Source organism: Delphinus delphis, chromosome 5 (assembly GCF_949987515.2).
Source record: "Delphinus delphis chromosome 5, mDelDel1.2, whole genome shotgun sequence".
Taxonomy (NCBI): Eukaryota; Metazoa; Chordata; class Mammalia; order Artiodactyla; family Delphinidae; genus Delphinus; species Delphinus delphis.
Genome location: NC_082687.1, coordinates 101,552,476 through 101,804,122, shown reverse-complemented (window position 1 = coordinate 101,804,122; position 251,647 = coordinate 101,552,476). Strand labels below are relative to the sequence as shown.

Sequence of the window (251,647 nt, the reverse complement as noted above, 5' to 3'; positions counted from 1 at the left end):
TGCCGAGGCAGGGGACGCGGGTTCGTGCCCCGGTCCGGGAGGATCCCACATGCCGCGGAGCGGCTGGGCCCGTGAGCCATGGCCGCTGAGCCTGCGCGTCCGGAGCCTGTGCTCCGCAACGGGAGAGGCCGCAGCAGTGGGAGGCCCGCGTACCGCAAAAAAAAAAAAAAAAAAAAATCATAAAAAAATTAGTTAACTTACTGTAAGTACTAATGTGAACATCTTTTCATCTGAGTGTATATATATATATATATATATATATATTTTTTTTTTTTTTTTTTTTTTTTGACAACACAGAGGGACATAAGAAACACCAAAATTTTTAAATAACTGAAATACTTTATATTCATCTTTGGAAAAAGTAGGAAATGTGCAGATAGACTAAAAGCAAAGTAAAACATTATCTATCATACTTTCCATCTAGGGCAGTGGTTCTCAACCGTGGGTGATCTTGTCTTCCAGGGGACTTTCGACAATGTCTGGAGATATTTTTGTTACCGCTAGGGGGCGTTACTGGCATCTAATGGGTAGAGGCCAGGGAAGCTGTTAAGCAACCTCCAATATACAGGACGGGACTGTTTCCACCACAAAGAATTATTCTGATCCAAATGTTAACAGTGCCTAGGTTGAGAAATTACCATCTAGAGGTTACTGCTGTTAATTTTTGGTACCTATAAGTACACACACAGACACACACACAGTCACACAGGCCCAAACGGGATTGCTTTTATATATATTGTATTTGCATGTAACTTGCTTTTGAAATCTTAATACACCAGCAAGCTTTGTAACTATTTTGGGTCCCCCGGCATCGATTCTCACACTTCTGAATGCATTAGAATCATTGAGGGAGCCTGTTAGGATTCCTGCCTTCCCAGCTAGAAGGTCAGCTTCCGTTGGTCTACAGTGGGGTCCTGGATGCTTAAATAAGCATCTCCCTTCCAGAAGCATCTCAGGAGTCCACGCACCTCAAGTTAAGACTCCTGAAGGACATTCCTCGACATTGTGTTCTCTTCTGCAATGTGACTTTGCACGGCTTCAAAGTACATTCCCTGGAGGGAGGTACCATTCCTCATGTAGTGAAACCTTGATGTTGGACATTTAGAGACATTTAAGTGGTTTGCTTCTTTGTTTGTTTGCTATTATAAATGACACCATGGCAAGCATCTTCTGCTGAGTTTTTGTGCACATTGGTAAACGACACTGTGTGAAATTACTACACGTGAATGCCAATTTCTCCCAAAGATCCCATTTTGGTCATTATTAATTTCCCCCTGTTCTAAGCACATCAGTACAGCCCTAGGGCCTCAGCCTGTGGGTTTTAGGCCCTGCCAAAGAGATATAGGGAATCACAGTAATGCTGGGAACAACTGGTCCAGGTGTGGTGGTTTTGGGGTGGGCATGGGGCACCATCAGAGCTCAGAAAAGTCAGCATAGCCTTGCTGGGCTCAGGGCTTTTGAGGAGGGATCTTAAAGATGTCCCTGAACAAGAAGAGCCCACAGCCTCAGGGGTGGCTATTCCAGCCAGGCAGCTTCTACCCACAAGTAGTTAAGCATCCCGACTCACCAGTTGAGGCACCAAGGAAAATTTATTACCTTAATGCAATTCACAGAAAAGGAACCAGAGTGTGCAGTTAACAAGTGTCCAGATCTCAGGGCTAGAATAAGAGCAATGCAAATTAAAATAACAATGAGATACTATTTCCCATTCATCAGATTGGCAGGGGTTGGTTGGCAAGATGTGAAAGAAAGGGAATTCACATACACGGGTGGTAGGAGAGTATATTGATAAAGCCACGTGGAAGAACAATTGGCAATATTGACTAGGGCTACAGGTGCATATTCCTTAAGACCTAGCAATACCACTTGGTGTGTGTGTGCCCCAGAGGTACCCTCACTCACACGTGTTCGTCACACATAGGAGATGTGTTCAGAAATGTCTACAGCAATAGTGCTTGTCATTGGGAAAAACTGAAAACAGCCTAAATGTCCATCAGTTAGGAGTATGAATAGGTAAATTATGGACTAGTCCTACAATGGAATATTTTTTCACAGGAGTGAAAAAAATGAATGGGCCAGAAAAACATGTATCAACCTGGGTAATCCCTCAAGGCAATGCTGAATTAAGAATGAAGTAGCATGAAGGTATAATTAGTATGATACCCTTAATATAATGTTTCAAAACAGACAAAACAATTCCTGGTATTTAGGGGATACATCCGTACACAGTAAAATTATAAACACACATGAAGATAGGATGCATCCCAAGTTCAGTGTGGTGGTTACCTGTGGGCTGGGAGGGAGGTCTGGAGTGGAGACAAACGGCTGAGTGCATGCAGTGCCTGAAATGTTTGATGTCTTAGACAAAGTGATCGGTATAAAAGTATTCATTATAGTTTCTTCTGTGCTTTTTGATATGCACAAGATATTTCATAATAAAAACATTTGAAAGAAAGAGAAAAGAAAGTCAACCTAAGGAAGATGAACTCAGAGTCATCAGAGAAGGTGAACTTGCAATATTCATCCACCATTGCTGGGACGAGGGTGTCAAGGCTACTGCTGTGTGGTCTCCTGGGCAGGTAGATCCCAGAGGTGGAGTAACTCAATGCCATTAGCTGTAAACATCACCCGACTCGCTCCCCAGGGATGATCCCCTGCTCGTCAGGAAACCCGACATGGATTTGTTTTCCCATGTGGTTCTCTACTGTGGGAACCGATGCCCTTGGCGCTCAAGTTACCAGGATAATCTCTTTCTCATCTGTTCCCACCTGTGGCAACCTGATCAGGGAAGAGCCTATGCATTTGGTAGCTTGAGCTCATTCATCCCTGACCCTGGTCAAGGCAGGATTTGAACTCATGAGTTTTGGGTACCATGGCTCTTGGTGAGGCTGAATGGAAGGGCAAAAACTTTGGAGCTGGACACCCAGGGTCACAACTAGCCCCATGGAACCTGGGTGTGCCTTAGAAAAGATTTCCCTTCCACAAGACCTTTTATGAACTGCTGGACTAAACTGCACCAGCATCTGCCTAGTCGTCCTTGCCTGGAAGTCAAATTAGCCTCCTTTGTCTCCCCACAGGGAACATGAAGCCCAGTTGGAGTAATTACTACTCTTGCCTGCTCACTGCATAACCCTTCAAATTCACCAAGCTCCTCATGTCTGTCTCTGTCTATGAAGTCTCAGCTCCCAGCTGACCTCACTGGATAAGCATTACTACTCTATTAGAATGGGGGGTAGGACTTCCCTGGCAATCCAGTGATTAAGAATCTGTGCTTCCACTGCAGGGGACATGGGGTTCGATCCCCGGTCGTGGAACTAAGATCCCGCATGCTATGCGGTGCGACCAAAAAAAATGCAGGGAACCTTTGACCATTCCTACATCACGAGGAAGTTGCAGCATTTGGACCACTGAGCCTTTTAAAAACCCATTGCCTTTCCTCTCTATTAGACATATCGTCTTAAAAAGAAAGCCAATTCGGTAAAAATATCATTCAAACAGTTGCTTGAGGATGTGTGTACAGGCCAATGCATCCACGGACAGAACATCTCCCTTTTCTCCCAGCTGTAAATTGCTACACTTAGCTTCACAGGGTGAAGAGTGAGCGGAAGCTGCTGCAAACAGCTGGTTCTTCCCTGGGATTACGAGCGTTGCTGTGGAAGAGGTGACCAGCAGGGGGCGCTGGTGCCTTTCCTTCTGAGCCCACTTCACTTGCACTTTCAGGCCAAAGTGAGGGGAGATGTTGTGGTAGAAGCCTAAGGGTAAAAATGCCCCGATTGTACTCTATCCATAGCTCTGGGTTCCTGCGATGTATCAGAGATGGCTGTCACCATCCCAGCAGAGGGCTGGGAAAATTCTGAGTTCTCACAGGGAAGCTGAGAACTAGTTAGTTTCAACAAGGATGCTCCTTCCACGTACCCTCACCACCTCCCACTTCCTGGGGGAGGTTTGGAGGAACAGGGTGTATGCAGGGTGTTATGAGGCTGGGGTGCAACTTGGTCAGGGCAGCTGGCGGGAGGGCACTCTGTGGGGTCTGATGGGGAATGACCGAGACATTAGCTTGTCCTAAAAGCAGAGCCGAGGGGACCGTGGTGAGGAGACAGGAGAATGATGAGTGTAGTGTTTTAATGCTCAAAAGGGATGGTAGTTCTGGTGTGGTGTTTCAGCTGCATTAATAACATAGGAAACACCACAGTGATGACGGTATGTTAATTGTCTAAAAAAAGTAAATCAAATCAAGTCACCTGCTAAAAACCCTTCAACGGCTTCCCGTTGCTTTTAGAAGAATGTACAAACTCCTAACCGTGGTCTGTTGGGATCTTCAGGAGCTGGCCTCTGCAGCTCCATCTTCTTCTCAAGCCAGGCCCTCCCTCTGCTTCCCCCTCCCCCAGCCACTCCCGCCTGCCTGCACTGCTCCAGCCACAGCCGTCTCCCAGGGCACGTCCTTGAATATTCCAAGCTCTTCTGCTCCTCAGGACTTTTGCAGTGCTTCCCACCCCTCCTTGATCATCTGTCTAAACAGACCCTCTGTTGTGCTTCACCTCGGTGCCCTTTACGGTTACTTGCATAGTTAGTTACTTGTTTTTTTGTGCTTTTCTCTTGGGAGGGTGGGGCTTTGCCTCTTTCTCTCCCAGGGCCTCACCACGTGGGTTGCATGACCACATGTGCTGCTCTCTCGACCCAGACTATCGCAGGGCGTGGGGAGACCCCGGGAAGGCTTGTGATTGGCCTGTTTCAGACCTGGCAGAACTTCTCTGCCCGATTCTGGTCCGCATCTGCGGACCCTCGTTCGCCTTTAAGGCACAAGAGGGCGCTTTAAGCCTGGTGCTTAATAAAGAGTCCAGACAAGACCGTGCATTAGGATGTGCTCACCTCTTCCAGCTCTGCAACAGGAGCTAAGCAGGGGCGCCCAGTTCTACGGAGGCCTGTAGGTGGGGTCTGTTCTCCTCCGTAGGGAGGAACCAGCGGCCAATCGCTTCTTCCCGCCGGGACAGGAAGTGATCCGACCGCCTCCCCGACAGACTGACAGCCGCAAGGGCTGCCTACATGTCTTGGCAGATGTTTCTAGAACACCCGTCTTGGGTGATTGGTCTAAGCCAAGCATAGTGACAACCTCCTCCCCTTCGCTGGGCATCGGTATGGAGGTGGGCATGTGAATAGCTCTAGACCAGTTGGGGGTAACCTATGCCTGTGAGCTAAGAATGGTTTTTACATTTTTGAAAGTTTTTTTTTTTTTTTTGTGGTACGCGGGCCTCTCACTGTTGTGGCCTCTCCCGTTGCGGAGCACAGGCTCCAGATGCACAGGCTCAGCGGCCATGGCTCACGGGCCCAGCCGCTCCGCGGCACGTGGGATCTTCCCGGACCGGGGCCCCATGTCCCCTGCATTGGCAGGCGGACTCTCAACCACTGCGCCACCAGGGAAGCCCTGGCAGCAAGTTATTATTCTGGCTACACGGACAATTTCAGGTCTCTGCCTCCAGGGATGCTGCCGAGTGTGGACCAGATGTCTCTCTTTGCACACAAGCGCTGCTCCGAGAATTCTCAGATTGCTGGTCCTCAACATGGCCCAGAGAGCCCGTAGGAGGAAAGACAATGCCCCCTAAAGATGTCCACACGTCCTAATCCCTGGAACCTGTGAATAGGTCACCTTAGAAGGCAAAAGGGACTTTGCAGATGTGATTAAGTCAAGGATATTAAGGTGGGAGATTCTCGTGGAATATCAGGGCAGGCCCTCAATGTAATCACAAATGTCCTTATAAAAGGAAGATTTGACTATGGAAGAGGAGGAGGCAGTGTGATCACAGAGGCAGAGATTGAACTGATGTGGCCACAAGCCAAGGAGTGCCAGCAGCCACCAGAAGCTGGAAGAGGCAGGGATGGGATTCTCCTTCAGGCCTCTGTTGATGGCTCTGCCAACGCCTTCGTTTCAGTCCTGTAAGACTCACTTTGATCTTTTGATGTCCAGAACGGTAAGATAATAAATTTATGTTTTAAGCCACAAAGTTTGTGGCAGTTTGTTATAGCATGCATAGGAAATGCTTTTTCCCTTTGCACCGGAAAAAGCTGGATGGTCCAGGGCACTACCGAGCCGTCTGTGTCTTGTTTCGCTGTCTGCAGATGGAGTGGGTGAGCAGCATGAATCGGGTCTTGGCTTCAATGACACACCTCCTCTGGGTTGGCTCTATTTCTCTGGCCTCCCTTCTCAGAGCTGTTTGCAGGCTCATGGCCCTCTTCTTGGCCATTTGGTGTTGGAATTTCTGCGGGGCTATACTGGGTCCTCTTGGCTTCTCACTGCTCTTCTTGGTGGTCTAGTTCATGGCCAAGGGCTTGCCTACTGTACAGATACTGTTGGCTCTGAAATTTGCATTTTCAGCCTGACCTCTCAACTGCAGGCTGGTTATTTCCAGCAGCATACTTGGATGTCTCAAAGGCATTTTATACTGAATGTGTCCAACACCAAACTCAAGATATCCCACTCCTCTGGCTACTTCTCCCTTCATATTTTCCATCCCCATGGATTGTTCCAGCCTCTGTCTGTTATTCAAGTCAGACATACAAGGGCTGTCTTTACACTGCCGTTATGCCTCATTTCCAATCAGTGGCCACACCTGTCACTTCTACCCCCAAATACCTTGGTTTGCATCCACTTCTCCCCACTTCCAACCCCACCACCTACTCCAAGCCACCATCATCTCCATCTTGGTCTTCTGAAGTAGCTTCCTCACTCGTTTCTCCAGTGCATCCCTTGCCTCTACCAGTCTGTCCTTCATGCTATGGCTGGAGTGGTGTTTGAGAAAGGCCAAGATGCTCCTGTCCCTCCCCTGCCCAACATCCTCCGGTGGCCTCCCCTCACTGCTGAGACAGAGAAATTTACTTTGGCCCCGGGTCCCGCATGGTCTTTCTTGACCACCTCTCCAGCCTGATCTCATATCACTTTCCTTGTGCTTCACTTTTCCTCTGTGCTCCATCACACTGACTAGCTTCTTTAGTGTTTTGAATGTGTTATGTTCCCTCCTGCCCCAGGACCTTTGCACTTGCTCCTTCCTCTTCCTTTCAGTTAGTTAATTCCTACTCATCTTTCAGATCTCCATCCAAACAATGGTTTCTCAGGGAAGTCTTCACTCATCCCTAGACCAGGTCTGGTGTCCCTATGAACTTTTGCAACACCATTTAGCTTTCCTTCACTGTGTCTATCGTACCTGTTAATCATACAATTATGTGTCCGATTGTTTGAATAGTGGTCCTTTTTTTTTTAAACCACTTAACTGTAAGCCTCAAGAGGGAGAGACAGTGTCTGTTTTTTTTCCTGAGGACTGTATCCTCAGTCCCAGGAGAGGAGGAGCGCCATAATCATTGTCAAATGAAAAAAAAAAATGAATGAATGCTTAAAGATCTTTTAAGACAAAAATGGGGAACTGGAAGATAGTTTCAATACTATGGAAAACTCAGAAAACATGTATTTGTTTGATATTTGGCTAGGAAGGTTAAAAAGTTATTTATTTATTTGCTGTGGAAAAACTCAGATAAACTTTGTGAGGTCACCTTTTCTTGGTACCACTTCCTAACTGAACTGTGAAGGGGCTTCCACACTCCAGATGGAGGGCTGTGATGGGGGAATTACAGACTGTGAGCTCCAGGGATGGGGACTGAGTCTTCATCTCTTTAATTCATCTCTGATGTTCAGTACAATGTCGACCGAGCAGGTATTTAGCAAATATCAATGATGACACACACTGCTAATTGCTTTCTGAGAACAATTCCTTTGCTTGCTAAGAAAACCCTGACTTTGGTTGGGGACTCAAAGTGCCCGGTCTCAGGTGATGACTCACGGTCTGTTGAAGCCTAGCACGGGCAGTTTTTTCCCTTTTCCCTGATACTGGAAACATTTTGCAGTCTGCCTTGTAGCTAGGGGTGGCCACATGGTTCCCTTCTGGCTAAGGAGACATAAGGTCCTTCTAAGAAGATTTTCTTCACTGGTGACAGGTGAGAGACACATCAAGAAAAGTCCTGCTGACATAGTCTCCCCCCATTTTTCTCCTGGAGTTTGAACTTGGTCATGATGCCTAAAGCTGTAACAGCCATCCTGTGACCATGAGGCTCCAAGGGCACAAAGCCACAGCGTTGAGAAGGTGGAGCATTTGGATAAAAAGATGAAAAGGGGGGCTTCCCTGGTGGCGCAGTGGTTGGGAGTCCGCCTGCCGTTGCAGGGGGCGCGGGTTCGTGCCCCGGTCCGGGAGGGTCCCGCGTGCCGCGGGGCGGCTGGGCCCGTGAGCCGTGGCCGCTGGGCCCGCGTGTCCGGAGCCTGTGCTCCGCGGCGGGAGAGGCCGCGGCAGTGAGAGGCCCGCGTACCGAAAAAAAAAAAAAAAGATGAAAAGATTCTGGGTCCTCAGTTGTATCACTGAGCTTTTGCACCAGCCCTTGCCGGCTCCCTCTGAATTTCCTGTTATGTATGTCTTGAGTGCATAAACCACGAATAGTCAGGCTTTCCGTTATGCACAGCTGATAGCACCCTTAATCAATATATTTATTTAAAATTTCTTTTTAAAACAATTAATTAATTAAAAATTTAATTGAAGTATAGTTGATTTACAGTGTTTCAGATATACAGCAAAATGATTCAGTTATACATACATACATACATATATTTTTTCAGATTCTTTTCCATTATAGGTTATTATAAAATATCGAATACAGTTCCTTGTGCTATACGGTAGGTCCTTGTTGTTTATCTATTTTATATATAGTAGTGTGTATCTGTTAAACCCCAATCCCCAATTTATCCCTCTCCCACCCCCTTTCCCCTTTGGTAATAAGTTTGTTTTCTATGTGGGTCTATTTCTGTTTTGTAAATAAGTTCATTTGTATCATTTTTTTTTTAGATTCCACATATAAGTGATATCATATGATATTTGTCTTTCTCTGTCTGATTTACTTCACTTAGTATGATAATCTCTAGGTCCCTCCATGTTGCTACAAATGGCATAATTTCATTCTTTTCTATGGCTGAGTAATATTCCATTGTGTATATATACCACATCTTCTCTATCCATTCATCTGTTGATGGATGTTTAGGTTGCTTCCGTAAATTTTTTTTTATCTTGAAATCATTTCAAGCTTACAGAAGAGTAGTAAGACAAAGAACTTTCATTTACCCTTTACCCAGATGCACCAGTTGTTCTTGACCACGTCTCTACTGCATATATGGCCTGATCTGATGTGATCTGTTATAGATCCTCTCCTGGAGCATGTGAAGTTTAGTTTAGGCATCTGGGTCCTTTTCCCTTAAACATTTCAGCAGGTATTCTCTAAGAACAAGGGAGGTCCAATGATCAAATTCAGGAAATTTAAGGTTGCTGCCATACAACTGTCTTAATTGTCAATAATTGTTGATTGTCAATGGTCTACTTGTCAATGACTGTCTAATGTAGTGTCCACATGAACATTTTGCCAACTGTCGCAATAACATCTTTTAAAGGGTCTCCCCTGATCCCTGGCATGCTTCCACGGTCTTCTTTAATCTGGAACCGTCCCTTGGCCCTTCTTTGTCTGTTGTGACATTGATACTTCTGAAGAGTTCAGGTCAGTTGTTCAAGGCCGCAGTGTGGGTTTGTCTGATGTTTCCTCGGGGAGCAGGGATGCTACATAAAGATGCTGTGTCCTTGGTGCCTCACATCGAGGGCCACTTGGTGTCTGTTTGTCCCACTCCTGGGGGTGTTAACTTTGTTCACCTCATTGAGGTTTCTCAACAGTGAAGTTACCATTTTTTCTCTTTGTAATTAATAAATAATATGAGTGGAGGTGCTTTGAGACAATGCAAATATCCTGTTCCTCTCCAAACTTTTACTTAGTGATGATTCTTGTCTAAATCAATTATTACTAGTATGGTTATAAGATGTGATTTTATTTTCTTCATTTTTAAATTTTTTATTGAAGTATAGTTGATTTACAATATTGTGTTAATTTCTGCTGTACAGTAAAGTGACTCAGTTATACACATATATACATTCTTTTTCATATTCTTTTCCATTATGGTTTATCCCAGGAGATTGAATTTGGTTTCCTGTGCTATAGAGGAGGATCTTGTTTATCCATTCTACATGTAATAGTTTGCATCTACTAACCTCAAACTCCCAGTGCATCGCTCCCTCCCCTCCACTCCCCCTTGGCAACCACAAGTCTGTTCTCTATGTCTGTGAGCCTAATTCTCTTTCGTAGATAAGTTCATTTGTGCCATATTTTAGATTCCACATATAAGTGATATCATATGATATTTGTCTTTCTCTGTCTGACTTACTTCACTTAGTATGATAATCTGTTGCATCCATGTTGCTGCAAATGACATTATTTTATTCTTTTTTATGGCTGAGTAGTATTCCATTATATATATGTACCATATCATCTTTATCCGTTCAAAAGATGTGATTTTCTAATTCTCTTATTCCTTTGATGTTTATTTATTTTATTTTATTTTATTTTTTCTTAGCCAATGGCTTGTTTTTAAAAAATTTTTCTTTTCTTTCTTTATTTTTTAACATCTTTATTGGAGTATAATTGCTTCACAATGGTATATTAGTTTCTGCTTTATAACAAAGTGAATCAGCTATACATATACCTACATCCCCATATCTCCTCCCTCTTGTGTCTCCCTCCCACCCTCCCTATCCCTCCCCTCTAGGTGGTCACAAAGCACCGAGCTGATCACCCTGTGCTATGTGGCTGCTTCCCACTAGCTATTTTACATTTAGTAGTGTATATATGTCCATGCCACTCTCTCACTTCGTCCCAGCTTACCCATCCCCCTCCCTGTGTCCTCAAGTCCATTCTCTATGTCTGTGTCTATTTTCCTGTCCTGCCCCTAGGTTCTTCAGAACCACTTTTTTTTTTTTAGATTCCATATATATGTGTTAGCATACAGTATTTGTTTTTCTCTTTCTGACTTCACTCTGTATGACAGACTCTATGTCCATCCACCTCACTACAAATAACTCAGTTTCGTTTTTTTTATGGCTGAGTAATATTCCATTGTATATATGTGCCACATCTTCTTTATCCATTCATCTGTCGATAGACACTTAGGTTACTTCCATGTCCTGGCTATTGTAAATAGAGCTGCAATGAACGTTGTGGTACATGACTCTTTTTGAATTATGGTTTTCTTGGAGTATGTACCCAGTAGTGGGATTGCTGGGTCATGTGGTAGTTCTATTTTTAGTTTTTAAAGGAACCTACATACTGTTCTCCACTTTTCATGTTTATTAATTGTCATTCTACTGTAAGGAAGCCTCCTTCCCCTTCCCTCCCTCCCTCCCTCCCTTCCTTCTTTCCTTCCTTCCTTCCTTCGTTCCTTCCTTCTTCCCTCTCTCCCCCTCTTCTTCCTTCCCTCCTTTTTATTCTTATCACTATGGATTCATGGATTTTCATTTTATTCAATAGGTTATAATCCATTATTATTATCAATTCTGATGCTCACATCGTCCCAGGTTTAGCAAGTGGGAGCCCCTTCAACTTGGTTGCTGTGCCCTTTTCACATGTCTCCATCATTCTTTGAGCACTCTCTTGTTTTCTGGCACCACAAGATGTCCCAGGCTTGTGTGGTACCTTCTCTGCCCAGCTCTGGCATCAGCCATTTCTCTGAGACACTCTGAGTCCTTTTGGTGAAGGCTGGTATTTATAAACCAAGATCTGGGTACCCTGTGGGTACTGAGCAACATTTAGTCTGAAGCCATGAGAAATGGAGCAACACTTACTCATCTGTGTATTAGTCATGCTAACTAGCGTGACCTGGAGAAAGAAGCATATGTGTCACTCATGGAGAGTCTGATGCAGATTAGTGGATCCTGGGAGATTCCATCTTTGCAGCCCTGACGTCCCTGCACGAGGTCATTGCTGAAGAGAAGGCCGAGGAGTCATGCCCGTTCTTAAGATACTTCCAGGAAGGAAGTCTGCATCACTTTTGCTCGCGCTGCCATTTGCCAGAAGTCCAAGGGAGTCTGGGCAGCACAGGGAACACACAGTTAGTTGGTGCGCCCTTACCCCTTCCAACCACAGTATGTTCATTCATGCAACAAATGTCAACTCGGTTCCTCGTAGCCAAGCTGACTCCAAGAGGCTGAGATGACTTCACCTCAGGTGGTTTACAGCAGGGGGAGAAAGGTAAGTAAACAGTAAGTGAACAGACCATCACGTGACAGTGGGCTTGCGCACTGTAGCAGGGGTAGGTGCTGTGCGCTGCGCCGACACTGAATGGTTACCTCCCTGGAGACTTGAGGAAGACCCATCTGGGTGGTCCATTGGCACTGGGTTTGAAACGTGAATGGGAGTTCGCTCCCACTCAGAAAAGGGTGGGGACATCTCAGGCAGAGGAGAGAGCCAGGGCAAGGGCAGAAGACCTGAAAGAACTAGGCATGCCGGGAGAAGAGGGAACAATTTGAGGTGGGTAGAAGGTGGGGTCTACTGGGAAAGGCTTGGGAGGCAAGGGATGAGGCTGATAACCAGGTGGGAAGGGCTGTGCTAAGAAGTTTGGAATTAACAGATTAACTTTTGCTAGTTGGGTGAATAATTAATAGTGTGGGTCACAGGGCATCGTGGGATGTGTTTAAGCTGATGAAAGACACCTCATCTGTGTTTTAGGAGGATCATCTCGACGGTAGAGCACCGGATGGAGGGGAGAGAAGACATCAAGACACACGGACCTGTTGGGAGGCTCTGGCAACCATGTAGGCATGAAGCAATGAGGACCTGAACTGGGGGTAGCAGAGGGGACAGATAGAAGGGGTTGGCTGTTGGAGCCATTTGAGAACAATGAAACCATAGTGGTTTCCTTTATTGCAGACCGTGTGGTTGATATTATTTGCTCACAATTGTTCCTGGCCTCCTCACATTGCCGTGGCTTCCCTGTGGACAGGGCGTCGTTCTTGCTCGTCCACTGACCTGCTTTGGTCCTGGGTGCATGAGTCGAGTTAACATATGCACCATCCAACCAGAAGCTCCAAGTATGTGCATGGCTGGGGCAACCCTCTTGGCTCCCACCCTGCATCCCGAGAAGGCAAGCCCCAGGGGTATCAGTGGCCTGGGAATGAGGGAGTGGAGGAGCAAACTGAACCTGACCCACAGTTCGGGGCAAAGCTTCCCCAGCTGACCACAGACCATTAGCGACAAATAAAAGTTCGTTATTTTAAGCCACTGAGATCCTGGGGCTGTTTGTTACACAGCATTATGGTAACAAAACCTGACTAATATAAGGAATTACCATTTCCTAAGTACAGCATGTTGTTTATTGGTAATATCTCTGCATAGTAGGTATTAGTGTTACCATTTTAAAGATGAGGAAACTGAGGCTCAGAGAAGTTAAGTAACTTGCTCAAGGTCCCACAGCTAGTAAGTCAGAGAAGAGGGATTTGAACATGGGACTGTCTGACTTGCAAACCCCTCTTCCATCCTCTATCTACGTGAATATACTAACTTCTGGGATAGCTATTTTTTCCTGCCAGAAATGGCTGCTTTCAGCTTCCTGTGTTTCTGAGTTGGGAGAGGGGTGGGGGCCTGAGGACCAGCCTTTGGGTTTGAAGAGGCCTCCAGGTCACCATCAGTGGATGTGTGCTTGAGGCGGCTTCTCCAGCCTCAGGGATGGAGGCTGATGTTTCATCTCTACCTTTCTGCCTGGGCTCCGCTGAGCCGAGCTGAGTACATTGACAGCCTGGGTGTATCCTATAGCCAAGGAACTAAGCCTGTCTCGGTGTAAAACAGAGTTGACTCTTTTGATATCATCAACGGTGGCGGTGGGCGGCAGCGGCAGCAGCAGCAGCAAAATCCTGGCTGTTGGCCCACTGATTTAGCCATTTGTCTCAGCAAGCGAATCCAATTTAAAATATATCTTCAGAAAAAGAAGGATCAATGAGTTTAAATAGAGGACTATTTGCTAACCAGATTAGGAAAACCCCCTTTGTGCTAAAATGTTCTAAGTAAATCCTCTTAGTACAATTTTGCAGGAGCCAAAAGTGTGAGAGGATCACTCACTTGCTGTCATCCTCTGAGGGCAGGGCTCTAGCTGTGATAAAATAAGAGAAGGAATTTATTAGCTCCTTAGTTGGCTAGAGTCTGTGGAGACGTGGCTGGGTTCGGAGGCTGACCCAAGAGACTCCTTGGTTTTCGGTTGTTAACCAGCTCTTTTGAAGAATGTGGGAAAGAGCTTGGGTGAGAGAGGGCAGCCACTGCTTACACAAAACCATCATCCCTACCAGGCAGACTGCTCCCTGTGAAGATGGAAGACTCAAGGGCTGTAGCACCCTGGCAGCATATTAATTTACTTTGCTTGCCCAAGGTCTTATGGATAGAGAGAAAACTCTCAGTTTCCAAAAATGATGAGAAACCTGATATTTTGGATAACAGAGGAAAGAGTGTTGGAGTTCTGAAATCTGTCCTTTCACACACGAAGCTTCATGCCTCTGAGCCTTTGCACATGCTGTTTCCTCTGCAAGGGATGCCCTTCCAATCCCAGAATGCTGGTGGATTCTGTTCAACCCTCCAGCTTGAGAGTCCTCTCTTCTGTGCTGCCCTTCCCCGTGCTGCCCACCCAAACGGGCAGTTCATTCCCCTGTTCTCAGGTCACCACTGAACTTGTTTATTCCCTGCTCTGGGCAGGGCTTTTTCAGTCGTAGGTGACAACTGAAACTCAACTCAGATACGTGTTAGCAAAAGGCTTTTGTAACTGCAAAGAGCAGGGTAGAGGCTCAAATGTGTCATTCTTTCTCACGAACTCTCTCTCTTTCCTCTTCCTTTTCCCCTTCCCCTCCTTCTTCCTCCTCCACCACCTCCTCCTTCTTCGGGAATGTAAGCCGCAGGAGGACAGGAATGTATATTTGATTCTTCTTCTTCTTTTTTTTTTCTTCGGTACGCGGGCCTCTCACTGTTGTGGCCTCTCCCGTTGCGGAGCACAGGCTCCGGACGCGCAGGCTCAGCGGCCATGGCTCACGGGCCCAGCCGCTCCGCGGCATGTGGGATCTTCCCGGACCGGGGCACGAACCCGTGTTCCCAGCATCGGCAGGCGGCCTCTCAACCACTGCGCCACCAGGGAAGCCCTTGATTCTTCTTGCATCCCCCAGCTTAGGGCAGAGCCTGGGACGTAGTTACGTTTGAGCTTGGCTCAAACATCAATTTTGTGTTAATTAGAAAAAGATGCCCCTTTCTCAATATAATTTACTGCCTTTTGCTGGAAGTTTTAAATAATCACTATACAAACCTACCCTGGCTATGACGTGTATACCCCAAACAGCCTCCCCTCCATCTCCCACATAGTAGGTCCTTAATAAATGCTTGCTGGATGAATGAATGGATGAAATTCAGGGAGTCAGAACTATCTGAAAAACCAATGCAAAACTGTGTGGTGAGCTTGTGTGTTCCTTTGCTGATTAAATTGTCCATTAGTGTCAGAGTGTTGGGCACAGAAACCCCCTTTTATTATTCCTCCATCAACGAAGATTTGTCAAGCACCCACTCATTGTGTTGGTTTGGGGAATTCAGACACAAATAAGATGCAGTTTGTTGATTTAAGAAGTTCAGAGGCTAGAGGGTCAGATAGCCATGTAAATGAATGGTGACAATATAGTGTCACGATTGCTGCCTTATGAGCCAACCCAGGGCTCCACTGGAGCTCAGGATACTGACTCAGTCCAGAAGAGCCAGGAAGGCTTCCTGGAGGGGTGCAGTTTAAGTCAGATCTAAAAGGAGGGAAAGGTACTAACACTGGTAAGTTCTGCATACAACATATAAAGCCATGATCTGTGTGTTTCAGTCTCCAAGCAGTGTTATGTTCAAGAAGATAATTTCTTAACTCAAACTTTTCTTGCATTTCTTAAGTTCTGGGAAGGCAGCAGGTAATACTTGTCTAAAATTCCCTGTCCCTTCCTACCCACTTTCCTACAGACCCCAGTTCCCTCACCTCATTCACATCAAACTTCCCTGGGAAACCCCACCTTGAGCTTTCAATCCCTTTCCCACTTTTCTCCTTCTGCTCTTTATTATGAAGACAAACATAATCTCTTCCTCTGGGACCATTCCTTCTTCCTCCAGCCTCTCAGGTCCAATAATGCATCCACTTTCTGACTCTCTTTCACAAAACTCAGGGCAGAAATATCCTTGGAGAGCAGCCCAGGGTAAGGAACTGCCCCGGTACAGCCAGAGGAAAAAGGGCGGCTCAGAGTCACTCATACAGGAATGATTTTGGTATTATCACATTTATCTTTTAAACTACTATGATCAACCCATTCTGAAGATGAGAAAACTGAGGCTCAGAGAGATCAAATAACTTGCCCAAGATCCCACAGCTAGTAAATACCTGCTCCTGCCTGCCATGCTTTCCTTCTCTTATCTTCTCTTTTGCCTTCTTAACTGTGATTTCAACCCAAAGAGAGATTTCCCCAGGGAAGGCTTCTCTAGACATTTTGTCTTGGTCAAACCAACCTATTGTACACTTTCATAAGGCTGTGTACTTTTCCTTCATAGCACTTGTCACAGTTGTAATCGTACATTTCTTTGGGTGATTCTTGGATTAAAGCCTCTCTCCAACACTAGACTATAACCTTGTGGAGAGAAAGGGCAATATATATGTATTTATATACCCTTGTATTCCCAGCAAACAAAACAGCATCTGGGACATAATAGGTGCTCAATAAATATTTGCTGAATAAGTGAATAAGAAGCTGAAATTCAAACCCCTGTCTCTAAAACCCAAGTTCTTTGCTAACATCATGTGTTGGTGTTCCCCAGGAGGACAAAATGGGAGGGAGGTCATTTCAGGGTGAAGAATTACCATATGACTCATTAGGGAAATTACAATTTGTGTGTGTGTGTGTGTGTGTGTGTGTGTGTGTGTGTGTGTTGATAGTGGTTTGAATCCAGGCTGCATATAGAGGAGCAGCAGTAGAAGCTGGGGCACTAAGCAAGGGCACAATGATTAAAAGACTTAAAAGACCTCGCTTGCCTCAGGATCAAGGATCACAGGGAGCTACTGAGAGTTTTTCATCTGGGGAGAGGCATGATCAGAGTTAGATTTGAGAAAGTTCACTCTGCCTGCCACTGAGTGGAGGGGTGGACAGAACCTGGAGGCTAGGGTAGCGTCACTATAAAACAGCTTGGAGAAGGAAAAGTCCTGGACAGGGACATCAGTGGAGAGAGGGGTGGTCCAGCTCCTAGGAGATGGGGAGAGACAGGTGTAAGTGTGACTCCCCTGTTTTAGGCATAGACACCTGGACAGGTGGTCTTGTCATCTCTGGCAGCATAAAGCACCGAAGGGGGAGATGGTTTGCGGTGGGAGAGGCTGCGTAGGGCTGAGCAGGCTGGGTCTGAGAAGTTGCTTCACTTGCAGCTGTTGGACAAGGGTACAGGGGGCGCTCAGGGCGAATGGGGCAGGTGGGTCAGAGTGCAGAGAGAGACTAGGGAGGAGTTGAGAGTCCAGCCCCCATTTCTAGACCCCAACACAGGGTGGGTGTATAGGTCAGCGGATCTCAGATAAGCCTGAGCAGCGTGCTGCCGCCTCCTCCATTTCTCGCCAGCTGCCTCCACTGAGCTTAACACCGCAGAGAGACCCGGGGACTCACAAGCGCAGCTGTCAGCTGGGAGGGAGGTAAGATCCAGGAACACTGCCCTCCCTCTCCAGTGTCTCCCCACTGTTCTTTTTTAAGAATTTGGGCTTTGGGCCACCTATTCAAGCCTCAGATTCCTCATCTGTTAAGCATGAGATAGGAATCCATCCCTGTAAAGACTGAATGCACCCTGCAGGGAGAAGGCACCTGGCTGGGGCTCTTCTTCACCTGCTGGGTTCATCCAAAATTATTCCCCAAAGGAAAAGCCGTGTAAGGATTGGGGGTGGGGAATAGGCTTTCCCAAGAGGTCACGTTAAGTCCCAATCTTAGGATGGATGTTCCGGGGGAGGCTGGGAGAAGATGTTCCCAGGAGACACCACTTCCTGGCTTCACTGAACCCTTACACCACCCGATGGAGAAGGAAGGAATCGTTTACCCCATTTTGTGGACGAGGAAACCAAGTCCCAAGGAAGTTAAGGAGGACTCTTAAGGTCACACAGCCAGTCCGGAGTGGGACTTAGGTCTATGAGAAATCCAAGGCCATCCTCTTGACCCTACAAACGCCCTTTCCCAGTCTAGAAGCCAGTGATTCTCCCCATTCCTACTCCACCGCCCTGTTCCCCAAAAGTGCCCAGGGCACCTGGGCTGGGCCAGACACCTCTTCGGCTTCCCGGGGCGCGGGTCTGGGTCTTCAGAGGGCCGGGGTCTGGTACTAGAGCGCCTCTCAAACCTGCGGGTTTGCCCCCAAACTCTGGCGGACGCAGCTTGAAGAGTGAGGGCGCCAAGGCATAGGTGGGGCGGGTACGCAGGAGATTGGGGAGTGCGGTGGCGGGGGGCGGGTGCGGGAGCGCGGGCCCCGGGAGCAGCGAGGAACGGAGGAGGCCGCGCAATAGCGCTAGCCCGGCGCCGGCCGCTCCCGGCCCCCGCCCCCTCGGTGGTGGCTCGCTCTTCGCTTATCCGGCTCCGAAGCAGACCCAGCCGCCGTCGCCGGCTGGCTCACTGCCGGCTCCCGGGAACAGCCCCTCCGGCACCGGCCGCTTCCCGGCACTGGAGCGGCGCAACGCGGCCACAGACCCGGTGGCGGTCGAGGAGGCAAGAGGGGTGCCAGCGCGCCCCGGGGCCCCGGCGCAGCTCACGGTGAGCGCCCCCCGAGACTCGGGGATCCCTTAGCCGCGGGTCCCGGGGTACCACCCCCCGGGTACCCGATGGGGCCGCCCGGTGAACGCAGGGCAGAAGTTGGGACCGCGCGCAGCCAGCCTGTGCCGCCGAACTCGATATGCTGCCGCCTGGGCGAAACGGCACCGCCTACCGGGCGCGGTCCCGGCAGCAGCAGCTGGCGCAGGGGGGCGCCGTGGGGGCCTCGGAGGGGGCGACGCTGCTGGGGCCAGCGCAAGTGGTCACGGCCTGCCTCCTGACCCTGCTCATCGTCTGGACCCTGCTGGGCAATGTGCTGGTGTGCGCGTCCATCGTGCGCAGTCGCCACCTGCGCGCCAGGATGACCTACGTCTTCATTGTGTCTCTGGCTGTGTCTGACCTCTTCGTGGCGCTGCTGGTCATGCCCTGGAAGGCGGTCGCTGAGGTGGCCGGTTACTGGCCTTTTGGGGCCTTCTGCGACATCTGGGTGGCCTTCGACATCACGTGCTCCACCGCCTCCATCCTGAACCTGTGCATCATCAGCGTGGACCGCTACTGGGCCATCTCCAGGCCCTTCTGCTACAAGTGCAAGATGACGCAGCGTGTGGCCTTGGTCATGGTCGGCCTGGCGTGGACCTTGTCCATCCTCATCTCCTTCATCCCAGTCCAGCTCCACTGGCACAAGATGGGCTCCTGGGGTGGGGTGGAGCCACCATCTAACCTGGTCAACCGGACGCCCTGGGAGGAAGCCGGGGAGCCAGACTTGAGGGCGGAAAACTGTGACTCCAGCCTGAACCGAACTTACGCAGTCTCCTCCTCACTCATCAGCTTCTACATCCCGGTGGCCATCATGATCGTGACCTACACGGGCATCTACCGCATCGCCCAGGTGCAAATCCGCAGGATTACCTCCCTGGAGAGGGCCGCGGAGCACGCGCAGAGCTGCCGGAGCCGTGAGGCCTGTGCGCCCGACACCGGCCTGCGGGCATCTATCAAGAAGGAGACCAAGGTCCTCAAGACCCTATCGGTGATCATGGGGGTCTTCGTGTGCTGCTGGCTGCCCTTCTTCATCCTTAACTGCATGGTCCCTTTCTGCAGCGGACACCCTGAGGGCTTCCCCTGCGTCAGCGAGACCACCTTCGAAGTCTTCATCTGGTTTGGCTGGGCCAACTCCTCCCTCAACCCCATCATCTACGCCTTCAACGCTGACTTCCGGAAGGTGTTTGCCCAGCTGCTGGGGTGCAGCCACCTCTGCTCCCGCACTCAGGTGGAGACAGTGAACATCAGCAATGAGCTCATCTCCTGCAACCAGGACACCGCCTTCCACAAGGAGATCGCAGCTGCCTACGTCCATATGATCCCCAACGCGGTGACCCCGGGTGACGCGGAGGTGGACAAAGGAGGAAGAGGAGAGCCCTTTCAGTCGCACGTCCCAGATCTCTCAGACGTCCCCAGATGGTGACCCTGCTGCCCAGCCTGTCTGGGAGCTGGACTGTGAGGGGGAGATTTCATTAGGCAAAATAACGCCTTTCACCCCAAATGGATTCCATTTAACGGCCTAAGAACTGCTCTTTGTGGATCTACATAACCGCGTAGACATTAGCCAGCATGCAGAATACACACTGGACACACACATACATCTCCACTGCTGCTCAGTTTATCATGCCTTCTGTGTCGGTGTAGTAGTCCATGTGCTTAGAAACCTCACCAGACTGATTTGTTGAGGAAAGATTCGGCAGAAGCAGTTGGAAAAAACTCAGTCAAATATACCCTAGCCTAGCAGAGATGGAACAACGGTTCTGTTAGACAAGATAAGATGGTGATTGATTCTAAAAAAAAAAAAGTGGTATTTTTCTTTAAAAAATATACTCTCCCCTCCCCTTTTAAATGAATAGATTGTTCAGTGACTTATTTGTGTTTGGGCTGATTTTTAAGCAATAAGGTTCAATGTGTGTGTAGCGCTGATGGAATTGTGTGTGGCTTTCCTGTATCTTGCTTCCTGTGGCCTGTGTTTCTGCAGTTTCTCCCTGCTGTGTGTCTTTGCTACAGCTGAGGAATTCTTCCTGATTTGTTCTGGTGTCGAATAGACACGAATTATGTATTCTATGGGGTGATTATCGTTGCTTTGCCAGATTGGTTTTCAGGATGGCTCCTAGAGAAGCCATGAGAGCATCCTTAAAAGCAGGAAAGATTTTGGCTGGGTCTGGAAGCACCCATTTATTTTCTTTACAGTCAGTTTGGCCTTAAAGGTACACACAGGGGCAAGAGAACTTGAAGAGTTTCTGATATCTCAGAATTTTAAAAAATTAGATACACACATCTTGAGTCTGTGCTGAAAGCTGGCTTCATGCCACAACATCAAATATGGACTTCTCAAGCCTGGAATTCCATTTTTTTTTCTCATTTGGAATCTTCTTTTTCTAATTACATAACATAAAACAATTCTCCTGGTTCCTAGACAGATGCTATCAGTTCATTGAAAAGATCATATAGAATAATCACCTGGTCCTTCTCAACCTCATATCTATAATGTTTTAAAGTTACATGGCTTTTGATCTACTGTGTTTTCTGAAGGGCTTTGAAATGTGTGAGTTGATATGCTTTCAAAAAACAAAACCAGTTTTTAAATAGGCATTTTCATTTGTAGACAATAGGAAGTGAGGGAATGCATTTTAACTAAAATGTAGGAGCCAGAGATGATATTTGAATGAACTTGAAATTGGAAAATCGACGAAAAAGCCCAATGAATTCCAGTCTTTTTGTTTTTCTTCTGTGCAGTCTGCGCAGCAAAGGGGAGCATTTAGTTCCAGAGCCACTCCAGACCAGAGCATATTATTACCATTAGATCTAAATGTGAGCGTTGTTAATGGAAGCAAATGAAATGTGAACATGTAATTTCGTACAGGTCCCTACTTTGAAGCAGGCTTCTCAAGGATGGTTCAATCAGTTTTGGTCTCTTTAGGGAGAATTTTATTGTCAGTCTCCTGAACAACCAGGTCTTACTCACTGCAAAATGTGCAGTGACTGGTACATAATGCTTAATAAACTGCTGCTGAATGCATAACTGACTTTCTGCTATGGTGAGATTGAAAGCGAATCCTATTTGATACATTAGTTTTCATATATGATTTAGTCAGATTGATATGGGAATCTGAAGTCTAGTGTTCCATTTTTACCTCTTGTGAGCTGATTGCTAAGTGGACCATTAGGGAAACATCAAGGGCAGTGAAAAGTGCCCTACTCTGAGATTCAGGAGATAGCTGTGTGACCTCGAATGAGTCAACTCACCTCTCTGGGTCTCAGTTTCTGTCTGCCTGTGTAAATTGAAAGACTTATACGAGAGCGCAGTTTTCCAAATCGTGTTTCATGATGCAAATATTAGTGGATAGGGTCTAGGGTGAAATAAATTCAGCAAACCGAGGTACAATATCTGTTTTCTACAGGGCTTCTTAGAACTTTTCCTGTGCATCGTGACTCCCCAAGCAGGAGAGAATTCTGCATTGTTCTCCAATGTCTTTGACCTTGTGAATACCTGTTTGGTACAATTCCTTATTACTCTCTCTTTGGAGATCACAGTTTCAGGGAACATAGTTTCAGAAACTCTAATTGATCTGAAAAATCTCTAAAATGCAACTCTTCTATTCTAAAAGACAGGTTGTCACAAGAAAAGTTTTTTGGTGGCAAACGTTCTCGGCCCCAGTTCAAACAATTTCTGTGTCAGGAAACATGGGTTATGTGAGGATTTGGGGAATGCCTTCTGCACAATAGCACTCATCATTCATTACAATTATTTATACCTACTACGTGCTAGGCACTCTTCTAGGAATACAGTTGCCAATTAATTACTCTGAGGTCTGGGAACTTATGTTTCAGTGGGAGAGAGACAGCAAACCAACACTATGATACTGTATTGTACTGCAGTGTATTATGCTGTCCAGACTCTGAAATGTCGTGTCAGGCAGTGATACTGACGTGACGCAAAATAAAACAGAGTGAGTGGAGTGATGTGGCTGCCATTTGATTTAGGGAAGTCAAGCAAGAGGCATGAAGAAGAGAGACACAGATGGAGAAGGAAGGCTCAGGGCGACACCAGTGTCCAGGGGGAGCAGTGCTCTGGGCAGAGGGAGTGGCCAGTGCAGAGGCCTGGACACGGGACTGTGTGGGGCATGCTGGGAGAGAGAAGGGTGGCCGGTGTGGGTGCAGGGTTGTGGAGGGTTAATGCTAACAGCAAAGGCAGGCACTGTAGAGACTCATTCTGTGCCCGGGCTGCGCATGTATGGATTCATTTAATCCTTGCAACCCTGCAAGGCAGGCACTTTTGTTACCCCCATTTTACAGATGGGGGAGTGAAGGCATTGGGAAGCTAAGTAACTAGCCCTGGGTCACATAGCTCGTGAGTGGCCAAGCTGGACTTGAACCGGAGAGTCTGCCCATTGCGTCTTCCTTATCTGCCCTGAGGTGGTGAGAGGGGCCGCTGAGGCATGGCACTCAGCAAACGCACTGATGCCTGTATCAGAATACTCCTCGTTCCTCTGTTCATTAGCTGGTTAACTGATGCATTCCTATATGCTTGGGTAAGCTGATGTTCATTGTGTCCCTGCCCTGGTGCTCCTTTGTGTTTGGAGGGGAGGCAGCAGTGAAAAAAGGAGCCCATATTTTGGCCAGGTACTTTCCTAATCCCTATTTGATCCTTACGTTAACCGCACGTACTACTATTTTTCCATTTTACGGATGAGAACACTGAGGCACAGAGAGGTTAAGTTGGTTTTCCAAGGTTAGATGACTAGTAAGTGGTGGAACCAGGGTTTTTACCTAGGCCTGTGGTTCTCAATGGAGACAATTTTCTCTCCCAGGGGACATTTGGGCGTGTCTGGAGACATTTTTTGGTTGCCACAATTGAGTGTGAGGTGCTCCCGCTGAGGCAGGAGATAGATGGGCCCCAGGCTGAGCAGCTGGAGTCGGTCCCCTGTGGACAGATACTCCAAGATGGAGATAATAGCTGGAGCAAGAGGTGCTGAGCCCTGTCCAGATAAGAGATAAAGAGACCACGGATTTCTCATTCTCGAGGTCAAGGAGACCCTCAAGGCTACACATGCACAGAAAGGCTCCTCAGGGGCCAAAGAGGGGGGGTGTCATCGCATAGTAGGTGATGTCAACTTAACCATAGGCCTCTTCGCTAGAATCCATCTTGGCTAAGAGATGCGCGTGCACGTGGGGAGGACCCTGCGTTATACCAAATACGGACTCAGAGCCAGGCAAAGCAAGATGACCGGGCAGAGGAAACCTGGAAGAAATGCCCCATAGAAGTGATTCAAACTACCACAAGGGCAAGACACTGAGCCTGACTGTGTGTCTACTCACATGTATCCTTTTTCCTCCTAATAAACACTTTACTTGTTTCACTGCTTTCTGTCTCTTTGTGGAAATTCATTTCTACAGAGCCGACAGGCCGGGGCCTTGTCACTGGCCACTGGTCTAGTGGCCAGCACTCAGCGTTCTCGCTGCTGCAGCCTGACTTCAATTTCTGGCCGGGAACTGAAATCATGTTTCAAGCCACTGCAGGCTGAGGCCACCTGAGATCACTGCCATCTAACGGCTGAGGCCAGGGATGCCGCTAAACTTCCTACTGTGCGCAGGACAGCCTCCCACCACAAAGAATTATTTGGCCCTGAGAGGCCCTAACTCCACATCCCAGCTGCCTGTCGCAAAGCCACACTACCTAGGCTTTGAAGCGCCACAGCCTTGAGTTCAGCTTTTAGCTTCCCCTTTCTTAATTGTCTGAATTTGAGCACCTCTCCTAGCTTCAGTTCCTTTGCCTGAGAAATGGGTAACTTAACCCCAACGTTCTGGGTGAGGATTAAATGAGTTCGTGTAACACTGAGATTATTTTCGTGTCGTTCTTTTTCCTTTCCTTTTCTCCTTTATTTTTTTTTTGGTACGCGGGCCTCTCACTGTTGTGGCCTCTCCCGTTGCGGAGCACAGGCTCTGGGCGCGCAGGCTCAGCGGCCATGGCTCACGGGCCCAGCCGCTCCGTGGCATGTGGGATCTTCCCGGACCGGGGCACGAATCCGTGTCCCCTGCATCGGCAGGCGGACTCTCAACCACTGCGCCACCAGGGAAGCCCCCTTTTCTCCTTTCTAAAAGAACTCTTCAGTTTGATAAATTTTAAGAAGACTTTGAGGTTCCTAGCTTAGGTAGAACTACATCGTCCTGAAAGCCAACAGCGACGAGAGCTGAGACTCCTCTGGTCTTGTTCCCACAAGGCTTGGTCTCCTTCTCAGCCTAGACCAGTGTTGGGCACGAAGTAGGTGTTCAATAAATGTCGATGTCTCTCCCGACCTCGGTCTCCTACACACACACACACACACACACACACACACACACACACACACACTCACACACACACACACACACATGCCAGGCTCAGGTGATGCCACTGAGTAACTAGGTGTTTACACAGCGAGTCCAGGGGTGGTGTTTTCTGTCGGGGGTGGTGGCAGTCCTCACACTTAGGACTGATCAAGGGCCTGCAGGGCTGAAAGCCCCACAAGAAGTGTTTTCATCATGCAACACACTTGAATGCTCTTTGTAACTAGCAAAGTGCCTTCAGAGGTTTACCTTGACAATACCCCCATGAGGTCCTTCCAGCCTGCCCATTAAAAAGATGAGGCAGTTGAACTGGGGAGGGGTCCAGAGACTCACCCACGATCACCTAGCCAGAGGGACCCACGCGGAATTTGAAGGTGGCCTTAATTCCTGCGCTCTCTCCACCCACTGCACGGAAGGAGCATGTGACAACAGGCGAGCAGTGAGCACTTCCTTAAACTTTGCACCTCACTCTCCTTACCCTATTCCTGTCTCTGGGTAATGGCAGGAATGCTCTGTCCCCCACTTTGGGGAAGTTTCATGGCCTGGTTGGTGAGACAGGACATGGCAACCTATGGAATAGCAGGGGCACCTTGGGCATTGCCCTCTCTAGGGGGTCTCCCACATGGTCTGTCTAGCATGACGAACAATGTCAACACTTGGCAGTTTGAAGCAATGATAATTTATTTCTGGTCATTTTGGTTGGGTGGTTCTTCTGCTATTTTTGCTTGGACTCACTCATACAGCCACATTCAGCTGGAGGGTCACCGGATCTGGGCTTAGCTGGAACAGTGGATACAGCTGGGCCTCTCCCTTTATATGGCCTTTCATCCTCAAGGAGGCTGGATTGAGCTTCCACACACGATGATATTAGCACTCTAAGAGGGAGAGAGCTGGAGCAAAAGTACTCATCAAGCTTCTGCTCATATCACATTTTCTGATGTCTCAGTGGCCAAAGAAAGTTGCGTGGCCAAGTCCAGACTCAAAGCAGTAGGGGATTACACAAGGGGATTACATAATCATGCACACCAGGAAACATGATTCATCGGAGCTGTTAATGCTACAATCTACCACAGATAAGTATGTGTCAGGCAGTCCGAGCAGAAGGGATGAATATACATGTATGGTACACACAGGGAGGGATGCATGTCAGAGTCATGGTCCCAGCCATGTCTCCTGGAGACAAGGGGCTGGGGCCACATTTCTGAGATCCTGTAGTGCAGTGACAGGAGAACTAAACTTGGCTGGGCTTGGAGCTGGAAGAACAGGGTTTGGATGAAATGAAATGAATCCATTAAAATTTACTACACAAGTGACCACCAGCATCATAAGCAATCATGTGAAAGTATTTTGCAGACTTGTAAAGAAGAGAAATTAGTATTCTTAGGCAGAAAACCCAGGTCAGCACCACAGACAGCTCCAAGACTACAGTGAAGCTGCAGTAACTACACAACATGAATATAAATTCATGCTCCCTTAACCCAGAGGCACCCGTGCCCTAGAGAAACACCTTGCTGAGTGTCTAAATGATTAGATTTGCTTCATATATTCTCATTTGCCTTGGGCTATTTCCTGTCATGACCCGTATGAATTGAGTTTAGGTTTAGTCATGAGGAAGAGAAACTCCAAATAAGACTAGCTTAAACAAGAAAGAAGTTTTGACTCTCACCAGCAAAGGTTATTGCTGGACAGTTCAGGGCTGTTACAGCAGCTCTGCTCCATGAAGTCCAGACCTGGGATTCTTACTGCTCACTGCCCTTTATCCTTCGGGTGTGACCTTCAACATCATGGTCTAGGTGGGTGGCCGGTGCTCCTGTCACTACATTTACACTCTTTCATTTGCTCCTCCCTCCAATAAACACAACTTTTCTGGGGCCTACTATGTAACAGAAATAGAAGGGTTACATGTGCTACATTAAAAATCAGGAATCTTGAAATTCTGAGAAGAGGAAGAGAGAAGTTCTTCAAAACATCTGCGAGGGGCTTCCCTGGTGGCGCAGTGGTTGAGAGTCCGCCTGCCGATGCAGGGGACACGGGTTCGTGCCCCGGTCCGGGAAGATCCCACATGCCGCGGAGCGGCTGGGTCCGTGAGCCATGGCCGCTGAGCCTGCGCGTCCGGAGCCTGGGCTCCGCAACGGGAGAGGCCGCAACAATGAGAGGCCTGCATACCGCAAAAAACAAAAACAAAAACAAAAACAGAAAACATCTGCGAGGAGAAGTAGCCAAGACATGTAATCTAACTAATGGCCAGTCTGGGTTAGGGATGGTGTTTGAACCATGTAAAATAAGTCCAGTAATATTTACTTCAAGAAGAAAGATGAATATAAATCCTTTATCATATTTTCTCCTTAGATCCCAATGAATTGTCTTGTGCTCTGCTTACCCATATCTCACTGTGGAGACAACTGCTCTGGGCTAACTGTATTAGTTTCCTCTTGCTGCTGTAACAAATCACTGCAAACTTAGTGCCCTAGCACAACACATATTTATCCTCTTATAGTTCTGGAGGTCAGAAATGATAAAATCAGTATGTTGGCAAGGCTGAACTCCTTTTGGAGTCTGTAGGGGTGAATCATTTTTCTTTCCTTTTCTAGCGTCTAGAGGTACCTGCATTCCTTGGCTCAGGAGTCCTTCCTCCATCTCCAAGGCCACCAGTGTAGCATCTTCAAATCTCTCTCCCCTCCCCTCTCTTTCTATGTCTTTCTCTATCTCTCTTTCTCCACTCTCTGCTTCCACCATCACATCTCCTTCTCTGACTCTGACCCTCCTGCCTCCCTCTTATATGGACCATTGTGATCACGTTGGATTTGCCTAATTCCCCCATCTCAAGCTCTGTAACTTATTCACATCAGCAAAGTCTTTTTTTTTTTTTTTTTTTTTTTTTTTTTTTTTTTTTGCGGTACGCGATCCTCTCACTGTTGTGGCCTCTCCCGTTTCAGAGCACAGGCTCCGGACGCACAGGCTCAGCAGCCATGGTTCACGGGCGCAGCCGCTCCGCGGCATGTGGGATCTTCCCGGACCGGGGCACGAACCCGTGTCCCCTGCATCAGCAGGCGGACTCTCAACCACTGCGCCACCAGGGAAGCCCAGCAAAGTCTCTTTTGCCATGCAAGATAACATATTCACAGGTTCTGGGGATTAGGCCCTGGGTATCTTTGGGGGCTATTTTTCTGTCTACTACACTACCCATTCATTCATTTATTCGTTCAACCAATATTTATTGTGCACCTGTTATGTGACAGATGCTATGCTATCTGGATACAGTGTAGCGTCAAACAGACATGGCCCCCTCTCTCTTGGAGCAGTTCTTCATTTTTCTAGATAAGCGCCAGTTGATAATGCCCAGAGCAGGTGAACATATGCAATGACATAAGAGGAATGTTTCATGTGTTTAAAACAGACACAGACACATTCACTCACTTACATAACCCCTTCAAGTACACGCACCCTTGTGACTATAAATGTTTAGGATGGAACGCCCACCCTGTGACCTGTTTCTAAATGAGTGAACCTTCGTTATAAGGAAAACATCCCTAATGCTCTGTGCAAACACCTCTACCTCAGTCTCACTGGAAAATAAAAACTGGGGAGATATTTTTCCACTGAGTCCTGTGCTTCTTGATAATTTCAGCTTCCTAATCTCTCAAGGGCCCATAGGTGACTAGCCAGTGCTGGGAGAGCAGAGTCAATTCCTGCTGAGGGGACCCAAGCCTGGCCAATCACTGACTTTGTCTCACCTTCCTTGCTTGCTGGTGATTGGCTGGTGGATTGACCAATGAATACCTGGCTAGGGATTTTTTTGCAGGGCAGCCTTCCAGGGCTGAATTACTTATAAAGTTTCCCAAACTGCCTGTCCATTTGGAGTTGAGAATTATAGATCCACTTGCCACCTCATTGTCAGAGGCCCAGAACCTTGAGTTCCCTTTCCTGTCTTCACGCCAAAGATGGAAGCTGTATCTTGAATGACTCTAGCTGTACTGAGAAGTTATCCTCTGTAAGACTTTCATCTCCATCTGGCCTTGTGTATGGGCCAGCCACTATCTTAAACAGGAACTTCTCTGCCCTTTTTACTCACTCTTCCCCCAAGTGAGGAGAACTGGTTTTCTTGGGGAAATGGAGAATCTGACATTCACTGGTTCAACTTTTCTTTTTTTTTAATTAATTAATTAATTTTTGGCTGCATTGGGTCTTCATTGCTGACGTGGGCTTTCTCTAGTTGCAGCAAGCAGGGGCTACTCTTTGTTACCATGCATGGGCTTCTCATTGTGGTGGCTTTTCTTGTTGCGGAGCACAGGCTCTAGGTGCGTGGACTTCAGTAGTTGTGGCAGGCAGGCTCAGTAGTTGTGGCTCACGGGCTCTAGAGCGCAGGCTTCAGTAGTTGTGGTGCAAGGGCTTAGTTGTTCTGCAGCATGTGGGATCTTCCAGGGCCAGGACTTGAACATGTGTCAGGCAGGCAGGCAGATTCTTAACCACTGAGCCAACAGGGAAGTCTGGTTCAACTTTTCTGATTGGATTAAATATATGGGTTTAAAGCTGTGAGGATTGCCAAAGGAAAATTGCACCAGATGGAGTTAAGCAGGCGAGGAAAACATTATTCAAGACTATCACAATAGTGGTTAAGACTATTGAATAGGGGAGAGAGATTGAGCTCAACTTAAATAAAATGGGGGCAGCTAGGGATTTATAGCCAATGGGCAGGGTGAGGGAGTCAGTGGATGGAAATTACTAAGATGGACTTGGTTAGATAACAAGAGCAGGGAAAAGAGGAGCTTGATTGGATATGAAAGATGGGGGAAGAGGACCCTGATTAGATATCAAAGGTTGGGGTATTCTCATTAAACTGGCTTAGCAGGATTCTTGCCAAAACTGGGATCTGCAGGCCAAGGACAAGGTCTAGTCAAGAAGAGTGCTCAGAGGAGACTGACTAAAGTTTGGTCAAGGAGGGGATCTTTATCAGTGTCACTGTTTTCTCTGTATCAGGAATTGACTTGCCACACGACCTACACACTCTCTGTCCCTCCATGCAGGAATGCCCTGGTCCCATGAGTAGGTGGGAGAGAGAATGTGTCAGTGTGTGTGGGGTGGGGGTTGGTGAGAAGCTTGGGCTGGGTGCACACGTTCAGCTCACGAGCTCAATATTAGGAAACATGCTTTAGATGTTTTCTTTGATCACCATTCTAGAGCGGCTGCTCCTGTTTATAGTTCCCACCAGTGATGTAGGGGAGTTCCAAATGCCCCACATACTTGCCATTACTTGGCATTGCTCATTCTTTCACTCTTTTCCCCCTCGTTGTTCAGATTGAGTAATTTCTATTGATCTGTTTTCAAGTTCACTGATCTTTTCCCCTGTCATCTCCATTCTGCTACTAATGCTCTAAAGTTAATTTTACATTCCAGTTATTGCGTTTTTCAGTTCTATATTTTCAATTTTTAGAAATAGTTTTAATTTCTTTTATGAGAACTATCTTTCCATTGATTTCAAGAGTGTTTTCCCTTATTTCACAGAGCAGGACTATAATAGTTACTTTAAAGGAGCCATAAAATTGGGGTCATTTTACCTAGAGGGATGGGATAGGGAGGGTAGGAGGGAGACACAAGAGGGAGGGGATATGGGGATATATGTATGCATATAGCTGATTCACTTTGTTATACAGCAGAAATTAACACACCATTGTAAAGCAATTATACTCCAATAAAGATGTAAAACAAAAATCGGGGTCATTTGGGGTTGGCATCTGTTGATTGTTATTTCCCTTGAGTGTTGCTGAGGTTTTCGTAGCTCTTCATATGTCAAGTGATTTTAAATTATATCTTGGGCATTTTGAATATTATACTATGAAGCTCTGTGTCCTATTAAATCTTTCTGGACAATTTTTTAAAAGCAGGCAATCAACCTAGTTACGTTCAGACCGCAAGTCCTGACCCACATTCTGTGGACAGTATTTCCATTTTCAGTTTAATTTTCAAAGCTTTTGCAGTGCTATCTGGGTCTGCCCTGTGTGTGTACCACCCAGGGGCTGGTCTGGGCCCGTGTGGTGGTCTAACTTGTAGTTCACTTCTCAAAGTTTTTTCTACATTGCTTCTGGTCAGTTCTCTGATGTGGTGCTCAGGGGTGAGCCCAGGACTTCATACCTAGATTCAGAGCATCCCTTTCTTCAGCTGGCTCCTCACTGTGATTTCCCCAATAATCTCCAGTTTCCAGTTGTCACTTCTGGTATTTTGGCTAGAAATGCAAGGATATAGCCTCCCCATTGTGTTAAGCTTCACAAATAGGTTTGCACCTGGGGCAAAACATTGATAGAAAAAAAAATAAAGAAAACATAACCGGCATTCCCCCACAATCTTCAGACCACAGAGGCCCATTTTGCCTGTTCCTGTTATCAGAGAGAAGATTACTTTTCTTAGATTTTTGGTGTCTATGTGGCTACCAGTGCTGCCACAATCCTAGGAGTTCAGCTTCACGGCTGATGTCTCAGGGCCAAAAAAAAAGGGAGAGATTTTTACACTTTTAAAGGTGACTCTTTCACACCTACTGTATTCTTTTCCCCACGTGGCCAGTTACCACTTCTGTCCCTCTGGCCAGATAGGGAGGATTTCTCTTAGAGCTTTTTCTGCCAGTGCTTATTGGGCAGTTCTGGGAATTGTCTGTTCAGGAGTAGAAGCCAAGAGATATGGGAGGAAAAAATGCAAAATTCTCGCTGCCATATTGGTTGTTCTTCAAGTTTTGATTTCCCTTGTCAATTTGCCTGCTATAATTTATTTTGAGAGTTCTTGTATACTTGTATTACATATTATATCCAGGGCTTTTAGCTATAATCAGTGAAAGGGGTGGAATGTGCTTATTTCACCTTAACCAGAGCCAGAAGCTGGGTGAGTTACTTTTCTTTCAGTGAACTTGAAAAGAAAAAATGTCAACCTCCATGGCTTGGAGACGAAAGAATAGATAAAATAGTAAGACCAGGACCTAATCTCTAAGACCTCAGCAAGAATTAGAACAGGAGGTCTGTTAGTTTGAGGAGATTCCTTTAGGGTCCATGAATGGATACAGGGTGCTGTAAATGGTTAGTACCTTTCAGCAAAGCACCAGAGCCTGTGTCCCCGGGCTCATGGAAATGCTCATCTCTCTGACTCACCATTCCCCATTATCTTTCAGTATCTGAAAAACAACTCTGCACATGAAGAGTTCACTGCAGTGGATAGTAGAAGACAAGCAAAAGGCCTGAAAATTGAGATGATGCATTTGATTTAATATAAAATGGAAAAAACAGAAGATAGATGAGAGTTGTAAATTGTGCTTTATGTATTCTGTGATTATAACAGGATAAATAATAGACCAGAAAAGGACAGAGACATATAAAAATTAAAATGACAGTATTGGGGAGCATGAAACATGAGATTTTGGGTGTCTTATTGTTTTCTTTTTCAAAAAATTTCTTAATGTTGTTCTACTAACTTTTCAACTGTAAAATGTAAAAATGATTCCTGGTCTGTTGCCTGGTAGTCTTCTTTCTCATTCCACTTCTATCATTATTTTGGGAAGCCTTTCTGATTCTCATCTCTCACTCCAAATCCAGATAAGGTGGTCCTGTTGCATGTTCCCATATCACTGTGTCCCTCCTCCCCCAAGTGCTGATGACACTTTCCTGTTAACACTTCTATGATTTTCCATCTCCTGTGGAGACATGAGCCAATGCAGGCAAAGGCAGTGTGTTTTCTTGCTCACTGACGTATCCTCAGTGCCTGGTATATGGCAGGTACGTAATAAACACGGAGTGACTAAATACTCAAGTCTAAAAATGAAAGAGAACACCCAAAAGCTAATATTTCTTTTTAAACCAAATTTGGCTTTTTTTGGGTTTCAGCCACTTTTTGTACCCACATATCATTTTCTCTCTATATTGACAAACACTGTCCAGAATTTCCGGCCGAACCAAAGCTGGATGGTATGGTGCATTGAGTTAGCAATCAACCAAAGGAGAGGCCCAGTGATGAAAGAATATTCTGTAGGAAAGGAACATCAGAACTCAAGTTTTGGCTAAGGCCTATTTTGTCAAGGATGATCAGAAATACGGAAGGGATTATGGCTGAACGGATTCCAATGGTGTTGATAGGTCCAGGGCTTTTTTCCCCTCTGGCCAAACTCTTTCTACTGTGACATACTAAATTCAAGTACTTTGCATTTGTTTCACTCTGGAGGCAAGTATAGGGAAGCACCCAAACCATAAGGCATACACTATAATGTTAGGCTGCAAGTGTTTCCACCCAAACAGTGCTAGCTAGCATAGAAGGGTTGGAAGAGCCCTTAAGTATACTGCCAACATCTACTCCTAACAACTTCCTCCCAAATTGACACTTAGATTTCCTCAACTGTCATGGCAAGTAATCAACCAAAGTTTGCTTGTGACTTTAAGTAATGGTGAACTCATTACCTGTGACAGTTAATTTTGTGTGTCAAAAATTATTGGTCTTGGGGTGCCCAGATATTTGTTTAAACATCGTTTCTGTGAGGGTGTTTCTGGATGAGATTAGCATGTGAATCTGTAGACTGTGATGAAGATTGCCCTCCTCAATGTGGGTGGGCATCATCCAGTCTGTTGAAGGCTTGAATAGAACAAAAGGGCAAAAGAGGGGAGGATTCATTCAACCTGATTGATTGAACTGGGGCATAGGTCTTCTTCTGCCCTCAGACTGGAACTTATGTCATCGATATTCCTGGCTCTCAGTTCTTTGGACTCTGACTGGAATTACACCACTAGCTTTCCTTGGTCTCTAGCTTGCAGATAGCAGATTGTGGGACTTCTTAGCCTCTATAATCACGCGAGCCAATTCCTCTTAATGAATCTCTATATTTATGCTATTGGTTCTCTTCTTCCAGAGAACCCTGATGAATATAGGTTTTGGTACCAGGAGTAGTTCTCAATAAACAGAATTTTAAGGATGAGTTGTTTGAGTTGGTTCTGGGGTTTCTGGAATTGGCCCTTGGATCTGGTTAGATTTAAAGATGCTAATGACTCTATCTCCAGCAGTAAAGAGAGCACTGGTTGTCCATGCATGGTCTGGCAATGGAGATATGTCAAATATTTCCATTGGATTCTCCTCATCAACCACTTACAACAAGCAAAGAGTGGGGTGACTGTATATGATTCTTTTGAACATGTTTTGAAAATGATTATAATGAGGTAGGCTGGCATGAAAGAAAAGGATGAGTTTAGGGATTTGAATTCCCAGCTCAAGCACTATATAAATGACCTAAAAGCTTCTGTGTGTGCCCTGAAGGAGACCCTTATCTCCTGTAGCTGCAGGACTGAGATTGCTGAAAACCAAACACAAAATCTCATCCTGTGGCCAGCTGGATTATAATGCATGTTGAGCTCCCAGCCTCACAGGGTGTCTACTGTTAAAGTGAGGGCATTGACTCTGATCCTGTAAGTTGGGATGAGGACAGGTGGGAAGATCTTGATGAAGCTAGGGACATCAAGCCCCTAAATTCTGATGAGTCTTCTGTGCCAGTGGAAGAGGTCACCCTATCCCCAGCAGAAGTGACCTTCCCACCTCCAGTAGAAGCAGCCTCCCCATCCCCAATGGGTAGTGTCTTCTGCACCCACAGTGGTATTGGCCTTTGCATTTCTGTCCAAGGGGGTTAACCTTGCATTGCCTGGGAAACTGTAACGGCCTCTCACCACCCCTCTTTCTTCTAGACTCAAGTCCCAGCAGGCCCCTAAAGGTGAGGTACAAGTGTGGCCCATGGAGGTGTGCCACACTCCTAAAGAACAGCTTGAGTTTTCTAATTCAACAGACATAAATATGGGGACCATGTGTCGGAATGGATGTCAAAGGTGTGGGATAATGGTAGGAGGACCATAAAGTTGGATCAGGCTGAACTTACTGATATGGACCCAGCAGAGATCTGCAATTAATGTTGTAGCTAAGGGAGTTAGAAAGAGCTCCAACGGTTAGTTTGGTTGGTTGGCTGAAATACGGATACGAAAAAGGTGGCCCACAGTGGGCAAATTAGAAATGCTGGACCTTCCTTTGTTCAGTGTAGGGATTCAAGGTTTTAGGGAGATTGGCAAGTTAGAGTGGATTTGTCATTTAAGACCTCTTCACCCATACTGGGAGGGTCCAGAAAACATACAGTTGACCAATACTTTGAAAAATATAGTATTCTTGAAGAGCTCAATGATTATTCTCTATAGACAAGACCTTACAATGGGAACTGCAGTCAATGAATTGGAAACCTAAATGCAATGGGAGTAATTGGATCCCAGGGTGACCATGGCCAAGTGCTGGCACTTAGCTGCCAAAGTCAAGGTGGGCTGGGTTACCATAATTGGCAGTAGAATCAAAGCTGCAGTCAGAATAGTCTGACTAGCATAGACCTTATGGCATTGGCTAGTTGACCATGGTGTTCCTGGAAGTGAAATAGATAGAAAGCCTAGTAAATTCTTACTTGATCTGTGTTAGCAGAAAAGTTCTAGACCAAGTGAACAAAAGTCTAAAAACAGAGACACAGCCTCTCATTCTATTCTCAGAATTCCTTGAATGAAGGGGAGGCTGCTTCCCCTTGAAGAAAGATCCTGGTACAATACCAAAAACTTATCCTGCTCATCTTTCTCCCAGCCTATCCTTCAGTGACCTACAAGTTTACCAAGGTAATTGTAAATTAGGAAAGAGAATAATAAGCCTTTGGGGACTACTGGATGGGCTCTGCCCTGATATTAAGTCGAGGAGACCCAAAACATCACTGTGGTCCACCAGTCAGGGTAGGAGCTTATGGAGGCCAGGTGATCAATGGAGTTTTAGCTCAGGTCCATCTCACAACTGGGTCCAGTGGGTCTCCCTGTGATTATCTTCCTAGTTCTCAGCACAAAATTGGGATAGATATACATCAGCAGATCCCCACATTGATTCCATGACCTGTGGAATGAAGACTATTATGGTGCAAAGAGGAAGCCATTAGAACTGCCTCTACCTAGGAAAACAGTGAACCAAAAGCGATACCAAATTCCTGGAGGGACTGCAGAGATTACTGTCCCCAAGAAGGACTTGAAAAATGCAGGGGTGGTGAATCCCACCACACCCCTATTCAACTTCCTTATTCTGTCTGTGCAGAAGACAGATGGAGCTTGGAGAATAACAGTGGATTATTATAAGCTTAATCAGGCGGTGACTCCAATTGCAGCTGCTGTACTAGATGTGGGTTCATTGCTTGAGCGATGAACACATCGGCTGGTACCTGGTATGCAGCTATTGATCTGGAAAATGCTTTTTTGTTGACACCTGTTAGTTAGGACCATCGGAAGCAGTTTGCTTTCAGCTGGCAAGGCCATCAATACAACTTCATTATCCTTCCTCAGGGGTTTATCATTTCTCCAGCCCTTTGTCACAACTTAGTTCACAGGGACCTTGGTTGTCTTTTCCTTCCACAAGATATCACACTGGTCCATTACATGGATGACATTGTGCTTATTGGACCCAGTGAGCAAGAAGTAGCCAGGACTCTAGACTTATTGGTAAGACATTTGCATGTCAGGGGGTGGGAAATAAATCTGAGAAAAATTCAGGTGCCTTCTGCCTCAGTAAAACTTCTAGGAGTCCAGTGGTGTGGGGCATGTCAAATGTCGCTTCTAAAGTGAAGGATAAGTTGTTACATCTGGTTCCTCCTACAACCAAAAAAGAGGCACAATGCCTAGTGTGCCTCTTGGGATTTTGGAGACAACATATTCTACATTTGGGTGTATTACTCTGGCCCACCTACTGAAAAGCTGCTAGTTTTGAATGGGGCCCAAGATAAGGCTCTGCACCAGCTCCAGGCTGCTGTGCTCTGCTACTTGGGCCACCAGATCCAATGATACGTGAAGTCTCAATGGCAGAGAAGGATGCTATTTGGAGTCTCTGGCAGCCCCTATAAGTGAATCCCAGCATAGGACCTTAGGAATTTGGTGTAGAACCTTGCCATCCTCTGTGGATAACTTCTCTCCTTTTGTGAAACAGCTCTTGGTCTGCTACTGGCCTTAGTAGAAACTGAACACTAGACCATGGGCTACCAAGTTACAACTTGACCTGAGTTGCCAATCATGAACTGGGTGTTATCTGACCCACTAAGCCATAAGTTCTATTATCCAGTGGAAATGGTGTATATGCGATCAGGCCTGAGCAGGCCCTGAAGACACAAGTTACATGAAGAAGTAGCCCAGATGCCCACGGTCCCCACTCTGACTGCGCTGCCTCCTCTCTCCCAGTCTGCACCAGTGGCCCCATGAGGAGTTCCCTACAGTCAGTTGACAGAGGAAGAGAAGAGTCTTCTCTTCCTGGTTTACAGATGGTTCTGCGTATATGCAGGCAACACCCCAAAGTGGACAGCTGCAGCACGACAACCCCTCTCTGGGACATCGCTGAAGGACAGTGGTGAAGTGAAACCCTACTGCTGGGCAGAACTTGGGCAGTGCGCTTGGTTGGTCACTTTACTTGGAAAGAGAAATGGCCAGTCATGTTCTTATGTAGCAATTCATGGGCTGTCGTCAATGGTCTAGCTGCGTGGCCAGGGATTTGGAAGGAACGTGATTGGAAGATCAGTGACAAGCAAATTTGGGGAAGAGGTATGTGGCTAGACCTCTCTGAATGGGCAAAAAGTGTGAAGATATTTGTATCCCATGTGAATGATCTTCAAAGGGTGATCTCATCAGAGGAAACCTTTAATAATCAAATGGATAGAATGGCCCATTTGGTGGATTCCGGTCAGTCTCTCTCCCCAGCCACCCTCGTCATCTCCCAGTGGGCTCATCAACAAAGAGGCCATGGTGGCAGGAGCCGAGGTACACACGGGCTCAGCCACATGGACGTCCACTAACCAAGGCTGGCCTGGCTACGGCCAAGGCTGAGTGCCCCACCAGGCAGCAGCAAAGACTGACAGAGTCCCCAATACGGCACCATTCCCCTAGGTGATCAGCCAGCTACCCGGGGTGGGTTGATTACATTGTACCACTTTCATCGTGGAAGGGGCAGTGTTTTGTCATTACTGGAATAGAAAATTACTCTGGACACAGATTTGTTTACTCTGCACACGGTGTTTCTTATACACCCATGGAATTATGGAATCTTTTTCCACCATGATGATATCCATATAGAATTACTTCTGATCAAGGAACTCACTTCACAGCAAAAGAAGTACAGCAATGGGCTCATGCTCATGGAATTCACTGGTCTTGCCATGTTCTTACCATCCTGAAGCAGCTGACTCCATAGGATGCTGGAATGGACTTTTGAAGACTTGTTAACAGTGCCAGCTAGGTGGCAATACCTTGCAGAGCTGGGGCAAAGTTCCCTATAAGGCTGTGTAAGCTCTGAATCAGTGTCCAGTATGGTGCTGTTTCTCCCATAGCACAGATTCACGGGTCCAGGAATTAAGGGGTGGAAATGGGAGTGGTATCACTCACTATCACCCCTAGTGACCCCCTAGCAAATTGTTTGTTTCCTGTTCCTGCAGCCTTATGCTCTGCTGGCTTAGGAGTCTGAGTTCCAGGAGGAGGAATCCTTCCACCAGGATGTACGATAATGATTCCACTGAGACTGTCACCCAGTCACTTTGGGCTCCTCGTGCCTCTGAATCAACAAGCAAACAGTAAAAGGGACATACTGAGCAGTCTAGTGTGATTGATCCAGACCACCAAGGGGAAATTGGATGACTGTTCCACAGTGGAGGTAAGGGAGAGCGTCTGGAAACAGGAGATCCCTTAGGGCATCATTAGTATTACCAAGCCCTGTGATTAAGGGTCATGAAAAACTATAACAACCCAATTGTCACTGGATTAATAATGGCCCAGATCCTTCAGGAAAGAAGGTTTGGGTCACCCTACCAGATAAAGAACCAGGACCAGCTGAGGTGTTTGCTGAAGGCCAAGGGAATACAAAAAGTGGAAGGAGGTAGTGATAATACCAACTATGACCATATGACCAGTTACAGAATGAAGATTGTAATTATCATGAGTATTTCCTCACTTTATGAACAGGTTTATATTTCTCTCTATAGATCTAACAATATCTTCATTTTCTTTCTTTTATGTCCTCACCATGTAACATAAGATGTATTGACTTTATATCATAGTCCTTAAGTATTGTTAATTTTACCTCATAGCATTTCAGTTATGAAGAATCAAGGAGAAGAGCAAACATCACTCAAGGACTTTACCTCCTCTTCTGGAGAAGGGGTTAGTGAACTTTTGGTTGAACACAGGATAGTTCTATCATGTTAGGCAGATTTATGACCTTGTTATGGTCTTTGTTTGGAGTCTGAGTATGATTTAAAGAGATGCATATAGGTGCCAAGTGAACAAGCGGTGGACTTGTGATGTTTAATTTTGTGTGTCAACTTGACAGGATCATGGGGTGCCCAGATATTTGGTTAAACATTATTTCTGGGTGTGTCTGCAAGGGTAATTTGGCTGGAATTAGTATTTGAATTGGTAGACTGAGTAAAGCAGATTGCCTTTCCCAATGTGGGTGGGAATCCAATCTACTGAGGGCCTGAATAGAGCTAAAAGGTGGAGAAAGGGAGGATTTGCTCCCAGCCTGATGGCTGAGCTAGGACACTGATCTCCAGCCCTTGGGCTGGAACTTACACCATCAGCACTTCTCTTCTCAGGCCTTCAGACCTGGAGTAGAACTCACACCACTGGTTACCCTGGTTCTCAGGCCTTTGGCTTTCTTCGGTCTCTAGCTTGCATGTGGCAGACTGTGGGACTTCTCAACCTCTGTAATTGTGTGAACCAATTCCTCATAATAAATTACATATATATATATTTTCCTGTTCTTCCAAATAACCCTGACTAATACATCGTCTTTCAGGTAAATCTCTTCTAAGATTGGCAAACATAAAGCACGTGTGATACTCTCACTCTATACCTGTGGCAGACATCACTAATCAATCACAGTGTTCCTTTCCTCCAAGCTTAGGTTTAACTTCAGAATCATTCTTAACATTGTTTTTTTCAACTGAACAGTGTTGAATTTGCAGTCCCTGCCTCAGCTTCTGGGAAGTTACTTCTTATGTCTGCATCTCTAGGTCTTCTACATATTGATCCCCTTTATGCCCTCTGTGAGCACATCTGATACTCAGAGGTGAAGATATTTCTGGAGCCCCACGGGACAGCCTTGGAGAGACGGGACCTGGAGGGTGGTGGGTTGGTATCAGCCTCTCCTGAGTCTGAGATCCACAAGGTACAGCTAAAGATTGGAAACAGGCATTTATTAGGAGGTATGAAAACCTTCATCCAGGATCAAAGCCAAGGGTCCTTGGATGCTGCAGGATCCAGGCTGAGGGTGGCTCAAGGCTATTTCTGGCAGAGCTGGGACTGGAAACTCAGTCTGGATTTCTAGTCCATCGAGTCCTCTGTCAGACTAGATTGCTATTCTTTGAGAAACCATTCAAATGCTATTTCCCCAATTTCATTTTGAAACCATCGGGCAAGTCATGAAGAAGGCAGGCCATGGATGTCTACAGAAGAATGCTGGGTCCACTGAAACATAGGGTGATTCTTTCCAGCTGCCAGAAGAGTCTGGGGAATTCAGCTGTGAATCAACCCCAAATGGCTGCGATGTTAGGTTAGCCAAGGTTTATTTTTAAATACTTAGTAAGGTTGAACTTGCGGGGGACTCTTCTGTTTCCAAAAATGGTGAGATCATCCATTCAGACAATCCTCTTTTGGACACAATTCTCCAGTGTGGAGGAGGAGTCCGGTTCAGGCCTTCCATTTGTTTTATCATCAAGTTCAGCTGTCAATTTTCTTCTCTGGTGGGTAGGCCTTGTTCCTTTTGGCAAATGCCTGGCTGATTTCTGCATGGGTTTTGTTTTTGGTCTCAGGCAGGACAAAATACAAATAGAGGGCACCTGCGAGGCAGATTGCGGCAAAGACCAGGAAACAGTAGGTGTCCAGACTTTTCTGTGGGAAGGCAGAGACAGAAAACATCAGAAAGACAATTGCTAAATTGGCTGTGAAACCATCTCTGGGCTGATTTTTTTTTTTTTTTTTTTTTTTTCGGTATGCGGGCCTGTCACCGCCGCGGCCTCTCCCACCGCGGAGCACAGGCTCCAGACGCGCAGGCCCAGCGGCCATGGCTCAAAGGCCCAGCCGCTCCGCGGTACGTGGGATCCCCCAGGACTGGGGCACGAACCCGCATCCCCTGCACCAGCTGGCGGACTCTCAACCACTGTGCCACCAGGGAAGCCCTGATTTTTTAAAAATAGTTTCTCATTCACGTATCAATGTTCCTGGATAAAACACTGCAGGTGTGAGGCTGGCTCTATGGGCAAGTGTGCCTTATAAATGTCTACATGAGACGTTCTCACATGAGACACAAATGAATCAGCTTCAAACCCTGGTAAAGATGAGGAAATGGCAGTCTTTATTTATTTATTTTGAAAACAAGGCATATAAAAATTACTCATCATGAAAGCAAAATGTGATACTTGCTGAATCTTATCCTAAGTTCATATTTACCATTAACCACGTTCTTCCTCCCTCCAATATACACATGAGAAAAGTGCAATGTCAAAAGGGAAGTGAAATTCCCCAGTTCATAAAAAAATTCCAGAGCATAGCCTAGGCCAAGATAACACCATTTTTTCTAATATGCAAAAGATTTAGCTCACTGCTGCTCTTAGACGTATGGCTTCTTACAAATAAGAGAGACTAGAAAAAAAGAGAAATGTTGAATGCAATCACTTTATGTATCCTGATTATAGCACTGGAATGACCCTGCCTACTGCACTAGACCTTGAGCTTCTCCGTGACTCAGTCACCTCTGTAGCTCCTGTTCCTATCCAGTGCCTGGCTCATAGTAGTTGATCAATAAATGTTTGTTAAATAAAAGGCTTTCTAGGTTCCAGCTGTCAGGGCTGTGCCTTTTTCATTTAACAAACGTCTACTGATTCAAAGATAAGGTGACACTGTCTTTGAATGATACTTCACAGCAAGCGATATCTTGATTTTAGTCAATTACATGTTATTCTTTGATTTGACAAACATTTAATTTTGGAATATGACATAGTGTTGAAGAACTTGATCTCTGGATCACGTCCTAGATGCACCATGTACTGAATCTGAGGCTCTTTGTGCCTCAGTTTCCACCGTTGTAAAATGAGGATAATAATGGTAGTTATAGGTTGTTGTGAGAATTAAATGAGGCATTGCCCTGTGGAGGTCATAGAGCGGTCCTGGATGGAGTAAAGAGTCCACACCTGGGAGCACTTGGCTGGGAGTGCATGTGCCTTCCCACTTGCCCACAGAGATTCCATGAGTGGAACAGAGAAGGGAGGGGGTGGGCTCTATAGTCAGTTGGGTAGAATTCAAATCCTGGCTCCATCATTTACATGATGCGTCAACACTTAAGATGTGTCATTTAGGATAGAACTTCAATGCACTGATTGAAGTTTCCTCATTTCTAACATGGTGATCTATACCACATATTCTTTTAAAGATGAAATGAGATATATTCAATATGGCTTTCAACATCCTCACTTGTATGCTGAATGTGCACCTTGACTTACCAAGTCCCAACGGAGCCTTTAAACCTGTTCCTGCTCTGGTCTTCCTGGCCTCGGTTGATGGCCCCTCCATCCTGTCATTTGCTTAAGCCAACCAACCACTTACCTTTATCTCTCACACCCACATCTGATACATCAGGAAATCATGTCAGCTCTACCTTGACATATATTCTGAATCCGAGCACTTGTTACCACTTCTCCTGTTACCATTTTGGCGCAAGCTATCATCATCTCTGCGTTGGATTGTTAGTACAGCTTCCCAACAGATTTCCCTGCTTCTCCTGTGTCCCAGCTTAAGATTATTCTCAAGAGAGAAGCCACAGTGATTCTGTTGAGCAAAGGACAGAGCGTGTCACTCCTCTGCTCCAAATGCACCATGACATCCCAAGGCAGGTGAGCAAAGCCCAAGTCCCTACCATGGCCTCTAAGCCCAGCACCCACATGGCCCCCTTACTTCTCTGCCCTCCCTCTCCCACTCTCTTTCTCTGCTCCCACTACACTGTCTTTCTGACACTCCTCCAACATCCTCAGGATCTTTGCACATGCTCTTCCCTTTTCCTGGAATAATCTTCTTCTACCTGTCTGCACATCCTGCTTTCCCACTCCCCTTCATCTCGGCTTTCTTTCTCAGAGAAGTTCTCTCTGACCTCTGTTTCTAAGGGCTCCCCCAGCTCTCCACTTACTCTGCTTCATTGTTCTTTAAACCATCCACCGCTACCCAGCAGGATCGTCACTTGTTTATTAACCCTCTCCCCGACCAGGTGGTAAGCTGCCCGAGGACAGGATTTGTTATTTTTCTTGTATTTCCAGAACCTGGGAGACTCCTTGACACATAGTAGGTGCTTCACAAATGTTCACTGAATATGTAAATGTGCTGAGGCTCAGAGAGCTTCCCTGCTTACCCCGGGCCACACGTGGAGCTGCCTGGGACCCCTCTGTCACCTGCAGAGCTGACACCGGTGGAGCAGCCACCTGCTTCACTTCCTTTCCCAAGAGACCCAATGTGCGGCAACAGGATTTTTCACCACTTCACAGAATTGAGCCAAGAACCCTGCGGTACTGCAGGCATCCTGGGAAAGGACACTGCCCACCTCAGGACTCTCAGGGGCCAAGTTATTGGAATATATATCGTGCCAGCAGTCATGTGGCAACCTGGCAATCAACTGCAAGCTGTGATTGCACTTAATGTGGGAAGAGAAATGCACTTATTAAGCACCTCCTGGGTACCAGCAATATTATAGACATTATCTCATCCGATTCCCATAGCCCACACTGTGATGATACAGCCACTTTCCTTTTTACAAGAGATGAAATTGAGGATTAGAGAGCTTCTGAAACATGTCCAAAGCCACGTAGGGATCGATGACAGTCAGGACTTACACCGAAGTGGGCCCGGCTGGGAGCGTACACTCTCTCCATTATTTACCAGGACTCCCTATCTGGGGTGTGTGTGCGTGGGCAGATAAATGTTACTGGGATCCTTCAGTTTTCCCCAATAGCAGTTGCAAAGCAGATTTTCCTAACCTCTTACAGGTGAGAAAGTGAAGATCAGAAAGGGCAAGTGATTTGCCTGTAGTTACCCAGCTGGTAAGGGCCGTGTCTGGAATTTGAACCCAGGTTGGCCTGATATGGAGGCCATTGTATCACTTCCATACCTGCCTCTCTTGGGCAAATTCATTCACTGCAGTTCATCTGGCAAAGTGCCTGGCACAGAGGATATACATGTCACTTTTTCCCTGTCTCCTCTCTTACTTCAAAACAGCTCAGAAATTCACTTTCTACCTAACTGCTCCTGAGGTTACTCAACCCCTCCGAAGTATGGTTGGTATGGGAGGGTAAGTCCAGTGTCCCCCGAGCGAGATTTTAGGCAGCACGTCTGTTGCAGAAAGGACTTTACCTAAGAAGCAATAGACCTCGACTCCAGATTTGACTCTGTCAAACACTCAACTCATCATGGCACCCTGGGAAGCACTCACGACTGGTGTGGGCCTTGTTTTCCCCATTAGTAAAATGGACAAAATCATATTAGAGGTTTTCTGTAAAACACTCACATTCATAAAGCTTAGTTCATAAATTAAAAAAAATAAATCTGGCAACTTTAAAATTAAGAGCAACTGTTCATCAAAAGGTACCATACATAGATGGTTCTTTGGGACACTAGTCCACCACCTTCTTGATCTGCTGGCTTTCCGAATAAAGTCACAATTTCTTGCCCTAACAAAACAAACAAACAAAATAGGGTACCATACAAAGAGTACAAGAGCCACAAATGGAAGTATTGTGATACATAGCAAACAAAGAATTTGTACCCCAAACTTAAAACAACAACTCTTATGAATCAATAAGAAAAAGATGACCTAACAGAGAAAATGGCAGAATGTATGAATGAGCATTTCACAAAAGAGGAACTACAAATGGCAAATAAGCTTGTGAAAAGGTGCTCATTCTCCTTTAGTAATTTGGGATAATAGGAATTAGAGCCATAATTTTATACCATTTCACACTATCGGATTGGCAAAAACGTGAAAAACCTGACAATGACAGTACCAAGTGTTGATGAGCAACACGCGTTTTCATACCTGTGGATAGAGTTGAAGCTGTAAATAGCCACGACTACTTTGGAGCATCCCTGGGCCTGACCAAGTCAAGGTGAGTTGTGCGTGTCCTATGACCCAGCAATGACACTCAGAGTGGATCTGTTCTGGAGTGGTGCTGTTTGAATTTAAATTAAAGTTCAGTTCTTCGGTTGCACTAGCCACGTGCAAGTGTTCAACAGTCGCACGGCTGGTGGCTCCCGCTTTGCATAGCAGACGGCCAACGTTCCCGTCAGCACGGAAGCTCCTGTGCATTGTACCCGGATGTTCGTAGTAGCACTACGAAGTGGTTTTTTTTTTAAATTTATTTTATTGAAGTATAGTATAAATTTACAATGTTGTATAACAGCACTATTTCTAGAGCGAGGAAATGGGAGACGACACCAATGTTCATGGAAAAGGGAAGGGATAAATAAATTGGGTACGTTCGTACAAAAGATTCTACGGAGTAGTAAAAAACAACGGCCTGTAGCCGGGCATATGACACAGATGGTGCTCAACAGTATATGTTGAGTAAAAGAACAAGGCACAGAAAATACCTTCAGGATGATTTTCTTTGTATAAATATAAAAACCAGGAAAAGCAAAACACTAGATTGTTAAGGGACACATTCATACAGGGGTCAAATCCTAAAGAAAACCTAGAGAATAATTAGCACAAAATCCCTGCTAAGGGATTAGGGAGAGGCACCTAGGGCATTGCAATAGCTTAAGTTGGCTAACTACATTGATTTTCCCTACTACTTCTAAATATAATGCATTCTATAATTACAATAATAACAGTTTTTCTCTTTGTATATATGAAAGAAAAATATTGCCTGTCATATCAGTAAACAAAAGATGTTGCGGCCATCAAGCCATCACACGACAGCCACTCTGAAGGTGAGCCCTGAGGGAACTCAGGATAGAAACAGAATGCCCACCATCAAATCATCAGACATTGTAGCCGCCCCCCAACTTTGCACGCTGAAGAAACTCAGGATGAGAAAACACAGGATGCTGGCCCCTGATAGCTGAGGTGCATATCAAAGGAATGATTTCAGTAAGCCCAGACTCTTGCATCATCTCATACATAGAAAAGCGCTAAATTTCCTAACTTGAGATAATCTGGTTGTTTTAAATTAACAGCAATCTTCTGATGTTCCGACTACCTGGTCTTGGTTGCAAAAACCCCTATATATCCTGGGTCCCCCCATTGCCTCTTCAGAGCAGTCTGTCAGAGCTGTGTGAGATGCTGTGTCCCGGGCTTAAGTCCTCAGTTTTGTCCACCGAATAAAACATAACTCTCAACTTTCAGGTTGTGCCTTTTTTTCAGTCGATATGTATATGATGCAGTTCATACTCTTTTGCATATAATGTGTTTCATAACATAATTAAAATATACATATATAAATACACATTTAATAGTGTAAATGAAAGAGCCTAAACCCAAGCAGTGATTCACTCATGGTGAACAGGTATCAAAAGGAAACTTACCAAAAGAAAGCTCTAAAGCCGGAGTCAGATGTAAGCACTTTAGTTAAAGAAAAAAAAAAAAATCCTCCGGGATGCAGGGCTCACCTGCCCAGGTGGTTCAGCTGCGGACCAGTCTGGAAGCAGAGGCAGGACCCTGAGGTCCTGAGGATACCCTGGGAGCCTCAGAGGAAACAGAAGTAGTAGAAACAGTAGAACTTCATCAGTTGTAGGTGTCTGGCCCTCTCACCTGGGTAAACTTCCTTCTCCAACATATGAAAATGTTATAAGCTGTAGTTACATCTTTTCTCTGAATACACCCATTGCGTTATCACAAATGATCATGAAAGTGTTCCATATTCTTTACTATGGAGAAACAAATTTTCTTTTGAGAATGCACTATACCACCAAATTATGCTAAAAATATTAGGCAATTGTGGCAAAGTGCAACTTTTAGGAAAAGATCCTTGAGAATAAAGAGAAATCTCAGCTTTCTTCTACTCCAGTTTATCAGAACGATGTGAAAACACAGCCGCTCTTTAGAGCTGCCAGCTTCCCTGAACAAGGAAAGTAGATGCGAAGTACAGTGCTGGGAACAAAGTCATGAGCTCTGACAAATTAGTCCTGGATTCCTTTGCATATCAGCCTTGTTGGGTGTGGACAGGGAGAGAGGCATGGGCACTGCCCAGAAATCTAGTCACCAAAAGCCATGAGCTCTAGAGGTAACAAAATGATAACCTGGTGTAATTCTGGGTTCAGTTTAGAAGTAGCCATCAAACAGATAATCAAAAGCAAAACGCATTCTGAGTTAGAATGAATAATTCCTGCAATAGCAGCTCCATCCCCCAGAACTGACCAGAAGGACTCTTTCTGACTTAGACGCCTTCTCTTCATCTTTCACACTGGGTCCAAGCATGTCCACAAACCTCTACAGGGCATGTCCCACTCTTTGCGAGTTGGCGGCATCCCAATTGCTGTCTCCCTGGGGACAGAGGCACATGTCACCCCTCTCTGGGTCCCAAGAACTCATCATAGTGTCTTGTGTGGACTCTTTTCCTAAGTAAGTTAATCACAGGGTGTTTAGAACAGTGCCGAGCATCCAGTATGATGTGAATGTTGGCTTTCCTCCCTCTCTGTGGGGCTCTGCACAATGTAGAGGGGGATGTTTGAGGCTGGACCACACAGGCTAGAACTCTGAAAGTCATTCGTCACACCTCCTGTCCTCTCAGCAGATCCTCCCAAAAGTCCTGGTGTGTTTCCTTCCTTCAGCAGCCTCCAATCTAGCCTCCCCTTGGCATCTCCAGGCTGGAAGTCTAGCCCAGGGGTTGGCAAACATTTCCTATAAAGGGCCATCCAGTCTGTCAGGACGTCTCAACTCTGCTTTTGTGGGAAGGCAACCAGAGACAATGAAACACACATGAATGTGCTTGGCTGCATTCCAATAAAACTTTATTTACAAAAACCCCCTGTGCTTCCTTCACATTGGTTCTTCGTCACTCCTGCCTCCCATCATGATTCTTGCTGACTCTGGGCCTCTGTGCTTGCTGTTCCCTCTCCCCCCAACTTTTCATCTCCTTGCCTGGTGTCCAAGCCCAGCTTGGGGTGTAAATTCCATGATGGCAGAATCCATGTCCCCTGCTCTCTGTTGTACCCTCAGCCTAAGACAGTGCCTGGCTCACTGTAAGCATTTTCTTAATATAAATATGTCCAATGAGGGGATAAATGAATGGAATGGGAGGACTCTTATGGAGATGCATGAAGGTGCAAAACGTGGTCCAAGTTAGATTTTCACGATGAGACAAAAACAGAATTCTTCTGCTGAGTTTCCACTCCCGCCTGTGGAGCTGGAACATTGGTTCGTTGGTGATTCAAACGAGCTCTCGGATGAGTCAGGGCCCAGACCACCATTTAAGAACTGATGGGAAGCCAGGTGCCTTACACTTGTAACTCCAATTCTGCAAAGAGCTTTGAAAGGCCAGGCTGTTCTACTTTACGAGCAGAGTGGACCTGAAACATTAGGATGCTTCTGGAGGAAGTTAGAATGGGGCAGGGATCTTAGTGATGACTTACATCTCTGGCATGTGTTGTGGCTTCCACGTCATTGTCACGTGTACCATTAAGGTCTTGTTGGTGCTGCCCAGGAGCCTTTGAGTAGACACAGCCCTGGCATTTCAGCTCACTGGAAGCCACATTAACTACCCTGCCGACGCTTCCCACTCGCAGCCTCCCGGTCCCGGGCAAGCCTGCTTCTCTTCCACTGCTCTCAGAACTGGCACTGCCATCCTCCCGCCTGCCCGAGACGGATGTCCGAAATCACCTTTGACTATTTCCTCCCTCTCTGCCTGTTTTTGTTACTAAGTCCTGATGACGTTACCCTGAAACATCTTTTTCCTTTCTTAAAAAACATACAACTTTCTATCAAGAAAGAATTTACATACGGTAACTTACCCAGATCTTAATTGTACATATAGGTCAATGCATTTGGAGAAAAGTATACCCCTGTGTAACCAACACCTTTATTAAGATGTGGAACATTCCCACCTCCCCAGAAAGTTCCTTGTGCCATTTTCTAGTCCATTCCCCCCGCCCCACTCCCCCACAGAGTTAACCACTGTTCTGGTTTCTATCACCTTAGCAACCATTTTTCCTGCCCCTGACCTCAATCTAGTTCCCAGCAGACAGCTAAAGAAGTCTTTTAAAAGTACAAAATGAATCATGTCTTAAAATCATGCAGTGGCTTCCCAGAGTCCTTCGGATAAACCCCAAATCCCTATCATACCTTCAGCGCCTCGAGGGATTTGGCAGGCATCCTTGGATGCCTGCTCTGTACCTGCTCAGGGCTTCGGCCAGCATCTTCCGTCTCTCTGCCAGGCATCGCCTCCCTCCCCCACTCCGCACACACACTTCCTCAATCTCAGCTTGAAAGGTCCCTGCACTGGTCAGCCCACTTAAGCCCCCCACCTTACTTCCTCCCGTGAAACTACACCCGCCCCATGAGAGTCGTGTCGGTTCTTCCCGAAATGTTAGGCGGTTTGCGCCCTCCTGTTCAGTGCCCGCCTGCAGGGCTCAGCACGATGCTGACGCCCACAGGCACTGAGCGCATGAAAGATGCTCTCTCCTCAGAGGATCCCCTGGCCCATCCAGAGAGGCCGGGGGCGGTTTTGCTTGCTGTTAGAGCCCACCATCTCAGATTGGCATCAGCTTTCCCCCTCACTTTGCACAGGCATTTGGGATATTTTTCAAGTTGAAAAGAATCGTTTTCTTGCTTCCAGATTTTGTTGAACTCGAAAGGAATTTTAGAACTCCAGTGGAATCAAGCAGGCATACATTTGCATGCCATTTTCTCCCAACCAGAAAATATTGATGCTAACGGCAGAAGCCCAGTTATCTGGAGGCTTTTACAACCAACGACCCAAGGGACACAGTGATGCTGTCCACAGCAAAGGCGAAGGCAGAGGAGAAGAACTCTGCTTCTCAGAGGAGAAGGCAGCCTGTGGCTGAGGGCAGAGAAACAGAGAGTGATAGTAATCTCCCCAGGGGTCAAGGCAGCCCAGCCCAGCCCATCAAGAACATTTTGCAGGAAGGGGGCAGGATGGGTGGGGGAGAAGGAGGAAGGAGGGGGAGAAGGCAAGGTTTGAGAGGCCACTTGTCCTGATGGCTCAGCCAGTAAGGGGTGGTGCAAGTTTCCAGCGTTTACCATGATTGCTTTTTCTGTCCTGTCTCCTCTTTCCAGGTGACCCTAAGATCGCACGGCAGGAAACAGCCTTCCCAGTACTAATAGTGATCATGACAGCAACCGATCCTGAGTGTCTGTGGGTAGACCCTGTACTGAAGTCTTGACTGTGTCTCTCATTCTTTGGGGAGCCCTGCTGCAAAAGTGGGGTAATTCTCTTGTTTTATAGAAATGAAAATTATGGCTAAGAGGGCAACCAAAGGTGGGCAAAGTTTGACCAGCCTTCCCTTCACCTAATTGCTGAGCTGCAAAGCCAGGGTTCAAGGTCAGGCTGTCTGACCCCAAAGTCTGTGCAGTTTCTTCTTGTGTCTCATTTTTACCTGGAGAGTGGCCAAGATGTCAGAGTAGAAAGACTCTGAGCTCACCTCCTCCGAGAAGCACACCAAAGTCACAATTATCTGCAGGGCAACCGTCCATGAAAAAGACTCCTGAGCCCAACTTTCCTCCTCAAGAAGTGGGCTCCCTAGCTCCCTAGTCCCTCATCAGGGAAGGACACAAACTTTCTGGCTCTTCCCCTTTGGGACACAAGGCAGAGTGCATTTCCCCTTAAGTACGGTGTGGTCGTGTGACTTTCAATCACGGAAAGTTGCACAGAACACACGTCACTGCCATGCTAAGGTCTTAACTGGCAGGTGTGAGACCTGCCACATTCCCTCCACCTGGCATGGGGGCAGTTATTTCAGAGAGAAGGGTCCTGCCAGCCAACATCCCTGAGTCGGGAAGCTGTGGGGCAGAATCTCTAGTCTCCCCTGCAGTGAACATTACCACTATCCCAGGTGGTTTAACACCACTGAGGCTTGAGGGCTGTTTCTTCCTGCAGCAAACCCCAGCCCATCCTGACTGATACATGGGGCTGATAAGACTTTCCATGCAGTGGCGTGACTGCACATGTGACCTGGTACATAGTAAATGCCCACTTGTGGTCACTGTCCTCTCCTCTACCCTTTCCTTGCCATGTAAGCCAGCTGCGTATGTTGAGCTAGCATGCACTGAGCACGAATCTGGGCCAGACTCACTGGACTAAGAAAATATCTCAAGGTAAATGCAGTACCGCGTTTCTACTTGGGAGGCGCTGTGGATGGGCTACGATTTGCCAAATGAACAACGTGAAATAAAAGTCACAGAAATCCCATTTCAGCTGGAGACCTCTCTGAGCGGTTTGTGTGGGGTGTGTGTGTGTGTGTGTGTGTGTGTGTGTGTGTGACTGTGTGCTTAAAGATAAATTAACTACTCAACCCCAGGTCAAATGGGCTTTTAAAAGAGTCATCTGCTTATAACCAAAGGTTTTTTCTCCCGTGTCGTACCGATGAGGGTGAGAGAAGGGGTTCCAACCTGGCTCTGTCATTTCTCTGAGCATCTCTCTGAGGCTCCTGGTCTGTAAAGGGAGAAATACAACCTCCCAACACTGACAGGGCTGAATAGCGCCTGGCACTCAGCAAGCGCTCAGTAAACACTAGCATTAGCGGCATGTCAGTGCTGTTAACTCCCAAACTGCAGCGGGAAAGTGAGATGCCCTTTTTTGGTCTGAGGGTCCAGAGGTCTTTCATGCCCCCCAAAATCGCTCAGAAGATGTGGCCTACTTCCAGGACACATAAAGCTTAGTTGTGGGTTGTGTGAAGGCTCTTGAATATCTCACTTAACTTGTAAGGGTGGTGGGGAGATGTGCGTTGGCAAGGAAGCGATTTAAAGTGAATTTTCCCCACAATAATGAATATTGTACTGACCCCCTGGCTCTGCTGGCTTTGAACCAAAGCGGAAAAAGCCATTTAAGGTGTGAAGTCAATTGAAAAGACAACTTGTGTTCTGGGCCCAGCCGAGCGAAGGCGCCCCGAGGATGGAGTAAATGAACGAGGAACCGTCTCTAATTCTCTGGTCCATGGCCTCCCTGTGGCACTTACGTTTCAGAGATGCAACGGCTGTAGCTGAGTCAGGATGCTTTAAAGGTTGCAAAGTGCGTCAGCCCCTAACTCTGAGTCTGAGACAGAGTGGCACATGGAGAATGTTGACGAGGAAGAGGGGGCAGGGCAGGGCCAACGGGTTGGACAGTGACTCAGGACCTGGGGCTGACCCCGTCTACTCCCTGAGCCTCAGCTTCTCTGCAGGATGGAGAGGATGAGAAACCGCAGCTCAGGGCTGCATGAGGGTGACGTGAATTCATAATTCACGTGCAGGGGGGCTGGTGCAGAGTAACTGCGCTACAGTCGGGGATGCAGGAGTACCCATCACGTGGGCTGCAGCTGGGCCACTGACCTTCACTCAGCCCAGCCTGCAGCAGAGGCTCTGGAATGTGCTGGGCTTGGCACTAGTTAATGAAAAGAGGAGGGTTGAATTAGGCCCTGAAAATGGATGGTGGGTTCCTTCTCAGAGGTTTCTGATGGATTCTCACCTTCACCAGTGGTGTCACCTGCTCTCTGGGCAGCAGGGAACCCTGGTGGGAATTAGGGCAGAGAAGCTTGACCCTCCCTCCTGGAATGTAGCTGGGCCCCTTGCTCTGTGCGGAACACTTGTAAAGTCCTCGTCTTTGTGTTCCTGGCCCTGGAGAACTCTCAGATGTTATTTCTTGCCTCTCCTGTCTTTTTTGTTCCTTCTGTTCCAGCCACACTGGCCCCTTTGCTGTTCCTTACACAGTCCAAGCATGGCCCTGCTTCAGGGCCTTTGTACTTGCTGTTTCTCTGCTTGGACATCTCCACTCCCAGGCTGCTCTCTCACTTCACTCAGGTCTCTGCTCTGAGGTCACCTCCTTTGAGAGGCCATCCCTGATTGCCCCACCTAAAATAGCATGTCCACCTCTGTTGTTGCTTCCCGTTTCAGCTCCAAGACCATGGAACACAGGCTTTAGTTCCCCTCTATCCTCATTGCCTGAAACAGTGCCGGGCACAAGGTAGGGACTCAGTAAATATGTGTGGAATGGATGAGTGAGTGAATGAATAGATTCTTTATGCAAAAAGAACTTGTATCTGTTTCCTGAGTTATCATTCTCCTGTCAAGGGTGGTAACCCTTGGGACAATGACCCCATTAGCTGTGGTGATGCTGGCGACAATGAGGATGCTACGTGCATGGCAGGGTGGCAGCGTGCCCTGGAGATAGGACACGGACCTTGTCTCACACCAGGACGAGTGCACTGTAAAAATGCAGGTTTGAGATTCTCCCCGAGGTTTCCCTGCAGACCCTCAGCGACGGGAAGCCCGCTTCTTTTGAGACGGCCCTTTTAGGAGCAGCTCCCGGACCACGCAGAAGGGAGAGAAAGGATTAAGGATTTAGGCCAAACTACATTTTTGCCATCCTTGGGCCAATAGAGTTTCCACTTGAGAGAGGCTCAGCGTCTGCGTTATGAGTCATCCATCACTCGGAGGGGATCTCACGAGCAAGAGCCCCCTTGTTGGTCATACCTGAATGAACGGGAAGAGGAGCCCGACGGCAAAGTTGGAGAGCCAATTGACGGTTCCCGCCACGGTGTAGGCAGCTGGCCGCTGCGACTGCTGGAAGAACTCGCCGGTCAGGATGAAGGGGATGCCGCCTGCAACCAGAGCCAGGGCGCGGATTAATCTCCCTGGGAAGGTCAGGCCGCCAGCACCCATCTCCATGTGGCAGGCGACCGCCACCCGGTAAGAGCCGGCTCTACCTGGGAGAGTGATGCCTTTGGGAGTGGGTGCTGGAGTTACAGCCTGTAACCCCTAAAGGTAACATAAACCATTCCTCTGAGCTGGCCCACCCAAATGAGAGATGATTCATCCTCTTGGCTTTCCAAATGGCCTCTGAATCAAGCTGTGCTCCTCCACAGACTGAGTACGATGTGTATCAACGTGACGTACCAGGCGACTGACACTGAATATATTGTGCTAGGAATGCTTATAATTTATCTTCGGAACAACTGAGTCAGCCAGGTATTGGCTACCATATTCCCTGGATGAGAAAACTGAAGCGCAGAGAGGTTACTTGACTTAGCCAAGGTCACTCAGCTCCTGAGTAGCAGAGCCGAGATTCAGGTTTGGGACTCGACCTCCAAATCTCAAGGTTTTTCTGCTAATCGTTGCTTGAGAGGAGTCCTTACCTCCTCTCGATTGGATGCCTGGTGGGCCCCAGTCCCTGAGTCGCCCCAGCAGTGGAGCAATAGCAGAAACATCATTGTCATGGGGCGGGACAATGCTTTATTTTGAGAGACTGTCCTGCGTGATTGCAGAATGTTTCTCACCTCTTGCCTCCAGAAGCCGGGAGTGCCCCTCGTCACCATGGCAACCCAAACTACTCGGTCACATTTCCCAGTGCCCTCTGGGCACCACACCTGGCTGAGATTCTCTGAGTCTGCACCCTCAGACTGTGACCCTGAGTGGGCCCTGTGACCACGTGCAGGACCTGGGGTTCAGGATGACACCCCCATTCCCCGCCGTCCTCAACAGGAGTCTCCACTCGAATCAGACCTACACCTTGGAGGTCCACAGAAAAGACAGGATGGGTAGTAGAAGAGGAAACCCTGAGGGCCTTTGCCCATCTCAGTTTGGGAACCACCAGGCTCATTCCATCAAGATTCGGTGATTATTGGCTGTGCTGGGGCTGGTCCCACAGTCTTGGAGGAGAGCGGCAATGCCCCTGCCCTGCTGAGACTCCCTCATCTGGTGAGAGAGACAAGGTGACTTGTTTCTTACAAAGGAAGTGAAGGAGCAATAGATAATCGCAGCATGTGATAAGCACTGGAGGAAATGCTCAGGGCAGTGGAGGGGGTGGGGATCTAGGTTAACAGTTGTGGGGAGGGCCCTCCGGGCAGGTGACGGTGGAGATGTGGCTTGAAGGAAGAGATGCAGCTTGTGAAGATTTGGGGAAGATCATGCCCGTGGAGGGATGGGAGGGCTGAGACCCTTAGGGGTGAAAAGGACTGGGTCAAGGTCCAGAACAGAGGCCAGTCTGTCTGGACACCTGAGGGAGGGTAGAGAGGCATGGAATGAGGTGGCAAAGGTGAGCAGGGCCAATTAAGCAGCCTCTGGAGATCAAGGAGAGGGGTTGCCATTGAAGAAAACCAATGAGGGGGTTGAAGTAGGGGTTGATGTGATCAGTTTGCATTTTGTAGAGATCACTGCTGCTTGACCGGAGGATGCAGGGCTGCGTGCAGGAGGAGGTGATGGTTGTCTAGAGGGTTCAGATGGTGGCGGTGGGGATGGAAGGAAGGGGCCGAATTTGGGAATTCTCCATCCCATGGACGCAAAGCTTTTAGAGAGAGCGCTGCATACAACTGCAACACTCATCGTCAAGTTCAACCCAAGGTCACAGAGAGGACCACCTCAAGTCTGTGTCTCTCCAGAGTTTTCACAACAATCACCCAGCATGCTGCCAGCAAGCCTTGGACTCCACACCTCAAAAATGACTCAGAATGGACCACCCCCGACCCCTCGCTAGACTGTGAGGCCTCCAGGGCAGGCAGCATCTCCATTTGCCTGACAGAGAGTAGACAGGCGATTGGTATTTACTTACTTGAATTAAATGCTCAACATTTAATTTTGAAAAGCTTTGATATGCAGTTTATTACAAAAGGGGGAGTCTCTTTACCTTAAAGGTATCTATCAAAATGTGCAGGAACAATGACTGCACGTTGAAATGTGCTAAAACCAACCTTAGGTCTGTAGAGCGTGTGATGTTGCGTTGCTGGAAAGCGCATGTGTCACACACCCAGTTGGTCCTGCAGATAACACTGCCGTGAGCCTTGCTACATATCCCAGGGGGCAGTTCACAGCTATTCTGAAGCCTGAAGAGGATTGAGGGCTGGTGTTTCACCTTCCCTGACTTTCCTAGGTGTGTTTTGGAAGCATCTGTGGATAACTCAGTTAACATTGGTGCACCAGCTTCCAATGGAGCAGAACATTGACGAACCTGCCTCCCTGTACTTTCTTTGTGGCTTCAGGGCTGAGGCCATGACTTGTTTATTGGTTATGGCCCTCCTCCCAGCACAGCTTCTAGGACACACATACCAGGTGCTCTGTAAAGGTTTTCAGGATCAGTGGAGGAATGATTAAGATATCCTGGGGTTCACAGGACATCTACATCAGGTCTCTGTTTCCTTCATCAGGCCTTCAGACCACCCCCAGAGAACAATTATAAGCAACCATGAGGATCCTACACAGCTCACTGTGCTGATGGGTTTTCATTTCCATTATTTCCTTTGAACTTCACAACCAAAGAAGGTGGTGAGGCATAGTGGGCTTGGGCTCTGTCGTCAGAACGGGGTGAAGTCCTGGCTCCACCAGATCCCTCTAGAATTCAGATCTCTCACATGTGAAGTATGATAGCAGGGACTTACTGCTGAGGGTACTTGTGAGGATTAAATGAACAATTGTGTGCAAGTACAACTGTGTGCAAGTCTTCCCCATGAGAGGTACTCAATAAGTGTTACCTACTTAATAATTGTTAGCTACTATGATAATAGTTTAAAACTCCTCTGAATTATTTCCCCCCTTTTTATGAGTTAGCTGAAGCTCAGAGAAGGGGAGTGACAAGCCCAAAGTCTCTTAACAAGGAGTGATGGTGACAATGATGATGGTGATGGTAATGATGATGATGATGGTGGTGGTGATGATGGCGGTGATGGTGATGATGGGGTGGTGATGATGATGATGATGCTAGTGATAATGATGGTGATGATGGTAATGATGATGATGATGATGGCAATGATGATGATGGTGATGGTCTTGATGATGATGCTAGTGAGGATGGTGATAATGATAATGATGCTGATAGAAATGAAGATGATGGTGGTAATGATGATAATAGAGATAATGGTGCTGCTGCAGTTGCTGAATGATGGTGGTGGTAACTATGTGACAGGCATTGGGAAAAGCATTTGACATACATTATTTCATTTAATTATCACTGCTATGTGGTAGGTACTACTATCATTTTTTTCCCATTTAACATATAAAGTAACCTAGGCCTAAGAAAGTTAATTAATTTCCTCAAATTACATCACTAGTGGGACTCAAACTCAAGGCTGGGTGACTTCCAAATTTGAGTCTTAATTACTCCATTGTGAAGGAAGCAAGTGTAAGACACTAACAATCTTTAAAATATGTGAAAGGAACTTAGCAGTCTTCATGGTTTTATTTGAATGCTCTCCCAAGTCCTGGAATTCACTTGATTCTCTTTTGCCTAAAGGCATGGGTGGCCTGATTTCCTGAGTCTCTCATGGTCTGATTCTTTGAATCCAAGGTAAAATGAGAAGGAATGGGGTTTGATAATGGAAACAGAACAGGTTTCTTGCAGGTCCTCTATCTTTGTTTTGCTTTTCAAAATGAAAATAATTTTATCATTTTTTTCTGATTATCATGAGTAATATTTGCTCCTTTTAAACAATTAAGGAAAGCATGCAATACAGAAAGGCACAAAAAGAAAACAAAAGTCATCCCTAAACCTTCCACCCAGGATTGACCCCCATTTGTATTTCGGTACTTGGCAAATTGAATGTTGCTATAAAAAAGCCTAGAGTGAGTCTGATATTTCTGCTTGAAGCCCCGAAGACATCTTTCCTTATCCTTGAAGTTTATTAACTTAACTATGGTGGGTCTTGTGTTGATCTTCCCATAACCATCTTTCTTAGAACATGGTGTGTCCCTTTGACTACAGATTCACTCTTTATTCATTTCTTAGGTTATACTTTTGAAAACTTCTGTTCTACATGTTGGATTCTTTATTCTGAGACAATTGTTATCCTCATGTTGGATCAACTTTGTCTCTCTTCTGCACCTACAGTCTCTCAAATGACTTTATTCTCTTGTTTTCTGCATACATTCCTCACGCCCTGGGCAATCTCTTCCCTCTTTCTCTTCTCCCTTCTTCCTTCTTCCATGTGCCATGTGGGTGCTTGCCCTGTGCTCCTGTTCTCCTTTCCTCCTTTTGTCTTCTGGGTTGTCTTGTCTTTCAAGCCACAGTTTGAGGTGTGAGTACGATCTTCCACTAACTTCTATAAAAGGTGGGAATGGGGTTGTAGGCGGAAGGCGGTGAGGGCTGCCGGAAGCCCCTTCTGGGAGGTCTGGGCTCTGCTTTTTCTTTCCTCTGAGATTTTGTGACGTGACCTGCAGAACCCATTCCACAGGGTCAGGGGGATTTTCTACTTCTGTGGGCTTCGACTGGTCTTCTCAAATTAGGACAAAGCCTTGGAAATTGAGAAGCCCAGGGCCTTTGAGGTTTGCTGTGGGGGAAGGCATCTTTTTATCTTTCCCCAGGATTGCTGACTCACTTCCTTACTCTATTTCCCTCACAGATTAGGGTGTTAGTGTGAGAGTTCTTAACCGTTTTTGAATCCCCTTCTCTGGTTAGTGATGTTTCTGAGGAGTGGAGACCGAATTCTAGCCCCACACTAGAATTATCCTTAATTGGTGCAAATTTTCAAAGTCTATGGTATAATTTTTTTGTTTGGTTGATGGCCAGTTTTTTTCGGTGTAAAGATTTGTTTGGTTGTTATTACTGTTTTTTTTCAAAAAAAAATTATTTTTTTTCTGCTCATTTTGTTAGATATTTGGGGGAGGGAGATCCTATAACCAGGCTATACTTGACCGTATTTACCTGAAATCTCTTTATGATTAGGTTTTTAAAACCAAGGTATTGGTGTTCCTTTTGGTAGGTGTGTAGATGCTGCTTATCTTAAAATTATATGCTTCAAAATTAAAGGGCAGTTGAAGACAATACTTTTGTGTAAAGGATTGTGACAAGGGGACACGACCAAACTATGAGCTATGAATTATTATTACAGATTAGGAAACTACGACTCTAGAAGATGAAGGGCCTTACCTAAGTTACTAGTCCCACTTGTAAGTGTTAGAGTTGGATCTTTTGACTGCAAACCCTGCTTTCTTTTGACTGCAACTTTCAGCTAAAAAGGATAGAAAGATGACAATGAATTTGTACTGTTGTTTCCCCGTATGCCTGGATACAGGATGGAAACAAGACATATTACAGCACTCAATACCTATTGCCTAATCATACAATACAACTTAAACACTGAAGATAAGCCCCAAGGATGACATCTCTTGGTCAACATATCTTGTTATCTTATTTGGCAATTATTTGTTATTTTATTTGGCTATCTTATTCTGGATTCCCCCAGAAGCAAACCCTGACAGTAGTTTATGTGTGAGTTGATCCTAGGAAATACTGGTAAAAGTGTGGGTAACTGAAGGAAGTGAATAAAAGATATGTCATCAACAAGTTACCACTCTGGGCAACCAGAGCTTACTCCGATTGGAGACCCTTGGGAAACTGTGGAAAACACATCTCAGAGCTGTCCCATCTGAGAGCCAAGGGAGCTAGGTATGGATCCACCAAACCTGTCAGTCATCGACTGAGGGCTGCTCTTCGGGCAGCGCTTTTGGCGGCCATAAGATTGGGCTAAGTGACGTCTGTAGGCCCTCAGGGTAAAGGTGCATGTGGTGGTAGCTGCAGGTCCTACTGGGATGCCCTGAAAGGGTTCGGGTTAGGGTTAGAGGGGATTTGAGGAGGGACACCAATCACCTTTGCTACTGACATCTATTCTCCAGGCGTTAGACTTCACGATGGCCACTGCAATATGTATGTCTGAGTAGTTAAGTGTTTATATCTTAGACATCTTAGTATTTGCTTCAGGAATGGGAGTAGAACACCACGATTAAGAGCATGGGTGGGATGTAACACTATGTTTAACAGCATGGGGTAGGGTATCACACTATGGTTAAGAGCATGCGTGGGGGGGTCACACTATGGTTAAGCTCATGGATGGTGGTACCACACTATGGTTAAGAGCGTGGGGTAGGGTATCACACTGTGGTTATAGCATGGGGTGGGATGTAACACTATGGTTAGAGCAAGGTTGGGGATATCACAATAAGGTTAAGAGCATGGGGTGGGGTATCACACTATGGTTAGAGCATGGGGTGGGATGTAACACTATGGTTAGAGCATGGGGTGGGGTATCACACTAAGGTTAAGAGCATGGGGTGGGGTATCACACTATGGTTAGAGCATGGGGTGGGATGTAACACTATGGTTAGAGCATGGGGTGGGGTATCACACTATGGTTAGAGCATGGGGTGGGATGTAACACTATGGTTAGAGCATGGAGCAGGGTGTGGCACAAAGCTCCTGTCTCTGGCTCACTGTTGTAACAACCAAGCTGTACTGAATAACTGCGCCCCCTGGTGTCCACAACGAGCAGCCATCTAACATCAGGTCTATTCTCACAACCGTTCTTTCTCCTCTGGAGACAAACCTGATTGAAATTCCCACATTTCTACCTACTGGCTATGTAACCATGGGAAAGGACATCTATGGCTCTCAGTTTTTGCATCTATGAAATGAAGATAACACTGCTTCCTACCTCTTAGCATTGTTTTGAGGATCAAATGCAGCCTGCTTAGCAATGCGTGTATGTCACGTTCCAGCAAACACAGCCCTTGTTATTTATGCCCGCGGCAAGCTTCCCTGCACATTTTCTTTAGCTCCCTTTCTCTTCCTCTGCTGTTTTCTAGCTCTTGCCATGTACCTGAGAAAAATCTCAATTTGTATAGAAAAGAAATAAAGGGCAACTGTCCAAACTTTCCTATAATTCATATTTATTAAAATTCTTCAATGGAACCACTATCATCAATTTCAAAAGCCCTTTAAAATGCCTAGAAATCCCTTTAAAAATCTCTATATGTGTGTCCATAAGTCACATAAGCCTTTACATACATTTTCCCTTTAAGTACCAGCTTTGAAAAAGTGGCTTACTAATTTTTTTAAAATCAAATATAATCAGTTTGAAAATTCTTTATGGTTAGTTTGCTGTGTTTCTTTCCCTAGACTTAATCTTGTTTGTCCCTTCACTCACCCATTTTCACCCAACATTTATGTACCAAGTCCTGTGCTGAGCATTTTCAGAATCTACTAGCCCACATTCTAATCCTCACTGGACAGGCGAGGAAATCAAGGCACCGAGTAACAGAGTGGCTTGCCCAAGGTGGAACAAGCTATAAATGATGGGCCTTGTCCCCAAACCAAGAGCTTCTGGTCGGGGGAAAAGACTCTCTCCCCTGCCCTTTCCCCAGGAGACATAAAGGCAGGATTTCCAAACAGGTTTGTTTTATGATGGCAGGCGGGAGCTTCTCAGCAATCAGTGAGCACAGCCTGCAGCCTTGGGGGGAGCTGGCACCAGAACCCAGCCGGTGCAGGAAGCTGAGCAGTGCCCAAAGGGGCTACCCGCTCTGGAAGCGCCTTACCTCAGAGGATGCCTGTTCAGCCCAACAGGAGAGGCAAGGCTATCCCCTTGTCTCTGGGGAGCTCGGATGCCCACCTCCTTGGAGCCCTTCCAGAGGTTCATCCCATCCTGACTCTCAGTGGGCACCTCTGGCTCCACAGACCACATGTGGGAGGCTGTGGTCCTTCTCTAAGCCTCAGTTTCCCCACCTATAACCTGAGCACTGGATGAGCTATTTGAAAACTTAGTAAAGCCTGTCTACTCAGCACATGTAAATTATGACCATGCTGAGGCGCCCAGGCTAGTGGCTAAGAGCGCTGGCTTTGGAGTCAGATAAACTCTCCACTTACAGTCTGTGTGACCACAGCAAGTCATATGGCTCTCAATTTTCTCATCTATAAAATGAGGATAGAGCTGCAGTTCCTACCTCTTAGCATGGTTTGGGGATTAAATGAGACAGTGCTTAGCAATGTGTCCAACATGTAGCAAAGGCTCAATCATAACAACTGCTACCATCTTCTCATCATTCATTCACTTAATACATGTTCTTTGTGTATCAACTATGAGCCAGATGCTGGGACATCCATGGTGAGCAAGAAGCAGTCTCAACTTCCGCTTTCAAGGAGCCTCCAGCATCTGGGGATCCACTAAGTCAAGAAGGCCATGGGCTTCCCTGGTGGCGCAGTGGTTGAGAGTCCACCTGCCGATGCAGGGGACGCGGGTTCGTGCCCCGGTCTGGGAGGATCCCACATGCCGCGGAGCGGCTGGGCCCGTGAGCCATGGCCGCTGAGCCTGCGCGTCCGGAGCCTGTGCTCCGCAATGGGAGAGGCCACAGCAGTGAGAGGCCCGCGTACTGCAAAAAAAAAAAAAAAAAAAAAAAAGAAGGCCAAACCCATCACAAGATTAACGTTCTCCTGGACCACACCTCTTCAGAGCAATTTTAACAATAAAAATAATTCATGCATTGAGTACTTCCTATGTGTCAGACTCTGGAAAAGCTTCCCCTTTGTGGAGTTTTAAATTATTTCAGAAAGGGGGTGATAAACTCCATAGGGATACAGCATCAGACATTGCCAGTCATAGATAAGGAGGAATTACAAGTCAGCAGGAGTCCTTGGCCTGAACTGAAAGAGCAAAGACAGTTTGCTCCTTTTGTATCCAGAGATGCTGCAAAATCAGACACCACGTGTCCAGCCCCATCCCCATCTTCCAGGTGTGGAGACTGAGGCCAGATTGATGAAGTGAGATTCTCCATGTCTCAGGGTTTCCAAGCTAGCCTGTCTGCTCTAGTCACCGTCCTTGGGAATCCGTAGCTCCTGCCTATGCTGACTATTCCCACTGCTGGGAATGTCCCCAGCTTTGGACATACTTCAGGGCACAAGGGATGTGGGCAATTTACTTATCATGGGCTTGGGCTTCCAGAAGGTGATAATATATTTGTGATGGCATCTTTCTCCCCTTCCTCCCAGCCTAATCACAGCCCAAGCAGCTAAGCGGCAGAGGTCCTGACCCCAGCCGGTGGTCTCACCCGCATGGAGCATGTCTCCTAAGGAAAGGGAAGGGAGGTTCCTCCAGGAGGGGAATTGAGACTTGGCGTGAATTTAATTAGACAGAAGGAGGAGGTGCCGTCACCACCACCTATTCCTTCCACGGATGGTGTCACTATCTTTTAATTTCTTTATTCTCTGTTGTTTGTTGCGTTCTTTGAGGGCAGGTATCTTGTTTCTTTTGCTCACCGTTGCCTTCCCCATAGCAGCTGTGTTCCTTAATAGTCATTTACGCTCAATAGATGTTTGTGGAGTGGACGAATGAACAGGACATGATGACAGACAGTTAAGCCTTTTAAGTGTGAGGTGGAAATTCACTCTGTGGCTGGTGGATGGAGGGCTAGCCGGGCCCGGGGGCCAGCATGGGGCAGAGCACGGGGGTGGGTCTAGAGGGTGCTGTTTGGTGGGAACCCAGCTTGGACGGGGGAGATAGGACAGCAGAGGCATCGTCTGGAGGGTCCGCTGGGTGGATCCTGGAGTCTAGGTGGCTACGCTAGCGGGGGTTGGAGTTTGCAGGTGGGAGATGCGGTGGCCAGCTGAAAGGCTTTAGCAGGAGAGAGCCACGATGAGATTTGTGATGGGAAAGCAGTCCTGGATGCAGAGTGGAGCCTGTGTCTGTGGAGGGAGAGTGTGGAGGCGGACAGGGGTGCTGGTTAGGACACGATCATTGGGAACTTGAGAAAAAGTTGGAAAAATGTTTGCGTAAAAGTATTTTGTGCCCTTCAGCATCATTAACAACCATCTTCTGTGATTCTAACCTGAATTTGCATACGATCCATCATGAGACTTAGACTCTTTTCGGAACTGCGCTCCACTGAAACACAAAGTGAGTCCCCTCTTGACCACCAGTTAGTATGTTTTGATGAAGACTGTAGTCTAGTGGTATTTCTTTAATCTGGACTTTTAGGTCAAATTCTTCGGTCTGAAGGTCTCTGTACTGGAGTTTCTGGGGGAGGGGATGTTTTCGAAGCAGCGCAGGAGCAAATGGGCCACATAAGGCCAAACGGACTCTGCTAATTCTAATGAAAAATGAGGAGCTGCCCCACTCTAATGAGTGCAGGTAGGAAAACACATTCAAGTCTATCAGGACGTGTTCTGTTTGGTAGGTTCAGCACCTCAGAGGATGTGACAAAGCTTGATCAGGAGTTTACATTTCAATAAAGCCAGAGGTCAGAGGTCTCAGGAGTCAGTTCTCATGGGCACAATTTAACATCCTTCCTTATTTGGATGAGCACTAGAGGGGCTGTCGAAACAGACAAGCGAGGGCGACGGGAGAAGGAAGGGTCTTTAGTACGGATGCTGAGTTATAAGGCAGCCTGGAACAGAGTCAAGGGCCCTGGGGACACAGCCTGGCACCTGCAAGTCCAGGCAGTCATACCCTCAGCCTGGGTCTCAGCAGAGTGGACCTGTATATTCGTTCAGTGAACACAAATGACTGAGTTCTTGCTCTGAGCTGAGGCTGTGCCGGGCACTGGGAATACAGCTCTGATGGAGTCGTGGTCCCTGGGCTAGATGGCATCTCAGACCCTGTGGGTTCATGGTGCTGTCTGGCTCAAGATCCCAGAATGCTGAAGCAGATGTGGTTGGTGACCCCCCCTTTGTTCCAGGTGCCCCCTCCCACCTCAGTGCAGCTGGCCCCTCACCCACCTCCCGGCCACATCCCAGGCACAAGACTTTGTCTGGCTTTCCATCACCAGAGGGCTGGGGAGCTGACACCAGTTTTTCCCCAGACTGCCTGCAGGGAGATGCTATAAATACTTCGCAGGGAATGACTCTGAGATGTGTATTTCCTACAGCTTTTCAGACTTTCCCAGCAGGATTCTGCTCTGGTTGCCCGTGGCAGTAATTTACTGCACAATGCACCTCCCTTCTGTTGCCTTCCTTTCCCCACCTCAGGTGCCCATTTCCAGGTGTTTCCTGGGATCATCTCCTAAATAAACGGGTTCCTTGAGTCCTTGTCTTAGTCTCTTTCTGGGGAAACCCATCCTGGTTTTTCAAAATCATGTGTTGTCCAAGACTGAAGCCGACACCAATTTGCCCTTTTCTAAACAAAAATTCATTTATAGTCTAGACTCCTGGGGCCTCTGGGGTGACCAGCTTGTCCCAGCTTTACATACAGAACATCCTGTATCTCAGAAACCCTGGAGTGGTTGGTCACCCCAGTGGTACCTCAACCTATTTCCTGATCGCTTAGCAGCGTTTATTGTGTTTATGAGATTCGGGGAAAGAGAAAATTCAAGTTGTAAATATTTTTGGACGGGCCGAATTGATCTACATAAGGAAGAACTGAGAAGAACGAGAAGAGACAATGGAAAGGGTTTCAAATGTGAGCCTAGAGCGGGCAGGAGCTGGGCTTCGTGGCAACTCAATACATGAGCGATGCTGAGACCAAGAAAGGTGGAGAATGAAGTTTTCAACAAATCCTGCCGCCTGCTGAGAATGGTGCCCTAGTGCCTGGCTGTGGTAGAACTTAAATTGTTGCTTGTTTTTGGCTCTCAGACTGATGTTTCTGTAAATGTGAGTCTGGCATATGGCGGGAGGGCCTTTTTGGTTCATCAGGAGTTTTCCTTTGCTTCTTCTTTGTTCATCCTCCCAGGAGTCCTTGAGGGTGGCCGTGTCATACCCAACTGACTGATGGGTGAAGAGACTGTATGACGTGTTTTCAGAGACACAGGGGCTGCTCTTGATAATGACGTCAGGATATCCGGGGCAAGCTGAGACTGGCCCAGGCAAACTACTGATGAGGGAATCGGGCCCAAGGTAAAAACTCTCAGCTGAGGTCCCACAGCTGGTAAGGCAGTGGCAGAAGTGAGATTCTAACCCAGGTCTACTGGACCTTCCATGGAATCCACTCAGTCAAGGTGAACAGCTTAAATAATAATACCTACCCTGTGTTGCCCACCCACGGTGTGGCGGCCTGTGCAGGGTCATAGTAATTAATTCTAATTGCCTAAGACTCTTACTAGGTCAGCAGTATTATCCCCAACTTACAGATGAGGAAACTGAGGCACGAAAAGGGGAGGTGACTTGCCCAAGGTCATTTACCTAATATGTGGCAGAGGTAGGATTTGACACGTGGTCTTCCTGACACACCAGCTATGAGGCTGAGTCGGGGAGCACAGAGAAGGGAGCCCACGTTCAGATGATTAAAACAGGAGACCCGAGGATGCTGCGATAGATCCCGTGAGGCCAAGTTGAAGTGCTCCGTGTGCGTGTGACCTAGGAAGGCCTTGGGGTTTTTCCTGATTTTCCTTGGGAGTTTCCCTCAGTGGAGAGGTGAGCTTATTCTTTTTTTCTAGGTGTCTTCCTCAAATCCTCGCAGCCCACAGCTCCTACGGCTGCAGCAGATGTTAAGGCTGAGAAAAAAGCTACCCCTGGAAGTCGGGGAGCGCTGCCTTTGCAGGTAGCCGCCCCAGCTGCGTTTTCATCCTGGGTTGGCTGTGACATGCCAGCCTCGGCACAGCTGAACCATTTCCACATCAAAAGCCTAAACCCAATAGGGGTCTGCTCAGCCCTGGCTCCTGGGGGAGCAGAAACCTTCCTGCTGGGCGGGACCACAGCTAATCGTTTGGCCTGAATCCACAGCCTGGGTTCTCCTGCCAGTGAAGCTGCTGCCTTGTTGGAAAGGGCAAAGCCAGTAAGACAGCAGCCAAGGAGGACAACCTGCAGTGCCTGAACGCACCTGGCCTGCATCTGGCGGTTCCTTGTGGGGATCCCCTTCCCCTTCCTTTTCCCAACTGTCTGCCTGAAAACTCTTTCTCACCTTTTAAAATTCACCGCTGGCACCTTCCTCTGTGTGCCCAGAGACCCCTGAACACTGGGGGACACCACCTGTCGCCCCCACGGACCCATGAGGGATGAAGGGACAGGCCTGGCCTAGACAGGGGTGGGGAGGGGGTGTTGGGGGAAGGTGGGGACAATGGATGAATCAGTGCCCTTCTCAGCCAGGGCTGGACTCCAGGTCAGACTCCAGCTCCTTTCTATGGAGTCCCATCAACACTGTTCCTTGTATACCTCAAGTGATGGGGAGCTCACTCCTTGTGAAAGTAAGAGTTCAGCTGTTCGATAGAGCCCAGATCTGAGTCTTGATCACCTCTCAGGCCCCAGCTTTGGCATTACATCTTCCTCAGGAGGTCCTCCCTGAGGCTGGCATGTGCAAAGACCATGTCTCTGTGTCACTCCCTGGTGCATCTCGGTACCTGGATCAGCACCTTGGGAGCTTCCCTCTCGAGCACGGAATTACACGCAGGGTCTGTGCACCGGCTGTTCCCTCTACCTGGACGGCTTGTTTCCAGATACCCGTACGGCGGCCTCCCTCCCGTCTCTCAGGTCTTTGCTCTGTTATCACCTCCCCAGAGAGGACTTCTGTGCCCCGTCTCCATCTCAGTACCCCCTCCACCATTCTCCTTCCTCTCATCACTATCTTATATTTTTATATGATATTTATGTTTTTTAAATTTAATTTATTTATATTTTTATGTTTTCACTATAACCCTCCTCCAACAGAACGTCAACTCCTTGAGGGCAGATATATTGTCTGTTTTGCTCCATGCTCTGCCCTAATTTCTAGAACAGTGTTAGGCTCAGGGTATGAGAGCTCAGTAAACATTGGTAAATGGATGAATGAATGAATGAATGAATGAAACTGGCTGTTTCTCTACTAGGTGAGTCTTACTCATCTTTGCATCCCCTGGGCCTAGGGTGGAGCCAGACACACAGTAGGTAATTAATAATGATTTGCTGAATGAAGGATTGAAATATAGCCACATCTCTTGCATTCTGAGGCTGGATCAAATTCCTCCTCTGCTTCCAACTTCCAATAGCTTCCCACTGCATTAAAAATAAAATCCTAACTCCTTACCAAAGAGTTATGAGCTGCTCCGTCACCTGGTCCTTGCTATTCCTCCAACTTCACCTCTAACTTCACCTCTTTCCCTTCCTAACAACACTCTAGCCTTCCCTGAACCTTTCAAGCAAGTTTCTGCCACAGGACCTTTGCACGTCCTTTCCCTAGATCCTCACAGGGCTGATTCCTTCTTAGCATCCAAGTCTTGCCTTCAATGCTCACAGAGGTCCTTCCTGTCTGCCCTCACTAAAGCAGCCCTTCTCTTACTCTATTTATTCCTTCTTAGTTCATGTCACTCATTATAAAGTATTCATTAGTTTACTGGTCAGTGTTCTATAAATATGTATTTGTTGGGGGGGGCAGCTTGGGGTCTGAACACTCTCCCTCCCCTCCCTCCTCTCCAAGACGGAAGGTCCAAGAGCAAGGACCACGTCCCTGTGTCATTCACTGGTGTGTCTTGGGTGCTGGGTCACCATAAGGAGTGCTTGATAAATACTTTTAAATTAACAAATGCACTTTCCTACCAACCTTACTCATTCCACTCCCCCTATTGTTCGTGACAGCCGAGCCCACGGAATTTGCGCTTCACAGGTTATGTTTTCAGTTTTTTAGGTTATACTTATTTACAACCTAATTTATAATTATTTATAATTAATTTATAATTATGTATAATTATTTTAGGCTAGAATTATTTGATTGTCTATCTTAATTAGATGATGAACTCCACAGAGATGGAAAATGTCTCCATTTCTGCATCCTCAGTATGGAACACAGTACCTGGCACATCGTATGTGTTCAAAATATTTTGTTGAATGAATTAATTGGGAACATAACTGAGAACAGATAAAAGAACAAAAAATGTACTGTAAGCCACCAACATAGGTTTCAGAAAATCCATGCGCTAAAGCGCATGCATGAGTTTCCTTATAAAGAAAGCCCCTGCAGGCCCCTTTTTTTTTTTTCTTTTTTTTGCGGTACGCGGGCCTCTCACTGTTGTGACCTCTCCCGCTGCGGAGCACAGGCTCTGGACGCACAGGCTCAGCGGCCATGGCTCACGGGCCCAGCCGATGCGCGGCATGTGGGATCTTCCCGGACCAGGGCATGAACCCGTGTCCCCTGCATCGGCAGGCGGACTCTCAACCACTACGCCACCAGGGAAGCTCTGCAGGCCCTTTTAAGAACTAATTCTCATGAGCTTGATTTTCTATTTTCACCCATATTTTACTTAAAGAAAGCAGCTGGATGCACACAGGGACACACCTCAGGGGTGAGGCAGTACACGGACATGCATCAGCTCTTCCCCTGACTGGGTCTGAGAAGTGGGACTACATGTGGGTGAGATTTACCGTTAGAGATACCACTGCCTTAGAAAAATAACCCCCTGACCTGTGCGGTTTGATGTCCTCTCAGAAGCACTTCTCTTCCCGAAGGCTTGTTTGATTTAGTGAAGACTCTCAGGTCTCCAAAGCTTGGCCTCCAGAATTGCAGAGCGCCGCAGGGGACCGGCTTCTGCTCACAAGAGGCCACCCATCAGGGGCAGTTTTCTTAAGCACAGGAAGCTGTGGCTTCGGAAACCTTGTAACAGCACCCATTTCTTGAGGGCTTTCTGTGAGTTGGAATTTTATTAGGCACTTAGCAGAGATTTCTTTTACACTCAGACCATAGCTTTCTTGTATGCATTATCCTCATATTACATATACATATCCTCATATTACAGACAGGACCGAATCAGAGAGCTGAGCTAACCTGACCAAGGTCACACAGCTGGTAAGTGGGGTCCCGGCCTTCAGGCCCAAGGCTGGAAGAGGATGAAGCCCATAGTTTTCCGACTACATGAAGCTGCCCGTGGGAAACATAATGTAGAGGAAATGCCATTTCATATTCCTGTTGTTTTCTTCCCCTCATGCAAACTTGGAGCATAAAGGATGCTGTGATAGGGGGAATGATATCCCCCCAAAGAAGCCCACATCCTAATCCCCAGAACCTGTGAAAATGGTACCTTAAATGGCCAAGGGACTTTGCAGATGGAATTAAGAACCTTGAGATGGGGAAATTATCCTGCCTGGTCAAGGTGAGCTCAATGTCCTTAAAATAAGAGTCCTTAAAAGAGGGAGGCAAGAGGGTCAAAGTCAGAAAAAGAGATGTTATGAGAAGAAGTAGAGGTTTGAAGGTGGAGAAAGAGACTGTGAGGAAAGGGATGCAGGCGGCCTTGAGAGGCTGGAAAAGGCAAGAAATAAATTCTCCCCCAGAGCTTCCAGAAGGAAAGGTGCTCTGCAGACTCATTTTAGACTTTGGGGCTCAGACTTGTAAGTTAATAAACTAGTGTTGTTTTCATTCACTGAGATTGTGATAATTTATTACAACAGCAATAGGAAACTAATGCAGACTCTAAAAGATACTCTATTCATGCAGACACTGGTGCCTTAGAAAGATCCTGACTTAAAGCCAAGAGACGGTTTGAAGACCCGCTGCTCCTGCCTCTTCTGAGTATGTGGGCATCAGCGTTTGAGTCGTCCCTTGCTGTTTCAGGGTTCCTTCCCCTAATACTGAGTCAAACACCTCCAGGTGTAATATCTTAACATAAGAAAACAATTGCCAGGAGATTTTAAGCTTTTTCCTATTTCAGTGCAAACACTTTGAGATGCAACCATGGCATGTGGAACCCTAAGGATCTTCTTGATTGAAATCAGTTTAGTGAGGAGGCAACTAGTGCTTATTGAGCATTGACTGTGTGCCAGGCCCGGTTCAGACATGGTAGGTGGTACGTCGCATTGAAATCTCCTAGCTCACCGTCTCGTGTGCATTTCAGAGGCAGGGAGCATAGTGTGGTGAAGAGTGTGGATTAGGAAGCTGAACTGCCCTGATTTGAAACCTGGCTTGCCTGTTACTGGCTGTGTAGCCCTGGGTGAGCCCCTTCTCTCTCTCTGTGCCTCAGTTTCTTCATCTGTAAGATGGATAATAATCCCATAGGCTTTTGGTGAGAATCGGAGGTGGGTAAATGAGGAAGGGAACGGGTGGGGTGCGAGCGGGAGGTTGAGACTGAGAGAGAGAAAGAGAGAGGGAGAGAGAGAGAAGAAGAGAGACTTGCCCCAAATCACACAGCAAGTAAGAGATGGAGCTAAGTGGATTTGAATCTTGAGCCAGCGCTTATTCCAAAACACCCAGTTATGGCGGTGGTTCTCAACCAGGGGTGATTCTGCCCAGGGTACATTTTTGCGCCACTTTCAATTATCACAATGGAAAAGAGATGCTACTGGCCGTTGTAAATAGACGTCAGGGACCCTGCTCAACATCGTACAGTGCACAGGATCACCCCCAGAACACAGGATCATCTGGCCCCAAATACCAGTAGTGCTGAGATTGAGAAACCTGCCTAGAATTTTCTCCAGCAAGTCGCATAATGGCCTTAAGTTACCATGTGTTTATCACCTGGGGCGGGGTGGGGGGGGGCTTGTGAAGGAACCAAATTTCTATCAAACCATTTATCATCTTTCTAGAACTCAATTTATAATTTGTGTTGTTACAGAATGTATTGAAATCTGCCTTCATAAAGGGAGGGAGGCAAGGAAGGAAATTACAGCTCACCAAGCACCTTCTGTGTGCCCGGCACCATGCGCATTACTAAGCTATCCTTGCAGAGCAAGGTGAAGGTTACTTGTTTTATTTTGCAAATGAGCAAACGCAGCTTAGGGAAGCTAAGTGACTTTCCAAGGATGTCACAGTAGTCAAAGGGGTGATCTGACCTCAAGCCCGTGCGTGCCTCTCCCTTTGTGCCATGTGCCTAGGGTGAGTTTCCTACGCTTTTCTGGACAGAAGAGAGAAGAATATGTGGGAGCTGTTTCCATGCTTGATGGTTTTTGAAGATCTGCCACCCCTGGATTGATGAGACAGCCCAAGGTCCCTGCAGTAGTGCTGGTTTGCAGAGATCTGATTCCAGGGCCCATGATTTGCCATCTTAGCAAACAGAGCATTTCAAAGCTTATGGCTCCCGGATGAAAGGATGCAATGCAGACAAATGAGGCATGGCCATTGCCTCACCTGGGGCCCCTCTGCCTCCAGCTAGGGATTCAGGAGGGGGTGAGGGGGAATTGTGGTACAAAGGAACACAGCTAGACCTTGTTCTGACACTAACTGTGGTATATGGGGCCAATTACTGCCTCTCTGAGCCCCAGTTTTTTTATCTGGAAGATGGGGACATTGACCCAATAGGGTGATGAGTATGAAAGTGGCTGGTAACCTCTAAAACCTTAATTATTATTATTGGTGCTGTGTTACTACAACAACCACTACTGTTGCTACTCTTATTAGTGAAAGACTCACCTCAGAGTGGCTCTCTGAGGATGCCTGGGACACCTCCTTCAATCTGTTATCCACACGGCAGCCGAAGTGAGCATTGGAAGTAGAAATCGAATCGTCAGCCCTCTGAGTAGACCCTACGATAGTTCCCCACTGACTGCGCTGGGAATCCAACAGCTAAACTAACCCCCACTGTGGGCCAGGCTCCTTCCTACTCCTGACTTCATGTCTCTCACCTCTACCCTGTTTGTTCACGCCAGGCACACACGCCTCCTTGCTCTTTCTAGAACTGCACTGTCTGACATGGTAGCCCCTAGCCTCATGCAGTTATAGAGCCCTTGAAACGTAGCCAGTCTGAACTGAGATGTGCTGTAAGTGTACAATACACACTGACAACTTCCAAGACTTACTGTGAAAAGAAAGAAATTGAAAATACCCCATCAACGCGTTTTATATAGTGATTACATGCTGGAATGATAATGCTTTGAGTATATGGAGCCGAACACGATATATTACTAAGAGTAACTTTACTTGTTTCCTTTTTACTCTTTCAGCGTGGCTACTAGAAAATTTCAAATTACATAGGTGGCTTGAATTGTATGTCTTTGGGCGGCACTGTTCTAGAACATGCCAGGCAGGCTCTTGCCTCAGTTATTGCCTCTGCCTGGGGGAGTTTCCCTTTAGGTGTCTGCAAGGCTCAATTACTAACTTTGAGGAGATCTCTGTTCATACTTGACCTGCTCAGAGAGGCCTTTCCTGATGACCTTAGTTAAACTGCACCCCCTTACTGTCTGTCACCCTTTATTCCCTTATATTGCTCCCCCCTCCCCATGGGACTTAGGAAAAACAGCAGACAGTGTGTGAATGTGTTGGGCTGCCTTTCCATTTTAGCTGTTATTTTCGATACTTCAGAGAAGTGATCACTATCATGTAATTGTATTTCTTTTGGAAACATACAAATTAAAACAAGGTTAATGCCAATCCTCTTGACCCCCACGAGAGTTTGGTCATTAAAACTGTGAAAGAGGGGCTTCCCTGGTGGCACAGTGGTTGAGAGTCCGCCTGCCAATGCAGGGGACACGGGTTCGTGCCCCGGTCCAGGAAGATCCCACATGCCGCAGAGCGGCTGGGCCCGTGAGCCATAGCCGCTAAGCCTGTGCGTCTGGGGCCTGTGCTCCGCAACGGGAGAGGCCATAACAGTGAGAGGCCCACGTACCGCAAAAAAAAAACAAAAACAAAACAAACAAACAAAAAAAACTGTGAAAGAGGAAATAAAGGTGGATGTGGTATTTCTTTCATGACCTGTTTCCACTGCCCGTCCCAGCCTGCAGTCTCTGCACCCACCTGGGTTTCTGATGTGAGCAGAGGCAAAGGAAGGAGAAGCCCTCTTTCTTTCTCAATTAACTCTTGAATTCTTATTAAAGGAGATAATGTGGGCAATGTAGTTAGCACTGTGCCTGGCCTATAATAGGTGCTCAGTAAATGGTATTGGTGATGATGACGATGATGTTGTTGATGATGGTGGTGGTAATGGTGATGATGATGGCAGTGGTGGTCATGGTGGTGATGGTGATGGTGGTGGTGGTGGTCATGGTGATGATGATGGTGTTGGGAAAGGTGGTCCCTTGCATGGAACCTTTCAACCTCCACTAGGCTACACAAGAGTGAGCCTTGGGCTTGGAACGCTTCCTTACCAAGAGACAAAGAGTCCACACAGCGTGTGCATGATTGTAAAAACCTCCCAACTAGTTTCCCAGCTCCTACCTTGACCTCATACAGGCTGTTTTAACACAGCAGTCAAATGACCCTTTTAAAATGGAGCTCAGACACTGTTTCTCTTCGACCCCCAATCCCCAGAGGGTTGTCATCTCCCCCAAAGAAAAAGCCCGAGGCCCTTAGAATGGCCTATGGAGCTGTCCACGATCTGCTGTTTCCTCGCCCTCCATCCTCAACCCTCAATCCCAGCTCCTGCCGTTCTTCATTCACTTATTCCCCTGGCCTCATTGGCCTACTTGCTGTTCCTCAAACAGATCAAACATACTCCTACCCCAGGGCCTTTGCACTGGCTATTCCATCTGCTCAGTGTGCTCTTCCTCCAGCTCTCTGGATGTCTCGTTTCCTCATGGCTTCACATTTTTGCTCAGCTATCACCTTACCACCAGGGCCTTCCCTGACAACACTGTATCAAGCTGCAGTACCTTCCCATAGATGTTTCCTGGCCACCTCTCCTGCTCGAATTTTCTCCATAGTGCTTATTCCAGTCCAATATACTTTATAAGTGAATTTTCACGTTGTTTTATATTGTTTACCAATACAGCATAAAACGTCTCACTATAATAAACATTCCATGGTGACAGGTGTTTTGTCTCTTCACTATTGTATCCCCAGCACCTACAGAAGTGTCTGGAACATGGCTGCCATCAGTAATTATCCACTCAATAAATGGATGGATTTAATCCTTACAGCGGCCCAGTGAGGTGGATACTACTGTTATCTCTAGTTTTCAGATGAGGCCCAGAGAGGTTCAGCAACTTGCCCCAAGCCACACCATTAGTAAGAGGAAGAATTAGTACCTGAACCATGGATGTTTCTTGTTCTAGGACCTTCATTTTAAATTACTGTTATGGGCTGAATTGTGTCCCCTCCAAAATTCATGTATCGAAATCCTAACCTCCAATACCTCAGAATGTGACTGCATTTGGAAATGGGGCCTTTAAGATTAAATGAGGTCATGTGGGTGAGTCCTAACCCAATCTTATAAGAAGAGATTAAGGCACAGACACACACAGAAGAAAGGCCACGTGAGGTCACAGTGAGAAGAGGGCCCTCCACAAGCCAATGAGAGAGGCCGCAGAAGAAACCAACTCTGTTGACACCTTGATCTTGGACTTCCTACTTCTAGAATTGTGAGACAACACATTTCTGTTGTTTATGCTGCCTGGTTTGTAGGACTTTGTCATGGCGGCCCAAGCAAAACTAATACACTCATTATAGAAGTTGAGTATACCAGGCAGAGTCTGATCTGGTCCTGCCTACCTCTTAGCCCCTCTGCCAATACTCACTGCTCCCCCATGATGCCACCAGCCACCTGGACTACTTGCTATTTTCCAAATATATCCCACTTTCTTATGCATTTTAGTCTTAGGAAATGCTATTACTACCTGGAATGTCCCTAACCAGCACCCCCTGCCCTCACAAAGATGTCTATGTCCTAATCTCCAGGACCTGTGAATGTTACCTATAGGACAGAAGAGATGTTGCAGGTGTGATTAAGTTAGGATCTTGAGATGGGGAGATTATTCTGAATTACCCTACCCAATCCAGATGGACCCAGTGGAATCACAGGGTCCTTATAAAAGGGACGCAGCAGTTCAGAGAGTTCAGAGAGGAGAGAAGGTGCTACCCTGTTGGCTTTGAAGATTGAGGAAGGGGCCACAAGCCAAGGCACGTGGGCGGCCTCTAAGTGGGAAAAGACCAGAAAACATATGCCCCCAGAGCAGAAAGAACCAGCCCAGCAGATACGTTGACTCTGTCCCAGTGAAAGTGGTTTCAGATTTCTGGACCCCAGAACCATGGAGAATAAATGTATGTTATTCTAAGACACCAGGTTAGTGGTGGTTGTGAATGGCAGCCACAGGACACTGACACAGCCCCTGCCCCACCCCACCTTGCCCCCAAGAACTACTTCCTATTAACTCAAGATCCAGACACTGCATGTGTTCCTTTTTATGCCTCCCTGACCCTCTTTAACGGAGGCGACCACTCCTTCCCTTGTAACCACATTGTCTCTGCTTAACATTTACGTTACGTGGGTAACAGGAGGTTAACACAGAAGCTTCATTTGGACTCAGAACCAAGACACAACAGAGGTGGAAATTCCATAGGCAGCTGCCAGGTCACTGCCTGTGCGAGGAAGGCCAACAAGCGTTGGTTCACAGCTGTTGAGCCCCTTCACCCACTGTGAGGTTAGAAATGGGTGAGACAGGAGAGAAGGAGGGTGGAGCTGCGTGGCGGTGGGAGGGGGCGCTGCTGCAGAGCAGTGAACCGAGGAGCGGGGAGAGGCCTTCCATGTACATACCCCATCTCCTAATCCCCGGAGTGTGTGAATGCTACTTTATCTGGCAAAAAGGATGATTAAGTTAAGGGTCTTGAGACGAGGCACTTATCCTGGATTATCGCCGTGGGTTCTAAATGCAATCACACGTATCTTTTATAAGAGAAAGGTGGAAGGATTTGGGGGCAGACACAGAGAAGGAGGCAACAAGAAGATGGGGCAGAGATTGGAGTGATGTGGCTAAAAGTCAAGGAATGCTGGCGGCCACCAGGAGCTAGGAGAGAGGCGTGGACAGATTCTCCCCTGAGCCTCTAGAGGAGCTCAGCTCTCCTGACACCTTGGTTCTGGACATCTGGCCTCCAGACTGTGACTTTCTGTTGTTAAAGCCATCAGTTTGTGGCACTTTGGTACAGCAGCCATGGGACACTAATAACCCGGACAGAGAATCATGCTCTCACCATCTTAGCGGCTGCAAGGAACAACTAAGTGACAGGTTCCCTTGCCCGGTCCCAGGATTGCTCCATCCCAGCCAGGAGGAAGATGGTTGCTGGGGGAACCACAGGGAAGCCTAGAAGCCTGGCGGGTGTCACTGACTCCAGGGCTGCAGAACCAGAGTTTTCAAAACTTTCCACACTTTGGTTGCAAATCCAGGCTTCTGCCCTAAAGCTTGGAGGGCTCAAATTCACTCTCAGAACAGCGTTTGCTTGTGATTGCTTCTGAGTAACCATCCTTCCCAGGAAGGACTTGGCAGACAGTCACACAGAGCACTGTCATAATTCCAAATTAACACTGCAGGAGATAAGCTCACTAATTAACTCTGCCTTAGGCTGTGGGAAAGAGATAAAGAAGAAAACTAAGTGTTTGGAAAAACAGGAGAGAGTATGGCAGGAAAGGTGACGCCAGAGTCAGGTAGACGTGGGTTCAAATCCTGCACCGCCTATGCCCACATGATGTGGACAGTGTGGGCTCCAGGAGCCCAGGTATGTCTGTCAGGAATAGGGTGTTTCCTTGGCAGGATGCTCTGAGGATCAGGGTGAATGTGGTACCTAGCTCTGAACAGGTGCCCCCCTTAAGGAAGATGATATTAATTTTAAAAGTTCCCCTTGGTCTTCTTGAATAAGCAGAATGCCCACTGTAAGCTTGGCGAGCAGCTTACCAGCCATCTGTTTGGTATTAATGATGATGGGAATGATGATGGTTAGATGATGGAAATCTGTCATTTCCAAAGCCCATTGGCCCAACATCAACAGCTCTCTGGGGATAAGGAGATATTTTCCTGCCAACCTCTTGGCTAGTTTCCTAGGGCTGCTCTAACAAATAACCGCAAACTTGGTGACTAAAACCAGCAGGTATTTAGTTCTTCTCTTCTGGAGGCTAGAAGTCTGAAATTGAGGTGTTGGCAGGGTTGATTTTCTCTGGAGGCTGCGAGGGAGGAAGCGTCCATGCCTTTCTCTTAACTTCTGGTGTGGCTGACACGCCTTGGTGCTCCTTGGCCTGTGGCCACATCACTCCAATCTCTGCTTCCATCTTCACATCACCCTCTGTGTGTCTCTCTGTGTTCTCTCCTTGTCTTATAAGGCCACTCGTCATTGGATTTAAGGCCCACCCTGAGTCCAGGATGATTTTATCTTGAGATCCTTAACTAAATACATCTGCAAAGACCTTATTTCTAAACAAGGACACATTCTGAGGTTCCGAATGGACATGAATCTTCGGGGGGGTCAGTATTCGCTGAACTACGGTAGAAAAGAGCAGAAACATTGCCACCCGCTGATGGCAGGAGCATCTGCACGCATGACCTATAAGAGTCATAACCTCCTGGAGACTCAGCCTCCTCATGGGCAAAATGGGAATAAGATGCTCTGCCCCATAGGGCTGGTGTGAGAGCTGGGTGAGATCACTTGAGTGAAATACTCAGCACAGAAGCTTAAATGCTCGCTAAATACTTGATTGTTCACACTGTCATCATGGTCATATGACTTTTCCCATTGCCCAGGGGGTCTGGTGCAGAAGTGAGGGGCAAGTGGTCAGTATGGCCAGCCACCTGGGTGTAGGTCTTTGGGTAGCCCTGGAGTTGGTCACTAAGCCTGAAAACTTCCACAAGCAGGGAAGTGGTTTGGGCTGGACTGGCTACTCAGGAATCTTCCAGAAAATGTGTTAAAATGCCAATCCTGTTGCCTACCCAGAGGCCTGGATAGCGGATAGAGAGGAACATTTGACCTTAGCAGGGGGTTCTGAAACACAGCCACCCAGCTGGAGAGCCCCTAATCTGGCTCAGCCCCACATTTCATTGATGGGAAAACTGAGACCCGAACAAGGACTTGCCGAAATCGATGCAGACTTTTTTTTTTTTTTTTTTTCGGTACGCGGGCCTCTCACTGTTGCGGCCTCTCCCGTTGCGGAGCACAGGCTCCGGACGCGCAGGCTCAGCAGCCATGGCTCACGGGCCCAGCCGGATCTTCCCAGACCGGGACACGAACCCGCGTCCGCTGCATCGGCAGGCGGACTCTCAACCACTGTGCCACCAGGGAAGCCCCTCGATGCAGATTTTGACAAAGCTGTAGTGAGATCCCAAGAGCATCCACTGAACATCTTTCTTGAGTCCCACAACCTCCCTGGGGGCTCCCTGGGGCTCTGGGGCAGTGGAGTACGGTATCTCTTTGTCCTGGCCAGAAATTAGGCTTGGAGAAGTGACTGATGAAGGGCACATGGTCGGCTCAAGGTCAAGTCACCAAAAGACAATGATGTAAAATCCATTCGTGAATAAGAATACGTGAACAAGAGAAACCTCATCTACCGATGTGCGGGTATCCCTTGCTCTCTGTACCTTTGCTACCCAAACTCTTGTTTTCCAAACACAGGAATCAAATAAATTAAGATAAATGTGTTGACACATCTCTTGCTATCCAAATCCTGTTACTTGTTGTGTGTATGAGTCTTTGGAATAAAATGGATTTGAAGAGGGAGGAAGATATATATTCTTACTGTGGATACAAATATATTTTATGCTGCTCAACTGTGCCTTCTCTTGCCCAGTAGCCTTCAGCTACAACAACAGGGAACTAAATTTTAAAAAAGGGGGCTTCCCTGGTGGCGCAGTGGTTGAGAGTCCGCCTGCTGATGCTGGGGACACGGGTTCGTGCCCCGGTCCGGGAAGATCCCACCTGCCGCGGAGCAGCTGGGCCCGTGAGCCATGGCCGCTGAGCCTGTGCGTCCGGAGCCTGTGCTCCGCAACGGGAGAGGCCACAACAGTGAGAGGCCCGCGTACCGCAAAAAAAATTAAAAAGGGAAAATTTTTCTAAATTCACTTATGCAGCCTAATGAAGAACAACACAGAAATCGATGAAAGGTGTTAAAATTGTTGCGTCCATACAAAATTCCCTACATTCTTGAGAGATAGTTTAAAAAATATGATAAAGTCATTAAAAAAAGATAAATTCAGCAAATTGATTTTCTCTATGATATGGCTTTCAGCAATTTAACCATTCAGTGAGTTGACTTGTGATGAATTAACTTTCAGTAAATTGCTTCCTACATGGCCAGTAATAGGTGGAGGGGTGGACGCTCGTGTCATATGCTGAGACCGTAAAAATAATTAGGGTCTTTGACATTTCCCTGTAGCCTGCCATCACCACTGCAATTTGTCTTTTCAAATTATCCCAGTGGAGTGTGTCATACATTTCCAGCGGGGACCCTGATCTCTGACTGTTGCTTAAGTAAGCTCCCCAAAGGCAGGGACTGTGTGTGTGTGTGTGTGTGTGTGTGTGTGTGTGTGTGTGTGGTTCACCACTGTATCTCCAGGATTTGAAGGATGGCTTTTCCACAGTTTGCACTCAATAATTACTCATAAAATGGGTAAATGAATGAATGACTTATATTTCTTCCTAAAATGAGAGTCCATAATTGTCATCCCTTTCCTATTCTATGGTTACAACTTCTGGGGAGATTGCAGAACGGCCCCAGTACTTTGTAGACTGTCCCAGGAGAGGTAAAGGCTTTTTCTCCACCCCTTGGTTCTGGGCTGGCTTTGTGACTTATTTTGGCCAAGAGAATGCAGCAGAAGTGAGGTCAAGCCTGGACCTTGGGAGGTTTTGCACGTTTCTTCTCTTGCAATTTTGCTACCATCATGTAAAATGCTGGACTAGCCTCTTGGATGGTGACAGACATCAAGTGACCCCTCTTGATTACAAACAGTGGTTGAGGCCACCTCAGACTAACTGGAATCCAGCCAATCTGCCAGCCAAAGGCAGACATGCATGGATATCAGCAAAGCCTGGGCCAGTGTAGCAAACTATCATGGCAACCCATAGACTTGGGAGCAACAATAGATGGTTATTGTTTAATGCACTAGGTTTTGGGGTTATTTGTTACACAGTGATAGCTCACTGATACAAATTCTTTAATGACCCCTAAATTCATTTCTACTAAGCCTCTCCCATCTTCCATATTTTACTTCCAATTAGTCCCCACACTATAGACTTTTTAAACACCAGTCTGATGATGTCACAGTTTAGCCTGAAGGTCTTCAGTGGTTGCCTACTGCAGGGAGGACAAAATATAGTATTTCAGCCTGCGAGGGCCGTGACAGTCTGACATTGCTTTCCTTGTGTCTGGACCTTCCCTGCAGCCCCCCCACTCCGCTCGACTCTCTCCTCCTGGACACTCTGTGTCCTTTGAGTCCATCAGCATACCCTGCTCTCTGAACTTCTGTCCTCTGCCCAGAAGTTCTTCCTTTTCTTTTCAGCCAGCCAACAGCAGGGCCACTGCTAGCCCAAACAACACTGTTGTAAACCAGAAAATGTGGCCCTTCCTCCTCAAAAAAAAAAAAAAAGTTTCACAAATTAGTATGTTTCTGTATGACCTGAACAATCACACACTGTGGCCCAGCTCACCTTAGTCGGGGAAGCTCTCCAGACACCTGGCAGGCAACAACTCTGTCTGGTGCCCGTGCATGTCACATTGTCTGCTCACCCCACCCAGGAGGCCAGGACCCACCCATGCTCCCCCCCCACCCCCTTCCCTGAAGTCGGGAATCCAGGCCAGATTTGGAATCGGGCAAGGGATAGGAGTCAGGCCTCTGAGAGTGAGTAAGAAAGGAGCCTCGGGGGACATCTGCAGAGAGGGGTACACACACGTGTGTATATGTATGTATATGTGTGAACCAGTGTGTGGGCATGCTTTCCCGAGTATGTGTATGACTGTGTTTGCCTGTGGGCTGATGTCAGAGACAGCACATGTTCTCGTCTAACATGGGGATGATGCATCTTTAGACAGGGCACTGTGGGGAGTGCACACTCTGAAAACCCATGCTTGATAACTCTGCTCTCTTCAGCTCAACATTCAGGAAGCAGTTTAACTTTCCTCCCGCCAGGTAACCTGACCCCCCCACTTGTCCAGGTAACTATCTCCACATGCTTACACAGTGTCCGGGCCCTACGTTATCTTGGTAGTCTACTGTAGAGCTTAAGAACTCAGGCTCTGCAGTCACACTAACCTGAACTGGAATCCTGGCTCCCCTGCTCATTAGTTGTGTGACTTTTGGTAAAGCACTTAACCTCTCTGAGCCTCAACTGTCAATCCAGTCCCGTTCCCCAATGATAGTCAGATAGTCAGCTGGACACCCAGCTGGTGTTAGAGAATTGGAGGATGGGTGTGGGGAACATGACACATTTGCTGCCAGAAGTGGTGTTGGGGTCTCCATGCGTGAGTGCTGAATGAATGCATGAGAAATACAATCGTACATTGAGTGCTGACCCGTTGCCAGGCTCTGTGTTTGGTGCCTGGAATACAGAAGTGATGGAAACAAGTTCTCTGCTTTTGAAACATTCCCAGATATTACAGGAAACGGAGCAGCCTCAGCCATTGTAATCTGGGGTGGAGAGGGTGAAACCAGCAGCAATTCTGGGGGCTGAACGAGCACAGAGGAGGGGCTGCCTAGTTCTAAGAAAGGTTCAAGGGACAGTGTGAGCTGACTTTTTAAAGATGAGAAGCCATTCCTCAAATGGATGGTGCCGACTACAAACTGGCACCTGCCATCTACCTCTACAAGGATCAAATCATGAGCCGCTGCAGCCGCTGACCTTCAACACCCCCTGAGAGGAGTTCAGGGTGGCGATCAGGAATGAGGCCCTCTGTGCTCTGGGAAGGACTGGCAGAACAGGCCTTCAGATGGTTAGGTAGTTTCAGGAGAAGATTTTATGAGCCCAATTCTTGCATCTCCTCGTATCTAGAAAAGCACTAAAAGTGTTCATGGTGACGTCTGCCCCTCGAGACTAGCAGCAACATTCTGCAAACATGTGTGCTTGATTGTACGTACTCCCCCTTCACCAAAATCACATGTATACTGACCTTCCCCCCACCTCTTCAGAGTGGTCTCTCAGAGCTATCTTAAATGCTGTCTCCCGGGCTATAGTCCTCATTTTGCCCCAAATAAAACTTAACTCACAACTCTCACGTGCATTTTTTTTTTTTTTAGTTGACAATGTGTAAGGGTGGAGTTCTAGGTGGGGGGACAGGTTTGTAAAATCATGTAAGCGTGGGTGACAGTGGGGCAGCTGCACGCAGCTCTGTGTAGCTGTAAAGCAGGGACAGTGGGATGGGGCAGGGGGAGAGGGGTGGGCAGGGCAGAGATCCTGATGGCCCCTGCAAAGGTTAGTACACGCGGGCAGTCTTTCCAGATTACATCAGTGTGATAGATAGAGGTGTCCCCTTTTCAAGCCAGGCATGTGCTCCCTGGGCACTTGGCATCTCTCCCATCAGGACTGTTCCAGCCTTCTGGAAGGCTCAGATCATAATGTGCTCCTTTGTCAAAGCGGTGATCAAACTCCATCTTGTTGTGTAGACCAGGGTGTGTCTGTCCTCTGCACCCGCTCATAAACTGCCCTTAAAGGGCGGAACTTGGTGCCAGGTACAGAGTCAGTGGGTAATAAGAGTTTTCAAACTGTAATTTACATGCTTTGGGGATGATCTCCTTTTTCTCGAAGATAAAGCTCTTCTATCCTGTGCCTCATTTATTAGGCTTCTCTGCCACTGCCTTGGGGTCACACGAACAAATAAAATATGTAGCAGGAAACTGCCTTTCTTGTTTTCTTTCTTTCTCTTCACCTAATTTCAACTCCCTGTCAAGTCTCCTTCTTTTGATCTGCTAACCACAGAAGCTGCCTCAGGCAAACTTACAGCTTCTCTCCTGGGAAGAAGATTCTTTTCATTCAATCGTGGAGGGGCAGCCTCCCTGGGGAGGCCCTTGGCCGTTTAGCTCTTATCGCTCCGAACCTTGCTTTCCCAGGGTGGCTCCTCCTGGGATCTGTTCCTTCATGTACACTTAGAAGGATGCAGGATGATCTCACAACCCAAATGGCAGTTCCCCTTGGACAGGTAATTCCCCCAGGGGCTTAAGCTGTGTGCTGTCAGTGTGAATCCACATGAAGTTTCTAAGCCCTGGTCAGTCTCGGGGTACAGTAGCTGGAGTGGGTGAGGCCCAGCAGCTCGGTGAACATGGGGGGTTTGGGGAGCAGAGGGTAGGGACCAGCAGCTGATCCGAGATTAGGGGGGCAGAGGGACCTTCCTCAGGGAGCCTCCCTGACACTGATGGAGAGCTCAGAATCTAAAATGCTGGAAACTCAGCATGCAATACGGTCGCACTCACAGAAAAGCAGTGTTTGCAAACACTGCAAGGGGAGCCAACATCATCGCAAGAAGGGAGAGGGTTTGGGAAAAAGCACAGAAGCCAAAGCTTTGTGATTTGGGTCAGGTAACCACTTCAGGCAGGTTTGTGGATGAGTTCAATTTAGTATCTTTGTGTAAGAGGACAGAGAAAAAGGCCAACCCGTCCACTGAGAGACCATGTCAGCACTCACTATTCTTCCTGGGAGAAGAGCTGTTATCAGAAAAACCCGAAAAGTGCTCAAATCCCACCCTGAAATGTGGAGCTTTCTCTCAGCAGCCTGCACTCAGCACAGGGCCCCCGTCCATGGGGTCCCTGCCGGCTGGCGCTGCCCAGGCCCACTGCCCTCGTCTGGCCCTCATTTCCTGCCGCCTGCGTTTCCCACCTGGCCCCTGGCTTGCGGCTTCGCTTCTGCTTTGTTTCCATCCATCCGCCTCCCAGATCCACTCTTCTCACTGCAAATCTTAAAAATCCCCCCAACGGACCTCTCTGGAGCTCAGGATAAAATGGCAAATCTTAACACACTGCCCCGGCTTCCGTGGACCTGCTTCCAACACATCTCTGACTTGTCCTGTGCTGTACACCCCGCTCCAATGCTCCCCCCACCCCCCAATGCTGGGACAGCGGTTCTTGCCTGGCTCTACCCCGGAGGTCCGACTGAGCCAGTGTCAGGTGAGGCCTGAGTCAGAGTTCACTGTAGTTCTCAAGCCACCCAGGTAATTGTAATGCTTTCAGATGAGGTTGGAAAAGGCGTCTCTAGCCCAGGGATTTCCAAGTTTGGCCTAGGTCCCACCTCCAGATTAGGGTTTGGCTGGCCGTGGATGCAGCCTGGCCATCAGGACTTTTAGAAGCTTGCCAGGTGATTTAGCAATGTTTGAGGACCACTGCTCTGGCCCTGCTGGATTATTTGTTGTTCCTTTGCCATTAACTTCCTTTTACATTCTGGCATTTTCGCTGGCTGTTCCTGCTGTATGGAAATTCGTCTTTCCCTCCCTCATAAGCTACCTCATTCTCCCTTCTTCCAAATGTCAGAATTGAGGGACGCTAGAGGGAGCAGCAAACTTTTTCTGAAAAAGGTCAGATAGGAAATATATTAGGCTTTTTAGGCCACTGCATGTGGTCTCTGTCACACATTCTTTTTGTTTTCCTTTTAAAATGTAAAAGCCATTCTTTGCTTATGGGTCATACAAAACAGGCCATGGGCCAGATTTGGCTCACAGGCCATAGCTCCCTGACCCCGGACCACAGCATTGTTTGTTTTGTAAGGTAGTGAGTTCCCCATCAATGGGAGCAATCAACTCATGGTTGGAGGACTTCCTGGCAGGGAAACCATAGATGGGACTTGAACTTCCAATGAATAACTGGACTGAAAAACCTTTCTGTTCTTTCATGAACTTGGGATGCCTTAGTTCTAATTCATCCCAGCTCCTGGACACAGCCCCTCATCTGCCAAAAGACCTCTGAGGTCCCCTGCCAGCTCTGAAATCATCCCAATCCTCTGTTCTGCCTCAGTTCATTGTGAAGCTCTGTGTGTGTCAGCACGGCCTTTGTTTCAACACAAAGAGCTGTGATTTCCATATCTGAGTTTAAGAGACAAAGAAGAAAGACTGCTCCTGACCTCTGTGTACAGATGATATTTGAAGCAAGAACAGCTGGAAACCATGAAAATCAAAATGCTCTGATTTCATCTTCAGCCACAGACATCTGACAACTAGATATGAATGGCAAAATTATACCTTTCTGTGTAGACAAAAACAGGACTGATTCACAATGATCTAGAGTAGACCCATCTGAAGAAGATAAAAACAGAAGCTTCCCCTTTTATCCCAAATTCTTTGTGTCAGTCTTGCAAGTCAATCTCAAAATGGGCCTAACTCCACGCACCTTTTAGCAAACAGCCAATGAGTACTGACCACACGCATAGATCAGAGTTCAGACTGCAGGTCCTAGAACAAGATGGTATAGATGCCAATCTAGCACTTGTCTCTTAGCTGTGTGACTTGGGGAAAATGACTTAATCAATACGATCTTTGTTTTTTTTCATCTATACAATGAGAATAAAATTAGTTTGGGAAGGAAAGGTTTTGCAGCTTACCTGTAATTCATCTTCTATCAACTGGGATAGGAAGAGAGGAAAGAAAGAAAAAGAAATGACCTGGTCCATTCTGTTTGTAAACTTGCTAAGCCAACCTCATAATGGTATTTTCTAGCAGAAAGATAAGAGAGTCCTTATGTACCAAATGCCTTTAGGGGGCTACACCTGGCCTATTTAGAATGGAATGTATAGCTATGGGTATAGTCCACTGGAAAATGTCAGTGTCAGCTGTGTAATTATCAAAGTATAAAATGAAGATGCTTCATGAATAAAATACTTCCTGTATGTAAGTGTTGCCCTGCATGTTTTATTTAGACACCTCACAAGTTTAATCTGGGCCAGAGTGCACTCTAACATGCAAGGAAGAATCTGGGGAGCTGTGTTGATGACTTCAGACTTCACCTAGGTCTTAACGATGACCTGAGAATTATTAGTAAAGTTTGATTCTGAGTAAAATCTCTGATTGTGATTTTCTTTTGACAGTCTGACTCTGTGTTATCTTATATTCACAGAGTATGTTTATGAGAAAGCATTAGAACAGGGCCTGGAGCATAGTAAGTGCTCAATAAATGTTATTATTATCAGACAACTGGTGTGAGGACTAGATCAGGGGACAGAGGGAATGTGCTGGGAAAGCTCAGAGCAGTGCATGGATGTGAATTCTTATTCTTTGCAATGGGGTAGAGAGAGTACAGGTTTTTAAAGACCTGGTTCAGATCTCGACTCCAGCACTCACCAGCTGGTTCATGTTAGGGGACATTGTAACCTCTCTGGGTTTCAGTTTCCTCATTTGTAAATGGGAGCAATTAATCCTAATATCAAGACTACTGTGCAGAGTAGGGATGATGTGTATTCAGACATCCAGCGCACGAAGATTGCCAATCCCTGTATTAAACAGATGAGGATACAGTATGGAGATGAGCCAGTAAACGATGCTGTGAAGGAAGTAAACCAGGATGATGTGATTGAGAGTATGCGTGTGTATGCGTGTGACTATGGCATGTATGTGTGCATGTGTACATGCATGCATGTGTATACTTGTGTGTGTTGTGTGTATGTTTGTGTATACTTGTATGTGTATGCGTGTGTATACACGTGTGGGCATGTGTGTGTGTACGTGTGTGTGTGTGTATACGTATGTGTGTTTGTGTTTGTGCATGTATACTAGGTGGTCAGGACAGGCCTCACTGGGCGGATGACATCCCCGGTAACATGGCCACACGAGCCTATGAGCTCCGTGAGAGCAGAGACTGTCCCCTGACTGGTTTCCTCCCCAGTGTCCCCAGGCCTTACATGGAGCCGCTGGCTACCCACCTCCAGGGGTACCAATGTGACTACTGCCCGTGGAGCTGGTAGTGCAGAGGCCCCATGGGACTGAGCACATCCCTCCTTGAATCTCCTTTAACTGCAACGTGGGCTCCCTGTTTGTCCTCCTGTCGTTAGCTGCTCCCCCGGAAGGTGCCTTCTTCCTCTGGCCATCTCATCATCACAGCACACTGTGTGTATGTGTGTGTGTGCACGTGTATGCGTGTGCACACAGGTGTGCGTGCCTGACGCCCTCCCCCAGTCATTCCACAGCCCTCTCCACCATCTCATTACGGCCTTCTGTTGTCATGGCTGGGGACAAATGTGACAGGGTTCGGAACGTGACGGCCCATGAAAATCAGCAGTGCAAAGGGAGAGAGAAATTTGGGTCCATTTGTTCTGATAGAAACTTGTTTTCATCAACACAAAAACCAAAACAAATCAGAACCACAGCAGTGCTTCCCGGAGAGATCTGTAGTCATCAGACCTTCCCCACACCATCTTCCCAGCCCCAGCGCGGCCTCTGACTGGGCCCCTGTGGGACACAGACCCCCAGCTGGGGGTGGCAGGGCCCTCAGTCTCACCTCCCCTGGCCATTTGAAAGATGAGGAAACTGAGGCCCTAGGAGAGCAGAGGACTTGCTCACTAGGGAAATGGCAGAGCTGGGGCTGAAGGTGGGTCCTGGGTAAACTGAGGCTCAGAGTACTCCAGACTCCACACTCAGGCAGGTACAGTGTAAGGTGGTGGTTAGGGCCTGGGGGCAATTCCATCGCCGCTTGCTCTGTGCAAGAAGCTTCCCATCTCTGGCTTCTCTAGAGCGGTCACGAGCCTTAAATGAGTTAACACACATCAAGTGCGTGGCCAAGTATAGTACATAATCAGTGATGAATAAATCTGAGACATTACCATTATTATTATAACTATCATTATACCTTCCATACTAAACTGTAGCTTCTCTGTGGGCACGGGCTGTAACTTGAGTATCTTCGATTCATCCCAAACTAGTGAATCTGGCTCCCAGCTCTCGCAGCTGTTAATGGCTGCGGTGTTGTTGTATGTTACCATCTATGCATCTTTGAGTGAGCCTGTTACCTACCATCGGTTGGATGGAAACCAAGGCGGTCACTGCATTTAAATCGATGGGGACCCTCCCCTCCCCCTCCACTCCCAGCGGCCCTTGCCCCTCCCCAGACCCCGAGCTCTCTATCCGTACAATAAGAACACCCCACCCTGATGGTGCCATGAGTGCCTGGGCTGGCATGTGAGGAAGGAGGGGTGCCTTACCTGGCCCGCTGCAGAAGGCGGCGATAATGGCCAGAACGCACACGACGCTCAGGTAAGGGATCCAGGCTGCGTGGTCCTGCAAGAGAGCAGCCGTTGGGCAGGTGAGGAGGCAGCTGTGCTGGAGGACCTGGTACCCAGCCCAGCTTCTCCTTAGTCCACCTGCATGACCTGAGGCAGCTCACTTTACACCTCTGAACCCCAGTTTCAGCGTCCATAAAATGGGGATGATGATAACCCTTAAGCCATCCCATCCGCCTATGTTACAGATGTCAGAGTGAGATGAGATGATGCCTGTGAAGCAGTCAGCATCGTCCCAGCATACTCCAGTCAGTAACTCTTCTTGCCTGTTCACTGGATGCCAGCCCCTGGATGCCAGCTGTTGTACTGTACTACTGTACTTTTCAAGGTACTGTACCATAAGATTCAAAATGGTTTCTTTATTTTTTGTGTTTGTTTTTCATGTATTATTTGTGTGAAAAGTATTATAAATATGTTACAGTACAGTACTGTATAGCCGATTGTGTTAGTTGGGTACGTAGGCTAACTTTGTTGGACTTACGAACAAACTGTACTTACAAACGTGCTCTCGGAACGGAACTTGTTCATATGTAGGGGAATTACTGTAATATTGCCTTTTTCTAAAGATGTGGGGGACATTGAGACCTTTGGCAGATGACCAACACGTGCAACTCTCCATTTAGGGGTTTGTTTTTGAAAAATGCAAAGTTTTATTGACCACTGTGACCTTGCATCATGCTTCCCATAGGGCCTAGATGGACTCGAGGCACCGAGTAAGTGCTCAATTAATACAGGCTGCCTTGAGCATTGCGGGGGGCAGAGGAAACCCCAAGATCCTGGGGTCTGATCCCAGCTCTGCCATTCACCAGCTGTGAAACCTTGGGCAGCTTATTCATTTAGATATATGCCTCGGTTTCCTCATCACCATGAAAGGAAAAAAAATACCACTTTCATAAGAATTAGCTATGGCTCTATCCATCCCCACAAATATACATTCACTGAGCACTTATTATGCTCAAGGCACTGTTCCAAGTGCTTTAAGTGCATTTCCCATTTAATCCTCACGATACCCCTGGATATAGGGATAACTGTCCCATTTTAGACATGGGGCCCCGAGGAGCAGAGAGGTTAAGTGACTTGCCAAAAGTTTCATGGAGAGTAAGTGGGAAAGCCAGGGTTCCCACCCGGCGGTCTGGCTCCAGAGCCCCTCTTGGTCCCCACAGGTGTCGATATGAGGCGTGAAGGTGCCTCACACGGCAGCGCCAGCCACCCTGAGCTGGAATGTGAGAGTTGCAAGAGGCATCTTAGGACTCATCTAGTGCTATCTCTTCTATTCCACAGATGGGTAGACTGAGGCTCAGGAGGGGACATATCTTGCCCGAGGTCACACAGCTCACTAGTGGCAGCGACAGGACCAGAAGTTGTATCTCTTTTCCCCCCAGTTCAAGGACCCATTACTAAACCCCCTCCCCAGGGGTGCCCAGCAGCTTCAGAGCCGAGATGCCCTTGGGAACTCTGCATTACAAGAGTCGTCTGTAGACTGTATGGACCTCCCAAGCTGAAGGGCCCAGAGCACGAAGCCAGAAGCCATGCCCATGCTGTGCTCCCTTGGGGAGCGACAGACACGTCCTCTCACCTGCAGCGTCAGCGTGACGGTGAGGATCCCAAAGAAGAGGGTCATCAGCCCAAAGCCACCAATGAGGAGGGGTCTCCGTCCCATGCGCTCGATGACCAAGCCCTAGGTCAGGGTCAGAGAGAGACGGTTATTACTCCCCTTCTAGCAGCGAGCGAAGGGGACCATGATGCTTGGAACTGCAATGGGGTCGTTGTTAAAGGATGGCTCTGACCTGGAGGCGCTTGGCCAGTTTCTACCCTGCCACAGCCAGAGGAATGATCTTCACGAGAGCAGAAGAAAGGGAGGGAGAAGAAAGTCACAGCTGCACATCCTGGGGGCCAGAGAGTGGGGTGCAGGGAATGCCCTTGGCCAGACTCAGAAACAGAACCACCCGATAAAAGGTATTATCAGAGTCGGGAGTGGATGGGAGGGGTACTTCAGGGAAATGGGCTCCCAGCGCAAAACTGCTTGTCTGCTTGGGGACACGGGGCCCTGGCTCTGGATCCCCCCTTACTGGCTCCCCTTCTGACGCCCCTCCCATGAGGATGAGCCCTCAGAACCAGGAGAATCCCCACATCCACATGCAGACTTCCCACCAGGCAACAGGTTAACGTAAGCGCTTCTCAAATGATGATGTAAGCGCAGGATATGAAAGGCTGCTTAGCCTGAATTTTAATTTCTCAGCTCTGGTGGGCGCTGCCCACCTGGATGGAGCCCAGGGCACCCACTCACGCCTTCCAGAGAGTTTGGGGGCCAAATGAGAAATCCAGTTTTGCTTTTGTTTGATGTGGCCCCTTCCCTCTGCTAAGTTCCTAGAACCGTTGTTAGATAAATTCGGGACTTAATCTTTTAGTAGGTGGGGGGCGATGCAGAATCGTTATTATCAATGGAAGAGTTCCCCATGTAGAGGAGGATTAACTGAACTCAGGTTTGAGGCCAGCTTTAGTGCACATTCATTCTGACGATTCACGGGGCAAAGCAGCCTCTTCGAGCATCCTCACTCTCTCCCTGCTTCTGCCCTCACCACCCCTGCCCACATCGATTTTCTTTACAGTGGCCAAAGAGATTCTTTTATTTTTTTAACATCTTTATTGGAGTATAATTGCTTTACAATGGTGTGTTAGTTTCTGCTTTATAACAAAGTGAATCAGTTATACGTATACATATGTTCCCAAACGCAACATGGCATCTGCTTTCAACACCCGCTCCCCTCCAGCCCCACCAGCGCCCCCTGCTGTCTCTCTAATTGCAGACACATCCCTGCTCCCGTGCAAAGCCTGCTCTAGACATCCTCCATCGGCCTCTCCAGATCCACTGAGTCCTGGAGGACGACCCATAATACCAGATCAACAGGTGTCCTCGCCCCCTGCCCCTAGGGGGTATCAGCAAACGTGGCGCCCGTAAGAAATCAGAAGGAGGGAAGGAAGGGAATGGGACCAGGTGATGGTCCCCCGGATCCCTTCTTACAGGCACATTGTGGCTGGCTGTGTCCCTCTACTGAAGGTCCCTGCTCCTGATGGATGGAGCCCCCCACCCTACAGACCTGCCCACCCCGAGTTAATCCGCCCTCCAACCTCTCCTCTTTACCAGGCCGGCTCTGCCCTGCTGGAGTCTGGCTGAGACAGGCCTTCCTTCTGGCAGCTCGCTCCACCTGGAATGTTCTTCCCCAAGTATCTGGGTGACAGACAACTCGCTTGTCCCTCGAGCCCGACCACAGTATTTAACAGGGCAACCATCCCACCTCTCAATCCGGATTCTCTGCTCTGCTGTTCGTCACTGCATCTTCCACCTTCTAACTACCATGCAGGTGACCACCAATGCCTTTGTTACTGTTGGTCCTCCCCACCGGGCGCTCGCCTTCTCCTGGGCAAGGACCTGTGTGTCTCTTTTGGTCACTGATGCCTCCCACACACCAGGACCCAGGCCTGGCACAGAGTAAGGGCTCAACCGGCATTTGCTGAATATTGAAGGAACGGACAGTCTGGCCAGTTTCATCTTCCAGGTTTGTAGGCGGTAGCAGGGCATGATCAGATTTACCTATAACACGTGTTTGGTTCTCTTCAGGAATATTAATCACCAACAATGATTGTACTAGTTTTCTCGGGCTGCCGTCATAAAGTACCACAAACTGGGTGGCTTGAACAATGGAAATGTCTTTTCCCACAGGCCCGGAGGCGGGAAGTCCGAGACCAAGGCGCTGGCAGGGCCAGGTTCCCTCTGAAGATGTGGCGGAGGGTCTGTTCCAGGCCCCTCTCCCACCTTCTGGCAGCTCCTTGGGTTTTGTGATATAACTTCAGTCTTCACATGGTATGTCCTGTGTCTGTGTCAGATTTCCCCTTTTTATAAGGACACCAGTCATATTGGATGAGGGGTCCACCCTACTCCAGTATGATCTCAACTAATTACATCTGCAATGACCCTCTTTCCAAATCAGGTCACATATGAAGGTACTGGGGGTTAGAATTTCAACATGTGAATTTTCAGGGGACACAATTCAGCCCATGAAAATAATGAACACTTATTAAGTGTCTGCTCCATGCCAAGCACTGGGAATTACCATATAATTCTCATGATAATACCTGTTGGAGTATGGATTTGTTCTTACCCACACTTTCCCTAAGAGAAAACTGGGGCCCAGAGAGGCTAAGTAACGGGCCCACAGTCACCCAGCTGATAAGCGCAGGGCCAGGGGACCACACCATTCTGCGTCATCGCCTCCACCCACTCTCTCCTCTAGCATGTGCTGGACCTGGGGCTCGAGATGCAGCAGAGAATACTAAAGGTTTTGACGGTGAAATTGTGGCATGTGTTGGGAAGCAGAGCAGACGGTGGAAACCAGTAGATTTTTTTTTTTTTAACTTCAGCTTGATGGCATAGTCCATTCCTGACAACTGCAAAAACTTCCTGTCATGAGTAAGGGGTCAAGAGTGGCTTATGTTAATTCTATTTCCCCTGATTGAAAAAAGCCCAGGGAATTCCCTGGCAGTCCAGTGGTTAGGACACTGCGCTTCCACTGAAGGGGGCGTGGGTTCGATCCCTGGTTGGGGGACTAATATCCCACATGCCGCGTGGTGTGGCCAAAATATTAAAAAAAGAAGAGAGAAAAAAGAAAAAAAAAAGCCCAGTGTCCCAGCTACTCAGCGGAATGAGCCTCGTGCTCCACAAGCCGCCGCCCCGCGTGGCAGCCGACCCTCAGGCTCGTGTGGCCTGAACGACACTCTGTGGACCTTCACTCATCAGAGAGTTGAGGCTGCGGTGAGAACATCGATTTGGAAAACCAGCTGCTTCTGCAAGATGGCAATCATTTACAGCTGCCCAAGCTGACAAGCAATGCCAGGAGGTGAAATTAATTGCAGATCAAATGACCAAAAATCTTTCTCAATGTTATTAAGGCCCAAAGCCATTTTAATAGACCGTCAAAAATCTCAGTAAGAAGAAAGAAAAAAAAACTTGGCAAGTCCTTTTGATAGGCAATTACCTCACAGGGTTGGATGAAATAGTATACGTATATTTGGAAACAAGGTAATAACAGCTTTGGAATGGGCAAGGGATGTACTGAATATTGACTCTGTCAGGACCGTCCAGTGGGCCTTCATACACTTTTGAGTTTTGTTTCCATGAGAAATTCTGTAAGGTGGTGCATGAGTTTCCTCTGGCTGCTGTAACAAATTACCACAAACTTCGTGGCTTAAAGAAACACATATTTATTCTCTCCCAGTTCTGGAGGCCACAATCTAAAATAGGTCTTAGGGAGCAAAACTCAGTTGTTGGCAGGGCTGCCTCCCTTCTGGAGGCTCTAGGGGAGGATCTGTTCCGTGCCTTTCCCAGCTTCTCAAGGCCGCCTGCACTCCTTGGCTTGGGGCCCCTCCCTCCACCTTCAAAGTCAACAATTACACCACCTCCGCTTTTGTCATCACATCTCCTTGTCTGACTACAGCTCTCCTGCCTCTTTTCAGACCCTTGTGATTACACTGGATCCACCGGATAATCCAGGGTAACCTCCCCATCCCCCCAACCATTGATTTCATCACATCTGTAAAGCCTCTTTTGCCGCATAAAATAACATATTCGTGTTTCCAGGAATTAGGACGTGGACACTTGGGGAGACAGTATTTTGCCTCCCACAGGTGGGTATGGTTATGTACCCATTTTAAAGATGAGCAAATACATTCAGAGATGTTGGTGATTTTCCCCAAACCACTCAGCTGGGAAAAGGCTGATTAGGATTTGAATTCAGAGCCGCCAGGCCCTAGAGCCCAGACGCTTTCTCCCCGAGCACATTGTTCCATCCCAGACTCCCAGCTTCATGTTGACTTTAATCTCATGAATTTCCAGCAGCTGTTTTTCCAAACTGATGTTCTTGCTGCAGCATCAACTCAACTAAGGGGTTAGAGTAAATGCTACCATTTTTTTTTTTACCACTTTTTTCCAATGGACGATTCTGCATCTTCATCTCCTTTAGAAGATAAACTAGGAGGGAGTGCAGATTGGGGCCTTGCACACAGGGCCACGGAACAAACTTTCCTTTACCTGGCTAACTTCCGCTGGCCCTTCAACTCTCAGCCTCCTGGGTCCCTCCTCCAGGAAGCCCTCCTGGACCCCCTCACAGGAGAGCTCATCCCAGTATTGCATGTGGCATGTGTCTGTTTCTGGGTCTTTCTCCTTAGATCATGATAACATCACTGGTGACCTCCAAGCACAAGCATGATATAGGTGCCCTGCAGCTGCTTGTGGCATGGATGAACGCATGGAGGAATGAATCCACCACCAACACTATGAAGCCGCCATCCCTGCTCTGGGTCCACTGAAGGTGCCCATGCCTCTAGAATGCACAAGATCCAAATGACCACGGCCCATCACGATCCAGACTTGAAGGCAGCAGCGGGCAGACTCTTCAGAGGCTGTGACCTCCAGTTCTGATCTTAGAAAGGTCCTCTCTTTCTCTCCCAGTCATTTACCTCCTTCCTGGGATTAGTCCTTGAAAGAAGTACTTCATCAAAGACTATCAACTTTACTGAGGATGATCTACCAGCCAGAGAGTGGGGACCAGAAGCAGGGGTTTCTGGAGTCAGAGAGACCGAGGGTGGAAGCATCCCCACTCCCTCTGTTTGCTCCTCTTTCAAATGGGGGCAATCACCTGACTTCCAGGACTGATGTGCACGTTCCTGAGATCTCAGGTAGAGCACAAAGGGTCTTGGGGAGAAGAGGGGCCCTGATGTTAGCGCTCCCCACGCCCTCAGGTTCTGACCTACTGCTGTGTGATCCTGGGTAAGTCATTGCTTCTGGTCTTGGTTTCCTCAACTACGGAAAGATCGAGAGAGACTCTGCAAAGTCCTGCTCTCTGTGAGAACGTCCATCACAGCCTTATTTAAGATGACAAATAATGGGAACCTACCTAAATAGAACAAGAACAGTTAACACTCACTGAGTCATATGTCAGTGCCAGGCATTGCTTGCATCACTGTGTCTACTTGTTTAATCTTCACTCCTTCCCTGTGAGGCAGGGATGGTGTCCTTATTATAGAAATGCAGAAATCGAGTCACAGAGCTGTTGAATAACTTATCGGAGTTATACAGCTTAAAAGGGACACAGCTGGGAACCGATTCCAGGCAGCGTGGCTCTGCCATCCAGGCTCTGAGCAGAGACACTCAACAACCCTACCCCGCAAACAATGGTTAAGGAAATTGCTGTATAGCCAATTTCTGAAGAACGATACAGCTTTCACAAATAGTGCTAATTCAGAGGGGGTGACGATCTACATATGTTTCTGTACATATGTGATACTTCAATAAAAATTTACTCAAACAAATAATAAGATGGAAAATCATTTGGACATAAGTTTATGTGAACAAAAGCGGAGTTAAAATTAGTCTATACATAGGATTACACTAAGTAAGATTTATACAGCCATCGATGTATAGAAAACACAAGGGGCGGGACTTCTCTGGTGGCGCAATGGTTAAGAATCCACCTGCCAATGCAGGGGACACAGGTTCGATCCCTGGTCTGGGAAGATCCTGCATGCTGCAGAGCAACTAAGCCCGTGTACCACAACTACCGAGCCTGAGCTCTAGAGCCCGTGAGGCACAACTACTGAAGCACGCACGCCTAGATCCCGTGCTCTGCAACAAGAGAAGCCACTGCAATAAGAAGCCCACGCATCACAATGAAGAGTAGCCCCTGCTCACCGCAGGTAGAGAAAGCCTGCATGCAGCAACGAAGACCCAACGCAGCCAAAAATAAATACATAAATTTATGTAAAAAAAAAAGAAAACACAAGGAGAGATTTTGCCAAACTTATGTGGATAGTATGATTGTAGGTGATTTCTTCTTTGTTTCTATTTTCTGTATTTTACAAATTTACCCTAATGAGCTCATGCTGATTTCTCATAACAAAATACTTTACCAAAAAAAAAAAACAAACAAACAAAAAAGGGAAAATCCAAAAAACAAACACTGTAATTTCCCCATGACTTTCGTTCCAGACTGACTGTGATTTCCTGATGATCAATGTAAAAATTAATAATAACAGTTGGGTAGAGTCTATAACTCAAGACAAGAATTTTGAGAAACTTCCAGATTGTGAAACATCAAGATATTGTCCCTCTAACAAAAGACTGTGAGTGGAAGAGGGAGGCAGAACATCAGGTCTCTACGCTCTTATGACATCCGTTTTTAAAAGCATCTTGTTAGAATGCCCCATTAAGAGTAGGGAACAAAATAAAGTGTTCTTTCAGAAATGAGTCAGAAATACAATTGGAAGCCTCTGCCTGTTTGCACTGATGTCAATCTTGTCAGTGCAAATCAGTGAGCAAGAGTGGAAATAAAAGGTCAAGGTAGGGAATAGCTCATAAAGGGTGAAACCAAAGACCAGAGAGGTTGAGTGCATTGTCCAACATCACACAGCCAAGAATTTCCAGAGCCAGGATTCAACTCCAGTTAGGTCTGTTTGCAAAACCTCTGCAATTTCTGCTAGATTCTGAAATTCCCTAATGTTTTATCCACCCCCCCACGCCCCCCGTATGTTTATTTTACATATCAAAGGTTGAGAAAAAGTGACAAGCTCTACGTCTCTCTTCTTTTGGACACTGTTGCTTATTAATAAGTTACCCTCTTGATGGACTGATGGACTGGAGTGTACTTTCTCCTTTTCTTTGCCTTGCAAACTCCTACATGTTTGGGGTGGTGATGACAGCTAATGGTTTTAAAGTGATGGCAACAGAACTTAGGCTCATATGGACTCTGATCTGGACTCCCAGGGAGATATGGCCCTCTCTACAGGGGGCTCACCACAATGTGTCATTTGGGACTAAGTGAGAGTTCAAAGAAAAGAACTACTTATTGAAAAGAAGACAGTAGGGAAACAAGATGTAGATAAGAATATTCTCTAGATGGGTGAAACGTCAGTGATAAACTGCATTATAAACTCCCCAAATTCAGACACTTCGGAGTGACAAAGGGCATGTTTCTTTAAATTCATGCGCTTGTTACCTGGGGGTCCCTGCAGCTCTGTTTAACCCCCCATGATGTTCTCAGGAATAACCCTCAGTTTACTCACAGAGAAGATGGCAGCCAAAGTCTCGATGCCACCTGTGCTCAAGGTGATGTATGGGATCTTTTCCGGAGGGATTCCAGCTTTTCCAAAGATACTGTTAGTGTAGAACCAAATCTATAAAGCAGGAGAGAAAAAGAAGGCAGGAGGGTCAGTGAGAGGCATCTATTTTCTAAATTAAATTCAGGTACAAGGTGGTCTCTGAGATTTGCTGCTCAATCCAGAGGCATAAGGTGGAGCTATGCGGCTTGGCCGACCACTTATTTTCTCCTTTCTCCCACATTTTCCCTTTCTCCAATACTAACAGAATGTCTACATTACTGGGAGCAACATGTGCTCAGCTAAGTGTGGCAATGAGATATGAACAGAACTATTGGTAAGGCTTCCAGGAATTCTCCTTAAAAGGAGATATTCATGAAAGAGGTGTGATCTCTTCTTTGCCCTTCCTCCTTTCTGCTCTCAGGATGGTGAGTGTGATGGCTAGAGCTTCAGCAGCCCTCTTGGGACACTAGGTGACCTCAGGACAGCACTGCTTTTAGCCCCCATGGTAACTTTGTGAGAATTAGATACGGTCCCTGATCCACAAGACATTTTACTGTCATCCACTGGAAACTGTCATAATAAATCTATAATGGGTACAACATGAATGAAGCTCCTGAGAGTTCTGCAACTCACAAGCTGCATAGCTATACATAGAACACTTATGGTAAGAAAGCCCCAGTTGAGATGCTGGAGCAGGAAGTTAGAAGGAGATTGTGTGAAATTTCTTGTATTCCTATACACTAATGATGAAAAATATGACAGAGAAATTAAGGAAACACTCCTATTTACCATTGCAACAAAAAGAGAAAAATTCCTAGGAATAAACCTACCTAGGTAGACAAAAGACCTGTATGCAGAAAGCTATAAGACAGTGATGAAAGAAATTAAAGATGATACAAACAGATGGAGAGATATACCATGTTCTTGGATTAGAAGAATCAACATTGTGAAAATGACTACACTACCCAAAGCAATCTACAGATTCAATGCAATCCCTATCAAACTACCAATGGCATTTTTCACAGAACTAGAACAAAAAATTTCACAATTTGTATGGAAACACAAAAGACCCCGAATAGCCAAAGCAGTCTTGAGAACGAAAAACAGAGCTGGAGGAATCAGGCTCCCTGAATTCAGACTATACTACAAAGCTACAGTAATCAAGACAGTATGGTACTGGCACAAAAACAGAAATATAGATCAATGGAACAGGATAGAAAGCCCAGAGATAAACCCACGCACATATGGTCACCTTCTCTTTGACAAAGGAGACAAGAATATACAGTGGAGAAAAGACAGCCTCTTCAATAAGTGGTGCTGGGAAAACTGGACAGCTACATGTAAAAGAATGAAATTAGAACACTCCATAACACCATACACAAAAATAAACTCAAAATAGATTAAAGACCTAAATGTAAGGCCAGACACTATAAAACTCTTAGAGGAAAACATAGGCAGAACACTCCATGACATAAATCACAGCAAGATCCTTTTTGACCCACTTCCTAGAGAAATGGAAATAAAAACAAAAATAAACAAATGGGACCTAATAAAACTTAAAAGCTTTTGCACAGCAAAGAAAACCATAAACAAGACAAAAAGACAACCCTCAGAATGGGAGAAAATATTTGCAAATGAAGCAACTGACAAAGGATTAATCTCCAAAATATACAAGCAGCTCATGCAGCTCAGTATCAAAAAACAGACAACCCAATCCAAAAATGGGCAGAAGACCTAAATAGACATTTCTCCAAAGAAGATACACAGATTGCCAGCAAACACATGAAAGGACACTCAACATCACTAATCATCCGAGAAATGCAAATCAAAACTACAATGAGGGCTTCCTTGGTGGCGCAGTGGTTGAGAGTCCGCCTGCCGATGCAGGGGACACGGGTTCGTGCCCCGGTCTGGGAAGATCCCGCATGCCGCGGAGCGGCTGGGCCCGTGAGCCATGGCCGCTGAGCCTGCGCGTCGGGAGCCTGTGCTCCGCAATGGGAGAGGCCACAGCAGTGAGAGGCCTGCGTACCGCAAAAAAAAAAAAAAAAAAAAAAAAAAAACTACAATGAGGGGCTTCCGTGGTGGCGCAGTGGTTGAGAGTCCGCCTGCTGATGCAGGGGACACGGGTTTGTGCCCCGGTCCGGGAAGATCCCACATGCCGCGGAGCGGTTAGGCCTGTGAGCCATGGCCGCTGAGCCTGCTCATCTGTTGCCTGTGCTCCGCAACGGGAGAGGCCACAACAGTGAGAGGCCCACGTACCGCAAAAAAAAAAAAAAAAAAAAAACTACAATGAGGTATCACCTCACACCAGTCAGGATGGCCATCATCAAAAAATCTACAAAGAATAAATGCTGGAGAGGGTGTGGAGAAAAGGGAATCCTCTTGCACTGTTGGTGGGAATGTAAATTGATGCAGCCACTATGGAGAACAGTATGGAGGTTCCTTAAAAAACTGAAAATAGAACTGCCATATGACCCAGCAGTCCCACTACTGGGCATATAGCCTGAGAAAACCATAATTCAAAAAGAGTCATGTACCACAGTGTTCATAGCAGCTCTATTTACAATAGCCAGGTCATGGAAGCAACCTAAGTGTCCGACAGATGAATGGATAAAGAAGATGTGGCACATATATACAACGGAATATTACTCAGCCATAAAAAGAAACGAAATTGAGTTATTTGTAGTGAGGTGGATGGACCTAGAGTCTGTCATAGAGAGTGAAGTAAGTCAGGAAGAGAAAAACAAATACTGTATGCTAACACATATATATGGAATCTAAAAAAGAATGTTTCTGAAGAACCTAGGGGCAGGACAGGAATAAAGACACAGACATAGAGAATGCACTTGAGGACACAGGGTGGGGGAAGGGTAAGCTGGGATGAAGTGAGAGAGTGGCATGGACATATATACATTATCATATGTAAAAAGGAGGAGACTGTGTCCATACTCACTAGCGTAATTCAAACCTGGACATTTTGGAGTGTGTTAATAATGATTCCAGGATAACAGGCATAAATAAAGACTGCCCTCTGCAAACCACTGTGTGTGGTCCTGGGTGTGCTGTACCAGCCCTCCTAATTTCCTTCATGTGAGAGAGAAGACCTATATTGTTTAGATCACTGTTGAGGCTTCTGCCACATGAGGCCAAACCTAACCCTAACAGACGCTCACAGGGCATCCGACAATGACTGATTTGGAGTTTGGAGACCTGGCTGCATCTTGAACTACCTGTGTGACCTCAGGCAATTCCCTCTGCCTTGCTGAGATTCCTTCTCCTCCTTGTCAAAAGAGGATAACCACGCCCTTCCTGGGAGATGTCAGGAACTGGGTAAGTCACTATTCATTGATCTAAAGTTTTGGATCGATAGGCTGAACATAAATCATTTGTGTCCTCCCAATCCTAGCCATTTCCTTGAAAAGCAAGAGTTTGCTGAATGATAGAAAACCATGCAGTCTTGATACATGAAATCTGACAAGAAAACGTGCTGCCTTGAAGGGCTTTGGGAACATTTATAAACTGATCATTGTTAAGCAGAAACATTAGGGCTTGTTGCTTATAACTTGTCAGGCTCGACTGTAGCTGGGTGTGTTCTCTGCATCTGGTTCTTTGTTTCTGGAGAAAGGTCTTGTTTCTACAGATTTGTCTTTTTACCAGCATTGGTTGGAAAAAAACCTTTCACACATTGGGGGAGAAGTTATAATTTAGGACCTACTCATATCTACAGATGGTTTTGCCAGCTGAAGAATGTCACTGGCCACCTGGCTCTACAAGGATTAGGTCATTAGCCACTGCAGTCGTTGACCTTCAACACTCCCTGAAAGCAGTTCAGGGTGGAGGTCAGGAATGAGACACTCTGTGCTCTGGGAAAACTGGCAGAACAGGCCTTCAGATAGATGTTTTTGAGAGAAAATTTTATGAACCCAATTTCTTGCATTTTCTCATACTTAGAAAAGCACTAAAATCATTGACGAGACATATGCTCCTTGTGGCTAGCAGCAACCTTCTACTGAGATGTGTGCTTGACTGTACGTACCCCCTTCACCAAAATCATATATATACTGATCTCCCCCGCTGCCTCTTTGGAGCAGTTCTTCAGAGCTATCTGAGAGGCTGTTTCTTGGGCTATAGCCCTCAGTAAGCCCCCAGTAAAGCTGAACTCACAGCTCTCACTTCGCATTTCTTTAAATTCAAAAGTTTATTTTTTAGTAAATCAGTAATTCTTCATAAAGTTATAGACACATCCAGAGACTCCAGTAAAAACTACTGCATGAATTTTTCTGAGCTTGTGGGCATTGATGCATTTGGTGGCAAAAATTGGTTTTAATACTCACGTAAAACAGGGACTTCCCTGGTGGCGCAGTGGTTAAGAATCCGCCAGCCAATGCAGGGGACACGGGTTTGAGCCCCGGTCCGGGAAGATCCCACACGCTGCAGAGCAACTAAGACCATGCGCCACAACTACTGAGCCTGCGCTCTGGCTCCTGCGAGCCACAACTACTGAGCCTGTGAGTCACAATTACTGAAGCCTGCGCACCTAGAGCCCGTGCTCTGCAACAAGAGAAGCCACCGCAATGAGAGGCCTGCGCACCACAATGAATAGTAGTCCCCGCTCGCCGCAACTAGAGAAAGCCCGTGTGCAGCAATGGCTTGCAGCAACAAAGATGTAACGCAGCCAAAAATAAATAAGATAAAATTAAATATTATTTAAAAAAATATTCACGTAAAACAAAGACTCTCCTGCTTGTGTCTGCCTCTCATTTGAATGAGCTGATAAATTAGAATTTTAGACTCTATCTTTGCTGTCATGTCCATAGAGTACGGAAGTAGCTCCTGATAATTCATTAATTCCTAAAGCTCTTAGGGCTCTGACAGAAGCTAAAATAATTCCAAAATGCCTTAGTCTCCACTGGATCTGTTTATATGATCTCTTCTCCTTTTGAAGGTAACTGATCCCCCAGCACACCTTCAGGGTTGGATCAGAAGAGTTTAGCTGCCTTTCTTACTCTTTGCCCAAATTCATGGATTTTCAACAGTCAGCGATCTCTCTGGGCCCTTTCCACCCCCAGCTGCCCTGCTGCAAAGGTGGATCTGACATTTGTATCATTCTCAGCCTCAGCTCTGAACCCCACACCCTGACCTGCTCACATTCCAGAAGCTTCCAGCCTCTGATCCCATGTGATATGCGTTCTCCGTGGAAGCTATGTTCCGGCCTCCTGCGTGGTGCTCCTTCCTGGCTTCTCACACCCCTTCCAACCCCCTTTCTTCCCTGCTTCCAGCTCTCCCTTGTAGCAACACTGCCAGGAGCATCCCTGACAGGTTTAAACGTTAGTGAAGAGAGTCACGGTGAAGACAGCCCACATTATGGGCTCACAGGGACAGTTGTAAGTGGCCCTCCAGTCATCTTATACTTAAATGCATTTCTGCAATGACAGGCAGAAATCGGCCCTTTGGACCCTCTCCCCATCCAGGGCCTGCAGGGAGGACGTGCTGGGCTGGTCCTGTTGCCATGGGGAAGGCCTGTACATCACACAAGCCGTTGGCCTCATTTTGCTGGCTTCACGAAGCCATCTCCCTCTCTCTGCCTCACCTTACAGAGCCGGAAGGTAACTCTCTGCATCTGCTTCCACTGAGTTTTATTTGATCTGGCAGTCTGAGGGCGTTGAACAACACGGAGGCACGAGGAAGTTTGGAGCGTGTCCCCCAGAGGACCCTCCTGTGGACTGTGATTTGCATTGACCTCATCCCGACACAGTCATGCTTTTTCTGGTTGCCTGGTGGTCTTCAGCCACTGATGCAGATGGTGGGGTGGAAGGGACAGCAATTCTGAGAGGCCCACAAGCCGGGGTTTCGATCCCAGCGCTGCTTCTGGTGACCTGTGGGTCTGGAGGCAAATGATTTCACGTCTCGAAATCTCCGTTCTCTGAAAGAAGGTAATCATACTCTGTCTTTCAAGGTTGTTGTGAAAGTTTTTTAAATGATGAAGTAAAGCATCTTTTCTCTAATTGGTGCATAACAAATAATGGGTATCATTTTGGAAGATCTCCATCTCTCTATGGAGATGTGACTGCCCCTTGGTAAAGGAGAACATGGGACAGTTGTGTGAGAGGCCCGTGTACCACAAAAAAAAAAAAAAAAAAAGATAGGAATCCAGAAGAAAGAAGGGCAACCTAAGGTAGATAAGAGTACCATCATCATCATCCTTGACCTTCCAGAAGATTCCAGAAGGTTCAGGAAAACTATGGCTTCCTTGCACCAGGTTTGGCAGTCGGTCCAATTTTCATCAACCCAAGGACTTGGTAGAAACAGTGCCCTCCTTGCCCTTGTTCTTCTCACCCCATACTCTTTGCCTTCCTAAACACTCAGCTGCCTCCCATATGCCACGGGCTGCTGGAGACACAGGCACCGTGGGAAGGGTCTCCATCCTCGAGGATGGTTGGGGGGAGGGGAGCAGTGTCAGAGAGACTAAATATTTGCACAAAAGCCTGTTTTTTGTGCAAACGACAAATTGCTCAGGAGGAAGGCAGCTGCATAAAATAAGTAATTTTAAGTGACAAGTCTAAGTTTAGAGAAAAGAACTTGAAAGCTATTGTGAGAAGGAGGGGAGAAAACCCAATATGACACTGAAAAGGAATTTAGAAATAACTAAATGTTAAATTCAACTTTCACTTGATTTTCTAGTATGTGAAAACCATTCATTGACTCTTCAGCCAAAAAGTACTGAACAATACGTAATGCTTGTTTAGGGCAGTGGTTCTCAACTGGCGGCAATTTTGTCCCCAGCAGATGTCAGGCAACGTCGGGAGAAATTTTTTATTGTTGTATCTGCTGTCATCTAGTGGGTAGAGGCCGGGTAAGCTGCAAAACATCCTACAGTGGACAGGGCAGTCCTCGTGGCAATGAATTCTCCAGCCCCAAATGTGCACAGTGCTGAGGCCGAGAAAGGCTGGTTTAGTGCAAGGTCTTAGAGATGGGCTGGCCAAACTGGCAGGGCCCCTGGTGCCAGGACATGTGAGTTTGACAGCACAGGCGTCACCCACTGTGACCTTGAGCAAGTCCTTGACCCTCTGTAAGCCTCAGTTTCTTCACCTAGAAAATGGGGACGGTGCCACCTACCCCGAAGGCCCTTTGGAGCCAGAATAAAGTGATGAATGGAGATGTCTAGCAGTATTTACAACTGTCTTAACGTATGGACCATGTCCTCCCACCCCCAAATAAGTTCTGGTAAAACTAAGGGGACCAAAAAAAAAAAAAAAAAACCTAAGGGGACAGAGCAAGTCTTAAAGGACATTTAAAGTTTTTCATCTGTGTTAGACAGCTCTCTTCCTTGGTGTCATGAATTATTTGGATTAAAAGGTAGCAGGTGCAGGGAGAGAGACTGGACTGAAGCACAGGACAGTTGGGCTCTGAGGCTGGGATTTGCTGCTAACGAGTGTTTATCCTTTTGTATGTAAGATGGAAGTAAGACTTGTCCCCTTGGCTTCCTAGGGATGACCTGGGGACACAGCCCAGTGACACATATGGGGATGCTCTGAGGGGGCCTTGGGGATCCTTCCTGCACGGGGTTTAAGCACCCAGACCTTGTAGCGAAATGGCTGGGGCTCAAATCCCCTTTCCACCATTCCTAGCTGTGTGACCTAGGGAAAGTATCTCAATGTTTCTGTGCCTAACAGTCATGCCTAGCTCACAGGGCTGCCATGGAGACAGCTCTTGGCTCATATTAAGTGCTAAGTAAGTGTGTGCTTGATTGTTATTACAGCTGAGCAGACAGAGGCTGGGCAAGGGAAAGCAACTGGTCTGGTTTAAAACTGCAGGTTTTGTGGTCACAGTGAGACAGAAAGCCAGGCCTCTGGATCTTGGCCCAGAGCTCTTTAATCTAGGCCATGTCAGGTTCCATGCCAAGCCGGAAGTATTACTCCTGATTTAAAGATTAAAAATAATCCTCGGGGCTTCCCTAGTGGCGCAGTGGTTGAGTGTCCGCCTGCCGATGCAGGGGACACGGGTTCGTGCCCCGTCTGGGAAGATCCCACATGCCGCGGAGCGGCTGGGCCCGTGAGCCATGGCCGCTGAGCTTGCGCGTCCGGAGCCTGTGCTCCGCAGCCGGAGAGGCCACAGCAGTGAGAGGCCCGTGTACCGCAAAAAAAAAAAAAAAAAAATCCTCAACAAACTAAGAATAGAAGGAAATTACCTCAATGTAATAAAGGGCATATAGTTGTTTTATATTATTTTAGACACACCAGAATTCTCATGTTTACTGTTTGCATGGTGTATCTTTTCTCCATTTTTTACTTTCAAATTGTATCTTTATGTTTAAATGTTTTTCTCTTGTAAATAGGATACACTTGAGTTTTGCTTTCGGATGCATGCCAATAATCTCTTTTACTTGGAGTATTATTTCCCATTTACATTTCATATAATTATTGATATAGTTGGGTTTAATATACCCTTTTTGTTAAAAAAAAACACAAAACAACAAAAAAACCCCAAAACAAACAACCCCCCCCAAAACAAAACAAAAAAATAAAGGGCACACACATGATAAGCCCACAGCTACCATCATACTCAACGATGAAAAACTGAAAGCTTTTCTTCTAAGGTCAGGAAGGTCTTAGAAGGATGCCCACTCTTGCCACTTTTATTCAACATAGTACTGGAGGTCCTAGCCAGAGAAATTAGGCAAGAAAAAGACACAAAATGCATCCAAGTCAGAAAGGAAGAAGTAAATGATCACTGTTTGCAAATGACATGTTCTTATATGTAGAAAACCCTAAGATACCACACACACACATACACATACAGAATGTTAGAACTAATAAACAAATTCGGTAAAGTTTTAGGATACAAAATCAACATACAAAAATCAGTTGCATTTCTATACACTAACAAGGAACTATCCAAAAAGGAAATTAAGAATATAATCCCATTTTCAACAACATCAAAAATAATAAAATACTTGAGAATAAAGTTAACTATGAAGGTGAAAGACTTTTACATTGAAAACTACAAAACACTGATGAGAGAAATGAAAGAAGACACAAATAAATGGAAAGATCTTCCATGTTCACGTATCAGAAGACTAAATATGTATTAGTTAAAATGTCCATACTACCCAAAGCAATCTACAGATTCAATGTGATCCCCATCAAAATCCCAATGGCATATTTTACAGAAATAGAAAAAAATAATCCTATAGTTTATATGGAACCTCAGAAGACCACGAATAACCAAAACAATCTTGAGAAAACACAGAACTAGAGGCACCACACTTCCTTATTTCAAAATATGTTATAAAGCCACAGTAATTAAGACAGTATGGTACTGGCATAAAGACAGACATACAGACTAATGAAACAGAAGAGAGAACCCAGAAATGAACCTATGCATATACAGTCAACTGATTGACAAGGGTGCCGAGAATATTCAGTGGGGAAAGGATAATCTTTTTGACAAATGGTGTTGGAAAAACTGGATATCCACACACAAAAGAATGAAATTGGACCCTTATCTTCACTCAAAATGGATTAAAGACTTAAACATAAGACCTGGAACTGTAAAACTTCTAGAAGAAAACATAGGGGGAAAACTTCATAACATTGATCTTGGCAATGATTTTTTGAGTATGACACCCAAAGCAAAATTAGACAAGTGGGACTACATCAAACTAAAAAGCTTCTGCACAGCAAAGGAAATCATCAACAGCACACAAAGGCAACCTCCAGAATGGGAGAAAATACTAGCAAACCATATATACCCGATAAGGGGCTAATATCCAAAATATATAAGGAACTCCTATATTTCGATAGGAAAAAAATAAAAATAAAGCAAAATGACAATAACAAAATCCCTCCCCCCCACAAAGCTTCTAAAAAACCCTGTTAACAAGTGGGCAAAGGACTTGAATAGACATTTCTCCAAAGAAAACATACTAATAGCCAACAGGCATATGAAAAGAGTCTCAACATCATTAATCACCAGAGAAATGCAAATCAAAACAGCAAGAGATCACCTCACGCCTGTTAGGATGGCTACTACTACTACTAACACCAAGTGCTGGGGAAGATGTGGAGAACTTGGGAGCCTAGTCTAGTGCACTCTTGGTGGGAATGTCAACGGGTGCAGCCACAATGGAAAACAGTATCGTGGTTCCTCAAAAAGCTAAAAATAGAGTCACCGTATGATCCAGCAACTCCACTCTTGGGTTTTTATCCCAAAGAGTTGAAAGCAGGATCTTGAAGAGATGTTAGCACTCCTATGTTCAATGCAGCAATAGTCACAATAGCCAAGATATGGAAATAACCTAAATGTTTGTTGATGGATGGGTGGATATAGAAAGTGTAGTATATACATTTAATGCAATATTAATCAGCCTTAAAAAAAAAGAAAGAAATCTTGCATTTTGTGACACTGTGGCTGAATCTGGAGGACATTATGCTAAGTGAAATGAGCCAGTCACAGAGGACAAATACTGCACGATTTCACTGATACGAGGTATCTAAAATAGTCAAACTCATAGAAGCAGAGAGTCGAATTGCGGTTGCCAGCGGCTGGTAGAGGGAAAACTCGGTGTTGCTAATCAACAGGTGTAAGGTTTCAGCAAAGCAAGATGAACAAGCTCTAGAGATCTGCGCAATATGGCACCTAGAGTTAACAGTACTGTGTTGTGCACTTGGACATTTGTTAAGAGGGAAGATCTCATGCTAAGTGTTCTCACAACGATAAGAAAAGAGATGGAACACAGTCAACGCGAGGCGGGTGGCTGAGATCTCAGCACTGCTGGCTCTGGGAGCGGAGAGACTTTTTTTTCCATCTATGCTTATGCAGTGGGGCTTATAGATGCACCCGAGGGGAATTTATAAAGTTATACAGGGTATGCAAATTGGAAAATTATGTCCCAGCGGAGGAGAGAATTCTGTTTAGAAATGTCACGGTTCTCAATCTAAATGCCTCGTTAAATACAGATTCCATATGTGGTTTTATGACTCCACATGCTAACTTTAAAGAGTGGATACATTCTCTCTCTGCTTTCTCAGAACAGGCAGGGTGCATTTGAGACTGTCTAGCATGACCTTGGTCTTACAAAGAGAGGAAACGACAGGACTAATCCAAGGTCACGCTGTTAACCCAGGTGCTCCCTCATTCTGCTGACCAGACCAAGGTTAAACAAATAAGTAGGGAGATGATTTCATTTCATCCCACTGTTTCCAAAAAAAGAATTAAGAGTTGATGAAATGAGGCAGAGCATTGTGGTTGTAACTTCCTGTGCTGTCATCTTCCCTCTCCGGACAGGAATTACTCCCCTTTCAGGTCACCTCCCCTACATACCCACAAACACCCTCCCTGCTGACTTTTGTATGCCAGGCTCATACACACAGGGCAGTTATTTTACCCAGACCTCTTCAGAAGTTCCCTTCTCCCTCCCTCTAGGCCTAGCCACACTTGTCCTGAGCTACGTAAGTGACCTCAGAGGTAGTTTGGATGCTTCGGTACAAGAATCTCCTCTATGCATCCCTGCCAAGTGGCTGGCCAGCTGGCTTGCACACTTTCATGAATGGGGAACTCACCACCCCTGGAGGCAACCCACTCTTTTCCAGAAGGGACAATAATAATAATAATCCTAAGTGTGCCTCCTAGGCCTCAAATTCCTGAATTCTACCTTCTGGAGCCCCCAAGACAGAAGGGGCGGCTTTGTCCATCAGAGGGTTAGGGAATCCCATGCAAGACTCCCTCCTCCGGTTTCCCTGCCCACGTCAACTCAGGCCCCAAGAAACTTTCTCTTTAAAGCCTTGAGGTTTTCTCAGGCCAAGTTGGGCACTGAAGCCAGCCCAGCCAAGGGTACTTTTATTTAAATCATCTCAGTGTTGCTCACTTATGACTTCCTAATACCCATTTTATTAAGAAATATGACTTTTAAGTATTTCTAAGGATAAGTAATTATACTGATAGGCAGCCTTTATTAAGGGGTAATTCTGGGCTAGCTGCTTTATTGAACACCTTGCATGGATTATTTCTTTCAGTATTACGTTATCCCATTTTACAGATGCAGAAACTAAAGATCAGGTTATGTGGTTGCCCAACGGCACAGAGCTGGGGCTGGGACTTGGGCGTCCAGGCCCTGAACCGCCCCTCTCCCATGCCTCCCTCTGGTTCCTCCATTTGGGCAGGAGCGCTCACCGCATTGAGGCCACAGAGCTGGTAACAGGCCATGGTGATGACCACAGTGATGACCTGCCAGCGGACAGAGGGACTCCTGAGCAGCTCCAGCACGGACACCAGACGGCTGTTCCTCTGCTCGCGGCTCTCCGCCAGGACCTCCTCCACCTCTCGGGAGACGTCCTCTTTGCCCAGGAATGTCTGGAAGGCTGCCAACAGGGACAAGCACAGATTTCAGTGGGATTAGGATGTCCGTTGTGTCTGAGGCTGGGTCCCACAGGGATGGTTGGTCCAACCAAGACACACTCCTTGTCAGGGACGCAGCTGGCAGGGATCTTTGAAACCATGGAGTGCCAAGCCTTTGTTTAAAAGTTGGAAAACAGAGGCCCTGAGAGATGCAGTGACTTGCCCAAGGTCACTGAGCTGGCCAGGAGAAGAGCCAAGAGAGAACCAGGCTCTCCTGATCGATCCCACAGCAAAGCCCGTCTCTACCACTGGGTAGATGAGCAGTGCCCCGTGCCTCACACGGCTCCGTAATGATTGGGTGATGTAACACATGCTAAACCCTGGCTTCATGAATAAAACTGAGCACCTCCTGTTTGCCCGGCCCTGTGTGCTCATCCTCATAGGAGACATCCAGACAGAGGTCTGATCGCCACTTGCTCAGGATGCCCAGGAGTCGATTCTATCTTCAGAAGGAGGATTGAACTAAACGACCTCCAGGGTCCTTTCCACAAGCCCCTCTGAAACACAGAAATCTGGGTTGGAATATTCTCAAAGAGCTAACCTTCCCAGGATTCAAGCTCACCCATGTGACTCAGGCCTTTCCCAGGCTGAACACTGCAAATTTCCAGCTTCAGTGAACCTGTCATTTTTTTTTTTTTTTTTTTTACCAAGCCCTTAATTGAGTAAACCTCCATGGATATATGCACAAATGTGGGCTGTCTGATGAGACCCCTGAGATCACAATAATCAGATCAGGGGAGACGCATTTAGAACATGGATTTAAATATTCAGCACTTATATATTCATCCTCCTACAGGGATGGTGGCTATGGTGACGGCTCCTGTGGACATTCCATTCCAGACACAATGGGCATCATCCCTAAAAACACTGCTCTGCATCACAGGCCATGTGAAATTGCTCTTCTTAGGTAGGAAAAAAAAAAAAACAAAACTGTTAAATTTCTCCAGATTCTCCAAGAAGCAAGCCCAGGAGTATATTGAAAACTGTCTCAGAATGTCTCTTTTGTAAGCTGTAATTTAATATTTTTCCTAGCATTTATTAAGGGTAAGTGGAAGAAACAGCTGAATGAGTAATGTTTCTGCAGCATGCACTAAACCATAGTATTTCTCAAAGTTCAAAAATGCAACATTCATGTGACAAAGTAATCCTAGAGTATTAGGGTAAGAAAATATTTATCTCTCCTCCCTGACATACATGCTTTCCATATAAAATAAGGAGAACTTTAGAACTTCTTTTTTTTTTTTTTCCTTTTCACCTTGGCTGCCAGGAAGCTCTCAGCTAAATTCAGTGTTCAACTTTTAGAGTTGCCTGGAGCAAAAATCTCTCTTCTTCCTCTTAAAAGTTCTGTTCTCCTTCTTCTTTTAAATCATCCACTTAACTTCCCTGTTGTATTTATGTTCATAAAAAGTTTGCTTCTACTTGTCCCACACCCCTCCTTCTGTGGTTCCCCTGAATGGGTGACGAAGAGTATCTCATGTGACTGGCCTAGCAGACGTGAAGATGCGCCACTCAGGCTCCCTTCAGGAAAGGACTTGGCTTCTGGGCTGTGAGGAGGTTGGTTAGTCGACAGCCTCCTGCTCTTAGCTTCAGGGGCATGCATCTCATCTTTGAAGCCCAGGAAATGCTATTCTCATAGTGGTCCCAGCCCACGACGGAGCATGGCTGTGGTACAAGGGCCCAGCCATCCTTACCCAGTAGGGACTCATGTAATGCACAAGTGTTGTTCCGGGGCTCCCTCCAGGGCTGGCAGAGACCTTGCCAAGTGGCCTTGTGGTCTGAGGCTTCCTCTGCTCAATCCTGTTGCGCCCTTTCCCTGCCCAGCTGTTACTCCCCAGGGAAACGTCTGTACTCCTAACTCCTCAGCCTCTGTTTCCTGGAGAAGCCAACCTGCAACAACTAATTACTTGACAGGGCAAAATCATCAGTCAGCGTCACTCTGTTTCCAACTTTGGAAGTGCCAAGCTGCTTTGGTTCTCACACCTTATCCTGAACTATCCCAGTAGTCCATAACTGCTCTCCTGGGTCCAGTCTTCTTGTGCCCTGTGGAGCTCCGACCATAACCCCCTCTGCACACTGCAGCATCAGCACCCATCTCAGCAGTGCACTTGATTCTAAAAGGCCCCTTGGCCTCTACACTCTGCAGAGTGAAGCTCAGGCTCCATGGCCCAGTCCATGGCTCTCCTTCAGCTTCTCTCCTGCTGCCCCCATCTTTGCATGCATCTCTCTTGGATGTGCAAACATGCATCTCAGCTTTCCTACACACGCTGTGCTTTCTTGGTTCTCTGCACTTGGCCGTGCCCTTCCCTCTGCCGGAAATGTCCTTCCTGCCATTCCTTGCCTGGCTAACTTCTCCCTCCCGATGCCAGAGCCTAGGCTCTCACAGCCCTCTGTGCTTTCCCACCTCGGTGCTTTCTCCCCACACTGTCATCGGCACCTCCTTTCCACCTTCTGTGAGCACTTTGAAGCCCACTTCCTGGTGCCCGGTTGGAGGGCAGATGCCAAGTTCGTGTTTGTTGATCTGAGCTGAACCAACCCAGCTGGCAAACCCACTGCCTTCCCTGAAAGCAGCATTTCTCCATCTTGGCACTTCTGACGTCTGGGGCCGGAGAACTCTTTGTGATGGGAGCAGTCCTGTGCATTGTAAGGAGTTTAGCAGCAACCCCTGCCCTCTTACCCACTAGATGCCAGAAGCACCCCCTCAGTTGTGACAATCAAAAATGTCTCCAGGCATTATTGAAAACAGCCAAGACATCAAACAACCCAAGTGTCCACTGATGGATGAATGGATACAGAAGATATGGTATATATATATATATACACACACACACACACCCCCCACACACAATGGAATATTATTCAGCCTTAAAAAAGAAGGAGGGCTTTCCTGGTGGCACAGTGGTTGAGGGTCCGCCTGCCAATGCAGGGGACGTGGGTTCATTCCCCAGTCTGGGAGGATCCCACATGCCGCAGAGCGGCTGGGCCCGTGAGCCATGGCCGCTGACCCTGCGCATCTGGAGCCTGTGCTCTGTAACGGGAGAGGACACAGCAGTGAGAGGCCCGCGTACTGCAAAAAAAAAAAAAAAGAAAGAAAAAAAAAGAAGGAAATCCTGCCACTTGCAACAACATGGATGGGCCTTGAGGGCATTATGCTGAGTGAAATAAGTCAGACGGAGATCTGACTTATGAGCTCAGTTATATGTGGACTCTAGCTCTCCCCACCCCAAACCAAGCTCATAGACACAGACAACAGATTGGTGGTCGTCAGAGGAAGGAGGTGGTAGGTGAGTGAAAAGGGGGAAGGTGGTCAAAAGGTGCAAACTTCCAGTTAGAAAATATGCAAGTCCTGGGGATGCCACGGACAGTAGGGTGACTATAATTAATAATACTGTATTGGATATTTGAAAGTTGCTAAAAGAGTGTGTCAAGCGGGGGCCTCAGAGAGCCTTGTGGCCTGGCACAGGGGCTCAGAGGCCCCTCCCAGGTGGGAGACCCCCATAGATGTCCACCAATACTAAGAAAAGCTTGCTTTGCTCAAAACCTGCCCATGGCGCCTGGCTGGACACAGAGTCCTTTGGGGCAGGAAGGGGGTGAGTGGCTTCCTTAGGTAAATTCTAATGTCCTCTTTTCCCTGGAGGCCATGGGCCTGTGGTCAAGGGGGGACATGGCTTTGAATTCTCCTCTGCCTCAGCCTCAAGGCCAGCAGGTCTATGGCCGGGCCAGTGACCGCAGTCCAGGATGTCTTGGGGGGGGTGGGGGTGGTTTGGCTTTGCCTGGCTCTGCTGATTGGCGGACAATTGAGTTTCAGGTATCCCAGGCATATCATCAACTCTGATCAGTTCTACAGAACACAGAGCCCTTGCGGGGGACAGCACTGGCCTTTTAAAGGGAGGGTCTCAGGCCTGGTTGAGGGAAGTCACAGGCCATTCAGAGCCAATGCTCAGCACGAGCTTACTGAGCATCTACTAGGCCTCAGGCACTGTGCTAAACAAAAGCCGCAGACCCTGCACCGGCGAGGTGGTGTCCCCATCACATCACATTTCCTAACAAGCTTTTGTAGAATTCTCATCCCAAGAGAGGCTCCATGGAAACCAGATTCCTTGATCAGAGAAGTTTAGTGTCATTGCATGAGCACTCTGTCTCTTGGTGGTTCAAACTTCACATTAGAATAGTAAAGGTCCTGATAAGTCCTGCAGGAAAGACACCCATTTAGTTTTGTTTGGTTTCACTTTTCCCAAATGTATTTGCTGGGGTACCTACTAACAACCTGCAGAAGTACATCAAGAAGTGTGATTCTAACTTTATATGGCACGTATCACAGAGGCACTGAATCCAGGACATCCTGGGAGCCTGCAGGGGGAATCTCATGGACGGCATTGAGCGGAGAGAGGAGGCAAACATCACCAGACAAAAGGCTATTTTGTCTTTTAGGAGGCACTTTGAAGAGCAGAAAAAATCTGAGGTAGGCAGAATAATGACCCCCCAAATCAGTCCATGTTCTTATCCCCAGGACCTGTGAATATGTTAGCTTTCATGGCCAAAGGGACTTTGCAGATGTGATTAGGTTAAGGACCTTGAGATGGGGAGGTTACCCTGGATTATCGGGGTGGGTCTAATGTCATCACAAGGGTCCTTATAAGAGGGAGGCAGGAGGGTCAGAGTGAGAGAGAAAGAGAGGTGACCATGGAAACAGAGGTTGGAGGAGAGACACACTTTGACGAAGGAGGAAGGGGCTGTGAGCCAAGGAATGCAGGTGGCCTCTACAAGCTGCAAAAGAACAGGAATGATTCTCCCCTAGAGCCTCCAGAAAGGAACACAGCCCTGCTGGCACCTTGATTTTAGCCCATTGAGTCCTATTTTGGAGTTTTGACTTCCAGAACTGTAGGATAATACATTTATCTTTTAAGTCACTAAGTTTGTGGTCATTTTTTACAGCAGCAAAGGGAAACAAATGCAGAGCCATTGAAATTAGATAGCTGTAGGTTCTACCCCACCACAACCACTCACTTTCTGTTTGACATGGGAAAAGCATCTGACCTCTCAAGCCTTAGGTCTCATCTGTAAGGTAGGGCTGAGGCCACCTATGTCTCCAGGTCACTATGACATCCACCTGGGGGAGCGTAGGCAGGGCACTAGCCTGGAGTCTGGTTCACTGCAGATGCCCTTCGGTGCCCCCTTTCAGGGACAAGTAACCCACTGGGAGGCTAGCGGGCACGAGTGAAACCAGCATCATGCAAAACCTAATAAGGGCAAATGTGGGGTATATCTGTCCAGTGCTGTCTGGGGTCTAGGAGGGAGGGTTTGGAAGGGAGGGGGGCTGCAAACTCAGGCTGTGCAGCTGCCAGCCTGGTATTTAAGCACACAGCCCTAGATGTCAGGCCCTGGCTTGGGTACCCATGGAAGAATCGCTCAGCCTCTCTGGGTCCCGTTCTTACCTCTAACACAGTGATGACACTCATGCCAGCCTCTCAGGCTGTGAGGACTGGGTAGTGGGCACACATCTGGGGGGGGTGTTTGGCTCATGTGTCACGTGTTAGCTGGACCCACGTGGACAATACAGGCCAGGAGCCTCCAAGGGACGGGTCTGGGAGACATTTTGTGGCTGGAGCCTGGATGGGCTCAGGGGTTTGGAAGTGGGCAGCATGGCGATGGGGGATGGGGACGATGAGCTGGAGGCTATGGGACCCTGCGAGCTCCTGTCTGCACTGTCGCAGAGGGCGGAGCCCACATTCTGCCCGCCCACGCTTCACACCGCAACACGAAATAAAGAAAAACAGGTGTTCTTGACCAGGTCCAACTCACAGCCCTGAAGTTTCCCAGATCAATGTTGCGCTGTCTGGACGTGGTGCCCGAGCCTGGCAAACTCGGAGAAAGAGCTGAAGGTTAAGGGCAGCGTGATTCAGGCCCTGAAATACCCGCAAAATGCCGCACCCTGAGTAAAAATGGGAAGAGGTGTGTGACGAAGAGGAAAGGGACAGGCCCTGCAGATGGGCTGAACTGGGTCCCACCCCGGATCTGCCGCCCATCAGCTGTGGAGCCTGCAGGCCTCCGGAGCCTCACGCTCCTGCTTCCTGGGGTTCCAGAGGGGTCAGTGTGATGATCTGGTGCAGTGACACCTGCCAGGTCACCACACCTGTGATGGGTTGTGTAACGGTGGGGAGGTGATTAAGAGCCCCAGCTCTGGGACCACGCTGCGTGGGTCTCCATCCCGACGTCACCACTTTTCACCTAGTCTGATGCCAAGCCAGTTACTTAATGCTTCCGTGCCTCAGTTTTCTCATCTGTAAAATGAGCATAACAGCATTGGGGCTGCCAGTAGTATTAAACACCAGCAGTCACGAAGTCCTTAGAACAGGGCTGACTCTTTTTTTTTTTTTTTTTTTGCGGTATGTGGGCCTTTCACTGCTGTGGCCTCTCCCGTCGCGGAGCACAGGCTCCAGACGCGCAGGCTCAGTGGCCATGGCTCACGGGCCCAGCCGACCCGCGGCACGTGGGACCCTCCCGGACCGGGGCACGAACCCCCGTCCCCTGCATCGGCAGGCAGACTCCCAACCACTGCGCCACCAGGGAAGCCCAGGGCTGACTCTTAATGAGCTGTAAGTACTAGAAGTCCGTCAACTATTACAGAAGGTACTTGGTACAGTACCTCCCGGCCCTTCCTTCTTTTATCTTCCTTTTACCTTAACCTGACAATGGGTACAAAACACTATAATCTATCGTGACCCCATAAACATGTGTTTAAGTCCTAACCTGTACCTGGGAATGTGAATTTATTTGGAAATGGGGTCTTTGCAGGTGTCATTTTGATGTCAGTTAAGATGAGGTCATCCTGGAAGAGGGCGGACCCTTTATCCAGTATGATTCTTTTCCTTACAAGAAGAGAAGAGACAGAGAGACAGACACGCACAGGGAAGACGGCCACGTGATGACAGAGGCAGGGACTGCAGTGACGCGGCTTTTAAGTCAAGCATTGCCGGCAACACCAGAAGCTGGGAGAGAAAGCAGGTCCTGCCACCTTGATTTCTGGCTTCCAGATCTGAGAGAATAAATTTCTGCTGTCCTAAAGCCACCCGATTTGTGGTACTTTGTTACAGCAGCTACCACATGTGATCACCTCCATTAGCATTTATCACCTCGTGCTAGAGCAAAGCACAGAGCAACCTGGAGACTTGTTCTCGTGACCCGGAGGGGCCCTGGGACAAGGCAGGCCGAGGGATTTCGGTGGGAGCCTAGGGTGCCTTTGCAGTCACATGTTGGGGACAGCACTGAACTCAGCATGGGGCAGGCCTCGGTGTTTCTAAAAATAGGAGGTTTCATCGAAGCACTGATTTTCAACTGCTATTGGAATTTAAGAGGAGGAAATTATTGGGTTTTTAACTCAGGTTTGGTTTCTTTTTACTACTGACAGCAGTAGGATCCACAGGGAGGGATGTCAGAAGGGGGGAGTAAAAGATATTGGAACTCATGTTTATACTACAACATTTCATTATGGACCAACCCTGGAGTCTTCACATGGCCCACATGAGGCGGGTATGGGGGTTCCACTGTGCACAGGAGCTGCCAGCCCTTTTTCTTTGCTTTCAGCGTAGAGTGATATATTGAAGTTACGTATGCAATTTACTGGTTAGTGGATTTGAGAATGATAGTTTTCAGGGTTTTTTTCTACATCTTTATTGGAGTATAATTGCTTTACAATGGTGTGTTAGTTTCTGCTTTATAACAAAGTGAATCAGTTATACATATACATATGTTCCCATATCTCTTCCCTCTGCATCTCCCTCCCTCCCACCCTCCCTATCCCACCCCTCTAGGTGGTCACAAAACACCGAGCTCATCTCCCTGTGCTATGTGGCTGCTTCCCACTAGCTATCTATTTTACATTTGGTAGTGTATATATGTCCATGCCACTCTCTCACTTTGTCACAGCTCACCCTTCCCCCTCCCCATATCCTCAAGTCCATTCTCTAGTAGGTCTGTGTCTTTATTTCTGTCTTACCCCTAGGTTCTTCATGACATTTTTTTTTCTTAAATTCCATATATTTGTGTTAGCATACGGTATTTGTCTTTCTCTTTCTGACTTACTTCACTCTGTATGACAGACTCTAGGTCCATCCACCTCATTACAAATAGCTCAATATAGTTTCTTTTTATGGCTGAGTAATATTCCATTGTATATATGTGCCACATCTTCTTTATCCATTCATCCAATGACGGACACTTAGGTTGTTTCCATGTCCTGGCTATTGTAAATAGAGCTGCAATGAACATTTTGGTATATGACTCTTTTTGAATTATGGTTTTCTCAGGGTATATGCCCAGTAGTGGGATTGCTGGGTCATATGGTAGTTCTATTTGTAGTTTTTTATTTTTTTTCTATTTGTATTTTTTTAAGGAAACTCCATACTGTTCTCCATAGTGGCTGTACCAATTCACATTCCCACCAGCAGTGCAAGAGTGTTCCTTTTTCTCCACACCCTCTCCAGCATTTATTGCTTCTAGATTTTTTGATGATGGCCATTCTGACTGGTGTGAGGTGATATCTCATTGTAGTTTTGATTTGCAATTCTCTAATGATTAATGATGTTGAGCAGTCTTTCACGTGTTTGTTGGCAGTCTGTGTATCTTCTTTGGAGAAATGTCTATTTAGGTCTTCTGTCCACTTTTGGATTGGGTTGTTTGTTTTTTTGTTATTGAGCTGCCTGAGCTGCTTGTAAATTTTGGAGATTAATCCTTTGTCACTTGCTTCATTGGCAAATATTTTCTCCCATTCTGAGGGTTGTCTTTTTGTCTTGTTTATGGTTTCCTTTGCAGTGCAAAAGCTTTGAAATTTCATTAGGTTGCATTTGTTCATTTTTGTTTTTATTTCCATTTCTCTAGGAGGTGGGTCAAAAAGGATCTTGCTGTGATTTACGTCATAGAGTGTTCTGCCTATGTTTTCCTCTAAGAGTTTGATAGTTTCTGGCCTTACATTTAGGTCTTTAATCCATTTTTAGCTTATTTTTGTGTATGGTGTTAGGGAGTAATCTAGTCTCATACTTTTAAATGTACCTGTCCAGTTTTCCCAGCACCACTTATTGAAGAGGCTGTCCTTTCTCCACTGTACATTCCTGCCTCCTTTATGAAAAAATAAGGTGACCATATGTGTGTGGGTTTATCTCTGGGCTTTCTGTCCTGTTCCATTGATCTATATTTCTGTTTTTGTGCCAGTACCATACTGTCTTGATTACTGTAGCTTTGTAGTATAGTCTGAATTCAGGGAGCCTGATTCCTCCAGCTCTGTTTTTCGTTCTCAAGACTGCTTTGGCTATTCGGGGTCTTTTGTGTTTCCATAGAAATTGTGAAATTTTTTGTTCTAGTTCTGTGAAAAATGCCATTGGTAGTTTGATATGAACCTGTAGATTGCTTTGGGTAGTATAGACATTTTCACAATGTTGATTCTTCCAATCCAAGAACATGGTATATCTCTCCATCTATTTGTATCATATTTAATTTCTTTCATCAGTGTCTTATAATTTTCTGCATACAGGTCTTTTGTCTCCTTAGGTAGGTTTATTCCTAGATATTTTATTCTTTCTGTTGCAATGGTAAATGGGAGTGTTTTCTTGATTTCACTTTCAGATTTTTCATCATTAGTGTATAGGAATGCCAGAGATTTTTGTGCATTAATTTTGTATCCTGCTACTTTACCAAATTCATTGATTAGCTCTAGTAGTTTTCTGGTAGCATCTTTAGGATTCTCTATGTATAGTATCATGTCATCTGCAAACAGTGACAGCTTTACTTCTTCTTTCTGATTTGGATTCCTTTTATTTCCTTTTCTTTTCTGATTGCTGTGGCTAAAACTTCCAAAACTATGTTGAATAAGAGTGGTGAGAGTGGGCAACCTTGTCTTGTTCCTGATCTTAGTGGAAATGCTTTCAGTTTTTCACCATCGAAGACGATGTTGGCTGTGGGTTTGTCATATATGGCCTTTATTATGTTGAGGAAAGTTCCCTCTATGCCTACTTTCTGGAGGGTTTTTATCACAAATCGGTGTTGAATTTTGTTGAAAACTTTCTCTGCATCTATTGAGATGATCATATGGTTTTTCTCCTTCAATTTGTTAATATGGTGTATCACATTGATTGATTTGTGTGTATTGAAGAATCCTTGCATTCTTGGAATAAACCCCTGTTGGATTCTGTTTGCTAGTATTTTGTTGAGGATTTTTGCATCTATGTTCATCAGTGATTTGGGCCTGTAGTTTTCTTTCTTTGTGACATCCTTGTCTGGTTTTAGTATCAGGGTGGTGGTGGCCTCGTAGAATGAGCTTGGGAGTGTTCCTCCCTCTGCTATATTTTGGAAGTTTGAGAAGGATAGGTGTTAGCTCTTCTCTAAATGTTTGATAGAATTCGCCTGTGAAGCCATCTGGTCCTGGGCTTTTGTTTGTTGGAAGATTTTTAATCACAGTTTCAATTTCAGTGCTTGTGATTGGTCTGTTCATATTTTCTATTTCTTCCTGATTCAGTCTTGGCAGGTTGTGCATTTCTAGGAATTTGGCCATTTCTTCCAGGTTGTCTATTTTATTGGCATAGAGTTGCTTGTAGTAATCTCTCATGATGTTTTGTATTTCTGCAGTGTCAGTTGTTACTTCTCCTTTTTCATTTCTAATTCTATTAAGTCTTCTCCCTTTTTTTCTTGATGAGTCTGGCTAATGGTTTATCAATTTTGTTTATCTTCTCAAAGAATCATCTTTTAGTTTTATTGATCTTTGCTATCGTTTCCTTCATTTCTTTTTCATTTATTTCTGATCTTATCATTATGATTTCTTTCCTTCTGCTAACCTTCGGTTTTTTTTGTTCTTCTTTCTCTAATTGCTTTAGGTGCAAGGTTAGGTTGTTTATTCGAGATGTTTCCTGTTTCTTAAGGTAGGATTGTATTGCTATAAACTTCCCTCTTAGAACTTCTTTTGCTTCATCCCATAGGTTTTGGGTTGTCGTGTCTCCATTGTCATTTGTTTCTAGGTATTTTTTAATTTCCTCTTTGATTTCTTCAGTGATCACTTGATTATTAAGTAGTGTATTGTTTAGCCTCCATGTGTTTGTATTTTTTACAGATCTTTTCCTGTAATTGATATCTAGTCTCATAGCGTTGTGGTCGGAAAAGATACTTGATACAATTTCAATTTTCTTAAATTTACCAAGGCTTGATTTGTGACCCAAGACATGATCTATTCTGGAGAATGTTCCATAAGCACTTGAGAAAAATGTGTATTCTGTTGTTTTTGGATGGAATGTCCTATAAATATCAATTAAGTCCATCTTGTTTAATGTGTCATTTAAAGCTTGTGTTTCCTTATTTATTTTCATTTTGGATGATCTGTCCATTGGTGAAAGTGGGGTGTTAAATCCCCCTACTATGAATGTGTTACTGTTGATTTCCCCTTTTATGGCTGTTAGTATTTGCCTTATGTATTGAGGTACTCCTATGTTGGGTGCATAAATATTTAAAACTGTTATATCTTCTTCTTGGATCGATCCCTTGATCATTATGTAGTGTCCTTCTTTGTCTCTTCTAATAGTCTTTATTTTAAAGTCTATTTTGTCTAATATGAGAATTGCTACTCCAGCTTTCTTTTGGTTTCCATTTGCATGGAATATCTTTTTCCCTCCCCTCACTTTCAGTCTGTATGTGTCTCTAGGTCTGAAGTGGGTCTCTTGTAGACAGCATATATACAGGTCTTGTTTTTGTATCCATTCAGCCAGTCTGTGTCTTTTGGTGGGAGTATTTAATCCATTTACATTTAAGGTAATTATTGATATGTATGTTCCTATAACCATTTTCTAAATTGTTTTGGGTTTGTTATTATAGGTCTTTTCCTTCTCTTGTGTTTCTTGCCTAGAGAAGATCCTTTAGCATTTGTTGTAAAGCTGGTTTGGTGGTGCTGAACTCTCTCAGCTTTTGCTTGTCTGTAAAGGTTTTAATTTCTCCATCAAATTCTTGCTGGGTAGAGTAATCTTGGTTGTAGGTTTTTCTCCTTCATCACTTTAGATATGTCCTGCCAGTCCCTTCTTGCTTGCAGAGTTTCTGCTGAAAGATCAGCTGTTAACCTTATGGGGATTCCCTTGTGTGTTATTTGTTGTGTTTCCCTTGCTGCTTTTAATATGTTTTCTTTGTATTTAATTTTTGACAGTTTGATTAATATGTGTCTTGGTGTGTTTCTCCTTGGATTTATCCTGTATGGGACTCTCTGTGCTTCCTGGACTTGATTAACTATTTCCTTTCCCATATTAGGGAAGTTTTCAACTATAATCTCTTCAAATATTTTCTCAGTCCCTTTCTTTTTCTCTTCTTCTTCTGGAACCCCTATAATTTGAATGTTGGTGTGTTTAATGTTTTCCCAGAGTTCTCTGAGACTGTCCTCAGTTCTTTTCATTCTTTTTTCTTTTTTCTGCTCTGCAGTAGTTATTTCCACTATTTTATCTTCCAGGCCACTTATCCATTCTTCTGCCTCAGCTATTCTGCTATTGATCCCTTCTAGAGTATTTTTAATTTCATTTATTGTGTTATTCATTGTTGCTTGTTTCATCTTTAGTTCTTCTAGGACCTTGTTAAATGTTTCTTGCATTTTCTCTATTCTATATCCAAGATTTTGGATCATCTTTACTATCATTATTCTGAATTCTTTTTCAGGTAGACTGCCTATTTCCTCTTTATTTGTTAGGTCTGGTGGGTTTTTATCTTGCTCCTTCAACTGCTGTGTGTTTTTCTGTCTTCTCAGTTTTCTTATCTTACTGTGTTTGGGGTCTCCTTTTGGCAGGCTGCAGGTTCTTAGTTCCCGTTGTTTTTGGTGTCTGTCCCCAGTGGCTAAAGTTGGTTCAGTTGGTTGTGTAGGCTTTCTGGTGGAGGGGACTAGTGTCTGTGTTCTGGTGGATAAGCCTGGATCTTGTCTTTCTGGTGGGCAGGGCCACATCTGGTGGTGTGTTTTGGGGTGTCTGTGGACTTATTATGATTTTAGGCAGCCTCTCTGCTAATGGGTGGGGCTGTGTTCCTGTCTTGCTAGTTGTTTGGCATAGGGTGTCCAGCACTGTAGCTTGCTGGTCGTTGAGTGAAGCTAGGTGTTGGTGTTGAGATGGAGATCTCTGGGAGATTTTTGCCATTTGATATTATGTGGAGCTGGGAGGTCTCTTGTGGACCAGTGTCCTGACGTTGGCTGTCCCACCTCAGAGGGGCAGGAAACCATGCTGGGGGAACAGAGCATGTGGCATGGTGTTGGGGTTGTCCTGCAGCCAGTGAATGGCCGCCACCACTGCCCTGTCATCACCGGAGTCCTACCAGCTGTGGGCAGGTGCTTATGCTGGTGTGAGGCTTATGACCTGTCATACCAGAGGCTGGGTCTTATTCAGGTCCTGGTATGCAGCAGGTGCTCAAACTACGTTGGATAAATGTAACTGGACCCTACTCGTATTTGCTAATGTTTAGTCCAGAGGAGAGGGTGCTCTGGGCGGAGAGGCCTGGATGTGGGTGGGGTTGGTCTTGTTCTCCTTGGCCCTGAGCCAGACAAGGACCCAGGGCAGCAGCTATGATGCATCGGATGTCAGGTCGTCACAAGAAAGAACTGTCTGATTGATGTGTTCAGGGGTGGGCTGGGTGCTCTCTTGAGCTGTGAGTTCCCCATCCCTGGAGGTGAGCAAGGAGAGGCCTGATGACCACCTGTCAGAGATGTTGTGAGAGGAACCCAGGCATTAAACAGGAAGATGGACAAGGTCTCTAAAGCAAGTGTAGAACCTCAGAATCGCGCAGGTTCTGTGGGAGACTGGGCCGCGGCATCTGTGGGGTGGAGGGGGAAGCAGTGGGATCGACACATGCAGTCATAACTAGCTGTCTGTCGAGAGAGGAAAGGGCTTTAGAAACTGGTCGTCTACGAGCCATTTCAAAAAGTCATTTTCTATGGAACACAACCCTCCCAGAAGAGTCCATCGGCTTGAATCTCCAAGCCATTGCAATAGTTCATCCCATCTACCCCAGGACCTCCCCTCCGGCTCAGCCTCCCACCCTCGCCCTGGCTTCCTAACTCGCACCTCATTCATATTCCTGGCCGTGTTCTAATCCCTAACTCCAGAGAACTTGAAAAAAGAATGAGAATTTGCATTTCCCAACTGGAAAGAAACCCCTCTGGGAGGCATGGTCAACTCCCGGGCTGGGAAAGGGACCCGTTATGTAACCAGATCTTGTACCAGTTAAAGACTCGCCTTTATTCAAGGGGACTCAGGACACCTGGCAGGCGTGAGGAGTCTAACATTTATTGTGTGCCTAATGTGTGCCAGACTCTGGGCTGGGTGTCTTACAGACTTCGCTGCGATTCCTAGTGTGGTTTGGTCCCCTGAGCCTCAGGAAATTAGGAAATACGCCGGAGATCCCAGGTCGAAAGGGAGACAGTCAACGTTCCAACCTGCATCTGTCTGACCTTTCTTTCCGCACACCTCAAAGGATGACGAAAAGAAACTGCGGAGCTGAGAAGCTACCAGAAGCAAATTCAGTTCATTTCAATTAACCTGCGGCTTCTGAGAGCTTGTGATATGCAGCGGGTGCAGAGGTCTACTGTGCTAAGGAAAGAAAAAGGCACGGTTTCTGCTCGAAGGAGTTCTCTCAAGTGGGAGCCAGAATACAACTCACTGCCACTCCAGGCGAACAGTGATTGATGCGGGGTCTGCAGGAGCCTCAGGAAACCCCTGCCATTTAACAGATGGAGAAACCAAGGCTCAGTGGGATGACGTGATATGCCTGTGTCACACAGGAGAGCTGGCGTTTCCACTGCTGCACTGCCTCTGCCCACAGGGGTGATGCAAGCCTAGCTCAGAGGATGGTGATGGGAGGCAGTTACAGACAGCAGGCCTCCTGGTATCACCCAAGCTTGTTAATCTTGCATAACTGAAACTTTGTGCTCATTGATAGCAACTTCCCACCCCCCTTCCCGGCACCCCAGTCCCCGGCAATCACTATTCCACAGTTGGATTCTATGAATTTGACTCCTTTAGATCCCTCATGTAAGTGAGATCATGCAGTATCTGTCCTTCTGTGACTGGCCGATTTCTCTTAGCCTAATGTCCTCCAGGTTCATCCATGTTGTCACATATTACAGGATTTCCTTCTTTTGTAACACTGAATAATATTCCATTGTGTGTATACACCACATTTTCCTGACCCATCCATCCAACAATGAACATTTAGGTTGTTTCCACGTCTCTGTTATTGTAAACAGTGCTGCGGTGCTAATAAGAATAGGAGTGCTAATACCCCTTTGAGATCTTGATTTCGATTCTTTTGGATGAAATTCCAGAAGTGAAATTGCTGGATCATACGGTAGTTCTAGTTTTCATTTTTTGAGCAACCTCCAAACTGTCTTCTGCAGCAACTGCCCCATTTTGCATGCCAACCAACTGTGTGTGAGGGTGCAAGGTTTCCAATTTCTCCACTTCCTCACCAATACTTGTTGTCTTTTGTTAATAGCCATCCTGACAGGTGTAAGGTGATGTCTCATTGTGGTTCTGATCTGCATTTTCCTGATGATTAGTGACATTGAACTACATATATATACATACGCCATTTGCATGTCTTCTTTGGAGAAATATCTATTCATGTCCTTTTCCCCTTTGAAAAATCAGATTACTCATTTTCTTGGTTTGTTTGTTTTTGCTATCGAGATGTAGAAGTTCCTTATTTATTTTGGAGATTAACCCCTTATCAGATATATGGTTTGCTAATCTTTTCTCTCATTCATGTAGGCTGCCTTTCACTCTCCTGATTATTACCTTTGCATTGAGGAAGCTTTTTAGTTTAATATAGTTCCACTTGTCTATTTTTGCTTTTGTTTCCTGTGTTTTGGGTGTCAAATTCAAGAAAATCATTATCAAGACCAATGTTGTGAAAATTTCCCCCCATTTTCTTCTAGGAGTTTTATATTTTCAGGCCTTACGTTTAAGTGTTTGCTTCGTCTGGAGTTGATTTTTGTGTATGTTGTACAGTAAGGGTCTAACATTCTTTTGCATATAGTGATCCAGTTTTCCCAACACTATTTGTTGAAGATACTTTAGCCCATAGCTAACATCATACTCAATGGTGAAAAACTGAAAGCTTTCCCTCTAAGAATTGGAAGAAGGAAAGGATGTGACTCTCAACCACTTCTATTCAGAAGCCCTCACCAGAGCAGTTAAGTGAGAAAAAGAAATACAAGTCATTGAAATCAGAAAGGAAGAAGTAAAATTGTCCTTGTTTGCAGACAACATGACCTTATATATAGAAAATCCTAAAGACTTCACCAAAAACTGTTAGAACTAAAAAGTCGATTCAGTAAAGTTGTAGGATACAAAATCAACATACAACAATCAGCTGTGCTTCGACACCCTGACAATGAACTACTTAAAAAGGAAATTAGGAAAACAATCCTATTTGCAAGTATCAAAAAGAGTAAAATACTTAGGAATAAACTTAACAAAGGAGGTGAAAGGCTTTTACACTGAAAAAACATTGATAAAAGACACAAATGAATGGAAAGATATTCCATGATCATGGATTAGAAGACTTGATGTTGTTAAGATGTCCATACTACCCAAAGGGATCTACAGATTCAATGAAATCCCTATCAAAATCCCATTGGCATATTTTACAGAGATAGAAAAAAATAATCCTATAATTCATATGTAACCACCAAAGACCAAGAATAGCCAAAACAATCCTGAGGAAAAAAACAAAACTGGAGGCATCACACTTCCTGATTTCAAAATATATTACAAAGCTAAAGTAATTAAAACAGTATTGTACTGACACAAAGACAGACAATAGACTAATGAAACAGAATAAAGAGCCCAGAAATAAACCGCTGCATATATGGCCAACCGATCTTCACTCAAAATGGAATAAAGATATAAACATAAGACCTGGAACTGTAAATACTTCTAAAAGAAAATGGAGGGAAAAAACTACATAACATTGGTTTTGGCAAGGATATTTTTGGATATGACACCAAAAGCAAAATTAGACAAGTGGGATTATATCAAACTAAAAAGCTATAGTAATCTAAATAGTATGGTACTGGCATAAAGACAGACATACAGACCAATGGAATAGAACAAAGAGCCTAGAAATAAACCCATGCATATAGGATCAACTGGTCGAAACAAGCTATGGCTTTGAAATGGGCAAAATGGCAATGGGACCAAAGGCTCACATTGGAGTGAGAGACAGCTGGGCTACAGATTCCCTCCCTATATAACCTGGAAAGTCACTTGGCAGCTAAAACGTCAGTTGCCTTCTGTAAGGAACTGGAGTTAATATCAACACCAACAAGACTAGCCAACATTCATGGAAGGCTGCTCTGTGTGTCTGAAGGTACTTGTAAGAATCAACTGACACAGTGTATAATAGGTGAATTATCCCTGGTGAACAATAGCTATTAGAAGTAGCTTCTAGAGGTAGAAATAGTGGAAATACTTGTTAAAAACAAACAAACAAGAAAGCAAATGACAACAGTGTCCCAGGTCAGTGTCTGTCTCACCCAGCCACAGGTAGTCACTGGTTTATGACCAACCCTCTGACTGTGGATGGATTCCTGCCCTGTCTCCCTTCACCTAGTTCATGTCAACACATCTTTTCACCCCAGCTCAATTGCCACCTCTTCCAGGAATCTCTCCCTGATCTCCCTCTAATCATCCCAAAGGAGCTCCACACTCCTCCCTTTGTAGCTCCTGGCCTGGGGCAATCTCACACTAGTCCTGAGGTTTGCCTGGCTCCTGTCGGGCTCTCACTGACTGCTTGCTTCAGGACCAGGGGTCCTGTCTGGTTTTGCTCCGTATTTTATCCTTCAGGCGTAGCACTGTACCTGGTACACAGTAAAAACTCCATAAATAAGGGGGCATCGAATGAGTGGTGACCTAGTTTACTCACAATGCAGACTCTATTACAATGGCCTTCTCTAAACTGCACTTCAGACTTGCACCTTCAGCTCCTACAGAGGGTCTGTATAAAAAAAGAAAGCATAGAAAAATATCATTTTCAATTGCTTTAACTTTAGTTCAAGGCTCTATTATGAGTCCCAAGACTCGCCTCTGGAGAGTCCCTTGTAATAAACGGTTTTTCGAGTCGTGTGTAAGTAAAGTCTCTCTCTCCTGAGAAACTGATCTGCTTCTCCTAAAGAGAGAGCCTGTGGACACCCCAGTGCCTTTCTTGCCCTGGCTGCCAGGACGCTCAGAGACTAATTTGGTTCCTCCTCCTAGAAAAACAACAGAAATGCTTCCCACGATGTAGGCGATTTCCAGGCACTGTTCTAAGCCTTTTGTGTGAACCAAATCATTTCAAGGTTCAAAACAATCCAGTGAGGTTAGTGCCACAGAGAAAGGCTCCACGATAAAGGCTGCACATAACCAGGAAATGGCAATGAAGGAGTATGAACCCCAGCAGCTTGGCTCAGAAAATCTGAGCTCTTAACCTCCATGGTGTGCTACCTCACCATAGCTCTGTGCAACCTGGTAGGGGTTCTTCCTTCTCCTTCCAGGGCCCTGAGTTTCATCTGTAACACACACACACACACACACACACACACACACACACACGTGCACGCACATGTGCTCACTTGCTTATAAGCTGCCTCAATTTTTTCCTTGACTCCTATAAAGTAGAAGATGGAGTGGCTAACACATAAGAAAAAGAGAAAAAAAGAAGCCTATAGGGTGTGGTGTGGCAAGGCCACTTGACCTTTAACCTCCAGCTTCTTCATCCCTACGATAAGGACCATGTGTCCAGGTTCCCTCACAGCTCTGTGGTACTTACTCTCCCATATGCCAAATACAAGGGATTGTAAAAGTTATGGCCACTCTTGCTCCAATAAACCACTGATATGGGAGCAAAAAGCTAGTGGCAGGGTGATCATGGTTGTCTAGCAGGTTAGAACCACTGGGGCCACCGTCAAATGCAGGCTGGTCCTCCCCTGAACTTGGCCCGAAGCTCATCTCCTGCGCCTTTGGGGATGGGAGTGGGCGATGAGAGCACAGTGGACGTGGGCCAGGAGAAAGGGCCCGGACGCTGCTCAGCCACTGACTTGCCTGGGGCCTCAGGCAAGGCGCTCACCCCTCTGGGTCTCAGTCTGCAAACTGAAGGCGGTGCGTCAGCTTTGGCTTCTTTCTATTTCCTGAGGCTGGAGGAAGGTCTAAGCTGAGCTCAGCTACTCTCCTCCAGACGTGTTCCATTCGAGCCAAACTTTGTCCTCATGCTTTTTGGTCAACAATGTATGACCCAGATTCTGTGGTTTTATAAACAAAGAGTCAGGCAAGCTTGGGTTCAAGAACCAGCCCCACCACTTACCAACTGAGTGACCCTTAGCAGGTTGTACCAACCTCCCTGAGCCTCTATGTTCTCACCTGTAAAGTGGGGGTGAGAACGCAGATCTCTTAGTTGAGGAACGGTGTAACGGGCGAGCCACTGGGATGGGCCCGGGTGCCGCAGGTCCTTAGCACGTGACGGGCCCCCTCCTCCCTTCTCTCGGGCCACCACACAGAGTTAGGACGTCTTCCACCTGTGCACCTGTGTTTTAAGCAGGCCTCGTGTATTTGTTCATTTATTCAACACACGTTTATTGAGCACCTACAATACACCAAAAGCTAGCTCTCTGTGAGCCCTGATCTCAAGTGCTTGAGATCTGGCCTCAGGGAAGGGCAGCCTTCAGGTCGTGCATCAGTCTCCACGTCTGACAACAATCACTTTGAACTGGAGCCTATCCCGAACACGTCCACGATATTCCACGTCCGGTTCCTTCCCTCTTGGCACACGTTCAGACATCCCTGCCTGCACAGCCTTCCCTGCCACCGCGAGTGACAGCAAGGAGTCTCGTATCGGGGTGACTTCGTATATATACACAGGCTTTGCTTTAACCTGGAAAACGTCTACCCTGAGGAAAACCTCTCCAGGGCAGAGGTAGAAACTATCAAGGCAAAAACATCAGAAAGTCCAAATTCTCTGAAACATCCCCCTGCTAAAAATGGCTGGTCTGCATCCTACAGGTCCCTCACTCCTGTCTCCCCCTCTTAGCCTTCTTCTCTTCCATGTTCCCAGGGCAAGTCAGCCTCCTGTCCAATTGCCATGAACAACTCCAAGTGTGAAGCACAGAGCTTCGAGAAGCAGCGTGCTCTGGAGACCAGAGGATGCACTGTGCTGTGAGGTATATGCTGTACTCTGGTTTCGTTCATTCTTTCAACAACTGTTTAATGAGCACTTACTACTCACTTAGGCTCTGCTCTAAGTGCTGGTGTTCTCTGCAAAGAATAAAACAGGAAAAGTCTCTGCCCTCAGGGAGCTTTCACTGGAGTGGAGACAGATACTAAACAAATAAACATAGAACTATGTGAGTTCCGGTAGCTGATAAAGTTCCAGTAAAAGAAGTAAACTAAATCAGGGTGAGTGATAGCGAAGAGGGGAGGATGCTGTTTGAGCTACTGTAACTGGGAAGATGTTTCTGAAGAGATGCCACTGCAGCAGAGAACTCAGTGAAGTGAGGGCGCGGGGCCAGGCAGATACCTGGGGGAAGAGCCTTCCAGGCAGAGCAGCAGGTGCAAAGGCCCGAGGGTGACATGTGCCGGGAGCATCCCACCATTTACTAGTTGAGTCAGATCCTGCCCACTGGGACTCAGTCCCAAATCACCCTTTTAGAATCTCTCCTGGGTCCCTGGGGCTACCACATTCCCAGGACTCCGTGCTAGCCCACTCCTGTTAGAGTCCACCCATAAGAGGCACTGATGTGCACCGAAGGTAGGAGGAAAAAGACTTTTTTCTGCATCTGGTTGAACCTCTGGCGCCGTGAGCGGTGGCAGCTCCCGCTCAGTCTCAGAGACAGAGGCTCTTGCGTCCCCACTGGCGATGACACCCGCCACATTCGTGCCAGCAGCTTTAGCATCTGCTCTGCAGCGGAGATGGGCTGCCTGTGGATTCAGCGAGGAGGGAGGACTCGGGGCTCGAGCCTGAGTGGTGACCCTGGGGGACCCAGCCTGCTCCTCTGCCCCAACACCTTGGCAACCATGTCCTGCATTCCACGCCTCTCTGTCTGAAATGTTATTCCTATTTATTTCTGTGTCCTGAGGGTGACATTGACCAGTGTATCAACCTGCTCAGAGACCATGACGTCATCTCCCTGAATCTCTCTGAGTCTTAGTCTCCTCATCTGTATAATAAGGAGTAGAAACTTTGTAGGCCTTTGTTTTGGGTGAGGCTTAAGGCAATGGCTGCAGTATACATACCTCTGTTAGTTTCCCATGGCTGCTGTAACAAATTACCACAAATTTAAAACTTCGTGGCTTAACACAATGCAAAGTATCATCTTACAGTTCTGGGGGTCAGAATCTGAAAAGGGTCTCACTAGACCGCAAGCAAGGTGTTGTCAGGGCTGAGTTCCTTCTGGAGGCTCCAGGGGAGCCTTGCCTTTTCTGGCTGAGGCTGCCTGCTTTCCTTGACTCATGGCCCCTTCCTCCATCTTCAAAGCCAGCAACCTTGTGCCAAAACCTTCCCATACAGCTGTCCGCAGGCTCTCTCTCTTCTGCCTTCCTTTTCCACTTAGCAGCATCCTTGTGATTACTCTGGGCCCACGTGGATAACCAAGGATAATCTCTGCATCTCCAAGTCAGTCGACGAGCAACCTTCATTCCACCTGCATTCTTAATTCCTTTGCCACGTAACTTAACCTGTTCAAAGGTTCTAGGAAGTAGGATGTGGACACCTTCTGGAGGTGGGGGCATCCTTATTCTCCCTCCCACACTAGCACATGATAGAAACCATTTTGAGCCCATTTTATTTAGTGCTATCTCACTGCCCCTTGGTGGGAGCAGGACACTCCAGCAATGGCATCTGTGACCACCCTGTAGTGTGATCCCATGAGTGGTAGCAGACCCTGGGTGCCTGTTTTCCAGGAGCCCTGGGCGCAACCCGAGATCCTGCCCCAATGTGCCAGCTCCTGACCACGGAGCCTGCAGCTGGACCAGCCTATAGAAATTAACTCGTCCGTCCTGACTACACAGGTGGGGAAACCACAGCCCAGAGAAGCAGCACAGCAGGACCAGGGCTCCTGATGCCAGCAAGAGTGTGACACCGGATTCTGGGGGCTCTCTTGGTGCCTGCTGTCTATAAGGGCTTGACAAGACTGATACCCAAGAAATAATTAGCAAGGATGTTCAGAGGATGCACCTGCTGTTCCAGGAGTCACACGGCCGATCATTCCTAGCTGCATCTCCCTGGCAGACCGCCCAGGCAAAGCTGATGAGTCCCGGAGCCCAGGTCTGGGACTTGAAAGTCTCTATTCCACTGCTTCCGGCAGGGAGCTCCGTGGCTCATAAAATATTTAAAAGGACATTGTTGCTATTTCATTAAACACCCAGTGTACGAAGAATGAGTTCTGGGATATCTGGGGATCTGTCTGGGGATGTGTTCTGTGCCCACCAAGCACATTCATGAATTCTTCATCTCTGAGTCCCGAGAGTGGGTAAATGTCTTCTGCTGCCCCCTCCTAGAAAATGGGGTGATTCTTGTAGAACCCTCAGCATTAGGGCCCCGAGAGACGTGAGGTGACAGGTAACTGGCAAGAATCTCCCTCTGGGAGTCAGGGTCCCTGGCATTTGAGCCCCTGCTCCATGGATGGTCAGGTGCGGGGGACGGTGAATCCCAAACCCCTCTGGGTTGAGTTGCTCGGCTGTGGGAAGGAGAGGCCAAGCTGCCTTCTCCCTGCCCAGGAATTTGGCGAGACTCACTATTTTTAATGACTTTCACAGGTGAATGCTCTTCAACAGTTTGGATCACGCATTCAAGTCCTTGATATTTTTTCTTATCTATTCGGCAAGTGGAAGTGTATGTTGGATGCCTGGGAAGGGGGAAGGTAGGGGGTGTGGAGCTCAGCACTCAAGGAGATGCAGTCCCTGCCAGGGAGAGTGACATACACTGCAGGTGACTCCACCGTGTCACCAGTACCAGGGTGAGGTGACGAGGGGAGTGAGGGACGGGGTAGGGCTGAGATGCTCAGTGTTGTGTGTCAACTTGGCTGGGCCACAGAAAGCAGGTATTTGGTCAAACACCCGTTTAGCGGAGGGTGACATTTACATCAGTAGACTTTGAGTAAAGCAGATGGTTCTCTGGAATGTGGGTGGGCCTCACCCAATCAGGTGAAGGCCTTAAGAAGTAATGACTAAGGTCCCTGAGGAAGAGGGAACACTGCCACCAGATGGCCTCCAGACTCGAGATGCAGCATCAGGTCTTCCCTGGGTCTCCAGCGCCCACAATCACATGTGCCAATTTCTCAAACTAAATCTCTCTCTCTCCCCCTCTACACACACACACACACACACACACACACACACACACACACACACACCCCATATTGGCTCTGTTTCTCTGGAGAGCCCTGACTAGTACAGGGGCCACCCTGACCACCTTGGGACCCCAGGGAAGACGTCACTCTGTCTCACTCCTCCTCTGAGTGCACTGTTCTAGAGGTGCATGGCCTACCACACAGTGGCGGCAGGAGGACATGCTCACAGACCCCCGACTACCGGGCTGGACCTGACCAAGGGCCACAGCCCCTGGGCTCTGTAATCCCTCATCCTGGGTGTCCAGGCCAGGCTTTGGGGGTCAGCTCACAGCCACTGGCGGAACACAGCCAGGCAACTAAGGCAGCCTTGCTCCTGGGATACACACAGGGCTCCTCTGGGGCTGACCTTGGCTGGAGGACGTGTCAGGGCCTTGCTGAACCTTCCCTGTCCTGTGCAGCACCTAGACCCTTCTGCCCAAGCCCTGTCCCTCTCTTCTCCACCGGGGGTTGGGCTGGTCCCATGTCTGTGATCTCTCCACCTCCCCTGGTTCCTCCACATTCCTTTCACATGCACTTATGCCAATAAGTTCCCGATCACTGGTCCACCTGGTGTCTGCTTCTTAGAGGACCCCGACTGACAGTTGGCAGCCCAGACACTGAATTCGGAACCCCTCAGTGGGCTGCACTGAGCCTCCTGGCATAAGTAGGAATAAGCTGGGCAAGAAGGAAGGACAAGCATCTTTAACAAGGCGGCCATCTCCTGGCCTCTCCACAGCCCTTTGAGACAGGCCTCGTATGACAAGATGACATGGAAGGTCTTCCAAGGCCCAGGACCTCTCTGCGTGACCCCAAGTTCTCGGTTGTGTCCAGGATGCGCATGGCCTGTATGGACAGTTGTTTCCTTCCCTTCCTGGACAAGGACCTACCTGATAAAAAACAAGTGTTTGTTGACTATTTTGGCCACATGATTATCATGACCACAGCCGATGTTGCTACAGTGTTTTTGCACACTGCAAATTATTCTCATATCCATGATCTTATTTCCTCATCCTTCTGGCCCCTGGAGATAGGCATTTGTACTATTCCCATTTCACAGATGAGAAAACTGAGCCTCATCTGAGACAATGGGCAACTTGCCTGGGCTCACAGGGCTATCATGTGGAGAAGCAGAGACTGGAACCCCAGAGGCTGGGCTCCTCCTTTGGAGCCCACATACCATGGCTTCCACATACCTGGGAGCATCAAATAGAAGCAGTGATCTTACCGGTATAAAGAAGGAAAGAAAAGTGTGTAAACTTAACGGCTGACACCAGAATGTCTTTCAAGGAAAGAACTGTCTTCACTGAGAAAAATATTTTGATAAGTGCCTAGAGGAGGAGGGTTTGCTGAACGTTTGCATGGCAGCTGGCTCCAGCTTCAGAAGGGAGGGAAGCTATTCCACACACTAGAAGAAGAAGAAATTGGAGCTCAGGGGCCCTCTTAGCAGGCAGAGCGGACGAGCAGAGATAAGAGGGGAAAACAGAGGCTGGTGAGAGGCAGGAAGTCGGGCACCTTGGGTAGCGCACTCCTCCGGAAACCCTCCAGTGATCCTGTGGGCGTGACTGCTGCTATGCCGTTTGAGGAAACCAAAATAGGTGGTGAAGTTCAAGTTGGGGTTATTAGGCTGTAAGACAGGGCAGCATGCAAGAATGCTGGTGCCCAAGACAGCTCGAAGCCCAGAAATGCTCAGGACTTCAGAGACATTTGAAGAAGCCTTTGAACATCCTCATGCTGTGGAGTTGAGGGGACAGGCAATTCCTCCCAGCACTGAGGCGCACGGGGACCCCCAGCAGACCCGGGGGCTGCACAAGGATGGCACCGACCACAGGCACAGTGTAGAACACATCCTTTGCTTTGCTGGAACCCTCTGTGATTCTCTAAATTTAAAGTGAGTGGAAAGTAACAAACGTTGGCAAGGGTGTGGAAAAAACGGCACCCTCGTACGCTGTTGGTGGGAATGTAAATTGGCGAAGCCATTGTGGAGAATCATATGGAGGTTTCTCAAACAACTAAGACTACCATATGACCCAGCAATCCCACTCCTGGGTATATATCCAAAAAAAAACAAAAACCCTAATTCGAAAAGACACATGCACCCCAATGTTCCTAGCAGCATTATTTACGATAGTCAAGGTATGGGAGCAACCTACGTGTCCATCGACAGATGAATAGATAAGGAAGATGTGCTATATACCTACAATGGAATACTACTCAGCCATAGAAAAGACTGAAATTTTGCCATTTGCAGAAACACGGATGGACTTGGCGGGCATTATGCTAAGTGAAATAAGTCAGACAAAGACAAATACTGTATGATCTCACTTACATGTGGAATCTAAAAAGTACAACAGACTAGTGAATAAAACAAAAAAGAAGCAGATTCACAGATATAGACAACAAGCTAGTGGTTACCAGTGGGGGAGGGGCCTTAAAGGGGTGGGAGAGGGTGAGTATTAACTATCAGGTGTAAGATAGGCTACAGGGATGTACTGTACAACACAGGGAATAGAGCCAATATTTTGTAATAATTTTTAATGGAGTGTAACCTTTAAAAAATGGCATGAAAAATTTAAAAAGTAATCTATGCAAGAAATTAAAAAACAAAAAAATAAAGTGAGTGCAAGCGGCTCTCAGTCTCTCGCTCTTTGGAATGAAGATGCGCCTTTGTGCTTTGGGAGCCTGGGGCTTTGACACGGTGGTTTCTGAGCTGTGTTTTGCTGCTGCTGTGGACCCCTGGGTGTTTTGTAGGAAGGTGCCTGTCTCCCTGGACTGCTGGTCCTTTGCTCTGCAGCCTGTCCCATCAGCGGGCTCTCCATCCCAGGGAATGCAGAGCCCTGGGAGACAACTCGTCCAGGGGCAAAGCGGGGAGATGCTCAGAGGTCACTCATCGCTACACCGTAAAAGTGAAGGCAGAGTGACAACAGGGGTGGGAACTGGTTTTCCAGGAGCAGGTGACTGTGCTGGTGGGGGCAGAGATAAGACCTCAGAGGGACTGCATCTCCTTCTTCTGCCACGTCCCTCGGCTGGGTCCAGGAGATGGTGCCACCTTTCTAGCTGGCAAGTGTGAGCCCAGGGCACTAAACGGCCCCCTTCTCTCTTTGGTGTCTCCAGGTGGACACAGTGTGGCTGTAAGCCTCTAGGCAAGAGCAGGGCCTGGGAGGGGCTGACCACCCCAGGGCTTCCTTCGGTTGGTACCTTGGTACCTTGGGTGACCACCTGGGTACTTGGCTTGGGTTTTGGTGGATGCATCTGGGGGGCAGGAAGCTTCAAGAGGACCAGCTCACCTTGCACATCCTCCCTTATCAAGAGCCCACCCAGCACAGAGCACAGCAGAAATCTCTATCCAGGCCAGCCTTCTTCCCTTCCCGTCCTACTTATCTCTATTCTTTCCACACTTTTGTGATCACATGGATTTATTTTATGTTCTATTTTTTCCCCACTGAGCATTATGTACTAAGCATGCTTTCACCATGCTACAATCATCTTATAACTGTTTGTTACATAAGTGAATCAAGTTGGCCTGGGGATAGGATTTTTAGTTTCGAATACAGATGAGCAATGACTGACTTAACTGTTCTCTGATGCAATCAGCGCATATCTGGAGTTCAACCCTGGCTCAAATATAGAAAATCACAATATGGCAGTGGACATTTTTCTGACCCTTAAACCTAGCGACCAATGGATCAATTATTTTTTGCTTATTTTATTTGTCTCTATGTACATGCTGCTAATTGTGTCTCACAATTAGCAATCCACTTAAACATACACCAAAGGCATCACACTGCCCTCTAGTGAATTCGGGACTGGAGTGAGGCAAACTCAGTTTGAACCTCATTTCTGTCTCTACTGGCCGTGGGACTGCAGGCAAGGGGCTCAACTTCTGAGTGTGGGTTTCCTCTCTGCAGTCTCTGAGTTTCTGGAGACTTGTGATACTGGAGACAATGAAAGCAAGGCACTGGACTTGGAGCAAGCGCTCGATAAATTATAGCAAGAAAGTGGTGCACGGGAAAGAAAAAGCTTTAAAAGCTTCAGGCAGGACTTCCCTGGTGGCACAGTGGTTGAGAGTCCGCCTGCCAATGCAGGGGACACGGGTTCGTGTCCCGGTCCGGGAAGATCCCACCTGCCGCAGAGCGGCTGGGCCCGTGAGCCATGGCCGCTGAGCCTGCGCGTCCGGAGACTGTGCTCCGCAACGGGAGAGGCCACAGCGGTGAGAGGCCCGCGTACCGCAAAGAAAAAAAAAAAAAAAGCTTCCTGCACACAGCCCTTTCACTCAGTTATTTGTTATAAATGAAAATCAGAATGCCCCCAAATTTTGAGAATTCAAGTAAAAAAATGTTTAAACTACATTTAAAATGAAGGTAAAGTCATAGTTCAACCGGAACTGATTTTCCTTGCTTAACGTGATGTCTGAATTTCCTGTGCATCTAATACATCACCACAAATAAATCACCACTAGGCTTAAATCGGCACAAACTTATTTGACAGTTCTGGAGGTCAGAGGTCCAAAATGGGTCTCACTGGGCCAAAATCAAGGTGTCATCAGGGCTCTGCTCCTCCTGGGGGCTCTAGAGGATGGTCTGTTCCCTGGCCTTTTCCAGCTGCTAGATGCTTCCTGCATTTCCTCGGCTCCTGGCCCCTTCCTCCACCTTCAAAGCCAGCAGCACAGTATCTTCAACCTGTCTCTGACTCTTAACACCTGCTTCTGTTCTCACAGCTCCTTCTCTGACCCTGACTCTCCTCCTCCCTCTTTCACTTATAAGAAGACTTGTGATTACATTGGGTTCGTCTAGATAATCCAGGATAATTTTCCCTACCTCAAGACCCTTAAATTAATCACATCTGCAAAGTCCCTCATGCCATGCAAGGTGACATTCACAGGTTCTGAAAATTAGGATGTGGACATACTTGGAGGCCATTATTCTTCTGCCCATCCATGATAATATAAAAACAATAATAAGGAAACATGTTTAAGGCACAAACATGGGGGGGGGGGTAAAAGCAGCCTCACAGATAAATCCACATGATTGTTCCCCCCTGTAAGCATGATGGAAATGTCATGGAAAAAGACAGGAAAAGCTCAGGTATAAATGACGATTGACTTTTTAGAAAGTTGTGGGTGTTTTTTCCCCAACATTAAACACATTCTCCATTCCCAGAGCAAAAGATTTCAGATCACTTTATCCACAGAATCCCTTTCTTCAAATGGAAGGTCATGCAGAAATTCACATGGCAAAAGCAAACAATCTCCTTTTGATGTGCACCATCCTTTACAGTTTGCAAAGCCCTCCTCCCACAAACACCACTGTACTTGAACTTGTCTACCTTACCCAGAGGCAGGACAGTTGTGATGTTTCCCTTCTTAGGAATCAGGAAACCAAGGTCTAGAGGACATTGGTGGGCCTAGAGGGTCTTGATTAAGCTGGACCTTCTGCCTACTTCCATTGGCTCTTCCCATTCCTGCCTAGTGCTCAGACACCTCCAGAAATGAGAACTCCCTGCCTCCATAAGTGGCCTATTCCATTCTTGCACCTCCTGTCTCATGGTGAATCAAGTCCTTCCTCGCTGTGGCTTCTCCCATTTGGTTCTCAATCTATCATCCGAAATAAGGCTGCTCTCTCTTCTGCTTGACAGCTTGTCAATGGTTTGGTCATGCCCCTGGGTCTTTTCTTCCTTAGATGGAACTTGGAGAAGGTGGAGGCAGCTATGATGGCAGCCCTCTTGAGCCATGAGTGGGAAGGAGATTGGGGGGTGGAGGAGACTCACATCACAGTGCGTCCTTTAGGGCAGAGACCTGAGACCTCTAGTTTGTACCTGCTCTTGGTCTGCTACCCCGTGGAGGGTCCATGCAGGTCCAAGGGCCTGGACCTCCAACTTGGCCAGCCTGAGGAATCTCTGTTCTTTTTGAAGACAGGTGTTGCAATGGTTTGGAAAAAGCTTGTATTTTCCATGCACCTCTAGCATGAATCCACTTGAATATACTTTATTCTTGCCTTAATAAAAACCAGACTCCTTGTGACCAAGGTAATGTACTTTAGCCCCTAGCGCAAAAGGGAATGAAGTCAGCTGTCTGTCATAAGGGCCATTGCTGGGGCTCACTTCTGTCCATCCGGCATGGGACCTTGCCTCCTGAATGTTTCTGGCCATCTCTGGACTGCAGAGAAGTCCCTTAATCCAGCTCAGGCCACCGAGGCAGTTGCCCAGAGCATCCATGGACAAGGGGCACGATGGCATCCCCTAAGGCGCAAAGGCAGCACTGGAAATGTAATGATACGCAGACCAGAATGTGGCTGACAGTCCTTGTGGGGTGTTCAGGAATGACAAATGAAGGCAGCTCCCACTAAATTCGGGGCTTTGACTTGGCTCACTGGGTGCAGAGCTCACGCGGCCTCATCTCTAAATATGCATCAAACGGCCGTTTAAGCAGCGCCATCTTGAAGGAGTCGTGAGTCAGCCTCTGGAGCGCACGAAACACCTCAGTCTGGCTGGTCCCAGCCAATGGGTACTTGAGTTGCTTTCTTTCCAGACAGTGGCAGAGCCTGCTGGTGGCCAGAGGCTATTACTCACTCTCCCCTCCTCCTTAGGAGCAGGGCCTGACGTTCTGTGACAACAGTGCACTAAAGGACTACATTTTCCAGCCTCCTTGGCAGTTAAGAGGGGAAACATGATCACATTCTGACCAAAGGGACCTAGCAGACGCGTGTGAGCCTTCAAGGAGACTTATTAAAATAGAAGGGCAAGTAATCCCTCCTTCTCGCCCTGCTCCTCTTGGCTGGAAAGCAGATATGATGGCAGCCACTTTGGACCACGAGGCAACCTGGGAATCTAGAGATGAAGGGCCCGAGGCAGATGGAGAGATGAAAGGAACAAGGTCCCTGACACCATGGAGAATTGTAACAGCCTTAGTCTGCCTACCTTCAACCTTTTCTTATGTGAGAGAGAGAAATAAACTTCTATTTTGTTTAAGACACTATCGTTTGGGTTTTCTATCATAAGGTGGCTGACCTTAATCCTGATATGTACACCTTTCTCTCAAAAAAACCAAACCAAGGGCTTCTCTGGTGGCACAGTGGTTGGGAGTCCGCCTGCCGATGCAGGGGACGCGGGTTCGTGCCCCGGTCCGGGAGGATCCCACATGCCGCAGAGTGGCTGGGCTCGTGAGCCACGGCCACTGAGCCTGCGCGTCCAGAGCCTGTGCTCCGCAACGGGAGAGGCCACAACAGTGAGAGGCCCGTGTACCAAAAAAAAAAAACAAACAAAAAAAACAATAGCAGCCAATAACGGACAGTCTTCTTTTTCTATTCAGGTCTAGCCAGTAACTGGCTTCTAAATGCCATAGAAACACACTCCCTCCCATCCACAAAACAACAGCAATAAAAAGCACTGCTTTTTTATTTATCTGGGGATTGAGGTCTGAGCTCTCTGCCAAGTCTATATGCCTGATCAGGGCCTGGTGACAAAAATACAGACCATGGGGGCTGGGATGACAAAGCATTACCGGGAAGGAGCATCCAGAGGTATCGTTCCTTCACGGTGATGAGCATATATTACTTTTTTCTCTTGCCTGTATCTTTCTTGAAGCCATCCTCCTGTACTCTCTATAATTCTACTAGAGATGTCAATCAAACCTTGCAGCCCTCCATCCCCCAATCACCAGACTGGATAGTAACCTAGACTGGTCAATTCTGAGAATTCCCATCAGGGAATTCTAACTCCTGGGGCAGTGATTGGTTCAAGCATAGCCATGTGACCCAGGAAGGGCCAATTAGAATTATTTCCTTCAGGGATTGAGATGTGTGCTATGTGAAAGGGAATCTCTCTCCTTCTAAAACAGTGTTTAAAAGTTGGAACTCCTCAAGACTGTCTTGATGCCAAATGGAGAAAACCCGTCTAAGAATGAAGCCAATGAAATCCTAAGAATGTCTAGGAGTTGTTGAGAGAGGGACAGTACCTTGGTGACTTAGTTTAATCTCCTGGATCCCACCATGCTTAAGGAAATCCAGCCTTCTCTATCCCTATTATAAGGCAGAACACATATGGCTCACTTCTGATATTACTTTCCTCCTGGAGGGGCATTTCCTTAAGGTACCATTCTTTCCGCCCTCTCTGCCCATCCCTCACTCACTGGTCCCCAGGAAACGAGAAGGGACTTAGCTCATTGGTAAGTTGGGGAGAGAAATGGCCCACACAGCTTAGTTCCTCCCTTTAATTTTGAGATCTCTCTGGTTGGAGGAGAACACGGTCTTTTCTTCCGTGTTCTGCATTTTTCAGGGGTGGGCCCTGTTGGGAGCCCATGAGTACCGTCTTATGAGGCTCTCCTGGCCATCAGACCAAAAGCCAATTTGCCAAGTGGCCTTTCTTTATCCAAACTAAAAGTGACATTTTTATTGCATCTCCTCCACTTCTGCATCCATCTCTGTATTGGTGTCAAACTTGAGCCAGAAAGAAGAGTGGTAATTATTGGTGCCCTCAAATCCCATTCCTAGGGACATGTGTTAAAAGTTTCCCTCTTGCTTATGCTGTTTTTTTTTAATAGTATTTTTAAAAATCATTTATTTGTTTATTTATTTTTGGCTGTGTTGGGTCTTCGTTGCTGCACGAGGGCTTTCTCTAGTTGCGTTCAGCGGGGCCGACCCTTCTTTGCGGTCCACGGGCTTCTCATTGCAGTGGCTTCTCTTGTTGCAGAGCACGGGCTCTAGGCATACGGGCTTCAGTAGCTGTGGCACGTGGGCTCAGCAGTTGTGGCTCAAGGGCTCTAGAGCGCAGGCTCAGTAGTTGCAGCGCACCGGCTTAGTTGCTCCGCGGCATGTGGGATCTTCCTGGACCGGGGCTCAAACCTGTGTCCGCTGCATTGGCAGGCAGATTCTTAACCACAGCGCCACCCGGGAAGCCTGCTTATGCTGTTTTGAGTTTCTGTCTCCTATAACCCAAAAGGTCCTGATAGATGCGACTTCCCTGACTCCAGTGTCTGAAGCACTGCCCTATCACATTCCCTATGCTCATATTTCATTTCTATTCAATTAAATAAACACCGTTTCTCACAGTGGAAGTTTGGGCTCTTTCCCCCATTTTTAGGTGCTGGGGACTTCTCCTCAACTGGCAAGAGGGCACAAAGAAATCAGACTCAGGGCTGGAACTTAACCCCTTGCCACTCTGAACTGGGGGTGGGGAGGATGGAAAAGCCGGAAAGGGGAGTGTGGTATGGACTGTATGCATTGATGGCCTCCATTCATTGCTTCTCTACATGTATGTCCTTTGCGCCGTAACTGTGTAGCCCCTCCCTCTCTGACTCTGGGGCTTGATCATGTGACTTTGTCCAATAGTATTTTAGCTGATTCAAAGCTTGAAAAACTGCTTGTGTTTTTCGCTTCCTCTCTGGGACCTCTGTGCTTGCTGTGAGAATATGCCTGAGCTAAGCCTGCTGGAGGATGAGGTACATGGAACAGAGCTGAGCCATCCTGGATCAGCTGGCTGACCACCAGATATGTGAGAGAGCTTCTGCTGAGACAAGAAGAGTTGCAAGGGCAAGCCCTATCAAGATTAACAGAGTAACTGCCATTGTCTTCAGCCAGTGAGTTCCGAGGTGGTTTGTTATGCAGCATTATTATGGTAATAGCTAACTGCTACAGGGTCCTTTCTACCAAATTACCAACAGACTGGGCAAGGTGTATCTCCCATGGTGCCAAACAAGGTGGTAGGTAATAGAGTGTGTTTTATTTATGCTCATAGGTTCCAGAGCAAGACTTTCAGAGTTCAAATCCCAGCGCTGCCATTTGCTAGCTTTGTATCTTTGGTTAAGTTATCTTGTCCTCAGTTTTGTTTCGTTTTTGTCTTAAAATGGAACTAATAATGCGATCTACTTTCCATGGTTGTTGTGAGGGTTTAACAATCTAACAAATGTGAAGTGCTTAGAAGGAAATGTTCTCAATGCAGATGAGCATTGAGGAGTGTGTCTGCCTCCCGTAACTAGATGCCCCCTTCACCTCCTGGAAGGCTGGAAGACCACCTTATACTCTCCTCTCCCCACCACCTGGCAGAGCACCCAGCACAGTAAATATCCATTGTTTGCTGAATGCCTGGAGTGAACTTAGCACTTTTATTAGTATAGATGCAGGTTTCAATGTTCTATTTCAACCTAAGGCCAACATCTTTGTTCTTTTTATAAAGCGTACATGTAATATTTATCATTTTTTACAACTGGCCTTCTCTCTCACTCCCTGTTGTGCTATGAAATAAATCTTTTAAACCTTCTGTGCTGTCTGGCATTTGGATGCACTGCCCATTCTGACTGTACTTAATTGGAGCGTTTCCCAGGATTTCCTCCCCAGTGGAGCCAGATGGGCATCCTCACATGCCAGGAGATCAAGCTGGAGGAATTGCTGTCTTCTAACAACCTATAACCTAGTTGCTTTTGGAAATCAGATCCCATTGGCTCCTTCTCAGCTGCCTTCATTTTACTCCAGAGCCTCCAACAATCTGACCATCAGCCTTCTTCCCTGAAGCCTGACTTTTGGATAGGTTGCCTCCCCAAGGGCCCCATGGGAAGCCCCGTAGACCACTACCCACTTGTGTCCCTCTGTGCGTGAGGGTGGTGGGAGGGAAATCACCACTGGGTTCCAGTCCTTCTTTTGTCACTTACTGGCTGTGAGATGGGGGAGGAGCTATTAACCAGGGTCCCCTGTGGCTTCTGGGGGAGGGGGCTCAAGTCCCATCCCCACCACCATGCTCCACAAATTTTGTGTATTTGGGCGTCTACCGAAGAAAGATCTGTCCTTTCCATCAATTTTTAAAGGCCTCTAGAAACCAGAAACGATATAACCACAGCCCTGGACAAGTCATTTCACCCCAGTAAGCCTCTGTTTCTTCATCCAAAAAATGAAAGTAATGATAATGTTCTCTGATTTCATGTTATAGAAATGTCGTAAATGAGGAAATAAATCTGAACTACAAACTGCTGGACAGACGTAGGCAATTATTAATATTTCATTATGACACGTCAATTCAGAAAATACTTAGGTTGTTTGGATTTTAAAAGATGTGGCACAAATTATAGTGAGCTAAGGACTACATATAATTCTCAGTTTTTTCTTGGATGTGGACATTTGGGAAATTTAGATTAGAGGACAGGATATGGATAATAAGAAACTGGACAGAGTCCTCAGTAATAATGACAGCAGGTAATATTGTGGACCATATAGATATAGATATCATCTAATTTAATCCTTACAACAAGCCCATGGGGGAGGCTTATATCATTTCCTTTTTACAGATGAGGATTCTGAGAATCAGAACGGTGAAAAGAATTGGTCAAGGTCAGACTGCAGAGCTGGGATGTGAAGGCAGCACTAGTTATTCCCAGCCCTCATGCTGAACCTCGGTGCTGCCGACCAAGTCTTGTTTTATAAAACTAAAAGAATGGGTATGCTATTGTTCATTCTACATTGTCTGTCTCCAGGCAAAATGATTTTGCCTTTTCTGGGCTGTAGAAATGTCTCTGATTCTGAAAGCTCTACTTTGAATCTGGCCCAGAAAGCTACACAAGATGACTGCCAAGCCCCACGTGGGCCTCAAGCTTCCCTCCTGTAAAATGGGTGTATTTCTGTTCCCTTGCAGGGCTAATGGGAATGATCCAGTGGGTCTTGTTGCAGAGGCCCCATGCTGGTGTGATGTGAGGGCTCATTCTGTGCTTGTATGTTCCCTTTCCTTGCATGTGAATGTTAAGATGGGAAATCTGATCAGTGAGGACGAGAGGAGCAGAGGGAGGGCCGGGATAGACTTAAACCACTAAGAAATATGCAGCATCTCTGGGGTTGGGACAACCTGAGAGGTGACCACGGAGAGACACTGAGCAGAGGTGAGCAGACCTGGGCCTCATCCTACTCTGTCCTGGCTTTTCCAGGCTCCCTGTTGCTAACGGTAAAATTGTCACTTGCTATCTGGTTCTACAAGGATTAAGTCACTAGCCACTGCAGTCGCTGACCTTCAACAGCCCCTGAAAGGACTTCCGGGCAAGGATCAGGAATGAGGCGCTCTGTGCTCTGGGAAAAACTGGTAGAACAGGGCTTCAGAGAGATATTTTCAGGAGAAGATTTTATGAGCTGAAATTTCTTGCATATCCTCATATCTAGAAAAGCACTAAAATCATTAACGGTGACATCTGCTCGTGACCAGCAGCAGCCTTCTGCCAAAATGTGTGCTTGACTGTACGTACCCCTTTCACTGAAATCATATATACTGACACTCCCACACCTCTTCGGGCGGTCTCTCAGAGCTATCTGAGATGCTGTCTCCCAGGCTATAGTCCTCACTTTGCCCCAAATAAAACTTAACTCACAACTCTCATGCTGTGCATTGTTTTCAGTTGACACTTTGATCTGTGTCCCCACTCTGGGCCACCCATAGCAGGCTGTTGGGGAGATGAAACGGGATAGGGTGTCCTAGGGCACCCAGCATGCCCTGCAGCGCTGACCCCTGTGAAGAGGCCAGAGCCACATGGACCAGACAAAGCGGCTCCTACCTTTCTCAGCTCCAGCCTGGTCGTGCTTCTCAAAGATCAGGTAGCGTGGGCTCTCAGGGAGAAAGGGCAGGCTCACCAGCTGGACCAAGACGGGGACAGCAATCACCCCAAACAGGTACGGCCAGGTGCTCTCCTGAAGGGAGAAGAGGGGGCTGGTGAATGATGAGGACTTCAGTCATTATTTGGGGGCTAGGCCCCTGGGCCAGGCAGCTTCTGCTGTCTGCACAGGGTCCCTCTGCACAGTGTGAGCCCCAGGAACAAAGGCTGGGGAGCGATTGGACACTGGTTTTGTTAGGGAACCATTGACTGAAACCGCCCGCCTTGGCCAAGCATGATAATGACCGCTTGCATGAGTTGTCTCACACAGGAGGTCCTAAAACTAAATGGGCGAATTCGGGAGGGGCCAAAAGGAGGGAGGAGATGCCAGCCCATAATAAGTCCTGTCAACCTTCCAGAAACCCTCACGCTGTAATCCATCTTGGCTGAGAGATGCACACTCCGCCAGGAAGGACCCTGTGTCAGACCAAGTATGGGCACAAGCAAGATGGTGATTGGCCAGAGACAACCCGGAAACCAACCCCATTGCCCTAAACCCTGAGACTGCAACACAGGTGGCAGAGCAGTTCTCCTGGGCTCCCTTACCCTGCTGCTCTCTGCCCGGGCGCCCCTTCCCAATAAAGTCTTTTGCTTTGTCAGCACGTGTGTCTCCTTGGACAATTCATTTCCGAGTATCAGACAAGAGTCCACTTTCGGGCCCTGGAAAGGGTCCCCCTTCTGGGAACAGTTTAGCACCAGGCCCACGTGTTTGGTATCTCCATGCAGGGGGTTGGTGAATCCTCAGAGCCACCTGACGGGCGGTTACCTGAAGGGTGACTCCGAGAAGGTGCAGTTTGGGGAAGCCAAGAGCTGGCCAACTCAGAGGCCCTGGGGCATCAAGTCTGGCCTGAAGCGGCTCAGCTGTTTCCTGGCTGTGTGGCCTTGGAAACATCCTCACGGCCCCTTGGAATCCCCTTCTCCTCACCTGGGGAATGGGGACAGCCACAGGCACCCCTCAGGCAGGCGTGAGAGTGGGATCAGATGATGCCTTCACTGTGAGGCCTGGCACCCAGTAGGAACACAGAGGAAACTACTACCATGCGGGTGGTACCACCCAGACGCCTCCGAGGCCCAGGATATCCGACCCATCTTGCTCCTGTCAGTGAAGGGCGGCTGGAGCTTTTCCACGTCCCCAGGGAAGTGAGGGTGGGCCTTTGGGCACAGCTCGCCCCTGAGGTGGGGGAACTTGTCACTTCCCACCGGCTGTGAAAGGCAAGCAGGCAACACCCACCATTCAAGAGGCATTTTGAGTCCCTTCAAGCAGCACCATTCGCCTATTAGGTAGCTTAAATGCTGCACGGGGGGGGGGGGGGGGGGGGGGGGGGGGGGGGGGGCATATTTTTATGCTGATTAAGGCAGCATTCTTCCTGATTTTTTTTTAAAACCCAGGTTTACAAATAAACTCTCATCGTGTCTCTGAAAGGAGAGAACATCAATAGACAGCAGTTCTGATGCGGAGAAAGAGGAAAAAATGTCTCACTGTGGAATTCTTGAATGTTTCATTTCCTAAGAAAGTACAAGGAGAAAAGAAGACACATCCAGACCTAGAAAGGCTTCGCAAAGGGAGAAGGTTCAGATGCCCTTGTTCCCGGTGAATTTAAGGTTCTTGTCTCGTTGCAGAAGAAGTCGGAGACAAGGCAGGGAGGTTAAGAAAGTAACGTGAGAATTTATTTAAGCAACAATACGCTCTCAGAGAGGGGCAGACAGGTGAGCTGCTGTCCTGGGCTTCTTTGGCAAGCCAGGGTATACAAATGAAGGCGTAGAATATTCCCTGGGGAAGGAAGAGTTTGGGGGTTGTATTCCTTGATTTTCATCCCAGCTCCATCTTCCCAAGGGGAGGAGGGATGTTTGTCCTTATTTAGCTTAGATCAGAAGTGTCACGGTGTCGGTGCATGATGGGTACTTATCTGCAAGGCTAATTTTATTGTAATGAGAGCATAATGAACAACAGGTTACATTTGGACACAAGAGATTCCCGAATTGCCTCATCTTTCTTTGTCTGCTTCCAGGACACTTATCACCCCAAAGGTGTGGTTTCCTGTCAGTCTGGAGCTTCCTGCTTTTCTTTGTCTGCCCATGGACCCCCCACTGTTTACAAGATGCGTGGTTTCCTGCCACCATAGGATATGACAAAAACTGGTTAGAACCAACTAGGTCCAAGATGGCGGAAGATTCAACTTCCGGTGTACCTTAAGCCTCATTATACACTCACTGTAATACATTAGCTTGCTAAATGACACACCCATGACGCCATGACAGTTCTGAGGCCAACCATAAAAGGCCAAAAAGTGGGTGGTGGCCCAGTTCCTGGAAAGCCCCGCCCCTTCCCCTAAAATAGTTGGAATAATCCTCCCACTCATTAGCCTATGAAATTACCGAGTCCATAAAAACTAACCAAGCCATATTTTGAGGCTTCTCGCCTTCTGAGATGGTCCACATTCTGTCTGTGGAGTGTGCTTCTCTCTAAACAAATCCACTTCTTACAGATCACTTTGTCTCTCACTGAATTCTGTCTGCAATGAAACATCAAGAACCTGAGCTTCATTAAGTTCTGAGACCAGGTGCGTGATCTCAATTAAAAGACCGTGGGTTCAAGTCCCAATCTGAGGTACACGGTTTCACCACTAGATGGAAACTGCTGACCATCAGCAGGCAGACCCCAGAGTGACCATCAACTTATAGACCCCCAGGCTGGTTGGAGCCAGAAGACCGACATCTAGATTCCTGAACCATCATCCTGTTGCCTCACCATCAGCCAATCAGAGAATTGCATACAAGCTGATCGGGCACCCTGCGACCCCCTCCCTCACAATGTCCTTAAAAACCCTTCCCTGAAAGCCATCTGGGAGTTCGGGTCTTTTGAGCAGGAAGTGCCTGTTGTCCTTGCTTGGTGCCCTGCAATAAATGCTGTACTTTCCTTCACCACAACCCGGTGCAGTACACTGGCTTTGCTGCATATCAGGCAAGTGGCCCTGAGGGGCTGGGAGCGGAGAGGGAATGCTGACGGGTGTGGGGTTACCTTTTGGGGTGTGAAATAAAATTCATATTTTATGGCAAGACAAGAAAAATTTTCAATAAAAAATTGTCCCTGCCCTCTGGCTCCTCTGTCCTCTACTGTGCACTGTGTATCTGCATTATGCATCCACCAAACCTCCCCCATCAGCAGCAATACCTGCTCAGCCATAAAGAGGAACAGTCTCCTTGCATCAACAAGACAGCTCCTTAAAGATAACATTCCTTCCTGACCTTGGAAGGGGCCACGATGACACTTGGATCTGGATTGTGTAAATGGTCAATAATACGTCATTTAATGTACACCCCTCTGTCTCAAAAAACTTATATAACTCTGCCTTCATTTCTAACAGGTGCAACAGTTCTTGGAGCTTTCTGAGGTGCTCTTCCTGGGTTATAATCCTCAAATTTGGCTCAAATAAAATTTTCCATTTCTTTCTTAGATCGACTGATTAATTTTTCATCAACAGGGGTAATGAAAATATTCTAGAATTAGAAAGAAGTGATGGTTGCACAACTTTGCAAATATACTAAAAACCACTTTTAAATGATGAATTTTATGGTATGTGAGTTGTATCTTAATTTTTAAAAAGAATCATGGAATAAAAAATGACATACATATAAGTAGAATTTTCACTACACCTTTTTTGTGTGTGTGTGTTTATTTTGTTTTCTCTTAGAGTTTGGCTACTGTCTCAGTAAGAGCAAAACCAGAAAGCTGGGGGAAAAAGACAAGGGGACCAACCCAATTAAGCTCCTACTATGTGCCAGGCATGGTGTGAGCTCATCACATGATTGTGTCTTTTGACCTTCCAGCAGCTGGTGCTATTTGCACGGGAGAGATGTGGAGACAATGTAATATCTGTGCCGAGGCCTCCAGCCAGCAACTGCACAGGTGGGAATCAAGCCCAAGCTTTTCCCACAGCATCAAATTAGAGAGGCCCCTCCCAGAGGTGGCAGCCTTGGAGCTGCCACGGGGTGGAAGGAGGAGGGGAGCTGGAAGGGTACTCTTGGAATAGGAACAGCAAGTACGGATGTGCCGAGGCACCCAGGATCATTGGAAACAACAACTGTAGAGGAAATGTAGGACCAGGGGATGCTGGAGACGTGGGAGCTTGGGTGGAGGCTGGGTCATGGGTGGCTTTGCTGCTATTCCATGGCACTTGGACCTGGCTCTGAGAACAACCAGGAGCCTTTGAACTGAGATGGACACCCCCTATTTCCCCGAATCTACAATTCAGTATTTCTGGAATCATGCAGTCTGTGAGTACATTGAATGGATTCCCAGTATTACTGAGAAGCCCAGTACAGCCTGTGATCCACAGCGTCTTAAATGCAATCTTTCCTAACGGTGATCACTTTGGTAGCTGTGATCTGGGCTCCATCTCTGGAGAAAAACTGATGCTACTGACCCCAGGGTGGGTGAGCCCCAGCTTGCGGTGCTGATGGTGTCTGGACCAGGGAGGAAGAACAGCGGGAATGTTTAGAGTGGAGCTCGGGCAACAGTCTACTCCCGAGGCCCTGAGCTTAGCCAACAGCGGAGTACGTGAACTTGGCTCTTTCCAGTGAGTGTTTAGAGGTTTCCCAGAAATGTTAGGCAGTCATAGGGAGAGATGTTGTATTTAGGAGTAATAATTGCCCATCTTCTACCAAGAAAAGTACGAGTGGGTATGTGGGTCGTTGATCATTTTAAGTAGACTGTTTCAGCCATATTATGCCATGTGACCCACCCAAATAATAATACAAATAGCCACAATGCCTTGCTTCTAGGGATGGCTGCACCAAGTGCTTTATCTAAGCATTTATAACAATGAATGAATACGTCTGATCTGCCAACGACGTAATAACTATCGTGAACACTTATGAGCAGTGACCTGCAGCCTGGGCACAGATCCTGAGCAGGCTGTCTGGATTTGAATGCTGCCTCTCTCCCACTCTCTGTGGCCTTGGGAAAGTGACCTAACTGCGCATGCCTCAGTTTTCTCATCTGTAAAATGAGGATAATGCTTATGTCTATACATTGGTCATGGGGGGGGGGTTTAATGATTTAATAGATGTATAAAGTGTTCGGCCTAGGAATCCACACACTAGCATTCCACAGGAAAGAGCAGTTTTTACTACCAAACACCGTGAAAATTTCATCACATAGACTATCTCTTTGCATCTTCACAGCTGTCCACCGAGATGGAGCCCATGAGGATGCCCAGTTTACAGAAATAGTCACCACAGCATAGAGAGGTTAAATGACTCATCAGGGCCCCAATTTGGTCACAGAGCCCCGACTGAACGCCAGGTCTCAGACCCCAGAACCTGAGTTCTGATCCATGAAGCCTGGTCACAGGTGCCTCAGTGACCAAGGAGGGACCATGAAGCCACCAGACCCAGCGGATCTGACCTCTTCCATCAGCCTCCAGTGGTCCTCAAAGATGCTCCTGGGTACCTGGTCCTAGCACCGAGCCGAGGTCTCAGCATTTCCCATTACAGTTTAGACTTCTTGCTGCCTGAGGGCAGAGAGCATGCCTGGCACATAGTAGTTGTTCAATAAATACCTACTGGAGAAACACAGGAGCGTGGGAAGGGGCTTCTTACATATCATCGCTGTTGCAAAGAGCCCTGCCATTTGCATTTCTTTCTTTCTTTTTTTTTTTTTTTTTTTGCCGTACGCGGGCCTCTCACTGTTGTGGCCTCTCCCGTTGCAGAGCACAGGCTCCCGACGCGCAGGCTCAGCGGCCATGGCTCACGGGCCCAGCCGCTCCGCGGCATGTGGGATCTTCCCAGACCGGGGCACGAACCCGTGTCCCCTGCATCGGCAGGTGGACTCCCAACCATTGCGCCACCAGGGAAGCCCTGCATTTCTTTCTCAGGAGCTATTCAAACAAAAAGTCATGTTTTAAAAAATCATGTATTGAAATGGAGAAGGACCCTATGGTCCTTGACCCAGCACTATGTTCTCCACCTGCCTTTTGTCTGTGGAAAAACTTTAGCCAAAGAATAAGTTTAATCAGAGAAGTGAGAAAATGCAGAAACAAAGGAAAACTGTCCAACAGGACTAAATAATAATAGTTTAGTCATTAGGCATAGTCAGGGTCCTTTAGTTTCTATTCAAGGGCTATAAATAATACTCTGAGCCATATCCTGTGAGCTGTCTTATAGATACTAAAACCCTCACCAGGTGGAAGAAGTTAACTACATGATGACCAGACTGTAGCCATGACATAAATTGCCACAATTCCAAGAACTGGACTCAAAGAAATGGGAACAAACCAGCCCTGGAACTGAAGATTAACTGTAGTAAAACAGTCAAGATGACGCCGATCAGACCACCATGTGACCAATTTCAAGATGACCGTCGGAGCTGACTGTGCTGCTTCTGCATGTAGCCCCCTTCCACCACCTATAAGAGCTCTTGCCCCCTGATTGTGGAGGGGGGCGGTGAGTCAGCTTTTGGACAGGAGTCCACCCTCCCCCCGCCAACCCCCGGTTGCCATCAGCTGAAATAAAGCAAACTTTCCTTTCCACCAACTTGCCTCTTTATTGGCTTTTGAGGGGCGAGCAGCCAGACCCCACTTTTGGTAACAGTATGACCCACCTAACATGGGACCGCTAAGTGCTACGGAGAGTGACTCTCAGATGAGTCCCTGTGGTGCCAGTTAGAGCCTGTTGTGTTCAGTAAAGCATGAGGTCAGAGCCCTCACACTTGCTTATTTTATTTACGAGGGAAGAAAAATGGAGTCTTGTCTGCCGAGATGATTTTCACTCTCTCTCAGGTAAGGTGAGTGGGTCTTGCGGTAACTCAGTTATCTTCCTCTTTCATCTGCAAGGCTCCCTTTTTTAAAATAGACTTCTAGGTCCTATTTCCCCCAAGCTATAGATGACCTCAGGCCTTTCCATACACAAAACCCTCCTGGACCATGATGAGATAGCAAAAACTTTTAAGTAGAGTTGGAATCATTGATCTTATCCCAAGTCAGGTTCTAATTTAAGGACATCACATCGTGCCATCGCCCCCCGGTCAAGTGGAGCCGGGAAGGTGATGCTGGTGGCCACTCCTGCCACTGCCAGGACAGGCTCCCAAGGCCGCCGAGCTCCATGCTACTGGAGGTGAGACGGGGAGGAAGGAGATCTCCCTCACAGGACTATTTGGGGGATGAAATGGGCTATTTTTCTTTATATGTCTTCATATTTAAGATCTCATTCATTAGACTCAAGGCTAACATTCATCCAGCTCTCCAAGTGTCAAGCTCCATGCTGGGTACTTTACAAATGTAACTGCAACAAAGTTTAAAAACATAGAGTTCATGGTGTCTTCGAATCACAACCTTGGTTTTTGTCTCCTACATTCATTCAAAATGTAATCACTGAGGGTGCCCTTCCCCACCCCATCTCAGGGATCTTAGATGGTCCCAGAGTCACAGTTTCAAAATCAACCTGACTGAATGACGAATTTTCCACCCCCCTCCCCCTGCCAGTCCAAGCTTGCATCGAGCTGGAGTCTGCAGTGGAAAGAGGTGGGGGTGGGAGGTAGATGTTTGAGGTTCATTTTTCTTCCTCCCCCTTCCCTCCCCCAGCTTCTACCCAGCGTCTGACCCCCCCCCCCCACAACGATGGAAGAGGTAAAGAACTAGGTCAGCTCCCTGGGGCTGGCAGGACGTTTATAGCTGATATTCCTTCCTTGTGAGCATTTTCACAGGAATTCTGGAGAGTTCCATCCCTGGGATCAAGCCCCCTCCCACCGCAGTTTCCCTGACCTGGGAGTTTGCATCTCGTTTTCTCTCTCTTCTGAAGAGTCATCTCCTCTGCAGCCCCAAGGAATCCAAGGTCAAGGCTACTGTGTACTGTGAAAGTTGTGCCCAGTGCCCCCAGGGGGTGAGTTGAGGCTGAAATCCAGCCCACTCTGACCTCCAAACTGAGGGCCCTCGGGGCTGGTTATTAACCTTGCTTTTTACTTCCTGTGTTTTATGATGAGTTGATATCTTGGAGCCTTACTGATCCTGGAGAGACTCCCCCTCCCAGGCTAGCTAATTCCTAGCAAACAACTTGCCTGGGAGCATGCCTTTAACACACAAACCAACCAATCCAGAGTCCACACCAACCACTTCCTCTATTTAACTCTGACACACCAAGTCAATATGCCCCCTGCCCTAAATCGCCCCAGGTCCAGGTACCAGACAAGTAGAGACAGCCTCTGTAGCCCTGGGACCACGTGAAATTATTCAAACTATGTCATCCTGAGCTTTCCCAAGCTTGCCTCCCCCATTCCTTCCCACAGAAGCCACAATAAAGGCTCTGGGCCGCGCCCTGTCCTCTCTCCTTCTGCCTCCTGACACACCCTGGTGCTTCCTCGTGTGGCCCTGCATGGGGTGGTGCGCACCTTCACAAGGGGACTGTGAATAATCAACTCTTCTTTCAAAGGCAGTGTCTCTGTGTCTGCCACCTTACAATGCCCAATGAAAGCCAAATCCCAGGTGTATTTTAGAGCAGCTGGGTCAACCTCTCCCTCAGGCATGGTGCCACATGGGTTCCTGCTGCAGGGGAGCACTTCTTTCTGGAATCCACTGCCTGTTACCTTCCAGGACACCTCTCGCCTGGTTCTTCTCCCGTTTCTTTGAGCACCTTCCCAGGGGTCTGAGCCCAGCCCTCTTTTCTGTTCGTCTCCATCACTTCCCCCAGGGCAGTGGTTCTTAGACGTGGCTGCACGTTCGAATCACCTGGGGGATTTTGAAAACTACTGATGCCCATGGTCTCCCACACTTGGAGATCTGGGGTTAATGGGCCTGGGGGTGTGGCCTGGGCGCTGGGTTGTTCAAGCTGTCCAGGTGGCTCCGGTGGCAACCAGTTGAGAACCTAGGGGCTCACCTCCACCTGCGGCAGACAGTGGCGTGTGGCGCAGAACTGAGGGGCTCATCCCGCAGCTGCCAGGAGTGTTGTTGGCTGTGCGAGAGCAGGTGGGTCCCCGCCCTCCCTCACACGCATGCCCTTGAAGGATGCTTCCTCCACAAGGCAACTCACGCCTCCTTAGCAGCAAGGTTCACCCAGCGGCTGGCTGGCGTGGAGGCACAAAGGCCTCTCCTCCCCCGCCTGAAAGTGGTGCGTCTCTGACGGGTCCTCCCAGGTCCAAAGCTCCCTGCGGGCTGAGACCTCTGTGGCGACTGAGGGCAGCTCGTCCTCTCCCTCTGCTGAGTCCTGCTTCCTTACTGCCTGACAGGTGTTGATCTGAGAACACTCCCCAATCAACTTCCTGCTCACAGATCTCCATCTCAGTGTCTCTTCCCTGGGGAACCCAACCTCAGACACATGTATGGGGCCATGACTCCCAACCTCTACATCCGGGCCACACCTCTCACTGGGGCCCCTAACTCACATTTCCAGTTGCCTAGGGGACAGCGCCACTGATAACCCTTGGGTTCCATAATCTCTGCATGGTGTCCGCCACCTCCCAGCCCACGCATGCCTGTCCCTGGACCACAGTTGGGGCTATCACCACCTGTCCAGAAATTCAATTAAGAAACCCGACATCGCCTCCATTCCCGCCTTTAACTCACAGGCCTCCCACCGCCATCCGATCTGCTGCCTATCCGCAGATAATCCTATCGGCTCTGTTTCTGAAATCTCTGTCTTGTGCACCCTCTCCTTTTCTACCTTGCTAGCATTTGCCTTAGGGGAGTTTCTTACAACGTTTTGCCTGGATTCTGACAGCAGCATCTTAACTGTCCCGAAATCCTACTGCATTCTTTGCTTTCCCCTCACAGCCTCAGAGTGATCCTTCTAAAATGTGAATCTGACGTTCTAAGCTACTTCTCTGTCTAAAACGTTCAGCAGTTCCCTACTGCCCTCACGATCAAGTTCAAATCTCTTCGCCTGGAATACAAAGCCCTGTTTTATGACCACCCTTCCAGGATTCCAGCCTTGCCACTGGCTAGACAGAGGAGCCCTCTGCTCTGGTCCTGCCAACCCGAGGGCGCCCCTGAGCCTAACAAGCTGACTTCACGATGCTGTGCCTTTGCACCTGCTGCTTCCTCTCCCAGGAACGCCTGCCCTTATCCACAGAACATCTACGTATCCTCACAGTTTCGGCATTTCCTCCTCTGGATGACATCTCTTGCTGGTACAGAATCCCGTGAAAGCACTTGTTACCTGTACAGCACGTATTTCTTTATGGGTATGTCTCTCCGACCAGACTGAGCTTCTCAGGGCCGCCCCCTGCCATGTTCTTTTACGTTTCTTCCCAATGCCTGGCACTTGGCAGGTGTTCAGTAAATGCTTCTTGACTGAATACGTGTTGAGTAAGATGAATGGCATAGGTAAGCGATGCTGCAGGTAAGATAGAGACCCCCGAAATAACACACACCCCTGCTTTTAAAGTACTAAATACACACACACACACACACACACACACACACACACACACCACATATAAAACTTCCCTACATGGTATCCTATTAAAGGGCTAAAGTAGCATCAATAATAGTCCCCTATGAGGTATGATTATAATTTGCAGTCTGTAGAAGAGAAAAATGAGACCCACAAAGGTTAAGTAGCTGAGGCAAGCTCACGTGAGAAATTGGGGGACAGAGTTGAATAAGAGCGTGGCCCTTCTGAACTGTGCACGGGGCTCTTTTTGTGACATTATTCCTGATACCACGTGGTTCTCAGTGCGAGGCAATACCCATCGCCTTCCCTCTCGGCAGCTGCTAGCTAAATAGTGAATTTATATGCAGATGATATTAGGCTGAACCAATCCTGCTCCTCTGTAGAAAGTTCTGTACAGAACTCATCAGAGATCACTCGAGCTCAGCTCCAGTGGCTCACGCGGTTACCAAAACGGATTCCACCAGGGTGAGGGGCAGGTCCGTGCATCAGCCATTCAGCGAGGGAGAAACAGTCACCTTCCGAAGGGATGCTCTGTAAAAGGGTTGAATGCACCTTGCTTGTTACTTGTCACAAGCTGGGTCTCACAGCACCGGTCAATGAAAGTCCATGGAACCCATGACCTCGATGTCCCCACAACCATCTTCCAGAGGGGGGACGCTGCTGGCTGCCGCTAACAGAGCCCTGGGGTGGGGACCATGTCCCCAGCTGTGTCTGCACCACACTACACCACCTTATGATGGGTCAGTCTCTCACCATCTCCACTCCAGATCTTGCAGAAGTCAACACAACCTGACCCCACAGGGTACAATCCAGACGCTAAGATGCTCAGGTCATTGCAGCAAACGTGTTGTTCTAGAATTGCTGATTCAGGTACAGTAAGTCCCCTACATACGAACCTTCAAGTTGCGAACTTCCAAAGATGCGAACATATGTTTGCATGTCCTATCACGTAAGTTAGTTCACGTGTCTGGTGTACATTGTCACCTGTGTACGTCCTCTACAAGTGGTTGTGCTTCTGTGTACTTTACTGTACAGTACTGTATAGAGTACAGTAGTACAGTATCTTTATTTCAAGCCCAGGATGTCTGGAAGCAAGCGTAAAATTAGCGGTGATATAGCTGGTACAGTGTAGCCAACTGTGTTAGTTGGGTCCCTAGGCTAACTTTGTTGGACTTATGAACGAATTGGACTTATGAACACGCTCTCGGAATGGAACTCGTTCGTATGTAGGGGACTTACTGTACGTATTCATGGTCTGACTCTGACTTCAACAACAAAAGACACCTCAAGAACATCGCTGTATGATTACCCTCGCATTTTCCTGTCTTAGAAATAATACTGAAATTACCCTCCCAGGGCGTAACACTCACCTCTCAGAAAGTTGTCCCAAGTGCCACACGTGAGTGAAGTGACCTGCGCAGGGTCACCTTTCAAGAAACGCCAGCTCCCTACCCGCTTCCTACAACATGTTTCTGCTTTTCGAAGGGTTTGAGTGCCTTCTGCTTCGCTTGGTTCTAGAGCAATCTTATGGGAAAGTAAGGTCAGTAGCTATTATTCCCATTTTACAGATAAGGAAACCGAGGCTGGAGAGGTGGAGAGAGGGGTTAAAAGTCCTGCAGCAAAATTTTCCATGAAATCAACTTTGTCCCTTCCTCATTTTAGAGAGAGAAATCCATGCAATGTTTAAAGGTTGTTGACCTGCAGAGTGCCTCCCCAGGCCAACCTACAGTGACAGGCTGACACTGAGCACGTGTGAATTTGCTGAGTGCTTCATACAGAGTAACTCGATTTCACCCTCACAACACCCCTGCCTCCATTCCCAGTTGACAGATGAGAAAACAAAGGCACCAAGAAGTTAAGTGATGAATGCATTCATAGTCATGCGTCTTATAAATAGCAGAGTGGTCCACCCACCCCAGGCAGTGTGGTACCCAGCTCTGTGCTCTTAACCTGAGCAGTCCAATTTCTCTGACGATACGTTTATAGAGATCACTGTTCTCTTTCCCGAGGGAATTAGGTAACCAGCATTCTTTTCTAAATAATGCTGCCTGAACTTGAAGCTCATTATGAACCCCTTCGTCAGGCTCCTGTGTTCTAGCTGAATCATCCTGGTTTCTGGGTCTCATTGTTCAGATCCAGTCATACCAGGGCTTCGTCTGTCACCTCCTGCTACAAATCCTCATTGTGGCTCATCTGTGATCAGATCAGTGTCCTCCAAATGGAGCTCAAGAAAGGAAGACAAAGAAATGTGGTTTGGGGCTTCCCTGGTGGCGCAGTAGTTGAGAGTCCGCCTGCCGATGCAGGGGACGTGGGTTCGTGCCCCGGTCTGGGAAGATCCCACATGCTGCGCAGCGGCTGGGCCCGTGAACCATGGCCGCTGAGCCTGCGCGCCCGGAGCCTGTGCTCCGCAGAGGGAGAGGCCACAACAGTGAGAGGCCCGTGTACCGCAAAAAAAAAAAAAAAAAAGAAATGTGCCTTGTTCTGAGGCTCACAGAAGCACAAGGACGGCCTGTGATTTGGACTTTCCAATGGATGACCTGGATTCTGGGGATATGGAAGGTGTGACTGCCAGTGGTCATGTACCAGTCTAGTTACCAATGAGCTCCAAGACTTTGGGTCACAAATTTGGGCCATAACCTTGGGCCTTTCACAGCCCCACTCAGCTTCAGAATTAGACCCAAGTTCAGTTCTGGTTCTTCTACTTACTAGCTCTGGGGCCTTAAGCAAATTACTTGTTCTCTCTGGAATCGCATGAGAAGAGTAATTAACACTTATTTTGCAGGGTTGCTGTGAGGTTGACAGCTGCGATATCCTAGCGTGGGCCTGGTACGTGGTTGGAAGCCAAGAGATGTCGCTTCTTTTTTCCCTTTGCTGTGGTCCTGAGCCAATACAAGTTGCCCATCCTAATTGAAGAGTGTGTCTGCGATTAGATCTGCTACGCTGAGCCTGTGACTTCGTGTCTGGGTTGAGTGTATGAAACCCACCTTTCAGACACGAGTGGGAAGTCTAGGAGTTAAAGGCCAGCTTACCCACAATCTGGGGCTCCCATCTAATTTCATCAGCCACTGTCCCTGCTCCTTGGGTGCTCTGTCCCCCTTGGAGTCTCTGTCAGCTCTCTGGTGCCCCTTCCCTGGACACGGACACCCCGGGCGGCTCTTTGCTGAACCCACCAATGAACAAGCGTGGCACCCCTCCCCCTCGGGCGCTGCTTCCTCATCTTTAAGAAGCTAGGCTGCACCTATGTGCATGCTCCCATCCCTTCTGCCTCTGAGTACCCTCCATTCTCTGCACACCAAGGATATGGGGCTGGATTTTCAAAGCAATGCTAACATCTCAGTGCCTTAACTCATTCATGTTGTCATTCATTCAATCTGTGGCACTCTTATCGAGCCACTCTGCTTCCACATGTGCCTAGCTCTCTCTCAATCTTCTTATTTTTATTTTTGTTTTTCCACTGGCCATTTGCTTTACCTGGAATGGTGTCTCCCTTCCCTACCACCTGGCTACCTAATTGTCCCCTTATCCTTAAGGTGGATACCACCCTCTGCAGAAAGGCTTCCCTGGGCGTCCCCTGCTGCCTTAGGGCTGCTCTGGTGGTCTATCCACCCTTTGGCTTTCTGCACGGAACGCCACTGTCTGTGGTCCCTTCCATCTGCCCTTCTAGTAGCGAGTTCCTTGCAGGCAGGGACTTTGCCTGTCTCATCTCTGTGAGGTCTGGTGCATTGTGTCTCCTCAATAAATACTGGTTGATTTGAGTTAGTCAGAATTATATGGCTATATGAGGTAGAAATTACAGATGCAAGTCTCCTGGAGTGGTCCAGCGGAGAAGTGAGGAGCGCCTGAATTTAGGGGCAGTGGTGGGGGAGGGAGAGGCGCTGCATCAGTTGGAGACTTGGTGGGAGATGGACAGGACCAGCAGGGGGTGGGAAGAAGCCAGGTTGGGTGAGGGTTACCGGAGAGGCATCTCTGGGAAAGCGCTAGGACTCTTCCCCCAGCAATCCGCCTCTGCTGCTGCTCCCATGCTTCACATGCATCTCAGTCCCAGAGGCCTCTCCCCCCGACCCTGCCTGCCTAGAACCTGTCTAAAATAGCCTCCCTCGCCACCCTCTCCCTCCTTCCTGCTTTGTTCTGCTTCACAGCATTCATTACTGACAGACTTCAAATATGTATCTGCCTCTGATCTATGTCCTCCACCAAAATGCAAGGTTCGTGAGGTCAGAGGTCCTTGTCTGTTTTGTTCACTGCTGTAGAGAGCCTAGAACAGTGCCAGGCACACAGTAGGTGCTCAATAAATGTCTGTTGAATGAATGAATACATCACCAATAGACAAAGTCCAAATGGGGGCCTGGGCTCCTGCAGGCTGCAGACACTAGAGGGCACTCGACCACAGTCTGGATCTGGGCGAAGCGCCACGGAGTGCCCCAGACTTTGTGCTCGGGTCTTGGGCAGTAGCTCCCTGTCAAGTGAGAGTCCTGGGCTGCACTGCTTTGGTTACAGACGTACAGGGTGATATGAGCAAGGGTCTGGGCCAGACTCCCTGGCTAGTGGGTGGCCATGGGCAAGTTCTCCAACTTCCTGTGGGACTCGGTTTGCTCATCTGCAAAACGGGTGTAATAATAGCAGTCAGGTCCTAGAGGATTGTTGTGTGTTGTGGGGATCACATCAGACAGTGAAGAGCTCAGCACGGTTCCTGAAACAGGACAGCTCCTTCGGAAATGGGGCTGGAGTTTTTACCCATGTATTCAATAACATCTTCTGCGAGTCTTCTGGGTAAAGGGTACGTGCTCCAAGGATGACAGGTGAATTGGACACACCTGTCCTCACAGAGATGAAGGGAAGGACTGAGCAGTGTGCTTGAGGGTCTCACATACGATAACACATTCGTAATGCCTCCCCAAGTTTAAATCATGTCCAAGATCACTGGCCAGATAGCTCTGGGCAAGGTTTCCCCTGAGTCTCCATTTCCCAACCTGTAAAATGGGATGATGACAGAACCTATTTCCCAGGTTGAGATGAAATTTAAGTGAGATGATGTGGATGAAACCCACTGCTTGCAAATTCTAGGTCTCATGCTCCACCCTTTCATCTCCTCCTTTGCTGTGTGAATGAAGGATCATCCCTGCCCCCCTGGTCTCCAAATGGGGGGACTGGGGCTCAGAGACACTGAGTGACTTGCACTAGACAGTCGGGCAAATCAAAGATCAGGATGGGATTGAGCTGCCATCTTGGAGGCTCAGCCTCCTGGCGTCACTTCAGATCTTACCTGTAAGGTTCCCCCCATGCCAGGGTGGTGAGGGGCCTGCATGAGATGGCTCAGGACCTATTTCCAAGAGAGAGTGGCCGCTACAGGGTGCACTGGATGGGGCTGGGCCGGGTGGCCAGGGGCTGAGGGTACCGTCCTCCTCTGCAGCCATGCAGCCCAGAATCAGGCACTGAATATCCCTGAGACTTGCTTTCCTCATCTGAGAAATGGGTCTAATGATGACAGTGCCCCCAGGGAGAATGAGCCATTGCACAAAGAGCGCTGGAGGCTGCAGGTGATGTAATCTCTTTGGACTCCTGTCCAGCAATATGTAGATGACAAGGCATTTCACATCCATCTTGTCTTTCCAACAGCCTCATGAGATGGGGATGATGATAAAATGGCCAAACTTCTGGAGGTGATAAGGGTGTACCTTTGCTGTTCAGAAGCATTTGTGTGAAGAGAACGTGTTATACTGGACCACAGACAGTAAGACCTGGCTGTGGGCAGGGAGCATTTTGTTATAAGCACTTCTATTGAGCTGGGTTCTGCCCGAGAAAGGCCAAGGCCAAAACAGCAGGGATTCTAGCACCCTGCATTCAAACCCCAGCTTTGCAGCTCGCTACCTGTGTGACCTTGAGCACATTTGTAAATCTCTCTCTGCCTCAGTGTCCTCATCTGTGAAATGGGGATGATACCGACGGTACCTAAACCATAGGGTGGTTGCATGGATTCCATGAGTTAACGTGTGGAAGAGGCCCACAGCAAATGTGACCTTTCGGAGCTCAGGGCCCAGGTCTGAGGATGCAATGACCCTGCTCTCTGCCTGACATTTGCTGAACTGTTCTGCCTTCAAGGTTTCCCTCTGAGGCATACAAGTCTGGCTGCTGGGGCCATGTGAGTCACAGGGCAGCACACTTAGGACCAAGCAAACCTCCAGAGCCACCCATCTCTTCCTTCTTGGGGCTCAGGAAACTCTCTCTTTCCAACACCCACGCCAGGTCGCCTACTCAGAGGGCAGCTGGGCTAACCGTTTTCCCCTGAAACTGTCTCAAAGACAGGACGGCAAAGTTCAGGCAAGCTTCAGAGACTGTCTTTAAAATTCCAGATGGCATGACTTCAAGATCAATTAAATGTACCTTTGTATCCCTTCAACCTTCCTTGCCTGCAAACTGAGATACGGGCCGAGCTGAAGCATCCCCAGCCCAGGGGCACGCGCCACCCACGGCATTAGCCATCACACAGCAGCTAGAGCAGACAGGAGCCTTGGAGGGACTCCATGTAGGCCCCTCCTTTTAGGAATGAGGAGCTCGAGGTCAGGAGAGGGGACAGCCCAGAGCCACAGCACAGCACTCGGTGGCCTTATGCCTGCCCACACACATCACAGCTGATGAGCACGGGGCTTCGCCTGTGCTCTCAGGAGCAAAACAACATTAGAAAATTCATGAATTGGGGTTTTCTACATCATTCCAAGGTCAAGGAAAGTTTGTGCATTCCCTCCACACCTAGGGAGCATCTCAGTGTCACGGACCCCACTGTCAGATCTATGATGATACAAAGAACTGAGACCTCTGACCTCTGTGCTTGGGAAAGATCGTCACGTGGATGAGCACTTGACTCTGTAGCAGAGCAAAGCAAGTCTCTTAAGAGAGGATTGTCATTTGAGGAAGACTGAGGTGGGAACAGCTAACTCTGATGGTTCACAGGAAAGAGGTGAGGCGGTGAGGGGTCCAGCATATGCCTTATATGGAGTGAAGCCAAATGGAGCTAATATTTAGGGAGTGAGTCCTAAGAACTGTAAGTGTATCGTTGCCTCTAATCTCACAAGAACTCAGTGAGCTGTGCACACTTATTGCCATCTTACTAACAAAGATGCACAGAGGTTAGCTGTGTCTAAAGCCACATAGCTAGTAGGTAGTAGAGCCAGGATCCTAACGCAGGCGTTGGTCCCAGGGTCCTTGCTCTGAGTCACTCTCCCTGGAGTTCTCAAAACTGAGTAGGCATCAGATTCCCCGGTGGCGGAGCCTCTTAAGACACAGATTGCTAAGTCGCACCCCCAGAGTTTCAGATTCAGCAGGAATCGGTGGGGGGCACAGATCACACTTTAAGGATATCTGCACGGCAGCCCTCTGACTACAGCTGGAAGTGGTCACTAAATCAACCTTAAAAATTGCAATTTTCAGACATGAGCTCTAACACTTGATAGATGCCAGAGCCCTTCCCACACAGAACAGAATTCTTTTTCCTACTGTTGGAGAGGAAGACTCAATTATAGCCGACACAGGGAGCTAACAGGACTCACACTGCCCCATTAGAAAGGCTGAATTATCTAAAAGAGAAAATTCAGAGCTCGGAAGGTCGTCTGAAGGAGATTGGACATCACCCTGTGAGGACCTCTGAAGTGGCAGCAAGGATGCGGAGGGGACAGTCTCTAATTTTTTTTTTTTTTTGGCCGTACGCGGGCCTCTCACTGTTGCGGCCTCTCCCGTTGCGGAGCACAGGCTCCGGACGCGCAGACGCAGCGGCCATGGCTCACGGGCCCAGCCGCTCCGTGTCATGTGGGATCTTCCCGGACCGGGGCACGAACCCGCGTCCCCTGCATCGGCAGGCGGACTCGCAACCACTGCGCCACCAGGGAAGCCCCTCTAATTTTTTTGTTTTTTTCCTATTTCCCATCAAAGGAGATTCATCGTGTGGCTGCTCCCGACCCACCAGCATGTTTTCTCTGGCTATAGAAAACACCTGAGGCGTGCCCCAAATGAGAGTCTTCATTTCAAAGGGAAAAGATGTGATTTCTAAGTCACTGGAGAAATAAAGAAGATTCTCACCAGGTGAAAGTGGTGTTGGGCTGTCTGCATCCACTTTAACGTGGATGAATACGTGTCTTATATTTTTATAAAAATCAAACGGATTTTTCTTCCTGGGCTTGAACGAAGGACAGAGTTCAAGATGAAAAGCTCATGGAAAAGAAGTGTTCTCACGAGCTCAGGGGCTGGGGCCACATGAGAAGCATATGAGACCGAAGAGGACTGGCCTGCCTGACTTCCTGTGCCAGGACTCTAAACTGTGGGGACGCCTCCCTGCGCTCCCCATCTGCAAGTCCCGCTCTGCACGTCCTACAGCACAGAGGTCATGGCTTCAAAGCCAGGAAGCTCAGGCTCCAACCAGGCTCCACTGCCTTCTTGCTGTAGCCATCTGGGGTAATTATTAAACCTCTCTGAGCCTGAACCTTTAACCTCTAACATAGAAAGTAATAATATTCATTTCGAAGGGCTGCTACATGAATTAAATGAGATATTGGCTGACATCTATTTACCACCAGCTCCAGGTACTGTTCCGAATGCTTGACATCTGTTTCCTTCTTCAAGCCTTACAAGAAACCTCCATGAGAGAGATGCCATTGTAATCTCATTGATAGGTAAGGAAACGGCTAAGAGAGGTTCAGAAACTTTACTCAAAGTCCCACAGCGCGTGGTGGTGGGGCTGGAAGGCAGACCCAGGCAGTCTGGCACCAGAACCCGCATGCCCGTGACTCGATGCTGCAGCTGCAACTGGGCTGCTCTGGGCCCTGCCCTTTGGAGTTCATTTGTCTATGATAGAATCACATTTTCTCACCTCTTTTTAATCTCGTGTGAAATTTTTCCTTAGCATTTTGTAGATTAACAATAATTGTTGTGATGACATCATAGTCATTTTGTATTACCAATTCTCTGTGTTACAATGTGCCAAGAAAAAGCTACCGTCCCTGAGCAAACATGGGATACTTCTAAAAGGTGACTGCAAACTGGCCAGAGTAACCTTAACGTGTTCCCCAAGGGAGGAATTTATGGATTACTTTCTCTTTACACAGCAAAATGAACTGGCAGTGAGTGACAAGAACAAAGTCACATCTGTTTGGGAATTGAAAACATTATTCTAATTAATTGTTCCCAATATGGAATCAAAACGACAAATTATTTAGAAAAATAACATTGAGAAAGTGGCATACTAAAATTTTGGGAATGTTGGCAAATCTATGTTCAAGGAAAAAAATGTATGAAGAATAATGAAAAGGCAGAAATTAAAATTGGAAATCAATAAAATGGATAACAGAGTTTAGTCTTTCAAATAGCAAAATTAGAGGCAACCCTTTGGACATGTTATTTAAAAAGGGAGAGAGCAGGGGGTTCCCTGGTGACCTAGTGGTTAGGATTCAGCGCTTTCACTTCCGTGGCCTGGGTTCAATCCCTGGTCGGGGAAATGAGATCCCACAAGCCCTGCAGCGTGGTCAAAAAAACAAAAAAACAGAAAAAAAAAAGAGAGAGAGAGAGAGAAAGCAAAATCAAATTAAGTCAAGAGAGAAGATATAAAGAACAGACATGAGGATGTTAAAACCTACATAGTTGTATGTATATTTGTGTGCATATCTGAATGTTTCAATGAAATGAGTGATTTTATTGAAAAGGCAGCAATTTTTAAAACTGACTTTACGTGGGTGAGGTGTTCCTCCTTGCCAAGGCCACACAGCAAGTACATGCCTGTACTGGGATTTAAAGTCAGGCCTTCCTGTTTCCAAAACAGAAAGCCAACAACAGAAGCCTGTGCAATTACATATTAATGTGGGAAAGAAAGGCTCAAGAGTGAGGTAGAGAGAAGCCAAACATCTTGGAAAGATGCCCAAAATATATTAAATGAAGACGGCAAGTAACAGAACAATGTATATGGCATGATTCCATTAAAAAACAAAACAAAACTATGTTCATATAAGTTTAGATAAGCAAAGAAAAAAGCCTAAATGAAAATTATTGAGCTGTTAACAATAGCTATTGGCTGGGTGGATTCGAACATTCTGTAAGGTTTGAATTTTTTGTATATTTTTTATTTTCTAAAAAAAAATCAAACCCAATCAAAGAAACTCAACAACAACTCTTGTACAATAATAAGCAAAAGGCTTGAATGCCCAAGAATTCTAGGACATAGGGACAAGCTTTTGGAGGAAGGGCTCACCTCTGACTACCCTTCGTCTGGCAAGGGACGTGGGGAGCAGAGATGGTGACATGAAGTGCGAACGGACGTGGTTGGCTGGGGAGCCACACTTACCTTTCCCAGCAGCTCAGGAAGGCCCAGCAGCTGCCCCGTGAACACGCCAATGCAGATGAAGATGGCGGTCACCTGCCCCAGAGAGCCGCGGATCTCCTTGGGCGAGATCTCGCTCAGGTACATGGGGAGCACACTGAGGGCGATGCCTGTGAAGGAAGCATGGCAGCAGTGAGAGAGCTGTCTTCTTCAAGGAAGACTCTGGTCATGGTACCTCCCTCTGTTCTGTGCTTGACAAAAATAGTGCTGTAGCCACAACACCATTCCCAGCACTCTGCACAAATTGTCAACATTTTAACATGCACTTTATTATTTACTCCATAGAGTATGGCTGGGAGGTGGATTTCATAGGAGGGGAAATGGTGGTAGCTGATGGCAGTGATGCTAGTGGTGATGGTGACGGTGGTGATAATAATAACCAACGCACATGGTGCCTACCAAGTAGCAGGGATCTTCCTTCTCTCTTTACATATATTAACTTATCTATTTTAAATAACAACCCTCTGAAGTAAATGTACTATCATTATCCCCATTCTAAATATGAGAAAACTGAGGCACAGAGAGGTTGAGTAACTTTCCTAAATCATCAAGGGACATCCAAAAATGCTCCAAGAGATTATTTGCCCAGTAGATCAGGTCTCTGATTCTAGAACTTGAACTTTCCCACCAGCTAGCGGCACCTCCTTAGGTAAATCATGGAACTCAGTTATGACAGACACTGTTAAACCCATTGTACAGCATTTTATAGACGACGTCATTCACATAGGGTCTCATAACCTTTGAGATAAATTTATGTGTTCAAAGGCTTATGACTGATATTTCTATTTAAAAAGTAATAGTTATAAATATGTCTCATAAAACATAATACACTGCACTCATAGAGGTTCTGTTAGTAAAAATATCATGAGGCCTTGTCAGGTTCAAGAGACTTTGTTTTCTACTCATTTCGGGGCAGGGTTATTCTTAAGACCCTTTACAGACCCATGAAGGTCTACAAATGCACTTATCCCAGGCAGATTCGTGGCTTGCTTATTACACTCTGAGTCACACTGCTTCCTGGGTCAAATCCCTGCAACTTACAAAAGTTGAGGACTTGGGCTGAGAGAGTTAGCCTCTCTCAGCCTCAGTTTCTCTATCTACAAGCTGGGGATGAGAACTGAGTCTGACTTCATAGGATTGCTGTGAGAGTTCATTGAGATTTGCTCAGCGTTTCACTCAGCGTACAAGTCAGCCTTACTAGCACTAACTACTACTGTCTTCTAATTTTTCACCAGATTGTTTGGGCAATCAAAAATTTCTTTCCTGCCCTGGCCTCCTGATGCCTAGAGGTTAGAGTACAGTTCCCGACACACTTTAGGCACCAATCGATGTGTTTCATCTTAAGCTGGATTCACTCCAGTTTCTAGCATTCAGGGAAGCCCTTCCTAAAAAGAAATAGTGAAGGGAATGTGCTGCCCAATTTATAAGCTGAGCATCTCATTCATTGCATCTCAGCCCAGGATAACTTCTTCTGGTTCAGCACACAAGGGAAACACGCTTAAGGTGCAAAGAGACAGGAATTATCTCCAAAGCTGCAACACAAACCAGATGCTAGCTGAATTTCTATCCCAAACACACATATTGAGAGCATCTGGCCTCATGGAAAAATCAAGTGGCCACGGATCAATGTGGCACCTTGTTGCTTAGGGGGCAGTGGAATAGAGAGGAAGGTGCAGGATTCAAGTCCCACAGCCCTGCTTTCCTCACTAGGTGACCTTGATCAAGTTAGTTAGCTTCTCCTAGCCTCCGCCTACCCATCTATGAAAGAAGGGTCATAATTGCTGTCTATTCCTGTTGCGGTGGGAATAAAATTACTACATATAAAGCACCTGGCTCACTTTTGGTCACTTGATGGACACTTGGAAAACTGTTAGGTCCTCACCCTGACACTCCCCCTACCCTCTGGGGATAATTATCATCATCATCTCACGAAAAGCTATTAAGGAAATGATACGGCTGGTAGGAAAGAGGAGGCATGGTCGTGGTAATGGACGTGGCACACGGTTGGCACAGGAAGAACGCCTCCTTCACAGGGCGCCTGCGCAGACTGAATCCCTGGAGAACGCTTAGCAGAGTGAAAGGCACACAGGACACTGTCAATTAATGGAGACTCTTCTTCCTTGCCCATTGTGAAATTTCGGGCAAAAATGAGATGCTGCTGGCTAAACCAGTGGTGAGCCATGAGGAGGTAGCCGGCTGTAGGAGGACCAACTCATCCCAGTTTGCCAGGGACCATCCTGGCTTTAGCACTGTCCCGGGAAGCCCCTGAGTTCCGGGCAAATGAGGATGGTTGATTACCCTGGGCTCGTGTCGCTGCACCAAGCATCCCACACACCTGAGTGGCCCCTCTTGACCTGTAACCCTGTATCCTGCCATTCTTCCCCCCCAGGTGCCCCAGCCTTACGATTTACCAGACACTCCAGGCTCATTCTGATCGTGGGATATCAGCCTTTGTCGTTCTGTTTATCCCGAGTCCTCTGTCCTCACAGCTCCACAGGCTGACGCCCCACTGTCCTTCCCGTCTCAGCTCAGCCTCACTACCTCCCGCTAACGGGAACTAATGCGACCCAACGGGTCCTTTGCAGATAGAATCAGGTTAAGGTGAGGTCCCACTGGATTAGGGTGGGCCCTAAACCCAATGACTGGTGTCCTTGTAAGATGATAAGACACAGGGAGACACAGAGGGAAGAGGGGCGCGTGAAGATGGAGACAGAGATTGGAGTGATGCTGCCACAAGCCAGGGAATGCCAAGGCTTCCCGGCAGCACCAGAAGCCAGGAGAGGCATGAAACAGATTCTCCTTCAGAGCCTCCAGAAGGGACCAACCCTGCAGATACCTTGATTTTGGACTTCTGGCCTCCAGAACTCTGAGAGCATAATTTCTGTTGTTTTCAGCCCCCCCGTTGTGGTTTTTGGTGACAGCAGCCATAGGAAACTGCCCTACCTCCTCATGGAGGCCTTCACCCGTCGAAATCAATCCCTCCCCGTCACTCCTTATCTCTCCATCCTGTCTTACGTTCCTCATGGCACTCAGTGCTTTTTGAAAGTATCTCGTTCGGTATTTACAGGGGACCCTTGAACAGCATGGCTTTGAACCATGCAGGTCCACTTATACTCACATTTTTTTTCACTAAATACGTACGACAGTGCCACACAATCCGATGTTGAATTCGCAGATGCAGAACTACATGTATGGAGGGTCGACTGTAAAGTTGCGCGTGAATTTTCGACTGCACTGAGGGTTGGCACCGCTAACCACCACGTTGTTCAAGGGTCACCTGTACTTGTATATTGTCTGTTTCCCCACTTCCAGCCACAGAAAATTTCCTTCGGAGAACAGCGCCAGACCCAGCACACGTGCTTGATCAAAGTCTATTGGGTCCCCAAGGCACTTTCACTCTACCGTTATTTATTTAACCAAGGCTGCGGTAAAGGTGAGGTTGCTGGGGTCGCCAGTGGTTGGGAGTTGCAGACCGGCAGGCTGGTGCGGTTATAATTGTGGTCTATGGGAACAGGCCTCAAAGGCCAGTCCTACAGGGGCTGCAGACTCCAAGTGCACAGAGGGCAGAGTGCCTCTCATCTAAAACATCAACAACAGTTCCAATCTACCGAGCAGTTCACAACTTCCAGAACCACTTTACAGTCTTCCGCTTCCTCAGGGTACGTGGCCTGATGCAATGAAAGGAGCAACTGGGGATAGGCTCCCTCACACAGAGCTAGCCTAACTTCCAGATTCCTCCTAGAGTCCAGTTCCAGAAGTAGCATTTTAGCCCATACAAAGCAGAAGGGATTGAGGGAAAATATTGTCTAAGGGCACTCAAAGATGTTGCAGGAAATACTCCAGGGACAACTGGATAATTGCATTTTTCTATGGGGTTGCAGAAAAATTTGAGTCCAGTCCAAAACTAAGCGTTTCACTGAATATAAACTTAAATTTGAAGATTAAAGTATGACACACATTTTTAAATTGCACAAATAATATGTGTGCAGTTTGATGAATCATCACAAAATGTATACACCTGTGTAACCTCCACCCGGGTCAAGAATCAACTTACGGGCTTCCCTGGTAGCGCAGTGGTTGAGAGTCCGCCTGCTGATGCAGGGGACACAGGTTCGTGCCCCGGTCCGGGAAGATCCCACATGCTGCAGAGCGGCTGGGCCCAAGAGCCATGGCCACTGAGCCTGCACGTCCGGAGCCTGTGCTCCGCAACGGGAGAGGTCACAACAGTGAGAGGCCCGCGTACCGCAAAAAAAAAAAAAAAGAATCAACTTACAAGACCAACACCGCAGAAAGCCCCCATACTGTGCTCCCTCAGAATCACTATCCTTCCTCTCCTTCCCAAAGATCACCACCAGCCTAACTGCAATCACCAAAGATTAGCATATGGAATCAGAGAATATGTACTTCTTTTATTTCTTGCTTCTTTTGCTGATATTATGTTTGTGAAATGCATCAGTGTTGTAGCATGTAGCTCTAATCTGTCTGTTTTCATTGCTGTGTAGTATTCCAATGTGTAAGTATTCCACAATTTATCCACCCTACTATTGATGGACAGTTTGGGGTTAACACTAATAGTGACCCTATTTACAACAGCCAAGACATGGAAGCAACCTAAATGTCCATCGACAGATGAATGGATAAAGAAGATGTGGTACATATATACAGTGGAATATTACTCAGCCATAAAAAAGAACAAAATAATGCCATTTGCAGCAACATGGATGCAACTAGAGATTATCATACTAAGTGAAGTCAGAAAGAGAAAGACAAATACCAAATGATATCACTTACATATGGAATCTAAGATATGACACAAATGAACTTGTTTATCAAACAGAAATTGACTCACAGACAATTTCTTTAGAACAGACTTGTGGTTGCCAAAGCAGGGTTGGGGAGGGATGGATTGGTAGTTTGGGATTAGCAGATACAAACTATTAGATATATGCATAACTGAGTTGCTTTGCTGTACACTGGAAACCAATATAACACTGGAAATCAACTACGCTTCAATAAAATAAAGTTTAAAAATACTAATAGTGCCCCATAAATATTCTTGTACAAGTCTTTTGGTGCACATGTATGGATAACCGAAAATGTATACATATATGACTGCAAAATCATTGTTTTGGAATGATATTGGCCTGTAATTTTCCTTTCTTGTAAAGCTCCTACTAGGATATACAATCAAGGATACATTCATTTTATAAAATGAGTTGGGGAGTGTCCCCTCTGGAAATGATTGTATGGTGTTAGTGTTATTCTTTCTTAAAGAAGCCATATGGGCCTTGCATTTCCTTTGTTAAAAGGTTTTAAATTACATGTTCAACTTATTTAATAGAATAGGACTATACAGAAATTCTATTTTTTCTTAAGTCAGTATTGGTAAGTTTTTTCTTTCTTGGCATTTGTACATTTATCTAAAGTTTTCAAATATATTTTATAAACATGTTCATGATATATTCTTATGTTTTTAATGCTTCAGGATCTATCCATTCTGATCTTACGGAAAAACACAAACGAACTTTCTGGCCAACCCAATAGCATTAGTTATCAATTCCTTTTCTCTCTTTTTATAAACAGTCTTGCAAGGGGTTTATCAATTTTATTAATCTTTTCTAGAACTCACTTGTCTTTGCTAATGTTCTCTAATGAAAATTCTTTTTCTAACTTCTTTGAGATGGAATATTAGATCATTGATTTTCAGCCTTTCATGTTTTAGACTCTATGCATTTGAGGTTATAAATTTTACTCTAAACACGGCTTTAGCTGTATCTGACAAAATTTGATATGCCTTATGTGGTATTTTCATAATCATTTAATTCAAACTACTTTAAAATTTCCATTGTGATTTCTTTTTTGTCCCCTGGTTACTGAGAAGTACACCTCACTTACATCTTAATTTCCAAACATATGAGGATTTTCTACTTATATTTCTGTAATTAGTTTCTTTCGTGCAAGTGTGCTAGGGATAAATTTTATTAGGTTTTGTTTGACTGAAAAGGTGTTTTCATTTCACCTTTATTTTTGAAAGATATTTTCACTGGTTGGAGAATTCTAGGTTGGCAGTTATTTTCTTTCGGCTCTTTGAAAATATCATTTTGCTGTTTTTTTGTCTTCCATTGTTTTTGTTGACAAGCCAGCTTTCCATTTTATTCTTACTTATTTGAAGGTAACATATCTTTTTATCCTGATTGTTTTTCAGAATAACCTTCTGTTTGCCCTTGGTTGTCAGAAGTTTTACTAAGCTGTGCAGAGTTGTGGTTTTCTTTGTTTTTACCCTACTAGGGATCCGTAGTGCTTCTTGGACTTGTGGCTTTTCATCAGGAAAGAAAAAAAATGTTGGCCATTATCTTCCAAAAATTGTTTTTTCTCCATCCTCTGTCTACTCTCTTTCTGATTTTCCAATTAATGTATGTTAGACATCTTTACAATTTCCCAGACATTTCTTACCCTCTTTTCTGTGTTTTCATGCTTCAACCTGGATGCTTTCTTCTGATCTTTGATGCTTTAGTTCCCTGATTCTTGCCTCGGGTGCATGCTATCTGCTGGTAGAACCATTCATTAAGTTCTTGCATTTTTTGCATTTTTCAGTTTTTGTATTTTTTAGTCCCAGAATTTCGATTTGATAAGTCAAAACATGGCTACCATTTCTATGCCAAAATTCTTGACGTTATCTCTTGATTATCTGAACATATTAAGCATAATTATTTTAATGGCTGTGTCTAATGCTGCTATTTTCAGAATCACTATCAGTTTATTTTGATGTTATTTCTCTTGGTTTTCTCCTTGTATGTCTGGCTACTTTGGATTGAATATCAGAGTGTATATGAAAACTGTAAAAATAATTTGAGGTTCTGGATGTATGCATCTGGCAGGGTGAGAGGCTAGAGGCATTAGCAATCCCAGCTTACCACAAATCCGTTGGTGATTGAAGTGATTTGAAGATCTGATCTATTTATGATTCACTCTTGCTCCTATGGCGTAGCCCTGTGGTGACTAGCGACCTTCCTACCTGGCAGGAGTTCAACTCCAATTCCTCCTCCTCAGCCCCAGACCTGTTGAAAGGTCTACTACCAATTCCTACTACTACTACCAATTCCTCCTCCTCAGTCTCAGACCTGTTGAAAGGTCTACTAAGCATCTCAGATTCTCAGCCATCATTCTGGAATTGGGAGATACCTCTAGAGGAAAAGTTGTCCCAAATGCAGGGCTTACCTCTCTGGGTTTCACCCCTTTCCCAGATTGTGGTCCTATAAGTCCCCCCATGCCTCGGTAGCTGTCTGATACCTTTAAACAGATGCTTTTTCTAACCATTTTATTCTAAAAGCAGAACCCTCTCTTCCTCCCTCCCTCCCTCCCCCTCTCTCTCTCTCTCTCTCTCTCTCTCTCTATATATATATATATATGGCAAAGAAATGGTTTGTTCTCCATTCAACAAATATTTACTGAGTGTATACTTGAGAGGTCGTCCTTGTTAGAAGCCAAGGCAATGGCAATGAATGAAACAGGTAAAAAAAGCCTTGCTGTCGTGTAGTTGCATCTTGGGGAGGGAGGTTCTGGAGGGAGGCTGAGCATAAGCGTGAAGAGTGTGCTGCCTGCTAGATGGTGATAAGAGCTCTAGGGAAACATCAAGCGGGGAGGGAGGACAGGGATGCCCGGGGTGGGGAGGGTTGCAGTTTCACATGGGGTGGTCCCTGAGGCCACATGGTGGTGGTTCAGAGAGGGAACGGGGCGGGGTGGGGGAGACAATTTAGGGCCTGCCTTACAGGCCAGGATGTGTTTTATTTCCTTCTCAAATCTATTTATTTAACTTTAAAAAAATGAGTCCATTTAAATATAAATAATGTAATCATTGCACAGGAAAAACGGAAAGAGAAAAGTCCTGACCCACATTATCCCTCTGGTTCCTCTAAGCCGACCAATTTAGGAAAAGTGTGGAGTCAGGCACACCTGGCTCCCACCTTGGCCCAGACACATCTGAACTGTGAGACCTTGGCAAGGTACCCCCTGAGGCTCCATCTCCTCACATGCAAATGCAGGTAGAGCTCTGAGTCCAGGAGAGTTGTGCTATTGAAGGGAAACACACACACGGACACAGAGACACACAGAGACAATCATACATAGAGACACACACACACAGACACACAAACACACAGACACAAACAAACACAGACACACACACAGATATAGACACACATAGACACACACACCTGTTTAGTACCTGAATATTGTTAGGTAGATGTCATTATCTCTACTTTATGTGCAAAAGAGGCTTTTCTCAGGCCACCGGGCTAGTCAGTAGAAAGGCTAGGACTAGAACCCATTTCTTCTGAGCACCTTACCCTCTCTTTGTCATGTTAAAATCTGACTCAAGTCATAATAATAAGTTAATAATATTATTAGTGTTTTTGTTGGTTTCCTATTGCTGCCATAGCAAATTGCCATGAACTTAGTGACTTACATTTATTTTCAGACAGTTCTGCAGGGCATGAGTCCAAAATGGGACTCATGGGTCCAACATGGGCTAAAATCAACATGTTGGCAGGGCTGTGGTCTTTCTGGAGGCTCTAGGGAATAGTCCGTTTTCTTGCCTTTTCCACCTTCTAGTGACACCTACACTCCTTGGCTCATGGCCCCTTCCATACTCAGTGCCAGCAACTGCGTCATTCCAGTCTCTGCTTTCATCATCTCGCCTCCTTCTCTGACTCTGGCTCCCCTCCTCCCTCTTTCACTTACAAGGACTCCTGTGATTACACTGGACCTGCCTGGAGAATCCAGGATAACCTATTCATCTCAAGGTCCTGAATTTAATCACATCTGCCAAGTCCCTTTTGCCATGTAAGCTAACATATTCACGGGTTCCAGGGAATAGGATGTGAACCCCTTTGGGAGCAGTAGGCAGAATAATGATAAATAATAAATCATTTGCTTGTCAGAGTGGTGCACACCATTGCTGGGAGCTTGCGGCAGAGGTAGCTGGGTAAGTCCACACATGATATACATGGGCTGACCCCACCAGCCAGGAGGGCCAGTGTTTCTGCCCTATGCCTTTATTTCTCAGTCTCCTATACTGTGGTGTTGTTTAATTAGTAGACGATAGAGCTACATGTGGCATGTGAGGTCTGGAAGCCTAAAGAGGACATTCATGGTAGTAGCTCTAAGGGGAGAACAAAAAGGAGCCAGAGCAGATTTTTAGAGCTGGTGGAAACCTCAGCTACCAGAGTTCATTCTCCTTATTTTCTAGATTACATCACTGAGGCCCAGAGAGGGGAACTGATAGCCCCAAGGTCACCTGGCAAGTCAGTGGTAGAGCCAGAACTTGAAGTCAAGTCCTTGACCCTGATTTCATGTCCATGCCATATGATTCTCTAAACGCTGCTGCTTGAACTTGTCCACTAGAGAGCACTTCATGTAGCAGATATGAACTTGTCACTGGAGAGTTCTTAATGCAGCAGACTTGGGCTTGTCCACTGCAGAGGTGCTAATGCAGGAGATGTGGGCTTGCACCCCTGGGAGTGTGGACAGCTCTGGGAACGCTGTGGCAGGAGCCTGTCCAACACAATCATCCACAAACACAAAACACCTCTGCACTCTTTTACCTTGACTTTACAATCAGCAAGGATTTGCCCTCCAACGCCATGCTTCATCATGTTTGTTTCAATATAAAAACAGTGTGTTTATTTTTGCTCCAAGCCTTTTAGAAATAGGACACTTCAGTCCGATGTTTTCTGCAATGGTTCCAAATATTCCCCCCGAGAACCTGGTTTGAGCAGCACAACCACCTGAAAATCCTCCAGGCTTCTCATTTGGTTTTAAATTATTTATTTCAAGAAGGGCAGCAATTCACCTCAAAACCAGCAATTTTCTTTCTTTCTGACCAGTTGCCTCACCTTAAATGCCCTCACATCTGTCTCTCTGCTTTGAGAGGGTTTGGTGAGAATAGATGACACAAAGCTTCCACATCTTGGCTCAAATCCAAGAGGCCACATTCCAGAAATCAGGAGTGCATTTTATCCCCACCTGTTGATTTTACTTTTTTTTCTGTTTCTTTTTGAAAAGCTCATAGGACAAATGGTCTAAAAGACGTTTGTCTTGAATATGCGGTTTTGTAAAAATGGCATCTCTCTTTGAATCAGCTTATTTTTTTTGACATCTTTATTGAGGTATAATTGCTATACATTGTTGTGTTAGTTGCTGCTGTATGACAAAGTGAATCAGCTATACATATACATATATCCCCATATCTCCTCCCTCTTGCGTCTCCCTCCCACCCTCCTTATCCCACCCCTCTAGATGGTCACAAAGCTCCGAGCTGATCTCCCTGTGCTATGCGGCTGCTTCCCACTATCTTTTTTACATTTGGTAGTGTATATATGTCAATGCCCCTCTCTGACTTCGTCTCAGCCTACACTTCGCCATCCCCGTGTCCTCAAGTCCATTCTCTACGTCTGCGTCTTTATTCCTGTCCTACCCCTAGGTTCTTCAGAACTCTTTTTTTTTTAGATTCCATACATATGTGTTAGCATACGGTATTTGTTTTTCTCTTTCCAACTTACTTCACTCTGTATGACGGTCTCTAGGTCCATCCACCTCACTACAAATAACTCAATTTCATTTCTTTTTATGGCTGAGTAATACTCCATTGTATATATGTGCCACATCTTCTTTATCCATTCATCTGTCAATGGACACTTAGGTTGCTTCCATGTCCTGGCTATTGTAAACAGTGCTACAATGAGCATTGTGGTACATGACTCTTTTTGAATTATGGTTTTCTCAGGGTGTATGCCCAGTAGTGGGATTGCTGGGTCATATGGTAGTTCTATTTTTAGTTTTTTGAGGAACCTCCATACTGTTCTCCATAGTGGCTGTACCAATTCACATTCCCACCAACAGTGCAAGAGGTTCCCTTTTCTCCACACCCTCTCCAGCATTTATTCTTTGTAGATTTTTTGATGATGGCCATCCTGACTGGTGTGAGGTGATACCTCATTGTAGTTTTGATTTGCATTTCTCTAATGATTAGTGATGTTGAGCATCCTTTCATGTGTTTGTTGGCAATCTGTGTATCTTCTTTGGAGAAATGTCTATTTAGGTCTTCTGCCCGTTTTTGGATTGGGTTGTTTGTTTTTTGTGATATTGAGCTGCATGAGCTGCTTGTAAATTTTGGAGATTAATCCTTTGTCAGTTGCTTCCTTTGCAAATATTTTCTCCCATTCTGAGGGTTGTCTTTTTGTCTTGTTTATGGTTTCCTTTACTGTGCAAAAGCTTTTAAGTTTCATTAGACCCCATTTGTTTATTTTTGTTTTTATTTCCATTTCTCTAGGAAGTGGGTCAAAAAGGATCTTGCTGTGATTTATGTCATGGAGTGTTCTGCCTATGCTTTCCTCTAAGAGTTTTATAGTGTCTGGCCTTACATTTAGGTCCTTAATCCATTTTGAGTTTATTTTTGTGTATGGTGTTAGGGCGTGTTCTAATTTCACTCTTTTACATGTAGCTGTCCAGTTTTCCCAGCACCACTTTTTGAAGACACTGTCTTTTCTCCACTGTATACTCTTGCCTCCTTTTTCATAAATTAGATGACCATATGTGCATGGGTTTATCTCTGGGCTTACTGTCCTGTTCCATTGATCTATATTTCTGTTTTTGTGCCAGTACCGTATTGTCTTGATTACTGTAGCTTTGTAGTATGGTCTGAATTCAGGGACCCTGATTCCTCCAGCTCCGTTTTTCTTTCTCAAGATCATTTTGGCTATTCGGGGTCTTTTGTGTTTCCATACAAATTGTGAAATTTTTTGTTCTAGTTCTGTGATAAATACCATTGGTAGTTTGACAGGGATTGCACTGAATCTGTAGATTGCTTTGGGTAGGATAGTCATTTTCACAGTGTTGATTCTTCCAATCCAAGAACATGGTATACTTCTCCATCTGTTTGTATCATGTTTAATTGCTTTCATCAGTGGTTTATAGTTTTCTGCATACACGTCTTTTGTCTCCTTAGGTAGGTTTACTCCTAGGTATTTTATTCTTTTAATTGCAATGGTAAATGGGAGTGTTTCTTTAATTTCTCTTTCAGATTTTTTGTCGTTAATGTATAGGAATGCAAGAGATTTCTGTGCATTAATTTTGTATCCTGCTACTTTACCAAATTCATTGATTAGCTCTAGTAGTTTTCTGGTAGCATCTTTAGGATTCTCTATGTATAGTATCATGTCATCTGAAAACAGTGACAGTTTTATTTCTTCTTTTCCAATTTGGATTCCTTTTCTTTCTTTTTCTTCTTCGCTTGCTGTGGCTAAAACTTCCAAAACTATGTTAAATAATACTGGTGAGAGTAGGTAACCTTGTCTTGTCCCTGATCTTAGAGGAAATGGTTTCAGTTTTTCACCATTGAGAATGATGTTGGCTCTGGGATTGTGATATATGGCCTTTATTATGTTGAGGTAAGTTCCCTCTATGCCTACTTTCTGGAGAGTTTTTATAATAAATCCATGTTGAATTTTGTTGAAAGCTTTGTCTGCGTCTATGGAAATAATCATATGGTTTTTCTCCTTCAATTTGTTAATATGGTATATCATCTTCATTGATTTGCATATTTTAAAGAATCCTTGCATTCCTGGGATAAACCCCACTTGATCATGGTGTATGATCCTTTTAATGTGCTGCTGGCCTCTGTTTGCTAGTATTTTGTTGAGGATTTTTACATCTATGTTCATCAGTGATATTGGCCTGTAATTTTCTTTTTTTTGACATCTTTTTCTGGTTTTGGTATCAAGGTGATGGTGGCCTCATAGAATGAGTTTGGGAGTGTTCCTCCCTCTGCTATATTTTGGAAGAGTTTGAGAAGGATGGGTTTTAGCTATTCTCTAAATGTTTGATAGAATTCACCTGTGAAGCCATCTGCTCCTGCGTTTTTGTTTGTTGGAAGATTTTTAGTCACAGTTTCAGTTTCAGTGCTTGTGATTCGTCTGTTTATATTTTCTATTTTTTCCTGGTTCAGTCTCAGAACGTTTTGCTTTTCTCAGAATTTGTCCATTTCTTCAAGGTTTTCTATTTTATTGGCATATAGTTGCTTGTAGTAATCTCCCATGATCCTTTGTATTTCTGCATTGTTAGTTGTTACTTCTCCTTTTTCATTTCTAATTCTGTTGATTTGAGTCTTCTTCCTTTTTTTCTTGATGAGTCTGGCTAATGGTTTATCAATTTTGTTTATCTTCTCAAAGAACCAGCTTTTAGTTTTACTGATCTTTGCTATCATTTCCTTCATTTCTTTTTCATTTATTTCTGATCTGATCTTTATGATTTCTTTCCTTCTGCTAACTTTGGGGTTTTTTTGTTCTTCTTTCTCTAATTGCTTTAGGTGTAAGGTTAGGTTGTTCATCTGAGATTTTTCTTGTTTCTTGAGGTAGGATTGTGTTGCTGTAAACCTTCCTCTTGGAACTGCTTTTGCTGCATCCCATAGGTTTTGGGCCATGGTGTTTTCATTGTCATTTGTTTCTAGGTATATTTTGATTTCCTCTTTGATTTCTGCAGTGATCTCTTGGTTATTTAGTAGCATATTGTTTAGCCTCCATGTGTTTGTATTTTTTTACAGTTTTTTTCCTGTAACTGATATCTAGTCTCATAGCATTGTGGTTGGAAAAGATACTCAGCTTATTTTTAATTAAGGAAATTCAGAGAGCAACCAGTTATGTGTAACTAGTAAGTGTCACCTCCCCCAGAATAGCTAGACAAGCAAAGCAGCAGGAAAGAGGCTAAATGGGTAAAATACAAAGCTGCCAGAAAGAGAGACTTCAGTGGCCTCCATTAGAAAAGGACTTTTAGATGCTCCCATCTCGCCACCCTTTCTCCTGAGCAGGCAGGGTCTTCGAAACCCGACCATCGGTCCAAATCCTGGATCTGCATCGTATTAACTAAGAATAAAAATGATAACAACAACAATAATGGCAACGATACCATTATTGGTGTTGGGGGAAGGTAATGGGGGCTGGAATGTACTTGTTTTACACACACAGCATACCATTAAGTTTTACATTCCCTAACAAGGGAAGCTTAGGAGTGTTCCCCTTCCCCAGATGAGAGAAAGGGGCTAAGACAGGGAGGCAGACTGCTGCTGTGTGGTCTCCACTTTGTCCATGCTCCCTGAGTCCACATCCTTGGGTGGTTAGATGCCTCAGACCCTGACTCTGCATCCGGTCATGGGACTCACCTTGGCCAGTGGGACTCTGGCAGATGTGTCCAAGCAGACTTGATAAGTGCTTGCACACTGGGACTTGTTCCTCTTGCTGCTCATTGGAACCCTGAAAACCCCATGGAAGAAGCTGGGTCACCCCATCTGGGGGTGAGAGACCACGTGGAACAGAGATGAGCCAGCCCTCGGGATCCCAAGACGAGCTCACCTGCTGGCAACCAAACATGAGCCTGAGAACATCCAAGGTCATTCAGCCGCTGACTGGCCCGCAGCCAACCTCAGCCATGGGAGAGAGAGCCCAGCAGAGCCCAGCAGGGCTGGCCCTGGTTAGAACTGCCCCACCAACCCTCAGAACTGTAAGCTCAGCAAAAGGATTATTGCCTTAAGCCATTATGTTTTTGTTTTGTTTTTTAATGCAGCAAAACCTAACTGATGAAGTTGACCTTGGTAAGTGTCAGAACCCAGGCCGGCTTAATCCATAGCCCTCACCCTTAACCACTTTACTGTCTCGTGTTTCTGAGCCTCAGGGCCCTCATATGTAAAATGACAACAAAACAGCGTTTCACTGAAGTACAGGTGGCTTATAATATTATATTAGCTTCAGGTGTACAATGTAGTGATTCAGTATTTTTATACATTACAAAATGATCACCACTAAGTCTATTTATGATCTGTCGTTATACAAAGTTATTGCAATAGCACTGACTATACCCTCTATGCTGTACATTCCATCCCATGATTTATTTATTTTATAACTGGAAGTTTGTACCTCTTAATCTCTGTCATCTATTTTGCCCAATGCCCCACCCCCTTCCCCTTTGGCAGCCACCCATTTTTCTCTATATCTATGAGTCTATTTCTGTTTTGCTATGTTTGTTCATTTGCTTGTTTTTTGCTAGATTCCATGTATAAGTGAAAAAATACAGTATTTGTCTTTCTCTGTCTGACTTAATTCACTTAGCATGCAACCCTCTGGCTCACAGGCCATAAAAAAACTGTCTACAGGCCAAATTTGTCCCAAGGGACATAGTTTACCAAATCCTGTTCTTTTCTAATATAAGCATGAAAATTCATAGCTTTTCCTCTAACTGCATCCAACAAATTTTGATATGCTGTAGTTTCATTATCATTCCGTTAAAATATATTTTTAAATTTTTAATTTATTTTTATTTTTGGCTGCGTTGGGTCCTCGCCGCTACACGCGGGCTCTCTCTAGCTGGGGCGAGCGGGGGCCACTCCCCGTTGCGGCGCACGGGCTTCTCACTGCGGTGGCCTCTCTTGTTGCAGAGCATGGGCTCTAGGTGCTCGGGCTTCAATAGTTGCAGCACGCGGGCTCAGTAGCTGTGGCTCCCCGGCTCTAGAGCGTAAAATATTTGTAATTTCCCTTGTAACTTCCTCTTTGACTCATGTAATACTTAGAGGTGTGTTTTTATTATTTTCCAAATTTAGGGGGGGTTCTTAGATATTGTTTGTGATTTCTAATTCAATTATACTGTGGTCAGAGAATATATTTATATGATTTCAATAAAAGATTTCAATCTTTTCAAACTTATCGAGGCTCGTTCTATGCCCAGCTTTTGGTCCGTCGTGGTGAATAAACCATGGCCGTTGAAAAAAATATATATAACAGCCTTTCAGCGTTAGTGGGAGATCAAAGGTGATGAAGTTCATGAACATGATTGGTCAATTAGAAAATTCTACATGAACACCAGCCAGTATTGTCTCCAGTTAATGTTCTTTCTACAGGCTTCTCCCTTCTACTTGAATAGTGAGAGTTTGAGGTATTACAAAATCCTGAATTATTTCCTGCCAGCAAAGCAATGAAAATAAATGAAGTCTCTTCCTCCCTGACCTCCTATACGGCCTCTTACTCTCATGCTCTCCCTTGTCATTCCCGTCACTCACAACGCCTGGTGCCCTCAGCTTATAAAAGATAGAGAAGGAAGGGAACTAGCCCTTAACGACTTCATACAGGGTTCCAGCAGCGTTAGGCAGTGTATGTACACACACACACACACACACACACACACACACACACACACACACACACACACACACGCACGTCTTCATGTCAGCCTTTTAACAGCTCTCCAAGGTAGCTATTGTTATCTCCATTTTACAGATGAGGAAACTGAGGCTCAGAACCATTCAGTAACTTATCAAAAGTCAGTAATTGGCAAATAGCAGAGGTGGGATGCAGTCCCAGGGGTTTCTAATCCTAAAGCTTGTGATCTTTCCACAAAGGGCTGAAAGTAACATTCTACGGATTTGTGTATTTAGAAAGAAAGCAGGGTTGGCTTGTTGGTTTTGACAATATATTTTGAGTCTCCTACTCTCACAGGCCATGGCCAGAATCAGGCCATGTCTCACCCCTTCCACCGCCGCCATCCTGTCCTACTCATGGCTATCATCCCTGGGCAGATGGCCTTCCCACCCCACTCCTGCCCTCCCCCTACCTTCTCTCTACACAGAAGTGGGAGGAATCTTATTGAATCATAAACCAACTCTTGTCACATTTCTCTCAACCCTACCCCGGCTCCCCATCCAACTCAGCACAAATCCGCAGTCCTCACTGTGACCTACAAGGTCCTGTGGGATGTGACTGGCCCCTCTTCAACTCATCTGCACCACTCTCCCCCTGGCTCACCAGGCTCCACCACACTGGCCTCCTGACTCTTCTTTGAACTTGCCAAGCACGCTTCCACTTCAGGGACACTGTCCTCTTCTCTCCGCCAGGTACACAATTCCCACAATATTCATTTGTTTCTTGCCCTTGGTTCATTCCCGTCTCTGCTCCTTTGTTTCCTCCTCCGAGCAGCCTTCCCTGAGTCCTATTTAAAATAGCCCTTGCTATCTTCCTGTGCTGCTTCTTTTCCTCCTAGGGCTTACCATTATCTACCTCATATATCTAATTACATATCTGTCCACCCACTAGAACGTAAGCTCCAGATGTAGGGACTGGGGGGTCCTGTTCACCACTGTGTCCCCAGTGTAGACCACAAGGCACAGCATGTACTCCGTAAATGCTGCTTGGTGAATAAATGAAAGGATGAATGAGGGACTTCCCTGGCGGTCCAGTGGTTAAGACTTCATCTTTCAATGCAGGGGTGTGGGTTCGATCCCTGGTAGGGGAGTTAAAATTCCACATGCCTCAAGGCCAAAAAACCAAAACATAAAACAGAAGCAATATTGTAACAAATTCAATAAAGACTTTAAAAATGGTACAAATCAAAAAACATCGTTAAAGAAAAAAAAAAAAAAAAAGAATGAATGAGTCAGAGGCCCAGACAGGAAACATAATCCTCATAAAAACTCCCTGGAAACCACAGACAACTTGGAATATGAATTTTATGGTGAAGATGATAAATAGAATGCGTGATGTGCCGAAGACCATGCAGGTCTTTGGAGTTGGTTTGGGTCCGTCCCAGTCAGTGCTTCTCCATTAGAGGAGCATCGTGGGTGGGTGGTCCATCCCATGGGACTGCCCCACTTTATGCAGGGTTCTTGTGTTCTTGGTCTCTGCCAATTCAATATCAGTAGGGATGCATGTGACAGCCACAAGTACCCCTCACATTTTGAAACACGCCCCAGGAATGTGTTACTGCCCCCTCTCCTGCCACGGTGAAGGCTCACCTCCATCCACGCCCATGATGAAGCGTCCCAGGATGAGCATTTCAAAGGCTCCTGCTTGGAGAGAACAAGCCATCAGCAACAGGGCGGAAATTGCAAACCCATTGTTGACCAGCAAAGTGAATTTCCTGGAAGAAAAGGAGGGGTTTGATGAGGCTGCCACTGGCCTGTGTATCCCCAGAACAGGATCCAGACCCCCCCCACCCCCATTGCCACCTTTGGCCATATGACCCTGAGCAAGGAACTTCCTTCCTCTGGGTTCATTACCACGGTTGATTAGGTCACCTCCGAAGGCACTGAGAGCCCTGATATTCTATGAGTCTCCCTGTTGCAATATTTTATCTCATTGGTTCTAAGACCTTCATTTAACACTACAAAGTCAAAATGCGTCTTACAATCCATGAGTCAGATGTCAGGCAGGGAAATGAAAACTACTCTAGTTATTAGTTTCACAGAGAGAATTAACACAGGGAACTGGTTAAGGTCACTGCTGGGGCTGGCAGGAAATTCAGGCAAACTAAAGGGAGCAAGTCCCCCCTCTTCTAGTGCCCCTGTGGCAAAGGGCAGGTGAGGCTTGCAGGTCTCAGCCCCTGCATCACAGAGCAGAGCACAGAAGGGTACTTTGGGAGCTGGGAGCAATAGCTTGTTAATTAGCACACCTACAGCATCCTATGACTTCAGCTGGCATAGTTTTTCTCCCTCCCTCCCTCCCTTCTTCCTTCCTTCCTTCCTTCCCTCCCTCCCTCTCTTCCTCTCTCTCTTTTTCTCTTTCTTTCTTTCTTTCTCTCTCTCTCTCTCTCTCTGCAGTTCATGTAACAATGCTTCTTATACCTAATGGCACCTGCAATTTGATGAACTATAGCATGAAGCATGAGGCTGAGCTAATCCCCTCAAACGAGGTCAGCCAAATTCCTTTGGCAAGTCTTACTATTCATTGCTCCTTGTTAGGACCACTACCACTGTTTTATATGAATATATAACATATTCCTAAGACCTCACAGTTGAGAAGCATAACTTATTTGGAGGCCTGGGGACCTGGGTTCCTGCACCAGCTGTCTCTTTTATGACCTAGGGGACTTCGTACTTCATTGCTCTGTGCTTTCCTTGCCTCATCTGCAAAATGATCTTAATAGCTCACACTGATTGAACTTTTGCTATATGACAGACCCCATTCTAAGCATTTTACATGAGTAGCTCATTTACTGCTCAAAAGGACCCTATGAAGTAGGTACTATTCTTATCTCTGCTCTATAGATAAGTTAACTAGGACACATAAATTAGTCACTTGTTTTAGGTCATACAACTAATGAATCAAGTAGCTGGGAAAACAGCCTCTCACAGGATACTTTTTCCCTAAAGACTCAATGATTTAACAGTATTAAACTGTTTTAGAAATTGTAAGAAGCTAGGGCTTGAAAGGGAACTTCGTTATTACTTGTAGGAGTTAGCTCTCTTAACTTCCGGGCCAAAGTTCTTTCTACTATTTTTGATTTATCTCAAGCTGTTCATTAAATTTTTTTCCCTTTCCTACAACTTCTTGGAGAACCCCAAACTTAGTGAATTTTGCAGCTCAATTCGGATGGTATAAAGCCTGCTCATTGCAACATCTTCTATAACAGCAAATGATTGAAACAACCCAAATGTCCATTAATAAGGGGCTATTTAAATAAATTATGATACATATATAATGTGGCATATTATGCAGACATTAAAATAGAGGTAGCATTCTATATTTTGATATGGAAAAATCTCAAAGATGTATTGTTAAGTGCAAAGAATAAGATACAGAACTTTATGTAGAATATGCAACAACTTATGTGATAAAATGTGTGTGTGTGTGTGTGTGTGTAGAGATAGGCACAAATCTTGGAAAAGATACACAAAAAGCTGGTAACACTGTCTCCAAGGAGGAGACAGAAGACAGAAACAAAAACGAAACTTTCGACTTTAATTGGTCCTTTTGAAAGTTAAGTCACATGAATGTATTAATTATTAAAAAATAAATATGATTTCAAATTAGTCTTTCAAAAGATTAATTTAACTGGACCTTATCATGGCAAAAAAAGGTGATTTAGCAGAGACTTAAAACAAAAATTCCAATCTAGAGTAACCTCCCTTATTCTGATGCCGAAGGTCACAGCCTCAGGATTCAATAAAGATAAGTCTGAAGGCACTAATTTCTGTTATTGGTGAAAGCTCAAAGCAGGATGCGAATACCCTGCACCCCACGGCACTGCTCCATGTTCAGGGCCCTTCCCCTCAGTCCTCTGAGGAACTACTGTGTCAGCCCTGCGAGGAAAGCGGCACAATGGTTGGAGGGAGTGGCAGGAAGACCTGGACCCTCCTCACAGAAGCTTTCACTTGGGTTCCACTCATCATGTATTTAGTGAGTGCTAGACACTGGGTCTACCACAGGAATATGAGAGTCATCTCCGTCCTCCCCGTCATGGGCTTTAGAGCCTAGTGAGGAACACAGACAGCAAATAAATCACACAAGTCAATTAGTGACCATCTGTGACTTCTATAAGTAAAGATATAGAAAATATGAGATTGTATAACTCAGAACTGTGCCCACCATTTGCCTGTTTGTGCTCAGCTCCCTTCTTTCTCTGCCTGACTCTGTTTCAGGGGGAAATACCTTTCCCAGGCTCCCTTGCTTCTGGCTTCCTGGGAGGATTGGCCAATGAGAGGCCAGATGTCCATCTAGAGGGCGGGGAAGGGGAGAAGCAGGGTATTTCTCCCTCTCTGTGATCCATTCCAGCAGCTCTGTGTCTTCTCCTCTGCCCTAGCCATCTCTCTGTAGTCCCAGCAACCTGCTCACTAAAGTGTGGCCCTGGCTTTTAAACCCAGGAATGCTGCTTCTCCCTTTTGGACCTTCCATCTCATGGGTGGTAGCAGCTTGTCTGTAAAAAAAAAAAAAGATTTCTACAACATGCCCAAATATTCTCCGTGTAGCTCCACCTCTGGGTCTCAGTTCCCGCCTTGAGGCCACATAGGATAAACCCCTGTTGCTGCAGAGGCTAGTGTAAGGTAAGTTTGTGAAGAGATTGTTGAGGGAGGAGAGGCAGGAGGGGGTTGCTGTGGCCAGATTTGGAGGGTTCTTGGATGTTGGACAAAACAATACATTCTATAATCTGTAGACAATGAGAAATAAAGGGCTTGATTAGGAATCAATACCCCAATTCCTATCCCCAGACAATTTGTCCACTGCCCTACTTCAGTTAAACTGGACATTTGATACTAGGATGATATTAATGATATCCATAAAAATAATGCTAGCATTATTTAGTGGTTCTCCAGTCTGGTTGCGCATCAGATTTCCCAATAGCACATACAAATATGAGATCCTTGGGTCCACCTCTAGAGAATTTTCATCCTTGCGGGAGACTCAGTGTGATGCCTTTAGTATAGTACTAAGAAAGAGCATGGCTCTTCTGTAAATGATTTCATCTCATTTCGTCTTTAACACTTGTAGTTATCAGTGTTAACGAAATCATCAGTTCACAGAGGAGGAGGTAAGGATTACTTCATCCCCCACCACCAAATTCACCCACCTACCTGCATTGGATGAAACTGCCCCAGTGATGTAAGGTCTATCAGTGTCTTGTGCATCCCTACCCCAGTGAAGGATTTGTTCCCTCTCTACTCAATCATTCCCATATAAACACATCTAAATATTGTCTCTCTTGGTCCTCATCCCTCTGCTCCTCATGTTGGCTCCCTTTTAGAGTGAAACTCCTTCATGAATGTTGTCTGCTCATCGTCTAGTCTTTCCTCACCCACACTCTGATTAGATCATTTCTACCACTCCACGGAGATTGCCTTTGTGAAGGTCATCAACAACCTCTACCTTGACAAACAACTGCCAATTCTCTGCCTTCCCCTGGTACAACATCTCAGCAGCATTTGATGTGGTTGACCACACCCTCTTTCTTGAAACACAATCTTCTCTGCATATCTGGGATTGCACCCTCTCCCATTTTTCTCCCCGCCAGCCTCACCTTCTCAGTCTCTAGGCTGGTTTATCCTCACCTCCCTGAGCCTTGAAAGTTGGGGTGCCCAGAGCTCCGGCTCATCTCTCTCCTAGTCTCACCTCTCTCTACACTCCCTCCCTGGGTGATCCCACCCAGTTCATCCCTCTAACCGATGACAATTCCCAACTGTATCTCTGGATGCAGCCTCTCCTCTCAACTCTAGACTTACATATCCAACTGCCTCCTGGACACTTCCACTAGCATATTTAGTAGGTATCTCAAACCAAGCATATTTAAAATAGAATTCTTGAATTCCCACTACTAAATCCCTCCCTGCTCCAAAATGCATGTCAAATCCCTCTTCCCATAGACTTTTTCATAAAAAAAAAACCACTACCTTCCTAGTGGCTTAGGCAAATATCTGGGAATACTACTTACATCTTTTATTTTCTTCACGACCCATATGCAATCCATCACTGAGTCCTATATATACTACTTCCAAGATATATCCCAAATCAAACCACGTCTCCCATTTACAGCCCCACAATATGGCAGTGGTCCAGGCCACCATCATCCTACACTCATAAAAGTGCAATAGGCTCACACACACTCTTGCCCTGCTGGAGTTCAGGGTCCACAGAGTAGCCAAAGTTATCCTCTCATAGCACACACGGACGTACTTTTTCTTTCTTAAAACCTGCTAGTGGCTTCCCACTGCACTTAGAATAAACTCTTCACCAGGGCCTATAGAGCCCTGCATGAGATGGCTTTTGCCACAGCATCTCATACTCTCACCTTCACGCTCATGAGCCTTCCCACGGTCCCTCAGGTGTGCCAGGCTCCTTCCTAACTCATGGCCCTCATCCTTGGTGCCCCTCTATTCATTGCATGAGTCTTATCTCACTAAAGTGTCAACTCAAATGCAACCTCCTGACACTCTTTGACATGGCTGCTTCCCCCAAATGCAGAGCTCATTCCCCTCCATCCTCTCACCCTGTTCTATTTTCTTCACAGTCCCAACACTGTGGAAAATTATCCTCTGTATTTATTTGCTTTATGCTAGTTGTCTATCTTCCCCTACTAGAATGTAAGTGCTATGGGGCCAGCGACTTTGTCTTGCCACTGTAGCCCCAGCAACTACACCAGATCCCGGCATATGCAAGTGTCCCAGATATATTTGCTGCATAAATGAAGGGAGTGAATCTAGGAGCCAAGTCATGTGGACCCCAACTTACCCCACGTGGCCCAGCTCTGATCTGCCCTGAATCTCACTTTAGCTTCTACGTCTATGGGCTGGAGAGCTGCTGTTCACCCGAATCCATGTCCAATAATGTTCCTGCTTGGACAGCCCAGCCACATACTAATTGAACAACTCTGGGCAGGTTTCTTACTCTCTCTCAGCCTTGATTTACCCCCCTGTAAAATGGGTATAATAATGTCTATCTTGTAAGGCTTCTATGAGAATGATTTATGTAAAGTGCTTAGGATGGCACCTGGAACATATTTAGAGCTTCAATTAATTTAAAAAGAAATAAAATAAACCCATGGTGATAGCTAACATTCACGGAGTTCTTATGAGGTGCCAGACACTGTTTTAAGTGTTTTATACTCACTGAAGACCCTAGAAGTCAAGTAATCTTGTTACCCTATTTCTCACATAAAGAAACAGATCTAGAAGTTAAGTACTTGGCCAAGGTCACGTGCTATTAAATGGGAGATCTGGCATTCCAGGAACCAGGATACTAAGGCCGCTCACAATGGTGGCTGCCACATTTATTCACAGCCATTCATCTTTCAACAATCATTTATTCATTCAACTGGCATTCATTCACTCGACACATGTTTGAGGGTACACTGGGTGCTGAGTATCATTCTAGGTTCTGGCACATAGCCATGAACACGGCCAAGTCCCTGCTTTTATGCTCTTCTTGATAAACAAGTAAAAATAAAACATATGTAGCATATCAGATGGTGATAAATGCTGCACAGAAGACGAAAGCAGGGAAGGGAGTGTATTTTACACAGAGTGGCCAGGGAGGGCTTCCCCAAGAAGGTAACACCTGACCACAGACTTAAAGACAGTGCAGTGCGTGATTTGAAGAGAGAGCAGACGTGAGCCATATGGACACTGGGGTACAGCAATCCTGGCAGAGAAGAGCCAGACGTGGGCTATTTCAGGAACATCAGTGAGGCCAGCATGGCTAGAAGCATCGAAGAACCAGAGAGCAAGCAGTAGAAGGTGAAGGTGGAGGGGAGTGGCAGAGAGCTCATAAGGGGTGTGTGTGCCACCAAGAGAGCTTGGGTTTCTACCCTGAGTGAGACAGGCAACCACCAGAAGATTCTAAGGAGAGAAGTGTCGCGGCCTGACCACTTAGCCTTCTGTGTCAACCCGGGGCTGTAGGGGTAAGTGTGGGAGCAGGGAGACCAACTGGGAATATTGCAATAGATCAGGCAAGTGCTAATAGGAATTTGCACCGGGATGGTAGCAGTGGAGGGAGTGAGCCAGTAGTGGTGGAGGGAGTGCCAGATCTTGGCATGTTTTGAAGACTGGGCTGGTGGAATTTGTTGATTGTGATATATAATAACAAAAATATACACAATCTTTGTCCCTGATTTCCAGCTAGTTCCTGAAACCCGTGGAAATTCCCAAGTGATGAGAGCAATGAGGGCATCTTTTGTTATAATATTTAGTCTCTTGTACTCAGTTCCTGAAATTGCTTCAGAGCCATAAAGATGAAATAGATATCCGGTTATTCATAACAAGCCCCTTTTCACCACAACTGGGTTTATGTCAATGAGGTGACTTTTGGAAAGGAGCTAAGGGTGGGGGATTGTTGCCAGTGGAGCCAACCTTGTGATCAGAAGGTTGAGACTTTCAATGCCATCCCCAACCTCCAGAGGCAGGAGAGGGGCTGGAGATTGAGTTCAATCACCAATGGCCAATGACCTGAGCAACTGTGCCTATGTAATAAAGCTTCCATAAAAACACAAAAGGACAGAGTTTGAAGAGCTTCCAGGTTGATGAACATGTACAGATTTGGAGAGAGTGGTGCACTCAGAGAGAGCATGGACGCTCCGAGCCCTTTAGCAAATTAATCAAACTGGAAGGGGGGGTCATTGGAACCTCTGACTTACAGCCATTGGGTCAGAAGCACAGCGGACAACCTGGACTTGCAATTAGCATCTGAAGTTGGGGCGGGGGCAGTCTTGTGAGACTGAACCCTTAACCTGAAACCCGAGGCAGGGGGTCGTTGGAACATCTAACCTATAGCCAGTTGGTCAGAAACACAGGTGACAACCTGGGCTTGTGACTGGCGGATGAACTGGTGGAGGGGGCAGTCTTGTAGGACTGAGCCCTCAGTCTTGTAATCTGATGCCATCTCTAGGTAGATGGTGTCAGAATGGAGGTGAATTATAGGACACCCAGCTGGTGTCCGGAGAATTGCTTGATGGTGTGTGGGAACTCCCTCCCCACCACACATGTTGGGAATTGGGGTTCAGAACCCAAAATACTGATGAATTGGATAGAGGTGGAGAGAAAGAGAGGAGCCAATGATGACTCCCAGGGCTTTGGTCTGAGCTCCTGCACTAGATGTGATGATATATTTTGTGCTATGCAGGGGATGTTAAAATCACATTCAAGTCTGATTTGAAACATTTGCAGATTGGGCTGCACACCCTCTAAGCAAGTTCATCATATTAATATATTCCTTCCCAAATAACCCCCAGCATGACAGTGTCCCAGTGAGGATAGAAACCTTATTTGCAGATAATTCACAAAGCTGACTCACTCAGGTTCAGAGAAGGGGATTTTAATCAATTGTGTTTCCATATTTTTCCCAGGCATGACATGCAGCAGAACAAGGGGGGCCAGCACCATGCCGTTTCTGAGAGCAGAACTCCAGCGCCCCCTGGGAACCCCACCGCGGACACCGGCTTCACTGTTTCGAGCTTCTCCAGTGGTGAAGAATCTCCCCAGTGCAGCCCAGATCATCAGCTCTTGGCAGAAGAGGTCAAATTCAAGGAAGAGCAATAGGATAATGAGGAGATTGAAGCCCATATCCTTGAGAAATGGCCAAAGGGACTGGGGACATTTAGCGTAGTCAAGAGAAAGCTCAGGGAAAGTGTGAGAGCTGCCTTCCACTATGTTATGCTTTAACAGGATAGAAAGCCCAGAGATAAACCCACGCACATATGGTCACCTTCTCTTTGACAAAGGAGACAAGAATATACAATGGAGAAAAGACAGCCTCTTCAATAAGTGGTGCTGGGAAAACTGGACAGCTACATGTAGAAGAATGAAATTAGAACACTCCTTAACACCATACACAAAAATAAACTCAAAATAGATTAAAGACCTAAATGTAAGGCCAGACACTGTAAAACTCTTAGAGGAAAACATAGGCAGAACACTACATGACATAAATCACAGCAAGATCCTTTTTGATCTACTTCCTAGAGAAATGGAAATAAAAACAAAAATAAACAAATGGGACCTAAGGAAACTTAAAAGCTTTTGCACAGCAAAGAAAACCATAAACAAGACAAAAAGACAACCCTCAGAATGGGAAAAAATATTTGCAAATGAAGCAACTGACAAAGGATTAATCTCCAAAATATACAAGCAGCTCGTGCAGCTGAATATCAAAAAAAAAAAAAAAAACAACCCAATCCAAAAATGGGCAGAAAACCTAAATAGACATTTCTCCAAAGAAGATACACAGATTGCCAGCAAACACATGAAAGAATGCTCAACATCACTAATCATTAGAGAATTGCAAATCAAAACTACAATGAGATATCATCTCACACCGGTCAGAATGGCCATCATCAAAACATCTACAAACAATAAATGCTGGAGAGGGTGTGGAGAAAAGGGAACCCTCTTGCACTGTTGGTGGGAATGTAAATTCATACAGCCACTATGGAGAACAGTATGGAGGTTCCTTAAAAAACTAAAAATAGAACTACCATACGACCCAGCAATCCCACTACTGGGCATATACCCTGAGAAAACCGTAATTCAAAAGGAGTCATGTACCAAAATGATCATTGCAGCTCTATTTACAATAGCCAGGACATGGAAGCAACCTAAGTGTCCATCAACAGATGAATGGATAAAGAAGATGTGGCACATATATACAATGGAATATTACTCAGCCATAAAAAGAAACGAAATTGAGTTATTTGTAGTGAGGTGGATGGACCTAAAATCTGTCATACAAAGTCAAGTAAGTCAGAAAGAGAAAAACAAATTCCGTATGCTAACACATATGTATGGAATCTAAAAAAAAAGAAAACTGGTCACGAAGAACCTAGGGCAAGACGGGAATAAAGACACAGACCTACTAGAGAATGGACTTGAGGATATGGGGAGGGGGAAGGGTAAGCTGTGACAAAGTGAGAGAGTGGCATGGACATATACACACTACCAAACGTAAAATAGATAGCTAGTGGGAAGCAGCCGCGTAGCACAGGGAGATCAGCTCGGTGCTTTGTGACCATCTAGAGGGGTGGGATAGGGAGGGTGGGAGGGAGGGAGAAACAAGAGGGAGGAGATATGGGGACACATGTATATGTATAACTGATTCACTTTGTTATAGAGCAGAAACTAACACACCATTGTAAAGGAGCAATTATACTCCAATAAAGATGTTAAAAAAAAAAAAAAAGAAGGAACAAACCATGGCTTGCTGGAGAATCTGACTGAGGATCTGATTTCAAAGTCCGTGTGAGTTTCCCTATGGGTTCCCACATATTTTCTGTGCTCCACTCTGGAGGGAAGACCTAGATCCAATGATATGTGAAAGAGGCCAATGTGAGTGCATCTGAAGGGACATTTGCATCATCGGCTCTGTCAGGTGATGGACCGACGCCTCTCAGGAAGCACTGATGATGAGGACGATGGGATGATGAAGATGCTAGTGAACCTAAGTTGGATGCCGGCTCTACGTCAGTGGCTGAGATGAATGCTCTACGTCCGTCATCCCATTTAACGTTCACTACCATCCTCCAACGTGGCTATGACTTTATCTTCACTTTACTGTGAACTAAGTGAAGCCCAGAGAGTTCAAGGAACTCATCCAGGGCCCCACGAGCTGTGAGCATCAGAGCCCAGGTCTACAGCCGGGCCTGTAGCCAGGGTCTGTGCACCCACATGGTCACCGTCCAGTCTCACGAGGGAGGAGGGTTCTGTCACTAAAGCCGGGTAAGCAGAGGATAGGTGACCCCAAATGAGGGGCAGGGAGTCAATCAGAATTCTTTTTGGCTCAGAATTTTCCAGGCTAGAGACTCCAAGAGACAAGGAACCTGCATCCCTGAGACCACATAACGGGGGTGGCTCAGCTCCAGAGACGGTTTCAGGTCCCTTATGCTCCCCTGTCCTCATTCCTCTCCTAAATCACAGATGAGCCATATGCCTCAGCCAGGATCAGTCCCATTGCTGGACCTGCTGTGACCAGGACCACCTGACTCCAAGGACGCCCAGCTCCACCCAAACTTCCCTCCAAGTCACTCATCTGGGCCCCTTTCTTTGGATCCCATCCTAGCCTTAGACATTGAGCCAGCCTCCTCTTCCTCTGGGACAGCCACCATCAGAGACAAAAAACGAGGCATCAGGATGCAGTTTCCATCCACACCACATCATGGGAAGAGTGCAGCCTTGTGGTCTAACAGACCTGTGTCTGAATCAGGTCAACCCCATTCTTTGTCACCATGGGCAAGTTGCTGGGCCTCTCAGGGCCTCTGGTTTACAATAATACAGAGAGTTGTAAGAAGTAAATGATGTACCATATGTCAAGGACTGGTCTATAGCTGGAGGTGAATACATGGGAGCCAACTTCTTTAATTTTTGCTCCTTTTCTCCCCTACAGAGTTACTATTCAAGCTGAGACTCAATTCAACTTTTATACTTATAATGATGAAAAAAGGAACTGGCACCTGCTTGGGGTATGACAACCAAAGCCCTTTGATCCATCTCTCTCTGCATCCTAGGACTCCTCCATCACTTAGAAATTTAGTACTTTTCAAATACATTTTCTCTTTTGCTTTCCTTCTGTTTTGTTTTGCCGCCATGTTATTGAGGATGGTAAAGCCATTGATCACCTTCATTTCACACGCAGGAAAAGCGCTGGCTGAGAGGTGAGAGGTGGCAAAGTCCCATGTCACACACTTGGCAAGTTGGGGAGTCAGGACTTGCTGGTCCACGACATCCGATTCCAGTGCTCCTTTTCCTGTACCAGCTGCTGGGCTTCAGAGCTTTCTTTTGGGGCAGGCTTGGGGCATAAGTGCCCACGGCCAGATATAAGGTAGGAATGTGTCACAGGCAATAGTGTCTGGGGCCAGGGGTCACTCCATCTACTGCAACAGGCAAGAGGACTTGGGGCCACAGGCTTAGCGACAGTGCCTTGGAGACCCTGGCCAGTGGTGCCAGTCTGGGCGCCAGCTGGTCACTTATCTGTTGTCAAATAGTCAAGGATGTTCCAAGACCAGTGCCAGCAGGACACAATGATCTCCTTGGCAAGTGGAAAGATCATGGTGCGTGGCCGACGTGTGTTGGGTCCTACCTGAGCTCAGGCACTGTGTGAACTGGCTGAGTTTGGCCAGATGCTCTGACCTTGCTCAGTTCCCATTCTCCATCGATAGACCCCACGGAGTCGAATGAATTAAACAAGAGGGTGTGTGTGAGTGCCTGAAACATTGGGGGACCTCAGAAAACGGCAGCCCTGACTCTACTCCACGACCGTTGTACCTCCTGTGTACTGAGTTCTCGTTAGCTACTGCCCTGGAAGCGCCCCTGGGGACACAGAGAATGTCGGCACCTCCTCTACCTCACTGGGGTACCACAGGCCTTTATGAGCATCACATGTTTTCAGACGGCCTCCTGCCCCAGCCTATGGAAAGGCTGCTCTGAACATCATCGGTTCTAATTTGGGGATGTGAGGCCGAGTGTAAAGGAGTGGGCAGCACCATTATTAACACTGTTTTTGAAGCCCCAAGGCCGGGGGGGATTTTCTGGGGTCTGATGAATCTCTTTGCTAATTCAGGTCAGTACAATATGGAGATCTGTGGAGTCCCTACTGTGTATGGGTGTCAAGGTGATGATGAGTAAATAATATGGTAGATAATAATAGCTTCTCTTTATTGAGCTACTGCTAATGGACCATTCCCCCTCCATTAATTTTCTTTAGCCCTTATAGCATCTCCTGCAGAGTAGCAACTACTGACTCCATTCTATAGATGACAGAACTGAGGTTCAAATACATTAACTGACTTGGCCAAGCCCACACAGCCAGGATGTAGAAGACTCATGATTCAAGTTCACACACGGTTGCTCTAGAGACTACTCTTTCCATTAACACCTCAATGTCCCCCAGGAAGTTGCTATGAGAAAGGACGTAGAGAAAATGTTTTGGGGGAATTTATTGATAACTCAGTCTTATACGAGAGAAGATTAGCCAGGGTCTGTGCACCCACATGGTCACCGTCCAGTCTCACGAGGGAGGAGTGTTCTGTCACTAAAGCCGGGTAATAAAAATGAGGAATAAAAATAAATTTAAAAATAAATGAGGAATGAAGCTCAGAGGTAAATTGGATCTGAGTAGAGGGGGCGAGGATTGGGAATTTCAACACGAAATTGATACTCACCACAGCCCTGTTTGTAATGGAAAGGATTTGAAACCACCTGAATGTCTCTCAATAGGGAACTGGTTAAATAAGTTATCATCCAGTCATACAACGGAAGACTGTCTAAGCAACTGATTTTTAAAAAGCAGTTCTATCGGTACATATGTGGAAGAATCTCTAAGACACTGTGCTGACTCTTCTCCATTTGCTCCTGTAAATGGATCCCTCCCCTCTCTCCCCGCTCTGCTCTGTGCCCTGGGAGCTGGTCCTCCTGAACCGCACCAAGACTCCTGAGTTTTCAGACTTCCACTTGGGTTTGACCAATGAGAGGTACCAGCAGCAGACTGGAGGGCAGGAGGAGAAAGGAGCCAGGGTATTTCTTCCTAGCTCCTCCTTGTTTGGACAGTAGGGTTCTGACATAGCCTGGTGCCTCTACAATCTCAGCGGCTGCCTGTCAGCCCATCACCCATGGATTCGCCTCTCCTTGGCCTCCGGTACCCTATTTCCGCTCCTTGCCCTTCTGGCGTTAAAATTTCTCCAGTTGGACTGAATGGAACTCTGTTGCCTGCTGGGATCCTGACTCTGATACCGACATATTTATGAACATTACAGAAGGGATCCCCAAACAGAGATGGCCCCCACTGACCTCCCAAGAACCTTTCCGATCAACTTCACCAGGAACGTCCCCACAAGTCCACCAATGGCGAATATGGACACGGTCACAGACCAGAGCAGAGTCAGAGTATCCAGGTCTATCCGATGTCCATGCCTTCTCTCCCACGACTCATTGTAAAAGGTCTTGATGTACTGAAAACAAACAACAAACCAAGTTATTCCTCCGTCCCATTCTGCTGTCCTCGAAGCCAGCCAGTTTATAAACAAAACAGCTTTTATGGAACATTGTCTTCATGCCAGGCACTTTGCTAAGCTCCCTCTGAGCTTTATTTCATTGAATCCTTCTAACACATTTTGTGGATGGGCCCTATATTTACATCCTTTTGCAGATAGGGAAACTGAGGCTCAGAGAGACAAGGTGACTTGCTCAGCTAAGTGGCAAATCTGGGAGTCAAACTCAGATCTGACTCTGAACTTAAGGGAACCGCACAGCAGAATCACCTCAGAAATGTGTTTAAAATGTACGTACTTAACATAAGAGAAAATATTTACCACCTAGATAGGTAAAGATTCAAGACACACAAAAACCCTAACCATAAAAGAAAAACAAAATGCTCATTTGGATTTCACCAAAATTAAAGTGCTGTGCTCTTTAGAAAACATCATGAAAAATGAAAAGACAAGCCACAGACTAAGCTAATATATCTGCAACCCATATAACTACAAAGGAGTTGTAGTCACAATATGTAAAGAGTTCTAATAAGTCAATAAGAAGACAACCCAATCAGAAATGAGTGAAAAACTTGAACAGACTCCAAAAAAAAAAAAAAATTCAAATCACCAGGAAGCTAATGACATGATGCTCAACATCATTAGTGAAAAGGGAAAAGCAAATTACAACCACAATGAGATGCCCACTTCACACTTACTAGACCCCCACTGCTGTCAATTCTGATTCAGTGGGTTTGGGATGGGACTGAGTGATTCTGATGTGCACCAAAGACTGAGGTCACAGCACTACACTCCCCAAGAGAGTTCCATGCTCAAGATGCTCATAGTTACCCATAGCTACCCAACAAGGACCCACAGACTTCTCCAATAAGTATGTATGGAGTATGACGTGGCAGAAGAAGCATAGGGTCCGGTCACACAGACCTGGGCTTGAATCCCAGCACCATGATTTGCTAATGATTTAAACCAATGCTGGACCTTGGCTTCTTCATCTGCAAGATGGGAAAGATGACACTGATGTCTCAGGGCTGTTGTGAAGGTCATATGAGAACCTGGAGCGGTGCCCAGTACTTGTGTGGAGCTCACACAATCCCCAGATCGGTTAACAGGTCTGGTAAGAGTAAGTAGTGACCAGCAGTGTGTACTTTCGTACATTGATGGTGGGAGTTTAATTTGTACAGTCATCTTGGAAAACAGTTTGGCGTTATCTAGTAAAGTTGAAGATGATCCTAACCTACAACCCAGCAAATCCATTTCTAGAAAATTCCCCTTAGTTACCGAAGGGGATATTGGGGAGAGTGGGAGAGATAAATTAGGAGTTTGGGATTAACATTTACACAATACTATATATATAAAATAGATAAACAACAAGGACCTACTGTATAGCACAGGGAACTATACTCAGTGTCTTGTAATAACCTATAATGGAATAGAATCTGAAGAAGAATATATATATATATATGTATGCATAACTGAATCACTTTGCTATACACCTGACACTAGGACAATATAGTAAATTAACTATACTTTAAAAAATGGTAAAAACCAAACCAAAACAAAACAAAACAAAAAAACCTGGCACTCTCATAACTGGAAAAAAAACAAACAAACCCTCCTCTTTCCCATCTGCCCTAGGATACATCTATCCAAACATCCATGGTAGCATTGCTTATAACAATTCCACACAGAAAACAATCCAGATGCCCACTGACAGCAGAAGAGATAAACAGATTGTGGAATAGTTATAATATGAAACACTACAGCCACAAGCATGAATGAATTATAGCTACGTGCAAACATGCAAAATAAAGTCTCACAAAAAATAAGATTGAGTGAAAGAAGCCAGAAACAAAAGAATGCATACAGTGTGATTCCATACCTAACCTTCAAAAGTATGCAAAATTAAAAGGATTTGGGGGAATTATACAGAGATTATAAAACTACAGAGAGAAGCAGACAATTATTTCAAATGTCAGGTCAGTGGTCACCTCTGGGTGACGGTGGAAGAAATGATTGGAGAGGGGCATTTGCAGGACCTTCTATTCTCTATCTTTTACTCTTCTTTTTACGTAGGTGCTAGGTTTACAATCATTCTTTAAACTGTGTGTGTGTGTGTGTGTGTGTGTGTGTGTGTGCATTTTCTATATTCTTTAAGGATAATATGTTTCACCATTTAAAAACTTTGTTTAAATGGTGGAAGTGTTCTGGGCAGAGGGAAAAGCATGTACCAAGGCGGCTGAGGAAAGCTTGGGGTGTCCGTGAACAGAGAAGAGGCCAGTGGGGGTGAAGTGGGACAGTAAAGGAAGGAAGGGGCTGCATGGAGTTGAAGGGGCTGGAAAGGACAGGTTATGTGGGACCATAAGGTCCTGGTAATAAGTTTGCTTGTTATTTAGATTTTTGAGGAGGGGATGGAGTGGGAAACTATTGTAGGGTTTTAAGCAAGGGGAGGACATGGCATGGCTTTTATTTTCAGGAAGCCCGTCTGGCTTCAGAGTGCCAAGTGGATTAAACGGGGGGCTAGAGAGGAAGCCGGCACCCTGTTGGGAGGTTTTGCAGTCATCTAATGTCATGGTGGCCTGGACCAAGTGATGGAGATGAAAGAAGGGGATGAATTTGAAGTATGTTCTTTTCTTTTGCGGTACGCGGGCCTCTCACTGTTGTGACCTCTCCCGTTGCGGAGCACAGGCTCCAGAGGCACAGGCTCACCGGCCCAGCCGCTCCGCGGCATGTGGGATCTTCCCGGACCGGGGCACGAACCCATGTCCACTGCATCGGCAGGCGGACTCCCAACCACTGCGCCACCAGGGAAGCCCTGAAGTATGTTTTGAATGTAGAATGGACGGGACTAACTGAGTGATTGGCTTCAAGTCTGGGGAGAGAGGGTGTTGGTGATGGCAAAGGAGGAACGCAGCAGACTACCAGGTGTTTGGCTTAAGCAAATGGGCGGATGACAGGAGATGAAGAAGTGAGGGGTAGCACCCTCTCCCTGTGAGATATCTATTCTCCTCCCATTTTCTCTCTCCTTCTGATCCCGTAACTACCTTGCTTATAGTATGGAGTGAGGATAGGATATATTATCAACAACTAGAGCTCTTCCCAATGATGATGAAGTTTCCATGTGTTAATACACAAGACACTCTGATCTGCCATCACCCATTGATTCATTCAACAAACCTGTGCTGAGTACTGGGAACTGCGCTGCACACAGACGTAAACCAAACCCCGGATCTCAAAGAGCTCTAGTCCACTGGAGCTGGTAATGCATCGCATAATTTAAGGATGCTCTTGGCTCCAAGAAACAGGATATCCCAACTTGAAACAGCTAAGCAACATGGACATTCATTAGGACTATTTGTCTGGTGGCTCCGTGATGTGGTAAAGAATCCAGGTGCTTCCGTCTGCTAACCATAGTTTTGACCTTATCCTAAGGCTGCACCCACTCATAATGATAGGATGACTCCTAGTAGCAGTTTTGACCACATGCTTTCCCATTCATGTTTGACTAGAGAGAGTACTCCTGACCTCTCAGAGACCTCTTGATGCTAAGAAGAACTTTCCTAGAAGCCTCTAGTAAACCTCTCTTTAAATCTTGTCCACCCTGGTTGGGGCACAGGCCAACTACTAAGCCAATCGTTGGAGAGTGGGATGGGAACCATGAACTGGATCTCTGGTCCCGAATTCCATTTCTTTATCTTCTCCTCCTCACCTTATTAAATAGCACACCGTTCTCCAATTGCTCAGCTAAAAGTCATAACTTCATCCTTAACTCTGGCCCTTGATCCACACCCCTCAGCTAAGCCATCTGGACTCATCTCTGTCTGTTATGGGTTGACCTGTATCACCCCCAACAATTCATATGTTGAAGTCCTAGCCTCCAGCACCTCAGAAGGCGACCTGTTTGGAGATAGGGTCTTACAGAGGTAATCAAGTTAAAATGTACTTATAAAAATGATACGTTTGGACACAGAGACGTGCAAAGAGGGAAGAAGATGTGAAGAGACACAAGGAGAAGATGGCCATCTACAAGCCAAGGAGAGAGGCCTGGAACAGTCCTTCTTTCACAGGTCTTAGAAGGAACTGACCCTGCTGAAACCTCGATCTTGGACTTCTAGACTCCAGGACCGTGAGAGAATAAATTCCTGGTGTTTAAGCCCCCAAGTCTGCGGTACTTTGTTCTGGCCTCCCTTGCAAATTAATACACTGCCTTACCTTCAAAATACTTCTCACTTCTTTCGTCACTGAACCCAGCCCAAGCCATCATCCCTCTCCCTGGAGCTCCCATAACAGCCCACTATCGGGGACCCTCATCAAGTTGCCACGCCCAGCTTCTCTGAGTGGGTACTGTGCTCCCTGTCAGTCCCTGGACATGAACATTGAACCTTAGTTTTCAAGTACTCCAGTGGCCATCTGTCATCCTCCTGGCTGCCCAGCATCAGAAGCCCCCTTCTAATTTGGGAGAACTTGCTTCCTTTTCTGAGCCCTGCGGGAAACAGAGCCTGCTCATCTTTCAACCTCAATAGAGGTTGAAATTGTCAGACACACATGCTCTTCCCGGCATCCTCTGCAGCTAGGGAGTGGTCATGTGACTAAGGTTTGGCCAATCAGAGGCCTGGCTTCGCATGAAGCGCGGGAGGCCAAGAAGCGGGACTGAGAACTCTTTGGCAGCAAGGGCCTGCCAGGAGGATTGGGTTTGGGGCAGCAGCGGTGGCAGTGTCCTTTGCTAGCTGTGCAGGAGCGGCAGTGATGGCCACAGGACAGCCCCCCAGGGCCAGCTCTGGGATCCGGCTGCAGAGCTTTTAGGCCTGTCTCGCCAGTCCTCCCACCAATCTTGCGAGCCGCTCACTATTTTTTCAACGTCTTTTTTAGCTTCAATCAGACAAACGTTGTTGTTGCGTCCAACTCCTGAAACTCTACCAAAACACATAAATAATCCCATTTCATCCTCACAACCCTAGCAGTAGACACCCCGTTTACAGAGGAGGGAGCCAAGAGTAAGGTAACTTACCCACGGCCACAGGGCCAGTAAGTGGTAGAGGAGGATTTATGCAAAATCTGCCTGGCTTCAGAGCCTGAACACGGCAACCTACCAGTGACAACCCATCTCATGACAAAGGTGTGAAAACAGGGCAGCTAAATCCAACAGGACATTTATTGACTTAAAGATCCGTATTGGTTAGGGCCCTGTTACGGGCTAGACTCCCTGTCGGGTCCCGGAGAGTGTAAGGAGGACACCCCTCAAGGAGCATACAATAGGGCGGGAAACAGCATGGTTAGCGCTAAGCCAGATGGGTAGAGGAGCCACAGGTAGGCAGGCGGGTACAGGATGCCCCGAGGGCTACTTACAGGGTCCAGACCCTCCAGAGAATCTGGAGTGAGTATCCTGGACTTCCCAGGCCTCCTGCCCAATAATCAGCAGACCCCCATGCGTTGAAGTTCATTCTTGGATGTCACCTGGTCCCTACTGCCATCCCGCACGGATTCAAGCAACTGCAGCTTCATTGGAAGCAGTCTTGCTGATACCTGCTCTAGAGAGCCTTTTATTCCCACGCCTGCAGCAATGACCAGTTTCCTGAGTTAATGTACAGAAACTAAAAGGACGCTGTTTGGGAGGAAATGTTCTCTTTTCCTTTCCAGTCATTCAGGAGCCTGCTGGGGAAGGAGGCAGCTTTCATATCACATGCTGCTAGGCGCTGCTTTGGGAGTCTCTGCAGAGACTTCTTATTTCAATTTGGGGAAACTGGACAACACAAGCATCTGCAGAGGGCTGGAGAAGCCTGGAAGAGTAGCCCCCTGAGGAAACACGTCTCCGACAGTCCCCAAAAGCTGGTTTCAGAGCGATGGCTTTAGTGATGAAATGTTTGTCTTTGGGTGTGAATTTAGCAAAGGCCTAGATGAAAGGCAGCCCAAAAGTATATCTGAGAGCAGAAGCCGGGTGTTGGGGGTTGGTAAGCTAATTCACTGCAGGATTCATTCACTGGGTTGGAGATTCACGGAGCTGGTATATGTCAGCACTGACTTGTAGTGCCTTGTACAGAGTGGAGGCTGAAAGAAATGTTTGTGTCTTAAATTGAATTTCTGCTATGGGCCGGTCACCATATAATAATAAAAATAGGTAACCCATACATCATATTCACCACGTGTCACACACTATTTTAAGAACTGGACACATGTGAACTCATCCCCTCTGCAACCCTAGGAGCCAGGCAGTGTGTTCTGAGTTCTCTCTCGGGCAGCTGAGGAATCGGAAGCCACAGGGCTTTCCCAAGGTCCCACCATGGGCACGAGGCAGGGTCAGGACTCAAACTCAGGCAGCTGGACTCCAGAACCCATCTCTTAACCACGATTCTATTCCCATTCTTAGTATGGAAAACAGAAAGATGATCACATCTTTCTGGAGAGACTGAATTAGGGGAGAAGCGGGGACGTGGAATCAACATTGGTTGACTGCTAAGTATGTACTGGACATCTGCATACTTCCCTCGGCTCAGCCTTGCAGCCATCCTGTGACGTTTCATGAGAGCCAAGAACTCTGGAGTTGAGCCATGCATCTGAAAGCTACACAGAAATCCGGTGGGACTGCACACCCCGCTCATGCTCACAGCGTCGGCGCCCTGGCTTCAGAGCCTCCTCTTCCCGGCCGCACTGCCACATCACACTCCTCAGTCCCTTGCGTCTGGGGGGAAGGGAGGGTCATAGGACTACTGCTCACCAAAAGTGTGTGAGTAGATGGTCACCTCCATCGAGGATTAAGGGTTCGTGTGCCTTCTCCTCACCCACTCCCTTTCCCTGCAGGCTAGTCGTTCACAGAGAGCCCAGCAGAAACCTCTGAAGCCCTGAGGAATGGGGGAAGGCACTCAGCAGAAGAAGCCTGGGCCCCTGTGCGGCTGCATGGAGCAGAGCAGCCCTGCTCACCTGCTTTGGGCGGTGACGTGGATGAGAAATAAACTCTCATTGTGTTCGGCCACTGAGATTTAGGGGCTGCTTGTTATAGCAGCTGGTTTACTCAAACACAATGACCCCCAAGCCCATGACAATGACCATGACATGAGGCTTCAGGAAAGAGGGAAGATTTAGGGCAAAGTCATGAAGGGTGGGCAGGTTTGGAGATAGGGGCCTTCGACTAGAAATTTCCTTTTATATTTGGGGGAAATTGTAAGTCTCCATTTGAAACAAATGTTCTGCAATAAAATATAGTTTGAAGATCAGTGTGCTAGCTAATCTCTAGGCCCACTTTGGGCCATCTCACTCATGGAGTCCACATTTTACACTTCCATTGGGCCTACTTCCGAGAAACCCATTCTTGTGTCTTTCTATCTGGATTTACATACCTACCTCCTTACCACCAGGGGCCTGGGTTCCCACCCTGTCTTCTAGAGACGAGTTCTGCCGTCCCTGCCTTCAAGGAGCTCAACGACAAGAGCCGAATAAGCATGCACTTACAACATGGAGTGGAAAGAGCTGGGGCGTTGGGAAGCTGAGAAGGGCTGCAGCCACTCAGCCACGAGATCAGGTACGCAAGAAAGGCGGAGTCAGGGGGGTGGTGGGTAGGCTTGGGTCAGATGATGGTAGACAAAAATTCTCAAAGGTGGAGAAGCTGATGGCATAGATGATGACATAGAGAAGCGATAAATGAGTCAGTGGGGTTGGAGGGTGGCCCAGCAGCTGGAGAAAGTTTGGAGAACAAGGCAGGGGCTGGTCGGAACTTGACTGCCAGGCTAAGGGGTCCGCACTTCATCCTGTGGCCGTTGAGGAGCGATTGGAGGATTTGTTCATGGAATCGAGGTTCTGCTTTGTGTGTCAGAACATTCACTGTAGGTGCAGTGTGAGGCTATTTCAGAAAGTTTCGCCTGGAGGTGGCTGGGCCAGGCAGGAGGCTCCTGGATTGATAAGACGTGATGAGTCTAATAGAAATGTTTGATGAACTCATCAAGGAGAATTTATATTATGACTAGTAGTGATTAGAGTCCAAACTGCAAAGAAAGTCATAGAGGCCACGTGATTAAAGGAAAGGAGACCCAACAAAGAGCTGAGAATCTTGGGGTCGAGACTTGCTTGCACTGCTGAGTCCTGTGACCTCTAGCAAGTGGCTCTGCCTCTGAGGGCCGGGTTTCCAGTGGTTAAGGACCCTGGAATCCATTTTATTCAACTCTCAGCTCGGCTTCTTTTCTGCTGGGTGACCTTGAGTAAGTTACTCAACCTCTCTGTGCTTCAGGCCCCTCAGCTGTGAAATCATTTTCCTCCCTAAAGAGTTACCGTGAGGATTTAATGTGAGGATGAACACAAAGGACGGCGCTGGGTCCACAAGAAGCACACAATACAAATCAGAAGCTGGGGTGGCTGGTGGTGATGTTCATATCATTATTTCTATTAGACTTGTTTATTTCTCAGGTCTATGAAGCCACGAGTAATTGACCACTATCTCCCCAGCCAACAACACGGGGGCCAAGCTTCTGGCACCAAATTGAACCATGCAATTCCCAGCCAGGAGGACTGGCATAGAACACCTCCAAAGGATGACAGGAAATGGCCAGACAATGGGAGGCACATTACCTTGTAGGCTGTTTTACAATGTTAATGTTCCTTCCTGATTCGCAGAGCCTGTCATGAACCCATCTCAGGTTTTTCTCAGGAGTGTTATAATAATAGTCATAAATAGAACCCTTCTGTGGATGGACCAGAGTATACACACCATTGCATAAGAGAACAAGTCATGCCCGTAACTCCTTAGGGATTTGGAGAGACAGTCCGCACCACTGAACACACTGGCGCAGGGAGGAAAACAGTACAGAAGTCCTTACAAAAGTGCCCACCACCACCAGACCAGGCTCTTTGAAGTAAGGACCACACAAGACAAAATTCCGTAAGCCCAGCAGTGGCACCTAATGTCACCCGAGTAGCAGAGCTGAGGCCTCCTATGCAGAAAAAGTGAACGTGTCTGGCCAGAGACTTCTAGCCTCTGAAAGGTCTGCTTGCAAGATGGGTCCTGGGCTGGCAGCAGGGACCTTGGATTTGGGGAGGGACCCCACCATTCCAAGAACTGAGAAGAGGGGTTTGTAGGGCCTAAGCTGTGCCAACAGTGTGGTTTGCGCTTCTTTTCCGGAGTCAGGAATTGTACACATGCCAAGAGGAGGTGCCTCTGTGACCGACCTCCTATAAAAACCCTGAACCTAAGGCTTCCCTGGTGGCGCAGTGGTTGAGAGTCCGCCTGCCGATGCAGGGGACACGGGTTCATGCCCCGGGCCGGGAAGATCTCACATTCCGCGGAGCAGCTGGGCCCGTGAACCATGGCCGCTGAGCCTGCGCGTCTGGAGCCTGTGCTCCGCAACGGGAGAGGCCACAACAGTGAGAGGCCCGCGTACCACAAATAAATAAATAAATAAATAAAATAAAACCCTGAACCTTGCGCCTCTGATGAGTTTCCCTGGAGGAGGACCGCTCACGTTGCCATCACAGCTTGCTGCTGGGGAAATTAAGTGCGTCCTGCGCAGGGCCATGGGGAGAGGACGCTGGTCTCCTCTGCACTTTGCCCCAGGCACCTTTTCCCTTGACTGATTTTGCTTTGTATCCTTTCCCTGTAATAAATCACAGTCACGAGTAAGCCTCCATGCTGAGTCTTATGGGTCCTCCTAGCGAATGATCAAACCTGGGGTGGTCTTGGGAACCCCAACCCACCTCCCAGGTCCTTAGGAAAATATCCAGCTACATCTCGACTTAATATTCAGTTTGCAGGTTTGTGGTGGCTTATTTCCTTCCTACTGTGTGATTCCCCTGGAGGAGTTTGGGTAACTGAGGAGAAAGAGGCTTCTGTACTTCCAGACACCTGAGAATATTTCACTCCTGCAGCTGGCTTTCAGAATGAAAAAGGAACACAGTGAAAGGGGATACATCAGCTGCAAATGATCATTGGAGAGTAAGATTTCCAGAGTTTTCTGGGTTCCCCCCTCAACCACCTTTGCAATGAGGAAGGCTGGCCCGACACTTGGGTTTAATTAAATAGAGCACGAAGAAAGGAAGTTTCATTTTCTATGTGGCCTCAGGCAGGAGCAGAGAGAAGTATGTGTGCTCCCAAATATCCTTCTTATAAAAAAAAAAAAATTGACCTGGAGCCTCTCTCCTGCTGGAATGTGCTTTTGAGAGATCACATAGCTGTGTTTGCAGGACAGTGCATCCACACAGACCTGTTCTTACTCTGAGATAACATTTCCCACTCCTTTCTGCACGTCCTCTGGTGGTCTGGAGTGAAAAGGTGGGTTTTTTCATTACTGTTCAAATTGCTTATGGCTGCTACGAATCAGTCTTGAGGCAGTAGGGACTCTCGAAGGGCTTGGAGTCTGTTCAAATCCAAGTTCAGGGTGATGGTTTTGAGCACCAATTATGGAATAACTTATTTGCAGAACAGGAATAACAACCCTAGCTTGCGGATGGGGCTGCAGGAAGAATCAGATGGGGGTGAAGGGTCCCTAGCATGATGTCCAGCATATAGTAGGTGCTCAACAAATCTCAGTGTTTTTCTCCCGTGGGTCAGAAAGAGAATGTTTCCAGTTTTATTTGTCTGGGTTTGTTCATACCAGCAGTGCCATCCAACCTCCTCCATCCAGGTTTTCCCAACTGCTTGCCTTGCTGGGTTGGCCGTTCCCCTGTTCCTCGGTCTGGCTACACCTCCCCCACACCTCTAAGCAGAGCTGCCCTGAGCATGGATGGAAATGTGGTCCTTTCCCCTTTATGTTCAACGAAGGCATTTTCCCCAGAGGAACTTTATGAAATGGGAAAATTCTGAATCAAAGAGGCAGGCATCTCAGCTCCAATAATCTGGGGACCCCAGAAGTAGGCAGGGGTGGCACCCACAGTCTGGAACACCCAGACACCAGCACCCCGGGCCTGGAAAGGCCCCCCTCCTCCTGTCAGCCAGCAGCTCTGCCAGCTCTGATTAAAACCAAACCAAACAATGACTCACAGATCCCAATGTAAACAATTCCGCAGCAACTTAGAGAAAAACTGAGAACAATCTTAGAGGTCCACATTAGGAAGATGGGACATCTATGTGACACGGCAATACACAGCTGTTAGAAATCCTGGTGATGGGGAATATTCAGTAACATGGAAAAATGCTTACAATGTAAATATTGAGCCCAAAAAAGAGAATATAAAATGGCATATATGACGAGCTCTGCAGAAAAAAAAGTAGATTTAGGTAAAGCCTTAAAAGTGGCCTCTGAGTGAGGCCGAGGTTGTGACTATCCATTGGCTGAGTGGCCTTGAGTCAGTTACCCCATCTCTCTCCTCTCGGTAAAACGGGATTATTGTCACAATAGCTGCCTTGCGGGCCGGTATCCCAATGAGAGATACAGTCCGTGTTTCGTAGAAGGGGAATCATAGCAGTAGTTTTATCATTACATTATTAAAGTTGTACTGTTTGCTTTTGCTAATAGCAGCCTGTTTTGCTTTTATAACTAGTGAGACAGGGTGAGGCAAAAGGAAGAGAGAAGAAAGGAAAAAGCAAGAACTGAGATTCCCAAATCAGAGGCAGTTCTGTTCCACACTGAAATTAACCAGAGATGCCCGTCTCATCAAATAACGGCTAGTTGTTTCTGTAATAATAAGATGTGCTGGTTTCTCCTGTAATCTCAGTCCCCTCCCGCCGAGATGCGGAGCCCCACACACTACTCCCCACCCACCTCTGTGCCGGTGTCTGCAACAAGCTCCACACTCATCATCCCTCCTCCTTTTCCCTGTTAAAGGCCTTGGAGCACAAAGACGTGCCCCGCCATGTGCCCTGCTTTTCTGAGAGCACAGGGTCTCCCAGAACAGTGGCTAAAACGGCAGCACGGAGTGGGATTAATTGGAAGGACCAGACCTCGCTTCTGGTTCTCTGCCTGCTGGTTCACTGGCATCTTTTCTTTGGCCAGCATCTAACATCTGCTGCTAATTGGGATGGCTCTACTCTTGCCGAGAGAGAAGATGATTTTACTCCCTATCACCACTTGTTTACCTGCCCTTAGGGAAGGATTAGGGAGAAGAAAATGATGAAATATACCATTTCTGCTGGGAAATGTATGACGAGTCAGAGTCAAATTAATTGTTCTGCTGAAGCCCTGGGCTTACATACTAACACGGGGTGGCGGGGCGGGAAGGGGGCCAGGGAGGTGAGCTTCTGTCTCCATCCCAAGAAAAGAACAAATGTCACCAACTCAGAAATCATTGGAAAGGTGAGTCATTCATTATATTCAAGAAAAGCCAAACCACTCACTGTTATTTTTGTGGAGGCTGGCATTGTTTCAAGTAAGTTCTAGTTTATACGCCTTGGGAGCGGGGGCAATAAATTAGACCCCCCCAAAGCAAAGGTCTCATTTATTTTTTCTTTCTCACTTCTTCCTTCTCTTATTCACTAATTCATTTAACAAACTTTTTTCAGTATTTTTATGTTTAGAACATACTTTTGTAAGATATACCTCGTATATATACAATGTACAGTTGTGTAATTAAGAATCTGGCTCGCCTTTCTGGAACCCAGAAGGACCCTATGGGACCTTCCCGGGACAGACCCCTCCCCCAGAGCCTCTGCTGTAGCTCCTCTCTGAAGGACCTAGATAACAGTGTCGGATGCACATTTCTTGAGCTGTTTTACAGATGCTAAAACCCCTACCAAATGGAAGATATTAACGACTTGATGACCATGAGCACATAGCCCCAAACCTACAGGTGCCTAAGAATTGATAATGTTAACCCCTGTGACTCCGCCCTGTTACCTCACCATCAACCAATCAGAGAACTGTGCACGAGCTGATCACATCCCCTGATCACATCCCCTCACATGGCCTTTAAAAATGCTTTCCTGGGCTTCCCTGGTGGCGCAGTGGTTGAGAGTCCGCCTGCCGATGCAGGGGACGCGGGTTTGTGCCCCGGTCCGGGAGGATCCCATGTGCCGCGGAGCGGCTGGGCCCGTGGGCCATGGCCGCTGAGCCTGCGCGTCCGGAGCCTGTGCTCCGCAACGGGAGAGGCCACAGCGATAAGAGACCCGCGTACCGCAAAAAAAAAAAAAAAAAAAAAAACGCTTTCCTGAAACCCATCGGGGAGTTCCAGTGTTTTGAGCACTAGTTTCCCGGGACTCTTTGCTGGGCGCCCTGCAATAAATGCTACAGTTTCCTTCCTCACAACCCAGTGTCAGTAGATTGGCTTTACTGTGTGCAGGTGAGCATGCCCGAGTCTGGTTCTGTAACATTTCTTCCTGGTTCTTGAATAGTAGCCTCTAAACCCTTGGGATTTCCTGGATAGGAAATGTTGATGATACGAGTGTCTTTGTTATCCACAGGGGGGCTCTCGGACCCCACCTGATGGTTTATGCAAGTGAGATAACCCAGTTTGGGGGCTGGCCATGCTGGAGATAGCAACCATGTGGTTGGCAGTGCGGGAGAGAGCTTCAAGCCAGGTGGTACCAGCCCTACCTCCAAGGAGGGGAGGGGGCTGGAGATCGATTTGATCAGTCATGCCTGGGTAATGAAGCGTCAACAAAAACTCCAGACATGGAAGCATGGCGAGCTTCCCTGGTGGACAGTACTCCGTGTGTTGTTATACATCGAGGTGCTGGGAGGGTGATGTGTCTGGATGTCAAGGGGAGAGAACTCCAGAAGTTTCATGTTTGGAACGCCCTCACTCTAAGTGTCTCTTCTTTTGTCTGCTTCTGATTTGTATCCTTTTGGCAATAATAAAACTGTAATTGTTAGTGTAGTGCTTTCCTGAGATTTTTGAGTTGTTCTAGCGAATTATCGAGCCTGAGGGGCTAGTGGGTGCTCCCCAAATCTGTAACCAGCTGGTCAGAGTTGTGGGCAGCCCTGGGATCCCCGAGCTTGCAGCTGCTGTCTGAAGTGAGAGCAGTCGTTAGAAGACTGTGCCCTTAGCCCGTGAACTTGGCCTACCTCTGGGCAGTCAGCATCTGAAGGCATCACAAACCTTTGTTCCAGGCAGTCTGCTGGGTGCCAGGGAAGCAATGACCAGCATTGTCTGCAAGGACACTTTGACCTATAGAATCCCATCCACTGTCCTTTTGCTAAACCTCAAAGCACTTGCCTGAACTGTGGGCCAGGACTGGGCAAACGGGCTCTAGGTGTTCCCTCTCTATTTTTGGAATTAGCTGTAAACTCTCCCTCCCAGCCACCTTCCTGTCTGTCCTCCCAGCCATAGCATTGCCTGTTTACTAGCTAATTTCTGTTTTCACTTAGGCCTCCTATTCAACACACTCATTTAGCTCAACTTTGGTCCTTCTGGGTGACTCTTTTTTTTTTTTTTTTTTGTGGTACGCGGGCCTCTCACTGTTGTGGCCTCTCCCGTTGCGGAGCACAGGCTCCGGAAGCGCAGGCTCAGCGGCCATGGCTCATGGGCCCAGCCGCTCCGCGGCATGTGGGATCCTCCCGGACCGGGGCACGAACCCGCGTCTCCTGCATCGGCAGGTGGACTCTCAACCACTGCGCCACCAGGGAAGCCCCATGGGTGGCTCTTCTTAATGTCTGCCCCAGTGGTCACCCTGCTTGAGGCTGGCGGCTGCCTCAGGCCCTGGCTATGTGGCCGTGGCTCATCCTGCAGCCCCAAGCACTGCACAGGTCTCAGCAGGAATGCATCCAGGCCCACCACTCCCCACCCACACTCCTCGTGATTGATTCCACCCGAGCCCCATCCCGTTTGGGCCCATCCTTGTCTCTGTGGGACCCCTTTGGATGGGAGTCTGGGCTCCATAGCTTCCACTCAGGCTTGGACCTTTCATTTCTTTAGAATACTGCTTCCAGAATCTTCCTGTAGGCTCTCCAGACATCACTCATGAGCAAGAGGAATTTTGATTCGTGCTCTAGGCTGACACATCACCTCACCCAAGCCACATCAGCCCTGCCTGCCCGAGGACGGGCACCCACCTTGGCTCCCAGACAACAGCCCTGGGAATAAGACTCTGATGTCTCCTTCCAGCCCTCATCGGCCTCTCAGGTGAGATCCAGACCCAGGGAGCCCTCAGGCACCAAGGGGACATCTCCCACGACAGCTCTGGATTATCGTAGCAGCGCTGATGGAACAGATCCCAGGCAAGAAGCATTCTCCTACTAAAAGTCAAGGCTTCAAATGGCTTAAATGTGAGGCCATTTGACAGGTTTCAGAGGAGCCCCTTTAGCCTGCATACATGACTGCTTGAAAATTCAGCAATTATCACGTTTCATTTGATGGGTATGTAGATTAGCTCTAGATTTTTCATAGCCTTTACAAGGGCTCAGAATGCTTTAAATAGGTAAATAGATAAATAAGATAGGTAAGTAGATAGAAGATGATAGATAAGTAGATGGATGGATAGATTGATAGAATCTAAAAAAAAAACGGTACCGATGAACCCAGGGGCAGGGCAGGAATAAAGACGCATATGTAGAGAACGGACTTGAGGACACAGGAGGGGAAGGTAAGCTGGGACGAAGTGAGAGAGTGGCACTGACATATACACACTACCAAATGTAAAATAGATAGCTAGTGGGAAGCAGCTGCATCCCACAGGGAGATCAGCTCAGTGCTTTGTGACCACCTAGAGGGGTGGGATAGGGAGGGTGGGAGGGAGGCTCAAGAGGGAGGGGATATGGGGATATATGTATACATACAGCTGATTCACTTTATTGTACAACAGAAACTAACACAACATTGTAAAGCAATTATACTCCAATAAAGATATAAAAAAAGAGCTGGATAAATTGATAAATAGAGAAGTAAGTAGATGGACAGATTAGATAGATAGATGATAGATCGATAGATAGAACTATGCCAATTAGAATTAGTCATTGGAAACAGAAAAGATAAAGGTTTAGACATGCAGCAATAAATGGACAAAAGAGAGAAAAATATTAGGAATATAACATCTGTAGGAAAATTCACCACTCATGGATTGATTGTTCAGAAAGCCAGCCAGCTCTCTGCCAGGAGGTCCTAATGACAGCAGGCGTCCACAGGGGCCTCACCACTTTCATGGAACCTTCAGCACAGAAATTAGCAAACATGGATCACTGGGCTAAATCTGGCCCACTGCCTGTCTTTGTAAATAAAGTTTTATTGGAACACAGCCTTGCCCATTCATTTACATATCGCCTATGGCAGCTTTCTCACTACAGAGATAGACTTGAGTAGTTGGGACAAAGGTCTTATGGCCTGCAAAGCCAAAAACCTGCAAAAGCTCTAGCAGATCAACTTAGTAGAGCAGAAAAAGGGTACACCTTCGAGTTCGGCAGACCTGGGTCAGGTCCCTGTCCGTGTGAATGCAGCAGAGGCATCACTAGAATTTTCACGAAGGGCAGACTCACATCTGGCAGTTTGGCTGGGGGGTGAGGAAGCCTAGGGGACTTGCCTTGGAACTGAATTTTCACACAAAGAACTTTAAAAAAATCTTAAATTTATCCATTTACTCATTCAGCAAATATTTACTATAAATGCTTACTGTGTGCCAGACCCCGTTCTAGTGCTGGCACTAGAGAAGCAAGAAAACCATGAAGTCCATGTCTTCATGGGGCTTCCTTTCGAAAATGGGGGAAGAATGGACAAGAATCAAATAAATATATAGTATCTCAGGTGGTGTTATATTCTGTAAAGAGAAGTAAATTAGGGGGAGGGGCTAGAGAGTGATAGAGAGGTGCTGCTGGGATAGGCTGGTCGGGGGAGACATCTCTGAGGAAGGGACATTTGAGGAGGAACCAGAGGTAATTGAAGGAGAGAGCATAGGACTATCTGGGCACATCTGGGAAAGAGCGCTCCAGGCAGAGGGAAAAGCAAGTGCAAAGGCCCTGGGGTGCCCAAGTGTGGGTGTTTTTGAGGAGCATCAGTGGGGGAGGGGGGTCTTGTGGGGGCAAAACAAGGAGCAAGGGGGAAAGTGCTGGTGATGAGAGCAGAGTGGTCACCAGGCGCCAGGCCCCCTGGGCTTGGGGCCACAGTGGTCTTCTGGGCTGTTTTCCAGGTGTGATGGGCAGCCATGGAGGTTTTGAACAGAAGCACAATTTGATCTGCCTTAATTTGTAAAGGGTCCCTCTGGCCCTGGGTGAAGAATAAACTAGAGGAGCCAGAGTGGAAACAGGAAAACCAGGCAGAGGACTCAACGGCAGGCCAGGGTGGAGACCTGGAATGTCCTCACGGGCCAGGCCTCCAGTGTCTTATACTCACTTCTGCTCACATCCCATTGGCCAAAGTTGGGCAAGGGCCATGTGTGGATGCCCGAGGTACCTGGGTGTCCTCTTCCAAATGGGGCATGAAGGTAGTCAGACTTGGGGGGGGCTCTCTGAAAGCAGGGTGGACAGGACCTACAGTCATTTAGGGTAACTGTGTTGAAGAGAAACAAGTGGGTATATTACGAGTGAGGGCTAAGGGCTCCCCCGCCCCACACCAGGAATGCAGACACATTAACCTCCCTGGGCCTCAGTTTCCTCATCTATAACGGGGGTTAGTTCTGGCTCCCTTGGGGACTGTAATGAGGATGAAATCTGATACCGTCCCTAATGGGGCAGCACGGTCGGTGCCACAGTGGGCATTATTTTCATCATCAGCTTTCCAGAAAGTTTCCAAATATCTGAGGCAAGAGAAACACGGAATGCTTGTGAGATGCAGCCAGGTGGCGGCCAGGACCAGCGCCAGCTACTGCCTGGACTGTTCACGTGGTGAAATTCCGCCTCGCCTGAGGGTGGATGGCCTTGGCCTGCAGTCCCTCTGCTCCTCCGACCCCCACCTTGGACCTGGTTATCCCACTACTCAAGAGGCGAAGCTGGTGGGCAGGGGCCTCCGGACCCCGTGTCATCGCTAAACCAGCATCCCTTCTGCTGGGTAGGTGTCCTCGCTGTGACTTATTTTCATCAGCACCTCCGGCGGTGCTGTCTGTGGACCGTCACCCCCAGACCCCAGCATCTGCATCTCCTGGGTCCGAGAGTTTCTTTCTCCTTCCGAGAGGCCAGAGCCCCGGTGAAGTCTGACGCCGGCACAGAAACCCACCACCAGGCGTGGGCCCTTCCCACCTGCGTTAGACCCGGCTCCCTGGGCTCTCTGCTCCCATACTGGTCTCCTGGACCCTGGGGCTGCCTCGCTTGCCCACACCTAGGCCCACAGCAAAGGGAAGAGGTTTCTGAGTGATCGCTGGCCACAGGCTGAGCCCCTCCAGCCTCGGGCCCCCTTCCATCCTCCTGGCCACTTTGCCAGGGGATTGTCACCACCTGTCAGGATCTGGGGCTCCCAGGGGAGCTGGGGTCCCCGTGCAGGCCTGCCCGGCTCCAGCTCTTCCAGCTCCTCCAGCTCTAGGCAGCTTCCGCCCTGGGAGGGGCTCCCAGGCTGAGCCATGGCCCCCAGCCCACCTCCAGTGCTCACAGGCTGGGTGGCGCTGACTCGGGCTCCTGTTCCAGCGCCTGTGATCCTCCTTGAGCTGGCCCTGGCCTCCTTCCCAGCCTCCTCCTCCTCCAGCCCTTTGGACCCCACAATCGGGCCGCTCCCTCTCTGCACCATTCCCAGGAAGCCTGCCGCTCTCTCAAGCCCGGGATAACACAAAGCCCTTCCACCGGCCTGTGTTCCCATCTCCACCCTGCGCATCTCTCACTGCTGGGCATCTCCCCAAACTGGAGAGACAGGTAGATACAGAGAATCACAACTTAACCAGAGCAAAAATACACAGCAGCAAACGAGTGCCAGGGCAGGAAAACCTGAACTGTAATCAATGAACTGCTGAAGGCTCAGTGTGGACAAGTCTGAGAGTTAATATCTCTCGGCACCCAGTCATATCCGTCCCCCTTTTGTGAGTTTTACCTCCAGGGGCTCTACCAGATTCTCACAGGGACTGTCAGAAAAGTCCCCTTATGCTTCCAGCAGGGGAGGGGAACAGGAACCATTCTGAACTATATCAGAGCATTCTGTTCTTCTTCACGAGGCCTGTCCTTGGGAGAAAATATTTCACTGAGTACATGGAGAGATATTCCATGTTCTTAGACAGGAAGACTCAATACTGTCAAGATATCAGTTTCCCAACTTGATCTATTCAACACGATACAAGTCAAAAGCCCAGCAAGTTATTTTGTGGATACTGACAAACTGATTTTAAAGTGTATATGGAGACACAAAAGACCCAGAATGGCCAACTCAACATTGAAGGAGAACAAAGTAGGGTCTGATGTTACCCTACTTCAAGACTTTACTATAAAGTATGGTAATCGAGACAGTGCGGTATTGGTAAAAGAAGAGTAGCAGATCCGTGGAACAGAAGAGAGTTCAGAAATGGACCCACATATAGTCAACTGATCCTTAACAAAGGAGCAAAGGCAATATAATGGAGCAAAGATAGTCTTCATCAAATGGCACTGGAACAATAGACATCCACACGCAAAAAAGGGGGAAAGAAAGAAGCTAGACATAGATCCTACACCCTTCATAAAAGTTAACTCAAAATGGATCAAAGGCCGAAATGTAAAATGCAAAACTATAAAACTCCTAAAATTTTTAACATAGGAGAAAAATCTAGATGACCTTGGGTATGGTGATGACTTTTTAGATAAAACACTAAATGTGTGATTCATGAAAGTAATAATTTATAATCTGGACTTCATTACAAGTAATGCTCTGCAAAAGATGTCAAGAGAATGAGAAAAAAAGCCACAGACTGGGAGAAAATATTTGCAAAAGACACACCTGATAAAGATCTATTACCCAAAATATATAAAGAACTCTTAAAACTCAAGAATAACACAAACAAATCTGATTTAAAAATGGGCCAAGGACCCAAACAGACACCTCACCAAAGAAGATATACAAACGGCAAAGAAGGATATGAGAAGACATTCTACGTCATATATCATTGAGGAAATGCAAATTAAACAATGAGATACCACTACAAACCTATTAGAATATCCAATCCAAAACACTAACAACAGTAAATATTGGCGAGAATGTGGAGCAACAGGAACTCTCATTCACTGCTGGTGGGAATGCAAGACGGAACAGCCACTTTAGGAAGACATTTTGTCAATTTCTTACGAAACTAAACATACTTTCCCCATACAATCCAGAAATCATGCTTCTTGGTATTTACCCAAATGAATTCAACACTTATGTCCATACAAAAAACTGTACATGGATGTTTATAGCAGCTTTATTCATAATTGCCAAAACTTGGATACAATTAAGATGCCCTTCAGTAGGTGAATGGATAAATAAACTGAGGTACAGCCAGACCATGGAATATTATTCAGAATCAAAAACAAATGAGCGGGCTTCCCTGGTGGCGCAGTGGTTGGGAGTCCGCCTGCCGATGCAGGGGACACGGGTTCGTGCCCCAGTCCGGGAAGATCCCACATGCCGCGGAGCGGCTGGGCCCGTGAGCCATGGCCGCTGAGCCTACGCGTCCGGAGCCTGTGCTCCAAAACGGGAGAGGCCACAACAGTGAGAGGCCCGCGTACCGCAAAAAAAAAAAAAAAAAAAAAAAGAGATTTCAAGCCTTGAAAAGACACAGAGGAATTTTAAATACATATTACTACGTGAAAGAAGCCAACCTGAAAAATTATACACTGTATGAGTCCAACGATATGACACTCTGGAAAGGGAAACCTTCAATCTGTAAAATATACAATATCTGCAATACAGCAAAGGGAATAAAGCAAGATGTGCCTGTACAGAGACAGTAAAAAGATCAGTGGTTGCCAGGGTGAGGATGGGAGGAATGAACAGGCAGAGCACAGAGAATGTTTAGGGCAGTGAAGATATTTTGTAAGATACTATAGTGGTGGGTACAAGTCATCATACGTGTGTCAAAATGTATAGAAAGTACAACACAAGGAGTGAACCTTAATATAAACTGTGGGCGTTGGGTGATAATGATGTGTCAAGGTGGGTTCATCAGTTATAACAAAGGTACTGCTCTGGTGCAGGATGTTAACAGTGGGGGAGTGGAGGCAGGGGGTATATGGGAATTCTGTGCTTTCCACTCAATTTTGCTGAGAACCTAAAACTGCTCTGAAGTATAAAGTTTATTAATTAAAAACATTTTTTGAATGAGTGAATGACAGGATTGCTCCTTCCTCGTGTTCCCACAGTCATTGCTTGAACTACTGCTTTTCTACTCATATCATTCTATTCCAGGTTCAAGTTTTACACGTCTCCTCGCATTATAAACCGTGAGTGTAAAGGTTCTCCACCCTCTGCCGGAGGCTCTGCTGGATTACCAAGATGAAGCAAGAGTGCATATTCCCAATCCTCTTAAAGACAAATATGGACAAATTGGATCCCATCTCAGGATGACATCACAATGACAAAATCAAAGCCGTTGATTAATGCAAGCGTTCGGAGAAGCCATCTAGACCTGCTGGTTTTCAAACTGTTTTTAGTATCAGAATCCATTTTTCAAATGAACTTACAGAGCCCCTAAAATGTAAAAGAGTTAACAGAATAAAAAAAGTGCTGTTCTAGTACAGATGGAGTCTGGATCCCTGAGGCACTTCTGCAAAGTCCAGGGCTCCTGGGGCCCCTTTGTGACCCACTGGTCCAGCTTCCCCCTATGTTTTGCACACAGCATGCTGGGCCCCCAAACAAAGAAAAGCCTTAAAAGCACCCACAAAGGTCCACAGCCTGGCTTCTGTCTGCCTCTGTAGCTCATGCCCTTATGCTGTCCAAAATACATCCTGGGCTCCGACAGCATCAGACCTGCATTTCTGCAAATGTTTCATATCTCAGGCTTCAGTGCTTTTGCTCCACCTTCAAGATGCAGCTCTGGCATCACCTCCTCCAGGAAGACTTCCTGTATACCACCATCGACCCATCCACTTTACCCCAGGGATGAAGGTAGGTCAAGCAGAAGCCAGCACCCCCAGGAATGGGTAGCACCTAAACCTAACAGCCTAGGTCGGTGAGAACCAAAGCTTCATCTGCAAACCAGCAGAGTGGTGTTAGGAGGGCCTGGGGAACTGCACCTAATGACCTGATTTCAGAAGAAAACAAAAGCCAGCAATGGATCTTAAACCAACAGATATTCAAGTGACCTCCAGCTGCAATTAAAAGCCATAAACAAAGAAAAAGCAGATCAGGGAAATGTTTCTGTGCCTAAGATCCCTCCGTAAGCCTCAGATTTCGTGTTCCTTGCCCTGGAATAAGACCCTTAGGATCTGGCCCCTGGGACCTCCGAAGATCCCTCTCCTCTCTACACTCTCCCAGGACCCTGCATGAGCAGGGAACTGACCTCACGAATTGTCATCATTCTCTATTTCTGTATCTCCCACCTCCCCCTCGAGGGCAGGGGCTGGTCTCACTCTCTTTGGCCCTCCCTTCACCCCAGTGTCCAGCAAGGGTCTGGCACAGAACCGCTCTGCAAATGTTTGCAGAATGGGGTACCACCCCGGGCTGGGCGGTAACACCCGGCTTTCCGCGTTGCCGCAGCGCCCTCTGCTGGGCACATCCCGCTGCCGCGGGCACTCACCGGAGTGGGGGCGTTCACCGCTGAGAGGTTGTACCCATAGAGGAAGGAGGAGCCGAAGGCGCCCACGAGAGAGGCCACGACCAGCGAGCAGGACCAGTCCTGGGAAAGGAGAGCAAAGCACGTCAGACCTGGCACTCGGGCGCACAGCCAGGGGCCCGCAGGACGCAGCTGGACCGTCCTCTGCTGGGGAGGATTTCCAAATCAAGGATGCAGGTTCCTCAGAGCCAGCCGGCACGAGAGGCTCCCATCCAGGTCCGGTCCAGGGGGCCAGCCCAAGGAGCTCAGTTTGCCTCTGTCCACACCATTGCCCTCCTTGTCCGGCTGCAAGAGGATCTGTGAAACTCAGACCTACTGTCCTTCACAGGTGCTGTTAGCAGCTATGACACCGTTATTTTAGCTGAATTCGGCCAGTCTCTGACTCACATAGGAGCAAAAACCAAAGGCAGACTCAGCTGCCAGCAGCAGCATCAGCTGGTTCTTATTAAGCGCTATGGACCAGGCGTCTGTTCTAAGCACTTTCTGGGTATTCTCCCATAGAATCCTTGGATCAGTACTGTTTTATCTTGATTTTACAGGTGAGAAAACAGAGGCATGGAGCAGTCCCTGGTGCTGTCTGGGTTGGGGACCAGAGCCCGGATGGTCTGGCTCCAGCCCCCATGCAGCCACCCACCGTACCACACTGCCTCTACCCCCGCCGCCTCTTCCCCCCTGACGCTGCTGGCGGCCACACAGACGCGCACACTCTGTTCCAGGCTGGAGCTGTCCATCTACAGGCCAGTGTGAGCACCTTGGGACAAGGACCTGCAGACAGATACAGGGCTTGACCCGGAGAACCAAGCATCTGCCTCCAGGTAATCCTGCCCTATGGACCCATCCATGGACAGCCACAGGCATGACAGGACCAGGAGTAGAAACATCTGGGCCCCTTGGCAAAGGCTGGACAGAAGGCAGGGGCTGGAGGCAGGAGGGGCTGCCATTCTAAGCTGGCCGGAAAAGTGTGGGCCACTTGTCAGGGGGACCCAGGTGCTCTTGGAAGGCACTTTCTCTCCATGATTTATCATGTGTCGTGTGTGTGTGTGTGTGGTGATTGGGGGTGCGGGGAGAGAGCCGTGAGCTCTAGGTGCCAAGCCCTGACAAGCTCCTGGGATACAGCAGGTAAACGTGACAGATGAGGTCCAAGGTTTAGGGATCTGAAGGGATCAAACACCGTTTGAAAGGGAAAGCCAGACCTCGATAGCCGACTTCCTGCTCTGCCCGCCTAGACAGCCTCCTATAGCACAGGCTCCATGCTTGATGGCTCCACCACTCAGCTGTGGGGTCTCTCCAGGGTCTTGACCTTTCTGAGCCTCAGCTTACCCAGCTGTAAAATGGGATCTAAATTGTAGCACCGGCTGCATAGGCTGTTGTGGATGTGTTCCTGGCTGAGGACGTTGAGGGGCTTGTGCACGTAGCCAGTGTTCAGAAAGGCTGTTCACTCACTTTGTTCTCTCTCTCTACTCCCTCTGACCCAGCCGTGCAGAATGGCCATTGCCCAAGCTACGTGCCAAGGTCTCTCTTGCCCTGGCCCATATAGCCATGCCCTGCTGAAACCTTCCTTTCTGGAGACTTTCATATCTAAGACCCACTGAAAGCCACCCTGAAAGTTCCACCTCCTCATTTTTACTTTTCTATCTTTGATTCAACGTTGTCTGACCCCCAGGTCTGCCTCTTATGACTGCGTAACCTCAGACCAGTTACACAGCTGCTCTCTGATGCGGTGTTCTCATCTGGGAAATGGCGATGATGATACAGCCACTTCATAGGATATTCTGCCGAAGAAAGGAGATAGAGCAGGTAAGGTCCTCACCTGTCCAGGGGTAGGTGCCCCTGGGGGTCAGCAGCAGAGGCTGGACAGTGGGCGTGGGTCTTACTTTTTGAGGGCAGGGGTCTTGCTTCCAGGCACCAAGCCTGCTACAGAGGAGGTGCTTGGTAAATGCTGGTGATTGGATTGAGTCCAGAGGGAGGGTTCATAGGCCACAGAGAGGGACGCTGGCAAGTGTGGAGCCAGAATATTTTTCTGCAGTAAGAGGAGCTTGAACTGAACGGGATTCATTGACGGAACAGAATCACATTTTGGACAAAAGGCCCATTCTCCATTGCCTTTCATCTTTCAACTCATCTTCTGGGTCTCAGCTCAGATGTTATTCCTGCTGACTCCCGGGCTGTGCTGGTCCCCTGGGCTTCCCTCACTCCCAGCCCTGGTCATTATTCCCCTGTCTGCACCCATCAGAGGGCAGAGAAGAGCAGGTGGGAGCCATCTGCCCCAAGCCCCCCACCCCTGTGTGGCCCACCTGTGCCCACCACCTCTCACCACCTGCCCCAAGCTGGGGACACCACCCAGCACGTGAGAGCAGTTCGCTGCCTTGGCCTCATTGCACGAGCACGGCCGCGCAGCCAGAAGGTACTGTGAGTCCCAGGAAGCTGCGACTTACGAGTTGGAGCACCACGGCCAAGGTCACAGGGACTAAGAGGCCAGGACTCAAGGCCAGAGGCCTTTCAAGCAGTCAGAGTGCCTCTGTGGCCCAGACAGCGGCCAGTTTCTGTGTTTACCTTTCTTCTCCTCCCACGCGGCGTCCCGCTCGTCAGATGGGCACACTCGAGAGGCGCCGGGCGGCCCGGGTCACAGGCAACGGGAGCTGAGTGCGCTTCCTCAGAGTCCATGTTTCCCGACAACCCACCTGCCAGCCCTCCCTGAAGCTGGCTCGGCCCCCAGTGCCTTCCAGCCCGGCTCTGCTGCGGCATCTCCCTAAATGAGGAGGCAGAGTCCACGGAGGGAGGGTGGGCGGGAGCATTGAACAGGAAATGTGGCAATTGTATTTTGCTGAACAGGAAATGGGCAGTGAATGTTTTTCCCCTTTCCAAATCATCACAGCGTCTGGAGAGCCCTAAAAGGGAAACTTGTCTTCCCAGGAATCACCACCCTGAGTTTGGATTCTTTCTTTGGCATGTTTTTATAGTCCCTCTTAAGGCCAGCGTGCTGGGAGGGGAGCAACTGGCATGAGCCCAGGGCAAGTTTCCCTAAGGACTGGGACAAATGGAAAGGTCACTGACCACAGGAGAAGGCTGGTGCGGTTCCAACCCTGACTCCACTGCTTTTTAGCTGTGTGTCCTTAGGCAAGTCGCTTTGCCTCTCTGAGCTACCACGTTTACAAGTGCGAAATGGGCGATCGATCCCGCCCTGATTATCCTGCAGAGTTATTCTGAGGCTGGAATAGAAAACACACAACCCCGAGCAGCGTGTTGGAGATGGACCCAGGCTGCCCTCCAGCTCTAGAACAAGGCGAGGCTGTGGGTTTGGACGAAAAAGAATTTGCCACTGGTCATTACTCTGCCCTGCTCATTCAGCCAGGCTGGCTCAGTGAAAGCATTAAGGAGGCAAGACCCTCATGCACACCAGGACGTCATGGGAATTAACTCACTGCGTGGCCGAATTGCCCAGATGTCAGAGAAGCGCCTTAAATCATGTGTAGGACAGGCTGCCTTGACTGTTTGCTCCCAGAGGCAGAGAACAGGTGCAGAAGCCGGCAGAATGATGGCATGCCTGGGGTACGCAGAACCCCTAGAAGGCCAGGGCGGCCTCAAGTCCACACACAAAAAAAGACCAAAAGCCGGCAACCTGGGTTTAATGGAAAGCGCATGTTGAAATAAAAGCTGTGGATCATGGCAGAAGCACTGGGAGCGTGGATTGTCAAATGCTCAGGAAAACATCCAGCCCGGAATGCACAACAGTGGGAAGGGATCTGCTCAACGGGGAACTGAAACTTGCAAAAGAAAACGCCAACCCTGAATAATTAGGCTATTTACTGAGTGCATAAGTCAGTCAGCGCAATACTCATTCTGCATATCAATCATGCAGGGTTGCGGCTTGGAGAATTGGCTGTTTCTGGAAACAGTTTTTGGCCAGCTGGCCAGCTCCCTTCACAGAGCTGGGTCCAGAGCAGGACTCTAACATGGAAGTTCTCGATCATGACATCACGTGCGATGGCTGAGGATTCCTGAGGAAACACAGAGGAGGCACCGAGCCAACCAGGGGGGCTGATCTTGGAAGACTTCCTGGAAGAGGTGATTGGAGAGCAGACTCTTACAGGATGAGTAAGCCGGGGGAATATGCAGACAGAGAAGGGTGTGGGGTGGGAGGGCACTGAGCCAGGCCTGCAGACATGGATGCCCTGGGACGTGGGGAGAAGCAAAATAATTGAGCTAACTGGGGCCTAAAGTGTGGGAGGGGCAGCATGGCTGCATTGCTGTGCAGTGAGGAATCCCCTGTGCCATCCTGTGAGGTGTCATATTCATCATCTCATTTCCTCCTCCACCCCCTCCTTGACTCAGGCCCTTCCATGTATCCACCCTGGTCTCCTCATCTGTAGCAAGGGTCTCCCTGATCTTGCTAAAACTCACAGTGGATCAGGTGATCTACCCCCTTCATTTAAAATGGTTCCGTGTTCCCCATGGGGGCCGAAAACTCAAAAGGCCCCAGGACCCAGGTGGTCCACACAAATGTGCAACTACAACTGGGAGGGTCCTTGGTGTCTGGGGAGTACCTGAGCTGCAAAGGCATCCTAGTCCAAAAGCACTAAAGGCTCTGCCACCCAGAGGGGGTGCAGACTGGCCAGGGGTGGAGGGTGGGGACAAACTGCCCACAGCTGCCCTGGCCCTGCCCCGCACCAGGGGCTCTCCCAGTCAGAGGAGGGAGAGAAACTTGCAGGACATCACTTTCCCTTTTTGCCCTGCAGCCGGGAGGCAGTGCTTGGCATGAAGACCTCCTCTTATTGGTGGAGCTGGCTGTCTGTGAGTCCTCCCCCCAACCTGCCCACAAGCCGGCCCAGAGGTGAGCAGCGAAGTTCCACTTCGCTGAGATCAGAGCCCAGGTGTCCTGGCTCAAGTTCCAGGGTGGCCTTGGCTATTTAAGAAGCCTGGCCTTCGGGTAAACCACGCTTTCCTCCTTCAGGCAGGTGGGGGATCTCAGATTCCCAGCGGGCGTCCCCAGAGCACCCCAGGGTGAGAAAACAAACAGCTCCACTCTTTGGAAAGCCTTGGTGAGGGTGATGGGAGCTGTCCCCTCACTTTGCCACAGCTCAGAGGGTTAAAACCCAGACAGTAGCGCCGGACAGACAGCCTGGGTTTGGGTCTCGGCTAAGCCACTTACAACCTGTGAGCTCTTGGGCAAGTGACTAGGCTTCCCTGTGACACAGTGTCCTCATCTGTAAAACGGGTGTGATAATGGTGCCACCACGTCTTACACTTAAGATGTGATGAGCTTGTACACGGAACGCACTAAACCACGGAACCTAAAACAGCGCCCGGCGTATATCAATTGCACAGTGAATACTCATTATTCTTCTTCAAACCCCCTGTCCCCAGAAAATGAGCCACTTCTTGACCCAAATGCTCTCATCCTTTGCTAAACAAACGCCATGGTAAGTACGCCACGTAGGAAGATTCGCCCCCACCCCCGGGATATAAGTGTCCACGGCTGTAAAGAAGAGGTCTGGGGCCAACTTGATGTTGCTGGACCACTGCTAAGGCTGCTTCCTGGGCTTGGGTTCCTGCCTCCAATCATGTAACGAGCATGGTTGGGTACAGCTTTGTGAACCAGATGGCAGCTAACCGGCTTCCCGGTTACCCATCTCACAGCACATGTCTACACTGCTCTGCCTTTGGCCAAGTGTGTTCACACCCGTGATATCACCAACCCTCCCAGCAGGCTCAGGAGGAGCCACTAGCCTGACGTTACAGAAAAGAATGGAAGTTCAGGGCTTCCCTGGTGGCGTAGTGGTTGAGAGTCCGCCTGCCGATGCAGGGGACGCGGGTTCGTGCCCTGGTCCGGGAAGATACCACATGCCGCGGAGCGGCTGGGCCCATGAGCCATGGCCGCTGAACCTGCGCGTCCGGAGCCTGTGCTCCGCAACGGGAGAGGCCACAACAGTGAGAGGCCTGTGCACCGCAAAAAAAAAAAAAAGGAAGTTCAGGGAGAGCCTGGATTCATCCGTCTCCAAATCCAGTGCCAGCCCCCCATACACACAGTCTGTGGCCCATGCTCTCAGCAGATCCTAAGAAAATAAACTCTATCAAGGATGTGGTCATATACAAATGAACCTATCTATGAAACAGAACAGACAGAAATAGACTCATGGACATAGAGAACAGACTGGTGGTTGCCAAGGGGGAGGGGGTGGGGGGAGGGATGCAGTGGGAGGTTGGGGTCAGCAGATGGAAGCTATTATATAGAGAATGGATAGACAGCAAGGTCCTACTGCATAGCCCAGGGAACTATATTCTGTATCCTATGATAAACCATCATGGAAAAGAATATGAAAAAAAGAATGTATATATATATATAACTGAATGCTGTACAGCAGAGATTAACACAACATTGTAAATCAACTATACTTCAATTTTTAAAAAGTTAATTTAAAAAAAAGGATGTGGTCATAAACCAGCATTCCTGGGTGTGCTGGGCCTGTCCTGACACTCACTCACTCCTCCCTGCACACACCCATTTACTGGTGCCCGTAACTTTGCTCATCCTTCAGTGCTCAGTGCCTTTGCCACCTCCCCCCAGAAGCCTCCCTGGGTGTCTCTATGCCGCCCCTGTGTTCCATGTGCTGCTAACAGCTGTGCTGGCTGTGACCTTTCTCCCAAGTGTTATCCTCATGTGTGTCTTCCCCTCTGGATAGGAGCTCAGCAAGGGCAGGGACTGTGTATGTTAAGGGGTAAACTGTGCCCCCCAACATTCATATATTGAAGTCTTAACTTCACTACCTCAGAATGTGATGGTTTGGAGACAGGGCTTTTAAAGAGGACATTAAGGTAAAATGAGGTCATATGGGTGGGCCCTAATCCAACCTGACTGGTGTCCGCGAAGAGATTAGGACACAGACAAGCACAGCAGGACAACCATGTAAGGACAAAGGGAGAAGATGGCCACCTACAAGCTAAGGAGAGAGGCCTCAGAAGAAACCAAGCTGCCCACACCTTGATCTTGGACTTCCAGACTCCAGACTGTGAGGAAATATATTTCTGTTGTTTAAGCCACCCAGTCTGTTGAGCTCTGTCATGGCAACCCTAAAAAACTCACATGGTAGATAGCCTCATCCACCAGAGGGCAGACAGCAGAAGCAAGAAGAACTACAATCCTGCAGCCTGTGGAACAAAAACCACATTCACAGAAAGATAGACAAGATGAAAAGGCAGAGAGCTATGTACCAGATATAGGAACAAGATAAACCCCCAGAAAAACAACTAAATGAGTTGGAGATATGCAACCTTCCAGAAAAAGAATTCAGAATAATGATAGTGAAGATGATCCAGGACCTCAGAAAAAAATGGAGGCAAAGATTAAGAAGATGCAAGAAGTGTTCAACAAAGACCTAGAAGAATGAAAGAACAAACACCTAGAAGAATTAAAGAACAAACAAACAGAGATGAACAATACAATAACTGAAATGAAAAATACACTAGAAGGAATCAATAGCAGAATAACTGAGGCAGAAGAATGGGTAAGTGACCTGGAAGACAAAATGGTGGAATTCACTGCTGCAGAACAGAATAAAGAAAAAAGAATGAAAAGAAATGAAGATAGCCTAAGAGACCTCTGGGACAACATTAAACGCAGCAACATTCACATTACAGGGGTCCCAGAAGGAGAAGAGAGGGAGAAAGGACACAAGAAAATATTTGAAGAGATTATAGTCAAAAACTTCCCTAATATGGGAAAGGAAATAGACACCCAAGTCCAGGAAGGGCAGAGAGTCCCAGGTAGGATAAACCCAAGGAGAAACATGCCAAGACACATAGTAATCAAATTGACAAAAATTAAAAACAAAGAAAAATTATTGAAAGCAACAAGGGAAAAATGACAAATAACATACAAGGGAACTCCCATAAGGTTAAGAGCTGACTTTTCAGCAGAAACTCTACAAGCCAGAAGGGAGTGGCATCAGATATTTAAAGTGATGAAAGGGAAGAACCTACAACCAAGATTACTCTACCCAGTAAGGATCTCATTCAGATTCAACAGAGAAATCAAAAGCTTTACAGACAAGCAAAAGCTAAGACTTCAGCACCACCAAACCAGCTATACAACAAATGCTAAAGGAATTTCTCTAAGTGGGAAACACAAGAGAAGAAAAGGACCTACAAAAACAAACCCATAACAGTTAAGAAAATGGTAATAGGAACACACATATCGATAATTACCTTAAATGTGAATGGATTAAATGCTCCAACCAAAAGATACAGGCTCACTGAATGGATACAAAAACAAGACCCATATATATGCTGTCTACAAGAGACCCACTTCAGACCTAGGGACACATACAGACTGAAAGTGACGGGATGGAAAAAGATATTCCATGCAAATGGAAATCAAAAGAAAGCTGGAGTAGCAATACTCATATCAGATAAAGTAGACTTTAAAATGAAGAATGTTGCAAGAGACAAGCAAGGACACTACATAATGATCAAGGGATCAATCCAAAAAGAAGATATAACAATTATAAATATATGTGCACCCAACATAGGAGCACCTCAATACATAAGGCAACTGCTAACAGCTATAAAAGAGGAAATCGACAGTAACACAATAATCGTGGGGGACTTTAACACCTCACACCAATGGACAGATCATCCAGACAGAAAAATAATAAGGAATCACAAGCTTTAAATGACATAATAGACCAGGTAGATTTAATTGATATTTATAGGACAGTCCATCCAAAAACAGCAGATTACCCTTTCTTCTCAAGTGCACACGGAACATTCTCCACGATAGATCACATCTTGGGTCAACAAATCAAGCCTCAGTAAATTTAAGAAAATTGAAATCATATCAAGCGTCTTATCTGACCACAGTGCTATGAGATTAGAAATCAATTACAGGGGGAAAAAAGTATAAAACACAACACATGGAGGCTAAACAATATGTTACTAAATAACCAAGAGATCACTGAAGAAATCAGAGGAAATCAAAAAATACCTAGAGACAAATGACAACGAAAACACGATGATCCAAAACCTATGGGATGCAGCAAAAGCAGTTCTAAGAGTGAAGTTTATAGCAATACAGGCCTACCTCAAGAAACAAGAAAAGTCTCAAATAAACAATCTAACCTTACACGTAAAGGAACTAGAGGAAGAAGAACAAACAAAATCCGAAGTTAGTAAAAGGAAAGAAATTATAAAGACCAGAGCAGAAATAAATGAAATAGAAACAAAGAAAACAATAGCAAAGATCAATAAAACAAAAAGCTGGTTCTTTGAGAAGATAAACAAATTGATAAACCATTAGCCAGCCTCCTTAAGAAAAAGAGGGAGAGGACTCAAATCAATAAAATTAGAAATGAAAAGGGAGAAGTTACAACAGACAGCACAGAAATACAAAGCATCCTAAGAGACTACTACAAGCAACTCTATGCCAATAAAATGGACAACCTGGACGAAAAAGACAAATTCTTAGAAACGTATAACCTTCCAAGACTGAACCAGGAAGAAATACAAAATATGAACAAACCAATCACAAGTAATGCAATTGAAACTGTGATTAAAAATCTTCCAGCAAACAAAAGTCCAGGACCAGATGGCTTCACAGGTGAATTCTACCAAACATTTAGAGAAGAGCTAACACCCATCCTTCTCAAACTCTTCCAAAAAATTGCAGAGGAAGGAACACTCCCAAACTCATTCTATGAGGCCACCATCACCCTGATACCAAAACCAGGCAGAGATACTACAAGAAAAGAAAATTACAGACTAATATCACTGATAAATATAGATGCAAAAATCCTCAACAAAATACTAGCAAACAGAATCCAACAACACATTAAAAGGATCATACACCATGACCAAGTGGGATTTATCCCAGGGATGCGTATTGAATTCTTCAATATACGCAAATCAATCAATGTGATATACCATATTAACAAATTGGAGAATAAAAACCATATGATCATCTCAATAGACGCAGAGAAAGCTTTTGACAAAATTCAACACTGATTTATGATAAAAACTCTCCAGAAAGTGGGCATAGAGGGAAACTACCTCAACATAATAAAGGCCATATACGACAAACCCACAGCAAACATCATTCTCAATGGTGAAAAACTGAAAGCATTTCCTCTAAGATCAGGAACAAGACAAGGATGTCCACTCTCGCCACTATTATAGTTTTGGAAGTCCTAGCCATGGCAATCAGAGAAGAAAAAGAAATAAAAGGAATACAAATTGGAAAAGAAGAAATAAAATTGTCAGTGTTTGCAGATGACATGATATACTATACATAGAGAATCCTAAAGATGCTACCAGAAAACTACTAAAGGTAATCAATGAATATGGTAAAGCTGCAGGATACAAAATTAATGCACAGAAATCTCTTGCATTCCTATACACTAATGATGAAAAATCTGAAAGAGAAATTAAGGAAACACTCCCATTCACCATTGCAACAAAAAGAATAAAATAGCTAGGAATAAATCTACCTAAGGAGAAAAAAGACTTGTATGCAGAAAACTATAAGACACTGATGAAAGAAATTAAAGACGATACAAACAGAAGGAGAGATATACCATATCATTGGATTGGAAGAATCAACATTGTGAAAATGACTATACTACCCAAAGCAATCTACAGATTCAATGCAATCCCTGTCATACTGCAAATGGCATTTTTCACAGAACTAGAACAAAAAATTTCACAATTTGTATGGAAACACAAAAGACCCCGAATAGCCAAAGCAATCTTGAGAACGAAAATCGGAGCTGGAGGAATCAGGCTCCCCGACTTCAGGCTCCCCAACTACAAAGCTACAGTAATCAAGACAATATGGTACTGGCACAAAACCAGAAATATAGATCAATGGAACAGGACAGAAAGTCCAGAGATAAACCCACACACCTATGGTCAACTAATCTATGACAAAGGAGGCAAGGATATACAATGGAGAAAAGACAGCGTCTTCAAAAAATGGTGCTGGGAAAACTGGACAGCTACATGTAAAAGAATGAAATTAGAACACTCCCTAACACCATATACAAAAATAAACTCAAAATGGATTAGAGACCTAAATGTAAGACCGGACAGTATAAAACTCTTAGATAAAAACATAGGAAGAACACTCTGACATAAATCACAGCAAGATCTTTTTTGATCTGCCTCCTAGAGTAATGGAAATAAAAACAAAAATAAACAAATGGAATCTAACGAAACTTAAAAGCTTTTGCAAAGCAAAGGAAACTACAAACAAGGCGAAAAGACAACCCTCAGAACGGGAGAAAATATTTGCAGATGAAGCAACGGACAAAGGATTAATCTCCAAAATGTATAAACAGCTCTTGCAGCTCAATATTAAAGAAACAAACAACCCAATCAAAAAATGGGCAGAAGACCTAAATAGATATTTTCCAAAGAAGACATACAGATGGCCAAGAAGCACATGAAAAGCTGCCCAACATCACTAATTATTAGAGAAATGCAAATCAAAACTACAACGAGGTATCACCTCACACCAGTTAGAATGGGCATCATCAGAAAATCTACAAACAACAAATGCTGGAGAGGGTGTAGAGAAAAGGGAACCCTCTTGCACTGTTGTTGGGAATGTAAATTGATACAGGACTATGGAGAGCAGTATGGAGATTCCTTAAAAAACTAAAAATAGAACTACCATATGACCCAGTAATCCCACTACTGGACATATATCCTGAGAAAACCATAATTCCAAACGAGTCATGTACCACAATGTTCATTGCAGCTCTATTTACAATAGCCAGGTCATGGAAGCAATCAAAATGCCCATCGACAGACGAATGGATAAAGAAGATGTGGTACATATATACAATGGAATATTACTCAGCCATAAAAAGAAACAAAATTGGGTCATTTGTAGAGACGTGGATGGATGCAGAGACTGTCATACAGAGTGAAGTAAGTCAGAAAGAGCAAAAGAAATATCTTATATTAACGCATATATGTGGAACCTAGAAAAATGGTACAGATGAACTGGTTTTCGGGGCAGAAATAGAGACACAGATGTAGAGAACAAACGTATGGACACCAAGGGGGGAAAGTGGAGGGGGGTGGTGGTGGTGATGGGATGAATTGGGAGAGTGGGATTGACATGTATACACTAATATGTATATAATGGATAACTAATAAGAACCTGCTGTATAAAAAAATAAAATAAAATAAAATTCAAAAAAAAATCTGGATTTAAGTCGAATAAAAATGCCAATTTTCACTGAAGAATAAAATAAATCGTTTTGTTAGGTTTGTGAAATTTACCTCGCAAATAAAAGAAACCAGTCTAGCTACTTCTCTTGGCATGATTAGCAATTAAATTATGAATTTATTTGGAATCAAGAATAAAGAGAATATAGGCTGAGATTTTTAGTACAAATAAAACTTTTGTCCTTGCAAAAAAAAAAAAAAATTCATGTGGTGTCCTAAGCCTTTTTTGAATTCCCAGGGCCTTCTTCCCACCCGGCTCAGGGAAGGGGCCCAGTAGATACTTCTGGAACTGAACTCAAACTCTCCCCTGGGTGAAGTCCTGAGACTATTAAGTCAGCTTGGATATCATGAAAACTTTCTACCAAAGAGAGAGTAGGAAAAAAGGGGAATTTTCTACTGAATATCATTCGAGCAGAATGTTTGCAATGACTTCACCCCTTCCTTCCTCACACCCAATGCCCAGACAGTGGAGCCTTGGCTCAACCTAATATGAGCACCAAGAAAAAGATACTGTGTCCACTTGGAGGGAATCTCTGTCTGCTTAGCCTGGGTCTTCAGGGTCCCTGGGGCCCCTGAGACAGGTGGTCTGGACCCCCTGGACCTCCAGTTCACACCTATGTGATAGGGGATGCTTAGCTGCCATTTCACACTCCCCAGGGAATTTGGTCCGTACACTTGTATTGATCTTTGTCCTGCTAAATACAGGTTTATTACAAATATGGACACAACTTCTTCTGAGTCCTGGTTGCCTCCACACCCATCACGGGACACGAGGCCCAGATGGGCCAGTGTTTGAGATCAGCTGCACCTTAAACTAGCTACGTAGCCTTGGACACGTGGCTTCAGCCTTTTCTGAGCCTCAGTTTCTCGCCTGTAAAATGGGGCTAGTGATGCCTCCACTACAGTGTAGCCAGGAGAACGGAACGAGAGACCTATGTGAGGTCTGGCACAGAGCAGGCACTGTTTGGCTGCTGGTTTTGAATCTGGTTTAAAGAGAGGATCCAAGGAGTCCTGAGGAAGGAGAGGGACTTTCTAAGTGCCGAGGACTTCCTGGAGGAGGGGGCATATGGACTGGGCCTTGCAGAGGGTTGGGTTTCAGTGTTTCCTTAAGGATGATGACATTATCACCTTCAACATCAATGTCCTCTTGCTGAGGAATGACGTTTGGAATGGAGACCCCCACACACACAGTCTGGAAGGTCACCACAGATAGTACATCACCATCAACCAGCATATAGTACATCACCATCAACCAGCATACATCACCATCAACAGCCTGTGCCTCACCGTATACAATTTACAGTTCACATGGGTCCTTCCTGCATAACTTTGCTTCCAGCCTCTGCTCCTTCTCTGCCTGACCTCCCCTCAACATCCCTTCCCCTGGGAGAAGGTAGGGTGCCAGGAGGGACTGCCCCAGGGTCACCTGAACACTCCTACAAGGGAGACACAGGGAGACCAGGACTGACCAATGTCTTTTTCTCCAAGTTGCTTTCTTTGTTATCTGCTGGGTCCTTTTCCTTGAGCTTCATGGTTAGTTTTCAGCTTTTGGGCTGGGCTTTTTTGTTCCTGAAAAAGAAAAAAAAAAGGAAGAAGCCATTAGACAGATGCTTGCTGTCACAGTTAAGGAACCCAGGGGAGAGTCCCTGGCAAGGACACCAGGATGGGGGGCCCAGCTCCCCCAGAGACCTGGGTACCCCCTCTGCTCCTCTCTGGCCTTGGTTTCTCCACTTGCGAGATGGTCAGGTTGGACCACTTCTCTGTGTTCCTACATACGCCACATCACTTATCAAGTACAGGCCCTTCCCCGGAACATCCTCATTCAGAAGGATATCCCTCTTACAGTGGGACATGCTTTGGAAATCTTAGACTTTCTGTCCCAAAGATGAGAAAATAAAAGCAGTGCAAATTCAAACGAAGTGCCAATCTCCCCTGTCAAATTGGAGACAGTTGCCGAAATTATAACCCAAATCACTGGCACAACAGAAGTGGAAAACTGTACAGTTTCTCTGGAGTTTGGAAATATATTTCTAGAGCCATAAAAATATTTAGGTCCTTTGGCCCAATGACTCCATTTATAAATAATTAGCCTAAAGCCGTAATAACAATGTGTGAAGATTTAAGCCTGAGATGGTCATTGCAGCATTTTTCATGGTAGAAAAATGGTCTTCACAATAGGACAAAACATCTAAGAGAAAGGTTTAAAGTGATGAAACTCATGCAGCACTTTAAAACTAATGTTAAAGAAGAATATTTAATGTCATTGGAAACTGCTCATAATACATTCTTACTTGATAAGAGGAAGATATATAAAAGAACATAACATTAGTCAACATTTAAAATAGGTATACTGGGCTTCCCTGGTGGCGCAGTGGTTAAGAATCCTCCTGCCAGTGCAGGGGACACGGGTTCAAGCCCTGGTCCGGGAAGATCCCACATGCCACGGAGCAACTAAGCCCGTGCGCCACAACTACTGAGCCTGCACTCTAGAGCCCACGAGCCACAGCTACTGAAGCCCACGTGCCTAGAGCCCGTGCTCTGCAACAAGAGAAGGCACCGCAATGAGAAGCCCACACACCACAACGAAGAGCAGCCCCCGCTCGCCACAACTATAGAAAGCCCGTGCGCACCAACGAAGACCCAGTGCAGCAAAATAAATAAATAAATAAATAAATAAAATAGGTGTACTTATTAATAGTCATACTATTAAACAATATATGTACTTAAACTATGTCCATGTGTTTTTTAATTTAAAATTAAAAGTGAACTAAAATGTTCGTGCATTAAATTATTTATTAAGCCCCTGGTATCTAGGTTATGGGGATGCAATCTTGAGCAACAAACTTTGCCCTCCCCTTATGGAGCACACATTCTGGGAGAGGAGACAGTTTAGGAAGAGCATATGGGCTGCTCGTGGGGCATATGGAAGATAAGTGGCCTGGCCCAGCACGGGATGGGGGAGTAGTGGGAGATGGGCTGCAGAGATAAGCAGGGGACAGATCACATATTTCTGTGCATAGAGAACACACTTCCTACAAGCAGTACAGCATAAGAAGAGTTACCACCTGGCCGTGGTTATCTTAGCCAATGTTTTAATCTGATTTGTTTTCCTACAGTTTTGCAAGTTTCTACGCTGTAGAAACTATCTATCTATCTATCTATCTGATCTATCTATCTGATCTATCTATCTGATCTAACTATCTATCTGATCTATCTATCAACTAACTATCTATCAACCACTTCTACAACTGGAAAAACAAGCTTTTGGAATTTCTTCAAATTAAAAAGAAAGGTTTTTTTTGAAGAATTAAGCCCTTAAGATCTCAAGGAGCCAAGTAGACTTAAAAACTACAATTGTGGAAGAATACACAGTTCTTATAGGATGACGGGCTGTGAGGTCCGAAGTCATGTGAGCTGGCCTGACAGAATGTCAGTTGGTCACACGTGAGCGTGACATTCGAGGCCCTCCACCGAGGGACCCGCCTCTCTCCCTCCAGCATACGCCCAGGGACACGCCCCACGCACTGGACCTCTGTGTTCAGACCACTCTGGCTGTTTCCCAGGCTGGCCCCTGGCCTGGAGTGCCTCTCCTCCTGTTCTTGTCTCACCTTCAAGGCTCACCTACTCTGCTTGTCCATCTATTCCTTCTAGAAAATCTGAATCACTTTGTCCTGTGCATCTCCTAGCTCATCACATTAGTCTCGCAGGAGCCAGACTGTACCGGCTGACTGTTCTCTTGTCTGTGTCCTCGCCAGTGACCGTGACCTCCTCCTGAGCATTCATTTTATGTAGCAGCTCATCAAAGCCACGGTGCCCAGTTGTGTGGTCGGACACTTAGAGAACGGGTGAGATGTTGCTGGTAGTTTTTAGGTATGACTCACACTTACAATCAGTTGACTCTAAGTTGATGACCCTCCATAATGTGGGTGAGCCTCATCCAATTAACTGAAGGCCTTAAGAGCAAAGACTAAGGTGCCTGAAGAGGAAGGAACTCAGTATCAAGATGGCAACATAGAAATCCTGCCTGAGTTTCCAGACTCGAGACCAAGGCTGCAACGTCAACTCTTGCCAGAATTTCTAGCCTGTGGGCTTGCCAACCCCACGATCACGCAAGTCAATTCCTTAAAAGCTGTCTCTCTTTATTCTTCTATCAATATCTCTATCTATCTATCTATCTATCTAGACATACATTCTGTCAGTTCTGTTTCTCTGGAGAACCCTGCCTGATACACTCCTCACACTACAGGATCACAGCTGATCCATCTCTGTGCCCAGAGAGTCTGACAGTGCCTGGCTTGAGACGAGCATAGTGAACAGAATGGGTGGCTGCAGTGGAAGAGAGGAGCCAGAATGGGATCAGATGATATGGGATGGGACCAAGGGAGCCAGAATGACGGTACCCATGGCCACCACCTGTGGAGTTCCAGAGACTGCATTCCCATTCTAGTTTATGTCAATGGCTGTCAGGGAGCACCAATTACACAGGTGACATTGTCAGAGTCCCGCCTGGAGTTATGCGACATGGCGGTCCTGCAGGTACCCAAGGATGAAGATGGTCTCCGAACGATCAAGCAAGAGTCCGATTTGAAAAGGCACAAGCCGAGTGGAAAGAGCAAAGCTATACTGGGGTCAGAAACCTGCCAATCTTGGTTTTGCCATCGTGACCCAGGACAAGTTACTTAACCTCTGGGTCTGTTTCTTTATCAGCCGATGGGTGACTGTTATCATTCTCTCATGTCACGATTGTTAGATGAGGGAATGTACATAGAAGGCCTGGGGAGATGCCTGGCAAACCTGTGGTGGCTAAGTAATGGCAACCATCATTCATGGAGCTGGAGAACACTCAGAAAGCAACAGATCTGGGGATGGGAGGAAATAAAGAATTCTCTTTAGGAAGCGTGTGGCTGAGATACTTGTGGGACATCCAAGTACAAATATCACTCTGACAGTTGGAAATAATAGCGGTGCTCAAGAAGTGGTCTGGGCTGGAGATAAATTAATGACAGTTAACCATGCAATTAGATAAATCACCCAGGGACAGATTGTAGAAAAAGATTCCTAAGGAACTCCGACCAGGAAAGAGCAGATGGAGGACAGAAGACAGCAAAGGGGACTGAGTCAGAGGAAGCAGGGAGAGTGAACTCTGGCAGGAGAACTTTAAGAGGATGTGAGTGGTCAGCTGCGTGAATATGGCTCAGGGGTCAAGAAAGAAGAGCTAAGAGTGTCCAGGGCATGTGGCCACATGGAGGCCATAGGGAAGTATAAGTCGGGGGGTTGAGGAGAGCCTGGACCATCTGGAGGAGGAGATGGATCTTCCTAGAACCTTGGCCTCGAGGAGGAGCAGAGAAGGGGGTGGGCAGTGGGTGTGGAATCAGAGGACGGAACATGGGTGAAGCACGGGAAGGATGCAGGTTTGGAAGTGGGGAGATGGGAGACTTCTGTCCAATGGTGTCCATATTCTCAGGGAAGCACAAGGCCAAGCAACCAACTGAAGGGGCAGGAAGGTTTGTGAAACTGAGAAATTGCCACCGGGGACCTCTGGGGAGCAGCCTTAAAAACCCAGCCTGGTCGGGCTGTAGGAGGGTGTGGACGGTCCATTCCCGGCTTGGTCCTGGGGAAGGAGGATGTGGGTCTCGGAGCACTGGGGGTTCATGAGGGAGGGACAGAGGGTGAGTGGTAGGCATGATGAGGCAGTTAAGGGAGGAGGGAAGCTTCCCCTGGGGGCTTAGATTGTAGAACAACTGAGAGAAGATGGGACCCAAGCTGTGATCAGAGGGTGGCTTTTGTGAGGATGTGTCCAAAGCCAGAACCACCTAGAACTGATGGTCAGAGCTGATGAATGGTCCCAGGTGAGGAGGAAGGAGTGAAAACGGACGTGGGTGGGAGAAGAGAAGGCAGCAAGTGGGCACTAACTTATCACAGCCTGTGTTAAATCCTCCCGTGGGTACAACTAGGGCGAGGGGGCACGGGCGCAGGATGGGGGAAGGGGTGCGCTCAGAACACCCAACACAAGAGGTTGAATAAATCTTCTACACTGAGAGAGGTGAGTTGTGCCTGAGGCCAAGGATGCAGAGGTATTTGTTCATTCTTCCCAGAAAACATGTTGCAAAGGAGAAATGTTGCTGGTACCGGGAGGATGTGTGTGGGGGGTGTGGGTTGTGCTTCCTTTGGGGTCAAAGCCAGCTCTGACCTTCTACTCCCTGGTCAGAGAGGGCTGTTAAGCCCATAAGGACCCACTGCCCAGGGTTTCTGTCTGCAGCAGAAGCCTGAGACTGTGTGCCTCCCATGCAGAGGCCACCACGGAGCTGAGAATGACGCCACGTCCCCAGGACGTGATCACGTCACAGGGGCAAGCTGCCGCCTGTGCAGTGCAAGGCCAAGTGCAGATAGCTCGTACCCAAGGCAGCATGGAGTCATGGGTTCAAATCCCAGCTCTAAAGCTCGCTAGCTGTGTGCCTTGGGGAAAGTTGCTTAACCCCTCTGTACCTCTGTTTCTTTATGTCAAGTAGGGAATAATAATAGGACCTGCTTCATAGGGCTCTCGTGAGGATTAAATGAGTCAGTGTGTGAACCACGTAGTAAATGCTAAAGGGTCACAAGCCGTCGGCTTCCCCACAGGCTCCTGGGAGACCTCATGGAACGAACGGTGTCTTAGAACGGGTTCAGAGGAGAAAGCGGGGGGACCCACTTGGTGTTTGACTAGAGAACCTTAAACCGCCTCAAAATAATCCTCTAGGCTTAAATAGAATAATATTGATAACATAGTATAACATAAATATAAGCCCAGTGCATGGGGTTCCAAAAAATGCTAGCTCCTGTCTTTTGAATCTGCGGTAACAATACTAATATTGCTGCTGCTCAAGTCTAACACCCTGCCGGTGACCATCACTGTGGCCTAAAAGGTCGGACTGCTGCTGTTCCCACTGGTGAAGAGCCACGTGCTGAGGCCCCGGGGACCCACCTGCCACAATCCAGCAGCTACAGGCAACAGGACTCTGATCCTGACAATATGACTGGGCCCACTTAGGCTGTACCTAGGGTTAAATGTTTAGAAAATCACCTCTCCTGTACTACTGCTGCTCCTTATAATAAAACCTTCAGGGGCACCGTGTGTGGGATGTTTTAACTGGCCACGTTAGAGGCAAAGCAAGCTGGGCTTGGAGAAGAATCTTCTCCCACCCAACCCACCACAGAGGTGGGATCTGAGCCCAGACCCCTTGAAGTCAGTCCCGTGCTCATGAGCCTGCGTTGAGAGTACGGGTGCAAGTGAAGAAAAGGCACCCACCTACATCAGTGCAGCACAAAATGTCAGAAGACGGCGAAGGCGGATGTCTTCTCCCAAAGCGGCTCCTGCAGACGGCAGCCACCTCCCTGAACTGTCTGGAGTCGTGGCCTTCTGTCCTGTCCACCCCAAGATGTGGCCCTGCTGACAAAGCCCTGTGGGCCCAGCAAGTCACTGGCTGACAGCTCTGAGCAGAAAATGCCACACATGCCCTGGCCCCAGTTCTCTGCCCAACACTTCGCAGTGACTTTATTCTTAATGTTCAGGGTTAATTCTCTGCTGACTTTGGCATGGAGCTAAAGCTAACCTAAAGGAATGTGGAAAACAGGGCAGCTAGGAAGAAGGGAGAGGCGGGAAAGAAGAAGGGGAAGGGAGGAGGGAGTATTAGCTGCCTTTGGAATAATGACCACACCATAATCAAGTTCGTTTTTTCCATTTTCTTTTTTTTTTTTTTTTTTTTGCGGTACGCGGGCCTCTCACCGTTGTGGCCTCTCCCGCCGCAGAGCACAGGCTCCGGACGCGCAGGCTCAGCGGCCACAGCTCACAGGCCCAGCCGCTCTGCAGCATGTGGGATTCTCCCGGACCAGGGCACGAACCCGCGTCCCCTGCATCGGCAGGCGGACCCTCAACCACTGCGCCACCAGGGAAGCCCTCAATTTCATTTTTATATAAACATGTGTCAGACACCACGCTAAGCACTTCAAGTGCATTTCTCACTTCATCTTCGCCTAGTTGATTTTCATATCCCTCAATTTTTAAATCTCTTGCCCAAGCTGCTCTGTAAGTCTTGGTAATTCCTGAAATGGTCCCCAAAGCCAATCCAAACCTGCGAGCCTGACTTACCTGTTTCCTGGAGCTTCCTCAGCCCGTTCCCCGTCTAGAGAGCAAACAGAAGATGCTTCATGAATAGAACGGCTCCCAGTAGAATCGGATATAAGCCTGGGAAATTGTGAAAGAAAGCGGCATGAATAACTAAAAGGCATCCAGCAGCTACCGTAAACGTTCTGTGATGGCAATCGTGACAAGCGACCAATGATTAACATCGAGCTACTGATGGCTAGCTCAGCTTATTAAAAACGTGCCCAGCTGTGGGTCAGCAAGTTCCGGCCTGGGAGTCCAAGGCAGAGGTACCCTGGTCAAGTCACTGCTGACTGCCCTAGGGTGTCAACTCCCTTCTGGGTAACAGTGTAGGACCAACCTGCCCGGGCAGCTGTGACGAAGGTCAGTAAAATGACACACAAGGGTTGTAAAGCAAAACACAAAGGCGTGCAGGTTGATGGAGTCTGAAGCCCAGAGGAGCAGGATGAGGGGTCAACTCTTGCTGCTTTGTCGACGGAGGAGTAAAATCAGCCCGTGCTGAAATACACAACAGCCATCACTTGGGAAGCGCTGCTCCCATGGTCACGGCCATTGCTGTTATTTTATGAATGCACGCTGTCCTCCTGACCTCTCTCTAGCTCAAAGGTGATCCTACTCTTTTTCAGCACCGGGAGATAGATGGAGGGCTGGAGCGGCAGGGATATGTGAGGGAGAGAGGTGAGGGGCTAAGAGCGTTGCTGGGCGGCTGGGACAAGATCCAAGCTCACCCAGGGGCATCGACAGCCCCCTTCTGAGCAGCTCACAGGGACAGGTGAGGCCGTGGGGAGTGATGCGTGGTTTGGGGGTGAAGCACAGAGAGATGGGTGCCCAGGAGTCTCACCCACCTCGGGAGAGGAACCCTGCGCCTGGCTCAGGCAGAAATTCAGGCCCCGGGAGACAGTGCTGTCCTGGGAGCCTGGAAAAGCCCATCCGATTCCCTTGGCATGGATTGGAAGCAACCGGGCAACCTCCTCATGGCTAATCCCATTTCCCCAGTGCCTTGTTGTTGACGAAGGAGGGCTGGAGAGCAGGAGGAAATCACCCGATCCCTGGAAGACACCTACTCAAGGTGTCTTTATCAACTGACCTCTAATGCCTGCACAGCCCGCACGCTAGAAAGATGACATTTCTGTGCCTGGGTGGCTTCAGCTGTACTTTAGGACATGCGGAGACACCAAGGAAAGGCTGTGGAGCGAGGGGATTGCTTTCCCAGGCTTTTCAAACCTTCCACAATTACCCAGCTGGCGCCCACCCCTCCTTTCCCCAAGCAGTCCCCCAAACTCTCTCCTGACATCTTTTTTTGCTGTAATAAATCATTCTCAGGTGCCAGGACAATTCAACCATTGGTTTAGCAGCATCTAGATAAAAAGTATAAGATGATGACAGAGCCTGAGATTTGATGTCAGACCTCAAATCCCAACTGCTGCTCCCCAGCATGTCTCGTGGGACAAGTCACCTCTCTGCAAAGTGGGGATAAGGGAATAATCATCTCAAGGTCACGTACAGATCAAATGAGATGCAAGGGTATATACCTAGGAATGGAGTCGCTGTATCAAATGGTAATCCTGTGTTTATTTCTTGAGAAACACCAAACTATTTTCCACAGTGGCTAAACCAGTTTACATTCCCACTAATGACTCGCGGTGTATACCTTTGAAATGGCCTGCAATGTAGCTAGCTCCAGGTAAATATCTACTATTGCAGTTACTGTTGAGAAATCTCTTTATCGCTCATATTTTTATTCTGTTTCTTTATTTATTCTTTTACAAATGTCTACAGAGCTCCTACTGTGAGGCCAATACAGTGCTAGATGCTGAGAAGGCTGCAAAGAAGGGAAAACCTGTCAGGAAATTCACAGTCTAATTAGAAGGATGAGCCACTGGAAGGGACCTACTTTTAGTGAGCACCTACTGTGTTCTGGGCACTGGTTAGGCATAGCCTCATCTAATTCAAAGAACAGCCCCTGAGCTCTTGTTATCTCCATTCTACGGCTGAGCCTGCTGGGGTTTCAGAGGTCACCTCACTTGCCCAAAGCACCACGCCTTGTGGATGAGAACTGACGCTTTTAAAGCGAGACCACCCGCTCTGTCTGTCCTGACACCCGTTCACTGCTGCTGTGTGGGCAAGGCCCTCACCAGAGAGAACAAGTCCGTCAGGGTGAGACCTTGATGTCAGACACCTGTCTTTCCTTTCTTTTTTGGCAGCCCAGCATCCAGACAGACTTCTCACTCGGGAGCACCTCCCATTTGTGGGTCTTATGGGCGCATCCCTCTCACCTTCTCAAAAATTTCCTTCCTTCCAGCAATTATCTCATTTCAATAGCATCCATTTCTCCCTCTCTCTTAGGTCATCCCAGGCTCTGTACAAAAACGTCTTAATGTCACCAATTAAAAAACAAAAACAAAACTGTTGGTAAGGATGTGGAGAGATTGGAGCCCTTGTACATTGCTAGTGGGGATGTAAACCGGTTCAGCCATGGTGGAAAACAGTTTGATGGTTTCTCAAAAAATAAACGTAGAATTACCATATGACCCAGCCATTCCACACCTAGGTCTATACTCAAGAGAACTGAAAACAGGTGTTCATACCAAAACTTGTACATGAAAGCTCATAGCAGTGCTATTCACAATGGCTAAAAGGTGGAAACAGCCCAAATGAAAAGATAAGCAATTGTGGTCTCTCCATACAACGGGATGTTATTCAGCCAAAGACAGAAATGAAGTTCTGACATGTTTTACAATGTAGAAAATTGAAACCCTCATGCTAAGTGAAAAAAAAGCTAAATTTGGAAGGTCAACTGTTGTATGTTGCCATTTAAATGAAATGTCCAGAAGAGGCAAATCTGCAGAGGCTGAAAGCCGATTAGTAGTTGCCTGGGGCCAGAGGAGGAGGCGATTGGGGAGCAGCTATTAATGGGTCAAGCCGCTGCTTTTTGGGTGGTGAAAATGTTTTGGATCTAGACAGAGGTGGTGGTTGCACAATATTGTCAATGTACTAAATGCCACTGAACTGTTCATTTTTTTTTTTTTTTTTTGGTACCGCGCGGCATGCGGGATCTTAGTTCCTGGACCAGGGATCAAAACCGAGCCCCCTGCAGTGGAAGCGCAGAGTCCTAACCACTGGACGGCCAGGGAAGTCCCTGAATTGTTCACTTTAAAATGGTTAATTTTATGTTGTGAATTTCACCTCAATTAAAAAAAAAACTCCCCTTGACCCCATGACCTCCCACTCCCACCTGTTTCCTTGGTCTTGTTACAGGAACTCACTGTGTCATTTTCATTTCTCTCCTCAGCTAGTGCCCATGGGGTTTTTGACCCACTACACCTGTCAATCATCCAACATCAGTAGTCAATTCCCTGTAACCTCCCAGCAGCTTTGGTGAAGTTGATCACTCCTCTTCCTTCTGGGTCCTTCTACAAACTTCCTTGTCCCATCTTCCAGCCAACATGCCTCGACTTCGTTACCATTTTGAAATAATTAAAAAATTTCAACCTGTTTTTTTTTTTTTAAAAAATAAATGGTGGAATGGAATGTTCTAAATTCAGACCCTCCTCCCTACTCATCAGTTTGGTTTGAGTTGGCAGATCAAGGCTTTGGCATCCATAGTGACCCAGCTTCAAACCCTGACTCTGCCATCCACCAGCTGTGTGACCTTAAGCAACTCAGCTACCTTCTCTGAGCTCAGCTTCCTTACCTGTATCGTAAACAGCATGTCCCATAACAACATGTGTGGGGATCAGTAGCCATGTGTGGACATGATACTCAGCACCTAGCAGAGACTCATAAATGGTACCTAGTTTTTAACATCTCTAACAAACTTTCATAAAATTCAGAGGGTCCGGATTAGATGTCAAAGAAAGGCTGTGGACCAGACATGCTCAGCTCAGATCCTGCTGAGACCTGGAGGCTCACCCGAGCCCCTTCCCTGAGCTTGCTGGGTTGTTCCCGCCTCACTGGCCGCCCTCCATGTTCTTCTGGGGCCTCCCCTTCTCCTCGCCCTCTTCTTTCTGCACTTGCCCCCTGGTCCCCTGGGTGGCTCTGATCCTATCTCTACACTGGGGAGTCCTGTAACAGGGAAGCGCCAAATCTGACTACACGTTGGACCTGTTTCTTTTACTTTAACCTTTGTTTTCCACTGCTTTTGTTCACTACAAGGATACTGTCTATACACAATGACCTGCCTCCGGGAACCCTGCCCCTCTGCCTGAACGGTAAACCAAAGCGCCTTTGTTCACCTGTGGATGGCTACAAGGAAGAAGAAATGAACACGTCTGCTCCCTGACACACCTCGTCTCCCGTTTATTGGCCTGTCGTGCCGCAGGCAGCGCGAGCTTGGACTCATTTTACATTCCCACGTTTTACGTCACCAGTCCAGACCTGTGTCTCATCCAGAGCACACCGTCACTCGGATACCAAATGGAATGAATGTGGCTGGGTCAGTTCCTGGCAGAGCAAGGACTTGAAGACAGTCATGTGCCTGAGGCCAGAGCGGTCCCCCTGGGCTGCACTCGTTACTCCCTCCACCTGGATGAATAATCCCAGTCTCAAACTCACTATGTCGGAACCTGCTCCCCTACAGTCTTCCCTTCCAGGTAAATGGCATCACTGTTCTACCTGCGGTCCACGCCCCACCTCGCCCCTGAGATCTACCCAGGATCTGACCACTTCTCTTCCTCATCTCCCAACCCTCTCAGGGTTATGTCCTCAGCTCTTAGCAAGGTCCACAGGCTCCGACCCTCACCGACTCGTACCCAACCCATGTCCCCACCCTCTCTTCCCCCTTCCCCTCCACTCTGGCCAGCTGGACCCCTTGGTGTCCTCAAGCAAGTCTAGTACACGCTTGTCTCAGGGACTTTGGTACCTGCTGTTCTTCTGCCGAGAACACCCTGCCTCAGATTCCCAAAGGGCTCCCTGCTCACTTCCCTCTGGTCTCCACTCAAATGGGACCCACTGGAGAGGACCCCTGACCTCCTGATACTAAATGTAGCCCGCATAGTCAAGCCCTCCTTTCCGTCTACCCTATACCTTTACTTTCGGAATGGCACCCATCACCACCTGGCGAATAGTTACCTGTTTGTTGATCCGTGTCCTCCAACAGGAACCTGTAGCCCGGAGAGCTGGGATTCGGTTTTCTGTGCTGGCCGCTCTGGTCCTCCACCTCCTCTGCCCTGCGCCTGCCCTGACTGGCCTGCTCTCTTGCAACTGGCTGCTGGCCCAGCAGTAGATGAGGGGTGTGAAGAGAAGGAGCTGGGGCTGCTTCTTCCCTGCTCCCTCCCTGCTCTGTTCAGTGGGTCTGGTAACAGCTACATCTTCCTCAACTCCAGCTGCCCCAGGCGGCCCAGCCTCCAAGGCTCTCAACCAGCTCTGCAAACACTGCTCCTTCCCGGCCCTGGCACTTGGGCTGACGGCTCCCTGCTGTCCCTTGTTTGTTTCTTTCCCTCTGCGGGGAGCCTCTGTCAGTCCTCCCTTCACCATCTGGGGTGGATTCTGTTTCCTCCTGAAACCCTAGCCCTGCCAGCCCGTCACATCCTCTGCTGCCCGTCACATCCTCTGCTGTGTCCGGCACCTAGGACAGTGTTCCGAAAGTAGTGGGCGCTCAATAAACATTCTTCAAAATGAATTAGCTAATGAGTTAATTAGCAGAAGAATGAATGGAAGGAAATCAATATGCTATTTAAGAGAAAGAATAGATAAAGGGATGGAGCAAAGCATTTTGTTTCCTTGAAAGAAAAAATGAGTTAAGCAGGTGAGTTAGCTTTCATGGAAGCATAAACGGGAAAAAAACAAAAAAAAAGTGAACAGAATCCCTGGGTTTCTCTGAATTGTGCGCTCACTGGACCACTGAGCCTGTCTCCTCCACTGGCTCTCACCCTGAAGGTTAAGATTACAGGAACGTCCTCCCAGGCAGATGCATACAGAGTCTGAAATCCCCTGGACGTTGGAGCCCCGGCTGCCAGCCCCACCTTTCCAGCCTGGTGAGGTCTGGAGGAGGTCAGGAGAAGCCAAGTGTTCCCTCTGGGGAGGGGCAAAGGGGCAGAGCAAGGGAGGGGCAGAATCAAGGCCGACACCAGCTGATGTCACTGTTGGGCCCAGGCCTGCGGACTCTGTCCAACTTTTACAGCCCTGACCCTGCTCCCGGGGCTATAAACGTCCCAGCAGCAGTGCAGGGGGCTCATTCCCTGAGGAGCAGCCACAGGTGAAGCTACACATGGACACCTATTCGCTGCGTGTTGCCAAGCAAGCTCCCCTCTGGGAAAGAAACCCCTCGGTCCATTCATTCATTCATTCATTTGCTTACTTGGTCATTTATTCAACAAAGGCTTCCCTGGGACTTACTAAGAGGCAGGCCCTTGGTGAGTTGCTGGGATACAGAAATGAATCAGATAAAGTCCCTCCTGGAAGGAGCTGGCACTCATAGGAGGGAGACAGATGCACAGCAGAGAAGTGTAACAGTGCGGAAACTGTCCGTCTGTCCATCCATCCAGCAGACATGCACCGTATGTGCACTGTGGTCCAGGCACTGTTCCAGGTGCTGGGATGGAGCAATGAAAAAACACAGCAAAAATTCCTGTCCTCGTGGAGCTGACATTCAGAGAGGGAGAGAGATGGTAAATAAAACACATAAGTAGATGATGCAGTATATTAGAATGTGAGAGATGCCATGGGGAAAAAAATCATTAAAGGAGGGAGATGGGAGTGTGGGGTGGTGGGGTTAAGGAGAGAGCAAATTTTTAAAAGATGATTCTGGAAGGCATCCCTGCAAAGGTGACATCTAAGCAAAGACTTGAAGGAAGGGAGAGATTGAGCCACCTGGAGCGCTGGGCTGTGTGTTACAATCGTCAAAGACACAAGGGGCTAACTATCCCCGCAGCCCAGAGAGAAAAGCTCTCTGGGTGGGAAGGAAAAGAGATTTCCAGCAGAAGGACAGCCGAGGGAGAAGGGCCAAAAGGGCGAGTAGCTACCGGAGTGTAGACTGAGGGGGTGGGGAGAGTGACGGGAGATCTTTCCAGAGAGGTCGGTGAGACAGGAAGATGGGATGAGTCCAGTTGCTTGGACTGGGTCCTGTTGGCAAAGGATTTGCTTTGAGTAGTGGTATGGTGAGCGATGGAGAGATTAAGATGCTGATACTAGACCACTAACCAGCTTGAAACCCCAGCTCCACCACTGGCTCTGTGACATTGGCAAGTCGCTTAACCTCTCTGAGCCTCAGTTTCTTCCCCATCTGTAAAAGACAAGAGTCACAGAACCCACTTCACAGGACCAAGTGTCTTAGAACTGTGTCTGCATCATTTATTCCTTCGAAAGAGCACGGAGGGGCCGGGCCAGCCTGGAGGAAGAGAGGCACATTTGAGGGCTTGCAAGGTCTTTGATCACATGTCCTAGAGCAGGACGTTTGTAGGTAAAGATGATTTATCTCTTTGTTCGATGCCTGATTCCTAAGCGCTAGCCATCTTCCAGGCAACATGCTGGAGATACAGACGTGGATCTGCCCTCTTGGGTTTGCAATCTGGGTGTAGGGGCATGGATTCCAGCATGCACCATCCAGGGTAGGCTTGCATAGTGTGTGTAGTCAAGGGGCAAAGCCTGACTCTGAAGAAACCTAGAACACCAGAGAGGGCAGCGACAGCATGGCGTCGGTCACTGCCACCACCTGGAGAGTTCCTTAAAAACAGATTTCTGGCCCCCAACCCAGACCCGCTGATTCTGAAAACCCAATGGGAAGGTCTAATAAACTATCATTCAGTGTGCCCCAGGTAATTCTAATTATCAGCAAAATTGGCAAATGCTGATCCAACACAGCCCCCTCTTTTTGCAGACAGGAAGCGTGGCGTCCAGAGACTTGCCTGAGGATGTATAGCCAAGGCAAGGATGGAAATCAGAGTCCTCACAGCCCCATCTGCATTCATTTCCTAGGGCTGCGTGACAAAGCACCACAAACTGGGTGGCTTAAAACCACAGACATGTGTCCTCTCACACTTCTAGAGGCTAGAAGTCTGAGACCAAGGTGTCAGCAGGGCAAGGCTGAAGGATCCAGGGAGCATCTGTCCTGTGCCTTTCTCTCACCTGCTTGTGTCGCTCGCCATCCTTGGCTTATAGCCAAACAACTTGACTCTGTCTCCATCCTCACCTGGCCTTCTCCATATATGTCCCCTTCTTGTAAAGACGTCGGCCATCTTGGATTAGGGCCTACCCTACTCCAGTGTGACTTTATCTTAACTAATTCCATCTGCAATGACCCTATTTCCAAATTAAGTTCACATTCTGAGATACTCAGGGTTAGGACTTCAACATCTCTTTTGGGAGACACGGTTCAACCTGCCACACCTCCAACGCTTGTGCATTCCTCCCGCTGACATATTTAATGGTTATGAGCCTCCTAATTCCGGGAAGATCTCAGGGTACCGACACTAAAATAAAACGGATAAAACAAGACTAGGGTAATAAGAAATAATGAATAAGTAATAAAATGGAAGAGGGGACGTAACTGTAACAGACGCTTGGGCTAGAGACGGTTTGAAGCCACTGATGACTCAGTTCACTCTGAGTGTCTAGACTCCTGACTCCCCACGGGAGTTATCTTTACAGGAATGTGTCCAGGCGTCTGGAAAGGACCCCTTCAAGCAAAGGGAAAGTTGATGATGTGACAGTGTGTCTCCTGGACCTTCTGAACTTGAAGATGTTACCCCCAAGCCTGTTTCACACGTTGTTCTAGAAAATGGATGAGATAATGCAAATTAAATAACTGGGATAAATAAAATTTTTATAAATCATTGCAACTTACAAAACTTTTTCATGTTTATTAGCAGAGATAATCTTCCCCAGAATTTTGTGGGGTGGATGGACTCACAGCTTACACTCACCATGAAAGACTGAAGGACAGAGAGGTAATCAAGGCCACAAAGTGAGTTGTAAATGAGTTACAACTAAACCAGGCTTCCTGGCTCTCAGCCCAGGCTTCTCCCCACTATTTCCCCCGTGTCCACAAGGCTTTAATGCTCTGTACCACTCTTTGCATGGTCAGTCTGCAAAGTCATCATAGTCAATCAATCAATAAGTGTATAAGTAAATGGCTATATTCAATTAAAATATTATACATTCTGGTTACTACTTAATTGACATTATCTCATCTGTTTTCAGCAAGCTATGAAATAGCCTATGCAGACATCAGCTCCAAGGCTGGAATAAAGTCACAGCCCACCACCTTCCCAGCCCTGTGGGGTTCTTGTACTGGATGGTACTCAGAGAAGATGCTAGAAGGAACAGAGGCCACTCCCGGCCCCCATTACGGGCTCCAACCTCCCCTCCAACATAGCTTCCTTCCAGCTAAGAAAGACCACCACTTGCTGGAGAGTTCTCAAGCCAGAGTACATGGGGCTGAATCGACTTGAAAGGTTCCTTTGAAAGGTATTGAAGAGAGCTGCCGAAATGAATAGGCTGGGCTCTGTAGCTAAGCTGGAGTTGGGAACCCAAGCAAAGATGGAAATCAACACATACTACGTTTGTCCTTTGACAAGCAATGGATTGTTATTATTAGGAGCCTATCCTGTGCTAGACCCTCAAAGAAAATTGCATTTCATCCCCCCGATCGTCCTGCAAGAATCCATTTTTTGATGAACATGCAGAGACACAGAGAGACGAAGTGGCTTGCCTGCTGTCAAAGAGCAGAATTGTGTGTTCTGCTGCCTTTGTGTGTAGCCTTTTGCCAAGGGTGTCACCCTGGTGCAGAGGTGTCCCTCCTCAGTCAACCTCTCCAAGCACTTCCTGGGACCAGGCTGCGGGCACAGCAGGGAGTACGTAGGTATGGAATTCTCCAGATGTTCACACCTGTGTCTTCTGGGCAGCAACTATTGAGGTACTAGATGTGGAAAGTTACTCACCATCCTGCAGGTTTCCGCCCAGGAAACAATCCTGCCAAGTGCACCCTTGAACCATGCTCCTGCATTGGGCATTCGTGCTGCTTCTCTGTCTCCCTCCTGTCCTAGGGACTCGGGTTGGACTTGTTCAGAGAAGCTTTACCTCCTGCATTTAGCACAGAGTTTCCCCAGAAAGCCCCTCAGTGCACCCAGAACCGCAGCCTCTGTGCCCCTCACTGCCCTGGGGTGGACATTGGCTCAACACCTCCCAGAAGTCAAAGCGCGATCGGCTGGCATCGGCCGGCCAGCATCCTCCCTGCTCTGCTATTTGGCAGACCGTGGAGGATCTCCCTTCTTCCTGAGCATGGCCTTGACCTTTATAAAATGAATGGTTCCTAAGTGCCCTCTGAAGGACCAAGACCAGGGTCAGGTTGGCTGCTGAGAACAGGGATTTTTCTAAGCCTGCCCCTTGGGATTCTGATTTAATGGATCAGGGATGGGGCAGGGCATCTGAAATTTAAAAGGCACCCACCCCACTTCACCCCACCCCATCCCGAATGATCCTGGTGCGCAGCCTTCAAGCACATCATCAGCTTTTGAATGTTTCCCAAACTTCAGCCTTAGCCTTGATGATGTGTTACTTTAAGCAGAGTTATTTATATCTCGTACCCAGCTTTGCCCTAAGA

At 47.0% G+C, this 251,647-nt stretch overlaps 2 protein-coding genes across 2 annotated transcripts; one reads left to right on the top strand and one right to left on the bottom strand.

The window, feature by feature from the left end:
* The first annotated feature begins 18,852 nt into the window (after nucleotides 1-18,852).
* Nucleotides 18,853-22,186, top strand: DRD5 (dopamine receptor D5). The gene is given in 2 exon segments (XM_060011798.1): nucleotides 18,853-20,106; nucleotides 20,108-22,186. Coding segments are annotated over 2 exon segments (1,419 nt in total). The 3' UTR covers nucleotides 20,273-22,186.
* Nucleotides 22,187-40,310: 18,124 nt separating this feature from the next.
* SLC2A9 (solute carrier family 2 member 9) lies at nucleotides 40,311-223,480 on the bottom strand. The gene is given in 13 exon segments (XM_060012810.1): nucleotides 40,311-40,849; nucleotides 40,851-41,014; nucleotides 53,787-53,914; nucleotides 88,676-88,751; nucleotides 90,330-90,431; nucleotides 97,868-97,978; nucleotides 110,075-110,262; nucleotides 146,164-146,296; nucleotides 166,964-167,109; nucleotides 184,827-184,951; nucleotides 198,069-198,229; nucleotides 220,707-220,805; nucleotides 223,296-223,480. Coding segments are annotated over 13 exon segments (1,632 nt in total). The 5' UTR covers nucleotides 223,407-223,480; the 3' UTR covers nucleotides 40,311-40,761.
* Between the last annotated feature and the right edge of the window lie 28,167 nt (nucleotides 223,481-251,647).